The sequence below is a fragment of the Lemur catta genome, chromosome 10, assembly GCF_020740605.2.
Source record: "Lemur catta isolate mLemCat1 chromosome 10, mLemCat1.pri, whole genome shotgun sequence".
Lineage (NCBI taxonomy): Eukaryota > Metazoa > Chordata > Mammalia > Primates > Lemuridae > Lemur > Lemur catta.
Genome location: NC_059137.1, coordinates 85443031 through 85728615, shown reverse-complemented (window position 1 = coordinate 85728615; position 285585 = coordinate 85443031). Strand labels below are relative to the sequence as shown.

General features: G+C 49.5%; 6 protein-coding genes, 2 long non-coding RNA genes and 1 pseudogene across 13 annotated transcripts; 3 read left to right on the top strand and 6 right to left on the bottom strand.

Moving 5' to 3' along the window:
• The first annotated feature begins 14166 nt into the window (after positions 1-14166).
• On the top strand, positions 14167-14917 carry LOC123645919 (GTP-binding protein Di-Ras2-like). The gene is given in 2 exon segments (XM_045562443.1): positions 14167-14347; positions 14350-14917. Coding segments are annotated over 2 exon segments (597 nt in total). The 3' UTR covers positions 14766-14917.
• Positions 14918-46058: 31141 nt separating this feature from the next.
• Positions 46059-69480, bottom strand: LOC123645986 (gem-associated protein 8-like). 2 transcript variants are annotated; one of them, XM_045562562.1, is made up of 4 exons: positions 69345-69480; positions 62767-62811; positions 61697-62153; positions 46059-46635 (listed from the first exon to the last, which is right to left on the bottom strand). In XM_045562562.1, exons 2-4 carry the CDS (start codon positions 62776-62778, stop codon positions 46379-46381), a joined length of 726 nt encoding a protein of 241 aa, XP_045418518.1. In that variant the 5' UTR covers positions 62779-62811; positions 69345-69480; the 3' UTR covers positions 46059-46378. The 2 variants fall into 2 exon arrangements, with proteins under 2 accessions (XP_045418518.1, XP_045418520.1); XM_045562564.1 differs by having other exon boundaries at positions 69207-69377.
• On the bottom strand, positions 48117-50243 carry LOC123645985 (annotated as a pseudogene).
• Positions 69481-100186: 30706 nt separating the features above from the next.
• On the top strand, positions 100187-111820 carry LOC123646706 (ninjurin-1). The gene is made up of 4 exons (XM_045563971.1): positions 100187-100332; positions 107805-108033; positions 109491-109654; positions 111150-111820. The coding sequence occupies exons 1-3, from the start codon at positions 100258-100260 to the stop codon at positions 109643-109645; spliced, it is 459 nt and encodes a 152-aa protein (XP_045419927.1). The 5' UTR covers positions 100187-100257; the 3' UTR covers positions 109646-109654; positions 111150-111820.
• Positions 111821-115214: 3394 nt separating this feature from the next.
• Positions 115215-120648, top strand: LOC123646707. The gene is made up of 5 exons (XR_006737976.1): positions 115215-115289; positions 115853-115996; positions 116239-116396; positions 119031-119093; positions 120484-120648. It is a non-coding gene; the product is annotated as an uncharacterized LOC123646707 (long non-coding RNA).
• Positions 118286-132992, bottom strand: CARD19 (caspase recruitment domain family member 19). 3 transcript variants are annotated; one of them, XM_045563968.1, is made up of 6 exons: positions 132785-132992; positions 123502-123644; positions 121055-121208; positions 119545-119604; positions 119252-119323; positions 118286-118577 (listed from the first exon to the last, which is right to left on the bottom strand). In XM_045563968.1, the coding sequence occupies exons 1-6, from the start codon at positions 132789-132791 to the stop codon at positions 118462-118464; spliced, it is 552 nt and encodes a 183-aa protein (XP_045419924.1). In that variant the 5' UTR covers positions 132792-132992; the 3' UTR covers positions 118286-118461. The 3 variants fall into 3 exon arrangements, with proteins under 3 accessions (XP_045419924.1, XP_045419925.1, XP_045419926.1); XM_045563969.1 differs by lacking the exon at positions 119545-119604 and having other exon boundaries at positions 132785-132925; XM_045563970.1 differs by lacking the exons at positions 118286-118577; positions 119252-119323; positions 119545-119604 and adding an exon at positions 120680-120846 and having other exon boundaries at positions 132785-132926.
• Positions 132993-141538: 8546 nt separating this feature from the next.
• SUSD3 (sushi domain containing 3) lies at positions 141539-161523 on the bottom strand. The gene is made up of 5 exons (XM_045563014.1): positions 161401-161523; positions 149206-149394; positions 147252-147399; positions 146063-146218; positions 141539-142107 (listed from the first exon to the last, which is right to left on the bottom strand). Exons 1-5 carry the CDS (start codon positions 161486-161488, stop codon positions 141891-141893), a joined length of 798 nt encoding a protein of 265 aa, XP_045418970.1. The 5' UTR covers positions 161489-161523; the 3' UTR covers positions 141539-141890.
• A 3671-nt stretch (positions 161524-165194) lies between these two features.
• LOC123645822 lies at positions 165195-174239 on the bottom strand. 2 transcript variants are annotated; one of them, XR_006737716.1, is made up of 3 exons: positions 174118-174239; positions 165575-167349; positions 165195-165456 (listed from the first exon to the last, which is right to left on the bottom strand). It is a non-coding gene; the product is annotated as an uncharacterized LOC123645822 (long non-coding RNA). The 2 variants fall into 2 exon arrangements; XR_006737717.1 differs by lacking the exon at positions 174118-174239 and adding an exon at positions 172420-172451.
• Positions 174240-177666: 3427 nt separating this feature from the next.
• Positions 177667-229852, bottom strand: FGD3 (FYVE, RhoGEF and PH domain containing 3). Of its 2 annotated transcripts, none has more exons than XM_045562324.1 (18): positions 229618-229852; positions 216819-216964; positions 215513-216014; positions 207218-207307; positions 206358-206494; positions 205553-205709; positions 201373-201511; positions 200577-200635; positions 198970-199116; positions 197446-197538; positions 195937-196016; positions 195030-195060; positions 194530-194637; positions 192871-192933; positions 185555-185677; positions 182653-182793; positions 180965-181105; positions 177667-180274 (listed from the first exon to the last, which is right to left on the bottom strand). In XM_045562324.1, the coding sequence occupies exons 3-18, from the start codon at positions 215963-215965 to the stop codon at positions 180023-180025; spliced, it is 2214 nt and encodes a 737-aa protein (XP_045418280.1). In that variant the 5' UTR covers positions 215966-216014; positions 216819-216964; positions 229618-229852; the 3' UTR covers positions 177667-180022. The 2 variants fall into 2 exon arrangements, with proteins under 2 accessions (XP_045418280.1, XP_045418279.1); XM_045562323.1 differs by lacking the exon at positions 229618-229852 and adding an exon at positions 228676-228750.
• Between the last annotated feature and the right edge of the window lie 55733 nt (positions 229853-285585).

Genomic DNA, 285585 nt, shown 5'->3' with positions numbered 1-285585 from the left:
CTGTACAATTATAATGGAGCTGAAAACTTCCTGTTGCCTAGTGATATAGCCACATATGTGTGTGTGGTGATGCTGGTGTAAACAAGCCTGCACCACCAGCGGTATGAAAGTATAGCACATGCAATTATGTACAGGACATAATACTTGACAGTGATAATAAACAACCATGTTACTGGTTTATGTATTTACTATACTATACATTTTATCATTATAGTAGAGTGTACTCCTTCTACTTACTAAAAAACAGTTAACTGTAAAACAGCCTCAGGCAGGGAGGTCTTCCAGAAGAAGATACTGTTATCATAGCAGATGACGGCTCCATGAATGTCATTGCCCCTGAAGACCTTCCAGTGGGACAAGATGTAGGGGAGGAAGACAGTGATATTGATGATCCTGAACCTGTGTAGGCCTCGGCTACTGTGTGTGTTGGTGTCTTAGATTTTAACAAAAAACTTTAAAAAGTACAAAAAAATAGGAGAAAGCTTGTAGTATAAAGATATAAAGAAAGAAAATTTTTTGTACAGCTGTGCAATGTATATTAGGATAAGTGTTATTAACAAAAGAGTCAAAAAGTTAAAAAAAACTTTCAATAGTTCATAAAGTAAAAAAGTCACAATAAGCTAAGGTTAATTTAACATTGAAGAAAGAAAAATATTTTTTATAAATTTAGTGTTCCTAAGACTACAGTGATTATAAAGTCTGCAGTAGGGTACAGTAATGTCCTAGGCCTTCACATTCACTCCCCACTCACCCAGAGCCACTGCCAGTCCTGCAGGCTCCGTTCATGGTAAGTGCCCTCTACAGGTGTACCATTCTTTATCTTTATACCATATTTTTACCGTACTTTTTCTATATTTAGATACGCTTAAGGTGCACAAATACTTACCATTGTGTTAGAATTGTCTACAGCATTCAGTACAGAAACATGCTGCACAGGTGTGTGGCCCGGGAGCAATAGGCCCCACCATGTAGCCCAGGTGTGCAGCAGCTATTCCATCTGGGCTTGTGTAAGTACATTCTGTGATGTTCTCACAACGACAAAATTGCCTTGGGCTGCATTTCTCATAACGTATCCCCATTGTTAAGCGGCACATGACTATGTGTAAAGAAAATTCGATGTGTTTTTCTTTTGACACAAATGGTCATACCATATATATTATTACTCATTTTGCTTTTTTTGGTATGATACAGAAGTTTCCTCAGACAGTTCATATAGACTAAGTCTTGGCAATGACCATGTAATATTTCACTATAACCTTGGATGTGTTAATAGTATAATTTAAGCATTACTCTACATGTACACATTTAGGTTAATTTTCAATTTTCATTTGGGTTAATTTGCAAACAGCGCTGAAACTCACATCTCTTTACATATATTTTTGCAAACTCTTACAAATATCTTAGTATTCATTCTTAGAATTGGCGTTACTGGACAAGAAGTATGAACATTTCAGCTTTTGAAAGACAGTGTCAAATTGTGTTCAAAAAATGCCTTACAAATTAATACTCCCACCATGGTCATGGATTTCCAGGCCTCTTATTCTAATCCGAAACATTTAGACCACTTATTGAAGGCCAATTAGTATACAGAACACTTAAATACAACTTTCAGATTAGAAGGACAAGACGTAATTATTTAGCGCTCTCTCCAGCATGGCTCACGAATCTGGTTTTGTTTTTTTTTTTTTCTCTTTGTTGCTCCTGGCTCGACTTCACGCCCCTCCGCCTTGTCTTCAGTCTGCCCAAATGCAGGGCTCGATCTGCAAACTGATCGGCTTCATTTTCAGTTATTTGACCTGGATTTGAGGAGTAGTCCTCGCGAACAGCAGATCCTGGCGTGCGTGGGAATTTGACAGCCAGACTGTTCCCATGGTGTTCCTTGGACTTCCGGAAGCTTTTTATTACCAAAACGTTAACATCTCCAGCATAACAGTGGATTTGTCCCCGCACAGCAGTTTCAACGGAGGCTGGGTCATTTCGGATGCAATCGAGTACGGGCAGGACCTGACGGCGTGGGCGGATTGCGTGAACTCGGCAGTTCCGATTTTCAGTCCAGCGGCCTCTTCAGGCAGCGGAACGCAGCCCGGTACCGGGTGGCCCCGCCGGTGCTGCCGTCTCTGCGTTTTTCCTTTGCGGCAGCTCTTGCTGCGCGGCCCGTACCGTGAGCTGGAATCGCGCTGCGGGTTTTTACGGCCAAACCACTCTTGACTTCCCACTTAGCTTCCTGTTCAAAAAGAAATGCCGGCCCGCGCGGTGGCTCGCGCCTGTAATCCCAGCACTCTGGGAGGCCGAGGCGGGTGGATCGTTTGAGCTCAGCTGTTCAAGACCAGCCTGAGCAAGAGCAAGACTCCATCTCTACTAAAAATAGAAAGAAATTAGCTGGCCAACTAAAATATATATAGAAAAAATTAGCCGGGCATGGTGGCGCATGCCTGTAGTCCCAGCTACTCGGGAGGCTGAGGCAGTAGGATTGCTTAAGCCCAGGAGTCTGAGGTTGCTGTGAGCTAGGCTGACGCCACGGCGCTCACTCTAGCCAGGGCAACAAAGCGACACTCTGTCTCAAAAAAAAAAAAAAAAAATGCCGACAACGAAACGCTTCCCCCACGTGTTTCCAGTGGGAATCTCAACAGCCGCCCTTTGGCTCATCGGTGCCGGCATATTCCTTTTTGAGACGTATTTGATGAAACGGCGCCATAGAGTGAATCCCAGCGCTGTCGCCAGCTCTTCAGAAGAGCAGGGCTGAACTGAGGGCTTTTACTTTTCGGAAAAGTTGCCAATAGTTTTCGTAAAGAAATTTCGTATATACACATAACATCGTTGTAATGATCTACTCAGATAAAATAAAATATCCTTACTGGATTCTTCAGGGTGTGTCTGAAGCTTATATTCTCCTCTTCTGCTAAATTCTGTTCATCTATTCATTTCGTTGAAGCTTTTCACTTTTTGAAGCAAACATCTGCTGCACATACACTTCCAAAAAATCAAAGGCAGGGAAAAGTACTGGTGTAAGGCAAGCAGGCACCAGTGAACACAACCAACTCCAAGCTGAGTGAGAGTTTATCAATAAGCTCATATACACACATAGAAAAATAACCACGCTTAGAGCTTAGCGATCTTGAAGTCATTATAATTGGTTAGGTAAGAGGAGGGTTTCTCAATCTGGGGCCCACTGCCATTTGGGGCTGGGTTCTTTTCAGGGTGGGGAGGCTGTGCTGTAAACTGTAGGATGTTGGGCAGCATCTGTGGCTTCTGCCCTATACATGCCAGTAGCACTTCCCTTTCCCTCCAGTTGTGACAACCAAAATGTCCAGACATTTTCAAATGTCCTCTGAGGGGCAAAATTGCTCCCATTGAGAACGACCATGCTAGTAGATGTAACTAATGATGACGCCACTGCACTCCAACCTGGGTGACAGAGTGACACCTTGCTTAAAAAAAAATGAGGACAAAATAAAGGCAATTTCAGACAAAGTCTTAGGAAAAAAGACACTATGGGAAAAAAAGTAATTGGACCCAGAATAGAGTTTGACCCAGAAGCAATAATGAACAAAGAAACTGATAAACATGTGAGTAAATCTAAACCAGCACTGATTATAATTTTTAAATGTCTGTATTTATTCATATGTAATTGTAAAGGGCCTAAAATAGCTAAAATGATCTCAAAAAAGAAGAGTAAAATTGGAGGACTCATACTTCCCAATTTTGAAACCTCCCACAGTAAACAAAACTGGGTGGTCTGGCATATGCATAAACATATAGACCAATGAGATAGAATGGAGAGTCTGGAAATAAACCCTTGTGTTCACAATTGATTGATTTTTGACAAGGGGGCTTAGACCATTCAATGGGGAAAGAATTCTCTTCAACAAATGGTGGTGTACAGCTGTTTACCTCACATTATATACAAGAATTAACTCAAAATGGATCAATGACCTAAATATAAGAACTAAAGCCATACAACTCTTAGAAAAAACAGGGGTATGTCTTCATAACCTTGAGTTTGGTAATAAAGTCTTAAATATTTAATAGAAATTAATTGAATAAGAATAAATTCTTAAATATTTAGGACACCAAAAGCATGACAACAAAATAATTCATGATTGATTTAAGGAATCTTTTTAGCCCCTCACCAATTTTGCAAACTTTAATTTGGCCAACACTAGAAATCCACTTAACTACGTAAACATCCGTGGCACTCTGTTCCCGTCTGCTGGCAGTGAATGCAGCACCCTGGGCCAAACACAGTAGCACATCGAGTCCTCACAGCTGGCGTTGAACGCTTTCTTTTTTCATACAGGCAGATGCCTGTGCTCCAGCTGACTTCATCCTCTGGTATTTATTGTTTTACAGGGGTTACCATACTGTGTTGGTCTTGGTCACTGGTCCTTTCACCAAGACAATGGTGTTGTTTATTATTCTCATGATTTTCCTTTTAACTTCCCTCATCCACACGGAAAGAAAAGTAATAAAGCAGAAAATGCCCAAAATGTAGTCAGGCTCTGGGCAATCTTAAAAGGGTCACTAAGCACATTTTATTTGTCTCTAGGATTCCTGGCCACCACACTTTCCCCAAATGAAATTGTTTCAGCACATATCAGTAAATCTTATTTATATGCTTAAGATGTGGGCTTATTTGTCTCTCAGAAGTGAAACTCTTAAAAGTAATTTATTCTACCCCTTCCACTGCAAGAAGTACCCTATTTCTCTCCAGTTATTTCATTCTTGCAGATATTGGGCATCGTAGTGAACACCTGAAACCCTCCCGGATGTGTCTACTGCTTCCACACCTGCCTTAACTCTGCCAGGTTGCTGGGGGGATGTCTCCGTAACACCATGAAACAGATTCCTGAAAAAGGGGGCTGCTTTTCTGGAGAAAGACAAGCCATAGATGTTTAACTCTTTTTTATGATCAAACATTTCCCAGAAACAAATTTTTCGGCTTTTAGATTTAGCACATAAAATAAAACTTTATTTAAATTGAGATCCTAAAAATACATAAAAGTACACTTTGATATCTAAAGAATTTATACTTTGCTGATAGTTTTTCTTAATGCTCAATTCACCTTATGTTATTAATAGTTTTAATGGGCTCTCACATACCAAATTTAAATATGGAGTTTGTTTAAAGTTAATAATGTTTCAATGTTATAATGAGGAGAAGGCATCCTGGAAAACCAAGGCAATAATTGAGCAGAGACAAACTTCGGGAATTGCATGAACCTTTGAGCTCAGGTTGGAGATGGGACATTTTGGGTAGGAGAGTGCACTGAATTCTCGTGCTTGCCCAAATGTTCATGCTTGCAGAGTTGAATTCATCCAGTCTAGAATTCTTCTCTAGTTTCAATTATTTGTTTTTTGAAGCAGGATTAATTGAGGATACGATACAGATAAAAACTGTGGGGTTTTTTACCTGACGTGCTGCTTCTATCTCATTCACATGAATCTAAGTTTCTTCCAAAGGATACTTGAATGGGAAACTTTTGTGACTCAGGAAATCAAAATCTATTTTCCCTGGTATGTAGGCCCTTTAGGCCACATGCTGAGTTTCAGTACTGGAGGTCTCATTGTGAATTCTTTATTGACACACATTTTTATATTCCGTGATACTTTGGGATGGATAGTTTATTCCCTTTTCTTGAGCCTCCCTTCATCTGTCTGTTCCTGTATAACCTTTTTAGAAGTATAAGGAAGTCTAGGGACGGTTTAGTCCAACTAAGTTCAAGAAAAGGAAAATAAAAGGGGCATATTTAAAGGCATCCAGGCAGCCTTCCTATTCAGGGCTGGGTTGCTGGTGAGCAGACCTGTGTGTCATCAGGGGAGCCCACCCCAGCTCCAGCTCTCCCAGCCAACTGGCTGATTCTTTCACAAAACAAATGGAAAACCAGAGACCAGAAGACCTTTGGGGAAAACAACAAAGGAAACAGAAGGACCAAAATGAACAGAGCCCGAGATAGATAAGTGTGAACAGCTACAGCCGATTTCAGCGGCATTCTCACTGAGATTCAGCGTTGTATCACATTTCATAAGATAAGAAGTGTTTATATGAAAAAGAGAGGATCAGAGTTCAAGAAGGGTTATTGAAAATACAAGGGAGAAGAGTCTAGAGAAATCAAGAATAGGTACAACCAATCCAGCATCTAATAGAAACTCCAGAAAGAGAGAAAAGATAATAGAGGTTAGGATGATGTTATTTTAAGAAAATAAAATTTCCCCAAGCTTCAGAAAAATCAGGTTTTCATCCCTTCTTTGCTTCCTCCTCTTTCCCCTACTCCCTGCTTCTAGAAAGCAATTCTAGATATATTCTGGTGAAATGCCATAACTCTAAGGTTAAAGAGAAAACTGTTACCCTTCCAAAGAAAAAGAAAAAGAAAAACCCAGATTTCTTACAAAGGAAAGAGACTCATACTGGCTTTGGATTTTACCTTAACAACCCTGGATTCTAAAGTTGAAAATGAAATAATCTTTTCTGAAGAAGAAAGAATTTGAACTCACTTTGGTGGCATTCAGAATTCTGTTAATCACGTCAGATGGTATGAATGCAGAAATTTTAATACCATCTAAAATAATTTATTAGTACTGTTTATATCAAAACATAAAATGGATTCAAGGAAGCAGACAAACTGAAATTCAAAAACTGGCCAGTAAGAGTTAATTAAGGAAAAAATTGAGAAAAAAATAAGATCTAAATGTTGCTGATAGAAAATTATTTTTCAATTAGCAAAGTTTGATGAAAGATAACTTTTCCTTCCCAGTGTGTCCAGACCTACTATCTATTTCTGCAGTGAAAAATTGTTACAAAATCCTGTTAGTGCTTTTTATTGATGGGGTTCAGAAACAACCTATAGACAAATAACAGACACTTAAATTTTAGAACAAATTGTAAATATTATATGTGAAAAATTTAAATGCTGGCATATACTTTAGAATATTATATAAAAAACAAAAAATCAAGTAATGGAGGAAGGAATGTAATAGTGTTAATTTCATAGATATGATCGAAAGTCAATAAGACATGAAGATATATTATGTAAGCAATGAGCACGATTTAAAATTATAATAGTGAACACCAAAAAATGATGGCTGAGTTCTCACTCTTTTTAACAGTGGTTATTTCTGAAAAGAGAGACTAGGGCTTCTGAGTGAGGGAAGGGGCTTGGGTATGGATGAAAGAGCATTTTATAATCTTAGATTTTTTAAAACCAAGTACGTGCATTATGTCATTTTTTTGTTTGTTTTAAAGTTTAGTTTTATAAAGGGGCTGTTAAAACTTAATCAGAGTCAGGCTTTCTCCTGTTCTCTTTGCAAGCTGAATGGTTTGGGCTGGTCTGGGCAGCTCGAATCTGAGCTTCCTGAACTGCCACCTGCCCTCCCGTCTCTCTCCCTACTCTCCTTGAAGACAGCCCTGCCGTGCATTCTGGACTCCAGGTCTGCTCCATCAGTTATCCGTCACCAAATCTATGCAGAGAATCTTTCCCACTCTTCTAACCCTGTACCAGTCGTCCTTTTCTCCCAGTGTCTTTTTAAGTAAAAATTTTATTGAAATATAATTTACCCAATTAAAGTGTTCAGTGGCTTTTTTTTTAGTATATGGACAGGATTGTGCAACCATTAGCATAGTTTTAGAACATTTTCTTCACCCCAAAGGAAATCCTGTGTACATTATCATTACTTCCCATGTCCCCACGATGCCTTACCCTCTTCCCTAGGCAACCGCAAATATGCCTTCTTTCTCTATAGATTGGCAGTTCTGTGTGTTTCATATAATGGATTCAAATGATAAGTATGATCTTTTGTTACTGGCTTCTTCCACTTAGCATGTTTTCACGGTTCATCCATGCTATAGTGTGTATCAGTACTTCATTTCTCTTTATGGCTGAATAATGTTTCCTTGTGTGGACATAATGCATTTTACTTATCCATTCATTAGCTGATGGACATTTGTGCTGTTTCCATTTTTTTGGCTATTATGAATATTGCTGTAAACATTTGTGTACAAGTTTTTTTTTTGTGGCTATGTGTTTTCATTTCTCGTGGGTATATACCTAGGGGAGGAAGTGCTATGTCATGTGGTAATTCTATCATTAGCCTTTGGAGGAAGTGATAGAACATTTTCTAAAGCAGCAGTACCATTTTACATTTTTACCAGCAACTCCACATCCTGCCAGCATTTGTTATTGTCTGATTTTTGTTGCTGTCGTTATTGTTGTTTTTTATTATAGCTGTCTAAGTTGGGTATAAAGTGATATTTTGTTATAATTTTGATTTGCATTTTCCGAATGACTGGTGATATTGAGTATCTTTTCATGTGCTTATTGGCCATGTGTCTATCACCTTTGGAGAAATATTTAAGTCTTTTGCACATTTTTAATTGGGCCGTTTTGTTGTTGAATGTAGAAGTTCTTTATATATTCTGGAATTAATCTATTACCAGATATATGATTTATAAAAATTGTCTCCTATTTTGTAGGTTGTTTCTTTCTTGATGGTGTTCTTTGGTTTCGATGAAGTCTAATTTACCTAGTTTTAATCTTGCTGTTCATACTTTTGGTGTCACACCTAAGAAACCATTGTCTAATCCAAGATCATAAAAGTTTTTGCCTAAGTTTTCTTCTAAGAGTTTTATGGTTTTAGCTCTTATATATAGGTCTTTGAGATAATTTTGTATGCGGTGTGAGGGGGGATTTAAATTTGTGTATGGTAAGTCTAGGCGTGGTGGCTTATGCCTGTAATCCTAGCACTCTGGGAGGCCGAGGCGGCAGGATTGCTTGAGGTCAGGAGTTCGAGACCAGCCTGAGCAAGAGTGAGACCCTGTCTCTACTAAAAAATAGAAAGAAATTAGTCGGACAACTAAAAATATATGGAAAAAATTAGCCGGGCATGGTGGTGCATGCCTGTAGTACCAGCTAATGAGGAGGCTGAAGCAGGAGGATTGCTTGAGCCTAGGAGTTTGAGGTTGCTGTGAGTTAGGCTGATGCCATGGCGCTCTAGCCCAGGCAATAGAGTGAGACTCTGTCTCAAAAAAATAAAAATAAATAAATAAATTTGTGTATGGTGTGAGGGAGGGGTCCAACTTTATTCTTTTGCATGTGGATATCTGGTTTCGGCATCATTCATTGAAAAGACTATTCTCTCTCATTTTTGAATTGAATTTTCATTGTACCCTTGTCAAAAATCAATAGACTATAAATGTGAGGGGTTATTTCTGCACTCTGCCTGCTATTCATCTATATGTCTATCTTGTGTCAGTACCATACTGTCTTGATTATTGTAGCCTTGTAATGAGTTTGAAATCAGGAAGTATGAGCCCTCCAGCTTTGTTCCTTTCTTAATATTTTTCAACATTGTTTTGGCTACTCTGGGTTTCTTGAATTTTTATGTAAATTTTGGGATAAACTTATCAGTTTCTGCAAAGTAATCAGTGAGATATTTTTAGGCATTGCATTGAATCTCTTGATACTTCAGGGAATATTACCATCTTAACAATATTAAACCTTCTGATATATGAACATGGATATTTTCCCATTATTTAGGTCTTCTTCAATTTCTTTGAGCAATGGTTTGTAATTTTCAGAGTATTAGTTTTGCACCTTTATGTTAAATTTATTCTTCAGTATTTTCTTTTTGATGCTATTGTAAATTGAATTGTTTTTAAATTTTCAGATTTCCATTGCAAGTGTATAGAAATACAGTCAGATTTTTATATGACTGTTGTATTCTGAAACCTCACTGAATTAGTTAATTAGTTTTAATAGCTTTATAGTGGATTCCTTAGGATTTTCTCTGTACAAGCTTATATCATCTGCAAATAGAGTTTTATTTCTTACTTTTCAGTGTAGATGGATTTTATTTCATTTTCTTGCTTAATTCCTCTTGATGTGTTGAATGGAAGCTGCAATAGTGGAGACCCTTGTCTTTTACCTGATCTTCGGGAGAAAGCATTCAGTCTTTCACCATTAAATATTATGCAGACTGCATGTTTTTTACTGTATGATTTGTATCTGCTTGTGGAAGTTTTCTTTTATTTTTTTTTCTTAAATCATAAATGGTCATTGAATTTTTGTCATTTTTTTTCTTTTTCTAAATACTGAGATTGTGATGTTTTGTCCCTTATTTTATTGATATGGTGTATTACATTCATTGTTTTTTGGAAGTTAAACCAACTTTGTATTTCTGGGATAAATCTCATTTGGTTATGACATATAATCCTTTTTAAATATTGATTCAGTTTTCTACTATTTTGTTGTGGATTTTTCTATGTTCGTAAGAGATCTTGGTCTGTAGTTCTCCTGCGATGTCTTTGCCTGGTTTTGGTGTCAAGGCAATGCTGGACTCATAGAAAGAGTGAGAAATAGTCTCTCTCAAATTTTGGGAAGAGTTTATGAAGAATTGATATTAATTTTCCTTTAAATGTTTGCTAGAATTTACCAGTGAAGCTGTCTGGGCCTGAGATTTTCTTTGTGGGTAGTTTTTTTTTTCTTAAATTACTAATTCAATATTTTTACCTGTTATAGTTCTATTCAATTTCTTCTTGAATCAGCTTTGGTAAATTGTGTTTACTTTATCTAAATTATCTAAATTGTTGGCATACAGTGGTCATAGAAATCTCTCATAATCCTTTTATTTTGGTAAGGTCAGTAGTGATGTCTCCTCTTCCATTCCTGATTTTAGTAAATTGAATCTTTTCACTTTTTTGCATGGTCAGTCTAACTGAAGATATATATTTTTTTCTTTATTTTATTAATTTATACTGTAATTTAAATTTTTCTTTGGGTTTAGTTTGCTCTTTTCTATCCATTGTCTTAAGGTGGATGATCAGGTTACCAATTTGAGATCTTTGTTCTTTTTTAAACAAAGGCAGCTCAAATGAAGGAAGTTTAAGTAACATGCCAAGTTCTCTTAATAGTATGCATCAGATTTGGCATTTGGTCTTCTCCTTTCATTCAACATACTCTCTCCCTGGGGGATTTTTGTTTGTTATGGTGCTATTTGTGTATGGATGATACCCAGATATTTATCACTAGACTAGATCTCCCTGCTGAGCTTCCAAACTAAAACCCCATCAGCCACCAGATGTCTTCCCCATTTGTCCTATAAACTTGACCCAATCACAGCTCCTTTCTCCCTACTGTCCTCCACCTTTTCTCTAAATCTGCTTCTTCCACAGTTTGTCTTGATTAATGGTGGGTGCCACCACTCATCTGCTCTCCTAGATGCACTCCCAGATGCAAGTCTGTGCCAGCTTTCTACCATGGCACAGGTGACATTAGCTCTGTTTCCCACATTTGTTCTTTCTCCTGAGATCCTTTATTCTGACTGACTTGACTTTCATCACATCACCATCTGGCAAGTCCCAGCCCTCTGTGAAATGTTTCTTGAGGACTCCAGGCAGTTAAATGCCCCACTACATTCTTCTGCCTTTGTTTATAACTCGATCACAGCATCTGTCGGTGGGGTGTACTGTTTCCTTTCCTGTGCTTGTCTGCCTTCTAAAGCTGTAAGCATCTATTGGGTAAGCACCAAGTTTGCTAGAAGTTATTTTATAAATGCTTGCGAAATAAATGAATGGTTCTTAGATGGTTTGAATTTTTGTTAGAGAGTTTAGGATCAGTATGGAGTTATTGCCCCAAATCTATCTAATAAATGCACATTAAACTTTATACCCCTTCAACTGCCTGACTCTTGTTCATCTTTCAGGATCCTGCTCCCATGTCACTTCCTTGGGGAAATTGTCCTCAACATCCCAGGTTTTGTTAGGTTTCTCCAGACCTACCTTTTGCCTGGCTTTTGCTAGAAATTCAACAGACACTTTTGCGGACCAATAAATAATAGCAGCCATGAAAACTTTGTTTTTGTGTCTAACATTTGTTTTCTATATTTTGGTTGCCGATTTAATAATGGAGACACCTTAACATAGCTGACCACATAATGAGTAAATGTGTATAAAAAGTGTGTGCCATGGACTAAGGGCTCTTTTGGAGATACTGGGATACAGAGATTATTAAGACATGTTCCCTTCCAGCTAGATGCTTACACTCCAGTCTATAGCTGAGTAACCATGATACAAGGCAACGCTGAGTGAGGACATTGCCTTCCAAACAAAAGGGGAACTTCATTCTGAGGATGCAGAAAAACTTGAGATCAGATTCCATAGGCCATTTTCCATGGTTTGAATGTGTCCCCCAAAAGTTCATGTGTTGGAAACTTTATCCCCAAATTCATATGTTAATGATATTGGAGGTGGGGATTTTGGGAAGTAATTCGGATTAGATGAGGTTGTGAGGGTGGGCCCCCATTATGGCATTAGTGGCTTTATAAGAAGAAGCGAGACCCTCGCTAACACTCTAGCTCTGTCTTGCTACCCGCTACCTTTTGCCACAGCAAAAGGCCCTCCTCACCGGATGCCAGCACCTTGATGTTGGGCTTCTTAGTCTCCAGAACTGTAAGAAATAAATTTCTTTTCTTTATAAATTACTCAGTCTGTGGGATTCTGTTAGAGCAACAGAAAATGAACTAAGACACCATGATTTTTTAAAAAATACAGAACTATTTATCACAATGTTGTATTCTTGAATTGATCATAATTATCTCATGAGCATTTAATAGACTTAATCAAACTCTACAGCAGGCTCTCCTGCAGTCTTTTGTTGTTAATGAACTTCCTGACATCTTTTTATATTCTCTTTTAGTATTGATGCTTCTTCAGTTTCTTAGAGGGCTTGAGATTCCAAAGTGTATGCAAGAACAACTGAGTATTTAATTGAGCAGATTTGTAGGCAGATGCACATGGTGAAGTCAGAAGATGGGATGTCACAGTCCTGGGCTTTGATCTGCTGTCCTGTCTGCCAGTAAACATGTTCATTGTGCAAACACATTTTCTTCCATTGTTAATTATGTTTAATAATTTTTACTGGCCTCTGAGAATGATTTTGTTCAGCAATGCTTTTTATTGTTCCATAGTTACTCTAAGTGTAGAAAAGTGCAAGGTCAACACAGTGTCTGCTTTCAGAAAAGGATGGATTCCATGCTGCATATTACTATGTGATTTGTCTAATTAAAAAAATTTGGATATTGCCTAATTCTCTACCTTTTTGTGTGTCATATGTCCTTCCTTATCAAAGAAGCAACAGGATGAAAAATATTTGGTAGTTTATAAATGAAGAAAGCACATTTACAAATCCCTTGGATTAGGAATGATGTTTGTAATGAAGAGAAACCCCATTTTACTCAATTTTAATGATTGTTTATAAATAGTTTATACTAATATCCTGGTAACCCCCAACTCCTTTGATTCTTAAAAATTAAGTACATAAAATTGTTTTAATTTTGATGAATGAAATGACTATCTAAGCTTCTTAGTTAACTGTCAGTGCTTTCTGCTTCACAGAGGAAATCTATACCACAGCCTGAGTGACGTCCAAGCCACTGTGACCAGTGCTTGGCAGGCAGCCTGTGGGGTAGGTGTTGGCATCCAGTCTGTGTTGGTTGTCTCCTGGCCTCCTCTCTTACATCGGGGACATTACATTCCTTATGCCTTTTGTGTTTCCTTTTCATCATTGCACAACAGAGCTAATGACACCAACTTATGCAAGGTGGTGAGGATTTCATGAGTTAATATAAACACTAAATAAATATTAAGAGTATCCTCCTCCTTCATCTTCTCCTCCCAGTATTTGTTTAAAAAAATCACACATTTTTATGACCAGTATATTGAGTATTCAGCAGTTCAGACAAAACAGTAAGGATATGCTGTGACCGTGCGCGCGCGCACGTGTTGGGAGGTGGCTTATTTCTCATCTCCTGGTTGCCTTTCCTTGATTCTGACTTTCAGGCAGACGTTGCACCTTTTCCCTGGGGACAGGGCTCTGTGTGAGCAAAGATGCTCAGGACCGTGGTCCAGTAAGGAGAAAAGACTGGTTCCAGTGAGCCCCTGCCTAGATTGGCTGCCCTTTTGAAAACTGCAGATCAAATAAATTTATTGGATTTAGAATCATAGAAATTCAAAACTGAAATTTAATCGTTCTTGTGTTGGGAAAGTGAAACCAAACTTTGTTACCTCATTTTGGCAAAGCTATAAAAAGAGTAAAGCAAAGGTTTTTATTAATTCTCTCAAACATCTGCTTCCTTCGCTAGGTGTGTCCTCGGTGACAGCTGCGGCCCGCGAACAACATGCCTGAACAGAGCAACGATTACCGGGTGGCCGTGTTTGGGGCAGGTGGTGTTGGCAAGAGCTCCCTGGTCCTGAAGTTTGTGAAAGGCACGTTCCGGGAAAGCTACATCCCCACGGTGGAAGACACCTACCGGCAGGTGATCAGCTGCGACAAGAGCATATGCACACTGCAGATCACCGACAGACGGGCAGCCACCAGTTCCCGGCCATGCAGCGGCTGAGCATCTCCAAGGGGCACGCCTTCATCCTGGTGTACTCCATCACCAGCCGCCAGTCCCTGGAGGAGCTCAAGCCCATCTACGAGCAGATCTGCGAGATCAAAGGGGACGTGGAGAGCATCCCCATCATGCTGGTGGGGAACAAGTGTGACGAGAGCCCCAGCCGCGAGGTGCAGAGCGGCGAGGCGGAGGCCTTGGCCCGCGCGTGGAAGTGCGCCTTCATGGAGACCTCGGCCAAGCTCAACCACAACGTCAAGGAGCTTTTCCAGGAGCTGCTCACCCTGGAGAAGCGCAGGACCGTGAGCCTGCAGGTCGACGGGAAGAAGAGCAAGCAGCAGAAGAGGAAAGAGAAGCTCAAGGGCAAGTGCGTGGTCATGTGAGCGCCCTTCCCTGGGGGGGGGGGGGCGGCTGCGGGTCCAGGCCCCCCAACCCCCGCCGTCAGGGCAGCACGTTCGGTGCCCGCGTGTGAAACGTCGCGTCTGGCAGAGACGCCCTATCGTCCTTCGCAGGGCGCTCCCCATTCCCAGCAGTCAGCCCCTCCCCGGAGTCCCGGAACCCGCCCGGCGGTTAAAAAGAGACCAGCGCGCTCAGCACCCCGGGACCGAGGTGCCAGCGGTTCCTGGAGGCGGCGGTCGCCCCGGCGGCGGGAGGACCGGCACCCGCGGAGGCAGCATGTGCAGAGGGCTCGGTGCCGCCTGCATGCGTGTGAGCTGTGCGCGCCGGCGACCCCGAACCGGGCTTTCTCGCTGCTCAGGAGCCAGTAGCATCTCTGGGGTGCGGGGGCGGGATGTGGTGAGAAGAGCCCGGGTCCAGAGTGGCCCCCGCCTCCCCTGGGGGGTTTATCCCCATGAGAAAATCGCACGGCCCCCCACAGGGGTGCTCATTCCCGACTCCCGCCTGGCCTGTCAGGAACCTTGCTACCCCGAGGGGATGCAGTCACCTCACGTAGACCTAGTTAGAAGTATTGTTTTAACCTGTTAGAGTATTTATTTTCACGTGCAGCGGTAAGTTCACTAATAGCGTGCTGCTCTGTCAGTTCTTCAACTTTGAGTGAAGGATATTGTGACATTATTAAAACATCGCAATAACGTTCCTGTGTGTTATACTTGAAGAGTTTTAGATAACTGAAATTTCCTTCTTTTGACCTGTGAGGAGTATAACTTCTTCCAGTCCACGAATTTTAAATATAAGCAAATAAAGTATCTGTTTTTAGACATCTTTTCCTCCAAGATGGTTTTCTTCTCTTAAATAACTTGATCTGTACCCAGCTGGGTAACAGCCAACAAAGGCCATCCGACAAGCAGAAGCACATCCATTTTTCTAATGGTTACAAACATGTATATGCCACACTTCGCACCTTAATGAAATACTTTGAAACAGAAGTTATTAATTGTGTTTTTCATGATCTATCTATATCAGAAATATATTCCTAGAAAATGCGTTTAAGTAATAGTCAGTTCTCTTGCATGTTCCATTATACATGTCTTCTAAGAGCTGTTGAATGCAGTATTCACTCCAGAAACAATTATCTACTTCTCCTAATGCTTTGGTGTGAATCTTTCATCCTTCAAACCAAATGGCAGCCGCTGCTGGTTCCCGTGCGTCGGCGTGGGATGGGGAGTTGGCTGGAGACGGCTGCTCTGTCCTGGCAGAGTCTCCTGCTCTGCCAGGGTGGAGTCTGGTGGGGCTCTTCTTCCCGAAAGTTCCCACTGACAGCGCCTGTTAGTTCTCCTGTTTGTTTCAGCCTGCAGAAGGCATGTTGGCCCCAACGGAGGCGCCGTCCTCTCAGCAGCCCCTCCTGTCGCCTGCCTGGCCAGCAGAGGGAGCTGCGGTACCATGTGAGCTGGCCCAGGGGGCCTCCTGGCTGTTGGGCAGCAGTGCCAGCCCTGGCAGTGCTCTCAAGTTGGGGGTGTTTGTGTGCAGGGCGGGCTGCGGCAGCACTGTGGCCACCTCCATCCCCCAAAGCACACTTTTTCCCCAACAGGTCCTGGTTTTCTTTAGCCCTTTCTGGTTCTGTTCCCTTGTCCTGGCCCTGTCCTCTGTTCTCCCAGTAGTGTGTGGGAGGTGCCTTTGAGAACCGTGGCTCCGTGGTTTCTCCACTCCTTGGTGTCCTAGAGCAAAATTGCTCTGACTTGGTGGGGAACACTCATGCTGAGCTGAGAAAAGAGGGGAGCGGCTGGGAGCCAGTGGGGCGGGGGGCACACAGCGTCTGGGCCAGCCCTGAGGCCCCTTCCAATCCCTCAAGAGGCACGTTCGTTCCACAGCTGCCACAGTGAGAGCTCCAGTTGGCACATTTTCTGGAAGATTTGTTTTCCAACTTGTCCCTACATTTTTCCCATTTTTATTCTCAAGATTATCAATTTGCAATTTGAATATGGGTTAAATAGAAGAAGAAACAGAACTTCACCCCAAAATGGGATGTATAGATTTTGAGCAGGTTCTTTGTTAACAGTGAAATGCAATCTTTGCCACTGACTGTAGTATTATTAATAATATGGCTTTTTATGTGAGATCTCCCTGGAAACCATTCCATTCCTACTGATCATAGGTCAGAATTTCTTTTTACCCTTTTAAGTCAGTTTCTATGTGTGTAAGTGTTTAGTGCTTCATCAGTACGAGAAGCTTGTCATTGAAAATCTGACCGTGTTCGGGACGCGTTCTGTTCCTTCATATTTTGCCTGTTGAGTTTATAGGGTAGGAAGGCTGTTGAGGCCTTGGTTGTGAGTCTTCTTTCTGAGATTACTTTCTACGAGCTGAACTGAAGATACTGTTGGGTATTTCAAAATCGTCTTTTAGGAGCTCCCCAATTGACTCAGGGCTTGAAGAGTTAGTATCATGGAATCAGGTGTTTTTTAGCATCTGTGAGTTCCCATTCCTGAGCATGTGTCTGTGGTTCTTGAAAGCATGTCCTTTGTTGCTTATGGGCACAGCAGTTTTTGACCCAGCCACAGTAAGTTACAAAACTCAAAATATCGCTTTGAAGATGGCGCTCTGGGAGTGCGTACAGGGCTCTGCGACTTCCCTCTGTCCCCACAGGCCCCGCCCTCCCTCCACCAACAAGCCATGGGCACACATACCATGCGGCAAGACCGACTCAAGAGCAATATCAAATTGTCCGTCATACCTAAAAGTGTATGTATGATATATAATTTACCTTCCTGCACTTTTGAAGTATAAAGTAGTAAATTGTACATATCTGTAAGCTAGTGTATTTGTTTCACTGTTTGTAATATTTAAGAAATGCTCAGTCCTTGTAGAACAAAAACCTATTAAATATTTTATGAAATTGCTCTGTAATAATTTTTTTTCTTCAAAAATTTGTAATGTGTTGCTCCTACATAAGCTCTCTGGAAATATCCATAGCTCATGGAACACATGTAAAACCTTGAAGACACATCCTGGGATTCAGGACCCCACAAAGACAGTATGTAGACAGAGTATTTGCAGAGCATGACTTTTTCACGTGTGGGATATCAATGTATATATTTATATTTAAGATGTATTTATTGTTACAACTCCATTCTCTATTATATTTCATTTACTGTGCGGTTATAAAAATCGCCCTTGCATACAAGTTTCTAGTTGGCAGTGATGTTCTGGAAAGAATGGCACGTATCACAATAAAGCTACAGTTATGACACTCCGTCTGTTTCTTATTTTTCAGGGAGGGGTTAGCTGGTCTGGGGTGGCCTCGACCCAGCGCTCCCTCAGTGGCTGCCACGTGCCATGGCCAGCATGGGAGGATGTGCCAGTCTGGAGGGCAACAGCAGCTCGCCGTGGGGTGTCCTGCAAAACTTCCCGGCTGGTCCCTGTCACTGAGTGGAAACGGAACAGCTGATGTCGCTAGGGTGAGGCCAAAGGGAAGGGGGAGAGGGAGGCGGGGCTCTATCAGCTCAGAACAGCGGGGAGACCCTTCTCTGCATTTAATCCTGCCCTCCAGCCCCAGACTGTGAAACGACTTGGCAGAGAAAGCCCCAGGCGTTGTTCCTGAGCACAGTTCCGGCATGGTCCTTATTCCTCCTTCTCCACACTCACTAAAGCTGAATTTTGGCAACACGGGAAAAACTGATCAGAAACTAAAAACAAAATCCTCACTCTGCCACTGAATAAGCGAAGTGGCTCTGGGAAGTTTCTCACCCTCCGGGACTTCTGTGAAATGGGTTCATTAAACATGTGTGCGGTGGCCTGAGGGGTCACTCAGCAATGGGCCTCAAAGCACAGAACTGGCTTGTCACATAACGGGCTTTCTCTGGAACAAACAAAAACCTGCTGACTATGTAGGTTCTATCCGGAAGGCCCAGGCCCGTGGCAATGTGAAAATCAATCTATGCAAATATAAAAACCACAGAAACTCGGTTTCTTCCAGCCTCTTTACTAACAGCTTTCTGGGTCCTGCTCTCTGGGCCCCTCCCCCGTGGGGTCATTATTGCTACCTTATTCCAGGTTCCCACTTACGGAGATGTGACAGCAGGCCCTGTTAGGCTTATCAGATTTTAATGTCCAAATGAAGCACTCCAGGGTCTTGTGGTTCAGGAGTGTCTAGGGCAGCAGGGCCGAGCAGGGCCTGGGAGTCTGCATTTCTAGTGGGCTCTTAGGTGACATCTGTGCTACTGGTCTGCGGGCCACACTTGGAGGGGCAAGGCTGTTATCTGCTGGGTCTCTGATTTTGTTGCATGTTGGAGTCACCTGGAAGAGTTTTGGAAATTGCTGATACACAGACCCCACCTCACAGAGTGTGATTTAGTAGCTGTGGAACGTGGCTTTGACTTCAGGGTATTTAAATGTCCCAGGTAATTGTAATGTGGAATCGAGTTGAATAACCTTGCTGTTAGCCAAGTTTAACTGGGAATGCCTGCCAACTCCCTAAATCTCCTGGGGTGGGGGTGGCGATGGCTTTTTAAACTGAGCTCCCCTTTAGTGAATGTTTTCCAGGCAGCAAATGGGCGGTATGGCTGTGAGGATCTTAGTCTTGTCTGTGTAGAGCACCTTCCAAGGTTGGCATTGAGAGAAAATCAGAATTCAGGTACAGAGCGTCTGCCCACCTGCACCTCCTGGGGCAGTCCCATCGGGGCTGAGTGTGAGGTGACATCCCTGGTCTTGGGTCTGGGCCCAGCAGCTGTCCTTGCCTCCCAGTCCCAGCATGGCACAAGCTCCATTCTTGACAGCGTCTCCAGCTCCTTTAAAGGTGTCTGTGCACACCTAGGATGGTGGCCCCGTCAGTCCTGCCTTGGCCCTGCCGCCCTGCTGCCGCCCTGCATCCCCGCAACGCGTGGACAGTGGCGCTGCTGCGGCCGTGTGCACAGGACTCCTTGGCCTGGCACTGCCCTGCCAAGGTTGCCGCTTCATGTTTGGATGTGAACTCTCATGCCTTCCTCTTTTCACATTCTGGATTGTTCTCATTTACTTTTCTCTCTCCATTTACCTTTTCCTAGCTAAAAGAGATCTTTGCCCATCCTGATCTATCACAGGTGATTGATGGGCCCAAAGAAGCAGGCATCTGCCTCAGACCATTTAATATACCTTCTGTTGTTGTAATGACAAGAGTTGTTACTGGTTTGCTGGGATAACTCCTCACAGTCTCTGCCTCAGGCAGCACTGAACGGGTTAGCTTAAGTGCAGGGCAACAAAGAAAACTTCCATGTTTCGGCCCAACTTTCATGAGGAGAGAGGTGAAAGGGTCAGAAAAAAAAAATAAGTGGAGTTAGAGCTCTTCATGAATGTAAGATGGAAGTTATGCAGTTTTTTTATTAGGGGCAACAAAGGGATATAACGTAGATGTGAAATGTCTTTGCTCGTGACAAAAGTCAAGACTATATTTTTTGCAGTCAGTTTAATAACAAGTATATATTAGCTTTCAGGACACCTCTTCAAGGGCTCACTTTTGCTCAGCACGCATGTCCGCGTGCGCACACACACACACACACACACACACACACACGCTCAACCACAGAGCCACCTAATAAAGAAGTCCCCAAAGTTAGATACCACAAAATATCCCCCATACCCCCATTCCAACCTCAGGGTGAGTATCAGGAACACAGAGGGGGCTAGGGAACGGGCTTTGTGTAAGATATCATTGTCGCTATAAAACTGGCAGCGCACAATTAGAAAGTTACCACACACGGCTTTGGTCATGCTGTTTCCTCTGCTTGGAAATCCCTTTTTTCTATCTCCCTGTCCTACCCCTACTTCTTAAGATCTTTCCTATGTTAAGGCTGCCCTCAAATCATCCCCCTCTGTGAAGGCTTCCTCAGTCATTTAAGTCAAAAGTATTATATCCTTCTTCAGAATTCCTCTTGATTCTTGTTTTCCTGACCTTTATGGCTCTTACAACATGTTTCACTATGTAGAGGTTATTTTTGCACACATCCTGGTTTGGTTCATACTGATTAAACTGAATTCGTTATTGAACCCTCTCAACAATCTGAGCCACGCTCAGGACAGTCCACAGCAGCAGGCATGTTCCAGAGGGCGGGTGCTCTCTTGGTACCCTTTCAGCATGGGGACACGGCTGGGACGGGAGCAGAGGTCCTGCTGACCTGTGATAGATAGCCCACGGGAGAAATAAACCTTTGTTGTTTTATTTTTGGGTTGTTTGTTACTGGGGCATAATCAGCCTAACTTGACTAATATGTTACATTTGTTTTATATTCTCAAAGATTAGCATTTCCTTCTTGTCAGCCTTTTCCTTTTAAAATAAAATAGCAAGTGAATAAATAAAATTTATACATACAAATAAATACAGTGCTGTGAAGGTGGAAGTTCTTAAGAACATGCCAGAAACTTGTAAAGTGTTTTTTTAATCCTATTTACCAGATTATAAAAGAGAATATTGCCAAATTTAGGCCACCTAGCGTTAGCCATCGGTGAATTAGACTACAGAAATTATGCAACAAAGTCAGTCAATTGGACGAAAAGCATCCAGGCATCCTGGAGTGCTTGTCTTTGCCTCACGAGGGTGTGTAGTCCAAGATGCTGGACCACTGGCTAGTCTGGAAGCCATTACACAGTTTCCAAGGAAAAGGTAGTGAAGCATTTTTTCTATAAATTTTACTAATGTGAAATATAAAACTAATTGACTTTTACAGAAATTCCATTGAGTTCCTAATAGTTGTATTCTTAGCAGTGGTTTCCAGAGCCTATAGGACTTTTGCCACATCCACTAGGCAGGCAGTCTACTGACATTGTGCATTCCATCTTGAGTAATGTGTTTTCATGTTTGTTCCATGTACTTTCTTATGTTCGTTAATTGCATTTTCTTCCTTTATATTTCTAACTCATGGTTTAATGAAGCATAAAGGTAGAGATAAAACAGTAGCAAAATACTAAACTCATGTCATAAGTTACTGTGAATCTTTCTGTGTCTATAGTCAATCTGTCAATCTATGAGTACGATAATTTTCTAAGTCAGGAATGCCCCTCCCTGCAAAAAAAAAAAAATGTGTGTAGGAGACATGACAGAAATATGAAGATTTAATATTATGGGTCTGGATCACTTATGACAATGTGTTGTCCTTTACGAAAGTTGATCCATTCATCAAATTTCCACCATCACTAGTACATCAATCAAGCTCTTATTTTTTAACAGAACAAATGCAAAGTGATGCTTGCAAGTGTGAAAATAATGGGTTTTTAAAGAAAGAGAAATAACCAAAAACTATATATTTTTTTTGGAACAGAAAGAGACACAAGTGACATTCTTACAGAGGCCTATAAAGCCAGATTCAAAAGCTTATTACAAATGTTCTCAGAGAGAAATAACAACTGGCTTTTGGTTAGAATTTCCTTATTGATTATTGGATGTTATGTAATTTTGTTTTTATTTTTTTCATTTTTTATTTCAGGAAATTGTGTGGGTACAAACATTTTAGTTACATGTTATGACTTTGCCACATCCCAACCATGATTTGAGACATGCCCTTCCCCCCACAACGCTCGCCACGTTCGTTAGTTGTGAGTTTTTAATGGCACACAGCGTGGACGAGCATTGACCCCACATTAAGGTGTTGGCTGATTCTGTTTCATACCTGGGTCAGCTCACAATATAATGGTGAAACGTGAGAGTCCACAGAGAGTCTATGTTATATGAGAAGATGTTCTGTTATTGCTATTTGTTTAATGATTATTTTCAAACAGATGACTCGTTTGGGCTGTAAAAATTGCAGTGGGGTCAGGTCCAGTGGGGACTGGTGTGAAAAGAGAGGAGCTGCACTGAAATGCCGAACCACGCACTGCTTTCTCTCCACAGCAGTCAGCGGCTAACAGTATGCCTCCTGCTCTTGACTGATGGCTCCAAACAGAGTGAAAGTTGTGACTATAATAAAGTCATGGCCACCAGCATCCTGTCGGTCTGCTACCTCCAGGGAAACGGGGGAGGAGCTGGGGATTCAGCATCTGCCTTTCAGCACCAAGCATGGGGACCCTCTAAGGGAAAGGCCCTTACCAAGCTTTTGACATTAAAGATGAGCGAAGCTGCCTTCTTTTTGATATTGATAATGTCAGTAGCATCATCAAGTGACATATTTTGGGGACACATTGAGCACCTTGAGAGACTTGAACCACTTGAACCCATCACTTTGGGCCAAGATACTATAATGTATATATATTTTTTCACATTAAGAATAGTGCATTATCTGTGATTAAGTTTAGCTGAATACAACAGAAAAATCTCAAAGAATAATTATGTACAGAAAATAGATTTTTGAGAGAGAGTCAATTAGTCAATAAGTCAGTGAGTCAATCTCTCTCTCTCCACTCATGGAGACAGACTTGTTTCATTTTATCATAAAAAGCTATTCATGTGAAAAAAAAAGAAAAAGAAAAAGAAAATAGATTTTCATTCTTTGTCCCATGAAAGGAGTCCATGGCTTCATGAACTCATGAGCTATCCAGATGAATTAGATGATTCAGCTCCCCCATCCTAAATAATTCTAGGGTATGGGTGTGGGCCACCTCCTAATGGCCCACGGTGGCTGCTGCAGCTCCAGCCATGAAGTCCTCTGCAGGCTGGCAGCTAGTGGGGGACACAAAGAAAAACATGCTACTTCTGTAAGCCCTTGAAGCACGGAGCAGACCTTGTTCACCTGGCCACAGCTAGTGGTCAGGGAGACTCAGAAAAGGCTCAGTCTTTTATCTGGAAGGCAACGTGCTCATCCAGGAATTGGGAGTTTGTTATTAAGAAGGGAAAATGGGTATTGAGAGGCACCGGCTGTTTTAAAATGTAGATTTTTTAATTATTCAGTTATGGTGAAACCAACAGATCAGGAGATGAGGACCTTTGAGAAGTAGGTTGCTCACGGTCCCTACGAGAAGGGCATGCAATGCCACGCAGGGCCACACGGCCGCACCAGGGTCTATCAGGAGGCAGAGGGAAAGGGGGCAAACCGAGACGAGAACCTTATTGTGGTTTCCACAGGAAAGGCAAGGCAGGTAAGCAGGGTTAGGACTGGCCAGCTTGAATACTTTCAGCGTGCTCTGGGATGTGAAGATAATCTCTAGTTGTCTGGTACCTGGCCTTGGGGTGATCAGGGCAGTAGAGCAGCGGCCTGGAGTGTGACAACCTGGCGGTAGGTGGAGAGGTGCTGGCTCTGGAGGGGCTGTCTGGCAGGTGAAGGATGTGCTTCCCAGGGAGTCGCTGACTGTCTCTAGGAATTGGCAGAGGGGCCGTCCCTCCAGGGTCAGCAGGGCCCAACGTCAAAGCATCAGAAATACAGACAATAAGAGGACATGGTTAACACGCTGGCAATCTCTGTCGTGCATGGGACATCAAGATTTCATGAGAAGGTAAAATGGCTTAATCTTCAATATTTCCCCAATATTTTATGATTTTCTATATTTGTTAGAGAAATAAAGCAATGTCACAGTATGAATAATTTAAAAACATATCCAAATGCTGAAAGAAGAACACGGAGAAACACTTTCTAAAGCCAAATGAAATAAGTGACTAGATTAAGAATCTATTTGCTGTGATGTCTCTGTTGAAATTTTAGCCTCTGGCATTCTGGTATCTCCTGCTCCTCGGCCAACATCTGCTAAAAAGCACGGGAAATAGGGTCCACTGAGAAGTCTCTTCCTCCTTCTGGGTGCATTTGCAATCTTAGTGCCCAGCACCGTCTGCCAGAATAATCGATCACTGACTGTCACTCGCAGTGAGCCACTATTCCTTTGAGCTAGGGTTTTCTCATTTGGCAGATATAGATGACCAGTGAAAACAGTAACTATGCAATGAAGTCTGATGACCTTGTGAGAAGATTAGGGGACATGGTGGTTCCCAGGGGACACTGCTTCCTCCAAGCATCACAAGCATAGATTTCCCTGTGGAATCTGTTCAGTTGCACCATAATCGAGGGGTGTGTTTTTCTCTTGACTACATGGGGTATCCAGATCCCTGATCCTCCATTAAGGGGGTTGTAAGTGTTCGGAATGGCTGGGTGGCAAATGTGGATGATGGTGGCACACCCACACCCACGCCCAAGGATGCTCATCCTCATTGCCCTTCTCAGTCGTCCCCTGGCCCCTTGAAGTCACTTGTGTCCTGGGGGACAGGCCCTACTGGGTCACAACTCTGCACAGTGACATAAAATGGGCCACAGCGCAAATATTTCTACCTCAGCAAATGCTACAAATCAGGGTTTCCCTTTTTTTTCCCCCCTGGAGAGCCGGCTGTGAAGCGTTTACCAGCATACAGTCACCTGAGATGGGTGTGGAGTGTCTTTTCTTTCCCCCTCTGAGGCTCTGTCCTTCTCTGAGTCCTTCCTCTCCTGGTCCACTGTTACCCATCTTCATCCTCCTCTGACCAGAACCTTCCATGCTGGTCTCCCAGCTTGTCAGTTATCAGTTTGTTGTTAAATTCATCATTAGGAATTACACTTGAAGAACTTTTAAAAATTATAACTTGGAGTGCTGGCAGCAGGGTGGTGAAAATTTGTGCAGCGTTTTGGAAACATTTTCTGAAGCATTAAAAAAATAAAATGTTTTATAACCCAATCAGCACAACATTCTACGTTAGGCATATCTGAAACTAATCTAAAATATAAAAGAAATAATCTTATGCCCAGAGATGTCCTTTGTAGCCTTAATTAGTAGGAGATGAGAAAAAGCCTTAAAGTCTGATACAGCACAGAGCAGCATGTGTGCTATTTGGGTGGTGAGAAGTGACTGTAGGAACAGTCACCTCAAGGCATTGCCATTGACTTAATTATCAAGGAAAATTTAAATCAGGTTCACTAAGTCAAGAAAGTGTATTTTATATACTTTGGAACAATGTGTTTTAATGGAAAAGTTTTTCTAGTTAGTGTTCAATTAAACCAGGAAATTAAAGTAGCTGGAACACTCTATTAATTGAAGACTCCTCTTAATTGAGATTTTTACATTCACATTTCTTTTCTTTTCTTTTCTTTTTTTTCTTTTCTTTCTTTTTTTTTTTTTTTTTTGCCATTTCCTATTCAGACCTGGGCACATCCACATTTAAAGCAAAAAGTTTTGTAGTGTCTTTAAAGTAGGGATGTTTGTTTCTGCTGTAGATGGTGTAGCTTTTCTAGGAGATAGAAAACAGCAGTGTCAAAGCTGGGAAGAGCTGTGACTGGGGGGGGGGATCAACACCCCAGTTTCCTCAACTGTAACTGGGATTACGGATCAGGTGAGACCACGGCAGGTAAAAGACATGGCGGTGCTGTCAGCAGTGCACCTTCACATACGCCCAGGCAGGAGGCATGACATAGATCCAACGCCTTATCTGATTTCTAACCTGAGCTCTACTTCTTTATGTCTTTATTTGCTATTCCGATTGTAAGCCCATGCTTCTACTGATCAGTGAGAACTAAATTAAAACATGTGGTTTGGAATTACTTTGCTATAACTTTTCTTCTTTAGGTTACACTTTTACCGCTTCTGTTCACATACTCTTTTAAAATCCTCTGCTGCTTTCATTCACACACAATCCAAACTGTGCTAAATATGGGTAACTCAAAATAACCTTTTTGTCCTTCCCTTTAGAGCTCCCTTTCCCTCCGAGTCCTTGCAGAAGAGGCTGCGGTGGGCGGCCGCCCCTCCCCTGATGCAGACCCCGGCGAGGTCAACAGGGCTCTCGCCCGCGCTCCCGGCCGGCGGGGTGCCGGGCGCCACCCTGCCTTGGGCCGGGTCTCCACAGCGGGTCCTGCCCTCTCCCTGCGCGGCAGGAGGGTGTGATGGGCAGGGGACTCCCCTGCAGGCCTCTGACAGAAACCCCTGATGGCAACGGCCCGAACGAGGTTTCCTCCTGGGTGAGAAGGAAGTCAGCCGCAAGCGTCCCCGGGGCCTCAGGAGTCCTCTAGGCCTTTTCACGTCAGTGACTTGAGAACGGCTGCGGTGGCCCCCGTGGCTGTGCCGGGTGCCGGGCAGAGAGCGGGAGGCAAGGCAAGGCGGGAAGCGAGCACGGCGGCCACGCCGGCGCCCTCTGAGGAGCCTTCTGGAAGTCCTGCCTAGCGTCTGCCCTTCACCCTTCGCGGCCCGGCACCGTGTCGCGGCCGGCCGCCTGCCAGGACGCGAGAGCCCCGGGCGCCGGGCGCGCTGCCGAGCCGGGGACGCCGGTGCTCTGGTCGGAAAGGAGAAGCGGCGCTGCCGCCTCGGCCCTGCCTCACATCCTCGCCGACACGGCCGCGCGTTTTAATCCCCAGTCAGACGTTCCCAAGCAGCGGGGTCTACCGGAGGAGACGGCATCATAGCAAACGTCCTCACTGCCTGGCCCGGCCCCGTCTCCGTCCCGGTCACACTGTCTCCACCAACCCTCCCAGAGGCCCCTGCCCCACCCGGAGGGGGCTCACCTCTCAACTTCGCCCCCTACGCTCTTCCCCCCGTGGCTCCCCAAAGTCTCAGTTCCTGCCCCCAGGACAGTGCGTCTCCACCTCGAGTAGATCCCTTGAGCGGACACCGTGCAAAGGACAGAGACTGTGAACCCCTGGTCTACACTGTGTGCGCTTTAATGCTACTTAATACGTGCAAACGCAGAGCTTCCTTGAACTTCTTAAACTTATGTTTTCTATGAAAGTCTAAAACAAGAGCAAACTTCCACAGCAATTTCAAATAAAACTATTCAATCAATTCGTATCAAATTAGCATAACTAATGGGGGACAGATTTCCCCGTCGTCGTGGCTGCTCTCAGGTGAGCCCAGCACGGGCAGCGGTGGCGGCTCAAATCCCGTCCCGTTGCTCTCTGCGAGTCGTCGCAAGACTTGTCATTTCGCGCTGGGGCTCCCTTCCGCCTTCGCCACCGACAGATACAGTTAGTTCTCCCTGGTGCCAAGGGCAGCGTAGACACAGGGGACGCCCCAAGGCAGGCGCCGCGCCGGGGACGCTCCGCTTGTCGCCGACTGTGCTTGATCCCTCCATCCCTCCCTCCCCCACATTGTGCCCCTGGGCACCGCGCAAAACGAGAAACTCTGGAAGCGCACGGAACCCTGACGGAAACAGCGGGTTTCGCCTGTCGTTTCGATTAGAATCTCAGGGAAGCCGCATCATCTGCCGAGAACCGGGAGGAAGAGGGGAAGGGGCGAGGGGTCTTTTCAGCGCCGCACGCGTCTCGCGTAGCTCTCAGAGAACAAAGCCGCCCAGTCAGGCGTCCGGTGCCCGGGCCCGCGTGTCAGCCTGTCGCCGCGGCGGGCGGGGACCGGAAGCCGAGCCGGGCTGAGGAGGCCGTGGGAGGCGGCCGTGAGCTCGCCGGTCTCTGGTGGAAACACAGTTTCATTATTTTGCTCCATGATTTAATGCCACAATCTCTTCACTCGGATTCCTTGAGAAGCTAGTGGCCACACAGCACCTGGCGTTCTATGTGGGGTGAGGGTCTCTGGTAAGAAGCCATGGGGGACGGCAGGGGAGGCCGTAGACGACGTGTCAGAATCACCGGTACCTGTGAGGGGACCGGAGTCAGAATCACTTGTCCCTGTGAGGGGACCGAACGGAACAGTCCCCACCTTGGTTCTGAGAGGACATTCCCTCTCACCCCCATCGGCCCAGCCTTCTAGTGGGGCAAGGTCTCCACTAAAAGGCAGTGAAAATGCACTGGGAAACTGGAACGGACTCTGTTGGTACATCCTATCCTCGTGCAACACACGGCTTTAACTGAGAACAGGCACTCACAAAGGAGGATGCCGGCCCTACACTGGCAGCGGGCGACGACACGGTGCACTGTCGGGGAGGACGGCGGCCGTGGAGCCAAGCTGCCGCCGTCTTGGTCTGCCTGGAGCGGTGCGAGCCGTGCGTGTTCGGTGTCAGGCAGCATCGTGTGGCTGTGCATCGGGTAAGAGCCGTGTTCGGTGTCAGGCAGCAGCACGTGGCTGCGCATCAGGTAAGAGCTGTGTTCGGTGTCATGCAGCAGCATGTGGCTGTGCATCGGGTAAGAGCTGTGTTCGGTGTCAGGCAGCATCGTGTGGCTGCGCATCGGGTAAGGTCACGGGGTGAAAGTCTCATCAGAGGAGCGACATTTTGGAAGCAGGAGTATTCCTATGAGGCAGACAGAAGAAAGATATTTTAATTCCCTGTTAATAAAGGCAGCAGCTAAGGTGGGAAAAGTGAGGTATGTGGTTTTACTGAGATTCTAGGGTGCAACCAATGCTGGAGCTGCATCCAAGGGTGGAGTGAATTCTAGATATGGGAACCCGTTGCCATGGCGATTGGTAAAAGGAAGGTGGGACTATGTTTAAGAAGAGGCATCCTAGATCATCTGAAGGAAAAGAGACACACTTGTCTCCATGTTGTCCAGCTCTATAGGGAAATGTAATCGGATGGCATTTGAAATTATGTACATAATATCAGCTTTATTATTCAGGATCAAGAGGAAAACATGAATGCAGTCAGCAGCCATGGAAACCCTGGCAAAATCTGACTATGCTTGTATTTTTGCCTCTTCCACCTTTCGTAATAAAAAGAAATAAAAATGGGAACTGGAGACTCTTCAGAGATAAAGTACAGAGAAATGGAAACTTGATTAATAAAAGAGCGTCATGCCAGTGATGCATTATGTTTGCAGGTAGTCTTTCTCTGCAGGCTGTGGAGGCACAACCAACTGCAGGCATAGTGCCCACACTTCCTCATATGTGCAAGTTCCACCTGCCTGGAAATAATGAGTAAATAGGTGCACCAAAACACCAAAATCATCTGCCCAGTCTGAAAGATAACAGGATGCACTGATGTCACCATGAATATCTGACCTGGAAATCCCCTCTTCATTATAGTACCTATGGACTGTAGTTCTGTATGTGACAGGCATCGAATAGCTTTTGAGAAATACTTGACTGCAAAGGTGAAAAGCAAGCTTGAGCCATCATAGCTAGGAAGTTTCAACGGCAAGTGAAAAACTCCTTTAAGTTTTACAGAAAATGAATTTTTCTTTTTACTTCACTCAGGATGAATATCTATGCTTTCTATTTCTAAGAAGTTAGTAGGAAATAGGAACAGGAACGTTTAGGCGACACAGGAACCTCAACAAAATAGAGAGGAGTTGTTTGCGAACTTTGCATCTTCACTTCACCAAATTCTGTGGGTCTAGGTGAGGATTGGGCTGCTCCGGGCTTCTGGTACATTCTGCACTCAGCACAGTGAGGGGGCACTGAAGGCTAGAGCAGGTGACATGTGTGTTAGGAAGGAAAGATACCAACCGGGCTTCTGTGACCAGAGGACCCAGAGCAGGGTATGGCCCTGAGGCAAAACCAGGGTCTACAGATTAAGAAATTAAGAATGTCCATAGTTCCTGGAAAACAGACCTACGAACACAATTCCCCCTGAGCACTGATGAGGCCCAGCTTACGAAGATAGATATCATCACGACTTGTTTCCAGACACTTTTTAAAAATAGGAGCAAAACGGTAGTTCTCTTTCATTTGCCAAGAGGAAACCCACCAGCACTGTTCATGGGCCTGGGACCCACGGAGGTGGGGGCCCTCCAGAGACCTGAGGCCACCTGGGGGAGGGAAGCCGCCAGGCTCACACAGTACGAAAAGATCTTATGTACATTAAGTTCCATCTCCACGGAAATAACAGGTAAGTGGATGCACAGTCAGGACCTGATGGGCCGCTCAGCCTCATTTCTGAGAGCACATTCTCAACAACCCCTCTGTGAAGGTGGAGAAAACTCTTTCCTCTCTTTGTATTTGTTCCTTTCCCCGACAACGCTAGAGACCTCGTTAAAAGGGAGGGAATGACCTTCCCAGGAAGGACTATGGACGCAGATGAAAGCCCCATGCTTCAGGCAGGGGTGCCAACTAGCATGGTAATCAAAGACATGTCTTTGTTCACATCCCTTTGAGTGCACATGGCTATACAGAAATCTCTTTGTGATGATCGGTATTAGCAATATACAAGGAGCTTTTTTTTTTTCAATAAAAGAATATGAGACAGACCTGATCTAAGACACAGCAGTTGCACTCTTGGGCATTTATCACAGAGAATTGGAAACATTTTCATGCAAGCACTTGTACACAAATATCCAAAACAGCTCTGTTGTAATAGCCCCAAAATGAAAAATGACCCCAATGTCCTTTGGTGGGTGAGCGGTTAGACAAACTGCTACACATCCATCCCATAGGACACTGCTCAGCAATAAAAAGAAATGGGTGACTGACACACACAGCAGCCTGAGTGGGCCTCCAGGACATATGCTGAGTGGCAAAGGCCAACTCAAAAGGATCATGAAAGATGCTTCCTTTTACATAGTGCTCACAGCATAGCTGTGGACGTGGAGAACCATCAGCGGTTTCCAGATGTCAGGGTGGGGTGTGGCTATCAAGTTGAGTGTCTTGATTGTGGTGATGTTAACAGTTATGTGACTCTACACACGTGGTGAAAGCACTGCCTGGAGCCACAGACACGCTCGTGAGCATGGTGCACACACACCTGGTGAAATCTGAATAGACCCTCAGGATTGTGCCAATGTCAGTCTCCTGGCTTTGGTATTGTACTATAGTTGTGAACGGGGAGAGGCTGGGTGAAGGGTGTTCAGGATGTCTCAGTACATTTCTTTGCAACTTCTCGTGAACTATAATCATTTTAAAATAAAAAAAGTTAAAAGCTATTTGTAGCTAAATAATCCAATTGCTGCTGCTCATTTGGTGCTATTTTTCCATTAAGATGTCCAAGAAGCTTCAAATTTGTGTCCTTTTAAAATGTAAGAGGGATAATATTTTAGAACACATTGAATGCAGATATCATCTGTAAATAAAACTTTAAAATTACAATAGGGAATTTAATAGATATCCAAATGTCAACCAATCACAATTAGTGACACTACTGGTGATCCATTAACCCTTATTCAACAGACTCAGGTTCAAAATGGGGTGAAAATATTTCCTGATATTGCCCAGTGTATGTCAAAGTAAGAACATCTATGATTCAAATAATTATAAATAGTTTGGGATGTGATGTGATGTGTTTTAAACCTTCCGAAATATTTCTAACCTAATTCTCTCAGAATAGCAGTCAAGACACTGGTGAACTTGACAACACAATTCGGTCCTAAACTGCAGACTGCATTGAGGGAGAGAGGCTGTTTCATAGTGTAGGGATTTTCCAAAGATATTGGTGCCATCTCATCCCACACCAGAGGAGAGTGTACCACTCTGAAACTCTCTGGGTGGGAATCTGGCTAAAGACAGAGAAAATGAATTCAATAACTGTTTAAGAATGTTAGAAGCAAAATTTCCTAAGAACCACGATGTATCCCAGAAACTGAAGAGAAGCAAGAATAGAAGTATTACTGCTATAAAAATACAACATTATATATTTAACCCTGGTGCTGAAGGAGACTAAAATAGTTTATGTTTATGATCATGGTATCTCCCCTGCTATTTAGGTATAATAGTTTACATTTGACTTCAGAAAATGGCAAGTTCATTTTTCACCTTCTTGTGTATTTGACATCTTTGGAAATTGACATATTTTATTAATTAAAATGATATTCCTTCACTATGTATTACAATAAATTTTACCGATATGCACTGTCTCAGAAGTTAAAATTTGTTCTATATTTTACACTGGGTCCTAAATGGTCTACTGTATTTTAGCAAAAGAAAATGAAATCAGTACGTTAAAGAGATATCCGCACTCCATGGTTATTGTAGCATTATTCACAAGAGCCAAGATATGGATACAAACTAAGTGTCCACCAATGGATGAATGGATAAAGAAAATGTGTTATCAAGATGGAATACTATTTAGCCATAAAAAATTCAGGGGGTGTGATTTGTGACAACATGGATAAACCTGGAGAGTTTTTTTTATGGTGAATGAAATAAGCCAGGCACAGAAGCACAAATACTGCATGATGTCACAGGCAGAGTATCAAAAGGTGGAACTCATAGAAACAGCAGAATGATGGTTACCAGAGCCTGGGGGAGGAAGGGATAAGGAATGGGGAGATGTTGTTCAAAGGGCACAAAGTTTCCATTAGACAAGAAAAATAACTTTTAGAGATCTACTACACAGCATGGTGACTACAGTTAATAATGTATATTCCAAAATTGCTAAAAGACTAGATTTTTATGTGTTCTCACTACAAAAAAAAACCATGTGAACTCATGGATATATTAATTAACTTGATTTGATCATTCTACATTGTAAATGTATATCAAAACATTATATTGTACCCCATAACTATATATGATTATTATTTCTCAAGTTTTTAAAAAAATAATAAAAGGACATGCAGAAGAACAGTCAATTTTTTTTTTTTTTAAATAACATGGTCAATAAGTCTCAGCTGGGCTCTGTGGCTCATGCCTGTGATCCCAGCACTTTGGGAGGCTGAGGCAGGAAGATTCCTTGAGCCCAGGAGTTGGAGGCGGCAGTGAGCTATAATCGTGCCACTGTACTGGTGGCTGGGTGACAGAGGGAGAACCTGTTTCTAAAAAAAAACAAAAAAACCCCTCTCTATATCCCCCCCAAAGTATACATTTAACAAGGACTATAAAAGATAAAAGTAGGATTATTTAATCAACTTTTTTTTTCACATCCCAATTTATAAGGACTGCTGAAAACAGATTTTAGCTTTACAAAGGCTGCTTGATGTCTGCACTCAAAAAGCTCATCTGGGGACAACCCTATCTGTGTCTACAGGAAAACATGTATGTGGTTGTCCTAGGGACATGAAATTTGCAGCCTATTAACAAGTGCAAATTTGCACCACTATGATATTTTAGTATTTTCCTATAATGAATAACTGTTTGGAGTGTAAGAAAAAAAAAAAGGAAATAATATCAATAATTTCCAGCATTTGTTTTTGGGCATTATTATTGAACATTTGAGAACAGGCAAGTTACCAGGCAACATCAAAATTATTATTACGGTTGTCAGTACATTTAGAAGCAGGCAGCAACGAATAAATGAGGGCAGAAATAGATCTCTAAGGTGTGTCTTCCTTTTCAGAGGTGGTGGAGAGATGTGCTGGGGTCGGGGATCTCGGTGTGCGAGTGCCAGTGCTGGAAGCCGTGTAGGGGTGGTGAGGCGAATAAACTCAACACCCAAGGGGGTGGGAAAAGGTGTGAAGGGCGCCCGCAGCTCATTAAAAGCGGGCGGCACCCGGTCCTTGCTAGGAAAACCGCCTTGGCTTGGCGGGTTGTTTTCCCGTCCGTTAAAGGAAGCCAGGGGAACGGCTCGCATTCCAGAAGCCTCTCGCGGACAACAGGGAAGGGCCGGGCCCGGCCGACACCCACTCTCGGGCCCTCTGAGGGACCCGATGTGCTCCCGGAGCCGAGGCCGTGGCAGCAAGCTCTGGCCCAGCACGCGGGCAGGTCCCCGCTCCAGGGAGCCCGCGGCCCGCGCTCACCCGCACGAACACCACGACGGCCCGGCGCTCCCGGAACAGCGCGCCGAACGGCACCCGCTTCCCGGAGGCGTCCTGCACCGGCAGCTCCGCCACGGCGGCCGCCAGGGGCTGCCCGCGCTCGGGGCCGCTCGGGGCCGGGACCGCGCGGCCGCTGACCTGCCGCGTGACCGGGTCGGGGGCGGCAGCGACCAGGGTGCGCGACGCCTAAGGGCCGCGTCCGGAAGGCCGAGGGCGCGGGGCGGGGCGGGGGCGGGGCCTCGCGGGAGGCGGGGCTGGCGCGTGTCCGTCTCCCTCGGGCTGCGCCGGCCTCAGTGGGGCTGGAGCGAGGCCCGCGCGCGGGTTCCCGGTCTCGGCTCTCAGGGCTGCGGGGAGAGGGAAGTCTGTCCAGGCCAGAAAGGCGTTGTCGAAGAAAGCAGCCCCCGCCCTCCACAGCCGCCTGGACCTAGTCAAGAGACGCAGTTACCAAGCGAATGAAAAGGATTTTTCTACCTGGAACAACCACATCTGTGATCCAGTAAATTGGTTTTCCTTCTATTCTGTTTTTAACCTACCCCATCCTCAGTCTTGGTACTGAAGTTAATTGTATTTCAGGGATCATTAACATACATTGTAACATACGGATCTTATGTGTAGAGTTCAATTGAAAATTTCCAACACTTTATCATGAAACGTTTTAAACGTGTAAAATGTTGAAAGAATTTTGCGGTGGACATTCCTGTAACCGCCACTTAGATCCGCTGTTAACGTTTCTCTCTAGTTTGTTGTTATCCGTCCCTCTGTCCACAGTCAGATGCAGTTCGCCTGATTATTCACCCCTGTCCTCCACACCCCGATCAAAATATGGAGCATTTTCAACACTCAAGAAAATTCTCTCGGTTCTACTACTTTTAAACAGTGGGAACAATAAATCTATTTTATCAATAGAAATGAAATTCATGAGTCCGTGTCTTAACTTTGTCAACGGAAAAGAAACCAAACTCTGTAAAATAATTTTAAAGAGATTTATTCTGAACCAAATTTGAGGATCATGACCGGGAGCCACGCCCAAGAGGCCTTGAGCAAGTGGACTCGCTGTGGCTCGGTTACAGTTTTGATTTATACGTATTAGGGAGACAGGAGTTACAGGTAAAGTCATAAATCAATACGTGGGAATCATACATTGGTTTGGCCCAAAAAGGTGGGCCATCTCTAAGCGGGGGTGGAGGGGTTTACAGGTTATAGGTGGGTTTAAAGATTCTTTGGCTTGTAATTGGTTAATGACAAGAATCTTTGTCTAAAGGCTTGGAATGTTTTAACATAGTTGTTGTTTATCAGAGATAAGCCACCAGACATAGATTTGTTGTGTAAATTGAGGGCCTGTAGGTTTGTATGGCATACCCTTAAGCTTGTTAATGGGTTACAAAGGATGTCCCTAAGAAGGGAGGGGGGCATGATGAGGCATGTCTGACCTCCCTCCTCGTGGCAGGCACTTTAGTTTTAGGGTATCCCCTTGGCCAAGAGGGCGTCCATTCAGTCAGTGGTGGTGGGGGTGGGGGTGGGGGTGAGCCTTAAAATTTTATTTTAGTTCACAACTTTCAAAACATTTCTAGCTAAGACTGTTTACAAGGCCCTTCAAGTGAGCTCATCCAGCAGCGGGGTGTGTGTGTGTTTTTGTGTGTGGAAGGTGGGCTGGAAGCCATGAGGACGATGGAGTTAGATGGCTTAGCATCTGTTGTGCAAATCCCATACTTCCTATTCCAACTAGATTTCCTCTCTAGGGCAGGCAGCAGGAATAGGAATATTTGGGAATTTTCTCAGCTTTTGAGAGACCCAGCTGACCCTAGATTTGGAATTTGGTCTTTCACCCTGGTATCTCATGGGTGGTGACCGTGTGCCCAAGATTTTCCAGGGCAGGACCAGATAGCATTGATAGGTTCCTTGTCTTCATAAATTCATGCACACTGGTATCTTGATTTGGTATTCAAAAACTACAACACTTTATCTACAGCATTTGTCTAGATGAGGCAGAGTGCCCCCAAATCCTGGTACAGTTGAACATCAGCCTCTGTCTCGCTTTCCCCTACTTAATAAATCAAGGGCCAAAGGGGTTGTGTCATCTGGGGGGACAGACAACACAGGCAGAGAAAAACTGTGATTATGCTTTTTGATGCAGTTTTTGTGCTCCCTTTGTGTTCTGCTACCCCTCACCTAGGCTCCCTGTTTCTCACAAAGGCAGTCCCATCTATGGGTACTTACTCAGTTGGTGTTTCTGTGAGGAAACTAGGGCTGGGGACCTCCTCCCCCACCATATTACTGCCAGCACTCTCTCCTTCCCTTTGAAAGGAAATGTCTTCTATGCATGGAATTCTAGGCTTTGAAGGAGAATTTCAGAACTTTATATAGTTCAGCCTACTCTATTCTTGTTTGCATAGTCTTGAAGAGAACTCTTCTTATCTTTGCTTCTCTCTGTGTAAGGTGTTTTCCTTCAAGACTTTCTGTTTGTCTTTAGTCTCCTGCAGTATGACTAAGATACCCTAAGTGTGTTGTTTTTATTTATCCTGCTTTGTGTTCACACTATGGGGACCGTATCCCTCAGTGAGGGGAGGGAGTACAGGAAAAATGAACAGTTAACAAAGAGTATATGGAGAGATAATGTGGAAGGCCTGGAGGACAGGTCGGAGGACTGACAAACAGTACAACCCTAACTTGATCCAAAATGCACTTTTCACCACACGTGTTTCCTATCGTTGTGCTATACAACTCTCGGTGTATGAGTGTGTATTACATGTATATGATGTCAATAATGCAAAATGGCTTTAAAGCAAGCTGTACTGATGAAATCCACTGAGATCCCTATGTTTTCAGTAACTTGGTAATATTTTACTCTCCATCTGTTAAAAGGAGTCTCAAATATCCTCTTAGCTTTTGTACTTGGTTCTACTGCTTTTTTTTAGTAACCACCCTATTGCACTGAAACCATCCTTGGCAAAAGACAGGATTGAAAATGGGGTAAATAAGTAATTTAGCTTTGTTTCAAATGAATGGCTGTGAAAATCTTAAGCGCTAAATCTTTTCCAACTATAACCGTTAAGACATTTTGGTCCCAAAGTCACTTACTTAACTTCCTGCAAATTGCCAACATAGTCTTTGGTATTTTAAATGGATTAGTAGCCAAGTCTAGTAGATTAAGTTGAGAGAGATCTAGAAATCAATTGTTTATATGTTTTAAATAGTATCTAACTCAGCAATGTATTTCTAAATTAGAACCTGTATGTGTATACTTATGCAACTTTCAGTGCGTGAGGTTATGTATAATACAGTTATTGATAATCCATTTTCAATTATCTAATTTCCTTACAACTTAAGAAGGATCTATTTAACATTTAAATGTGTCTGAAAACTATATCCCATATTTTCTTAATATTTCAGTTTCAACACATAATTTTTCAATGACTACATTTAAAAGTTATTTATTCTGAGACTTGGCATTGCTAAATAAGATGGTTTCATTTTATATTAGTAATGAATTGGCAAATAAAAATGCTTAATTAACATTGGTTAATTGAATCATTATGGAAATAAACACTTGCATGGACCTGAAAAAGAATTACATGACAAAACCAGGAAAATAAATAAATAAAAGTTATTTAATACCATCAAAAAGTGAACAACTTTTTTTAAAAAACAGTTCTCCTTAGCAGAGCTACTTCTTTTGTTGTACAGAACAAGACATACAAATACTTCTGCCCTGTCACTGCACAGTTCACAGAATAATAAATTATCCTGGGGAGTACTCTCCATGTCACTGGGAGCAGTAACAACAACAGTGGCGATATGTGACCTCTCACTGCGACTCTGGGCACCCATGTGTGGAGCACGAGACAAGCAGTTGCTAAAACACCTTTGCAGCTTCTTGAAGTCCTCCTGCTGTCTGCTCCCCTGACCCGGCGTGGCTGCTGCTCCCTCTGCTGCTGAGCCAACGGCTCTGAGCGATGAACTGCTCTCTATGAATTTGAAGGGTTTCACGTAATGGAAGTTTATTCATATCCACTGTCAGTAATTTTGAAAATAACATTTGCTCTGTGACGCTTCAGTTCTTACAAATTTAATGTACGCAAACAGTAAATCTTCATTATCACCTGAGATGTTTCTGCACATATAATGAAAACTTACTGAACTGCAATGCATGATAAAGTTGCATTTGAAATCTTTCCCCACCTCCAAATTCTTCTCTAACATGTGAATTACTTGGTGAAAAAGAAAAAAATACTTCTCTTGAATTTCTTTCCAGATTTTTATTAAAAGTCACTCATACAGCAAATAAGATCATTTTCTCTAGTATTGTGTAGTTTGCCATATTTTACATTAATTTTTACATGGTTTTCATCTAAGAAGCAGTGATAAATTTCCCTTCTGATCCAAAAATCCCATCAATATTCCAGTTACATTATTACTCTTTTCCAGTCATTTCCTTATGTCTTGGAGGTACAATATGTACTTGACATCTCTCTGTATTGGTATATTCTTTTGGAAAATATTTGCCTAATTTATGTTTCTACTCTGTTTTGGCAGAATAAATATTGGGATAAAATCAATATTAAATATGTAACTGAACATTGTTTGGCACTTTAGCCTTATGGTTAACATTTTTAAATAAGTGCTAAATCTGCATGTGTGTGTGTAAAATCACTGTAAACAGGACAGCTTTAAATACAGACTGATAGACCGTGCTTTACTGATGACTCCAATACCAGGAATGAACTTCTTGATGGCAGCACACTTTTCCAAAATAACGAACAACTCTCAGTAAAGTGCCAGACAAAGCAGTGTGTACTTTCTCCTTAATTTCTGTGGTACATCCATTTGTGGACAGTCAACGCGTATCCCGGTTCCATAAAAGCATCATATTTAGCAGTAAACGCAGGGTAGGCTCTTCATTCTCACTGAAACATCCAAAAGGAATCTGGGACACAGCATGGTTTGCTAGGGTATAGAAAGGTGTATTCCAGATTTTGGAGGATTCTAGATGTTGTAGGATGACTAGACCCCCAGTCCTTGCTCTCTAAGTGCCCAGTAAATTTCCAAGCTTCCCCTCAGAGGCGGCATGGCCTCCAGTGGGAACCACTGGTATCACACAGTGCTCTCTGAGCAGCACTGGAACGATAGTGTCTCAATTGAAAAAAAGGAAACAGGCTCAGACTGAAAACATAATGCCCTGTCGCAGTTACCCAGCAAATACGTGGGAGCGCTGGGGTGCAAATTCAGGTCTGTGTGTGTCAGGGCCCAGCCCCTTCCACTAGGCCGTGCTGGCGCCAATCTCGCTTGACTGAATGAACACATGAATCAGTAAGTAATAACTGAATGAAGGACTCACATTTGAACTCACGAGTCTTCTGCAGCCCCAACCTCCCCTTGCAGGGAAGGAAACTGAGGCCTACGCAGGCTATTTTACTTTGTACTATGGACCCTAACCCTAACCCTAACCCTCCATCTTCGGTTCTCCAGAGCCCCTGACGGCTGTCTCCGCCATGGCCGAGCCTTCCTCTGAGCTGTCCTCTGAGGCCCGCCCGGGCGCCACGGGGCCTGAAGAGGCTGAATCGAGGACGCCTCAGAAGCAGAAACAAGCAGCCAGGGCGTCGCGGCCGCCGCGGCAACCGGGGCCGGGCGGTGTCGCCACCTACTTCCCCAGGGTCCTGAAGCAGGTCCCCGGCGGCCTCGCCTGTCCCAGGAGGCCGTGAACGTGATGGACTCGTTCGTTCACGACCTGTTGGAGCGCATCGCCGAGGAGGCCGCCCGGCTACACCAGCGCTCGACCGTCACCTCCAGGGCGATCCGGACGGCCGTGCGCCTGATGCCGCGCGGACCTCGGCAAGCGCGCCGTGACCGCGGGCGACGAGGCCGTGCTCGGACACACTCGCAGCCAGTGAGCCGCCTCGGCTCCGCCTGAGCACCGAAACCCAAAGGCTCTTTTGAGCCACTTCAGTCGTCCCGACGGAGCTGTAGCACGGCCCGGGGCCCGGGGGGGGGGGGGAGCTCCGCGGTGCGCGGCAGTTGGCGCCAGGCCGCGTGTCCGGTGCCGTCCTGCCCACGTGTGATTGAATTCTCCAGCGGTATCACGTGTGACAGAGCAGCTGATAGATAAAGTGCACACACAGACAGCGATGTCACGTATATCCTAAGCAAACTTCAACATATCCCATCTTGGAGATTCACTTAACCATGGAGGTGAGCATACACACAGCACGGAAATAGCTAAACCAAAGTTAAAAAAATAATTCGCGTTTCACGCTCCCTAGAATCTGACGTTAGTGTCCTCATTCGCTAAGATTTTTCTGATTCTTTTCTTCTCGAGCCTGAAATCTTTCCTCTTTTAATACTGACTCCCACACTGGAGAATAAAAAAAAAAAATTTCCCTGGGACCACGGTGTTTTATCACAAAAATAGAATAAAAACTTTGAAAACAAAACGAACCTTTCTAATATAATGAAAAATTTAATGAAGAACAAAATTTATTAACTTCTGTTACATTTAATCCACGTTGTTAGAATTAATTTGTCAATATTAATTGTAACAATAAGAACACCCAGTAAGATTTTCATGAACCAATTGCAGGGTTTTGCCCAGGTTTTGCTTCATGTGCCCCCAAGGCGCAAAACTAGCGTGAGTTAAATACAACTCACAGGAAAGCTAGTAAGTTAAAACAAAAACCTACTTAACATGCAATTATCCATGCATTGTTGAACTCTCCAATGAGAAGCGCCCAAGTCCCAGTTTCCGGAGGCTCAGCCAATGCGACACTTACAGCCTCTGAACAAGGGCAATTTGCCCAAAGGGTGGGGATGTTGCTGGGGCTAAAGCAGTTAAGAGGCTTTGCGTGAAATTTAACCTTGACAAAAACAGGTTGTTAAGAAACAGGGTGAATTCTTTTTGCCTGTGGCTGTTGGCTTGCTTGTTTTCTTTTTTTATCACTGCGATTTAAAATATGAATCAAGAGCTGGGAGCAGGACATGCCTCTTGCTCCTTGCATCAAATCAAAACAGGAAGAAGGTCAGCAATTCAGAGAAGGAGACTGACTCGTGTTTGCTCACGTGATTTGAATGTTAATATTTATGTTAATGTTAATATTTTCTACTTTTCATTGAGTTTCCTTGGGCGGTCTCTAATGCTTTATGTTGGTTTCTTCTTATATACATGTATTGTTTAATTTCAAAATAGTTTTAGAGTTTCTTTTTTAAATAATTGATTTCTAGCTTTTTACCTCTATGGAAAAGAATATACTCCATAAATGCATTCTTGAAATTTGTTATGATTCGCTTTAAAGCCCAATATTTGGTAAATGTTGCTAAGTAATTCACAACCACATTTAAAATAAATTGAACTCACCCTTTTATAAGGATGTAGAAACCTGTAAATGATATCATTATCAACCAAAAATGAGACAATCAATGGACAATCTCCAAAAGTCAGCCTTTTCTTGAGCCAATAGAAACATTAAAAGAACTTCCAAGGGGAGACCAGAGCACAGATTGTTTCGCCTTTGCCAGAGCAGCAGGTGCTGAAGAGAAAGAATGGGGGCAGTGCAGGAGGCTAGAGAGAGCTTCCCTGAGTAAGGCAGGTGGGAACGGCGCCCATTGCTGATCAAGGAGGGAGAATAAAGTTCTGGTTGGTTTAAAAAAATGTTTTGTTCCATGCCTAAAACTCTAATGGGTCATTGTACCTCCAGAGCCCTCTGTGGTTCATTATAACCAGGATTTGGGACAAACGAGCCCCCTCATAAGGATTATTGCTATTATTGCTTTGTCATTATTAGAAAAATCTTGTAAAAGATTTTGAAGAAAAAGCGCTTTGCTGTACAAGGAGAACAAGAGAATCTATCACAAAGTTAGGAGAAAGTAAATACCCCAGGGGAGGGAAGATGCCTCCAGATTGCTTTACAGATTTGGAACAAAATCTAGGAAGCCAAAGGCACTTTTATAAGCTGTGAGGCTTTTTAAAGAAAGAACTATAGACTGGGTCAAAAAAATGCATTTCACTAAATCACTTAATTTATATCATGCTCATTGTTAGCCCTTCAAAATGCTAGGGTTTGCCGATATGACAACATACCAATGTTTTTTCCAACGTTAGTCTTGTACACCACTCTCATGCATATTATGTTATGTGAGAACTCATTTTAACTAAATATCGAATCAGTTGGGACCTGTTTATTGCAGAGCGCATTTGTAAAATCTGAAAGTAAATTAGTGCCCTCGGGAAATGGCTTTAAAAGTGCACCATAACTGGGTGGTGCAATGAACTGTGGGAGGGCCCGGCTGGCTGGCAATGAAGAAAGGAATATGGAGTTTGATGTTGAAGAAGATGAGGGGAAACGAGTATGACGATGATACACTTGGTGAGTGAAGGAGAATAGGTACTACGTGGCCTCTCATCATCTCATGTTGTGCTATACTGACAAAACCAACTAAGGGAAATGGCTTTACTGTTGTAATAACAAATTATAGGAATCAAAGTGGGGAAACTTGTCTTAACATGAGAAACATACTCCATTCAATTTTTTCAAGCTGATCCATATTAAGGAATTCATATGAATACATACTCTAGGACATAAGCACAAAACAGAAATGCCTAAATCAAAAATTTTGAGAAACAATACCTATATTAAGGTACACAGAAACTCCAATTACTATTCTAAGGCATTCCAATTTAGCCGATTCTGGCTTCTTCCAGGCTATGACCTTTAATTTTATGAAACATGAAACTTCATGACCTGTGACTATGCATTGCTGGGATGATGGGAGCATCCAATGAGAGGGCCCCAAGCTCCAATCTCAACTGGCTCAGCCAATGAAGGACCCGCAGCCCCTGAGCCCAGCCATTGCCTCACAGAGGATGGAGGTGACCATGGATGAGCCAATAAGAGCCTTCTTGGTTATCCTGCCCTGCTGATTGAATAAGAAATTGGTGTGTTTCTTTGTGTGTCATTAGATTCTTTTTGGACTTTTTGGGGTGTATTTGTTTATGTTTTGAGACAGGGTATGTAATTGTCACCTGGGCTAGAGTGCAATGGCCCACTCTTAGCTCACTGCAGCCTCAAACTCCTAGGCTCCAGCGATCCTCTTGGCTCAGCCTCCTGAGTAGCCAGTAGTACAAGCACCAACCACAATGTCGGGCTAATTTTTGTTTTTATTTTGAATAGAAAGGGGGTATCGCTATGTTGCCTAGTGTTGTATCTTGTATTTTTATTGTATAAATTTAAGGTTTGCAACATAAGGTTTTTAATATACATATACATAGCAGAATAATTACTACCAGAATAATTACTACCAGTGAGCAATGTAACATATCCACCACCTTCCATACTTCTGTGTGTATTTGTGCATAGCATATGTGTGTCATAAGGGCACCCAAAACCTATTGTTATAAAATTTTAATGTACAATACAGTATTTTTACATTCTATGTCTAAACTGATTTATCCAACTTAATTGCATATTTGTCCTTCTTAACGTACATCTCCCCATTTTCTCCCCCTCCCCACGTCTGGTAACCACCATTCTACTCTGTGTATTTGACTTTTTTAAAAAAGTTCACATATCAGTGAGATCACGCATATTTTCCTTTCTGTGAATGGCTTATTTCAGTTAGCACAATGTCTTCTAGGTTAATCCATGTTGTCATAAATGGGAGTATCTCCTTTTCTAAAGCTGAATATTATAGTGTGTGTTTATATATCTTTATCTACAGGTATATATAGATACGAACATCATAATGTCTTCATCAATTCAACTGTCTGTGGACACTGAGGTTGGTACTGTTAATAATGTAACAAGGAACATGGGAGCGCACATACCACTTCAGTGTACTAATTTCATTTCCTTTCAGTACACACCCAGCAGTGGGATTGCTGGATCATACGATAGTTCTATTTTTAATTTTTGAGTCACCTCCATTCTCTTCTCCATAATGTCTGTACTAACTTACATTCCCATCAACAGTGAACAACGGTTCCCTTTTCTCCAAGCCCCGCCAACAGTTGTTATCACTGACTTTTAAATAATAGCCATCCTGAAGGGTGTGAGGTGATATCTCATTGTGTGTTTGATGTGCAATGCTCTAATCATTAGTGATGTTGAACACTGCCTCAGTCCATTTGTACTGCTATAACAAAATACGATATACGGGGTATTTTATAAACCATAGAAATTAATTTCTAAAAGCTCTAGAAGTTGGAAAGTCCAAGATCAAGCTGCTGACAGGTTCTGTGTCTGGTGAGGGCTCCTCGTGCCTTCCAAGATGGTGCCTCGTTGCTACACTCTCAAGAGTGGATGAATGCTGTGTCACATGGGGAAAGGCACAGAAGGGCAAAAAGGGATGAACGCTGTGTAAGGCAACATTTTAAAGACTTTGATGCCATTCACAAGAGAGGCACCTACATGACCTAATCACCTCCTAATGTCCTCACATATTCATAGGGTGAAAGTTGCCAAAATCAAAATGGAGTCACTTGTGTTGAAACAACCCCTGACAAATAGAGGCAGGAAGACTATGAAAATAACTGTTCACAGGCAAAAATGCCTGGTAACAAAAACTAACAGAAAAAACTGCAAAACCCACAAACTCTCACAAAGGCCATGGTACATACACACACAAATACTTCTGTGAGAACTTCTGCCCAGCAACTGCCTGGCCAACCTTAGAATGATGTCACCTTTGTTGTTGATCAAAAGTAACACACCCCAGGTCACAAAGCCAGCAGGGGTGAGCCCAGCATGGTGATTTCTTTGGGGGAAGGTCTGAGTCCTTTGTAAAGAGAAACATTTCACTCTCAAATAGCTAAGCACCTGCTGCAATTACAGGCTTTAGTTTGTACTTGTGTCTGAGTCACATTTATTTTTTATTATAGTTAGGTGTATGAGTTTAAAATAAAAAGTAGAAACACTAAAGATTTGAAATTTCAGTTCAAAAGTTCAGTTAACTTTCCCGTGTCACTTCAGGGGAAAGTTAATTCTCATTTTTGTCTACAATACCTACGCACAAATTGCAACTCCAGTAATAAAATGAGAGCTTGGAAAAATAAGCACCCGGGGCTGATGAAAGCAATACGTTTGTCTCAGGGCAGGGGCTGAATGTGAAGCTAAGTGTTCTCAGGGAGAAACATGTCAATAGAAATCTTTTCACCAACTGTGATGGATGTGCTCATCTTCTCAGGTCAGCACGGGCCCACCCTGGCAAGGCACTGCAATAACTTATTTAAAAGGCAGCTGGCTTTTATAAATGACCTGCTCCATCAACTTTTAGATTTTCATTTGCAGAAATGTATTCCCTTATCAAAACAATATTTGCTGTATTTAGTAAGGGCTCACCTATACATTTTCTATAACAGAGGAGACTGCTGAGGTGACCAGGTTTGGGAGTTACTGTTCTTTGCTCTCAATTCTGTAAGACATTCAAGCTCTGTAGAGACAATGAGATACATAATAAGAATGCCAGGTAGGCGTTTTTCATTCCATGAAACTAGTGGTTGGCAAACTAACATCTGTAGACCAAATCTAGCCTGAGGCCTGTATTTTTTATAATTAAAGTTTTATTGGAACATAGCCACATCCATTTGTTTACTTATGGTCTATGGCTGCTCTCACACTACAAGGGCAGACTGGAGTAGTCACCACACAGGCCATGTGGCCTGCAAAGCCAAAAATACTCACTCTCTGGCCCTTTAAAGCACAGGCAGCCCAGTCTCTGCATTAGAGACTATTTTTCTTAACCACACACTTGGATCATTTTCAGTTGAGGGCTAAAGGAATTAGAGTCAGAGAAGACATCTGGCTTATTTACGGCATTGGGTGGGTTCAGGCAGGTTAAAGATAGAAGAAAATATAAAAAGACAAAACACTAGGCAGCATCTCTAGGCAAGAACTTTAATGAATCGAACAGTTACTGACCACATCAAAAAAACAGTATAATAGATACAAAATTATCAGATTATGTCAGGAGAAAATTTCTCATGTTGGCAACAATACACGTCCTACTGACTTCCAGGTGGCTGACATATGATATCGACCCTGTGACGGGCCCACTGAGACTTTGGTGAACACGTCTTTATCTCAGTATAAAGTTCCCTTTCCCTGACAACCGTACAAGAGGACAGAGTGTACCCAAAAGGAAGAGGGTGAGACTGAGGACCCTGTGCCGACAGCACTTGCAGGGGTCCCTGTGCCCAGGGGTCAGAACTTTAGGGGAATGACTGGCCAGTACTTGGGCTGCTTTCTGTCACAGTGCTTGTCAAAGCTCAGCTGCACCGCAGCCTCCATGGCCTGGATCTTGGCAGCGCTGTCCCCGTACAAGCGCTTCATCTCGGCCTGGCGCCGCTCGCCTGGCCTCTCCATCGGGGGCTCCACCGACCGCCGGGTGTTGTAGTACAGGTCATGGTCCGCGTTCACGTAGTCGTCCAGGCGCTCCGCGTCCAGCTGCTGCTGCCGCCCTGAGGATGAACATGAACATGGATGGAAACACACAGGGGCCCGCCTGTGCACACAGGAGGGGAGTGTGGTGAGGACGTGCCGTCTGCAGCCCCCTGGGGTCCCTCACCGTTCCCTCTCCCACTGTGGAATCAGGGAATCTCCCACTGTGCAGCTGAGATGCTCACTAGATTGTGATGAGTGACAGGCAGATTATTATCTACTTAGTTATGAAGCTCACTGTTCACTTTCCAAGGGGTTAACATACACTGACAGAAATGGCAAAAAGCTACAAGGAAACTTGGCACTCCAAACTTCCAAACCTCTGCCTGGGGCCCTGAAAATGCAGGAGAAAAATGAAACCATTCGGGGTTCTCTTTTTACATCTATGTGGCCCGCCCACAACCTGCCTGGCTAGGAACAGGTGATGAGCTTGCTTGGTTTCAAACACTGGATAAGGCCAGCATGGAAATGAAGAGCTTCCCGGAAGGTCCAGTGTTACAAGCAGCAATACTCACCACCACAAATGGCGGGGTGAGGAAAATAAAAATCACCCCTCTGGAAGAGGTATTGATTTTAGGTAACCTGGAAGAGAACAAGTGCTAGTAGCCACAATGCAAGGACGCTGATCCTTCCACAGCTTCAAAACACAGATCATACCAGGCAATAGAAGGTCAAATGATTCAACATTTGGCGAAGGTAAAAGGGTGAAGAAAGAGCAGTTTTGCAAATGAAATTAAGACACCCCCCCCCCCGACTTCTAATCTTGTTGTATTAGCAAATCTGCAATAGTGGTTTGGCTTTTTCATTATGGGATTTGACTTTCCACTTCACAGGTAAGCCTGGGTTAAACTGCAAGTGATGTAGTTATATACTTTGAATCTCACTAATTTTTTTTAAGTGGAACCATAAACAAAGAACTGAAGATTTATTGCTCTGAAAACAAATCTGTAGCACAGTAGTATGAATCTTGGGTATTAAGCATAATCAGCTGAATCCAGTTAAGAAGTTGGAAATCTGGTAACAAATTTGTATGTGTGCATGTGTTTGAGAAAAGTCTATAAGCCAGTTGATCCAAGAGCAACTGAGATATCTAACTCGTTTAGTTGAGCCCAAACATTATGTTAAATCTCCATTTTTTAGAAGGTAATTAAAAATTACAATTCCAACAGCCCACAAACCAAATAAAAAAATTATAGAAAGAAATTAAAACCGTGTTCAAAGAGCCTTTTTTTCCAGCTCAATTTCAGCACCCCAAGGAAAATAAAAGCATCCGTGACTATCACAGATGAAAATAAAATCAATGTCATTGGAATCAGTTATTTTTCCCTGAGGTATAAAATCCATATAGAAATTTGATACTATGCTGTAACAAATTGTACTTCTCATAGTTCTGTTTTAATTTTCTTTAAACCCTGTTTAATATAGTTTTTTTTATTGTTGTAAAAATGTTTTCATGATTCTGAATCTGGTTCCAGTTCTTTATTTTTAAATCAATATTTAATATGCTGGCTACCAGTTCTAATCAGGAAAAAAAATCTTGGAAATCTCTTCACTATGACAGCACATTCAGTAGAAATTACTGATGTGCAAGCAAACCATAAAGATGCAGCTCTCCGGAAGGCACATTTTGTTGATTGTTTCATTGTCTAAATATTCTTTACCATGATTGTTGATGAAAGACTCTTTCAATCTTGTAAACATCAGTGTGCACAGTCTCACTACTATGTAGTTTCATGTCCGTGGACAGGAAGGTGGTTCACAGCTAGTGAAAAGCTAGAGGAGTCTAAGTTTTAACGGCTGATAAGCCTTACATCCTGCAGAGGAGGAAAACCCTTTTCTTTTTTTTGCTACTTAAGAATGTGGCAGAAATGTATGCCGAGGTAGCCCAGTCAATCCTTATTTTTTCTTTTTTTGTAAATTTGGTCTTAGAATATTTCTGGAAGGGTGACATTTCAAAGAAGCCACTGCTGGAACTGGCTTCCATTGCAGTCTCTAACACTGGGCATCCAGCTATCCTCTTCTGTGCTTTATCCAGGCACTGATTACTGTTCACATGCTGCAGGGTTAATTTCACTGGGTCATACTCCCAAAGCTGGTTGCTTTTTAGCTGGTGGCATTTGAGCATTGTGACTGGGCCATTAAGTTTGGAAACATCCAAGCAAAGGTCATCTGTTCTAATTTCTTTGTTGGCAGTATAAGAGAAAACCTGATTTCCTCCCATACCATGACAATCAAAAATTCCAACTTTTTCATTCTCTTTTCTAGCCATTTTATTTAGACATTGATTTGTCTCCATATTTTGTATCTCTCCCAATGAGAACTAGTGACGTGGAATTTACAAATCAGGATAAATACTCTCTAGGTAACAAGAGAAAGGTTTACATTGTAGTTTCTTAGACCAAGTCTTGATGCTATATCTCCATAATCTACTTTTGTAACACCTGGAGAAATTATATAGAAGAAATCCTTGAATTAATCCATCCACACTTCTGCAAGTTGTCTATTATTTTTATTGATAATCTGCCCTGTGCCTCCTGGAAACGTGTAAGGTGTAGCTTTCTGAAACACATGTCCGATGTGTGAGCATGTAACAACTTCCAAAGTTCCTCCACACTGCCAAATCCTAAAAGAAATTTCTAGGTTTTCTCCTCCCCAAATATCCATTCCAGCATTATATGTTCCAATTTCCTGAAAGTAATCTCTGCCTATAGAAAAAAGGCCTCCTGCCATTGTAGGTGTTCTGACAGAAAGAGTGTGATCACCTTTCCTTCTGTCTCTTTGGGGAACAGGATGCCAGTGAAAATTGAGCTTCCAGCTGAATCCACCATAGGTCATATCAGACCCTGCCATGTACTCAGAAGGATCATCACTGATCACATCAATGATAGGACATACCACTGTTCTCCTGTCATGGTTGGTCCTGGCTAAGAGAGGCTCCAGCCACCCTACTGTGCACTTCCAATGAGCGTCCAGGAAGGTGATCACTTGGCCCTTAGACACAGCAGCTCCTTTTAATACAGCTCTGATCATCCCAGAACGCTGTTCCATTCGAATTACATTAACCGGTACTTTGTTTTTTCACATAACTCTCTAGAGGAGTTTTCCAAAAGTTTCTTTTACTGGCATCATCTACCAGAACAATTTCTTCTATCATGTGTCTTGGGGAGCGATTAATGACACTATGGATAGTTCGTAGAAGTGTGCTCCAAGCCTCATTGTGGAAAACAATGACCACACTTGTTGTAGGAAGATTATCTGGATACACCTTTGTTTTACACCCTTCTAACCTAACACCTGGCAAAGACCTGTTGAGGGCAATCATCTCACTCGCCATTAAATTGAACCGATTGATTTTAAACATCTCTTTCATCTTTTCTTGATCCTCTTTAGGAGCGATGACTGTTTCCCCATTTCTCCAGGACCTTCATGAGGTTTTGTACTGGCTCTAGAACATCCCCAGCAGGAGTCCTCTCTCCTTTTTTTTATCACATGGGTTGCAGTCACTGAAGTAGAGCAGCAGGAACATATCCAAGAGTACCCAAATCAAGCAGGTGGCTCGGACCACCTTGTAATACGCAAATTTTCTCATAGCATTTTAAGTCAAATGGAAAATTTAAAAATATATACTTATAAATATACGAAGATCATGAAAATTATTCCAATCCAGTTTCATCAGAAATCACGTTCATACTCTTGTTCCGCCCGCCGCGGAGGCCACTGCGGGCGGCTCCCCGGGGGGCGGGCGCGATTGGGGCGGCCCCGCACGCTGCCGCCGCTGCCGCCAGCTCGGGGCTGCCTCCGAGCGGGCGCGGTCCCGGCTGCGCGCTGCGTGCCGGGCGAATCTTAACTGATTTAAATGGATTCTTACAAAGCAAGAAATATTTATTCAATTTATTCTCCCCTCTACATTTTTTTACTATAGCAAGTCCCAATATCGTAATTTTTATTCTTATGAAAACAGCAACATAAAAATATCAACAAAGCAATGCTGCACAAGGTAAAATGTAGCCAATTTCTGTAGATTTTATAAGCAACTCTGTCAAGAAGAGAGAAATTGGTAGAAGAAAGCACTTCTGTAGCTACTGTGGCTACCAAGAGAAATGCTACCAGATGAGGAGCAAAGATGGCTGCAGGGGAATGCAACAATGCTAGGAATCATTCTTTCCTGGATGGGCCTCTCTCCACTAGTACCTGGAAGGGAACACGATAGTGAGCTAATCAAGTATGAATGGAAAGATATTTATAAGGCTACGCACAATCACTCTCATAAATCTTGTTCTTTATATATAAGTGTCTTAGAATATCTACAGTATATTTTTACCTAAGGAAGTAATATAGATGACTAGCAAACAATAAATGCTGCCTAACTGCTACCTCATCCGCAGAAGAGATGAGACTGCCTGCCTGTGAAATGCAGAAAGAACTAACTCCAAACACTGGCCTGACATGCAAATGAATGCGAGGTCAACGAGCATTTGTTTCTACGTTTTGCTCTTTCTGCCACGTTTGAAACACCAGCATATAAGCTGCTCAGGTCTCAGGGGTGTTTAAATTCTCTGCCCGCTAAGCTGAGCTCTGTTGGAGTGGTGTGGGAGGAGATGAACTGGGTCCAGACTAGCCAGAGGAAATGGCCATTTCTAGACATATCCCTGACTCCCATGCTACCTTCAAGGGAGAGAAAAAACATCAAACGATGGATTAGAGAAAAGTACCCGACTATTGCCACGACTGCTTCTTATTGCCACAAGACGCCTGTGTGCTCCTGGCACCGAGGCTGGGGTGGAAGCCCCTCTGGGAACGAGCTTCTCCCTGGGAGTGTCTCTCTTCTCAGGCCTCTGTCCTGGGATGATTCAACTCGACTTGGAAGGAAAGCTTAGCTTGGTGCTTTCAGGAGGCAGAGGAAAGGTGACCCAGGACACTGGGGTTGGGGTGGGCAGTACAAACTGGTAAGATAAGTTCAGTCACCAAGAGTTGGCACAGGAATTTCACACTGGCCTCTGCCCAAAATCGCAAGCACAGCACTTTCTAAGAAGCCTGACCAGGAGGGGGGCTGATGTCCCAGCAGGTGTCCTGACGGGGCTCTCTAGGACAGCTGGAATTTGACTGAAGGATCCCTTCAAGGACTACTCTTTGAAGGCCTGGCTTTCCCAAATTAGCAGGACAGATGCCTCTTCCACCCACGAGCAGCCTTGGGCACATCACCAATCCTTCAGTCCCTTCTGCATTGCGTCTGCCCGGGGGAGACCATGGCTGCTGGGTAGCCCAAAGCCTCTGCGTTCACGGGGCAGAGAGCGTAGCCAGACATGCCTGGGCCACTGTCCTGTGACTTTCAAATTCATCCCAAGACTATCATCAGTTTCACCAACAGATCTAGTGACACAAGAGACGTTCAACTTCCTGTCTAAATCTGAGTCTCTGAGTTTCGAAGTTTTAACAGACACTGGGATCTTGGCTATCTTAATAAGTGTTGTTCTCTGCCATTAAGATATGTGAATTTAACCTTTGTATTTTTGCATCTTTTTCTTTTAGCTACAATTTAAAATGTTTAGAATCATTCTTCTTTTTGCTACTCTTCTGACAAAAACTACCTTACAGATATTAAATAGATATAACGACGATATGTTGAGAGACGTTTTCCCTTACTGCCATCTGTGAATGAAACACCATGTCAACGCAAAGCAGCCTCAGGAGACAATGAGGCTGTGCAGTTTTCCAAGTCTGCATGCAGCGCGTGCTCATGGGTCACTGCCACAGAATTTTAGTTCTCAATAAAGTCTGTCCAGTGTAAGACTGAAAGAATAAAAGACATAGCCCTCTGCCCGCATTCTCCATTTGTATTTCATTTCCATTCAGGCTTCCTCATGAAAATTTAAGGCCCAACCCTTGTCCCCTCCCTGCTTCTTGAGATTTGGAGGTTTCATGGTTTCCTGCATAGAGGACAGTCGCCCTAAAACACTGACCTGAAGGGCGAGACGCCTGTCATCTCTACTGACAGACCTGTGTTGCCTGTGAGCTGCCCTGCGGGGGTCATTTATGGGGAGAGGGCACCGTCACCTTTACTTACTTCTGTACCCCAGCCCCAGGAGGAAGATGCAGGGCCCGACACAAAGCAGGTGTTCAGGAAATGATTGTTGAATAAATGTTCGGACAAAGGCCATACATTATGGGAGGAAAGGAAGAAACAACTCTTTTCCTTCCAGATGCTGTTAAAGAAAAATGATGATAACCCAGGGATAGAGAAACAGATACTCAAATCTCAAAAGGAGCTGGGTTCCTCGTGGGTTCCTCAGGGCCTCCCAGGCAGAGGGGCTGGGGGGAAGAGGAGGACCAATGAGTTGGGGTCGAACTCCGTTCCCTTATATTCGAGTTGCTTTGCCTCCACTTATACAATTAAAATTAAAAAAAAGTGTTCTAAGGCCACACTACAAATTTACAAACCAGTCAGCTTAAGACCAAATGCCCTCAGACTGGCTGTGCACTGATGGTTGCAGCTGGTATCTGAAAGCACTTTGGCGCGTACTGACTTAGCAGACCAGGGGAGCCTTTGAATGGGATATCTGAGTTCGAAGGCGTCCATTTACTCGGCTTCCTATTTTTTGCTTCCTTTCTGCCTCCCAGTGAAAGAAAGGATTCTCAATCACCGGCAGTTTTTCTTCCTGTCAAAGCAAGGTGAGGGCTCAGCCAACCAGACAGAGAATCATCTGACCGAAGGGAGCAGAGAAGCATGAACATCACACTTCAGACACAACTGAACAGTTGCCTTGTCATGGACAGTTTGGTCATTTTTATTAAAAAAGCTGTAGGACTCAATGTTACCAAGCATTTCGTTCTTAAAGGGTATTTGGCTAAGGCAATTTGTTTTAATACACATCTAATTCTCTTTTAAGATTCATCCCAGCTTTAAGACAGGGTTGCAGTAGATTGAACAGTATCCCCTCAAAATTTGTGTTCACTTTGTGATGTTATTTGGAAATAGTGTCTTTGCAGATGTAATCAAAGAAAGAATCAAGAAGAGATCATAGTAGATTAGGGTGGGCCCTAAATCCAATGAGAGTCATCACAGAAAAGGACACAGACACGGGGAAAGCCAGGTAAATACAGAGGCAGAGATTGGAGTGATGCTGCCACAAGCCAAGAGCACCAGGAGACACCAGCAGATGGAAGAGGCAAGGCCCTAGAGCCTTTGGAGGGAATGTGGCCCTGCTGACACCTTGATTTTGAACTCCTAGCCTTTGGAACTGTGAGAGAATAAATGTCTGTAGTTTTAATCGACCAAGTTTGTGGTCATTTGTTACGGCAATGCTAGGAAACTAAGATAAGGGTTAATATGTATATAAAGTTAAAACAAGAAAAATTGTATATATTATTAAGGAAAAACTTTACTGGATTCCATCTGGGTTTTGGATACATAATCTTGGTATTTTTCACTTCAATCTACAGATCTACATGATGTTACCAATGTAAGGAGTTCCTTATAGTGCATAAAAGAAAAAAAATCATGGGAAGTTACTGGGACTTTACAGAATCTTAAATAGAAGGAAAAAAATCTATTCAATATTACTCCACAGATAATAAGCCCAAAGGCAGAACATTTTGAAGGACAAAGCACCAAGACAGTGGGTGCTCATTTTTCTAGGACTAGCATGTCTTTCTGATTACATTCTCTGCTATACTGCCAAAAGTAATGATTGTAGCGTAACCGAGGGAAAGTACAGACTTGATTTGTCTCACGAACACCTCATTTCTGGCCTGTCAGCAACCACCTAGAACATAGGTGCTTGCCAGCAGAACCAGAGCCATTTCTGATTGGTCTTCTCTCCTCATCCTGTGTCCCTTGCTCCAAGACAAATGCAATCCCAAAGTTAGTGGACAATCACCATTTTCACTTTTACGACAAAAGGGGATTTACATCCCTCCCTTACATTTTTCTATGGCCATTATTTAATGCATATCATCTCACCGGCTGGTTCTGTGCACTTCTGAACATCTGCACTAGACGAAACAAACACACATGGCAAGACTGTGCTCAATCAATGCGATTTCGTACTTCAACCTCATTCACTAAACCAAAACAGGTCACTAAATACTGGGCCGTAAGCCCTGCCGTATCACCTAGGCTTTCCATAGAGAGTATACTGAGGGAGAACCACTGGGTTTCTAGCAGACTGACTGAAGGCTCACTATGAACACTGGAGTCTAAACCTTCCTCCTAGGGTGGGCATGACATGATGGAGCCAGATGTCTCTCATCAAAGGTCTACAGATGACATTTGGGCCCCTTGGTAAGAACAGCACTTGGAGTGTCTAGGTGGGGAGTGAGTGGGCTTTCCCCTTTCTTTCTCATTCTGAATCAACCTATCCTCAATGCCCAGCACACACTCCACTTCTCCACAGCTGCCCTGTGCTCCTCCTCCGACTGCCTAGGTCACTGGTTCTACCCCTTACGTGCTAGGTGATCACGGAGCACACCATGCATGTATGGATGTTCCTCTTCTATGTATCGCTCTAAATTTGATTTTTGTCTCCTCTTCCCAGTGAGGTTTAAGCTTCTTGGGAATATGTCCCTGTTTTGACCCAATATCTAACCCCAAAACACAGATGAAAAATATCTGATTGGCTGAACCCGAGACAAGAGTGGCAGTGTTTGTGTCACAGGACCTTAGTCTCTATCAGATATGATAACTTGCACTCGTTTTTCCTCTAAGTATTCGGAATATAACTTGGCAATCTTCATTAATGGCCATTTATGACTTTAAAATGATAATTTTAACCTAATAATAAACATTTCTCCTAAGAAATAATTGAAAACACAGCTGACCTTTAAAACTTTATAACTGTCTACTTTTTCATAAGTAATGTTACCACGGAAGTTGTAAGTAACGGAAATATCTTATTAGGAAATGATGACATATAATATAACTAAAAGCATGTTTGCTCCCACTACACAAAAGGAGTTCCTATCCTACTTAAATTTTTGTTTTTATCTTTGGAATATGTTAAATTAGACACTACATGGAATATGAGTAGCCATGATAAACAAGAACATGCTGTCCAATCTGAAGGAGTTTATCCCAAGAAAATATTAAATAAGACTCAGATGATGATGAATTGTATAACCTGCATGTTCCTGTGGAAGTGAATAATACTGAAAAGTTAAATCTTTCAAATTTAGCTATATTTCCCCTTGCTAATAATATTTAATAAAATCCTGTGTTTTCCAAATGGTTCATGTTCAAAGTTAAATATGCCTTTATTCTAGTGGTTTTAAGAGCAAAATAAAAAAATTTAACCAAATATTCCCACTACCAGGTCCCTTATCTCTTTATTAAAGCTTTTCCTGACTGTGTATATAACTAACCCTCAACAAAAACTCCTAGTGAAGGTGATGGATTGGCAAGCACTGTGGGCATTCAGATTATTTACATATGAACTCCATCATTCCTTGCTGCTTGAAGGAACACATGTTCACACTGTACCCACCAAAAGTGCTGGTGAAAAAAATATTGCCAGTGACCTGCTGCCCACTATTTTCTATTGGTACAGGATCAGGCGATGGCAGCATCTTCTAATAAAGATCTTAATAGATGAGAGTCTGACTCTAATCTAAGCCCAGCCTGTTCTCGCCCTCACCAGACAATTCTCATGTCTCGCGGGGACCTGCTAAGGCATTCAGGGAAGGCAAGCATCTCAGAGACTCTAGGACAAGTAGTTTTGAACCATGCTGTAACTACACATTTTAAAAGCACAAAGAATCAGAAGCTTGTTGTGTTTAGTGCTATTACTAGGAATATGGAAGTGGGTTCATTTTCCCAGTCCATGTATTTTACTACATTTATCATGCAAGAATGTCCTTGAAACAGAACTAAAAACTGTGTTAATGATTTGAAGGTCACCAACTTTAATTCCTCCATGTTTTTAATGTTCTAAATCAGTTTAAAAGTTTGAAAAGTGCTGCCTAGAACAGAAATATGTGACCTTTTTGAAATCACAGAACATCTTTATTAAAAAATACAGAATCTCAAGCAAGCACTAATCAAGGCAAACCGTACGAGAGTAAAAACAATTGATGGTTAATAATCCATGCTGAAGGATGGGTTACTAGCAACTAACCATAATAACAAATATTTACTGGGCACTGACTTGGTACCAAGTACCATTCCATAACCTTTCTCCCATTATCTCATTAATATCCATAATTACCATCCATTAATTAGAACCCCCATTTCACAGGTGGGGAGACTGTGGCACAGAATAGTGAAGGTAGGAGGCCCACGAGAGGATGAGAACGTCCAGCTAGTGAGTGGTGGAGCGAGGCTGGAACCCTGTGATTTGAGCAGTTCCACCACAGCTGCCTCTCTATACTGTCGCTAACAACAATGTCAACATTCGGGAGTGAGGTTCAAAATGGAGGTTGCAAGCGTTTCTGTAAAATTCCCTTTTGTGACGGTTTGCTACCTAAATCGTGGTGAAACAAATATTTAACACATCTTCTTCACAGAGATGACAAGACCTGTGTGGTTTACTTTATGTCCCAGTCACGGACTGCTTCTGGGAACAAAGAAAATGCCCTCCGGGTGATTGCTGAAGTTTCCTAGGGCTGCCACAACACAGCACCATACACTGGGTGGCTTAGAACAACAGAAATTTATTGTCTCACATGTGGTTCTGGAGGTCGAATGTCCCACAGAATCAGCACAAAGTATAGCACTTTAGGGGATAAGATTTGCCAACCTCTGATTTAAGGCTGATAATTAATACTGAAAGACTTCATTTATTCATTCAAAGCCAGGCATGACTTAGCAGGTAATTTCCATGACCTTGTTTACCTACCTAGAATTCCATCTGACAATGGCAAGAAGAAGGAACAGGGATGGTTGTTAGCCGTATCTGTAATGGAGCTGCTTACATTTTTTTCTTTGTTGGCAAGGACACATTTCATTATTTCATTTTCATTTCACTCATATCCCTTTTTTTTTTCAGTAACTCAGGATTATTTTAAATCAGCAGATAATTCAAAATGGTCTCTTAGATGACTGGGGTTTGCTGCCACTCTTAATTACAACTTCCATCATAAAAGTATCAATCTCTAGTGGGAAAAACATGTCACTCTACCTTCTAGTAAGGACGAAAGGAATAAACTCTATCTCCATCAAAGTTTCTTTTTCGAAAGCTGTAACAAACAGCATTCCAACCAAAAGTGGACATGCTCCAAAGCCTACTCTCCTCCATTCATTGTATGAGGTCTGTCCGGGAAGTATTCAGCCATGTAATATGAAAAATAAGAAACACTTATTGAAGAAGATCCAAGATACAAGAAATATTGTACATAGGACAATGATACCTCAGTCCCTTTCAAAGTAGGCACCTGGGGACCCCACACAGTTCTCCTAGTGTCTCTTCCACTGTTCAAAACAGTCTGCAAAATCCTGTGTTGGAATCTCCATCAGCTGCCTCATCCTATTTTCCTGAATCTTATCGATGGTCTGAAATCTCTTCCCTTTCAAAGGTGATTTTAGTTTTGGGAAAAGCCAGAAGTCACAGGCCACCAAATCTGGGCTGTAGCAGAGTCATCTGGCTGATTTGATGTTTTGCCAAAAAACTCTGCACAAGACATGATGCGTGGGCGGGCGTGTTGTCATGATGAAGCTGCCAATCACCAGTTGCCCACAGCTGTGGCCGTTTTTGTCACATTGCCTCTCTCAACCTATAAAGAACACTGAGGTAGTACTCCTTATTGTTTGGCCTGGAAGAGCATACTCGTGATGGACAACACCTTCCTAATAAAAAAACACCGTTAACATGGTCTTGATCTTGATGTCACTTTGCTGTGCCTTCTTCGGGCATGGAGAACCAGGCCACTTCTGTTGGGATGACTGGGCCTTCATTTCTGGATCATAGCTGTAGACCCATGATTCAACTCCAGTTATGAGGAAACTTCTTGAGGCAATCTGGTTCATTGGCAGCGGTTTGAAGCAAGTCGTTAGCAAATGCAGCACGATGTTCCTTCTGCTCTGGTAGCAAAAGCCCGAAAGGCATTTTGCCACAACACATTTCATGCCAAGATCCTGCATCAAAATCTCGGACACAGCAGTTTTTGGAATCCCCAGATCAGCTTCTAGTTCTCGCACTGTCAGTCACTGGTCTTTGTTGATTGCAGCCCGTACACGTTCAGCGTTCTCAGGTATTCCACTTGTTGCAGGCCTTCCAGAATGTGGATCACTTTCAACAGATTCTCGGCCATCTTTGAAGCGTTTGTACCACACTTTTATTTATGCTGCACTCATTGCATCGTCCCCAAAAGCCTTCTGAATTATCCGAATAGTTTCTGCAGAGGAATGTTCAAGCTTAACGCAAAATTTGATGCAGATTCGTTGCTCTACTCACTCAGTCATTTTGAATGCTATGGCCACACAGTATACATGCTCACTGAACGGCGTCCAGCACCCACTGACTAGTGCAGAGAAGCCATCATTGTTCACACACGTGCATACCAGTCCACTCTCCTTGGCTGCCAGGTTACACTGATGTTGTGCACACCGTTCTCATTATATTAACAGTGGCTGGATACTTTCTGGACAGACCTCGTATACTTTTAAATTAGACTAATAGTTATTGCCTTTGTATATTGTGAAAACCAGTAAAAGTTATTTCTGGAGACCAAGGAAAGGTATTCTATGTGTACTAGAAAGTACTGTTTTAAAAAATATTTGTTTGGATATACCTTCTAATATACATCAAAGAAGTCAACAGTTTAACCAAAAGAAGGGTAGTCAAAAAACCTGAACGAATAGTTTAGTGAAGAATCATAGGCAAAAAGCCCATTGCTCAGTTCCTGGCATCCAGTGGAGATCAATAAATGATAGCCCATCGTTAGGACAGTACAGACAACTTAAGATGGAAAGGCAACTCCCATTCTCAGGCTTCTATGTTTCCTTGTTATTAGAAAATTCTAGGTGAAATGTCATAGAATTAGAGTTCACTAAAAAAAATATTGAGACTGAATACTGACTACAAGAGAGAGAGAAAAGCATTTGTATATCTGTGAGAAGTACTTAAAATAGAAATGGTCTGGTGAATTTTAATAGTAAGGAGAGCACAAAAAGCAGTTTTTTGTAGCAAGGTAGTAAGAAATTTATAAAAGAAAATTCCTGCTTTCTGAATGAAGATGTAAGACGTTTATCATGATTCTCTAACCCCAGGGACAGAGCCCTGATGCAGAATCAAACAGGGAAGTTGTATGTGCTGGGCATTTCACTGCTGGGTTTAGGTTCACACTGATCTCTACTCTGAAGGAAGCTATTTAAGATACGGGAGCTCTGTAGCACCAGGAACATCTCCAAGCCACATCCTAGATAAATGGCAAGAGTATTTTAGGAACCTAGCAGTCTCAGGGACAAGTCCTGGTATAGAGGGAGAAGCACAGAAGTGCAGTCAGGCAGAATTGGTTTCAATCCTGACAGCAAATTACTAGTTGTGGACCATGGACCCAGTCAATTAACCTTCTTAAAGTTCACTTTCCTTACTTGTAAAACAGGTTTAATACCTTGAGGTTGTGTAGATTATGGAACATATACACACACACATGCTCCATGTGATAGAATGTCTAACATTCAATAAATAGTAGAAATACTATTAGGATAAGCTTTGTTCTGGAACTAAAAAACAACGCCCTATACTAAAACAACTCTGGAAAGTAATTGCTATGGTTTGTTTCACATTGAAATTTGATCCCCAATGTTGAAGGTGGGGCCTGGTGAGAGGTGTATGGACGAAGCAGGGGCAGATCCCTCACTGATGGTTTGGTGCCATTCTCATGGCAATGAGGGAATTCTCCCTTTATTAGTTTCCCTGAAAGCTGCTTGTGAAGGACCCTGGCACCTCCCTCCTCTCTCTCTCTTGCTCCCTCTCTAGCCACGTGATCTCTGCACATGCAGGTTCCCCTTAGCCTTCTGCCATGAGTGGAAGGAGCCTGAAGCCCTCACCAGAAGCAGATGCTGGTGCCAGGCTTCTTGTACGGCCTGTAGAACCATGAGCCAAATAACCTCTTTTCTTTATAAATTACCCAACCTCAGGTATTTCTTTATAGCAACATGAATGCACTAATATGTCGGCAGCTAGATTATTATTAATACATTAGAGACAGAAATGATTTCAGGAGTTTTGCAGGGCTTTGTCCTGAAGGAATATGTGAACGTGTTAGTTCACATATCAAAAGCCGCCTCACCTCAGGAGGGCGTCTCAATGGTCAGTAGCAGCTGCTTTGCAAGGTGAGGCTGCAATCTCAAACCTATGGTTTTCGCCTGCTTTGAATGGCAAAGCAGGTTTGCATGGAGCCACGGGATGGGGAGCTGATCAAAGAGAGTGCCCACCTGAGACAAACAGGTGTGGCTAAAAGCAATTAGCCCAAGGGACAGCTCTCGCTTGACTTCCGACTACTTGTTTCAATACACAATAACTAGATAAAATATGGAACCACTATGTCTCTGTTTAACTTTTCTGCTAAAGTGATAGTTTTATCTTAGAACTTAGAAGTTTTTCCTAGAAAGATTTTGTAACCGTTTGTTCACATAGAGTTAATTAAGGGACGTATAGAAGCCTTTTGGGAGACTTTGAACCTAAAACGAAATACCTGTTATTATGTAAATCTGTTACCCCTGGCAACTGATCACTGTACCTATAAATACTGATGTAAAACTTCAATCTTCACCTCAAAATTCACGGGGATATTTTGGCGCCCCCCCAGGCACCCTCTTTTCTCTATATTCATAAATCTATTCTTTATAAACTGTATTTTTGCCTCTGTGTATTGTTTTATTTCTATTTTCTATTATTTTTTCATCCTTTGTGAAGACCCTGCCTGAGGGACCCGATTCTTTGCTGGGGGCGTAGCTCACTCCTTGCTACATTACTATAATTGAGGTGCAACATCACCATAGTTTTTCCAGGCTTAAGACCGGACCTCGAATATTACCTGGATCCAAATGAAGAGTTATAAAATAACTTCGTAAAATAGGGAAGGAAAAAAACGCAAAAGTCAGGGCAAAGAAAGAGGAAGCATGAATAGACAGAGGTTCGAACTTACGTCGCTCTTCTCTGTGCCTCTCAGTCTCTGCAAAGTACTGGCGGAGCTCCTCGGTGATTTCCATATTGCTCAGGTCGCATTCTACCTCCCCATCTGACTCGGTCTCTATCTCCTCGTCTTCGGACGAAGCTTGGTCTTCTCTTGAGGATGTCTGGATCATACTGCTGTCTTGTGGCTGCTCCCCAGACCTTCTGAAATGTGAAGAACTGCAGTGGGAGTCCTGCCAGGCCATGTGATGGTCACAGAAGGACTGAGGATATCCAGCCTCATTATTGTAAGAGGTTTGGGGGAGAACTGCAGGAGGGAGATACCATGGAACACTGAAATAGGATCCCAGGGCCTTCCTGTAGGCGTTCTGGTGGCTTCGCATCCAAGCCATTGCTTGATAATAATGTTGCCAGTATCTCGCGTACACTGGGTGGGAATACCAAGACTCAATAGCTTTCGATGTTGATGCCTACAAAATGAAAAGAGGATGAGGGTAGACACCAAACAGTTCATCCCAGGAGAAATCTTCAAATGTTTGGTCAACTAGCCAACAGAAAATTACTGAGTATCTGTGGAACACCTACTCTATATGAGGATGCTACTGGGCCAAAAAAAGGTGTATGACACATCTGTGTCCACACTGGGCACTAAGTCTATGCATACTTGCTCTCCACAGGACAATTAGTTTAAGGCAATGGAGGATTACAATGTGGGGACAGAGGCTAATGGTCACTCTTAGAGAAGATACAGGGAGAGATAAGGACCTGAAGCTCATTATCTTGTCCCTCTCCACCCACTGTAATTAAACTAGTTCCAAGTGAGAAATAGCCTGTTAAAACCATGCAGACTGATGAGCATGACAGACTTTGGTTCCTCCCTTCTGCCCGCTAAACTAACCTGCTGGCCTGGACCACCTCTCAATGCTTGGGACAAGAGATGTCTAGGAACACACTCAATGGTGCTTTTAGTTTTAGTTTTCTGACTTATTTCTTCAGTCTTCTCCCTCATGGAATGAGAACACCAAGACTTTAAAGACTAAAGTTTATCTTTTTTCCTTAGGAGTTAAAAAAACAACAACTTACCTTTGCTGCCATCTCTGATTGTGGAAGTCCAAATAGGCAGTGACACTAGGAAAGAACCACCACAGTATGAACATCTGATCAGTACAGCTATGTGGCATTTGTGGCTATTTTGTGGTTTGTGAAGCAGCTCCTGGGAGGTTGCCTCTTCCCAGTACCATGCCTGATCTTCATGCAACATATCTACAAGACCTGGCACCTGGGTCATGACCTTGCAGTGCAAAAAGAAGGGATCCCCTTACGTATGATTAAGTGAGTCAAAGGTCCCTGCATGGTTTTGCATTCAATTACTTGTTTCCCTATTGAAAGTGCAGTCTATGAAAAGGACCATATATTTGGTATGTATACACAAAATAATATACAGAACATGAACTAAAAATGTATAACTATTACTTTATTTACTAATCCTTAACTCATGCCAATGCCTATTCAAATTAAACCTAGATTTTCCTGAGAGTTGAGTAGAATACATCTTTCCAACTGACCAGAAACCTCTGTTGGGTCTTGCCTTAAGTTTGGGACTTGGAGAAACCTCTTTAAATAAGACATCTCTTCATCCTCAGTTGTACCCTGGCCTTTAAGTCCCCCTAATGGGCCTTGTTTTGGTTTTGATTGCAATACACATCCCTCAGCCAGTGTGTGACACCACATTCTCCATACCTAACCATCCTGCCTCTTTGCAGGAGAAACTGTTCCATGAAGACTTTTCACAAAGATACCACATAGATTGCCTTTGCCAAACAGCATTGCTCTACTGAGATTTACTCAAATGAAATTATGGTAGAGATCAGTACATACTTGAGTGCTAAACTGTAAGGTGCAGCCTTTAAGTGGCTAGTTCCCTAGAACCAGGTTTCATATTTCTATCACTGAAATATGAATAGCTTTCTGAAAGCCTGCAGCACTTAATGACATTAAAGTGAACTCCATGTGTGTCATAATCAAATTTGTTTTATAGATTAATGAGCAGCAAAAAAATTAAATTAGAAAAGTCTAGAAAACATCTGTGTCTTCTGGAAATTAAGAATTTTGAGTCCAGACTGTTCTCTATGCCTCATAAGGCATACTTAGAACCAGGTCAATGTAAATATCAATTATCCCTAGTTGGGAAGTCTGATAGCCTCAAATATGTAATAAAAACCATTGTGATTGAACACTAGTGTAGACTAAATCCTGTTTTCACTTATAATTCGGAAAATCCAGCCTAGCATTAAAGGTTGCAGCAATATTCTGAAAATCCACGAAGTGGCTAAGAGATGCTCCGTTTTGCAGAGCTAGAAGTTTAGGCATGCATGATAAAGCAGACTGCCATTTAAGAGGTTCAAGGATAATCCATGATGTCCTCCAGGCTGCTCAAATGTCAATGGCTGCCATTAAAAAGAGGGAGGAGTGTTAATTTGAGAAGAGGTTGCTTATGACTTTGATCCAACAAATAATTTGGTAGAAGAGCTGCCATGTTACATTTTCTGAGATCACCCAGGCACACCCTGGACACTTTTGCAAGAAAGAAGCCAGGAGAACCAGCTGAGATGACTGAAAAAAGCCAGTTCCAGCTTTTGAACCAGAGTCAGTTCAGATTCAGCCCAGTGTGCCCACTATCTATAAAATACACTAACTAATCAGCTAAGGTGCTAGACCCTTTTTGAGACTCAGGACATGAAGAAAAGATAAATTTATGTTACTGATGGCATGCAGGGAACTTTGTAAGCAATTTTGTTTTGTTTCAGTTATGCTTTCCTCATAGTTTTGGCCACTGGGATACTTATAATCAAATTTGTTGCCATCCTCCAGCAAGTTTAGAGTCCTGGGTCTGTATGTAGAAAACGCTTATTTCACCCTTGGCTTTCTTATTTTTTCTCCCCAAATTCCAAAACCTGTTTGTAATATCCTTTTACATTTTAAGTATTTTTCAAATTCCTAAAATCCTATAGATATTCAAATTAATCAATCTAAACAACTTATTTGAATAATTATAAATTAATCTCTCAAAAATCAAATAAGATAAGGTATAGAAAAACATGTCTAAAGGAATAGGAACTTGCATAGAGCTTTATAATTATTTTTAGTCTGGCATTTTCAGTATTACTCTTGTTGTTTTATGCCAGCAATATTTTTCAGTGAAGGGTCAGATAGGAAATATTTTAGGCTTGTGGGTCATATATAGTCTTTGTCACAAAGTCTTCATATTTTTTTTTCTTAAAAATAAAAAAAAACCCAAAACACACCAAACAACCCTTTTAAAATGTAAAAACAATTCTTAGCTCCCTGTAAGTACAAAAAACAAGCTGTGGGCTGATTTTCCCCCCACCCCTGTTTTGTGTTAACACATTTTTGGGGTGTATAGACTCTGCCCTCAATACATTGAGCACCCTAATTATTCCTCACTTCCCACTTGGAAATTAGTGGAGGAACTTCTCATTTCCCACGTTTCATAAATTATTATGCCTGGAGTAAAACTGGTGGAAGCAAGAATACTGTGGTTATAACCAACAGTAATCTTAGTGACCGGTTCCTAATATTTGGGGAAAAAAATAGTCTCCATGACTGAATAAGGAAATTGGACAATTTCTCAAAGATCTACATAGACATTTAAAGACTTAATTAAAGCCACAAACAAACAAACACCAACAAAACTTCTGCAAAACAGTATCAATCAACAGGGCTTAGAAGGCACATGCAGTGCCAAGATTTCTGAAAGCAGGACAGAGTTCTGAGTATCCACTCCCTGGAAGGAATGCGTATTTTCCCCTGCTAAGCAATCAATTAATATCAGCTGCTGAGGGAAGAAGACAGCCTCCTCTAAAAATGGGTTCTGTTAACTTTTTAAAGCTGGTCACTTTCTCTACACAGAGAGCTTAAGGATCTGCCTGGGTTTCTGAAAAGCCAACATTAAAATAAATCTGGATATTCTAGCAACACTTTCAGATACTACCACCTCCCAAAGAAAAGAAAGCTTATGGCTGCAGCAGATTTAAATGCCCTTTCAATGGTCTTTAATTTTATCTTTAATTTCCCACTTCCCATGGGAGTGTGTCCTGCTCTTTTAAGGCACAAGCCATCGTGCACTGAAGAGCAACTCCTAATGGGCTGGTGGAGCAAAAGAAAAGACATTGGCAATGTCAGGGAAGGCCAGGATCCGCAGCTCTACAAACCCAGCAGCCCTCCCCAGTGAGCACAATGGCATAACGGTCACCACCGAGCTGAGCCCAGGCGAGTACAGAGCCCATTCATTGTCCTCAACCGCCAAAGAAAGAAAACAGGGCTGAGGTCATTACTGATGGGGCCTAGAGGCAAGACAGAGACTCGAGTCTTGAACAATATATATTTTCCCATATAGCTTCCCTTAAAAAATTGTATTTACTCTTCAGTGCAAGGTATAAAAATATACCTTGAAAGATATATTTTTAATGTATACATATAAAGAACAGATAAAAACTTTGTAGTTTGCAATGCATAAAATGTGACTATTCCCACCAAGTTACCAAAAAATCCCACAAATAAGTAATGTGGCTTTGAGTGGTAGTAACATCATACATACTCTCTTTATTGCATATTTGTACTCTTATAAATATAGGATCTAGGACATACCATAGCAACCAGGTAAATAAAAACATATTCCCCTAAAAACTATAATGCAGGCTCTGTAATTAGATTTTTCTATCTTCCTTTCCCACTAGAGTTTTAAAAATTAAATACATGAAAACTCATCTGCTTTGATTTTTGCATAGAAATACATGAAAAGTCAATCATAAATAAGTTACTCTGGCCAAAGCCCTGAAAGTCGAATCTTTCCTATAAGGCTCCCACTGATTTGGTTCTCTGAGCCAACCAGCTAATTTGGGGGATCTGATTAGGCCTTCAGTACATACTGTTTCAAATGAATGAAGGTGTGGTGAGAAATCTGAGTTACAAAAATTGAGTCATACGTGGTTCTAAGGAATCTTTCTCTGTACATGCAGTAATAACCCTATCAGAGAAGATGTATTCCAACAATACACCAGTAAGAACTTTCTTAGCTAAGATAAATAATAAAATGATTTTTTTTCCCCCAGCACATTGCTTCCTGCCCCTCTTCCTAGCTGGTTGCTGAGGCTGGCAAGCTCATCTAGCTTGATGTCCTCATGGGCTCCCTCCTGTGGCTTTGCATGGTCCCTGCTTAGTGACTGGGACATCAAAGGTGGCTCAAGTCCAAATGGCCTTCTTCCGCTCTCTGGAGTCCAAGCTCCATCCTTCGACCAGACACAGGCCTGCTGCAAGTTGCATAAGCCACTGTGGTCAGAAAGCCTGCACCTCCACATCTATAACAGCCACAGTTAAGACAGATGGATGAGGGAGCCAAAAATTGAGTTTAATTTCTTTTTCATTCCCTCAACTCCAAACCCCAATTTACCCTCTTCTACTGTCACAAAGAAGGTATAGTATGCAGGAGGAGTAAGACTGAAAGGATGCAGTTAACAAATCTTTTTGTTTTTTTCATACAAATGACATTCTACCCACAGAAGGACGTTGTTTAATTTGTCAGCAAGGGTGATGGATTTGTGAATGGATTAATTTGCAAGTTCTCTGAATCGCCACGTGACTAGCATCAAAATCAAAAGTGAAATATGAGGCCAGAAGAAAGCTACCCTCTGACTCATGAACACAACAGGCAATGGGATAACTGAGAATGACATAATGATAATACAGTTCAAAGGAAGAAACAGATAAGTTCACTTCACTTCAAGCATATCCTTCATACAGCAAAACCTAGTGTGACCATAAAGGAATTAAAGGTTGAATAGGCAGGTTTTGGAAACTAAGAGCACATCAGCAAAACCCATGACTAGTTTAAAGTGGTTAGGACCACTAGTACATTTCAAGAGTCTTATTTCAAATTTACTTTTTCTATAAACATATTCATGGTAATTCCATGTTAATTTCTCTCTTTTCTGAATTTATACAGCACTAACTATGCCTCAGTCATTTGGACACAATCAATTACCTGTAGGTATGAATTCTACAACCTGTTCCTTTTAAATTTCCTATTTTTATTTCAGCATAAAATAGCTAATATTTCATGCTCTTGGATGCTGTTGAAATTGTTGAGCTTGTCTGTTGTTTCCTGGGAACACTCTCTCCTCCTACCTCTACTCCCCCAAATCACTGAGAAGCTGGTAACTCAGCTAACTGTAAAGTGTCAAATCTTCTCAGGAAGGAAAAGTTTAAATACATTGTTTTTAAGGATATTTTTAATTCATCTGACCTTTGATCAACTACAGTTACATTCTTTTTTCACTTGTCCACCTGTTCTATGGCTGACTACTGTTGTAGAGAAGTAGTTCCAAGAGTTCTGTAGCTAGTTTCCAAACTCTCTAACTTACACTTTAGCCTTAATTGTTCAATTTTTTCCCCTTCACTCTGTTGCCTAGGTTGGGATACAGTGGCTTGACTGTAGCTCACTGCAGCACTGAACTCAATCGCTCAAGTGATTCTCCTGCCTCAGCCTCCTGAGTAGCTGGGTCTACAGGCATGGGCCACTATGCCAGGCTAATTTTTTTGTAGAGAGGGAGATCTTGCTATGTTGGTTAGGCTGGTCTTCAACTCCTGGGCTCAAGCGATCTTTCTGCCTCAGCCTCCCAAAGTGTTAGGATTACAGGTGTGAGCCATGGCACCTGGCCTATAAATGGTATTTTTAAAGGGTATCTCTCATCCCACAATTCATGGGAGCCATGAAAGTAAATAATCCCAGAAATGTCGTTTGTGTTATTAATCTTTGGACTTTTAAAGTAATGTTGTTCCGACTTAAGGTGAAAAACAGCTGAATACAATGCCTAGCCTGTGAAACAAGTTTAAAAATCATTCCTGAAAAAGAGAAAGTTGTTCAGAACCATCTGATCTGTACTAAGGGAATCTCAGGACTTCACAGCTAAAAAAGGCACTTCGTTGGCCACTGGTACAACTCTAGCTCATAACTGATCAAGAAAAGTGGGTGAAGACATTATCCATCTCAGCAGGTAAGACCCATAAGCGACTGCAGGTGCCAGAGTTTCCACCAAAAAAAAGTATGACCTCCTACAGAGGTTAAAGTGCAAGGAAAAAGAGAGAAACCCCCAATTTTTGAGTAGACGGGCCAATATCCTAGACAACCCTCTAAGGATGAGGTTATCCTCGGCGATCTTTTATTCAGAGACTGTGCTGGATGGGCACAATCCAAAGTCACCGACAGATCTTTACACGGTGGTTCTCGGTACATCAGAATCACCTGGGGGTCTTTCAAAAATACCGATACTTGGGCCCCACTTCTAAGACTCAGATTTAATTAGTCTAGAATGGGGGCTCCACCATCAGAAGTCTTGAGTAGTCCAGTGGTTAGGAAGCACAGCAGACTTGAGAGCCTCTGGAACTAGTCCCCTCCCATAATTAACCTGCAATGACTTAGGAATCTCAGGGGCCGCGGGCCTCACCTTTTGCCGAGGGATGACGACAATTACGATGACAACGTGACAGCCAAGACCTGGGCTCTCCCCGCAACAAGGTAAGCCAAGCCCAGGGTGGGCTCCTCCCTCGCTCCCCAAAGGAAACCCAGCCGCCCCCGAAGTCACCTCGTGGGCGCGCAGCTTGCAGATCCCGGGCGGTGGGCGAGCAGCTGCCTAGTTTCCGTGGGACGGATAAAGGCGGAGTGGGACGGGGGCTTTGGCCGGGGCGACGGGAAGCGCGCTTCCGGAGCGAGTCCCACGTGACCGCGGCGCGCCGGAAGTCCCGCCCACGCCGTTGACAGCACGTACGCGGTGCGAGAGGACGGGTGCGGGGGGGTGGATCTGCTCCTCCGAGTGGAGCCGGGACACAGAGAGTGGGGGCGGAGAGCTGCGCGCTGCGCCCGGTCCGGGCACTGGGACCGGGACGGGGACGTCTGCAGTGCCGGAAAGCGTGTGTCTGTTGAGAGGGATTATTTTAGACAAGGTTCTTCCTCCGTTGTTCAGAAAATGGATGGAGGAAATGAGATGTTTATGGATGGAAGGGAGCCATGGTAGGAGGGTGGTGTTTTCTGGGAAAAGTCAGGTCTGCATTGGGACCTGGTGGAATCTCTGTCTCAGGGAAGAAAGCAGCATCAAGAAAGGAAGGGAAGAGAAGAGAAGGCATATATATGTGTATATATTAGTATACTGTGGTATTCGATAGGCTATTACCTCGGCTGCTGTCACAGAGAACCAGAAGAGGAATGGCTCAAACCTTGAGAAGTGTATTTCTGTCTCGCAGCAGTCAGGGTGTAAGGAATCCAAAGAAGTATGGCAGCCCCATGGGACTAGGGACTTAAATTCCACCTGTCTTGTAGCTCCATCCTCTCTGGTTTCTTGCCTTGGCCCACATGGTCCCAGATGGCATACCACTGCACCTTTCTTCCAGCCAGTGGGGAAGGGGGAAAGGGGAAACCAGGGGCATGCCCCTGCCCTCCGAGGTAGGGTTTTGCCACGCTGACACTATTCTCAATTGGGGTTGGATAATTCTGTGTTCTGGGGCTGTTCTGTGCATTGTAGGAGGTTTAGCAGCAGCTCTGGTCTCTACCCAGAGGATGTCAGTAGGATCCCCTAGTTGTGACAACCACAAATGTACCCAGACACCTGGGGGGCAAAGTCACCCCAAATTGAGAACCACTGCTTTAAGGTACTACCCAGAAGTGGCCCACAACACTTCTGCTCACATCCCACTAATGGCCTGAATTTCACTATTCGGTCATCCTAAGGGTAAAGTAGTCTTGGAATTGTCTATTTTTCAGGTAGCCAGGTGCCCAGCTAAAAGTTGGCTAAAGGAGAAGCCAAGAAGCTAGCCAGTTCTCCCATACCCTCGTTGCGACAAGGAATGGAAATTTTGTAGCTGCTTGAGGAGGTGGTCCCATTCTTTTCATCTTCCAAGCTGAATTTTAGTCATTATTCATTTTAACTCATTTGCATAAAAATACTGGTGGTGGGGAACACTAAGCACCTAAAAAATGACAATCCTATTTGAAAAGAATGGGCACTGCTACTCCAGAGGGCTGACCAGGCAGAGAAACCATTCTGAAATGGAGGCTAGAGGACGTTGGATTTTCATTTGTGTTTTAGTGCCATCTGGTGGAAATTTATAAATGCTATCATTTTTCACCCTCGTCTGGTATTTTCTTTCATTTGTCCCAGGCATAAACTTCAAATTTTAAATAACCCTTAAATGGATTATAGCAAAACGTTCAAAGATCCTGTCAGATGAGGAACTCTCTAAAGCATGGTCTCTTACTTTCAGCACTACTGACATTTGGGGCTGGATAATTCATTGTAGGGGCTGCTCTGTGCATTGGAGGATTATTTAGAAGCACCCCTGGCCTCTGCCTATGGGTTGCTTCCCTCCCCCACCATTTGTGACAACCAAAAATGTTTCCAGACATTGCCAAATGTCCCTGAGGAGGATGATATCATATCTGGTTGAGAACCACTCCTTTAAACAAGTTGTTTAGGATTCCACGGTCTATTAAGGCCATGCACCATAGTAGTCTCTTACCAGCGCATCCTGTGTGTTTGGGAAGGGTGGGGAGACAGTATGGGGAGAAAATGAGGCTCCAGATTTAGCAGGACCTGTTTGTCTTGTTTACACTTTGGAGAACTCTGCTCCTGTTTATCCCAATAGTAGGAGATGAGATTGAGGGAGGGATGCCCAAAGATCATGGTGAGAGGATGTGGACTTTCTTTAAATTCCCTACAGTAAGGAAGTCTACAGGGGCCATTACCTAGCACAGGAATTAGCAAAGAATAATCTCTGATTTGGTACTGGGGCCCCAAATTTCCCCTCAGGGGTCTACAGATGTCAGGTGTAGATAACCCTGCCAGGTGTGGGAAGCCGTAACTAATCTCATGGGGCTTTTTGGATCCTTCCTCCTGCCCTGGGACCCATCTGCCTCCTGAATGTTGTGGAGAAACTGCTTGGGAGCCAGTCCACTTGCCTGGGTCAAGTAAGTGGTGCTGACCTTTTACCCTGAAGCTAGTAAAGGAAAGAGCAATTTCCCAGGAGCCCCTCTCAGGTCCTTTCCTACAGTTTCCCTTTGATTTTGCCACCTACTCAAGCCCCTGCCCCACCAGCCAGACCCTCCCCTTCAGTGGATGACCTCACCTCCTACTGACAAAACTAAGATGACCAGGCACAGATGTCATCACTTTGAAATGTTTTGCTGTCTGAACTCTGCACTCACCACACCTCTTGGTTTGGAGAAAGAGGCATTTTTGCTTCTGCCTAGACTGATCCAATCATGTTCTTGACCCAGTGCCACATCCTCACAGGCACCTGGCTCCCCAATTAGGCACCCCTTGTGTCATCGCCTTTCTCTTTCCTGACCCTTCCCCATCAGCATCAAACTTGCTTGGGTTCTCTGATCTTTACAATTATTTGGGCTAATTTTTCATCCCCCTCTGTTTACTGTTCTTTCTACCTCTTTTTTTGGTCATGCTTCTGTAAAAAGTGGGATACTTTTATTTCCTTGCCTACTTTCCACTCACCCCACTGCTGTCTTCCTCCAGCACGTCCATTCTAGTACACTGATGTCACCGCCACCTTTTTCCATCCACTATTAACTATAACTTGGCCTCTCTGCAGTATTTAATACTGTTAGCCATCACCTCTTTCTTTGCAATTACATTTCCTCTCCCAGACTGCAAAAGTAACATGTGCTTAATGCAAAAAACCAAACACAAAAGGAAAACAAACACAAGAAAAACACAAATTTTGGAAAACCTAGGTATTTAAGCACAAAGGAAACCAGCAAGTATTATTTGCTACACCATTACTTTAAAATAACCACTCTTTCTATTTAGTGCAAGTCCTTCCAGTTTTATTCTAGAAATATTAATGCATTTATACACGTACATGCTACTTTGTCTCTCCCATACACATGTATAAAACCAAATGGTTTCTTGTAGATACTATTGTGTAACTGTTTCCCAGAAAGCCCGACTCTATGATGGAGTTTAGGGTACAGGATGTGTAGTAAAGAATGACCTTGGGATCAACACCTATGAAAGGGAAAGGAAGAAACGGGATTGGGTAGAACAGGGTTTCCCAACCGTTGCATATTGACATTTTAGACTGGGTAATATTTTGTTGTGGGGGCTGTCCTGTGTATTGTGGGATGTTTAGCCACATCCCTGGCCTCTGCCCTCTAGATGCCAGTAGCATTCACACACCTCCCTCCCCTCTAGTTGTGAGCACCAAAATTGTCTCCAGATATTGCCAAATATCCCTGGTGTGGGGTTGGGGAGGCAGTAAATTGTCTCCAGTTGAAAACCCCTGTGGTACAGAGAAGGGCTGAGCTGGGATGGGGGCCTAACAAGAGCCTTTGTGGACCCCATGGGGCTCTCAGGAGCTAGAATGGCCCTTCTGAGTTGTAGGAAGTCGGGCAGAGATGGTGAGGCCTTTATTCTCTGGCATGGAACAATTATTGGATGTGGGCCCCTTGAAAGGGATGGGCTGTTGGATGAAGTGGCTCTGTAACCTGGGCAAAAAGTCCCTCATTGAAGGGGGAACTGGGGCATCCCGGTGTTCATGACATGAGCCACTCTACAATTGTTCATTTACTTTTCACCATCTTCCATTCGATGATAAAGTTCCTGAGAATTGGGACCACACCTTATTTGGCTGTGTTTCATCAAAATCCAGTATACTACATGGGAATAAATACTGGTTAAGTTAAATAATGAACTGAGACAATACTTATTGTTATTTGGATATTTGCAAACTTAAATGCTATAATGCAAGGCTTCATTATGCATTTTATTAGGATATAGGAAACTCCCAAGAGATTAATCCATATTTATGTTATATTTAATTATGAGTTCTTTTTTGAGAACAGGAGTTACTCAGCTGATAACACTCAATAGTGCTGAGCTGATTGATCTTTAACAATGTTTTGAACCTTTTGTAGATGAGATTCTTTATCAGTAATTTTCAGTAATTTTAAAGGTTTTAGAAGGTTGATGTGGGATAGAATGAACTAATTTCTGAAATATACACAGAAGGCAAGTATTGTAAATTTTTACTTTAGATATGATCATAAAGCACTATATTGTCTTTATATATAGCCTCACAAAATAGTACTCATCTTCATCCAGCAGGGGGCACGCTGTACATAGTTATTGATAGGGAACTTTTTAGTTAAAAGAAAGTGCATTAATCTCTTAGTGTAGTGATACATCACTCACATTAAATGAGTCTAACTATATATCTAAAGTTCAATGCATTGTTTGTAGACGATATTTCATGACTGCATTTCCAACTCTGTTCTTTCACATTGTTTAAGTTATTATGTCTTCAACATGATCAGAATTAGGTTAAAATTAATCTCTAAATAATACTGTTAATCTCAACTGCTAAAATTGTTTGAGGCCAAGAATGTGTAAGGCTTTTTGAGAGCGTAAATTCACATATGGTATGTTTTGATTAGTATTATACCTTGATTAGTATTATGACCTTATTTTTACCACAGCCTTCTAAAGCAGTTCATTGTTCAAATGTATTTCTTACTTTACTTTAGATATATTTCTAATTTCATTTTGGGGAATTGATCCTTTGATAGTAATCTAAAACTATAAAAGGACAGGATAGCTGTATATGTGAAGATGTTTATTATAGTATTATTTATGGATAGTTAGTAAAATTGGAGGCAATTTTGGAACATAGACTATTAGGCAGCCATGAAAATGAAAATTATGAATATTATATAGGTGCATGGAAAGTAAATGATGAATGCTAAGTCAAATCAAAGCAGAATAAATTGTATGTTGTGTTAGTAGCTATGTAGAAATTGGGAGCATGTGTGGTTGGGGAAAATGGCAGGAAAGATGAAATGGTGATAACCTGTGACATGTCATGGAGTTTGTGTGTGTGTCTGTCTCCCCTTCCTGTCACATTGTTGCTGTTACAGTGATCTTTGTAGAAGATGACACTTCTATAGAGATTTTTGTGCTTTGTTTGCAATACAATAATGCCTGACTTATCCAGTATGTTAGAGGAAAAGTGGCATATTTAAATGACTTATGAATCTTTTTTTCCTATTAACTGATGTTTACTACTCTAAACACAAAACAAAATTATTTTGCCTAGAAATCATCTAAAATGTATTGCGTGCTTTCCTGCCTTCTCCAACAGTTTCCTGAACACATTTTATTCTTTTCTTTATATCTCAAGCTTGCCATGATGAATGTTGATTTCTCTCCCACTCTAGAATAGGATGGTGTTCTTATGTGCAATTCAAATATAGGATTATTTGCCTCTGCATGGCATGATCAAATCTCCTCCAAATTTTGACTCCTTGGTTCTTATTTTTACAGGTTTTCTTTTTTTCTTGTTTGGCATTTTCCTCTCTTTCAGTCTATCCGGTGTCATTTTCATGGCTACCAGTAGTCTAGCCTTTGGCAACTTTTTTTTCATAACCTCCCAACAAATTTGCTGCTTCTGACATGCCTTGTTAGAAAAATCACACAACTGAGTTGACTGTGCAGAGAGCTGCAAAGCTGTCCTATCGTCATGGACAGTGGAGACACGGTGATACCTGTTTTGGTTGCTCAGAGGTATTTGGCTTACTTCTCAGCTCTTGACTGTTTCCTGGATATGTTGAGGTCTCAGTGAAATGGCTTGTGCACAAGGGACATGTTGCTGCAGGGAAAATAGAATAGGAGCTCTCAGAAACCAAGCATAGTAGTAGTAAATTCAGTCAACACCAACAAATCAATGGAAACTGAAAGCAGAGTCAAGCAATCAATAGTTATAAAAACCCCATACTTGTATCTGCTTCACTCTCTGTCCGTAGCATTTCATTCTCCCCATTCACGGACTTCATCCTGGGACAAATTTCCCTCCAGTTGAGAAAGGAACAATGGGATGAGGAAAAGCAAAAAATTGTACAAAAGTAATTAGAGAATCATGGTTTATGCTATTGAAAGCTCTTTTCCTTTAGCTAATCAATAAATTGCCCAATATTTCAAACATATAAGGAATATTTTGAACACATAAGGCAGGTTGCTAGATGCTGTGGAGACCCACAAGAAGTACTTATTTATACTCCCTACCCTCATTTTTTTTCCTTTTGCAAAAGAATTAACTGTAGGAGTAGAGTGGGTTATTTGTGCAATTAAAATTTAATTAATTTCATTAAATTATACATAACTCTCTGTGAATATATGTTACATAAATTCAGGTGCTTCTGCTACCCAGGGTCAGTGCTATTTTCTTCTAGTTCTGGTGTTTAAAGTAAGACTCCAGTTCAACCTTAGCCATGTCAATGAAAAAGAAGCCAAATTCTGTAAAACCATTTTCAAGAGACTTATTCTGAGCCAAATTTGAGGACCATGACCTGGAGCCATGCTCAAGAAGCCTGGAGCAAGTGGACTCGCTGTGCTTGGGCTATCGTTTGGTTTTATACATTTCAGGGAGACAGAGGTTACAGGTAAAGTCATAAATCAATACGTGGGAGGCATACATTGGTTTGGTCCAAAAAGGCGGACCATCTCGAAGCGGGGGCAGTGCTTACAGGTTATAGGTGGGTTTAAAGATTCTTTGACTTGTAATTGGTTAAAGACCGGAAGCTTTGTCTAAAGGCTTGGAATGTTTTAAGATCAAGAGCTCTATTCATCAGGGACAAGCCACTGGACATAGATTTGTTGTGTAAATTGAGGACCTGCAGGTTTGTCTTGCATACCATTAGGCCTGTTAATGGGTTACAAAGGATGTCCCCAAGAAGAGAGGAGGACATGATGAGGCACGTCTGACCTCACTCCTCGTGGCAGGCAATTTAGTTTTAGGATATCCCTTGGCCAAGAGGGGGTCCATTCAGTCAGCCGGTGGGGGACACCTTAAGATTTTATTTTAGTTCACAGCCACTGTGGCTGTGGAGGCACATCCATTGAAGAGAGTCCTACTATAATTTGTTGAGCTTCACCCCACTCTTGAAGGTATTTATGTACTTCTAGGGCCTGGGAAAATTATTAAATTTCTAAGTATTCTCTTCCAAAAAGAAAAAAACTTCAACAAAATTAGCAGTAACCACAAAACAAGTAAACCCATTTCCTAATCTTCAGAGTTGTGGTTGAAAGACAACTTGTAATGGGACATGATTTTTGGTTTCTATTGATTAATTCTCAAGAAGCTTACAGATTCGATGGATCAATGTGTGAAAAGTAACCTACACTTTGTAGGGGAGAAAATGTTTCTTTCCTCACCCATCACAAGGTTCGTGGCTATAGGGGAGAAAATATAATTTCTTTTTTTTTTCCTTCATAGCTTTTTAGTTGAGACGTTCTTCTGAAAACAAAATTGAGATTAACAAGAAAAACCAGCAGAAGTTTATTGAGTATGCTGTACCCGTCACACTGGGAGAGGGCTCAGTTCAGAAGTATTTCTCTCTCAAGGCAGTGGCTTAGGGGTTTTATTTAAATAGTATTTTAACAAAGAGTCATAAATCCTATAGTGACAAGACAAAGAAGAAAGCATCTTCAGGCTTCCAAAAGGTGGGAAAATGTGGGAAGGTAAATTAATGGGAAGAGCTGATAGATCCTCTAGAGGGGCTGTCTCTGAGCTGATGAGCAAGCCTTGTAAAGGGGCCTGTCCCTAGACAGGAAGACCTTTGTCTTTGTAAATTGCTGTCCTGCCGTCAGGCAAGCAGGGGGCAGGGGGTAGTGTCTCCCTGCATTTTAACCTTCTTCAGCTCAACAATCCCCAGTGTGTTAGAGAGGAATGTTTTGGTTTCCTTCATGGCTGACACACCTATAACAAAAGACATTAACAAGAGAAAAGCGTAACAAATTTACTTAATATGTTTTATGTAACACAGGAGCCTTCAAAAATGAAGACCAAAGACTGAGGGAAAACTGTATTTTTGTGGACAGTCATGCAGAAGTATGATTGGAAGATAAAAGATTATGAGCTAATGGTAATAAACCAGAGGGAACTTAGCAAGACCTGCTTTTTAGATTCTTCTTGGCCTCTCTGTGTGACATTTCTTCCCTCTGGGTATAGGGCAGGATACCTGTCATATGAGAGTCTCCAGGAGAGAAAAGAAGGAGAGGGTCAGCGAATGACCTTCCTAGGTTCTATGGCCTGCTTCAGGGGAGAAGGGGGAGAGAAAGGTTGGAGAAGGTCAGAGAGACCTTCCTGCTTCTGTTGTTTTCTCAGTTGCCAAGCTGCTATACTTTGGGGTATCATGTTCTGAGCCTTATAACTTAGATCACTGTATGAGAAGTGATCATCTTACAGGAATCAATGCTAATTGCTGGATTAGAAATGATCATTAATACTGGAGAAAGGTTGTGGATGTCCATACTGATTTATTGCCTACCATGTACAGGTGTAGACTGTCTAGGGAATGACAGTGAATATATTTGGAGTGAATTGCAGTGTTCTGTCTAGGTTAGGCTAGATCAGCTGATCATTGTTGTAGAAAGTTACTTTAGTAAATGTTCACTGATACACTCAGCACTGGGTCCCTGGCATTACAAGAGAGTTTATTGTGTTATACAAGCTCAATGAACAATTGTGAAAAGAGCAAAAAATGGTCTCTGAGGAAAGTACTGCAAGGAAAATACGGAATACTATCAGTGGTTATTTCTGTTTGGATGAATTTTTTTTCTTTGTGCTTGTCTGGCATTTTCAAATGGCCAGCCACAGCTGCACCATGTGACTTCAGTAATGACGAACAAATAAATGTTAAAGGTTTTTTCAAAATAAAGATAACAAAGGTAACACATTGTATTGGGCATCTGCTGTAAAACTTTTCCAAGAGAGAGGCTGTGAGAAATCTTTTAATTATTTCTGTCATTATTGTAAAATTTCTGATAGACATTATAGTCACGTGGCTCAAAGACAGAACATGTAAAAAGATGTCAGAGAGAAAATCTCCCTCACACCCTCTGCCTGGTTCCCCAGCCCACATCGAGCATCTCTGGTTTCTGGAGTTTACACACAAGCAAGGGGGCAGGTGCTTAATTCTCTCCCTTTGTCTATGCAAGAGGAGCCTGCAGACCCCAGTGCTTGGGACTCACTCCCCTCCTGACTGCGCCGGGAAGTCGCCCATGTCGTCGGCACCAGGCATCCTCCTCCCTTTTGGCAACCGTGTAGTAAGTATGCGGCGGTCCCAGGACTGTGGTCCCTGCAACCAGCCCGCTCCGCTGCTGCAAACAGGGCCGCAGTGAGCGCGTGTCGTGACTTGCTGTGTCATGCCCATCTGTAGGATGAATTCCCAGAGTGGAGTTATTGGGTTGAAAAGTTTATGCGTTTGAAATTTTGGTAGCTTTTGCCAAATTGCCCTAGAGAGAGATTGTGCCAATTCACACTCCCGTGTCCGTCCCCGACAGCCTCAGCTCCAGCGGGTTAATTGACTTTGGGGTCAGGAGAAGAGCAGTAATTTCCACGTCTCTTTTTAGGAGGGAGTTCTCAGCCTCTTCCCACAGGTCAGGGGCCGTTCCTATGTCTCCTTTCTGGCGGGTCCCCACCCAGCCAGCATGAATGCTGGTGTGGGGACGCCGGAGTGACTGCGCTGTGCCCATGGCCGGGCTCAAACCCGGGCTTGGTCAGCTTCACAGCTGTAAAGTGGGAGGCTCCAGGGTGTGAATTGCTTGTTGGGCCATGACAAGCTGGGCCCGTTTCCCCTCCCCGGCTGCCCGTCACCGGGGTTTCTGGGAGAGGCTGGATGAAGGGGCAGGGCCCAGCGCCCGGCCGGGGACCCTAGACCCATCTCCTCCCTGCTCCCCACACCCAGACAGCACCAGCCCGTCCACCCAACACCTCTCAGTACCTCATTGCTGGTTCTGGCCTCCTCGGTCAGATATCAGCTCAAAAGTCACCTCTACGGAGAGGAGAGATCCCTGCAGGGCTCCCCTGCGACCTTTGCCTGTGCTCCAAGCCCTCGAAATCACCCTTTGGTCCACCTGTTGCTGTCTCCCCTGCTCACATGGGACCTAAGTGCAGGGACCATGACTTCCGGACCCCAAGCCCCTGCCTAGTCCTCAGCAGGGCCAGAGAGCTTGGAGATGAGTCATGCTGGGACCACACTGAGCGGGGTCTTAGCTGACCTCTGCAGGTGGCCCCTGAGCCTAAGAACGGGTAGGGCTGTGGCTTTCGGGAGCATGACCGGTGGGGCCTGATGGCTTGGATTCAAGTCCCACCTGGGCCACCCCAGGCCACACCTGCCTGAGGAAGAGATGCACTAGGCTGAGGGCGTTGCCACGAGCTCACCTCTTGGGCCTCAGTTTTCCATCTGTAAATGGTGTCATGGCACTGCTGGCCCAAAGAGGTCACTGAGGGGACAGAGTGGACATCTGCAGAGCTTGGAGCTAGTGACCCAGGCTGGGTCATAGGAGGATCCACTGCTGTAGCTCTATGCAGCGAAGACCCCGGACCTCCAAGTCCGCCCTTCCTGTACCCTGGACATCGAGGGATGCTGAGACCTGGTTGGCATCTCCCCCAACTTGGGGTTCCCTGTTAGCCCTGTGCCATGGGGGAGGGCTGCTGGAATGACCCGGCACCTAGTACCTGCCTGGGTCCCCACCAGTCACAGCCCCACCCTTCCAGTTACCAGGCACCTCCCAAGAGACCCATCTCCGGGCAGGGATCGGCAGCCGCTCAAGGGTTCTGCAGCAGGGCCACTTGTAAAACACTGTTTATTTGTTATTCAGTTGAATATGTTAATTTATCCCAAGATACTATTTGTAACTTTGGAGCTGCTTTAAAAATGTACACATGGTGTACGTGACACAAAATGTCAGCATGGTCAGGTCCCACCTCCAAAAGATGCAGGAGCCCCTCCCAAGTCCCTGCACGTGTCTGCCCAGGGAGCCTTACTGCAGATGTGAGCACTCTCCCCGTGTCAATGTCTGTGCCACATCAGCGTCCCTGCCCTGGGACAGTGACTAGCCCTGCCCCAGCCTCAGAGGCACATCTCTGGACACACTCCTGTGCACCAGATCTTCTGTCACGTTCCAGCCCAGAGAAAGAATCATGGGGTGAAGTGAATGAAAACGTGAATTAGACAGAATTCTGAAAATATCTGGAAACTGGGCAGAAATGCTCAACAATGCTCCGGGGCTTGCCAACAGGCCAGTGTTGCACGGAAATGACCAACCCTCTGTCATCAAATTCTCAAGCTGACCAGCACTTTTTTTATTGAGATATAATTCACATACCATAAAATTCATCCTCTTAAAGTGTGTAATTCAGTGGATCTCAGCACATTCACAAGGTTCGCAGCATCACCCCTATCTAAGTCCAGAACCTTTTCGTCACCCCAAAAGAAGACTCTGTACTCATCAGCAGTCACCCCCATCCCCGCCCCAGCCCCTGGCAGCCACTAATTATTTTCCGTCTCTATGGACTTGACAATTCTGCACATCTCATATAAACCATATCATACAGTGTGGGGTCTTTTGTTACAGCTTTTTTCATCCAACACGTTTTCAAGGTTCATCCAGGTTTAGGCCTGTGTCAGTACTTCCTTGCTTTTGTAGCTGAATAATATTCCGCCAAATGGATCAACCACGTGTTGTGCATCCATTCACCAGTTGATGGGTATTTGAGTTGCTTCCACTTTTTGGCAGTTATGGACAATGCTGCTATAAATGTTCGTGGGCCATGTTTTTTAGGTACCCACGTCAAATTACTAGGTCAAAAGGTAGTTCTCTGTTTACCCTTTTGAGAGACCACCAAACTGTTTTCCAAAGCAGCTGCACCATTTTACACTCTACACAGTGTTCTGATTTCCCCACATCCTCGCAAACACTTGCCATTTGCCTCTTTGTTTCAATTCTAGCCATCCTAGTGGGGTCAGTGGTCGTGTCCATTTGTATACCTTCTGTGGAGAAACGTCCATTTCGACTCTTTGCCCAGCTGTGAACTGAGTCGTTTGTCTTTTTGTTGGTGAGTTTTAACTGTTCTTTATATATCCTGGGTATCAGTTACTTATCTAATTTGTAACTATCTCCTCCCATTGTGGGTTTTCTTTCCAAACTTTTTAACTTGTATGGAGTCCAATTTACCTGCTTTGTCCTGTGGCTGCTTGTGCCCAGCGGTCTTTTGACCAAGGTCCCAGACCCTCCCTGCCCAGGCGGCGGCCCCGCCCCGCGCCCACCCGCCGACGCCAGGCCGGCTCCGGAGCCCGGCGCGCTGCGCCCCCTGCTGGCGGCCGCGGGCTCGGCCGACCCCGCCGTCCCGGTCCTCGGAGGGCGCCTGCCACTCTCCTTTCCTGCCTACCGGTCCAGACTGTGCACAAACCGAGTCTGCCTGGCTTAATTAGGGGTTCTGGGACATCTGTATTCAAGGCTACCGTCATTGTCCTGGGAAGGAAAGGAAAACATTTCTCCCTCCTAGTTCCAACACTGCTGAGCACAGGCCCTTCCTCATTCATCCTGACCCTGACTCCAGCGGAAGGTAAGGATTCTCACCCTCAATCTACAGAGGAGGAAACCACGGCCCATGGAATCAAAGTAAGTGCTGAAGGTTCAGAGTTACTAAATGGGGCCACGGGGACTGACAGACTCAATTCACTTATTCATTCATCAAACATTTGTGAGGATGTAGCCCATATAGACCCTCAGCTAAGCCCCAGCACATGGCAGGAAAGAGAAACAGAGAGTCTGTCCTGGTGAGCTCACGGCCTTATGGGACAGACTTAACATATAGGAGCCATAAGGGAGCCCAGTCAGGACCCCCACGAGCCGGGCCCTGGAGTCTGGGGTCAGGGCTCTGTGGGGACTTGTGGGAGAAATGATGTCACCCCCCTTGAGCTGCCAGCCCATGCTGAACTCCCACTGAAGAACAGGGGTGAGAGGAAGTTGGAAGCATTATGGTCTGGCTCCTGCTGGGAGGGGGACCCACTGCCCCCAGAGCCCCCTGGGTCTCCAGGGGCCTGTGTGGCAGTCCTGTCACCAGACAGAAGAGTTAGGGAAAGAGGCAAAGTGCAGGATGGTGAGACGGGCCCCCACCCTCGTCCCGGTGTGTGTTTGCTTCGTACATCTGCAAGAAGAGATTCTGGAAGGAAACAGAAGACATAAACACATAAATAACAGTGGTTACCTGGGTGGGGTGGGAGGACAGAGCAGGGAGGGACAGGCATGGCTGGGAGGACTTTTTAAAATACGAATAGCCACTTGAATATCACTGTTCCAACATTAAATTAAAAATAAAAGGAATGATGAAAATGTTCTAAAATGGATCGTGGTGAGAGATGCACGGCTCTGTGAACACACTAAAAAGCGTTGAACTGTACAATTTACAAGGGCGAATTGTGTGGTGTGTGAATTATATCTCAATAAAGCTGTTGAACAACAAAGGAGAAAACTCTTTATGGTACTGAGTCAATGAAACAGCTAGAACGGGGCAGAACAGTGTGAGTGGTGGTTTTCTCTGGAGCAGATGGGGGCCAGGGAGACCTCCAGATGGACGTCCCGGCCTGACAGACGCAGACCAGGGGTTCTGAGACTTCAGCGGGCATTGGAACCCCTGGCAGCCTTGCTGAAAGACAGACTCCTGGCCTGCCTTGCAGACCTTTGGAATCAGCGGGTCTGAGGCAGGGGCCCAAGAACCTGCATTTCTAACATGTTCCTGAGGATGCTGCTGCTGCCAGTCCAGTCCTGGGACCCTCTTTGAGAACTACTGGCCTAGATGGCCTCTGGTAGCACTGGGTACCTTGGGGACAGGAATGGGAGGGAGAAGTTTCACCATACACCATTTTGAATTTCATACTGTGTAATTAGGCTATAACAAAAGTGTATATAAATAAGATTTAAACTTCAAAAAATTATTAGAACTTATTGAAATTGTGTCTGTGTAGCAGAGATGGCTAAGTGGCCTCTGCTCTTCATTCTCTTTTTCTCTCTCAGGCATGGAAACCTTGAACTTTAGTTGAGAATGTGGCTGCCTGGAACAGAAACTACATCTCCCAGCTTCCCTTGTAGGTAGGTGTGGCCACATGGTGAAGTTCTGGCCATGAAATGTGAGTGGAAGTGTCCAGAAAGTTCTCAGAAGTATCTTGGACCTGTGGTCCCCAACTCCTGGGCTGTGGACGGGTACCAGTGTGTGGCCTGTTAGGAACCAGCCTGCACAGCAGGAGGTGAGCAGCAGGTGAGCCAGCAAAGCCTCGTCTGCATTTACAGCCGCTCCCCATCACGCGCATCACTGCATAAGCTCCGCCTCCTGTGAGACCAGCCGCGGCGTTAGATTCTCATAGGAGCGTGAACCCCACTGTAAACTGCACATGTGAGGGATCTAGGTTGTGCGCTCCTTGTGAGAATCTAATGCCTGATGATCTGAGGTGGAGCTGAGGCAGTGACGCTAGCACTGGGGAGCGGCTACAAATATAGATTATCATTTGCAGAGAGGTCTGACTGCACAATAAATGCAATGGGCTTGAATCATCCTGAAACCACCCCCCATCCCCCAATCTGTGTAAAAATTGTCTTCCATGAAACTGGTCCCTGGTGCCAGAAGGTTGGGGACCACTGTCTTAGAGTGTGGGAGAGTGCCCTTCTTTCTCCCTTACTCCTTCCTGCTGGCTGGGATGCAACCTTGATGACTGGAACTCAAGCATCTATCTTAGGCCATGAGGTAGAGGCTACACATTGGGAATGGCAAAGCAGGAAGATACAAGGAACCAGGATTCCTGAGAATGTGGAGCTGCCACCCAAGACCTGGCCTGAATGCCTCAGGTCATCATGTATGTGATAAAGAAACGTCTGTTTTGCTTAAACAACTGGTACTTTGGATTTTGTGTCACTCGTAGTCACACAGCCCTGAGTGACAAAGCATATAAAGTCTCTGGCACAGGGCCTGGCTCATCGCAGGTGCTGCAGCTGAGCATCTGACCCGGTCACTCTATGCTGCAAACCCCAGGACTCCTGTGAGCCTGGCAGAGGGTGACACCAAGAAGAGCACAAAAGCCCACCCAGCCCCAGTCCAGCCCCAGCTATTGGTCACTGGTTTTCAGCCATTGGTTTTCCAACACTAAATGTCCCATTGGCAGAGGGTTTTGCTGTAACAAGATGACATGTGTCCAGCCACATGCTTTTCTGACCGTATACCCTGCCAATTGAATTAGATTTTCCTCTGGGTGACGTTAGTGTGAGTCTTCGTTTCCTGACCATCTGCTGTTTGGGTGGCAGGAAAGCCCTCTGGGTGCCAAGGAACGGCGGCACAGAATGGAAAAGGCTCCGCAGACGCCCATGAGCAGAGCCCCCCACACTGGGCTGCACCCTCCTGGGCAGGCACACGGGCGGGTGCTCAGGGGCTTCATCTAGAGTCCTTCTCACGAGGAGCGCTTGTAAATATAGGTTTCTGGTCAGCTATGAGTGAAGGGGCATGTGCATGAGACAGAAAGAGGGTGTGGAGGGAGGGAGGGGGCCCCCACCGCAGCCAGCACAGTACAGGCAGGGGCTCAGGCCACGACGTGCTTGTTTGCTCATTTGTCTTCTAAATCAAAAGGACCACGTGCAGGCTTTGGCAGGTTCCATTCCCAGCCTTCCCTCTTCACCTCCCTGAGCCTCACTTCCCTGTGCAGCACCAGGAAGTGATTTCCGCGATGCTACCTGCTGGCGTTCACTGAAATGTCATGTCTTATATGTGTACCCCATGTTCATAGCAGCATGATTCACAGTAGCCGGTAGATGGAAGCAACACAAGTGTCCAGCACAAAATGTTTATCCAAACACAAAACAGCATGTTATTCAGCCTTATTAGGAAGGAAATTCTAACACACGATACCCCATGGAGGAACCTTGAGCACACTATGCTAAGTCACATAAGCCAGTCACCAAAGGACACATACTGTATGATTCCACTTATATGTGATACCTAGAGTAGTCACAGTCACAGAAACAGAAAGTTGAATGGTGGCTGCAGGGGACGGGGAGGAACGGGGAGTCAGTATTTAGTGGAGACAGAGTTTCAGTTTGAGAAGATGAGAAAGCTCTAGAGATCTGTTTCACAACAGTGTGAATGTACTTAAACTACTGAACTATCTAAAGATGAGTAAGATAAGAAAAAGTCATGACTCACTGATCATAGACCTAATGCTTCTAGAAGACGACCAGAAGAGTGTCCTGTGACTGTGTCCAGGCAGGGGTCGGAATCACACAGTGAATTAAGCACTGAGAAGGTGTAAGAAGACTCCACAGGTGCTCGAGGGCCGAGGGAGCGCACCAGGAAGGCCCGCTCGGAAGGGCTCAGGCCTCGATAGGGCAGCTGTGCTTGCAGCCCACTAGACGGCAGGGACATCTGCTGGTTCGCGCAGCCGCGGGTGGTGCAGCGTAGGCGCTAGGTGACTGGTGGTCCCGGTGGCCGGGCACATAGGGAGCACACAGACGCAGGATGCTATAGGAAGCCTGGAGCACGTGGAATTCCAGTCAAGCGGGCATGGAAAGGTAGTCACGAGCCAGGGTTGCAAGGGAACACGCATTTTGGGTGCACGGCCGTGGACCAGATGTCCTCACTCCACATGACTGACCCACCATGCAGCAGCGGGAATCAGAGAGCCCCTTCCTCATGGGGCACCTTCTGCCCCCCAGTGCCCTCCACTGAGAAAGGCTGACAGCGCACTCTCTGGGAAGGACGAATGCAATCCCAGAGCATGTATGGAAGGGTGATTTGGAGCTCAGAGGGAATGAACTGGCACAGTGACCTTAGGGGATAAAAGAGGTCCCTTGGACAGGGCACCAAATGAAATGACTATAAAATTTGGTGAATTTGAGTTCATAAAATTTAAAACTTCTGCTTCTCAAAAGACACCATTAAGAAAATAATAGGACACAGAACCGGAAAAAATACTTACAACAACTATGGCTGAAAAGGACAAGTATACATATATAAAAAGAACTCCCAAAAAATTCAGTGCTAAAAAGACGAGTAACCTGAATTTTAAAATGAGCCAAAGACTTGAACAGACACTTCACAAAAGAATTTATATGAACAGCTAAAGAACACAAAATTGTGCCTAATACCTTTAGTCATCAGGGAAATGCTAATTAAAACCTCAGTGAAATACCACTTCAAACCCGTTACAATGGCTACCTTTAAAAAGATGGAAAATACCAAGTGTTCAGGAGGACACGGAGTGACTGGAACTCTCGTACGTTGCTGGTATAAATTGGTACAGCCACTTTGGAAATGGTCTGGCAGTTTCCTATCAAACTAAATATACGCTTACTGTATAATCCAGAAATTCCTCTCTATTTCCCCAGGAGAAATGAAAACATGTGCTTACACAAGAACTTACATGTACGTGCTTTAAAGAATAGATTTACTCATAACAGCCCAAACCAGGAACAACCCGAATGGCCATCGCCATGGGAATGAATAAACTCACTGGGGTGCACCCGGCAGCAGAAATACCACCTGGCAGTGGAAAGGACTTCGGAACTGCTGATCCCGGTAACAATATGGAATAATCTCAAAAACATTTTGTAAATGGAAGAAACCAGACACATAATAAATGATTCCATTTCATTGTGATTGTAGAGCAGGCAAAATAAATCTATGAAGGAAAATAATAGAATACTAGTAGCCTCTGTAGTGGGGGAAAAGGTTGGCTGGAAAGGGCTGTGGGGGACTTTCTGGGGACACAATGCTGCAAGTCTGATATTGGTGAGGGTCCCTATATGCAACTGTCAAAACGCGTCCATCCACACCTCCCAGACTGGTGCCTTCTGTGTGAGTTATAATTCAATGTTAACATCTACAGCGTGCCTCACTCACTTCCATCCCCCCACCTTGCACTGGATGCCACTCCCCAGTGGGCGCCATTCTTTCTGGGAGACTTTGAAGGTTTTGTCTAGAGAGGAGAAGCAGCCGCATCAGATGCACGAGGAAGTGGATCAAGCTAAGGAATGGTATTTCTCACAGCTGACTGAGCAGAAAGCCAGGGGAGTGGTCTTTCTGCATTAGTGCCCCCCAGCAGCCACTCCTGCCTTCTTTCTTGCTAAGAAAACTCCAGCTGTGTTGAGATGGTGGATGAGAATATCATTTGAAGGCTCTAGCAAAGACCCCAAAGTAACAGGGCTTAAACAACAGAGAAGTCATTTCTTGCTCACATAAAAAACTAAGCTAGAATGGTGGCTGGCCTCCAGGAAGTCATCACAGCAAGGTTCCTTCCACCTTGTTGCTCTGCCTCCTTAACACACAGCTTCCATCTTGTGATCCAAGTTGGCGGCCTCCATTCCTGCCATTGTTTCTACTGGCCAGCCAATAGGAACACGAAAAAGGGAGTGAAGGTACACCCTTTCTTTTTAAGAGCTTGACCCAAAAGTTATACACATCATTTCTGCTCACATCTTATTGGACAGAACTTAGTCACATGGGCATGCCTACCTGTAAAGGAGAGAGGGAATGTAGTCTCTATTTGGGGCAACCATAGGCACACATAACATTTGGGGATTTAGCTACTAAAACAAAGAAGGAAAGAATGGATACTGACAGTCTCTGCCTCACGGGACAGTGTATTCAGCCCAGGTGACAGGTCAAGACTGGACCAATTTGGTTGCATATTTCCCAGCCTTTCTTGCAGCCAGGGGTGGCCCTGAGACCTAGAGATCAGCCTGCTGGGAAAATTCAGGACTTTTGCTTTCAGGAGAAAAGGGGGCAAGATGGCTCTTGGGCTCCTCCCTGTTTCTCCCTGGCCTGCACACAGACGTGATATCTGGAACTCGAGTAGCCATGTCGTGACCATGAGGCAGCAACCCTGAAAAGAATGCCAACAGCACCCCAGAGATATGGCCCACACAGCATCAAGATTCTGAGCAGGGCAGCAGCTGCCCAGGTCTGATCTAGTGATGGGAAGGGGAAAACTCCATTACATAAAGCCCCATCCAGTCCTAATGGGTGGACACGTTTAGCCTGTAAACCGAGTCTTGCAACGGCCCACAATGATGAGTTCTCTGGCCACCATCTCTAAAGCTAAGGCTCGATGCTAGAGGGAAGGACACATATTTGGTGGCACAAGTTGTGATGCTGCCTTAAAAAAATTCTCTCTTGGCCGGGCGCGGTGGCTCACGCCTGTAACCCTAGCACTCTAGGAGGCCGAGGCGGGCGGATCGTTTGAGCTCAGGAGTTCGAGACCCCATCTCTACTAAACATAGAAAGAAGTTATACGGACAGCTAAAAGTATATATAGAAAAAAAAATTAGCCGGGCATGGTGGCACATGCCTGTAGTCCCAGCTACTTGGGAGGCTGAGGCAGTAGGATTGCCTGAGCCCAGGAGTTTGAGGTTGCTGTGAGCTAGGCTGACGCCATGGCACTCTAGCCCGGGCAACAGAGTGAGACTCTGTCTCAAAAAAAAAAAAAATTCTCTCTTGCTGTCTTAATGGTTTTTCCTCATGCCCTGACCTGGAGGTGAAGCGTCAGCATGTCACCCCTTCCATATTTTCATGACCAGAGGCTGCATGTGGCTCCTGGAACAACCTTAGGAAGAATCAGGGGCCTCCCTCATCCCCAGCTATGCTCGTGCGTGGGCCCAGTGTGGAAAGAGGGAAGAAAAATGATCACTGAGTCCACTCTAATTGGCATATATTTTTAAAACAAATTTATGGAAACCATAAAAAAAAGGCAGAGAAAGAAATGCTGCTATTTTCTAATATGTCTAGAATTTTTAACAGAAAAGGGCTTCTGAAATCCCCAGTCCTAAGGTCTTTTGGACACCCAGGGCCAAGGGTGGATGCTGTGGGCCTACCCTCGTGCCAGTAGTTACTCCCTGTCCTTCACCACACCCTGGGGACAGCAGTGGGCCCGAGGGCATGAGGGCAGCTGTCAGAACCCCCCGGAACCTCAGCCCAAGGCCTCTGTGAGGCTGGGACCTTCCCCTCGGGCGTTTCCCACCTCCACCTCCCGGTGCAGGGGTGGGCGACGTTTGCACTTGCCGGCCTGTGGTGACGGCGTGCCCTGTTCGAAAGCAGGAACTGCCGCTCCAGTCGGGGAGCTGGATACTCATGTCTAATGGCCACAGGTGGAGAGGAAAGGGGCAGATGCTGGTCAAGGAACCTGTTGCAGGACCACCAGCAGGAAGCCCTCGTGCCAGAGGGGCCCAAGCCAATCACGGGAGAGGAGGGCGAACCGGCCCTGGGCGGCTGTGCTTGCTGGAGGGCGCTCATGGCCACCGTAGCCCAGCGAAATCAGCAAGGAGGTGGGCGGCAGCCTGGCCCGGGCAACCAGAGCGGGCGTGCGTGTCTGGGGGAGCCACGGGAGACTCTCATCCTGCCCCCTCGCCCCTTTTCCGCCCTCCCTCCCTGTCTCTACCCCACTTTCAGTGTCGCCACACTCTCTCTTGTTTTTGTCCTTCTCTGTGAAGCTTTCTAAGAACTCTATTCCTTTCCATCTTTTCCTTTTTCTCAGCATCCCCGGTAGCGCACGCAGGCAGTGGGGTGAGGCAGCAATGACGGGCCCTCCCTGGGCCGTGATGGGTTAGGAGCGTGGGTTCTGTGTGGAAAAGACCCCTCGGCCTCAGGCTCCCGGCTGTGAAATGAAAATAGAAAATCGATAAACAGACTCGGGTGAGCCTTCACCCACTGCCCTGCGGCCAGGGCAGCTCTTCTCCCGTTGATCACTTTGGCAGCGATGCCAACCGCGATGGTGGTGACAAGATGCGGCACCTGCAGCAGGCCGGACCTCGCCGTGGTCTGTCTGTCTTGATCCTCAGAACCCTCCCTGGTTTCCCACAGGCCCTGAACAAAGGCCAAGCGCCTTGAGGAACGTGTCAGGAACCACCGCAGCCTGGCTGGGCTCGCTCCCGTTCCTTGTCACCCTCCTTTCCTTACACTCGGCTCTGGCCACCCCAAGTGCTAAGGCCCCTGGCTTCCATGGCCTTCACCAGCTGGAAGCCTCCTTTCCTCATCCCTCAACCACCTCGTCAGCTCCTCCCTGGGAGGGACCAGCTGGAGCCCCAGGCCCTGGGCATAGCTACTGACCACCCCAGGCTCACCCTCTGCCTCTCTGCTGTTTGAACTCTGATGGTAGCCCTGTCACAGTCCCCAGGGCCTGAGCCCCATCCTGTCCCTTGTCCCCATGAGGCTGGCCTGTGTGAAGCTAAGGGACCACCCAGACAGGTGCCACTACCTCACAACCATGACAACGGTCACTGTTTGAGATGACTAAGGTGGGGCTGCTGGGCTCTCAAGTCCTCCCACTCCATTTACCAGCTGTACGACCCTCCTGGGCCTCAGCTTTCTTGTCTATAAAGTGGGATAACAGTAGCACCTAACTGCTTAGGTTTGTTGTGAGGGTCACATGCAGGCTGGTCATCCCCACTCCAGGAGGACCATTCACTTCGGCCGCGGGTTGGTGTTGCTTAGCACCCAGGGGCCTGGCAGAGGCAGCTCCATAACCAGCTCTCTGTCCCTGACATTCAGAGTAGTGAGACCACAGGCCCTAGGCCTTGCAGCCAGAGGGCGGAGGCCAGCCTTTAAGCAGGTCCCTAGGGCTCCCAGCTACCATGCTGCAGACTAACTTTTGATCCCAGGAGCCTCCCCAGCCCTCATTCCCCTTGCCCTCCAACGGGGGTGCAAGGCCCTTCCCTCAGGGGTGTGAATGTGGACAGTGGGCCCAGCGGGTGGTGGGCTGGGAGCGGAGGCCACCACTGAGACACCAATAGCATCACGCGGTGCCCTGGGCATCACAGGGGCACAGTGGGCAACATGGCGGCCATCAGCAGCAGGGGCTGGTGGGGTGAGCAAACCCCCCAAAGCCTTAGGCCAGGTGAGCACTTGGGTGCCAGGAGCCCAGGCCCACCCTGCCTGTCCCTCCAGGGCTACATGGGGCCACCCAGGCTCTCAGCAAATCACAGCAGGGTCCAGGGTTTGCGCCTGGGTGGAAGGGCCGGTGTGGGCAAGCATGTAGCAGCCAGGGTCCCACAGAAAATAGGGGTGTCTTTGTCTCTCTGTCTTCCTCCCTCCCATCACCCCACCCCCTTCCCCCTTTTCCTCTCTCGCCCCTCCCCCTGTCCCTGACAGTGCCAGCAGGACAGTTATCAGGCAGTCCCCCGCCAGGGCAGCCTGAGCAACCCGCTAGTGAATACCGACAGGTTGCGCAGCTTGGAGAAGGAGTCGGAAAACTGACACCCTCCAGAGCAGGCGAGCCCAGCCCTGCTGGCGCCCTGTGAAAGGCTGTCTCTGTCCTTCCTGCGTTCAGAGCGAGACACGCCGGGCCCGCCTGATAAATGCCCCTGTGTGCCGTGAGGGTTCTCATCTGCTCGTGAGATGCCCTCTGCCACACCCAGCCGCACGCTGCCCCAGCTGCTGCCCGGCACCAGGCCTGCGGGGGCCTGGCCCCCTGCCACCGAGAGGCCATCAGAGCCCGAGGCAGGAAACGTGGCATTTCGGGAAGCTGCCCCGGGGGCTGTGGCTTCCGCACAGCACGGGCCACATCCACAGGCTGGACAGGCGGCCACTCCACGGAGAGGCCGTAGGTCACAGGGGCCTGGGCCTTGGCCGGACCTGTCTCAACCGTGGGGCTGGGAACTGGGTGGTCGGACAGCTCTACCTCTTGGGGTCCACCGGCAGCCTGAGCTGCTCCACCCCACGGCTGGCTGTGAGGGCACACGTGACTCCCACCAGCACTGATGGGGACCGGGGACGGTCCCAGGGACCCTGTCCTGGGCAGGCCACTTCACACCCCAGACCTCCACGTCCCCTTCCCGAGACTAGAATATCTCCACTTCCAAATCCTGCCCGTCAGCTTGGTTAAAAGGAAGGAAGGAAAGCAGGGGTTACCCGACAACGCGGGACCCAAGGGGAGCCGGGACGGAGAGGCAGTGTGGACGCCGACGTTTTCAGACCGTGAGGCGCAGACCGGCCTTGAGGGCGGATAGGCAGTGGCCGGGCCGGAAGGCGGAAGGCAAAGGGCCTGGTTACAGTTAAACCCGTCTGCTCCCTGTCCTGGTCGTCCCCAGTTGCGCTCTTAGCGAGTAATGTCCCCTGGGACCGCTGCTTTCAAGGTCTTTGTCCCCCAGACCAAGACAAAGGAGACACTCGCTTACCTGCTGGACTCAATGTGCCCACCAACCTCCAGACTTGACCTCGTGAGGACGTCACCAGCCTGGTCACGGTGACCCCCACCGGCATAAAAAAGCCCCTTGCGGCTTGGGACAGGATCCCTCTGTAGACCTCTTCACAGATCTATGCAAGTGAAAGAACTGAAAATGGTGCTTCTGCTGTGGATTTGTTTCTTTTTTTTTTTTTTTTTTTTGAGACAGAGTGTCACTTTGTTGCCCGGGCTAGAGTGAGTGCCGTGGCATCAGCCTAGCTCACAGCAACCTCAAACTCCTGGGCTTAAGCGATCCTACTGCCTCAGCCTCCCTAGTAGCTGGGACTACAGGCATGAGCCACCATGCCCGGCTAATTTTTTTTGTATATATATTTTTTAGTTGGCCAGATAATTTCTTTCTATTTTTAGTAGAGACGGGGTCTCACTCTTGCTCAGGCTGGTCTCGAACTCCTGACCTCGAGTGATCCACCCGCCTCGGCCTCCCAGAGCTAGGATTACAGGCGTGAGCCACCGCGCCCGGCCTTGGATTTGTTTCTAACATGCCGCCACGACTCTTGACTTTTCCACAGCAGAGGGACACCTGCCTCAGGCTGAGGGACAGTGGGACAGAGCGTTTGTGCGAGGCGCTGGGCACGGGGCCTGCCTGTGGCAGCTGCTCAGTAGTGGGCCCTCCCCAGCCCACACTCTGGCCGATCCACACCTGGCCCGAATGCTCACCTCAGCTGCCAAGGATGGCCGTGCCCAGCGGCTCAGAGTGGGGTCCCCGGACCAGCAGCCCCAGCGCCCCAGGACTGGGGACCAGCGAGCTGTGCCCACCAGGAGTTCTGATGTGTGTCCCAGCGTGAAAACTGCTGGCCTGTCCAGAGCCAGGACAGCAGAAACCCTTCCCACCGTGGCCGATGGTGTGTGTGGGGCTCATGGTTAAAGGCACAGGGTGACCGCTGTCCCCTCCCTACCACAGCACAGGGACAGAGAGGGGAAGGAGGACTCCATGGCCTGGATCTGAAGCCCCTGTTGCCTGTGGATGTTTGCAGAGGGGTCAGCCTCGGGTCTGAGGTGGGCTGCGATTCTCTAGGGACGACAGGAAAAGGCTTTGCCACGGCCATGAGGTAGCTTCTGACACCCATCTGTGGTAGGTAGAGGGTGCACAGGGTGGACTCAGGTGACCTGGGCCCCAATCTCAGCTCCCAGAGCCTCAGTTTCCCCACCTGTAGAAAAGGCACAACCCCATAGTGAGATCGTGCACACCAAGACTGGCCCCTGGCATCCTTAGCAATGACTGCTATTTCCATAGTGGCCTCTCGGTGGTGCTGTCTCCACTTCCTCATACTCTGGGAAAACAGCCCTAACTAGCTCTGGATGCTCTGGCCAGGGGGGAAAGTACCCCCGAGGCTGTCGGGTACTAAGGGAGACAGCTCTCTTCTGCCTCCTGAGTCCTTGGGGGTGGGAGAGGGGTCTCCAGGGGAGGGGGCTGATGGTGGGCAGGAGAGGCCTGGGGACCCCGGGGGACCTAGTGGGGGAGGCATGTATGTGCAGAGAGGACGCCCCTGGGACATCTGGGGGCTTCTCAGGGGGTCACCCCAGACTTGGAGCAGAAGAGGGCTCTGGCCCTGGGCACCAGGGAAAGGGCAGACAGGGCCTGCTGGCTGGGTGTGTCGGGTGTGCTGCTGCACCCGACACCAGCACATGTTGGTCCCCCAACACAGTGACTGTGCTCTGATCCCTGGGCCAGGCACTAAGCTCCGAGGCCCAGTTCACTGTGGAAGAGATGTCGCCTCATTGCAGCCCCAGGGTGGGGCCCCAGCCCAGCCCAAACACTGGACAGGCCAAGGGCAGCAGATTCAGCAGATGAGGCCAAGCTCAGCCTGGACTTTTGGGAGAGGAAGGGGGAGGTACCTAGACTAGACCTAAATTGCCTGTGGATGTCCCCTGGCCAAACCACAGACCACTTGACCTGCCAGATGCCCATCTCGCTCCCACACTCTCCGGCCCAGTGGCTTCATGGCCGGAGTCAGCGGTTGCTGTCAGGACCAAGAATAAGAGGCCCAGGCAGCCCCTGTCATTAGTGGTTTGCTGGGCAAGGGCTGGGCTGAGCAGGCTGAGCCTAGGGACGCCAGGGCGCCAGGCCTGGAGGCCGGACAAAGGGGACGTGGTCAGGCCGTGCCCTGGGCAGCCACCTGGGTGGGGGGCTTAGGGTCCGCAGCACCTGCGGGTTTTGAGGTTTCATTCCTTCTGGATTGACTGCCACCGAGATGCCAGCCCATTGTTGTTTGGGGGAGGGCAGACAACACCCAGGCAAACACAAACAACGGGGTTTCAGGCACTGCCCTAGGTGCACTCAGGTGGCAGGAAGGAGCCGGCCATGTGCAGAACTGGAGCAGGAGATTCAGGTGAAGGAAATGGAGTGGACAAAGACCCCAGGTAGAAAGGAGTCAATGGAACGAAAGACGGACAGGGCTGGAGTGAAGGGCGCACGGAAGGGGGGAACGGGGGTGGGACTCTCAGTTACACAGGGTCCAGGAGTGAGGATGCTCACGGGAAGCCTTCAGAGGGATTTAAGCCAGCCACTAATTCACTTTTTCAAAATAGGTTTGAGATCAGCTGTATCAGAAAAACAAAACAAAACAAAATTACAACAGCCTGCAGACAAGATAGATTTTTTTTTCTTACATTGAAGGAGTTTGGAGGTGGGCAGCCCAGGGAGGAGCTCTGCTCCCAGCCTTAGGGATGCAGTCTTCCTCTGCTGTTCGAGGCTCCCGTGCCCAAGGTCTCCTTATGGTGCAACATGGCTGTGAGAGCTCCAACCATTACATCCATCTTCCAGCCAGCAGGTAAGAGGAAGTAATGAAGAATGGCACACCCCTTTTGTTTAAGGTCCTTTCCCTGATGCTGCACACACCCCTTTCACTGCCAGAATGTGGCCACCAGGGTACTCCTAGCCGCAGGGAAGACTGGGAAATGCAGCTCTGGTTCTGGGAAGCCATTGGCAGAGCTGGGAGTCAGCAGTCTGTGACTGAGGGAGAAAGGGAGAGCCACTTTCCCTGACACTTGGCTCTGGCGGCTGGGGACAAGGGCTTTGTTGGACATAGATGCCCATAATGCAAAGTGGCATCTGCCCCAGCCTGGCCCTCAGGAGCCCCAGTGGGAGAGATGGATGCACAAAGGGCGGGGACAGACCAGGGGGTCAGGGTTCACCACGGGAAGCTGGGGCTGGCTTTCTGCTCCTGCTGTCTCTGCCGCAGTGAGCCTGGCTCCCTCCGCACCAGCCAGCCGGCTCTCGCCCGCTCTGTGGCGGCCGCATAATACTCCAGGACGAGGATGGCTGTAATTCACTTAGCCACTCCCCCGTGGTGGACATACACTGGTGGTCAGTGGCCTTCTAAAGCCAGCTCTGTCGCACTGTGCAGCCTGGGTATGCCACTCCCCTGGGGGACAGCGTGAGACGATCCCGTGCCTGCACAGTGCTCACCTGACATCACCTGCCCGTTATCATCCTTGACCCCCTGTGCCTTCCACTCCCACTCGGCTCTCAGAGCCTCTGCTGTCCTGTCTTCACCACGGGGATGGTGGCATGGCACCTCCTCACAGGCCTGGCTCTCCTTCTTTCATCCTTCTAGAAACAGGGTGGCAACAGCGCCCGCCTGGTCTCCCCCATCTCCTGGCTCTGTGACTGACTGCACGGAGCTGCGGCCCCTAGAGATACCTCACAGGAACGCAGCCCCCTGGCCCATCCTGAGGCCAGGTGATGGGCTCCCGCAGGTGGGCGGGTGTGGATGGGCCACACCCGATGGTGGCAGTCCCACTGGCTTCCAGTGAGTTCCCACTGCCCCAGGCTGACTGCCAGCGCCCCCCTCCTCACGCTCGTCCTGGTGCCAGCATGTGCGGGCAGGCTGGCTGGGTGGGCAGAGGCAGGGGGCCGTGGCGTGCAGAACCACCTGCCTTTTGCAGCTGGGTCACCTTGGCCATGCCACACGCCTTCTCAACCTTGTTTTCTCCCTCTGGGAAGTGGGAATGGCATGCCTGCCTCCAAGCCCCTCAGAGATGGAGGAGGCCAGGCACCAGCTGCTTTTGAAGGCTTCCTGTTCAGGAAAATATGGTCTGCTGGACCCGCTGACATTTAGCACCTTGGTGCTTTCAGCCCATGTTCTCCCAGATCTGAGTGACATGTCTGTGCTCCCCACGGTAGTGCGGGTGCTCAGACCACGCTCAGTGCCAGCTCCTGGGACAGCCTGGCCTAGGCCTCCAGTTTGCAGCCTTGCGGCCTGCTCCAGGTGACAGGGCCCTTGCCAGTCCTCTGCCCCACTAGACCCCATTCTTGGTCAGTGAGATGGAGCCACCCGCTGGAGGTGGCACTGTGAGGAGCGGGCTGGGATGAGACCGCCGTGGTCCTTACACGCCATCTTGCAGCATCCCAAGATGTGTCCCAAGCTACACAGCTCATCAGAAGGGGCAAATTTGAACTTGACACAACACTGGCGCCACAAGAATCAACTAGAGTCCTGTGATGGGGGAGAGGGACTCACTGAACCTCCCCGGGTGCCGGGGAAGCAGCCTGAGACGCCAGCTGACCCGCCTGGCGCCCGCGTGCAGACAGACAGTGTGTGTGTGCATGCTGGTGCACACTCGCGGTGTCTCTCTGCTGGAGCACAGCCCACAGGGCTCGGTTGTCACCCCTGCCAGCCCATGCCTCCCTGCCACCCGCCTTCTCTGTGTGTCTCCTGAGCACATTTCCCTCAGCTCAGCGTCAGCGTCTCTGAACTGGCCTTGGATGGCTCATGCGATCAGCGTCTCCAGGAGAACTTGAAAGCAGTGGATGGTGGGGGACATGGCGGGCATTGTCCCTTTAAGACTTGTCCTGGGTCAGATCCAGCAGAGAACAGTCTGGTAAACAACCCTGAGCACAGCAGGGAAAACACAGCAGACCCGGGAATTCCCTCACTGCAGCAAGGGCAGCAGGAGGATGTGGCCCTGCTCTGCCGAAGCCTTGACACCGGACTGACGTCCTCCCAGCAGCCCCAGGAAGAGCACAACTCCACCCCCGTTTACGGCTGAGGATGCTGAGGCTGGGAGAGGAGAGTCCCAATGTTACGCCACAACCTTCCTGGCTTCCTCTTGGAAAGTGGGAGTAACGAGCCTCACGGCACAGACCTGCCATGTGGCCCAAAGAGAGAACATGCTGGGGATGGGGCCTGTCCCACGCGCCAAACCTTCTCACCCTCTCGTCCTCGGTGCCTGCCTCCTCCCCTCCCTTGGCCTCCCAGGGTCCCTGGGCCTCCCCTGCAGCTCTCAGGGCCCCTTCTGGTTGCAAAGTGCTTTCTCTGTGGTATCTCCTCCCGCCCCCCTCCAGGAGTGGGCCCTTGTAGGCCAGCGCTGCCTGGGGCTGGGAGTTTGTCCCCTACAGTGAGGGGCGGGGGCTGTTTGTGTGGATGATGCCAATGGTTAACTCTGGATTTCTGGGTGCTTATGAATAACAGGTGAGCTGACAGTGGCCTGGGTTATGGAGAACAGTAACCACCACCGTAACAGGCAGGGCTGAGGCAGTGACAACCTGAGCCTCAGTTTCTCAGCTGTGAACTGGGCCAACAGCTCCTCCCTCACCAGACGATCTCATTGGGAAGAGCCGCTCACACCTCCTGTCCTGGTGGCAGTCCGGCCCAACGGAGGCCTGGTGTTCTGAGCTGGGGACTGTGAGACTCGGGGCCTGTGATCAGGAGGAGCTTCCCTGGCCTCCCAGGCTGTTCCCTACATGCCCTTGACCCCCAGGTCCCCCAGATGGGCAAAGCACCAAAGAATCAGAGTGCAGGGAAACAGAGGGTGAGCAACCAACCCCCATCACTCAGGAGGCTCTGGGCCCCCTGCTGTCCCCAGTGTGGCCCTGGACACTGGTGTGACTGGAAAGTCCCTTTTTCTGAAAAATCCCTCAGGGTGACTTGCACTTTCTATGCCTTGGGTTTCACTTGAAAAACTCATCCGCTCGCCCAGCAGGGGCGAGGCACAGGACGGGAGATGAGAGCGTGGGGCCCTCAGGGGTGAGGCAGGCAAGGAGTTCACATGCCCACTGGGTGGCTGCTCGTACAGCCTGCTGGCTGGGCAGACCCCACCAGAGGCAATGTCCAGTGAGGCAGGGGACAGGGCAGACAGCCTCAGGAGTTCTGACCACGCATCCTGGGCTGACCTCTCCTGGCTGGGCCTCTCCCCAGCTGTGCCTCAGTTTCCCCCCTGTTAGGTGAGGAGGAAATGGGCACTTCCCGGGGCATTTCCCTGGGAAGACAAGAAGTGACACACCCAGCCTCTATGCCTCTGGTCATAGACTCCCACTGCCTTGTTCCAGGCCCTGCCACCTGGAACAGGGCCTGGCATACAGTAGGCGCTCCATGATTGCAGAATAAAGGAATAGGCTAGGCTGGGGCTCAGGCTGCCCTGAGGAGCTACATGGTGAACTTGGACACCACTGCCTAACCTCTCTGCTTTTGTTTCTTTATGGGGAGGGAAAAAAAGATCATGTTGACGTGGCCTTGACCAAACTCCAGCCTCAGGCTAACAGCACACAAAAGCAGATGCACAGAGAGGGTAAGCCACCTGCCTGAGCCACACAGTCACTGAGTAGCAGTTCTGGGATGTAGGGTCCCAGCAGGCTGGCCTCCCCAGGAAGGTTGGGAGGATCACAGGGGTCTGCGGATCTGCTCACTACTTCAGCGGCCTTAGTAGAGGCATCCGCAGATGCTGGGATAATGCGGAAGTCTGGCGCGCCACCCAGTAGAGGTGGGCAGGGAAAAAGCAGTGGGGTCTGGAGTGAGGTCAGGGTCAGAAGGGAAGAACACAGTGGCCCAGCCTTCACCACAAGCTCCTGCAGCAGGATGATGCCCCCCGGGGAGTTAATGTCCTCCGCATCCCACCTGGCTTCCTACGCCTGGGACAGGCCCACCAGGCCGTCCTGGGGAAGTGCGGCTGACTGAGCCACGGGCTGGAAGAGCCAACGCGCTCTGCGGGGCCCCAAGGCCTGGCTTGAACACCCGGTGCCGCCTCAGGACAAGGCGGTCAGGCCTCGGAGGCTGCTCCAGCAGGCGGGAGTGGCCGCCACCGAGGAGGGCCCAACCCTGGCTGACGCCCTGTGCCTCCCTCCTGCCCCTCCGCGAGGCTGGGCCGGGGCCCTCACAGCCCCGCGACCCGGAGGCGGGACAGCCCGAGCTGGGACAGCGGAGAACGTGGCCCGCAGGCAGGCAGGGGAGCCTGGCCCTCCCGGCGGGCGCTCGGCTGCTGTGTGCGCGGGGGCGCCGTGCTGGAGACACCTGCGGTCCCCGGGGCGAGCCCCTCCTCCCGCGAGGAGCCCTGCAAGGGCGTCTCAGGCCGGAGGGGGCACCGTCCCGACCCCGCGCGCCCCTCAGGGCCGGCGTCCGCCCCGGGTGGAGGCGGAGTCTGCGGCGGGGCGGGCCGGGCGGGCGGCAGAGGCCCGGGCGCGCTCAGGCCCGGAACGAGGCGGCCTGGGCGGGCGCACCATGGACTCGGGACCCGAGGAGTACCAGCTCAACGGCGACCCGCGCCCGGGCTCGCCCGGTTCCCCGGGCGCCTTGGTAAGACGCCCCCCACAGCCGTGTGACCTTGGCCGGCACCGCCCTCTCTGGGCCCCGCGCCGGCGGCTCCCCGGGCACCTGTGGGCACGGGGCCCTGCGCGCCGCGTCCGCACTGCGGGGTGGCGGGGGACGCCCCGCCCCGGGCCTCGTCCCTGCCGCCCCGTCGGGGGCCAGAGCGGGGAGGGGGGTTTCGGGTCCTCCAGCCACCGGGCAGGTGAGCGGGGCGCGGCGGCGTGGGGCGGGCAGCCCTGCTCTCGTCCCCTGCCCGGCCAAGCAGTGCTCACTCTTGGCGTCGGCTGCTTCTCAGGCCGAGGTCGGCCGGCCTCCCCCCACCTCCCGCACCACCCTCTAACTTCAGCCTGGCCATGCCACCTCCGCACGTTGGCCCCAGGGTGTGTGGAGAGGAGTCGCAGCCTCCGGGCTCCAGGCCAGCAGCGGGCAGACAGTTACGTCACTCCACGGTGCCTACGCAATCTGATGCCCGCCTTGGCGGGGGGACTTGGGACCTGCTGTGGCCCCTACGCCACTCACCTGCCTGGAGAAACAGACATCACACACAGCCTTCCCGCGTCCCCACACAGGCTCTGGGGGCCTGTACAGAGCTTGCCCTGCTGGGCCTGGAGGGCTGTGGGGGGGAGGCAGGCTCTGGCAGTGGTCGCCGACCCCCTGCAATGACCCTCGTCCTGCCCCCCAACCCCAACTTACAGCCCCTGCTACTGCAGCAGGGCCTGAGCTGGCCAGGGTCCTGTGCCCCACACTTCTTCACCCAGCACTTAGTGCCTTGTGTTTGCTGCAGGGTCCTGGCACGGCCCTTTGATGACTTGTTGACTTTGGACAGTCTTTCATTTTCAGACCACCCCCCACCCCCCCGGGGATGGGGGCAGAGAACAGCAGCCTGCTGGGTTTTCCAGGCTTCTGGACTGTGTAACCAGATGGGGGCAAAGACACACTGCCCAGGTGCTGATAAACAGTCCTAGCTGTGGGGACAGGCCCTGTTCAGGGAGGAGGGGCTCCAGGATCTGCGGGGGGGGGGCAGTCCTAGAGTTTGGAAGCTGCTTTGAAAGGGAGGGGTTCTGCTTGTCCCCTACCCTTGACCTTGTCCTCTGTTCCTGTGTCCTTTGCCCTGCACTCAATGCAGTCTCTGTTCACCTCTTCAGGCAGCAAGATGGGCTGTGCTTCCTGGGGGGCTCTGGGCACATCCCAGGCCCAGGGGAGTTTGGGTTGGGCTTGTTCAGGGATCCCTGTCTTGAATCTGGGGGTCAGAGACTGGGAAGACACAGCTCTACTCCTCTGAGCCGTGATCAGAGAGCAGACCAGCCCAGACAGGGTGAGAGAAGCTAAGACAAAAGTGTGGAATTCCCAAGGGGCTGGCGGCCGCCGTGGTGGGTGGACCTAGGGCTCAGGGAGGCTTCCTGTGGAGGTGGAGACGTTGGCACTAGGCCCTGGAGGATGGGAAGGGGTGCGGTTCTGGCCCTCTGAGAGTGCAAATGGGCATCCAGGCAGAGGGAACAGCAGGCGCAAAGGCCCAGAGGCTGGACCACCAAGCACGTGCAGGGCTGGGTAGGGGGTGGGGGGTGGGGGGCCAGGCTGGATGGGCCGGGGATCTGTGGCAGGGCTCTGAGCTGCTGTGAGGATGAGTGCATTTCTCCCGGGGCGTCTCTGGTCACAGGCAGGAGGCTTCCTCCAGGGGTGGCCGGCCTTGAGGGCCACTCTGCTCACCTAGGCTGGGGGCCCCAGGCCCGCCCAGCACCCCGTTCCCCTCCCCACCCTCAGGACCCTGCTTTGCTGTTTCCTGGGTGCGTGATGTCAGCACTCTGTGTCTCAGCTTCTCATCTGTGACGTGGGGGTGATAGCAGTACCTCCCCCGGAGATTCATGGCGAGGGCTAAATGGCTGATGTACGTGATGTGCTGGGAGCCGAGCCTGACACTCAGCACCGACTTCCTAATTTCCACCTGCCGCGGGGACCCTTTCCCAGTGGTCACACTCCGCAGCGGTTCGGAAAGGGAAGCACTGCGCCCAGGGTGGGGCCCCAAGGAGGGCCTGTTTCCTCTTCTGTAAAATGGGGCACAGTTGCTCACCCATAGGGTGGCCGAGGCTCAGGGAGGGGTTGCACGTGTAAGTCCTGGGCAGAGGTGCCCAGCTGGGCTGTGTTGGGGCAGCTCCGCCCATGCCCACTCACGTGCCTGGCACCCCTGTGGCCCTTCACATGAGGCCCCTGTCAGAGCCCAGGGATTGAGTCAGTGCTCTGTTGGCTGGCGGCAGAAGGAATAGCAAATGACAATTTTAGTGTGAAAATGGCCCGCAACTGTGTCATGCCCTGGGGTATCTTGAGGCAGTGAGGTGACGGGGTTTCAGGGAGGTGGCCAGGATGGGGCTGGAACACGGCCCTCTGGTGCCAACCTTGCCCTCCTGCCCTTCACAGCCCCAAAGGGTGCAGGTTCCTGGGTCCTCACCTGGGCCGAGAGGCCTAGTCCTTGGCGGCATGCACCGTGCCCTGTACAGACGGCCGGGCATGGCCTCAGCTGCTCGGCGGAAGTTTCTTCTTTTTCTCATTTCTGCTTTCCTGGCAGTTCCCGAGGCTGATAGGGTCTGGGACAAGTTCTAAAAGCTGACCCTGACGTGGCCTCAGCGACACTCCTGGCCAGTGCTGAGTCTGAGGGAAGTGGGTCCGCCTGGCCTAGCCCTAGCCCGGCTGCCATGGGGACCTCGCCTCCCGATACTTCCTGCTGTCTTGCTGGGGTTTCCTGCCAGACGGGGAGCTGGGAAGACCCTCTCGGAGAGCTGCTTCCTGGGCTGGCCGGGCGGGGGACATTGTAGGCATGGGCCTCTGATGGCTGGGCTCCAAAGCCAGCCCAGGCCAGTCGGTGTGGCATCTGGGGGGTGGGCCCAGCAGTTCATGTCCCCACGCTGGTGGGTCAGATGGAGGATGCTGACACCCCAGGCAGGTCCCAGCACATGGTGGGAGGGAAGGGGGGCCTCATTTCTCAGGTGCCCCCGCCGTCTGCTGGTGCCTGCAGCCCAAGGGGAAGGCCCCCTGAGCAGGCAGGCTGCAGGTGCCCAGGGCTAGACTCGGACCCCCAGGGCAGACAACTCGGCCCTGATGGCCATCCTGGGTCCTGCACAGCTCAGGACGACCTGTGCCCCCGCTGTCCTGTCTTTTCCTTCTTCCTGTTATTTTGTGTGTGCGCAGCTTATTGTGAGTTGCTGGAGTTTGTTGGGGAGGTGGAGTCTTGCAAAGTGGTGAGAGCCGGGTGTCAAGGAGGAGGAGCATCCCAGTCCTGCCACCCGGTGTGGTGTGCTCCGACCAGCCAGGGAGCCTCTGAGCCTGCCCCATTCAGCCCCCTCCACACCCCTGCCTGCCCATTTTACAGATGAGGAAACTGAGGCAGGGTGGTCATCCTGCTGGTCAGTAGCACGGCAGGATCGGGCGAGGTAGAGGAGGTGCCGCGACCGCTCTGAGCCCCACTCCTCGCGGGCCCTTGGAAGGGGACTGATGTGCTTCACTGTATCTGTGGGGCCCAGCTGCTGGCCACAGCCCCCCCTTCCCATCCGAGCCCTGGGGGGCCAGAGCACCCGGTTACCCTGTGGCCAGAGCCAGGCCCGCGGGGGCAGCAGGCCTGGTTCAAATTCTGTGTCTGTGCCAGCCCCCTCCTGCCCGCGCTGGGGACACTCAGTGGAGCGGCCCTGGGACCCCGTGGCCTGGCACCCACCTGTGCAGCCTGTTAAGGTGAGGCTGCCTGTGCACAGAAGGGAGCGCGCAGAGCCGCCCCTCACCACACCCCGTCCTGTCTGGCTTCCCTCCGGCCCTCGGTGCTGCAGAGGTGTTGACACGTCCCCGGGGACACATTAACCGGGTGTTCCCTGTGCCGCCCAGGCCACGGGCACAGGTCTTGGCAGAGGGTACCCAAGTGTAGCTCCTGGCAGCCGGTCAGGCCCACGGGGCTCCCCAACCTGTGGGGATGGGCCCCTGGCCACCCTCAGGCCCGTCCCCAGTCCCCAGACAGTGGAAACTGCCCACGGCGGGATATGGTCCCGCCCTCTCTGGGACTGGGCTGTGCGCTCGTCAGCTCCAAGGCTCCCAGGCCCAGAGCAGCGAGGTTAGGGACAGGGAAGCAGATCAGCCCTGCAGCCCCTCCCCACCTGCGCGAAGCCCCCTATCAGCCCACACAGCCTCAGTGGTCTCACTGCCTGGGGTGGGTGTCAACTGTGTTGCCTCCTGGGGCCCCCTAAGTTTGGGGCACAGAGTCCTGGGTTCAAACTCTGACCTAGGGACGGCGCAGTGGCTCACGCCTGTAATCCTAGCACTCTGGGAGGCCGAGGCGGGTGGATCGCTCCAGGTCAGGAGTTCGAGACCAGCCTGAGCAAGAGCGAGACCCCGTCTCTACTAAAAATAGAAAGAAATTATATGGGAAACTAAAAATCTATATAGAAAAAATTAGCCGGGCATGGTGGCGCATGCCTGTAGTCCCAGCTACTCGGGAGGCTGAGGCAGTAGGATCGCTTAAGCCCAGGAGTTTGCTGTGAGCTAGCCTGATGCCACGACACTCATTCAAGCCTGGGCAACAAAGCGAGACTCTGTCTCAAAAAAATAAATAAATAAATAAAATTCTGATCTGCCCCTCCCGCAGGGTGGGCCTGGACAAACCCACTCTGAGCCTCAGTCTCCTGGTCTGTAAACTGGGAGAGGCGCATGGCAAGACTTTGGCCCCAGATGTACAGCTGGGGAGACTGAGGCTGGCAGAGAGGGCGCATGTTGTCAAGGCCACAGGGCTGGGCTTGACCCTGGTGCGGAGGTCTTCCCAGCCCCTGGGCCTCCTTATCATCCCACAAGTTGAACAGGAAGCAGTTGGCTGGGTGGGCTGGAAGCGCCCTTCGCCAGAAGGGGCACATGGGTGGGGCCTGTGCCGGCCACCTGGGGCTCTGAGGCCATCCTGGGGTGTCTGCTGCACAGCCCCATGGCACACGTGGGAGACTGAGGCTCAGAGCAGGGCCAGCTGTCCTGAGGTCACACCCCTCCTCCCCAGAGGTCAGCACAGTGAGCCTGGGTATGTGAGTGTGTTTATGTATGTGTGCATGTATTTTGTACATGTGTGTGCATGTGTACATGTGTGTGTTGTGTTGTGTGCAGATGTATATATCTTATACGTGTGATGTGGATGTGTGTGTACACATCTGTGTGTGCATGTGTATTGTGTACACGTGTGTGTTTATATAGTATACGTGTTGTATTATGTTCATGTGTGTATCACATATGTATATTGTGTACATGTGTTTGCATGTGTTTATTTTGTATATTTGCATTTATGTGTGTGCACATGTGTATGTGTGTGCATTTATGTGTGTGTGCATGTACATGAGTGTGTATATGTATGTGTGTTTATGTGTGCGGGATGTATGTTTATGTGCACACATGCCTATGTACACACTCATGTCTCTGTACATGCCCTCCCAGAAGGTGGAAACTCCTCACGGGGTCTGTACTTGCCGTTTTCTCTGAACTACAGGTGCTGGGATGGGACCCAGGTAGGCATTAGGGTGGCCTCAAGGGAAGGCATTTTGGTCCTTGAGGGGTATGCAACTGAGGAGCACACGCCCTGTGGGCAGCCTCCAGGACGCGCTGCACCCAGCAGCACGCACGTGAAGGGGCGTGGCCAGCTGGGCAGCTTGGCAGGAGCAGAGCTGGGGACGCACCTCGGTGCCAGGCACGGGCCCTTTAAGCATGGGCCCTTTGTGCCCAGCCTCTGGGTGGCCTGAGAGGGAGCAGCCATGCCTTGGGTGTGCTGGGGCCTGAGGAAGCCCAGGAGCGCGGCGCCAGGCCCAGTGCGGGAGAGGCTAAAGCAGAGACCCCAGAGGGGTCAGGGTAGGTGTGGAATGACCAGAGAGCACCACCAAGGCCCTGGGGCCCGGGCTGGCTGCGGCCCGGGGTGGAGGTGGCTTCCCCTGTGCACGATGGTGTCTAGGATTTGACCCAAGTGAACTTGCTAACTTAGAGAGCGGCTGACGCTGAATCCAGGTTGTTGGAAGGTTCGGGCCCAGGTGCGGGCAGCAGAGCCCACCTGTGTCCCCCACTGCCCACCCTCCCTCCCTCGTGGGCGCATAATTTGAGATGAAATTTAACTTAAAAATACACACCATAAAAGCAAGGCTCCCTTCCTCCGTTAGGTCTGTATCAGCTGCCTCGTGTGTTTTTCACTGTGGGTATTTTTCGGCTGCAGAAAGTTGAGGCCCGGGTACCCAGGTCCGCCCCTCCTTGCCTGGCCCCGCAGCACCCTGCTCTCCCATCCTGCATATTTCATGAGCCTGGAAACTGGATCTTCCAGAGCAGGTCCCTAGAGGCCGGCCACCAGCAGTGGGTTCTCACAGCTGCCTCCAGCAAGGTGACCTGTCCTAGGAGGCTGTGGTCCAGGGCCTGGTGGCTTGGGGCACCTGTGGGCAAAGGGCCAGGGCTGAGGAAGTGGCGGGTTTGTTCTGGGTAGCTGGGGAGGGGCCCAACAAGGGCGGCTTGATGGGGATGGACTCTGGCTTGAAAGAAAGTGCAAGCTGGGTGCTTGGAGTCGCCTTGGAATGACACAGGCCAGCCCAGAGAGGTGACCTCCCCAAGGCAGGAGAGAGGGCTGTGTCCTGCCACGGGAAGTCCTGGGAGGCTTCCTGGAGGCAGTGGCCTCTGGGTGGGGCCTTAGAGCCTGAGACAACAGGGAAGGGCACTGGGGGCTGTGAGGAACTGAAGGGGCCCTCTCCCGGACCAGCCCCCTACCCCAGAGCAGAGAGAAGTCATCGGTTGATGCGTGAGGCCAGGAAAAGAGACCAAAACTTGTAACCCTGTGTTACTACTCTGAAAATTAAGGAGGAAGCTAAGCTCAACTGTACATGATATGCTGAGACATTTATTGAACGCCTGCTGCATGCAGAGGGGTGGTGGGCTCTGAGTGCCCCACCTCAGCCGGTGCCTTGCTGCTTACAGTGGCCTGGTGAGGTGGGCAGACCTTTCTCACTGCCCATGCTGAGGCTCGGGGGACGGAGTGGCCTGCGGGGTCCCAAGGCTAGGGGGTTGGGAGGCGGCAGAGGGGGTCTCGGCCCTTGTTTCACGCCTGGGCCAGCGTGCATGGATCCGCGTGCCTACATGTCACTTCCCTGCCTGGCACCGACCGAGCCCAGATCCCGAGGGGAGGGGAGGCCTGGGGCACAGGCGGGCCTGGGCGGGCAGGGCGGAGCCGCCTCACCCACAGCAGGAGGGCAGGGATTGTGTGGCGGGCATTTCCAGTCAAAAACCAGAGTTTGTGCTGAGGCTGCTGTTCTATGTTTCCTTTCTCTCCAGGCCTGTATTCCTAGGGAAGGTTTTGTAGAGGCCAAGCGCATTCTCAAGGGCTGTCATTAGAGTAACACGCACTTACCAAGGCGGGGGCAAGAGAAGCCCTCGCGTGAAGGGCGACCCCCACCCCACTGCCCCGCTGACCGTCCCCCTCCCTGCAGCCGTCCCGCTGGGGCCGGAGGCAGCAGCCCATCAACCTGAACCATTATGCCAGCAAGAAGAGCGCGGCCGAGAGCATGCTGGACATCGCCCTGCTGATGGCCAACGCGTCCCAGCTGAAGGCTGTCGTGGAGCAGGGCCCCAGCTTCGCCTTCTACGTGCCCCTGGTGGTCCTCATCTCCATCTCCCTGGCGCTGCAGGTTGGCGTGGGCGTGCTGCTCATCTTCCTCGGTAGGCGCCGGGGGGGGGGGGGGCCCTGGCGTCTGCTCGTCCGCCCTGGCCTGGGTGCTCCCCACCCTGCACACTCGGCTCGCAAGGCGCTGCTGGGTCCCCTGCCCTCACAGGCGTGCAGTCCAGGAGCGGCCCTCTCCCCACCCTGCGCTCGAGAAGAGCCACAGTGGGCTGGGGCGTCAGGACCTGTGCCTGTGGGGGTGGCAGCGACTGCTTTTCTGGGCCTTCAACGATCCATGCCGCCAGATGGCCCAGCCGTGCCAGTCCTCACGGCCTAGGAGGGGCTGGCCTTCTACCCTCAGCGTCCCCAGCACTGGCTTATGGCTGTCTCTAGTGACGATTGTCTAGTGATGAAAGGAGCAGCCAAGTTACACAGAGGTGTGCCAAGGAGACCCTAGGCTCGGGAGGTGTGGGAGGGGACCCTGGGTCCAGGAGGTACAGAAGGGGACCCTGGCCCTAGGAGGTATGACCACAAGGTGTGGGAGGGCCCCCGGGCCCCCAGGAGGTGTGGGAGGGGACCCTGGGCCCAGTAGGTACAGAAGGGGACCCTGGCCCTAGGAGGTATGACCACAAGGTGTAGGAGGGACCCTGGGCCCCGAGGAAGTGTTGGAGGGGACTCTTCACCCCAATCCTCCTCTCTCTGGGCAGAGTGACCAGTAGTCGGCCCTGCTGTTTTTCCATGAAAAGCCGGAGTGCCAGCTGTAGCCTCCAACATTCCAGTCTTCCCCCCAAACTAAGGATCTAAATATTGTGACCTCTACCTCAGACCAGTTGCCTCCAGTGGACGGGCAGACAGACAGAGGGTCCAGCCTGGTGGGAAGGTGGGGCTGGGCTCCCTGGGTGTTCCCTGGGGTCTCCAGGGGAAGCTGCCCCTCAGCTGCCAGGGCCCCCAGCGGGCCCCTGCTGCCTGTCCACGTGGGGGTCCTCGTCAGGAGCAGTGAGGGTCTGGGTTGTTCCTGCTGTACCTCCTCCTGGCTATGTGACCTTGGGCTAGTGACTGAACCTCCTGGGGACTCAGTTTTCCCACCTGTAAAATGGGCATAGAAATAGAGCCGTGGTAGTTGCATGGATCAATTGGGAAGATTAAGGCACACGAGGGGCCCAGCACATTTGCCTTAGAAACCAAACCTGGCCTTGTGTTGACATCCAGAAGCGGTGTCTTTAGCTCCGTGACCTCAGGTGCTTGGCCTGCCTTCGCTTCAGCTGCTCATGAAGAAAGCGCGGGGACTACAGAAGGTGGGGTCGCAGATGGCGGGGCTGCCCCAGCCCGGGGCCCTGTTGTCAGCAGGTGTATTTTCCTCTGGGAGACAGAAGTCATCGTAAACATGGCTGAGGGCCCTGTAACGTCCACTCAGCACAGCTGGACGCACACCCCTCGGGGCGGGTCTCCTTCCACGGTCCCCAGGCTGGGCGCTTGTCAGGCTGCTCTCGGCACTGTCCCCTCCTCTCACCCACAGTCAAGTACGACCTTAACAACCCGGAGAAGCACGCCAAGCTGGATTTCCTCAACAACCTGGCCACGGGCCTGGTCTTCATCATCGTGGTGGTCAACATCTTCATCACGGCCTTTGGGGTCCAGAAGCCCATCGTGGACACGGCGCCCCAGCAGTAGGGCACCCAGGTGAGCTGGGAGAGGGGGCGCGAGGTCCACCGCTGTTCACTGCTGCGGCCCCAGGGCTGCCTGCTGTCGAGGCTCTCAGGGCGGGGGAGTCCCCAGCCGGCAGCGGCACCCTCGTGCACACCCACACGGTCCACACGTGGCCACTGCCTTGAGGCCAGCCCTGCTCCTGCACTGACCGCCCGGTCACAGTGTTTGGACAAATGGGTTTTAGAGCCACCATTCAAACATCCGAGAACTGACTTGAAAATAAGATTTCCGGTTTCTCTTAATAAATCAGGATTCGGGATGCTGTCACTTGGAGCCCCCGTGACACCTCAAGTCTGCCTTTTACTGGGCCTTGCAGGGCCCGCATCACCCGCCTGCTCTGGGACAGACCCTGGTTGTGGGACCCAGGGGGAGGCCACCCCCCTTCTCAAATACAGGATGAGGCCCCCCAGTGGAGGAAGCACTTCCCATACCACACTCAGCCACTCCCTAGGTCCTTGCTCAGAGAGGGTGAGCATCTGCCTGAAGACACACAGCCCGGGAGCAGGACCCACAGGGAGACCTGGGGTGGCCTCGGGCCAGGGTTGTGCACACCACAGTCCACACGGCCTCGGGCCTAGAGGTCACTCCTCAGGTTTGTCCCAGAGGTGAGCTGCCACGGAAGGGGTGGGCATTCCTGACAGATGGCCGTCTCTCCGCCAGCGATGCCCCACGGCAGAGTGGGCAGCAGCAGTCTGTGCTCGGGGCAGAGCGCCTGGGTGTCAGGAGGACACAAGAGAAAATTTTCCAAAGGGGCCATAGTGAATGATGAGGTGGGACGTTGGAGCCAGGCCTTGGGCCAGGCGGCTAAGTGGGGAGTCTCTGGTGAGCACCCAGCCATCCCTCCCGTGGTCTCCCCGGATCCCATGGCCATTCCCAGTTTGGGACATGCTGGTCCTGGTGCCCTGGCTGGGGAACTTGAAGCCGCCCCCTCGTCGGGACCAGCATCCAGGAAGCCCCCCTGCCTGGTTTGTTAAGTTGTCACCCTACAGAACCCCTGGACGCCAGCCTGCTCTCTTGCTCGGAGCGTGATGGCCAGGCCATTTATTAGTCACCTGCCGTGGGCCCTGACCGCAGTCCTCGAGCCTCCGCAAGCATTAGTCCCCTGCCTGCTGCGGAGAGGGTGCTAGGGCCCGTGGGCCACACGGAGACCCAGCGAGGCCCTCGGGCTGCCCTTACAGGGTCCAAGTCCAAGGCTGCTGCATATCCTGTTGCTGGAGGAGCCAGAGGAGTCAGGGGTGGCTGCCTGGCCCCGCAACCCTGGGCCAGGCCTTTAAATCCTGATCCTGGCAGCGCCCCAGGAATGCTGTCTTCATGCCATTTCCAGAGGAGAAACAGGCGTGGAGAGCTTTGATGTCTCTTCCATGTCAGAATCAGTCCCTTCTTCCTGAGTCCAAGTGTCAAGATGGCCCAGTGCTCACAGGCTGGCCACCAGGACAGGCTCAGAGCCTCTTCTCGCTCTCTTTTCCAGGACGCTAGATTGTGCCTTCCCTGCAGCCCGGCCGCCCAGACCCTAGGAGCCACCCAGGAGTTCTCCCTGCGAGTGGCACTCCCTGAAACCGCCAGAGCCCAGGCCGCCCCCTGCTCTGACCACAGCTGGCCGCCACGTGGGAGGCCACTCCGTCTCTCGCATGCTCTCACCAGAAGGTGGCTCCCTCCTGGCACGTGGGGCTGGCCGCGGGGCCCGGAAGGTCAGAACTGGACAGCCGCAGAGACCTGTGCCCAGAGAACGGTCTTGACCTGCCCAAGGGTACACAGCAGGTCCACAGACGGGCTGGACCAGGGCCCAGGGCCGGCCTCTGTCTCAGGACATCCCAGAAGGACCAGGAGAGACTCCTCCCTCTGCTGGCGTGCCAGCGTCCCCGCCTCCCATGGGCCTGCCCTGATCGCCCTGGTGGCCCTGCCTCTGCCTGCTTCCCAACTCAGGGACACTGGACAGCCAGCACTGCCCTTTGGCCCTAGTGGTGGCTGCTGGCTCTGGCCTCAGTGCCAGGGCTGGGCGGCCATCAAGAGGGAGCCAGGCAGCAGGCCCTGCACACGCCTTCCACCAGCAGTGGCTGGGCAGAGCCCCAGCTCCCTCCATGAGGGTCTGAGCACCCCCTTTTCTAATCAAGAATGACCAATAAAGCTCATGCTCCTCCTTGTCGGGCTCCCTGCACCATCCTGTCCCCTCCCAGGCCGGACCCTGCTGCAGCCTCCCCTCCCCCGAAGACCCCTCCCTGCAGGGGCGTCAGGAGCACACGGTTCCAGCCAAGGAGACCTTCTCCTGCATCTTGGGCTTGGGGAGCTTTCTGGCTCCTGACATCTCTCAGGGTGAGGTTTGGAGGTAGAGGCTGGGGTCTGAGGCCACAGGTGTCTGCAGCCCCTGGCAGGGGCCATGTGTGCAGCAGTATTTTGTCCGCCCCGCATCAGTTTCCAGCACTCTCACCGTTTCCTGACACTTGGCATTGTCCTGTTGAGGTCCTGGGCCCCAATCTCACCTCTGTCCCGAGTCTGTTTCCTGCTTCCCCTGCAGTGGTGTCTGGTGATGCCCGTGGTCAATGGGGACATTCTCCGTGGGACCAGGTCCTGGACTCTTAGGGCCGGCCCGCCAGTGGAAACCCGGCTCCCAGGCTGCCAGTGTCTGAGCCCTCCCTCTCTTCTCCCTGGTCCTTGGTCCCCAGACCCCTGCTGCCCGCCCTGTTCTCCCCACTGCACCTCCCGACCCCAGCCTCTCATCTCCCTGGACCCCGGGCACTTGGTGGCCTGAGGTTGAGGCGGGTTCAGCCTGCCCCGTCTTCCTTCCTGCATTGCCTCTCTGCATCCCCGGCCCCTTCAGGTGAGATACCTGGTGTCTCCCGCTGGTGTCTGCTCTTGCCTCCTCCTCCAAGCAGCCTTCCAGAGCTCCCAGAGCCCCCAAAGCCCCACTTACCCCTCACTTTGCTTCTCGGCCCCGCTGCCAGCTGAGCCCCCTGAGCCTGGGGTGGTTCTGGCTCCCGGTTCCTTAGCACGAGGACCCCCCGCAGCCTCATGTGGGGCCGACAGGTCAGCTCTGCAACCTCCTTCTGAAGGTGGTGGAGAGCAGCGTGGGGGACATGCTCCACTCCTGGGCTTCGTTGAAAGTGCTCCAGGGGAAGCCAGTAGGGAAAGAGTGGGGACCGTGTGGATAACCACAGCAGCACTGTTCTCTCCACTTTGTGTTTTCCCGGAAAGGGAGTTCTAAAAAGTAGTTGGTATGTGGAATGAGTTCCAAGATGTTGTAAGTGAAAAAGGAAGCTGGGAAGACATACGTGTGGGTGCAAAACGTGCTTCCAAAGGAGGTGATGTGGCATTGGCCGCAGGGCTGTGAGGGGCGGCCAGCTGGGGCCGGCTCAGATGCGTACTGCCCGGCGCTGGGTCCCCGGTCTGGCCTCGTGTGGCCCGTGGCCTTCGGTGTGGACTGGCCAGTGTGGTCTCACAGCCCAGCAGCCGGGTGTTGGCCAACGCTGGCTTAGTTCCTCCTTTGGCCGGGACAGGAAGTTTACCCAGGCTGGGCCAGAGGGGTGAACCCAGATGGCTACGGCGAGTCCTGGGCCATCAACCAGGCTGGACTCCAGGGTCCTTGGGGACAGGGCATGGCTGTCCCCCAAGTCTGAAGTCTGGTTGCCGGGTTGATCTTTGACAAAACACCTCAGTACCCGGGGGGACCCCAGTTCCAAGTTGAGTGTGTGTCCTGACCTCCCTCAGCCCCCGTCCCCAGGTGGCCTCCCCCTACTCCAGCCCCCATGCCGGCCGCCCCACACGTCCCCACCCACCGTTTCCCAGGCTCCACCTTGCCAGCTGCTGCACCGGCTCTGACCCTCACTCCGTGTGTTCCACATCTCAGCCCTCGGCACGAGCTGTTGCTCATGGACAGCTGGTTCCCAGGCACTCCAAGGGCACGCCCCCCTCTGATGCTGCCCCTCCCTGGTCACTGTCCTGGCCCCCACTGGTGCCTTGGGCTAGCGTCACCATCCACATTGCCAGAGACATTGATGTGGCCAGGTGGGGTACCCCCTGGAGCCAATGTCCGAGCCTGGCCCAAGTCCAGGGCTGGCACCCTGAGAACAAGGGTCCTGCCCACTGGGTCTCCTGAGGGCCCAGGGGCTCTGCTGGAGCCGGGGGCAGGGCTGGGCACCCCCTATTCATGTCTGTGCTTCTCCTTATGGATCCCTGGTCTGGCCTGGCTCCCCCACTGGAGAGCCCACTGCCTACAGTGGGCTGTGTCCACAGCACGGTCCAGCATGCAGTAGGTGCTCAGTGAATGTCCGGGGCAGAACCCACTCCCTCATCCACGTGTGCTGGGCCCTATGCACCCATGACAGCGGCCAAGGGGCGGACAGAAAACTGAGGCCCAGGAGCTGGTCGAGGCTGAGCTAGCTTCTGGGAGGATATGACAGCCCCTTCTGGGTCCCGGGAACGTGACCCGTCCATTCTGGCACGCCCTGCCCTGGGGACCCAGCTCTGCTCTCACAGGGGATGGCACCATGAGGGGACCTAGAGAGTGAACAAGGGGCAAACAAGATGTTCCCACCGAGCTGGGAGGGCCATGGAGGGACACACAGGGAGCTCAGGAGAGGTGGGCAGGGAGGTCAGCAGGTGACAATGGGATGACGGGAGGTGCAGTGCAGAAGTCTGGGAAGAATGTTCCAGGCAGAGGACAGCCTGTGCACAAGCCCTGAGACTGGTGTGAGCTGGGCCTGGGGTTGGTGGAGGTGGGGGCATGACAGCTGGGGGGCAGTCACGAAGAGCTGGGAGTGACCAAGGCGGGCTGAGACGGGAGGGCCGTTTTCGCAGCCTTCGTACGGTAAGAGGTGGACAGGTGGTCAGGCACGCAGGGTGGATGCGTGCATGGATGGGGGATGAGATGGAGATGACGTGGGTAGATTGTCAGACGACAGGTAGGAGACAGGTAGACAGATGTAGGTCTCCATGGTCATTCCTAGGCAAGGAAGTGGTGCTGTCCCCGCTGGAAGCCCAATCTCGGCACCTCCCTCCCTTGCAGGAACCACTTGCTGGGGCCTCCTCAGCCCTGAGGTGGCCTGTGTGTGTCCTTAGACACCGTGTTTATTGGGATGTGTCTTCTAAGTCCTGTTGGAGCTGCAGGTCGCTCCCTCGGGAGGCTCTGCTTTGCCTGCCGTTACCCTTTGAGGACCTGGCCATTCATTCCACCTGAGCAGAGGAGGGACGAGGGTGGGCCAGGGGGCCAGGGGGCCAGGGAGGGGGCGACTGCCACCACCCAGGCCAAGGTGCTGGGCTGGGACTGCGGGTGGGCCGGGCTGGGAGGAGGGCCTGATTCTGGGCGTCTGGAGATGGTGGCCGTTTGCGGCTGGACCCAAGATCATTGCCCCTTCCCACGCGTGCTGCACCCAGCCCTCCTCTCCCTCCCACCCGTGTTGAATCGGGTGTCATTCCTATTTCCCTACCGCGTTACTGTTAAAAATCAGAGAGCCAAAGGCTTTCGTATTTTCCTTCTCTTTCTCTCAAATACTTGCTGTAGGAAAGCACTGACCCCAGATGCTGTCGAGCTGGTGTGGCTGCAGGAAGCGTCCCCACCAGCCGAGCACGTCCTCAGCACGTCCTCCTCCTTCCAGCCAGCGCGTGTTCAAGCCGGGTGAGCCCCTCCCCTCGGCACCATCACTCCTCTGCAAGATGGCACTGGGACCCTGCCCCAGACCAGATTAAGATTCAGGGTCCCACTGCGCTTCCCCAGACAGCCCCAGCTGTGGGAGGGTTGCTGTCCTTCATCGCTCTGCTCCCTGAAACGGGTCTCTGCTCACACCGACCTTCCCGGTGAGGAGACCAAGGCTCTGAGCGGTGGCGTCACCCCCCGCAGGCCATGGTGACAGCAACGTGTGCCCAGCACGCCATCTCCTCAGCACCCCTCAGGAGCTGGACAGTAGGGATCAGGAGAGTCCTGACTCCTGCAGACCCACCCTGTCTGTGTAAGGGAGAGTGTCCGGGCCCTGCCTGGCCCTGCAGCTGGTCAGGCCTAGGCTCTGTACAAAGGTGGGGCAGCGGTGGCCCCAGCGTCCTTGGAGCGGCTTGGGGACATTGGCAGGACCTCTGTGAGCCATCTGCAAAGGAGGGGTGCTGACCCAGCGGGAACTGGAAACAGCAACACAACATTAAAGTGGTGTCAGCATCCCCCTCAAAAACCTGACCCTGCGTTTGCAGAGTCAACACGATCATCTCTCCTAGACTGGAACCCCAAATTGTGCAAGACCCAGCTGTCTTTCCGGGCAGCTCCTAGCTCATGAGCCCACGTGCCCCTGTGTCCTCGTTGGCCTGTGACCCACCCGCTCCTGGGTTCAATAACAGGTCCCGTCCCACTCCACAACCCCCCGCCACCCACCGTGCACAGCCCTCCCTCCCCGCTGCTTCCCCTCCCCCACCGCTTGCTCCTGGCACCTTCTCTTTCCCTCACTCGTTCTCCCTCACTCGTTCTCCCTCACTCGTTCTCCCTCACACCCCTCTCATGCCCCCCCCCCCCCCCCCCCCCCGTCTCTCCCGCATCCCCTCCCAGCCCCGACCTTTGGTGATGGGCGTTCTCGCCACCGCAGCGCCCCCTGCCGGCCCCTGCACAGTCCTGGACGCGGGAACAGCATCCCAGAGCTGAGGCGGCCTGGAGGAAACCGCTCTCCTTACTGGGGTGCCAGGAGGGTTCCTGGAGCAGATGGCATTTTACCCAGGGCCTGAGGGATGAGCTGACGGCGGCCTGGTAAGGAGGCCTGGGGCAGAGGGAGCAGCATGTTCTCTCTATGAGCACCGAGAGCCCCGGTGCAGAGCGCGGAGCACAGCCAGCCCGTGGCTGCGGGGTGCGGATGGGGACCCAGGAGGCCAGTGAGGGCCGCAAGTGCCCAAGCGCTCCAGCGGGGTAGTGTGGCCCCTGGTGCCTTTCACTCCCCTGTGGACTTAGTTTACTCTTGGTCACGGGCACTGGTTGACCAGGTGGTTGGCAGCTGTGGGCTGATGGGGAGGCCGGGGCCCAGACGGCCCGTCGTCCTCCCCTGCGCCCGACATCAGCCTAGAAGGGGAGGCCTGCGGAGCACTGCCCAGGCCGGCGGCAGCAGAAGGGTCGGGCTGAGCCGGTGGTCGGGGCGCCACAGCCTGGTCAGGTCAGCGTAGACCTGCAGGCCGGGGCTGGGAGAGGGTCTGAGGACAGCCTGGGCCGGGACTAGACTGTGGGCCTCAGGGCAGGGCAAGGGTGGGTCACAGATGGAAAGTCAGCCGTCCTGGGAGGCCAGCTGGCCCAAGTCCAGGGGACAGGCGTGTCCTGCAGGCCCCTCACTCGGGGGATGGCACCCTGCCCGTGGTACCTGGGGAATCAGGGCCTCACAAGTGGTTTCAGGCAGCCCAGGTGCGTCCTCCATGGTCTCAGGTGGAGCCAGCCCAGGACCCGCCCAGGCCACAGGCCTGTGGGCCTGCCTGTCTCTGGATGTTTCCCCTCTTTCAGTCATGCCTGTCTGTGCCCTTCATCCAGGCATCTGGCTTCTGTACCGGGTGTCTCTATCAGCTTCACCAGGTGTCACCTTTACCCAGTTGTCCCTGTCACCTTCACTAAGTGTGTCACCTTTACCCAGGCATTCAGTGCACCTTCCAGCAAAGCAGTAAATTCATACAACTATTAGTATTTCTAAGGCGAGGGCGCTGTAACAGGGCCTTGCTATGCCAACCCCGCCCCAGGAGTCCCAGAGCAAGGTTCCCACTGCACAGATGGGCCAACTGAGGCTTAGGGACGTAGAAGCACATCTCTGGTCCTGCAGCTCAGAGGAAGAGGAGTGAGGCGATAACGAGGGCTGTCCATAAGCCACCTCTCCTCGGGGGCCGTGGGGCATCCTGGCAGGTGGGATGGCTCTGAGGCCGTGGCTTCCCCTAGATTGTCTGACGGGCAGCGCCAGTGCTGTAAGGAGGAGCTCCTTACTCCGGGCCCCAGTGTGTCCCCGCGTTAACCAGCTCTGTGCCCAAGGCTGAGCGGAGCCCATCTGGGCCTGGCCCAGCCACCCAGGCCAGCGCAGCTTCCCACAGGCAGGGCGGGCCCAGCACTGTCCGGGGCAGAGAGTGCCTCCGCACAGCCCGTGGAAAACAGGAACTCATGAGTCTGTGGTTGACCAATGTTTTTGTTTCGCCAAAAAAAGTCTGTGAGGGAGGAGCTGATGGGGGGAGGCAATGGGGCCCTGGCCAGGCCCTGCAGCCTGTCCTCATGCGTGTGTCTGTGCACACACGTGCACGCGTGTCTATGCCCACGTGCACGCTGGGAGGGGCACGTAAACTGGGAGAGGAGGGGACAGTGTGGGGGAAACTGAGGTGGGTGGGGACAGTGTGGGGGAAACTGAGGTGGGAGGGGACAGTGTGGGGGAAACTGAGGTGGGAGGGGACAGTGTGGGGGAAACTGAGGTGGGTGGGGATAGTGTGGGGGAAGCTGAGGTGGGAGGGGACAGTGTGTAGGGGTCAGCAGGGCAGGTGAGCCAGATGGAGGGTGTCCTGCCTCAGGCTGCACCAACAGCTGGACTCAGGATGCCAGGAGCACGCCTGGCCCAGCCCCTGCTGGAGCAGCCATAGTCAGAATCATCTCAAAAACCCTCCTGAGATAAAGGAGCAAGCCAGGCGGAGAGGACTTGAACATTTAATATCACTGAGCACCTTGTAAGGTGAAGGTATGCTTCTTAGACAAATTATAAATAATGAAAAATAAGCATTTAGAAAAGGAAGTTCTGGCCCCCTCAGTGGGCCGGCTGGGGGACTCTTTGGTTGAGCAGCAGGAAAGGCCTGGGGTCTGGGGTCTGTCAGAGTCCCCTAAGGTCATCTGCCAAGAAGGCCAGCAGGTAGCGGCTGACGTGTCTGTCAATAATGACGGGTGAGAAGCCGAGGACGCGCCGGGCCCCTGGCAGCCCCTTGGGGTCTGGAAGACACAGCAGGGGGAGAAAACTGGAGACGCAGTCCCGGGGTCAACTCTGTCCTTCCAGCCTCCGGCCCCCTGGGGAGCTGGGCAGGTTGGGTACTGCACCTCTGTCCCTCCCGCTCATGGGCTTGGTGTTTGGGTTGAAAAGATAAGAATCAGGGCAGACTGCAGCCTCCAACTCCCACCCCAGTGACTAAGGGCCTTCTGGGCCTATGTCCCCATACGGAGCAGGCCTTCCCAGTGGCAAATTCAGGCATCATGGACAACATGGGGCAGAGTGGGCCAGGCTGGGTGAGGCCCCCTGCTCATCAGGCCTGTGACACTGGGTGGAAAGACCTGAGGCTCTGGGGGAGGTCACCTGCTCAAGGGCCTCTGCATGTCTCAAGGTCACAGGTATGACAGACCCCCAGCTGCCCACTTTCTCTCCAAGGGTTGTCATTCTCTGACTCTCAGGGGCAGCAGGGATCACTGGAGGCCAGGGGCTCCACACACCCCATTTCTCATGAGCTCTGCAAGGTAGGTACTGATACCGACCCACTGCACAAGTGAGGAAACTGAGGCTTGGAGAGACCAAGGGGCCTCTAATGTGGGCTGGGTTGGGGCCCTCTCTTGGTGGCCCTAGTCTGGTGGCAGGGGGTGTGCGGGCCTGGGCTGGAGGGTCCACGTGCACCCACCTGGAGGGTAGCAGTAGAGGAGGAGGGCCAATCCCACGGCCAGGCTGAGGCCAGCCAGGAAGCTTATGGGTCCTGTGGAGAAACGAGCATAAGCAGGGTGGGGGCCACACAAGGAGGTGGGGATGCCAAGCTGGGATGCTGCCTGAAGAGCCCCCCAGCAAGGACCTTAGAGGGTCTGTCACCAACAGAAGGCCAGGAATGGAGCCCAGTTTGGGATGGAGAAGCCCCGAGGCAGAGATGGAGCCCTGGGTTGGGGGAGAAAGAAAGAGGGGAGGGACAGCGGGGGGCGTTACCCCTGTCACTCAGCTCGCCGCTCTCGCTGCCCGAGTCTAGCTCTGTGCAATCTGAGTTCTCTGGAAACAAAATCACGGAGCACGGTTAGTCGTGGGTCCAGCCAGAGAACAAGGTGGTCACCCCCGAGGGAAACCCAAGCCACTGCTGCCTCCCAGGGCCAGGTTGGACCAGGCTGTGGCACCACAAGGCCAGCTCTCCTCAGGGAACCCTGCATAGTTTTGAGTCTTCTCCTTTGGTCCAGTTCCTGTGACTTTGAGAGCCATGGGTATGGGCAGGGCCACCATTCCCTTGTGGCCACAAGACACCAAATGCAGCACGAACATCCCCTTCTGAGAAGCCAGCTGGTGTCAGGGTGGTGGCTGCCTTGCCAGGTGCAGCTGGGCAGGAGGCTTTCTCCTCAGACCTCCCGTGGCCTCTCCAGCCTGCTGACCTGCAGGACGGGCCTGGGGGCACCTGGGAGCCACAGAAGATGTTCTGCCTCCAGCAGGGGTGTGGCTCAACCCTTTGGAAGATCCCTATAGAGCACCCATGGCTGGGGTGAGAGGCCAGTCCCACCTGCTATCCTCCAGGGGGACAGTCCTGCCCTGGAGCCCTCCCTGTCCAGCATCTAAACTGCCTCCTGCGAGACCTGGGGAGGTCTCCTCAGGGTCAGAGACCCCAACCAGGGTCCCGGCTGAGTGGCCTGGAGTGGGCCACCCAGTCTCTCTGGCCTCCGTCCTGTTGTCTGAGGACCGAGGGGCAGCCGCCCTCCTCCTGGGGTGAGCACAGAGGCCTCAGATGGGAGCTGCCATCCCAGCCTCACTGTACCCTCCCCGGTCCCAGCAGCTCAGAGGACCCCAGACCCTTGGGATCCACACACCTCCTGGGGCCTGAGGGCTCACTGCTGGGGGGGCGGGGGGCTCTAAACTGAAATGCACGTGCCTTGCACACTCATCCAGGCCTGGTGATGCCCGGCAGCGACACCCACACGTGTGCAGGTCGGCTGGACTGAACGGTGAACACAGCCTCAGCGTCTGCCATAGCCAGTAAGGGCGGGGACCTGCAGCCTTCTGATTTTAAGATTGTACTTTTTTTAAGCACCAAAGGAGGCAAGAAAAGCTTCATCTTTCTCTGCTCCACACCTTTTAATAAAAGGATTTGTTCTGTAAAGTTTGGATTCAGTCAAACAGCCGCACTCAAGGATCCTGAAGGCCACGTGTGGCCCCGAGGCTGTAGGTAACCCTTTCCAGGATCCCTACGGAATGAGATTGGAAAGGAAAGGGCAGGAGGAGACGCATAGGATGCGGCCTTCTGTGTAAAAACTGGCAAGAGACAGAGAGACAGAGAGAGAGATGTCTGCACTGCTTGGGAGGCCAGAGGGCGGTCTCAGGGCAGGGGCTGAGGAGGGAGGCCATGCTAGGCCTGGGCCTCAGGAGACTCGCGGGGCACAGAGGACGTCCGCGCCGTGGCCAGCGGGCCAGGGTCCCCTTCCGGGCCGTGCCGAGCAGGGGGCGGGGACGAGGGACTTACGCAGCGCGCAGCGGCTGGGCAGGCGGCCGTGCAGCGGCTGGGCGTGGATGTACAGGGCTCGGTAGAACTCCTGGCAGTCGCGCTCGCCGCTCCGCTGCAGGTGGCTCAGGAGGTCACAGAGCCGCACGCGCAGGGATGCCTTGGGGTTTCGGAACTGCGGGTGCAAGGGAGTATGAGGGAAAATCAGGCCAGAGAGGGGTGGCTGTGGGTCAGGGGCTCCAAGTTCAGGTCCCCCAGCCTCAGCTTCCTCACTGGGTGGTCGGACGCCCACCGGCGACGGCACCGGCGACGGCACGGCCCCACGCCCACACCCGCGCGGCGCCGGCTCTGCCACCATCCTCGCACGCCGCGTGGGGGCGCAGGAAGCCGGGGCTGGGAGCTGCGCGACCTCAGCACGGTGCTCCACCCCTCCGAGACTTGGTGTCTTCATTTGCGAAGGGGCTAAGAAACCCACACGGTGGCTGTGATAGAGAATTGACGAGGTGATGGTGTGGGAACTTCTATTGTTTTGCAGTCTACCGGAATGTGATTCAAGCATTTTAGAAATCAGTTGAGAAAAGAATTGGCTCTTTTGATGTGTCTGACAGAGAAACGTGTGGTTCTCAAAGTCAGTGGACAGGGTACTTGGCACAGACCCCCGCCGGGACCAGGAAGCTATGGCTTGGTGCTGCCACCTGGTGGCAAGGTGCCATTCCACACAGCTGCAGGGAACGGGGTGGGACCAGGACCGCAGAACTGCAAAGCCAGATGGCAGCAGGGCCAGGGTGCCTGGGAGGAAAGGAAGTGTGCATGGAGCACTTCCCCTTTTCCTGGTATAAGTATCTGAAACTCTTCAAAATTAAAAAAATGTGCACGTGTTAGACTTCTACTTACAATGATAAGAGACGAATTTGAGTTCATGCCTTTTTAAATTATTGGACCACTTTTGTAATGTGAGAAGCATCTGAGCCAGTAGCCGGGCCCGTGTTTACTCATGTTCTGTTGTGGACCAACCTCACCCATTCCAGCAGATGTCCTCATCCTCAGGACAGCACTACAAATGGCATCAAGACACCTTCCCACCCACCCCCACCACGTGAGGAGACAGTGGCTCCCAGAGGAGACAGGACTCACTCAGGTCACCCCGTAGGCAGGCAGGGAGGCAGGGCCTGACCCTCAAAGGACTAGTGGGTCTCTGGCACCTACCATCTGCCCCTTGGGGCCTGATGACAGCTGCTAGGGAGTAGGTGGCTTGGGCTGGAGCCAGAGCCACAAGTGTGGGTGAGTGGGCAGAGTGTGTCCAACTCTCTCATCCAGCATCCCAGAAACCTGGGGCCCCTCAGGGTCACCCGGTGCTGGGGGGTGTGGACCAGATTAGACCTCCCAGGCCAGAGCCCAGGAATTGCATCTTAAACCCCATCTCCAGCAGAGCCAGCATGGCACTGCCGGTCTGCAGCTCTGAGAGGCCAGGGCCATGTGACGCAGTGACAGCAACTGCCCCGGGCACCTTCCTGAGTAACAGGATGGGCTCAGGATGTGGCCTGACACTCCTGAGATGGGTGACCCTGGGCATGTGACTGCCTCTCAGGCCTCAGTGGCCTCCTCTGTAAAATGGGGCGATGACCGTGGCTCCTCACAGACCTGCAGTAGGAAACCAGGGACCGTCCAGGGAGGAAGACACTCGGCAGCTGTTTACCCGGTTCAGGTCACCTAGTCCTCATCACAACCTGAGAACCCAAGGCTCTAGCTGCCCGTTCCACAGATGGGGAAGCTGAGTCTCTGAGTGGGACCAGACCCCTCAGCCCTGCTGAGACAGGGTTAGCACCTGCCCACCTGGAGTCTCCGCTGCCTACCTGTGACAGGCTGGGCCTCCCAGCCTCTCACACAAAGTGGGAATTAGAGAAAAAGGAAGCACGTGTTTGCCCACTTTGAACCTTTTGAGGATGCAGAGTGCAGAGCTCTGTGGCTCCAGAGTGAGGCCAGGCCTGACCTTTGCTCCTCTCCGTCCCCTCCCTCCCCAGGCCTCCCTCTCCCTCCCTAGCCCTGCCTCTTCCTCCCCTTCCTCCTCAACCCTCTCTCTCTCCTCTCCCTCCTCAGCCCCTCCCCCAGCCCTCCCTCTGCCCCCTACATCTTGTGCCATTGTGTACTTTTGTGTGTTGTCACGTGTCATTTTCTGTAACCCTCCCAGCAACTCTGGAAGGGGCAACAGGCTCAGTGACATATGAAAAGACCAAGGTACACAGAGTTGATGTTCTGGGCCCATTTGCGGTCACCCCAAAGAGACGGTTTGGAGCTCTGGCAGCCCTAGTGGCCAGGTGCAGGTATGTCACCTTTGAGCTGTGCTGACAGGCCTGATGGGAGTGTCATCTTGTGAGAGGATGACCCAGGGGTAGTTGCCAACTTCTCCCAGCCCAAAAGGAAGGGGAACCGAGAAGTGTGTCACGCACCCCCCCTCACCTCCTCAGCACCTTTTCCGCCTCCTTGTTGGTGAGGATCTGTGGGTAGTAGCGGTTCAGCTGGAGGATGATCCTGTCCACCTGCTGCTCGCTCAGGCGCCCTTGGCCCGTCAGGAAAGGCGTGTCCTGCACCAGGCGATCACAGTAGGTCTGATCTGAAACAGAAGCAGATGGCACAGGGGCGTGAGCCAGTACAGTCTGAGGGGACCAGGTACAGCGGCCTCATGCTGACGCTGCTCATGGGAGGCCCCTATGTCCACCAGGAGGGTCCACCTGGAGGACTGTGGACATCCTAGCCCATGTAGGGGGCACTGCACACAGCTGAGAGCTGCCCCCACGCGGGGCCTCAACAGAAGATGGAAGTGGGTGGGTGTGGCAGGAACCCACCCGGACGTGCTGAAAAGTAGCCAGGAAGGGCCACATCTCTGACCCCTTTTCTTTGTCCAAGAGTTTATCACAGAAAATAAACTCAGAGGGTCTAAAGAATCCACTTTCCACGGGCCGCCTGCAGGGCCATCTGGAAATAGGGACGGTACAGGCAGCTTAGTGAAGGCCTAGGGGACATGGGCTCTGCAGCTCCTCACAGCAGCACAAATGCAGGGACACAGAGCTCAGGATGGCCCTGTGGGACACAGTCTGTCTGCAATGCCTTAAGAAGCTTCCACCAACAGTAAACCAGCAAGCCCTCCCAGGGAGCTGGAAATGCTTGTTCTTTTGTCTTTTTTTTCAGAATCACCATCATTCATTGTTGTATCATCTTTCCCATTAAGAATGCTCCTTGACCATCAAGCTATTAGAGCATTCTAAAGGAGCTGGTTCCAAAAATCTGCAACAAAATGCAGAAAGCAAATTTAATTAGTGTTCAAAGCTAAGAACACTTACAAATAATGATATGAAAATATTAAAATACTATTTTAAGTGATAACTAGTTCTTTATGTTCGGCGTAATCACTTGTTTGATACTGACAGTTGTTTCAGATGAGGAAAATATTCCATCCAGTGTCATCAGTTTTGTGAATAACAAAACTAGAAATATTTTAATTGTCTATCTAGAAGTTCTTAGACTTCTTGTCTAAGAATTCTTGTCTTGTACTAGGGTCTAGCACATTATATATATTTTACTATTCTGTGGGTGAGTACATAGTATGTGAGGAAAAATAAGTGCTCAGCTAGGAGCAAAAGCATCACTGCTCTTTCTAGGGCTTTCTCTGGCGTGGAAACACACATTCACCTAGGGCATTTAAGTTGACAAGAAATACTTTACCCTAAGCAGCACGTGCACTTAGTATACACGTAGTGTTAACAAAGTATTGTGCTTAGAGTGATAAAAGAAATCACACAACAAGAACCTTTTCCTATGTCCTCTCATTCAGCAATTTTTAAGGCATCTGTATCAAATGATTTTGAACTTAAGGATTTATGCATCTCATAATATGAATGTATTTTTGATATATATGACCACGTGCTATAAAATGTGAGAAAATCACCTATGATTTTACCACTGTGCACAGTTATATATCCACTTCATCTTTTCTCAAATGTATCATTTCTCTAAAATTTCAATATTGTAACTTGCCTTTTTTTAAGTTAAACACTGCTATAAAGTCTGCTTAATTGTCAATAAGCTCTATTTTGTATAATGATATAATTCATGTATCCATTCCCTCTTACTGGGTATTTAGGCTGTTTCCAACTGGTTGCTATTACTGCAACATATTTATGTATATTGGGCTTTTTCCTTGGTTCTTTTTGTTTTTGTTTTTGATTTTCTTTCTATAAATTCCCAGCAGTGGGTTTATTGGGTCAAAGGGTATATGCATTTTCATGGCCTGATACATATTTCTAAATTTTTTTTGTGAAAAAAAAAAAAAAAAGAATGTTCCTTGGAATGACAGACCTTTAAAGCTGAGGGGTGGAGTAGTGGTGGGAAGGCACAGGGACACAGGATCCCCATAGAAACTGAACGAGGGAACTGAACAAGTACATCACCTTACATACCTGAGGCAGCTTGACCTATTTCCCATGTACATAGGAGCTGGGTGGTGGTGGGGGTGGGAGTGATGGAGCTTTATAGGAATAGTTCCTATACATGCTTGAAGTTAAGTTGTTATCAATTCAGATTAGTTTGTTATAACTTTAAGATGTTAAATATAATCCCCATGGTAAACATAAAGAAAATATTTATAGAATATACACAAAAGAAAATAAGAAGTAAATCTAAATGTGTTACTACAAAAAATCAACTATATACAAAAGAAAGCAGCAATGGAGGAAGTAAGGGTCAAAAAAGCTACAAGACATACAGAAAGAAATAGCGAAATGACAGTAATAATTCATTCTTTATCAGCAGTTACTTTATTTATTTATTTTTTGAGACAGAGTCTCACTCTGTTGCCTGGGCTAGAGATCTCAAACTCCTGGGCTCAAGCAATCCTTCTGCCTCAGCCTCCCGAGTAGCTGGGACTACAGGCATGTGCCACCATGCCTGGCTAATTTTTTCTATATATTTTTAGTTGTCCAGTTAATTTCTTTCTATTTTTTAGTAGAGACGGGGGTCTCACTCTTGCTCAGGCTGGTCTCGAACTCCTGACCTTGAGCGATCCTCCCGCCTTAGCCTCCCAGACTGCTAGGATTACAGGCATGAGCCACCGCATCGGCCTAGCAATTACTTTAAATGTAAATATGTTAAACTCTCTAATCAAAAGGCACAGACTGGCAGAATAGATTTAAAAAATATGATCCAACTATATGGTGTCTATAAAAGACTCACTTTAGATCTAAAAACACAAATTGGTTGAAAGTGGAAAAATCAGGCCGGGCGCGGTGACTCACGCCTGTAATCCTAGCACTCTGGGAGGCCGAGGCAGGTGGATCGCTCAAGGTCAGGAGTTCGAGACCAGCCTGAGCAAGAGTGAGATCCTGTCTCTACTAAAAATAGAAAGAAATTATCTAGCCAACTAAAAATATATATAGAAAAAATTAGCTGGGCATGGTGGCGCATGCCTATAGTCCCAGCTACTCGGGAGGCTGAGGCAGTAGGATCGCTTAAGCCCAGGAGTTTGAGGTTGCTATGAGTGAGGCTGATGCCACGGCACTCACTCTAGCCCAGGCAACAGAGCGAGACTCTGTCTCAAAAAAAAAACAAAAAAAGGAAGTGGAAAAATGTAAAAAGATTATCCCATGCAAAAACAGTAACCAAAAGAAAGCTGACGTGGCTATACTACTCAGACAAAATAGACCTTAAGTCAAAACTTGTTATAAAAGATTAAAAAGTACATTACATGTTAATATAATAAAAGGATCAATTCACCAACAATATATAAAAATTATAAACATTTATGCACCAAACATCAGAGCCCCGAAATATGTGAAGCAAAAACTGGCAGACTTGAAGGGAGAAATAGACATCTCTACAATAACAGTCGGAGACTTTAATACACTTTCAAAAATAGACAGAACAACCAGACAGAAGATCAATAAGGAAAGAGAGGACTTAACACCACAAACCAATTATACCTAGTAGACATGTACAGAATACTCCCTCTAACAACAGAGAATCCACATTTTTCTCAAATGCATATGCAACATTCTCCAGGATAGACAATAGAACAAGTTTGGCCACAAGTTTTTGGCCACAAAATAAGTTTTAACATATTTAAAAAGATGGAAATCATACAAAACTCTTTTCTGGTCACATGGAATGAAGCTAGAATTCAATAACAGAAAGAAAACTAAAAATGTCTCAAATATGTGGAAACCAAAGAACCAATAGGTCAAAAAAGAAATCACAAGAAGAATTAGGAAATATCTTGAGACAAATGAAAAGAAAATACCCATATGCAATACACAAAAACCTAAGGGATTCAGCAGAAGCAATGCTGAGAGGGAAACTTATAGCTACAAATCCATACATTTAAAAAAATGTTAAATCAATAACCTAACATTATACCTTAAGGAATGAGAAAAAGAAAAAATAAAGACCAGAGCAAATGAAGAGCAAACTAAACTCAAACCTCACAAAAGGAAGAAAATAAGAAAGATTACAGTGAAGATAAATGAAATAGAGAATAACAAAACAATAGAGAAAATCAAGAAAACCAAAAGTTGATTCTTTGATAAGAGCAACAAAATTGACAAACCTTTAGCTAGACTGACAAAGAAAAAAAGAAGGAAAACTTAAATTATTAATACTAATATCCAGAGTGAAAATGAGGACATGGCTATCAACTTTACAGTAATAAAAAGGATTATAAGAGAATACTATGACATTTGTACATAAACAAACTGGATAAACTAGATGAAATGGAAAATTCCTAAAAACACAATCTCCCAAAACTGAATCATGAAGAAATAGAAAATCTGAATAGGCTAATAACTAGTAAGAAGATTCAATGAACAATAAAAAATGTCCCAAGAAAGAAAAGCCCAGGACCAGATGGCTTTGCTGGCAAATTCTACCAAACATTTAATAAATAACTAATACCAATCCTTCTTAAACTCTCCCAAAAAATTGAAGAGGAGGAAACACTTCATAACTAATTCCATGAGATCAGCTTTACTCTGATACCAAAGCCAGATAAAGACAGATAAAGACACTACAAGAAAAGAAAACTACAAACCAATATTACCAATATGTAATCCTAGCACACTGGGAGGCCAAGGCAGGAGGATTGCTTGAGCTCAGAAGTTGGAGACCAGGCTGAGCAAGAACGAGACTCTGTCTCTACAAAAAATAGAAAACTTAGCCAGGCATAGTGGTGCACACCTGTAGTCCTAGCTACTCGGGAGGCTGAGGCAGGAAGATGGCTTGAGCCCAGGAGTTTGAGGTTGCAGTGAGCTATGATGGTGCCACTGAACTGTGCCTGGGGCAACCGAGTGAGACTCTATTTCAAAAAAAAAAGAAAAGAAAAAAGAAAAAAAGATCAGTGGCTATCAGGAGTTAGGAAAAGGAAGAGATGAATATGGGGCATGGGGCATAGGGGATGTTTAGAGCAGTGAAACTAGTATAATGGTGGATTCAGGACATTAAACATTTGTCCAAACTCACAGAATGTACAACACAAGGAGTGAACCCTACCTAATGTAAACTAGGGACTTCAGTTAATAATAACATATCAATATTGGTTCCTCAGTTATAACAAAAGTACCACACTAACACAGTATGTTAATAATAGGGGTGGGGTGAGGGGGTATATGCTATCTGCTCAATTTTCTATAAACTAAAACTGCTCCAAAAATAAAGTCTATTAATTAAAAAGAAATTCTATTTGGAAATTCCATTGTTCTTTCAATTTTAAAGAAAAAATGGGGGTCACAGAAAGCAGATCAACCCCAGGTGGGGGTGGGATTACCTGAGAAGGGGCACAAAGAAACTTTCCGGAGTGATAGAAATGTTCTGTCTTGATTTTGCCTGGGCTGGTAGTTGCAGGCTGTAGATTTTTATCAAAACTTACCACACTGTTCACTAAAAACAAATGCACTTGCTTGTGAGTAAATCATACCTCAATAAAGTTAACTTTAAAAAAAATAGTGTCATCAGGTAGAAAAAAGCAGGGCCCCCTCTCTGGTTTTGTTCTTAGGGCACAGACTCAATAGACTGTTTTTCTTCCTTATGTCTCTTTCCCAGTTGCTATCTCCCCCTGGCTGGTTTTTCTTCCCCCAGGAATGCAGACTTCTAACTTCTGAATTCTCCCACTCCTGTAGGTGGCTATGCTCTGTGGGGCCCCCTGCGCAGACTCTGCAGTCCAAGGCCCGGGTGAGACCAGACCGTCTCAGCACACCCACCCCACACCAAGAGCTTGGGGACCACAGTGATGGGCAGATCTGTCCACGTCCTCCAGGGACTCACTGTAGGGGTAGGGGCTGGCATTCACCAAGTAACCCCACAAACATGTCCTTACCCTACAGATACCTGTCCTCCAGAAACTAACAGTGGGTCCTGGTTCATAGCTGCTGCCCCCTTCCATCAGCCACCCTGACATCTGCCTGAAGCCATTCACCATGGGCGGCACTGGGAGGCTGCTGGGGGTTGGAAGGCTGACTGAGTGGCCCCCCCACGCTCCCACACCAAGTCCCCCAACAGCCTATGTGGACTTGTCAGCAGCCCCCCTCACGGTGAGGAAGCTGAGCACAGAGATGCCAAGTGACCTGCCAATGCCACACAGATAGGCCCATCTGGGCAGTCTGGCTCTGGCACCTGCAGCCTCCCTCATTAAAGAGCTAAGATGAATTCTAGCCAAAGGTCATGGAGCAATCCCTGTACCTGGCATTCTGTGGGCTCTGCGCCTGCCTACAACCTTCATCCTTCCAATTGCTTTGTAATACAAGCATGACCATCATCCCTATTTTCAGATATGGAAACTGAGGCACAGTGAGGACACAAGGAACCTGCCCAAGACTACAGACAGTTACAAAGTGACAGATCCAAGGTCAGGATCCAGGCGCAGCAGTGTTGAGGGCCACCTCTTGACATCCAGACTTTCTGCCCTTCCAGTTAACATATTAAGAACCTGGGGTCAGCTACGTAAGTCTGCTTCCTGCCAGGACAAGAGCAGGTCTGAGGCTGTCCTCACCAGCGCTGCCTCCCCAGTGTATGCTGTGCTATATGCACAGGGCAAGGCACACAGTAGGTGCTCACTAAAGAGTTCTGCAATGAACAGCTACAGGTCCAAGCCCCAAGGGCAAGGACTGTAGGTGGACAGCAGCCAGCATCCTGTAGCAGCCTCCTACCACCCTACAAGCCACTAGCCAGGCGGGGCCTCTGCTGCAGCAGAGCCATGAGTCACCGCAAGCCCTGAGTCACCATGAGCTATGAGTCACCTGGTACGGGCAGCACAGTCCAGGCACTGAAGCCAAGCTGTGTGGCCTGGGGGCTCTGCGCTTCCTGTGGTTGCTTGTGAGTTAGGCACACAAACCATATACAGCCGGCACTTGGAAGCACAAAAAGGCACAAGAAAGGAAACTGCCTGGTGCCAGGTCCTGATAAACAAGTCCCCAAGCTGTTTCTACAGGATAAAAGAAGATGGATCACTGGCACAAACCCACCAAGCCTTCAGCAACTCCCTACATCCCCTCCCTTCTTGCCCAGCTGGCACCAGGACCATAGACCCCCAATCCTATCACCCCAACTTGAGCCTCCCTCTTCTCAGCCCAGATGGAAGCCCTCAGCCTGGCATCCCAGGCCTTGTGGGAGCTGGCCCCACCCACTTTCACCCTGCCCTCCAGGTCCCTGAGCTTTCCCGCCTGGCAGCCCCCAACAGCATCATACTGCCTGGGACCCCCAGCCCGGGTTGAGAATACCTGTTTCTGTGGTTTCCACGTGGTTAATTCATGCTCAGCTTGCTGTCCTACCCCCAAGAGGCCTTCCTGAGTTCCTCTGGCCCCCAACCAACTGGGGTCCAGACACTTGGGCATCGACCTCCCCTCCCGAATTGCTTTCAGAAGCCCCCTTGTCCCAGTGCCTGGCTTAGCCAAGATCATTCACTCCCTGGCACACCACAAGGCAGGTAATTTGTCAAGCACTGCCCTGTGCCAACACCTCCTCAGTGTTCTGTAGGTGTCGGCTCACGCGAGTGCTTGCAGCAAGGCTGGCACGAGGCAGGCCTCCAATCTGTGCACAGGGGCAGTGAGCCCAGGACTACGGGTCTGTAATCTTGCAGGGCTGTCCAGCTGACCCTCCCAGAGCTGCACTCTCTGGGCTTTGGTTCCCCATGCTGAAAATGAAGGGCTGTGAGGGGTGTCTCGAGGCCCAGTGAGTACAGACAGCAGGGAGAAAGGTGCGATGTTCCCACTCACTCTAAAAGGTGAGGCCCCATAGTCAGAGGCTTCAGGACCCCTGCCTGGCTGTGGTCTCTCAACTCCAGGGTCCCTTTGTGCAGGAAGCCTCCTGCTCCTGCAATGGATGGTGGGGACAGGGGTGAACTGCCTCAGGCTCCACCAACACCCACTCCCTGGGACAGGCTCCGTGGAGACCAACAGAGCTCTACACTGTGTCCCACATGGCCTCTGATGAACTTGCTAAATGAGCTGGAGAATTGGGGCCTGGGCAGGGCACAGACATGGGTGCTGGGGCTTTTGTCCTGGCTCTGCCACACACGAGCCCAGTAGGCTGGGGTATCTGCCCAATCTGAGACTTTGTTTCCTCACTTGCACAAGGACATGACATTTCACGTGTCCCCATCTGACCATTCTGGACAGGAAGCACCCAACACAGGGCCAGTGCACAGTAGGTGATCAGAAACAGCAGCCACAATAAGAAGGCTCTGTAGGGATGACAAAGGGGACCAGGTAGCAGCTGGGGTCTTTTCTGCCCTGGTGTCTTGGAAGTCACCAGATTCCAGCCCATGAGATCCCATTTGTGTGCAGGACCCAGGCCAAGACTTCAGTGAGCACTGGGGAGAGATGACTGGGGACTTTGGGGCTATACTGACCCTCTGGGTCACCCCTGGCCCTGGATGACTTCTGCTCCATGAGAAGAGTGAGACCCTCAGGAATGAGTACAGGTTCTAGGAGCCTCTGCATTCCTTGATCAGGCTGCCATGGGTTTGGTCACCGGCCCATCACCTTCATGAGGCTTCCTCAACCTTTAGGGGAAGGTTGGCAGAGCTAGGTCACTCTGCTTTCTGGGATCAGGAGTGGGGTGGGCAAGTACCCAGACCAGAGCAGCCCCAACGGGCTTGGGGAGTCCAGTCACTGTCCACGATTTCCCTAGGCTTGTCCCCTAGGCCTCTCCGGGGACAAGGGGTGTGGCTGGGGTCAGTAGGTGCCTGAGGGAGCAGGGGAGGCGCCACCGGTACCACACACTGCCCAGGAATGCATCACCTGTCCCACGTTCTCATCAGGGTGGTTGGGAGGATGGAGCGTTGCATCTCGGTGTCAGAATCACAGTAGTCTAACTGTGAATACTCACTGGTGTCATTTCTACCACTTCCTACTCTCTCAGACCCAATTTCCAGCCCCGGGACACCTCCCAACACACAGATTTCCAGTGGCTGAGCCCAGATCCTGGCCATGCAACTTCGCTCCAGGAGCTGCCCTGTAGCATCCGCCCTCCTGGGGCCCCGCACCTGGTCCCCGCCCACCGTGCCCCGCAATGCCCGCCCCAGAGACGCCCACCACCTATTGTGGCTGCACCCGCATCACCACCGACAGCTGACAGGCCAAGGTCACTCAGCACCCCCCAGCCAAGGAGCGGCCCGTTGGTGACACTCGAGGCAGCCGGACCCCTGCCCGTCCCGGGCTGGGCAGACGGGACGCGCACCCGCACCCTGGCTGCCCAGCCTGGCCCCGCGCCCACCTGTCATGGCGGCGGACACGGTTCCGTCTCGCCGTCCCCAGCTGTCCGCCCAGCCGCGCGTCTGCCCCTAGGTCAGCCGCCCGACCCACCAGCTCCGGTGATCGCCGCCCGCGGGCCGTGCTTGGACCGCCCCTTCCCGCTAAGCCCCTCCCCCTGAGTCCGCTGTGTCGCCGCCGGGGCTCTAAACCCCGCCCCTCACCGAGCCCCGTTCCCTCTAGCGCCGGATACGTCGCCGCCAGAAGCCGTGAGCCCCGCCCCTTCCCGCTAGTCCCCGCCCCGGCTGCGTCCGCTAAGGCGCCGCCAGGACTCCAAGCTCCGCCCCTCGCTCGAGACCCGCCCCCTCACCGTCCTGGGCTCGGTCGCCGTGCAGAGCCCTGAGCCCCGCCCCTTCCTGCTCTACCCAGCCCCTGCGGGCGATACGGCGCCTCCCGGCGCCCTGAGCCCCGCCCCTCTCTGGGCCCCGGCCCGGCTGGCGTAGACTGCGCCGCCGCAAGGGCTTTAAGCCCCGCCCCTCGCTCGAGTCCTGTCCCTCCTCCAAGTCCTGCCCCCAGCACGGCCTCTCCCGCCGCCCACGCGCCCCCCCCCGCCGCGCCCCTCGGGTCCCGGCCCCGCCCTCCGGGCCGCACAGCGCCTGTAGCTGGGCTGGGATCCGAGCGCCCGCTGCCAGCCGTGTCCGCCTCCCCGTCCCAGGCCACCGCGTCCCACCCCGGCCATAAGGAAACTTGAGACTCTGACAGGGGACGTGACTTACCCAAGGGCATGCGGAAGGTCAGGCCGTGGGGAATACAGGGCCAGGCCTGGGGCAAAAGGCCGGTGGGCGTCCAGTAACCCACGGGATCAGCCAAAGGCTGCAGTGCCCAGACAGTGGCGCGGCGCCAATCCAGGGAACAAGTCGGACTCAACTGTGTGTCCTGGGTGGGGCAACCCCCTTCTCAGGGGCCCCCAGCCCCCCACCTCCCCATCTGCAAAAGCGAACATTAGCCTGGCAGTGTGACCCTAATTAGGGAGGTCATTTAACCTCCCTGAGCCTCAGTTTCCCGGACTTTAAAATGGGTGGCCTTGGGCAAACTCTCCATCTTCCCTCCTGCTTTCCCTCAGTCACAGGCCTGACCTTTTCAGCTCTGGCGGCCACCACAAGAAGCCCCCAGTCCCACATTATGTGAATGGCCTGGAACCATCCAGGAAATGGAGACTTGTGGGGGGAGGGGAAGCAGAGCGCTCTCACGGCCAGCAATGGCGGGAGGTTTTTCTTTTTACGTGTTTCCTTGCCTGCTGTGTCTGCAGTTCTCCTCTTACCCTTGTTCTAATTTGAGGTGTTAAGCCTGATCCGGAATGGGGACCCAAGCTCAGTGCGCACTTCTCCAACAGCACAGTGGTCCCTGCAGTCATGCGCCCTCCCTCTCTGTGCCTCAGTTGTCCCTTGTACTATGAGCCCTCATCATGGATGGGACATCTAGAGAATGGGTGTGGTTGTTGCCTGGAAACCCCAAAATCCTTGGGCCCAGTTGGGGTGGCAACTACATAGAAGCACCCCTGCTCCCCAGGAGAGCATGTGGGCAGCTGCCCTCAGCCACGGCTGCCCCAGACCAAGGGACAGCATGGACAGGACCAGCCCCAGGGCCAGAGGGTGGTGTGTACTGGCTTGTGGGACCCTCCTGGCCTTTCATCTGTGTGTGTGCATCTGGGCAAGTCCAGACTGGCTCCAAGGTGGGAGCCCCCGCACAGACCCCACAGGGGGCCTCCCCAGAGGGCCTTTTGCCCCAAGTGGGACACGGCCTGACCCCAGTTATTCTACATCCATCACACTGTTACAACATCTAGCACTTACATCCCTGGATTCATTCCACCCCCCAGGAGAGATGTGAGAGCCATAATGTCAGGGACTGGGTGGAAGACAGACACAGTGGGGACATTGGGGGCTCCAGACTCTGCCCACCTTCAGGGAGCCCTGACCCCAGTCTCTTCTAGGGAGGCCAGCATTCCACCTTCACATCCACTCCTGCACCCCTAGGACCACACTCGGCCATAAGATAGATGGGGAAACTGAGGGTCAACATTCGTGGAGTTCCTCACCCAAGTTCTAGCAGTATTCAATCTAACACCCAACCCCTGTGAGCACACCCAGGTCCCTTGGAATGTGCCCTCCAGGCTTGTAGGGATGAAAGGCCGAGGCACAGGGGAGGATAGCCACTGGTGCAGTGAGGGGTTTCTGAGCCCAGATGCCCACTCCAGGGGCTGCAAGCAGGCGGCTCAAAGGGTCAAAGGGCAGGTCCTGGGCGCTCCTCCCACCCAGGCATAGCGCCCTCATCCTCCCTCCTGCAGCTGCAGCTGTCTGGACCCCAAATGGAAAGTAAGGTCCTGCGGGCCCAGCGGGTGGGTGTACAAACTGTGAGGGTGTGAACTGAGGTTGCCTCCCACCCCTGGAGAGTGACCGGAAGCCCTGTCCTTGGATATTGTCAAAGAAAAACCAGAGCTGGACAGTAGTGACAGTGGTTATTAATAAAAAAACAGATGTTATTCAGGACTCTTGAAATAGAGGAAAAGAGACCTCAGCCCGGTAGAACTGGGCCCAACTCTGAATACAGCAAGGACAGTGGGGATTTATAGCCAAGGAGCAGGGTGGGGCTCAGCGATAGAAAGTGTCTGAGAGGAAGCATCAGGGATTCGGGGTTCTGGCTGAAGACAGGCCAGGGTGAGCAGATGCCACTTGGGGGTAGTGGGGGCTGAGGAACCCCATCAGATGCCGAGGGTGATCAGATAGTGAGGGTAGGGGGTTCTTGCTAAACTGGATTTTACAAGGAAGTGCACAGATGGGCCTAGGAGGAGGGTCAGGAGCCTGGTTAAAGTTTGGTCAAGCAGAGAATTTTTATGTCACAGATGTCCTGGCCCTGATACCCCCGACATTCCTCCCAACTGCCTCCACCTTGGTCTTTCACTTCTTTTGAATTTTGTTACCATGACATGCTTTATCTGATGAGAAACACAACTTAAAAATTACATAGGGAAAGCTCATTCCCATGCATTGGGCTGGGTGAGGCACTTCTGGTGATTTTCACAGGGCCGGCCCCTTCCTTACTCAGGCCTCTGTGCACCTGCCCCTTCCCCACCTGTTGGCTCTGCCTTCCGAGTGTAGCCCTGCTCCCATCTCTGTGACCGCCACCTCATCCTCTCTCTCCTGAAAGGTGGCAGCTGCCTCCTCATTGGTTCCCTGCCCCACCGGTGGCCACAGGGGCCGTAACCCTCAGTCAGCCCCTCCTCCCCCTGGCTCACAGCCTTCCTCTTCCCCCAGCAGCCACCTCTGCCATTTCCAAACCTTCATGTATGCTGTGCTCTCTGCCCAGAACACTCTTCCCAGCTCCCTGCCTGACATCCTCACTCCCCTAGGGCTCTCCGCACTCCCAGCCTCTGTTCTTCAGAGCACTGTCCCTGCCAGATGACAGTTTCCCTACTGACCATTGTCTCTGCTGCAGCCTCCACTCCACAAAAGCTGGCATGCAGTAGACACTTAATTAATGCACGTGAATAATTCTGTTGATAACTCGGGTGAGGGACAAGAGGTCAAAGACAGACACTATAAGACAGAATGATAGGGCCAGGGTGGCCTCCTGAGAGGCTGAGACTGAAGACCAGGTGTTCCCAGGCCAAGGGGGGCAGGACGTGGCCTCCGTGGGCTGTGGGAGGCCGGCAGGGCTGGAGTCGACTGTGACTGTGCAAAGGGGTGATGGTGGATGATGAGGGGCCTGAACACTGAGGAGGAGCAAGGACATTCTCCTCCCAAATTCTCACATGACCAAGGGCTACTGTTTACCCATTCATTCACTCATTAATTCATTCAACAAATGTCTCTAAACATGTTCCCAACCTAGAGCTAGATCACAGGGAAAGCAGAGGAAGCCATGCTCCCCTGGAGCCTCCCTGCTACTGGAAGACACAAACACACATCTGCGTGTTGGTGCCAGTAAGTGTTATGAAGGAGAGTCAGGCAAGGTAAGAGGCAAAGGATGGCTGGTGAGGCCACCAGCCCCCAGCAGTCCTCACATCCTGGGTCATGCCCTTATGTAGTCTCCTCCCGTGATGAATCAGGCTGGTCTGTGTGACCAATAAAGTGCGCAGAGGTGATGGTGTGTGACTTCTGAAGCTGGGTCACAGAAGGCATGTGGCTTCAGCCTTGTGCCTTTGGACAGCCTATTCTGGAATGAACCAGCGGCCATGTTATAAGGATGCACAAGCAGCCCTGCAGAGAACCCTGTGTGGGGAGGAACTGAGGCCCCCAGCCAACAGCCGACACCAGCTTATTGTGAGCGATTGACCTTGGAAGTGGATCCTAAGCTCCAGTCAAGTCTTCAGATAAGACTGCAGCCCTGGCTGACACTTGACTGCAGTGTCAAGTTCAGGTGACCCTGAACCAGAACCACCCTGCAGAGCTGGAATTCCTGACCCACCAAAACCATGAGAGATAATAAATTATGATTGTTGTTTTTCAGCTACCACATTTTGGGGTAATCAGTTACATGGCAATGTGCAATGAATGTGCTAGACATCTGAACAGAGGCCTGGCTGAAGTGAGGGTGCTACAGGATAGCAGAGGAAACAGCTCATGCAGGAACCCCAAGGCAGGAATGACCTTTCTGTGCTTGAGGGACAGCCAGTGTGGCTAGAGTGGAGTAAGGGGACCAATAGTAGGGAGTGAGGTCAGAAGGTGACACAGGGTCATGCAGACCAGGCAACTGGGAGCCCATAGTTTGAGGGTCATGAGCTGGGGGAAAGGCATGATGATCTGTTCTGATTATAACTTTTTAACAACCCTTTGTGTACACAAAAGAACTGAAAGCAAGATCTCAAAGAGATATTTGTGCATCCACGTTCATAGCAGCATTATTCTGAGTAGCCAACGGTCCATCCACAGATAAATGGATAAACAAAATGTGGTCTGTCCATACAACAGAATATCATTCAGCCTTAAAAAGGGAGGAAATTCTGACACGTTACAACGTGGGTGAACCCTGAAGACATTAAGTGAAATAAACCAGACACAAAAGGACAAATACTGTATGATCTCATTATATGAGGTACCTAAAGTAGTCAAATTCATAGACAGAATGGTGGCTGCCGGGCACTGTGAGTGGGGAATGGGGAGTTAGTGTTGAATGGGGACAGTTTCAGTTTGGGAAGATGAAAACGCCCTGGAGATGGATGGTGATGATGGTGCCACAACAGTGTGAATGTACTTAATGCCACTGAGCTATACACTTAAAATGATTAAAATGGTAAATTTTATGTTATACATATTTTACCAAAAACAAAAAGACAAACCTTCTGGTAGCTATGTGGAACTAGGCTCTGGGAGGGCCTGATTGGAGATGGGGAGACCATGAGGAGGCTTGACCCAGAGTGGTGGCTGCAGGGCGGGGAGAAGGGGTGGATCCTGGGTGAACTTTGAGGATGAGCCAAAGGCCTTGGCTGTGGCATCTGAGAGTAAGTGAAGAGCCATGGGGTTGGGACCTGGGGGAGGGGAGGAAGGAAGACTGACAGCTCCCACCTCCTGTCCCTTAGGATGCTGACTCTTGAAACCCAGCCGCCATGCTGGAAGGAAGCTCAGGCCACACGGTGTTTCAATGTAGAGCGTCAGCTAAGATCCCAGACAACAGCTAGCGTCAACTGCCAGTCACATGAGTGAAGGTGCCCCTGGGAGATTCAGCCTCAGCATCTGTCTAACTGCATGTGAGAAGCACAAGCAAGAACCGCCTAGCTGAGCCCAGCCAACACACAGAACCAGGAGAGATAATCACAGTAGCTGCTGTTGTTTGAAGCCACTAAGTTTTGGGGTGATTCACTGTAGAGCAATAGAAAAATGAAACACAAGGTAACCAAATTGTTGAGGAATCAACTCATGAGACACAATTTTCTCCCCAGCCACTGTTCCCCAACTGGGGGATATTCTACTGAATGATGTCTCCTTTTGACATTTAGCTCTATTCTATAACTTTTCAGCCACTTCTGGTTATTAGAATGGCAACATTCCAGTATTTAAGGCTGACTCGTGTTCTTTTGATAACTTAGTTTTCACATCAACTGAAAACCATGGGTCTCACCAACACCGAATTTGAAAGACAACTGAAGCATTCCTCAGAGGACTTGAGGCAACGACAAGGACATAGTAGCCTGGGTACTGCTCACAGCTACCTGGTTCCCCTCTCCTTCTGCACAACCAGAAGAGTGACCCTCCTAGTGACTTTGTGGCTAGATAGGGTCACATGCTTAGTCTGGTCAATGCCTTCTTAACGGAAGTGATGTGCATTCCCTCCAGGCCAGAGCATTTTGTTGCTGGTGCAAGCCCCTCGCATCCTCTTCCCCTGCCATGGGGCTGTGCACGCTGCGCTAGAATCAGGGCTGCTCCACCAGTGCGAGGTCCTGGTGACTCCACCAGGCTGAGGCCCTGCAGATCCCGGCTGGACACAGTGTGAAATAAACTTGGTGGTTTGAGCCCCTGGGGATTATTTCAGCAGCATAACCTCACTAATCCTGATGGACACAGTGACAGAAGTTTCTGTTTTTTCAGCAGAGAAGGTAAGTGTAGGCCTGTGCCATGTGGCCAGCAGGGGCCAGGTGTCCTAGGCAGAGAGAACAGCATGTGCTAAGGCCTTGGATGGGCGTGACCTGGGTGTCTGGGAAAATCATAGCAGCAGACGGTCCTTGCTCTGTTCCCAGTGCTAGTGGGAACTGGGCCTCTCAGGTTTTGGGGAGATTTGGGGCCAGCTCTCCCTCCCTCTTGCCCCGTGGGGCAGAGCCCCGCAGCTCTGACAATGCTGTGGGAGAACGTGACTCTCCACTCAACGGCATCTCACGTGGAGTGAGACCCTCCAGCCAGGGCGCAGACTTTGGTGAGGGGTGTCCAGTGTCCTGCACTGGGCAATGGTTCTGCCCTGCCAGGCCCCATGTCATTTCCCTCCCCTTTAGCCCCTCTGTCCACTGTGGCCCCTCCTTGGGCATCTGGAGACCCATTTCTGTATCTGGGAGCTTCAGCCTTTCACCCCAATTCTTCCGTCCTCTGCTCAAGTAGCCCAGGCTCAGCTGCCTGGGAACAAAACTCCTGTCTCCCCCAAACCTTCACAGGCAGGCCTCTTGGTCGCCCTTAGCTCTGCTGCCTGGCCAGCCCCGCGTGGCAGGGGGTCTATAGGCTCTGCCTGCCTGGCTCCCACCTCACCCCAGTGAGGGTTAGTGTGGTGGGGAAGGCTTGGTGGGGGCTAGAACTTAGAACAGGAGAACCCAGAGCCTTTTGCCTTCTGCGCTGTCCTTGGCCAGAGCTGAGGGCCCGAAAGGAGCTGAGTCGTTTCTGAACCCCATGACGCAAATCAGCATCCTCCTGTATCCAGATCGGAGGCAGCAGGGTGGGCCATGGCACGTGCACTGCTGCCTGGCCCTGGCCTGGCCTGCAGGACCCTCAAGGCACATTGCTGGGGGCACTGCTTTCCACTCCCATCTTAGCTGGGGAGAGTTTGCCCCGGCCTGTCAGGAACCCCAACAGATGAAAGCTGCATGTCCTGGTGAGGGCTGGGCCTGTCTCCTCCCTGCCTCAGTGTCCCCTGCACACCCACTGAGGCCCTGATATACCCCAGAGCTCGACATGAAAACCACCAAGCATACCCTCTGGCCTCACTGTCCCACTCCAGGAATCTATCCAAAGGAAACAGCACCCTGGCACCATGGTGTCTACAAATGTGACAGCCAAAAATGTGGAAACCACCCAGTGTCCCTCACCTGGGATTTGTCACATAAATTGTGGCACATTTGTCAGAAAAATTTTTTTTAGAGATGGGGTCTTGCTTTGTTGCCCAGGCTGGTCTCAAACTCCTGGCCTCAATATTCTAAGTAGCTAGGATTACAGGAGCACACCGTTGCATCCCGCTCTCCGAGCTCATCTTAAACGGAAGCAAACAAGAGGCATGGCAGCAGGTGCAAATGTCTAAAGCCACACCTGCACCGGCGTGTGTATGCACACACAGGTCTGCTGTACAAACCACTCCCTCTGGGAGTGAGGCTGGGAGGGTAAAAGCTGGGGTTACCTTTTATAAAACTGCTTTTACAAATAATTGGGTTACAAGTGATTGTGATGGTTTTAAAGCATATCTGCTAATTCTTCAGTACTTCTCCCACCTACCAGTGGAGTCCAACTCTCCTCCCCTTGATTACAGGGCAGCCTTGACTCCTAATGAATAGACATGGCCTGACTTCAGAGGACAGGACCCAAAAGGCAAAATGGCTTCTGCCTGGAACCCACACTGTGATTCTTACCTTGGAAACCGGCAGCCATGTTGGAGGAAGCCCAGGCCACATGAGGCAGCCTCATGGGGATGTTCTGGCCAAGACCCCATGAGGTCTCTGCTGCAGCAGCAACCCCAGACCTGTGAGTGACCCAGCCTTCGATATGACCACAGTGCTAGCCACCAGCTGGCCACCACCACCATGGGCAACTCTGAGTGAGAACCGCCAGCTGAGCTCCAGCAAGCTCAGCACTGAGAAGTGATGATAATGGACAATTAGAGTTTAATGCTACTATGTTTGAGGTTTTGTTATACAGGTCGAAAATCTGAACAGTGACTTTTCACCTTTGTATTTTTCAGTATTAGAAGTAATTCTTTTGTTTTATTTCACGCCCCTCCCTTGCATCTTTCCAGACAATGGATGCAGAACCCTCAGCGGGTCCTGCTTCGAAGCAGCACATCCTGTGGAGGAAGATGCTGAGGGAGCCATCTGTAGTTGCTGAAAAGAAGTTTATTGTACTATGCAAAACTAGATTTGCTAAAAACATCTCCAAGTCTCCTGAAAGAAACCCTAGCTGGAAGGAGGCTGCAGCCGGTATCTTAACCTCAGCAGCGGTTTCAAGTAAGCCATAACTATAAAAATCACCACAGCTGGGCTCCCCTGGGACAACACCCCCTGCTGGGTCCTCAGCCTTCGGTGTCAGCTTGGCCCCGAGGGGTCCCTACACCTGGAAGCTGATGTCACTGACCAATCTCGAGCTGGACACGTCGAGTTGTAGTTGACTGACTGGTGGGGTCAGCTTGGCCTTCCCAGGGTGGAAGGTGGGCACTGCCGCACTGCCCAGTCACCCTGGGGTGTATGCTGCAGGCTGTCTCGGCATTCCTGCGGCCAGCCCAGGGGCAGGCAGGGTCTGTCCTGGGTTCACTGTGTGCACCACCACCTGGGCTCGAGGTGAGCTGGAGGGGCCGCTGGGGCTCAGAACTCTGGGCCCCGGAGTCCAGGGGTTCTTGTCCGTGCCGTGGGTCGCACTGCCCAGCTCACTGGTGCTCTCGCCGTGGTCTCTGTGGAGAGAGGGGGGATGAGCTGGGGGAAGAGTGGGGACAGGAGTTAACCCCAACTTCACAACTTCCTAGGCAGCCAGGCCTCAGGCCTTCAGTGAACCTGGGGCAGACCACTGCTGAGGGTTGGGGAGCCCCCATTTCCTCCTGTCAGAAGCTGTCCCATACCCTGAAGCACAGAGAGGCCCCTATACCTCCCTCCTGGGCCCTCTCTCCCAGGCCCCGCCACCACCTAGGCCTTAGGGCCCTTACACATACAACCAGGGGGTGGCCCAGGGGCTGGCTGCTTGCCTTCCTAAGGTGTGGGAAGGGGCTTATCTAGAGGGTGCAGGAGCCCAGCTGCCTGGCCAGGCCTGGGGACATCCCAGGCAGAGAAGGGACACTGGGGAGAAGAAGCGCCAGGGAAGGACACCTTCCCTCCTGCCAGGCCCATCCTCTTTGGTGGCCTGGAGCTGGATCACCCACCTTTTATACTTTCGGTACTCGAAACACAAACCAGGCCATTCTTCAGGCTGATCAGACCCTCGCCTGGCCCCTGTCCTCCAGGCTCTGCCCCATCTCTGGCCTCCACACACACTGGCCTCTGCTCCCTGGAGGCTGCCTGACTACTCCATCCTCCAGCCCTTTGCTCACTGCCACCTCCCCTAAGATGCTGTCCCTCTCTTCCCCCAATGCAGGCTCTCTCAGGCTCTTCCCTGTAGGTAGACATCACCTCCGCCAGGGAGCCTTCCCAGATCACTGCTCCCATCCATGCCTAATTCTCAGAAAAACTCTGGGAAGTAGAATGAGTTAAGAAATGATCTATTGTTTCAATGAATAAGGGAATGAATTGATTAATTAATTAGTGGAGAGGAAAGGTAGCTCAGTGGACTCTGGAGCCAGACTTTGGACTCCAAACCCAGGTTCACTCTTACCAGTTGTTCGTGAATCTACACAAGTTTCTTAACTTATCTGGTTCTTCACCTGTAAAATGGGATAAAAGTAGTACCCACTCCCTGAGGTTCAAAGAGTTAATATTTGGAAGAGTCTGGAACAGTGCTTGGCATATTGCCAGTGCTGAGAAACGTTTATGAAACAAAAGCAAGCTCAAGGGGCAAACCTGGCCTTGCTAAAGGCAATTTACCACCTATCCAGGCAGTCTGGGCCTTGCCTGAGGGGTGGGTGGCCCCAGGATCCACTGATGCAGGGGAACCTGCCTCCCTTGTGCAGTGCAGCCCTGGGCGGGAGCACCTTCTCCAAATCCCTCTCAAGCTGGGCTGTGCTCGGGGTCCCCATGTGTGGGAGAACTTGGTGGAGGGTCTCTGCCCCAAGAACCCCATCCTTCCCTGTCACCACCTGCTTCCTGCCTCTTGAGCTGCACCCCCTAGAGCTGACTATCATAGTGGCCCCCCAGCCAGCCCCCTCAGGGCAACTCCCTCCCCCTAGGCTCACCCACTCCCTAGTGGAGGTGAACACAGTTCCCTACACAGGTCTGGCAGACATGTGGACCCAGACAGCACCCCTGGGAGCCCCTCGGCCTCAGGCTCTGGCCAGTGAGGCTCTGGCCTCAGGCTATGGCCAACAGCTGTAGTCTCAGCCACCGTCATCCTGGACACCAAGTTGCCTTGAGTGGCAGGTTCCTTCCCCCATTCCACAGGCGCTTCCCCAGTTGTGACACAGGGTGATCTGGTCACCGGGCTGTCATGGGGATGGGGCATCATGGGGTGGGGGCAACAGACAAGCTTTGACACCAGCCTTGGAAGTCTGACATATTACAAAAACGCATTAGTCAGAACAGCCCCAGCAAAACTAAAAGAAAAAGGGAAAGAGCCTGATACACTTGCAGCCAACTGACAGGTCAGGCTCCCTCCCAGAACATACACAGAGCTCCCGTCTTGTATGAGAAAGACATTAGCAGGTAATTCAGCAGAGAAAACAGAAAATGACTAATACCAGCAGTGCCACTGGTGAGCCAAGGTTCCGAGAAAACATTCCTCCTCAACATTAATCAAAGAAATGCCAACGAAAACTCCCTGTGTAACTTACACCTGCTAAATAAATAAATAAACAGGAAACAAATTGTTAGCACTCAGGGATGACATGGTTGTTGTCAAACTATGAACTAACTTGTACTGGAGCTCCCAGAGAAAGAGTTTTGTAATAAAATATTTAGACTGTTGTCCTAAAAAAAAAAATCCGTTCCTGGGATAGCCCCTAAGATGTGTCTCAAAAGAGAAAAAAAGTACTAAGCACAAAGGCACCGACCACCCTGACTGCTCAGTAATGGACGTTGGAGACTGGGGATGAATCAATGGCCCTAAAGAATGAGACTGCGGCTTCAGACCACGAGCTGAACTGGAAAGTGCTGCTAAGTGAAAAAGGCTCCACGCACTGTTTCAGCCACCGCCTTGATGACCAACGCCCCCTGAAGGACCACACGCAACGTAGGACCACACAGGTCACGACCGCCAGTGCCTCAATTTCCGTGTCTGCACAAGGACGGCAGTACTCACTGAACTCTCCCACGGGGCCTGTGCACACACCTGGACTCAGGTGACCTCAACAGCACGGGGAGGTGGGCACTACTGTGATCTTCACTTTGTAGGCAAGGAAACTGAGGCATGGAGTGGTTACAGTCACACAGCGAAACCACAGGGCCAGGAGCGAGTGTCTGCTGCCTCGGGAGGCTGTGATGGGATGGCCTCAGGAAGCAGCAGGCAGCACCAGGCTCAGGGATGCCGTCTCGGTGCCTGCCCAGACCCCAGGCTCTAAGCCGTTCCCTGCCCAGAGGAACAGGGTTCCCGCAGCAGTGGCCGACCCCAGAGCCAGGCACAGAAAGCACAAGATGGGCCTGGAGCACCTTGTGCGAGCAGGAAGTGCTCAAATGACAACGGGAATGTATCAGAAGGACCCAGGCCACAGCTTGGCAGGGCTCCTGCTGCCAAAGAACAATTGGAACCCACAAAAAGCAGAAATTGTGTAGGGGCGGGGGGTACGGCCACGGCAAGGCTTGGCAGAGCTGGTAACAAGGAGGACAGGAGGCAGGGACAGGAGATCTGTCACTATTTTACTTTTATGTATGTGTAAAATTTCCCAAAATAAAGGAATATCCACAAATTCATACTGATACTAAACAAAACAAAATGGAAAGAAAGGAAAGAAAGAAACCAAAGACCTCATCCTCATTCCTCATGGAAGAAATAGAGTTAGTAAAGTCACCTTTACTGTAACTCCCCAGGTGACAGTGGACCAGTAGGGTCACCCCTGGACAGTGAGGCCAGGGGTCAGAGGTCACTGGGGCAGCAGAGGCCCCTTGCAGGGCCCTTCCCCACACCCTCATGGTGAAGGGATCTGGGGGACTTGTCTCAGCCAAGAGACCCCAATCCGCATGGCCCTCAGGGGCAGCCTGGCCCACATGGGTGATGGGCACACACAGTACCACCCAGCCCCGTGCAAGAAACGCACAGCCAGGCACAGTTGTGCAGAAACACCAGACAGATCCAAATGGGGGTCTCTGTACGAGACCACTGGCCCAGGGTGCTCAGAAGCCGACGCCAGGCAAGCCAGAGAGCCCGGCCCAGTGTAAGGAGCCCAGAGACCTGGCGGCCGAGTACTGCGCATGATCCTGGACCAAGGGTGGGCACGGCCCACGCTGATAAGAACACTGGGAGGGATTCCCTACTCCACAGGCGTGTGCGTTCAGGATTGGATTTCTGGAGTCAGAAAAAGAATGTCCTTGTATTGGTTGGGGGATGGGCGGGGCAGGGCAAGGGGTAAGAGAGAAAGAGAAGGAGGGAGGGAGCTGCCAGGTCTGCGTGGAGTGAGCATGGGTTCCCGGAGGCTTCCACTTCCCTGTAGAGTTGAATTCCCAAGATGCAAAGTCGGGTAGGGGCAGCTGTGAGCACTAGGATGTCACCGTCAGGACCGAGTGCTACGAGGACCACTAGCAAGGCCGGGAGCCAGTCGGGGCCGCACTCACGTGGTGAAGCTGTGGTTGTAGTGTGCCTGGACCGGCTGGCTCCCGGCCTTGCTGCTGCTGCTGCTGCTGCTGCTGTTGAAGCCCTTGAGGCCGAGGTACGAGGCCTGCACCGTCTCCAAGTCCTCGCCTCTCAGCTGGTGCCACAGTTGGGCCGCCCTGGAGGAGAGAGTGGGGTGAGACACTTTGAGCATGCGCACTCGTCCCTGACAGTGGCAGAAACGTGCCCCACGCAGGCCCAGGCAGGGTGGCCAACCTTTGACAGAGCCGGACGGTGGGTATTTTGGGCACTGTAAGCCGTACGGTTTCTCCCGAAGCTAAACTCTGCCATTGCAGCTCAAAAGCAGCCAGATACCAAGAGATGATGAATGTGCTTGTGTTCCAATAAACCTTAACTCACAAAAATAGGCAGTGGAAAGTTCTGGACGGTGCTGATGGTTGTACAACACTATGAATGTACTTAATGCCAACAAACTCTACACTTAAAAGATGATTAAAATAGTAAATTTTATGTTATATACATTTTACCAGAATAAAAAAATATAAACAAAAAACAGAATAAATCACTGTGGAGGAAAAAAACCTGGCAGTGGCCAGACTTAACCTGTGGGCTATAATTAACCAACCCTCCGTCTGTGGTGACAGTGACGCCCCCTGGAGCACTGGGAGGCAACTGCAGCAGCCCTGCATGCCACTAACACAGCAGGATGCATATCACATGTGTGTGCAGGTATAAGAATAACACAACCAGGCCAGGCGCGGTGGCTCACGCCTGTAATCCTAGCATTCTGGGAGGCCAAGGTGGGAGGATTGCTTGAGCTCAGGAGTTCAAGATCAGCCTGAGCAAGAGCAAGACCCCATCTCTACAAAAAATAGAAAATTAGCTGGGCATGGTGGTGTGCCTCTGTAGTCCCACCTACTTGGGAGGCTGAGGCAGGAGATGGCTTGAGGCCAGGAGTTCAGCCTGGGCAACAGATCAAGACTGTCTCTAAGAAAAAACAACTGCTCCAAGAACCCCCAGTCTGGCCTGTGTTCCCCCACAGCTGTGATGCCAATGTGGGCTGGGGGCAGCACTTGGTATGATGATTCTCTTACTAACCAGAGCCGCCCACAGGGGCTCTCAGACACCCGGACAGACAGTGCCCACTCCCGGCAGGACCCTGAGAACCCTGAGGCCATGAGGCCACTGCACCTGTCAGAGCGCCGCTGTTCGCTCCTCTTCATGCACTTGAGGAGGCAGCAGGTGAGGAAGGCCATAGACATGAGCAGGATGATGGCACAGCTCACGATGGAGGCGATCACAGCCACCTTGAAGCCGAAGGTCTCATGTGGCGGTACAGCTGTGCAGGAGACAACTGCCAGCTCCTGGATACAGTTCACTCAGCCCCACCAGGGGTGGGAGCTAGGGGCCTCAGGGGCCAGGGAGTCTAAGAGTGGGGTGGATGGGGTCCAGGAGTAGATGGGGCCTGGCTGGCCCTCAGTGAGTCCCATTCTACGGAGAAGGCAGTGAGACACTAGTGGCTAAGCAAAGGTCTGTGAAAACTGTATTTGGGGATGGGGCTATTAGGGAAGACTCTCCCCAAGGAGGGGGCATGTTTGCTGGGTTTTGCAGGGTGTATAGTTTACAGAGTGGCCAATTGGAGAAGCTCTGATAGGGAGGTCAGCATGAAGGCCTCCCTGGCTCCCACCCACTGGAGCCCTGACGGAGGAATGGAGGAAGGGTGGGCCACAGACAGCAGATGACAGCAGACACAGCACTGAGCAGGACTTGTCCAGTCACGGTCTGAGTTTTCACAATGCCCCAAGCACGGTGGGCGGGATTTTGCCCCAAGCTGGCAAAATCCTTCATGCCAAGCCTTAATGGGATATTCTGTGTACCAAGAATTCTCGGATCACTTTCTACGAAGGAGCAAATTCAACGAAAATGCCTATCTTTGGGGTGAAAGGGCATTTGCCATGTATCACCCTTGTGACCTCAGCTATGTGCTAAGAACTAAGATTCTAAGGGATGTTCTAGGAAAGAAAGGCCCCAGCATTCTAATTCAAGCAACACCTTGTACTCTCCTGACACAATGTCCCCCAGCCCCTACTTCCCCTGCTTCCTAGCTGGACACTGGCCCAGTGTGAAGATGATGCTTCCAAGTGGTCACATGACCACATTCTGTACAAGGACAGATAAGGGGAAGTGACGAAGGACAACCTCTAAGAACCTTCCCTGAGACACTGGGGTGTGCTCTTTCACCCTAGGGACCTCTCGCCACATAACAACTGCCTGGAACGCAGTTTGCGGCCACCGTGGATCATGACATTCAGGCCATATCCAACAAAGCCCTGCCAGAGAAGGGGCCTGGGTCCCACCATCACGAAGTGCCACACAAGCCTGGCTGCCCATCCTGAGGGTCAAAGCTCCATGTGGTTAACCCTACTATTGTGGGTTTTCTGCCTCTTGGAATCTAATCCTAACAGATACTTTCATTCTCGGAGATTCACCCAGCACATTATCATTTTAAAGGCTCTGAGAAGTCCTGCCTTTGCCAAAGGCATAAACCCAGCATTTGCCAAACTCTTTTGACTCTGAGCCCTTTTTATGCACAAATCACAATAACATAACACACAAGGCTTCACTCTGGCAAATAACATGCTGGGCACTCAACAGGTACTATCTCATCGACCCTTTAACACTCTGTACAACAAATATAACCAGAGAACTAGAAAACCACGCCCTCCCCTAGACTGGCAGTCCCAGGGCTGGGCACATCAAGGCCCTCTGTGTCCACAGTACTTTGAATTCTTGGCACACAGAATATCCTATTAAGGCTTGCCATGTGCATGCATGAAAGAAAGAAAGAACAATGAACATAGTTTCCCACTTAACAGATGCCAAAGTGCCAAAGTAACCTCTAGGCAGTGAGGGAGCTCAGGGGCAGAGCCAGGACCAAGGCCTGCTGGTCGGCCTTGAGTCCACACTGCAGACGTGGCGCTGGGGGCCGACGGCCGCTGTGAAGCAAGGAGGCTGCCTGCTTCCCTAAACAGCAGCCCAGTCTGTGTGGGCACCAACACCACCCATGTGATGGGGTTTAGGGCCGCCCTACCACCAACCCCACAGCCGCTGGGCTGTAGGTAGCCCGGGAGGGAGGGGGCCTTACACTTGCACACGGGGGTCCCTGAAGACCACTCGGCGACGCTCCCTTTCCAGACGCAGGTGAGGAGGCCAGACCCCACCATCTGGTGACCGGAGGGACAGTGGAAAAGCAGCACGGTCCCCAGAGAAGTGCCATCGCCACGAAGGACTTGGAAGGTGCCCTTCGGGGGCAGCGGCAGCTGAGCGCACGTGCCTAGGGAGAGAGGCGGGCGGTGAGGCACGTTGGGCTCCCTGGCACAGCACCAGGGAGCAGGCGGGGGCCCTCAAAGGCTGCGGGATGCTCTGGAGAAGGTCACATGGGGCCATCTAGACACTGGGACAAAGCAGAGGTGGATCCCTTCACGAAGCACAATCCTACATGCTCTAAGGATTACCATGTTAAAAAAGAAAAACAAACAAACAACAACAACAAAAAAACCCTAAGTGTTAGAAGACAGTAAAAGCAAATACCCATTATCTAAGCATAGCTCCAAAGACAGAAATCAAGAAAACAAAAGGGGAAGAGATCAACAGATGTGACTGCAATAAAGAGTAAAAAGCAAAAGCGTCTGCAACTGCCTGATAGTTGAAAAACAAACACAAACTCAGATGAAAACAGTTGCCAAAAGATATTTGGAAAACATAAGACAAAGGTTCAATAGCCTTAATTTATGAAGAGGTCTTATACATCAATAAAAGCTGAACATCATTTTTTAAAGAAAATGGACTAGGAACAAGCAAATCACAGGGATATAAATGACCAACAGACATGAAAAAATGCTTATCCACAGGTAATCAAAGAAATGCTAATTCAAATGAGAGCTCATCTTTCCCTCATCGATGCATCAAAGATTAAAAGAAAAAAAGATGACGTGCAAGTCAGCCAGGGCTGGGAAGTGACTCCTTCCAGTCTGGGGTGTAGATCCAAACCTTTCTGGATGGAGTGTGATTTATGTATAAAGGACCTTATGTTGTATATGCACCTGAGGATTTGGCCAAAGGAAATAAAAATCTGCCAAGATTTCTGTACCAGGATGCCCACGTCAGAGTCTTACAGAATAGTGAAAAATTGGACACTACCTATGTCTCCATGAGTAGGGAATGATTTACTAATCAAAGTATATCCAGACAACAGAATGCCATAAAGTAGTTACGACGTTGTCGTTAAATAAGGAAATAGAGAGATGCTTCAGATGCAGCGTAAATCATGAGAATTTTTATAAAATTATAAAATTTATACAATTACAGCAATGACAACAGCTGGGCCTTCTAAGGGACTTGCCGCAAGCTGGACCCTGTTGTTAGTGCGTTACATGCATTAACTCATCACTTGGCCCAGCAACCTTCCCAGGGGGGACTGTCAATATCCCCACTGACAGGTGAGCAAGTTGGGGCAGGGGTCTAATATCACTTCCTGCGGTCGCACAGCTCGTATGTTGCAGGACAGACTCAGAGCCAGGCAAGAAGGCTCCTGTGCCCATTTGGGTCTGGCTTCTCTTCCTTGGCACAGGGCACCAGATGCTTCGTGTGTATCAGCAGCTGGTTTCTTTTCACAGCAGTGAAGCACTCACTGTGTGGATGGGCCTATTTGTTCCCTGCATTTGAGTTGTCTCTGGTATTCAAGGATGCTCAATGAAATTGCTGAGGACATTCTGAAGCCTGTCTCCTGGTGCCCAAGTGTGAGAGGCTCTTCCTCTTGCTTCTCTGGTATTTCCTGGTTTTTGTGCACTGACACCGTAGCACTAGTGCATCAAAGGCAGGGAGCAGGGAGAGCGGGTGGTGCTGGTGCGTGGTGTGTGCAGAGGCAAAGACTGCCCTGAGGCAGCAGCCACAAAGGAGCACCTGTCTCCTTCCGCACAGGCAGGGACCAAGACTCAGAGATAGGGACAATGGTAGGGACAGAGGCCAGGACACACAGAGCCTGGTGGACCCTGTTATTCCACACAGACCCACTATGACCTTCCCCTGTCCTCTGTGTGCTATGTCTCTAGCCAAGACCGTGCCTTGGGTGCCAGGCACAGATGTCCTGCTGCCCACTGAGCCTGAGGTAACCTGGCCAAGCTCCTGAACTCCCCCAACCTGCCTGTCACATGGCTTCCCCATTCTAACTTTAATTTTAATTAGTGATCCTTCCATCCTTCAGTTGCTTGGGCCCCAAACCTCTCTACCCATGACCAGTTCTCTAGCAAACTATGTGGACTCTAATTTCAAAATTATACCAAAGACATCTGCAATACGCTGAATATCATCCCCCAAATTTATTCATGTCCACCCAGGAGCAGCTGCGTGGGCTGGCTGTGTGCCCAGGCAGGGTCTTCATCTGCAGAGCACAGCAGCCCATTTCTTACCCCACATCTAAATTCACCAGCTCATCTAGAGAGGAGACTGGGGCTCAGAGAGGTCAAGCCACCCCCAGCCGTGCTGACCCTGCCCTTCTTAGGGCCCGGGTATTAATGGGGCATCAGCAGAGCCAGGCTTCAGCCCAGGGCCTGCATTCTGCCATCTGGGAAGTGATGAAAGCTAAGGCTGCCAGAGCTCCCTCACCATGGCAGTCACCATGAGGGATGGCATTTCACTGTACTTGGCCAGGTACACTGACCCCCTCCCCAGCAGCACCCAGTGGCCTCCCTGCCCTTGGCCTCTGCCCCACAGAGAACCTGGGGACCTTAAGAAGCTGAGATGCTGAGAGGGAGAGTGTGGAGCCTGGAGTGGCCCTCAGGAGGGGCTGAGGCAGACCCCTGCATGGTCAGGCCATGCTACTTCTGCCCTGAAGACACTTGCTAGCACAGGGTGGGAGGTAGAGGGGGTGTAGGGGGTAGGAAGGGCTTATGGTTTGTGCACTTTGCTGGGAGGGATGAGGAGGCATTGACTCTGGATCAGCACAAACAACACTGGGTGCCTAATAGGTGCTGTACTGTGTTATTGCCCTATGAGGAGAGTGGGCTATCCCCACCTTACTGATGGGGAAACTGAGGCACAGCAAGGCTCAATGACAGGCCCAAGGTCACTCTGTGGGAAGATGGTAGGGATGGAATTGAGGCCCAGCACACTGTCTGGAGCCCCACCTGATGGCTAAGCCCAGGGGGATAACCTGCCCTGTCCCAGCTCATCCTAGGTGGTGTCAACCCCAGTTCCCATCCCTGGAGGTCTCTGCCTCCAGTATCCTTTCTCCCCACCCCAGAGTTGCAGTTGGGGATGTGACTCCCATTAAAAACTATATTTTCCAGCCTGCCCTGAAGCTCAGAGCAGCCATGTGATTGAGCCTAACCAATGGGATATCAGCGTGCAGTGGGGAGCAGCCATGTGACTAAATGGGGCCAATGGGATGTGAGCACAGGTGCCATGCCACTTGTGTGATGGGGAGCAAAGATGGTAGATGTGTGAAAGGGTGGACCAACCCCTCGGATCCTAACAAGAGACAGAAATAAACTCCAGCTGGAGTTAAACCACCACTTCTTTTTTAATGGATTTGTTAAGTAGACTGACTCAACCCTGATACAAAGCTTCAGTCAACATGTCTCAGCCCAGTGCCCTATTTAGCACTTTGGACCCTGCCTGGCCCACCCAGGTCTCCAAGGCAACAATAACAAAAGGAGAAATGTCAGTGACAATACTTAAGGAAGAAAGAATAACACCCAGACCTTACTCTGTGCTGGGCGCTGTGCTGGGCCTTCAGTAGCTGTGGGGGACTAGCACAGAAAGGAGCACATGGACTCCAGCCTGCGGGGCTCCTCCTCCACCTCCCCCACACACAGATGGGGACCCGGGCAAGGGAGCCTCCGCCAGCCTTGAAGTCAGCACAGCTGTTGTGAGGAGGAAAGGAGGTGAAATGCTGAGGCATCTGGGAGGTGCCTGGTACACACCCAGGCAGGAGCCATGGGGATCCTTGAATGAACTGCCACCCTCATTTTCCAGCTCCAGAAATCAAGGCTCAGGGACACAGTCAGCTGGTGGTTCAGCCAGGGTCAGTCTTGGCCACCTGGCTCTTCATCCCCTGGTCGCCCCATCCTGTCTGCTCCTTCAGTATCTGGGGAAGGCCAGCCTCTTGCCTCGGCAGGACTATTCTGACTGCTCCCTGTCTGCAGATCTTCATTATCAGCACTACTATTAACAATAATGATGCATACTTGCATAGAACATTTTGTTCAAGAAGCACCACACATTCCTCACCTCATGCAACACTCATAACAATTCCAAGAGGACAGCAGGGAAGAAATCATTATTATTACAGATGAGGAAACCAAGGCTCAGAGAGGTGGGCTGACCTGCCCAAATGCCCACTGGTAGAGAGGGGGGAGGTGGCACAGGACTCACTGTTTTTCTTTTCTAATTTACCCATTTTTTGCTGTGATTTTTGTAATTATCTCATTAATATATAAATGCTGTTTATATGGAAAAGATACTAACCCTCTGTTACACGTGCATGGCAAATATCTACCCCCTATTTCTTGTTCTGGTATTACATTGGGAATCTTAAACACTGAATATTCATATGCAAAAGAATGAATTGCAATCCCTACCTCACACCATATACAAATATTAACTTAAAATGAATCAAAGACCTAAATGTAAGAGGTAAAACTATAAAATACTTAGAAGAAAACAGGGGTAAATCTTTGTGATCTTAGGCAATGGTTTCTCAGATATGACCCCAAAGACAATAATAGAAAAAAAACCATGACCTCATCAAAATTAAAAACATTTGTGCTTCAAAGGACACAATAAAGTGAAAAGACAACCTACAGATAGGGAGAAAATACTTGCAAATCCTGTATCTGATAAGAGACATGTATCTAGAATGTATGAAGAATTATTACAACTCAATTATAAAAAGAACACCAAATTTTAAAATGGGCAAAGGATCTGAACAGGCATTTCTCTTAAAAAGATATACTAATAGGGTCCAATAAGCACGTGAAAAGATTCTCAACATCATTAACTTCAGGGAAATGAAAACAAAAACTACAATGAGGTACCATTTCATCTCCACCAAGCTGGCTATTCATCAAAAAGAGAGGTAACAAGTGTTAGGAAGAATGTGGAGAAACTGGAACCTCATATGCTGCTGGTGGGAACACAAATTGGTGCAGTGGCTTTGGAAAATGGTCTGGTGGTTTCTCAGACAGTTAAACACAGAATTACCATATGATCCAGTAACTCCACCTGTGGGTAAACCTCCAAGACAAATGAAAATACATGCCCACACAAAAACATATACAAATGTTAACAGCATTATTCACAATAGCCCCAAAGTTGAAACACACAAATGTCAACTGATAAATGGATAAACAAAATGTGGTTCATCCACACAAGGGAATACTATTCAGTCATAAAAAGGAATGAAGTACTGACACATGCTATGACAGGAATAAAACTTGAAAACATTATGCTAAGTGAAGGAAGTCAGACAAAAAGTCACATATTGTATGATTCCATTTATGTGAAATGTCCAGAATAGGCAAATCTGGAGAGAGATAAAGTAGAGTAATAGTTGTCAGAACCTGCGGGGAGGGGAGAGTTAGGAGGTGGCTGCTAAGGGGTCTGGTGTCTTCTTTTAGGGTGATGAAGCTATTCTAAAATTGACTGGAGTGATAGTGGCACGTTTCTGTGAATGTGCTAAAAGCTACAGAGTTGTACATTTTAAATGGATGAATTTTATGGTATGTAAGTCATAGTTCAACAAAGCTGCTAAAAAAATCAAGGGGAAAATATTTATGTCAGCTAAAGAAATACACATTTAAAACCTAAGATATTCTCTTTTTTGGTCTCATATCTTGGTCAGGATTAAAAAGACCAGCCTACCAAGTTGGTGAGGGTGTGGGGGGAGGGGTGCACAGCTCCTGGGAATGGTGTACAGAATGGGGAGGGCTTTCCTCTAGGCAGAGCCCCCCAGGGGTGCTCAGATGACAACAGCTGGCATGGAGTACCCCTCTGTTCTTGGCACAGCTCCAAACCCTTGGTCTGGGCTATTTCCTGTAACCCTGGGCTGACCCTCACTGGCCTTGGGTCACCCAGCTCCCAGTGGTACAGCTAGGATTCGAACTCTGACTAGAGTCTGGGCCCTGCATGAACTACCATGTTCTGTAGCCACAGACATCAGTGCAGGAATGAGCACATGAATGAATGTGTGAGCAAGTGCATGGAGGACTGGCAGCCTGGCCTCACAGACAAGATCTGCGATCAGTGCCACCCCAGCGACAGGAACCCCTTTGGTTTTCCAGGATCCTGGGATCTGGATATGCACTGTCCTTCTGGCCAGGGAGGTGGACATGGGATTTTGGAGCCATGGCAGATACAGGGCAGCCATGGGCCAGCCACATGGTCCCTTCCCCAGGGCCTCCAGGCAGCCGACACTTCCCAGTCCTCAATTTAGAGCTGCAACTTCTGCATTTTTCAGCTCCCCGGCCCACTGTGGCCCTGGAGAGGAGGCCCCACCAGCCGGAGTTTGGGGAGCAGCCAGGGAGGGGGAAGGGCGGTCGGGGAGGGCGATTCTGCCCAGCACCCACAACAGCGCCTGGCTATCTGTCTGCCCAATGAGAGGGCAAGTGGATGAGCTTGAATTCATTCTTTAGAAATAAAACTAGAACTTCATCACAAAACTAAGATGCCTAGAGGGGCAGACCAAGGGATGGGGACATGTGACAAAGCAGTCAAGGAAAGATGTTAAGGAATTGAGCTGGTGGGTGTACAGTCATAAAATCCTTTCAACTCTGTTGCAGGTTTGAAAGAAATGAAAACGCAAGGGGAAACCTTGAGCATTCGTGCTGCTGACATCTGACTGACCCCCTGGGTACATCCGCTCCCCGCCCAGAGCCCGGGAAGTAGGTGGTGTGGGCGCTCGCTCTTCCACCCGAGCCTGCGTGCGGCAGCAGGAGCATGGGCTCCGTCCAGCAAGACGGACGTGACCGACGAGGCCGCCGAGCATGTGAGGCAGCCGGGCCCAGCTCTGGAGCCAGAGGACCTGGGTTCAAGGGTCAGCCCGGCCTTACCAGTGGGGTGACACGGGTCACTTCTCCACCCTGAGCTTGTGTCCCCACCTACAAATACCACACTGTGCAAAGTGGGACTGAATAAGATGTCTATGGCTCTAGCAAGGAAACCACCACTGCTGACTTCCTCTAAGTGTGTCTTAGAAAGAGCACCCCCACCCATGTTGTGTGGATGGTGGGGAGAAGGCGGGGTACTGAGAAGACCCGTGGCGAGTCGCGGTTCACGGTTCACACTTTGTCAACAGCCACATCCTGTGCCCTCTGCCGCAAGGTTTGGCTACGGCCAGGGCTCTCCGCCCCAGACGGCAACTGCAGGTGGCGTACTACGCTTCACAGCGACCGCGTCAACACCGGGGCGGCAGACGGGGTTGGGGGGCGCAAAACCCCTCCCCAAGATCCCCAGAGCCTCTCCTGCCTTATTAAGCCTCATAAACATGGGGGATGAAGGTCACAAGAAGTCACCACCCACAACCAAAGAAAGGAGACTAGCCAGCGATGTAGTATAATACTGACCTGTAAGAAGCCCAGAGTGTACTGTCAAATTAAAAACATAAATAAAAGTAGAAAACAATTTGGAGTGCAAGCTCAGTAAAACTGATGTTGGCCCCATAACTGTACATGGGCAAGGGAGGGTGTGCAGAGAAGGCTGGTGCCTGGTGGGGGCTGGGGAGAGGCTCTAAATGCAGTCCTGGCATCAACCCTTCACTTCGAACCAGCCAACCAGGGGGTCCCATGCCCTGGGTCTTAACGTTAAGTGTTCTGTTGGAATGGTCTTCCTTTAAAAATAAAATGGAAGAGCCTGAGGGAAGTAACTGCAGTAGGAAGGAAGGGGGAGGGACGAGCCCTCGCTCAAGGCTCGCAGCCCTGGCCTGCCTCCTTGTCCTATCTCAGGGAACCTTCTGCCGCCCTGCGTGGGCGACAGGCCCCTCCTGGTCCAGTCCGTCAGCCGGGGAGGCACGAGGAGGCAGAGTCACCTGCTAGAGGCCACAGGAAGAGAAGCCACTGGCAGGGAATGCCCCTCTTATGCCCTCCCCCAGTAGGGTGGGTAGGCTTCCTGGGGGGCCAACCAGGGGTTCTTGGGGTCTGCTCCTGGCACAACCACTTCCCAGCAGCAGATCCTTGCCTAGCTCAGCCTCAACTTCCCGGACTGCAAAACGGATGACCTGCCCTTCTAGGGTCACAGGAGGAGCGGGACCACCCTTTGGAGACTGTGGAGCAGGGGAAGGATCACCCCTAGGCCAGGGCTTTAACTAAGCCACATCCTGAGCACCCCAGGATGTGAGCACCCCAATCTGCAAGGTCCATGGAACCCAGGGAACCTTCACCCCTCAGGTCTCCATCCCCCCAGTCCAAGCACCCAAGGAACCTTCACCCCCACCCTCCAATGGGGTCTCCTGCACTCCCTCCCCGGGCCTGGAAGGCCAGCAAACACTTCCTCTGGGCTGGGCGCATTTTCCAGATGAGGAAACTGAGGCCCGGAGACCTGCCCAAGGCCCCTGGGTATACAATGGCAGTGCCAAGTGTAGGAGCCTGACTTCTGCCCCTTCAGGGTAACCCTTTCCATAGGACTCTCGGCAAATTAGCAGCCAGGATAGGGTGGACGGGCAGGCAGGCAGTGTCGTGCCAGGAGTTGTGGTTTATGATGCCTCTAACAGTACCCTCAAAATCACCAAGGCATGGTGGAGGGGGCTGGTGGACTCCATCGCCCATGTCCCTAACCACCGCACAACTGAGTCCCACTCACGCAGAGAGAGGCCTTGAATCCCAGCCTGGAGATCCACAGCCATCCCTCATTGACACCCCTCACCCCAGCCTGGAGTCCGGCAGCCACCTCTCACTACCTCCTGACAGCTCCTCCCCATGCTTGGGGCCTGAGAGGCACCTGTCCCAACTCCCCTTAAAACTCTCAGGAGCTCCCAACGGCCCTCAGACACCCCTCCTGGCCTGGCCCCTGCAGAGGATGCCCCCAGCGGTCCCTGAAGACACCCCACATTCCCTAAAGCTGGAGGCAGAGGCCTTTCCTCCCTGGACTCTGGCCCTGCCTGGCCACAGGCCCCCTAGGGACACTGGACACTGCCTGTTCTCCAGCCCTGCTCTGGGGCACTTCTTACTCACCACCCTTTAGACCCCCTTTTTTCACTACATGCAAATAAATTTTAAACAAGAAGGAAAACAGAAAATGTATTTGATACAAACAAAATACAAAATAAAAACACACAGGGCCCAGCCTTGCCCTCCCGTGGCTCAGTGGACGGTGGTGAGGATGCCATGTGGCCCTCAGCCCACCTGCCAGCCCTGTACCCCCACCTTACACCTCTGTGCGGCTCCGCTGCCTCAGTCTCTCACTGAGAGCCGCAGGCCTGATCTGGTTGGGTCGCCATCCTCCCAGCCCCTGCAGCCAGCTGGGAGTCTGCGAACAATCCTTGCTTGTTAATCTTTTATCTGAAACCTTGGACCACAGGCCGGCCCCTTCTGTCCTCCTTCCTGGCACCCACACGGCCACTACACCCTGACCTTGCCTGCTGTGGGACAAGGTAAATAAGTTCCCTTTTATGCTGGCGGAGGCTGTGGGAGAGAGGGCACCGGGAGTGGGAGAGGCAGGCTGCTAGACCCAGCCTCCCCTAGACTTGGTGACCAGGCCTTATCCCCACCTGCCCGTGAATCCGTGACCTTGCTCTGGGTCTCAGTTTCCCCAAACGCAACATGGGAAATTTCAGGAGAGATTTCTCAGAGAGTTCAAAGGGTGACTTGTGCACATACAGCTGCTCTGAGAGCAAGCCCCCGAAGACCCTGGCCCGCAGCCCTGCCCTCGCTGAGCGCATCTCCCCATGGAGGGAGTGCACAGGCTTCAGAGCCGCTGCAGCCCTGGGTCTCCCGGCTGAGCAGCAGGTCAGCCTCACGCCGCGGAAGGCACACTCTCCTCTAGAACAGGTCTGGTTCATTTCTAGGAAAAGTGTGCTCCCCAAATCCCCGGCGGGGAAAACTGAGGGTCCAGGAACCTATGCTTCTTATCCAGCAGCTCTGCCAGCACCCTGGCAGGAGGCCACTGTAAGGCATCAAGGGGCACATGAGCACATGTGTTCTCACTGGGCCTCAGTTTCTCCTCTGTAAAATGGGCACAGCCCAGCTCGGAGGCACAGCTTCAGGGGTGAGACCAAGAAGATGCCCATGCAGTAGGCCTTCACCTAGCCATGTGGCCTCCTGCCGTCCCCCTTTCCAGGCCCTTCCTCCAAGGTCCCTTCTGGGGACTTTGGGGGGGCGAGGTCACCTCCAGCCACTGGAACCCTGCATTCCTGGACAATCTCCCAGATCAGGGAGTGCTGGAGCTGCCCTGGGAGCAGGGCCAGGGGCCAGCCATGCAACAAACTATGAACTCCTGCTGAGCCAGCCTCCCCCACCCCAGCCCCTCACCCAGGGAAATGAGGGAAGACCGACCCTCTGGATGCCGCGTCCGTCTGGACTACTCCACTATTCATGTCTACTCCAGGAAGACCAGTGGTGATGGCCCCATTTTACGGATTGTGGGGAAAACACACACCCCAGTGCTGTGTTTTAGACAGTGCCAACGGTCTCCAAAGGCTCCCAGCCCGATCCCTTCGCTTCACGGTGCAAGAGCCTGAGGGTCCAGGGCCAGGGGGGTGATGGAGTACAGATGATGGCATCACCCCTGCAGCAGAACAAGGACCCTCCCTGGCTCCACCTGGCCTATCCACAGCCTGGGGGAAGGTATACAGTGCTCACGACTTAACACACAAGGAAACTGAGGCAGAGAGCTGGAGAGACTCACCCTAGGTCAAAGGGGGGATTCTAACCCCAAAGTCCAACCAGGAGCCCAGTGCCTGGGAAATGTTGGGGTCTGAAAGGGGATTGAGCTGCAGCTAGTCAGAGGCAGGGGCAGAGGCACAAATAGGAGCACAGGGTGCTGGATGCAGGGACCACCCCTCACCCCCACCCCTCAGAGATTCCTAGCAAACAGCCTTTTGTATGCAGATATGCCAGAGCCTCCTACCGCACTACCTTGGGCACTACCTTGGGCCAGCCCGGCTACCTCTCCTACAAGGGGCCCTGGACACGCACTCCCCTAGGCTGTTGTGCCAGTAGGAGAGGGTCCCAGGCAGTACCAGGCCCTGGGCAGGCCCCCCTCAAACACAGAAGAAAAGTGCTCCTCACCCCAGCATTGAATAAGGGACCCTGAGCATTAGGCTTCCTGGGGGAGTCAAAATAAACCAAGCCAACCAGGGCCAGGGACAAGTCTCAGCTCCCACATTGCTGAGTTGCACACCTCTGCTGGGTGACAACTTCCTGTGCCCCAGTTTCCCCATCTGTGAGAGGGAGCCAGGCTGGCCAGTTCCCTCCACTCCAGGCCTCAGCTTCCTCCTGTGCAAAGAGCCTAAACCCAGCGCTGCCTGAAACACCCGGGCCCCTCAGGCCTAACCTTACTAGGCAGGGGCCACAGAGTGAGCTTCTGGGACATCTGAAATACAGAGTTTCGGTTTGGTTCTGTTTCTAAAAGGGTTAGACGTTGGAAGCATTCATGGAGCAAAGCCGGCATTTAAACCCCAGTGCCTGCACTGAAGGTGAAAGTTCTTTAGGCACGTTCTTTAAATCAAACGATTAAAAGTAAAATAAAACCCAGCCTTCCTTCCTTTCGGAGACCTCTGAGCCTTGGAAAGCTGAGGCCGGTCCCAGGTCTGGCTGCCAGGCGACCTGGGGCAGCCACTGCCCTCTTGCAGGCTCAGTTTCTCCATCTGCAAAGTGGGGCTACAGTGGTTACCAGGGAACCCTGAAGGAGACACCTCTCTCTGGAGCAGAGAGAGCGCCCAGCTCTCCCCTTCCGCTCCCGAGGCTGCGTGCCCCGCCAGGTGAGGCCAGTTCCGACTTCCCCAGGCGCGGAAGAGGGGCGCGACTGGGGCCTGGGGCCCGGTGCCCGCCGCGCGGAGAGGCGTGGCCGCCGCACGGTCCTTAGTCTCCCCAGACTGCGGCGGGGCGACCACCCGGGAAGGGGCGCGCCGTCCCTGGGCTGACGGCTGCAAGTCACCGCCTGGTTTCCGACTGCTCGCCGCCGAGCTTCGGCTCCATCCGGACGCCCGCTGGGCCGGCGGAGAGTTGAAGAGGTTCGCCCTAGGGGTCCCCGGCTGTGACCCCCAGCCCCTGCTCCCCAGCGCCTCGGCTTCCCTGTCTGTGAAATGGGCGCAGAACCCCGTACGCGGCCCCGTGGCCCCAGCCCTCACCTGTGCGGTTGCCCGGGGCAGACGTGGTGCCCCCGGCCCGCCCCCGGGGCCTCGCCTTGCCGCGCAGGGTCGCTGCCGCCCCGCGCATCCTGCGCGCTCCGCGGCGCCTGGCTGAGCCTACCCCGGACCGCTAGCGGGGCCGGCGGGAGGGGGCGGGGCCGGCGGGGCCACGCCCTCCACGGGGCGGGGCGGGCACCGACCAGGCCCCGCCCGCCCCTTGGGCCGAGCTCTGGGGGCGGCTCCTGGGGATACCAAACCCCGAGGGGGCGAAGTCGGCCAAGCGAGAAGTGACACTCCTCCAGGGCCTTGCAGGCGCGGTTACCTCTGTCCCACACCTTTTCCCTCCGGATCCTTACCTGGCTCCTCCCGCCCAGTTCTCACCTTCACTCCTAGTGTGGTTTTCCGAGTGCTTCCATGTATTTCTTTTCTGAGTAGCGTTTTGCGTTCTAGAGTACACAATTCAGCAGGTACCAAAGGGCGAAGGGCAAAAACCCTCCGCCCCCGCCCCCCGACACACCCCATCGCCCCCACCGTGTCCCACGTGGACCCAGCCCTCTGTCCCATGTCTCACTGTGAGCCGGGCCTGCTGAGGCTCCCTCAGGTGAGTACCCGTACAGTAGGTTCTTCCTGAGGGGCCCCTGGCTGGTGGGAGCAAGACTCAACCCCCTGGGCTCTGGCTCCAGGGCCCACACACACCTGGGGACCCGCCTTCCCCTGGCTTGCCCCCCCCCCACACCCTGCTCCACGTGCAGCAGCCCCTGGGTGGGCCCCAGTGGGCCTAGAGCTGTAGCCTAGCCCCTTTCTCTTCCTCTGATCCCACTCAGCCCAGGCGTAGCCCCCTGCCCAGGCAACCACCAAGGGGGGATGTGGTCTTGGGCCACCGACACCCAGGAGCTGGGGCTGCTCTAGAAAAGCCTTCTAAGCAGATGAGATTTGAGCTGAGATCTACCTCTACAGAGCTGGGGGAAGCATTCCTAGCACAGAGAACAGCAGATGCAAAGGCCCTGAGGTGGGAATGTGTTCGGTAGTTTCAGGGACAGCCAGAAGGCTGGTATAGCTGGCTGAGGCAAGCCTCAGGGAGCCTGGGAAGCTGGCCCAGGCAGGCAGGGCTCTGGAGGGCCTGGAAGGTGACAGTGAAGAGCAGGGATGTTCTGGGGGACCATGGAGCAGGATTCTGGCAGGACAGCCCCTTCCCACCTCTGCTTTCTGAGCCCCTAGAAGCTCGAGTTCCATATATGTAAGGGCGTCCCCTTTCCCTGTCAGGGTTGGTTTTACCCAATGATATCTTGCTCCCACTTTGACTTGTGGCCCACATACGGTGGCTTTCTTCAATTACCTTGATTCTGAATCAGCATGTGTGTCCTCTGCCATGTCAGGAAGGGCAGAACCATCCAAGGGCCCACTGTGACCCCAGCCCCCTCCAGACCACCTTCTGGGACCCTAGAATTACCTGCCAAATGGCCCCACGCTCACCTCTCCAGCCTGTGTGACCCCCTCTCTGGGTTTGCTCCCCCACCCCCCTGCACTGCAGGCTGGAGGGCAGCTGCCTACAGGCTCATGGACAGGGCTGGGAGGGAAGGCCTGGGGCAGCCCTCCAATTGCTGGGTGGAGCTGGGTGGGGGATGGAAAACACAGGGCTGCCTGTGGCTCCCCACACCACCTTGCTGGGGCTCAAAAATACTAAACAGCTGGCCACTTAGGGTGAGTGTGTTTCCTAGGGCTGCGTCACAAAGTACCGTAGACTGGGTGCCTTAGGACAACAGAAATTTGTCTCACAGTTCAGGAGGCCAAAAGTCTGAGATCAGGGTGGTGGCAGGGCTGTGCTACCTTCAGAGGCTCTTGGGGAGCGTCCTTTCCAGCCTCTTCCGGCTCTGGTAGTCCCTTGGCCCATGGCAGCTTACCTGCGACCTTCACACAACACCCTCCATGTGTGCGTGTCTCTCTGTGTCCAAATCTCTTCTTATAAGAACACCAGTTGCATTAGATTAGGGCACATCCTAATGCCCTCATCTTAACTTCATTAAGACCCTGTAAAGGGTCTGTAAAGACCTAGAAACACCTTGTCTCTGAATAAGGTCACATTCTGACGTGCTGAGTTAGGATTTGGGGAGACAGTTCAGCTCCTGACAGGTGGTATCAAGGAGGCCAGGGCATGTTTTCCTGAGCCTGTAGCTTGGCTTACACATTGTGAATATTCAAGCATGTGGTGCTGGGCCTCCATTTGTACTGTTAGGGGACCTAGGGAGTCACCTGAGGACCTTTTTCATGTTCTACAGAAAACTGTACACCTTTTTGTGCCTCAGAACACTCACTTGCTGCCAAAGCCATCTTCAGAAGCAGCAGGAAGGATCTGGGGTTCATTCTGGAGGTGGACCTATGGCAGGGTTGGGCAACCTTGCACTGAGGCTTAGTGTTCTCATCTAAAGCATGGAGATGGCCCTGCCACCCTCCCAAGGCTAGCGAGAGACTGTGATGCGCTCAGGATGGAGCAGTGGCCTCCAAGCTGGACGACTGGCAAGGCTCCCACCAGCATTTGGCCTTGGCCCACCCACCTGGCTCTCCCAGCTGCCGGGGTTCCCAGTTCCCAGACTCTCCATGTCTAGGTGCAGACTGGGGACAGACCTTGCACTATACCTGCCTGGGTGTCTCCTTACCCTCCAGGTCTCAGCCTCCTCCAGGGAGCCCAGCAGAGCCATTCCGTGCTGCCTGTCCACAATGCCCACTCAGCCTGTGTCACATCTGTGAAATGGAGGGGACATGGCTGCCCTGGAGTAGGCAGGGGAGACTGGGAGGGACAGGTGGGCTGAGTGCACAGGAGGCCGGGAAAAGGAAGCACAATCTTGCACAGACACCTGAAGAGCTGGCTGCGACTGGGAGCACACAGCACACTGTCAGCAAATGTTTGCTGGATGGGTGCACTGGTGGGGAAGGAACCAAGGAGGCAGGGGGAGGTCTGTAAGCCTTGGGTCTCAGTGTTTTGCTCGGTAAAATGGGCATCACACACATGTGCTGCTAGAGATTTCCAGGGGAAGGTAAGGGTCTGGCCTGGGGGGGGGGGTCTCCTTTTCCCTCAGGGCTTAGCTGAGGTGCTGCCTCCCCAGGAAGCCTTCCTCAAGCCCCTGGTTCACCTGACTCAGCATCCATAGGCCCTGGTGGCCTGGGAGGGGACTGAAGCACAAATCTAGTGATGATGGCAGAGTTCTTGGCTGGGTATGTTTCCCTAAAATTGGATAATGACTGTGGAAATGTAAAATGCTTTTTGTTTTGCTTTATTCTTGATTTTAGTTATTACTCAATAGAAAAATGAGATTTTCATCCTAAAAACCTCTTACAATGGACCAAGTCCAGAAAGTTCCATTGCAAAATGATAAGCCTCATAGACTTCCTCTCTTTTTAAAAAAAAAAAAAAAATTGTTACCTTTTAAAACTAAAAGCAATAATAAAAAGTAACCTGGGCTTGTAACTCCAATGACTTGGATATTTGGGGAGAAAACAATTTTCCCAAAAATATTTTCTGCCAGGCTGTTTGGAGCCCTCAATGCACACCACTAATCCTACTGGCTGCCCTGAAGCAAGGCAAGAGCCTCCTCCCACCTTGCAGGTGGACAAGGGAGGTGAGCAGGCTGCTGGCCTCTGACCAGAGCCTCCCGCTGCTGGGGCCTGGGCTCTGACCACTGAGCTGTCCTACCTGGCTACAGCCTGCATAAGCAGATGTGTCAGCTCGGGTGACATGACATTGAGCCACCACCCTCAGGTTTAGAAATGATGACTGAGAGACATGCAGCAAGGCATCCTGGAGGGTAAAAGGAATGACAGATTTATGAAACAGATACTACTGAGCACCTACAGCGTGCCAGGCCAGTTCAGGAGCTGGAGACACCGCCAGGCACAAGAAGGACAAAGTCTGGCTGGGGGCTGCTCCCCGGCTCCTTGTCCTCTGCAATGGGGCTTCACCTGGCTGCCGAGAGAAGGTCAGATTGTGGATGGTCTTTTTTCCTACCTCTTGACCTTTTTCTGCATTTTCTGAATTTTCCAGAGTGAGTGTGCATCGATTCTCTAAACAAGAAACAGGAAACAGGAAACAAAGATTTTAAATGCTTCGTAGATGGATGTAAACAATTGCAAATATTCCCACCATTCTGATTTCCACTTGCCAGAAAAGGTGTGGACTGACCTGGTCACCGGCTGTTGGGATTATGCCTCTTATGGTGATGTAAGGAGTTCACGTCTAAGGATAGGATTCCAGGAGGGGGTGGTGCTCTCACTGGCCTGGAGCTGCTCCCAGCTAAGCCGGCGGGTCAGAAGGCGCAGGTGGGCCAAGGGCAACTGGAGGCTTAGTGCTCAAGGGCCAGTTAAGCTGCTTTGGTGCCCAGCACCTGCCCAGTGAGCAGGGCGAGCCCAAGTGCCTTGTGGTGGGAGAAGCTTGAGCCTTGCTCCCTCCCTCCCTCCCCCAGGCTCCCTGCTGGCTCCTGCCCTGCCCCCACAGACCTGGTGGCTGCTCAGCCCTCACTGGCCCACAAGCTCAGCGTGTTTTAGTCCTGCCTCTTCCCCAGTCCTCAGGCTGGCCTTGGGCCGGCCTTGCTTAAGCCCCTACCCTTCTCTGGGCTCTGGTCTCTTTCCCTACCTTCCCTTAAAAAGGGTCTCGACAGCCTGGGGCAGGTGGTAGCCATGCTGGGAGAGGGATTCCTGGGGCCCCCTAGTGAGGTGGCATCTGGGTATGCCCCCCACCCCTCGCCACAGCCTCTCAGTGGTCTATTAGGCTGTCCGAGGCCCATCCAAATGGAGACATCTGAGAGACTCAGTCTCAGGAGACTTCTTGGAGGTCTCCTATTTTAGAGATAGGGAAACTGAGGCCTGTGAGGGGTGAGGGTCTCCCCCTGCAATACAGCCCATCCCAGACCTTCTCCCAACAGCCCGGGATCCAGAGCCTGACTGTCTGGGATTGGCCTGTGGGACCTGGACATGTTACTTGGGCTTTCTGTGCCTCAGTTCCTCCTCCCTACAGAATGGGCATGCTAGGACTCCTGTCCCAGGGCCAAGGGTGGAGCCGTGTGACAGGCGGAGCTTTGCTGCCATCCCTGGAGTAAAGTGGAGCGTGGAGGGCTGCTCTTGGCTCCCCATCTGTGCCGGCCCCTCACTCTGCCTGCACTGGCAGCTCTGGTTTGCTAACAATCGCCCAGCTACCATTGATGAGGGCTTCACTGTCCCCATTTTACTGATGGGGAACTGAGTCTCAGGCCTGTGAGTCACACATTTGCTAGGTGGCCGCCTTAGTTGATTGCAAGGGACAAAAGCTCAACTTAAATTCACTGGACAAAAAAGGAGCCAGAACCCTCCTGCTCACGCCACAGGGCGGGGTGGGCTGGGGTGGGGTGTCTGCAGGGCTCTTTCCTTTTTGCATTTCGCAGCAGCTCAGCATGCTTCCCTCTGTCTGCTTCAGGGCAGCTTCCCTCGGCAGCTTCACCATTCTGAGCAAGGCCCTTGTGGCTCATGGTCCTAGAAGCAGGTGAGTGAGTATCTCTCCCAGGATCCTAACACCTCATCCCAGGATGGATCACCTGGGACCAAGCACCATTGGTCATCCATGGACTAATCACCATGGCCAGGCAGAGGAGCTCGGATGTGGGCCAGGGTTTCAGTATTTCGGTATCTGTCACTACATAGTGACAGATACTTCTTAGAATAGCAACAGTCCTTTCTTTTGCTCATGAACCTGCAATTTAGGCAGGGCAGAGAGTCCATTTCCAAGATGGTTCATCCCAGGGCTGACACGTTGCAGGCCACTGACTTGCCTCCACAGGGCTGCTTGAGCTTCCTTACAGCATGCCAGCTAGCTTTCCAAGAGCAGGCATTCCAGCAGAGAGGAGGTAGAAGCTGCCAGTTTCTCAAGGCGTCAGCCCAGAAACATCACTTCTGTTGTTTTGTATTCATCAAGCATAGAGCTCAGATCTGAGGAGTAGAAACAAAGATCTCACTTTTCAATGGAAGGAGTGTCAACAAATTTGTGGGCCACTACAGGGGCAAATGTCTGTGCTTTGGATGTAAGCACTAGACCAGGTAACTCCCAACCTCTTCTTCTTCTTCTATTTTTTTTTTTTAAGAGATGGGGGTCTCACTCTGTTGTGCAAACTGGAGTAGACAATCACATCTCACTGCAGTCTTGAATTTCTGGGCTCAGGTGATCCTCCCTCCTTAGTCTCCTGAGTAGCTGGGACTACAGAAGTGTGCCACTGCACCCAGCAAATTTTTAAAAGATTTTTTGTAGAGACGGGGTCTTGCTATGTTGCCCACTCTGGTCTTGAACTCCCAGCCTCAAGTGACCCTCTTGTCTCGACCTCCCAACGTGCTGGGATTACTGGCCCCAGCCTCCTCTTGAGTATCTGCTGAGCATCTGAGCACCAGGAGCCTGCTCCAAATTAGAAAACTAAGATCAGGCTGAGTTCCAAAATGGAAGTGTGATCCTATGACATTTTTCTTTCTTCTTTTCATTGTTTTTTTTTGATAAAACACAGACATACGCATACACAGATACCAACACAGGGAAAGGCTGGAGGGCACTAAGTGCACGGTGTTATTGCTGAGTGAGGATACGGGTAATGTGTGTGTTCGTGGTGTACCCATATTTGCTAAACCATTTAGAAGATGGTTTACACTTCCTTTGTCTGTACCCTGTGCTGTAATGACACTGTCAGAGGGGACAGGCAGGTGCAGCCCATTACCAGAGATAAGACCACCTCTCAGGCGGCAGATGACAAGTGCACATGAAATCCTGGTGATGGTGTGCACAGTTCTTTCTTTCCCTTTGAGAAGTGGTTCAACCCAGGTGGGTTCAAGCTCATGTGGCCATCCAGGGTCTCCCTGCACTCTTTTCTTCCCTGTCCCTTTCTACCCCCATGGTCCTGAGCCCTCCCAGAAACCACCTCACTCGGGAGGTGGTTACGGTGGGTAACGGGAGGCCAAAAGCTAGCCCGCTTGGTGGCTTTGTGCAAATTTGGAGAAGGCCACAGCCCTGAGGGTAGTGCATGGGCTGGATCTCAGCATATGTACATATTCACCAGGGCCTCTGTGCAGTGGACAGCCTGCTCAACTGCACATGGCAGTCCTTGGTGGGGAGCATGTCACTACAGCCTTCAGGGGGCCGAGGGCTCCCAGGTTCTGCAGGTGGAAGCCCCACAAGACCGCCTTCCCCTTGCTGATGGCCATTGCCTCTGGAAGCCAGACTCCATGGAGCGGTTATGCTAACAGCCCTGGCTCAACTCTTCCTCAGAGCCGAAGCTCCTTCCTCGCCTCCCAGTTTTATTCCATCCACTCATTAAATACTCACCAAGGCTGCCTGGTGCCCAGCTCTGTGCTCCCCGCCCTGGCCTTCAGGATCTCTCAAATCTACAGGGCCGAGGAATAAAGTCCTCAGTCCTCAGTGAAGCCATTGAGACCCCCCACCCACCCTTATCTTCAGCTGCTCCACCAGCCCCTCCCCACAGCACTCCAGCCGAGCTGACCTCCCCACCCACGCTGCCCAGCTCTGTGGCTCTGCCAGCGCTTCGATGCTCGGCAGGCACCACCTCCTCCACGTTGGGTTGGGGCAGACCAGGGGCTTGTCACCCCTCCCCAATGCTCCCACCCCGCAGACAAGTCATACCTCAATCATAGGAACCATACCTGGTTCATGTCTGTGACCCTGGAGCCCAGCAAGGGCCAGGCGCAGAGCAGGCACCCCTAGTAGCCCGTGGTGTGTGCGAGTGGGCCAGCACTGCAGGCAGGTACCTGCTGTTCTCTTCTCCCCACTCACCAAATCGAGCTGTAGCTCAGAATGTGGAACTTGGCTTCAGGCCACCTTAAGCTCACACCCTAGTCCTGCTCTGGTTCACTCTGGGCTGGTCCCCTGTGGCAGATGCTGTCTGTGCCTGCCACGTTTCCTCAGGTAGGCCCTCTCGGGGGGCCCCTCGGCCCGATTCCCAGCTGCCGGGGACTCCCTCTGGGATCCCATAGTAATCATGTTTTTTATTTTTTGTGTTCTGATGCTCTGACATCTGGGCCTTGCTGACCCTGGAGGGCCTGCCCATCCCAGGGCTAGCCAATTCCTAGGGACAGTAAGGACTCACCTGTGGTCACATCTTTCAAACACAAACCAACCAACCCAGAGCCACACCCGCCACCTCCTCTGTGGAGCTTTCACCCCAGGGCAGGTGACAACTAGGCAAGCCGTGTGCCCAGAGCCACTGAAATGGTTCAAACTAGCCAATCCTAAGCCTGCTGGCCCTGCCTCTCCCATTCCTTCCCATGGAAACCACAATAAAGGCTCAGGTCCACGTTTTCCCCTCACTCTCTCTGCCTCATGACTGACCCTGGTCCTTCCCTTGTGGCCCCTCATATCAGGGTGTGCCCCGTCCTCTTGGGGATTGTGAGTAGCAAACTATTAATATCTTTTCAACAGCCGTCATCTCCTGATCTGTTGGCCTTACTCTACCTGAGTAATAATAAATCTGAATCACTTAAAAACAGGTCTGAAGCCCCTCTGCTCATGCAGGGCAGGCTAGAAATGGTGGGGAACGGAAGGTCCCAGGAGCAGCGCTCAGCCTGTCTGTCCGGCGCTCATAGGTAAGTGCCCTGGCTGCATGACACCGAGGTGATATTCTACTCTGTGGGAAGCCGGAACTGGCCTGGCGCTCACAGCCCCTGGCGAACATGACCCATCTCACAGAACATCAATATTACACAAGATCACTCCATAATCTTGTCTTGGCACAGAACAATCAAAGTCACTGGGCAAACAATAAAAACGCCAAGGTCCCCCTATCCTGGGTAACATGAGTGGCTGCTGCTTCATTACCAATTGCAGCTTTAGCCTCACTTCGTTCCTCCACTTTCTAATAAAATTGATTAAGATACCCAAGCATAGAATTACTTTCACTTTCTGACACCATCCAATCCATCCTGGCTTCCTTGAATCTCCCTCTCTCAAAATTGCCTAACCCAAGCCCAAATCCTATGCTAACTGCTACCGAACACCAGCGTGCTGGGACACCCTAGGCTTTCCCGTGGTGTGTGCTCTCACTCATTGCAGCAAGTCTACAAACCCCACTTTGTTTAATGACAGGTATGTTCCTGGGCGGTTTCAACCGGAGGGATGGAGTAGTAGCTCCCAGAGCTCCCTGGCAGACTAAGTTCCAGCAGCCTCCAGTCCTAAGTTGCTTAATTACACACCATCTGTATTAGTGTCCCAGGGCAGCTGCAACAAAGTACCACAAACTGGGGCCTCAAAACAACAGCAGAATCCTTGGCACTCCTGGCATGTAGCTGTATCCCTCCAATCACTACCTGCAACATCACATCTCTGCGTGTCTTCTCTTCTTATCAGGATGCCAATTATTGGATTCAGGGCTCACCCTAATCCAGGATGACTTCTTTACTAACTGTATCTGTCAGACTTTATTTCCAAATAAGGTCACACTCTGATGTTCTAGGTTGACATAAATTTGGGGGGACACCAACCCACTACAGCCTGACCCCCAAAGAGTCTCTTTGGTCCAATGTTCAAAATGTATTCCCCCCATCCTCACACCCCCTAAAGTCTTTACTCATTCCAAAGGGAGAATATGGAATAAATGAAGGGGTCACTTGGTCTTAAGCAAGTCTGAAACCCAGCAGGTTTTGTGGTCTTAAAAATAATCCTCTGTGACTCAACGCTCTGTCCTCTGGGCCTTTGGTGGTGGCCCTGCTCTCTGGGGTCACAGCAGCTGCGGAAGTGCCACCTTCTCTAGCCTGTCTCTCCATCCATGTCTTGTTCTCCAAGGCATTCTTCCTTCTTTTCATCCCATCTCTATCTATGCCTTTCGGTCCAGGCTGGCAGTGTTTCTGCTGATGTAACATTCTCAGGAAACTTATGGCTTCCTATGTAATTCACAGGGCCCATGCCATCAGACAGGAGACCCCTTCACAGATCATATCTATTCCTGGATCCTGCTGAGATGGTTGATTGGATCCACAAGTCACATTCCTAATCTCATCAACGAAACATTGCCCAGCAACACCCTTGGTGTTCTCTTTAGACCTGCAGTCCCCAAGCCCCTGGGCTGTGGACCAGGACTGGTCCGTGGCCTGTTAGGAACCAGGCCACACAGCAGGAGGTGAGCGAGCAAAGTGTCATCTGTATTTACAGCCCCTTCCCATGGTTCCCATCACCGCCTGAGCTCCACCTCCTGTCAGATCAGTCACTGTCTCCCACCACCCCCAGATGGGACCGTCCAGTTGCAGGAAAACAAGCTCAGGGCTCCCACTGATTCTGCATTATGGTGAGCTGTATAATTATTTCATTATATATTACAATGTAATTATACTAGAAATAAAATGCACAATTAATGTAATGTGCTTGAATCATCCTGAAACGCCCCCAACCCAATCCGAGGAAAAATTGTCTTCCATGAAACTGGTCCTTGACACCAAAAAGGTTGGGGACCGCTGCTTTAGACCACACTTTCTCAACAGTGAATCATTTGATTTTAGTAATCTGCACAGGCTAAGGACCTGCCAAATCACCAAGTGTAGGTTCCTTTTTCTTAACAGTTCCTTCCTCAATTTATCTCTTTTCTCTTGTTACAACAAGCAGCAAGAACACACCAGGTCATGCCTTCCACACTGCTTGGTAATCTCCTTGGCTAAATATCCAAGTTCATTACTTACAAGTTCTACTTTTTACCCAACAGTAGAACACAGTTCTACAGTTCAGCCAAGTTTTCTGCCTCTCTGTAACAAAGATCACTTTTCCTCCAGTGTCCAGAACATCTTTCTCTTTCCAAGACCTCACCAGAAGCACCTTAAATGTTCATATTTCTACCAACATTCTGCTCCTGATGATATATGTATTCTCTAAGATGATAGACACTCTCTGTACAGTTTTTCTTTTTTCTAAGCTTTCACAGGGAGCACCTTAAATAAATGTCCACTTTTATCCCTTCAAGCCAATGTAGGTTTTTTCTATCAAGCACCTTAAAACTCTTCCAGCTTCTACCCATTACTCACCTCCAAAGCTACTTCCACATTTTCAAGTATTTGTCACTGCAGCATCTCACTTCCTGGTACAAAATCTGTATCAGTTTGTCAGGGCTACTGAAATCAAGGTGTTGACAGGGCCAAGCCCCTCTGAAGGCTCTAGGGGAAGATCCTTCCTTGCCTCTTCCTAGTTTTGAGCAACTCCTGGAATCCTTGACATTTCTTGGCTTGTAGATGCATCACTCCAATATCTGCTTCTGCCATCCCATGGCCTTCTCCCTTCTATGTATACATGTCCTTTCCTCTTGTAAGGAAGTCATTGGATTTAGAGCCCATCCAAATCCAATATGACTGCTATAACTCTCATTCATATTAATGCAGTCTTGGCATACATCTTGTCCTGTCCCTACCTTGTCACATTTGATCTACATGTTTTGATGCAGTCTCCACACAGTTCCCCTTTTTGTGTTCTAGACAGATAAGGCCCCAATACCCTGAACTGCTTGACCACCTTACTTCTGCTTTAAGTCTGGGGAACATGACGATGTAAGCCCCAAGTTCCAGTTCTAATGCTCCCTTTAAATTAACCAATCCAACCTTGTCTTGAAAACTCACCTAGGTAACACCCTAGACCCTTGGAGAGGTGTTGGCCCACAGGCCCCTCTCTCTGTCTTGCTCCTTACCCACTGGTTGTGTGACCATGTCCCGAACCTACCCTCCCCTTCCCATTGGCCTGTAAAACACGCTGCCCTCTGCTTTCTGGGTTCTGTGAATCATAAAGTTAATCTTTCTGCCATTCTGGTGTGGTGTCCCTCACTGTACCCTACCCGACTACACCGAACCTAACTTAAATACCTCACTTAGCAAGTCACAATGGTGACCTGATCTTAATTTAACTAACTGCATCTTATTTCCAAATAAAACCATGATCTGAGGTTCTGTTTAGACATGAATTTGGGGGAGACACTATTCAACACACTACTCCCTGTATTGGCTTTTATCCTATCTCTGCCTCCGTCTCCACTCCCCAGTGTTTCAAGGATCACCTCCCAAATAAACTCCCTGCTTGGAATCCATGGTCTGCTACAGGAAATCCACCTAAGGCCCGGCCTCCCCGCTGAGCAGCAGGGGCCTTCTCCGGAAGCGGAAGCGAGGTGATTACCAGAGTCTCTTCCTCTGAGGTTCTGTGAGGACAGAGGAGAAAGTCCTGTAGGCCTCTGGGCTTAGGGCCTCCCACAGCACAGTAGTCACTCCCTGACTCTGGGAAGTGGAGTGCTTTGTGACTAGACCCCAGTATTATTTTCCTTAGAAGCAGATGGGCTGTTCGAGTGTCGGCAGTTTTCCAATGCCCCGTTGAGGCAGGTGTTGTTTGGGGCAGGAGGCAGATTATTTTCTTAGCTTTGATAAGGCAAAGGGAAAGCCCAGCTCCCTTTCTGGGGATAGAGATTCCTAGGGAGGTGGTGTGTAGCATTTACAGTGGGCAGAGCTGGGGCACTGGAGACTGAGCTGCTTAGGGGTGGGGGCAGGTCTGGCTCTGGCAGGAAAGTCGAAAGGTTTTTGTGTCCCTTTCAGAGATACTGTGAGCCTGGATTCCGGGTGGGGGAAACATGGCCAAAGCAGGGCCTTTTGGAGGGTGTAGGCTAGTCTCTGCAAAATGGTGGCTGTTGGATTGTGGGTGTGACAGCAGTTAGCAGAAAATCTGACTTTAGGAGAAATTTATGCACTCACATAGCCACTTTAGATGAGATCAGCTTTCCTCCCGCCTCTGGGCCTCACTGGGAGACTCTTTCCTTTCTAGAAGACTGCCCAAGCTCAGCAGCCAGGCTCCCACCGCAGCCATCAGCGGGCAGGGAAGCCATCTTGGGTCAGATGACCATCCCCAGCCAATCCCTGTGGCTGAGGGCATGGGGAATGCTGATTGGTTCAGCCCGAGTCACGGGACTCCGAGAGTGGCCCCCACTTCCTGGTTCACCTTGGCTTTCCAGAAATTCCAGGCTGTGCTTACCAATACCCATCCTCCAGCTCTTCTCTTGCTACCCCCAGCCCCCCACCCAGCCTCCGGGCACAACCTCACATTTGCTCCGCCCTGGCTGGTCAGAGAGGGCTGAGTCCAGTCTGGAGCTAGTATGGGGCATCCACAGAGGAGGACCAATGGAGTAAGGACAGAAGAGTGGGTGGGCTGCGTCCTCGGCAACACTCGCGGCCAGGGCACCCTTAGGGCCTGTGCTTCCTGTGAGCACGCTCGGGGTTCTAGGGAAATGGAACCCTGCATAGGAGGTGGCATGTTGCTGTGTCCGACCACACGGTTGTTGTCATCGTCATCGTCGCTAAGATGCAGCCTTCCCTAGGCTTGGGGGAGCCTCTGTGTAGAGCTTCCCTCCAGCAGGGCATGGAGCCCAGAAATCCGCCAGATCAGCAGGGAGGCGGGGCGGGGCCCTGGCACCTTGGCCGTTTTCTAGAACGGAATGTGTAGAATGTGGGGTGGGCGCCTGGCTGCTCCTCCCCTGCCTCCCTCCTCAGCCCACCCAGACCTCCTGCCTTCGACTTCATCCAAGGTCCCTTGGAGTAGAGAGAGAAGCCCGCGCGTAGAGGAGTCTGTGACCTCTATCAAGTCCCTTTGCCCCGTTTCCTCCTCCACATAGGGCGATAGGAATTCCTCCAATCTGAGTGATGGATGAATAGTGTGAGACGTGTTGTGGCCAGGGAACAGCCTGGACTCTTGTCACAGCCCACTTGGTGCCCCTTGGGAACCATGGCTGCTGTTTCCAGGGGAGAAGGAGAAATGCTGAGGGGGAGAGTGAGCAGGTCTGGACACACCTGCCCAGTGCCAAGAGTTGCCTGCCTGGATGTAGTGTGCAGCTTCAGAGCTGACCACTGCTGGCCCTGCCTACTGAGAGCCCCAAAAGGAGGGTTTCTTGGTGGGGGATGGGTGCCTGAACGGTATGGGCAGCGGTAGGGGGGCTCACAATGCAGCCACCTATGGCTTCCAGCTGGGCCCAGGCTCTCCCTGGATGTCCCCTGGATGGATCGGCCAGAGGGAGCTTAACTGTAGAGACAGAGCAAGCAACTCCAGGGGAAGGTGAGCCCACCCTCCTTCCTGGACGCCCAGTGCCAGGAGTGGTTACTCAGAGAGGCTTGGATTCCAGGAGGCAGGCGAGGTCCCTGCAGCAGCTGGTGCTTAAAGCCAAGGCCTGGAGGCCCCCACAGGTTATAGGGAGGGTGGGGTTGGGGCTGCCCCAAGGCGTGGGCTCTGGGGCCTGGGGCCTAGTGTAGGTTTTGGGGCTTTGGGGTCTGTGGCTGCTTAGAGGTCCTGTGCTGTAGCCGATCTTGCTGTCTCATGGGAGGATGGGAGGCAAACACAGCTGGAATCACACCCACCTGGGTCCAAATCCCCCTCTGCCCGTGTCCTGGGGACATGACTGCCTTTCTGGGTCTCAGTGTGTCCATCTCTACAGTGGGACCAAACATCTGAGGAGGAGCTGACTCTTATGTTCCTGAGACCCAGGACCTTTATAATCTCAGGCAACATCCACTTCCCCATCTGTAAATGAGGACTCCAGACCCACAGTATTATACTTAGGGGCCCTGTGGCAAGACAGGTGTCCCTGAGCCTTTCCACAGCTATTGGCAGTTATTCACTGAGCACCTACTATGCCAGGCAGTGTTGTGGAGGGGCTGAGTCCTGCCCTCTGGGAGCTTCTATTCTACATGGGGAAAGAGAGGTTAAACAAGGAGCAAATAGTTAAAAAAAAAAAAAAGTGCAGAGACGGGCAAGGGGTCTCTGTGGAAGTGGCTGAGCAGTAGTGAGTGTGGACGAGGCGGCCACAAAAGATTTGCAGGAAGAGCCCCCGGGCACAGGGGACAGCAAGTGCAAGGCCAGAGGTGGGAAGGAGGCTGGCGGTTCTGAAGGCCCAGTGGCCAGAACCCGGTGATGGGGCTGGAAGTATAGCAGGACCGGGGCGTAGAGGTGGTGTCTGACCCCCTTCCCAGAAATCCAAGTAGTGTTCAGTGCACTTGCTTCCCCAAGCGACAGGGCACTCCGAGGCCGGCCTCCGCTCTGTGCAGCCCAGGCTGGGGCCCCAGGAGGTGTGCTAGCAGTGCCTGGTGCAGGAACAAAGGGATGAATGGATGAGTGAATCCCTGCTGGCACCTAACTCACTGTGTGACCTCCAGCAAGTGCATTTCCCCCTCTGCGCCTCAGTTTCGCTACTGTTAAGATGCCTTCTGAGTCATAATTCTCTTCAGTGGCTGGACAGCTCCGGGTCTGCAGCAGGTCCTCTTGGAGGCTCATTTTTCTTCCCCAGGACTGCGAGCAGCATCCCCCTCTGGGCCTAGTAGGGATGGTGTGCCCTCCTTGCAGGAATCTCTGCCCAAGAGCCCATTCACTCCCCTCTCCCCTGGCTTTCTCCTCTTTTTCTCTGCTCTCCTGTCTGAAAACCTTTCTGCTCATGCCCACTGTGCTCCAACTTCAGCCCCTGAGCTGGTACCAGGAGCCCCCAGCCTGCAGGCTGGGCAGGCAGGAGCCGCCAAGGGTTGGGGGGGACAGAAGAGCCCTAACTCTGGTGGTGATTGGACACCCCAGACCCTGTCCGGTCCCATTTGACATTCTTCAGGCCCCAGAGACCCCAGGTGCCACCTCCCTGCCCAGCCCACAGCGCCCCTTCTTCCCCACCCAGAGGGTGGCCTCCTATGCCTGTGGAGGGGACAGCTGGCCTTGGGGAGGAGGAGGAAGAGGAAGGACAATGAAGCGGCCAGGAGCCAGCACGTATCCAGCAAGTGGCCAGGCTTTGCTGCTCCACAGATGGGCAGTGGAGTGTGCCCAGGCCCCGGGCTCTGGGGCAGGAGGAGGGCCAAGGAGGCGGGGTGGTGAGAGGCATGGGGCCCAACACCCAGGTGTGGACGCCCCACAGCAGCCTGCTCCTCGGCAGCCCCCTTTCTGGGGCGCACAGCAGAAGGGCTCTCTGGGGACAGGCCCTAGGAGCGCCGGCCCCGTAAGATGCGGCACGGGGTCTGCACGTTGGAGGCCCCTCACTCTCCCTATCTGAGCCTCGGCTTCCTCTTCTGGAAAAAATGAGAACAACCCGCGGCTGCTAGTGTAAGAGCAAAGAAGACTGGGTCTGGGCCAACTGGCATCCAGCAGGTCCCTGCAGCGGGTGACAGAGTCTGGAGGCACGCCCTGCCCAAGGCCTGTGGTGACGCGCCTTGTCCCTGCTTCTCAGAGGACTCCCCTCTGGCCACCCACCTAGGGTTGGTTGGAACCACCATGATTTCAGACTCTGCAGCAGTTACTAAAGTTTATCAGGATATTTTACAAGGACATCTGGATTTCTTTTATCTCTAGAAAATGTTGGAAGCGCTGGGCATACAGGCTGACACCTGGGCAGGGACAGTTGTCGAGGCTCCCTACGTCACCAACGCCGTCGGCCTCTGCTCGCCCACTGGCCACTGCACGGTCTGCATCTGTCATGACGCTCAGGGAGGAGGGCCCAGGCTCCATCTCCACCCCCACAGCACCCTGCAGCCAGACGGATCTGTTAAGATTCCCAAGCTTGCCCGACCCCCTCTGGTCACAGTCCCCTCCAGAGTGCTGAGCAAAGGAAGGAAGCCTCCTGAGATCACTGTGGACACCTTGTGTGTGGGGACCCTGGGCCACCCACAGCCAGGCTAGTGGGCGGGAGAGGAGAGGGCTTGGGACCAGGGGACCTGCCGTCAGGACCCACAGCACAGTTCAGTGGCCTCCCACAGACCTTGCCCCTGCTAGAGTCGCCATGCCCGCCGGCCGCTTCCAGTGGCCCACTCGGTTCCAGGGCTGTGGGTCTCATGGGGGTCTCCTCTGGGTCTCATGGGGGTCTCCTCTCTGTGACTCAGTTTCCTTAGCTGCCGTGTGGGAATTTCCTGGGGTTGTGGTGGGATGGCAGAAATGGAACTACTGCAGGAGGCAGAGGGCAAAGTCCTGACCCCTAAAAGGGCCTCATTCGGGCTGCAGTAGGTGCTCAGTAGACGTGTGTGAGGGAGCAGGCTCCAGGCACGCTCTGTGCAGACAGCAAGCAGGAGATGAATGTGCGTCACAGCTGAACTCTGGTCAGGGAGAGGGCAGGGCCAGCAGGCCGGGGTCCCCTCACAGCGTCCTCCACTGACTGGCCCTGCCCCAGCTGCACTAGGGGGTTTACTGTGTTTCCTTGGGCAGTAGCTGGAGCAGGGCCAGGCGCCTCTGGGCAGCCAGAAGGGCCCGATCCCATCCTTCCCTGGTGGCACCATCCAGCGTGGGAGTGCACGGGGGGTGCGCTTCCCTGAGCCTTGGGTTCCCCAGTGTGAAGTGGAACTATTAGACCACCCAGTGCAGCATAGGGACCTTGGGGCAGAGGCCCAGGTATATGGCAGGGGCTCTGTGTGCAGTGGCTGTGGCAGCATCCCAAGGACAGCCCAGCTAGATCTTGCATAAGCTCAGCTGTGCCCCCCTCCCCTGTGACCCCCACCTGTGCCCCCACCTCATCTGTGACTAGTCCGCCATTTCTGGTTCCCACTCCTGCCCTCTTTAGCACCACCCCTGGGAGGTGCTGTGTGGATATTAGAGGGGTGGGGTTCTGAGGGACAGGGACCCCAGTCATTGGTCCCTAAATCTGCCCACTCTCTCCTAGAGGCCCTTAGGGCTCTGGTGCAAAGAGCACCCCCACCTCAAGCCCTTTGTGAGGTCCCCACAGCTGCATCCTGAGTGCCTGGCACCCTGCCCTCCCACCTCTGAGCCTGGCCACTTGCCTGCTACATGGCACAGTGCTCTGGCAGGACCATGGTGCAGAACTGCTCTCTAGGTGAGGCATGTGGCCTGGGAGATTCTGTCACCCTTGTCCCCCAACTGTCTACCAGTTGGCCCACCTTGTGGGGGGACCCTGCTGAGGGGCTAGGGAGAGAGTGCTAAGGCAGTGGCCACCTGCTGGTGGCAGCATTTATTTATGCAGATAAGTACTGCATGCTGCCTGCCAAGGGGCAGCCACAAATCTCACACTGGCCACATGGTGGCTGGGGTGAGTCTCCCGGCAGAGTTTCTGAGTGTGGTTATTCGGGAACCATGAGTCCAGCCAGGACGGGGCAGGCCCATCACTTGCCCCTCCCGTGCGCTGCAGGCAGGACCTCAGGAGAGGGGCAGAGAAGGGACAGGGAGCCTGGAGCATTGAGTCACAATTCAGCTTACACTGTGTGGATGGACGGGCAGAGGCCGGGGCAGACCACACTGTAGACATCTGTCGACCGGGCAGTATGTTGCTGTCCCTGAGAGGTGCCCAGGCCGCCTCCTTCTGCCTTTTGGGGCTGGTGACACCATGCAGCCCACTTGAATAATGTTTACTTTGGCAGTTGGGCTGCGCTCCCCTGCTCTGAGCCATACTGCTGGGGCTGGGGCTGGAGGCCGGGCTCCTGCCTGAGACTTGCTGGGTGGCCGTGGGCAAGTGGCTGCACCTCTCTGGGCCTCAGTTTCCTCTCCTCTGACGAGAGGGGATCCTCCAGGGTCAATTGCCCTGAGCTCTGGGCTGTCAGCCCACTCTCAGCAGTTCCAGGCACCCTTCATGTGACCTCTGACACCACCTCCCAGGAAAGCACAGGCCAAATGTGGCGGTGTGAAGGCAGTGGGAGGCTCAGCTCACAGAGCAGGAGTGCCAGCAGGGGCCTGGGGCTGCAGAGCTCCCGGGCTGTCCCGGGCCATGTCCCCTTGGGTGGCGGCGCTCAGGGCCTCCAGCCACTGCTGCTGCAGCTCTGCAGAGGGGGCGCTCAGGTACCAGGACTGCTGCGCCTGCTGCAGCTTCCACACGTGCCCCGAGTGGGGCCTCTCCTCGGGGCCTGGCACGCTCACGGTGCAGCTGGCGAGAGGGATGGTGCGAGGCAGCCGGCCATCCTGGAGCAAAAAGCCAAGCGTCAGTGGGGGCCCCAGCCCCCAGGCTCACCCCTGTGACTCAGGCCCTCCCAGGCAGCTAGCTCCAGCCCCATGCACGCAAGGCGGTGCTGAGCCCGATGGGCTGGTGGCCATGCCTGCGCTGTCAATAGGAGGCCGGGTGGCCCACCGGCTCTCTGAGGGAGGACACGGGAGGGGACATCCTGCCTATCCCACAGGATGCCTGAACCCCATGGCCTCCCTCGGACCGCCGGGCCTCTAGGGAGGAGAGGCAGGATGAACCCCTGTGACAGGGTAGCAGCTAGGCCTCAAAGGGGCTGCGTGAGGGTCCCTGACTGGGGGAGGGGCAGTATGGGTTCCTGAGCCGGGCCTAACAGGCTCTGCAGCTCCCAGCCCAGCTGGGATGCATGAATGAATGAAAGGGTGAATAAATGAATGCATGCAGGAGGGAGGTGCAGCCCCCCTCACACCCCACTGGCCCTGGGGTCCTGGCTTCAGTAGGTCCTGCCTCCGTGAGTGGGCAGCAGAGGGGAGTAGAGGGCGCTGGGAAAACTGAGGCCCAGATGACACTGCTCAGCGGGTGGGTCCCAGGCAGGTGGCCCAGGCCTGCTGTGGACACCCCAGGCCTGAGGTTCTTGGCTGCAGGAGCAAAGTGGACCCCCCACCACCCAGCCTGGGGGCGGGGACACGTACCTGGCTACCTCCCTGCAGGTGCAGCATGTGGGGGTCTGACACGGGGACAGCGGCCCACACCTCACTCCAGGCTCCACTGCTTTCCAACAGCCGTAGGGGGCCACAGAGCAGGCTGGGCCCAGTGTCTGCAGCAGGTGGCTTCTAGGGACACAGAGGCACAGGTTAAGGGTGGTCTCACTTGCAGTGGTCATGCTTTCTCCTGAGGAGGCTGGGGCAGGGCCAGGGCCACTGCTTGGAAGGAGCTGGCCGTGGAGCCATGGCCGAGGCCTGGCAGAGATGGGGACCAGCCTCACCCAGCTCCAAGGGTCACTTGAACCCAGGCCTGCGGAACACAGGTGAGTGTGGTATCAGGCGAGGTTTGTAGGCTGGACCCCCTGAGGGGAGGGAGTCCACGTACTGGGTCAGGACAGCATCAGTGTAACAGGAAAACCCAACAGCAAGGCCCCAAGGGTGGCTCATGGCCAAGGGACTGAGCGTGAGTTAGTGCACGCACATGCACACACGCACAGCCTCCCTGCTTGTGTTTAGAGCATCATGGAGACAAGTCTCCTGGGCCATCTGGATGTGGCCCAGACACTGCCTGCTGGAGCTGGTGCCCCTCACACTCAGGGCTCCTGCAATGCTGGAGCCCCCTTGCACACTGTTGAGTCATGTGCCCCACAGCCCCGGGGCTCCCAGAACACACCACAGTATTTAAATTGTAGGAATGACAGAGTGCAAGTGGGGAATGCAAGGGTCTTTCTTCACCATCGAGATCATTCTACACACGGTCCTAATATACTTATTACATCTTTGACCTCTTAGACCAAAGACCCAGACAGGCTCCAACCACCCGAGTCAGAACAGCTGGAACCTTGAAAACATACTGCCCCCAGCCCATCTGGCCACCCCGCCCAGCCTCTGGGAGAGAAACCAACATTATAAACAGCTTCATAGGCGACGGCAGCCTGCAGCTGGCTGTATCAAGTGGAGAGAAAGGAAAATGAACTCTTCTGGGAAACCATGTTTTCTCTTTTTCAGCTTTCTTGTGACCCTATAAAATAGGGACTCTTTTCTTGAGGAAGGAAGGCAGGGAAGGCAGCAGCCACCCTCAGGAAGAGGAGGGGAGGAGGAGAGAGCAGGGAAGAGGAGCGGGGAAGAGGGCTGATGCCCTGCCTGCCTCCAGTGCCCTGCTTGTCCTCTGGCAGCTCGCAGTGGGGCAGGCCACCACGTGGGCAGTGTCTCCCCTTGGGTGGGCCTCAAGGCCTGGACTCGGGGCCAGCTCAAGCCTCACCCTCCAACCAAGGTAACCAGGTGTGAGGCTGACACTTGTTCCCATCTAACCCCTGGGTGCAAACGGTTCCCAAGCCGCAGCCCTGGCTGGTCCTGAGAAGCTCGACATGTGCGCGAGCGCGCGCACACGCGCACACACACACACACATGCACACATGCACACGCACGCACACGCACACGCATGCACGCATGCACCCACGCACACATTAAATTGTGGCTGCTCCAGCTGTTCCCAGCGGCTGTCCCCGGTTCCCAGGGCCTGTGGACCCCACTGAGACACCCCCAATCCGTCCTGGGCCCCGGGGAGCTCTGGGAGCAGAGTTAGCTGAAGCTGTGGGGGTGGGGTGTGGACACGTGGCTGGTCCAGGAGGCTCTCCTGTGCCACTCCGAAGAGAGCAGGAACCCAGAGCACCCACCTCTGTGCTCTGCCTGGGCTCGGCTGAAGCCCCAGGGCTGGGGCTCTCAGGGGCCACGGGCTGCGTCAGGAAACACTCTCTGCAGACACGGCTCTGCCTGCAGTTCTCAGCCTTGAACTCGGAGCACTTTCCACAGATGACCTACAAGACAGAGGGCACCTGTGACCCCACCTCCCAGGGACACAGGACTGTCCAGGAAGAGGCCAGGAGAGGCAGGAGGGGCGAGGGCTCCTCCGCCAGTAGCCCTGTTCAACAGCAGAGAGTGCGGCTGGTGCTACTGGATGTCCAGGGCCTGCTCTCCTTGCCCGGACGGTCCAGAGTCCAGGAGTCTGTGTGCACTGGAAGAGTGAGAGACGCCACCAAGCACATGAGAGAACTCCCCATCACTAGTCATCAGGGAAATGCAAATCAAAGTCATCGTAAGAAAACACTTCACACCCCTCAGCATGGCTGTTATCAACAAAACAAAACAAAACAAAACAAGCCCAAAACCCAAAAAACAGAAAATATCTAGTGTTGGCACAGATGTGGAGAAATTGGAATACGTGCACTGCTTGTGGGAATGTAAAATGCAATAACTGCTGTGAAGAACAGTGTGGCAGTTCTTCAAAAAATTAAATATAGAATTACCATTTCATCCGGCAATTCCATTTCTGGGTATATACCCCAAAGCATCAAAAGCAGGATCTGAAATATACATTTGTATATTCATGTCCATAGCAGCATTATTCACAACAGCCAAAATGTGAAGAAGCAAAGTGGGCCACAGTCCACATCCACTGGCAGTCGAATAGAGGAATCTGGTCCATCTGAACAGCACAGTGTTATTGACCAGGGTGGGTGGAGCACGGGGAGGAAGCCAAGGGGTGCTCCAGAGCTCCTCCCACCCTCGGCTCCCCTACTCTGGCTCCTCACAGCTGCATCCTATTGGTTATCCTGTCTCTGCCTCAGTCTCCCTCCCTCTGCTGGATCCTTCTCCTAGCACACAGAGCGTCTCCTCCAGTTTCAGCGCCACCCACACGCCCCCTTCCAGCACCCTCTTCTCCCATTCGCCTCCTGCCTCATGCACCGAGTGCTGTAGGACCCAGAGATCTCTGCTCAAACATGAGAGTCTAGTTTGAATCGCACCCTGTGGTCGCTGGTTGCTGAGGGACCGTGGCATTCAAACATAGAGACGAATTTCACAGGCATTAGGAGATTCGGCAGAGGGAGAAATTATTCTCTTTAAGTAGATGGAAGGCACCCTCTTTTGAAGTCTCAGTTTTATGGGGATTTTGTTCTTGGAATTTCTCTTTCTTTTATGACTTCCTTTGTGAGGAAGAAGGAACACTGTGCAAACCAAGGCAATGAGAACCCAACTAACCCCCAGCAGCTGGCACAGAGAAGCAGTAATGTCATGGAGGGCACTGAGCCACCTCTGCTGGGTGGTGAAGTCCAGCTTGGCCATGAGGACGCTCACTCCAGGGAAGATTAACAGAAGCTGGAGCTTTTGATCCCAAAGAGTCTCAAAGTGAAGTCCATAGCTAGCTGAGCAGGGGCCTGGGCATATATTCTTAGGATGGTTCTTAAATTAAAGCAACAGATTCCATGCAAGTCTGATAGGGAAAGCAGGGTTGAGTTAAATCCCCTAATCCCAGAGAGTGCAAACTGGGCCCCAAACTGAGTGTTCTTTTAAGAGGTACAGATCATATTACCCATCTGCCTGTCCATCCACCTTCCACCATCTACCATCCATCCATTTGCCACCCATTTGTCCCTCTATCCATCCTCCATCCATCCACCCATTCATTCATCTCTCCATCCTTCACCCACCCATCCATCTACCCATCTTTCACCCATCTATCCATCCATTCACTCATCCATCCATCCCTCCATATGCCATTCATCTATTTGCCTATCCATCCATCCATTCTCCACCCATCTATCCATACTTCCTACATCTCCACTTCTATCTATACTTCCATTCACACATCCATCCATCTATCCACCCATTTATCCACCATCTATACATCTACTGATGCATCCATCCACCCACTCATCCATCTACCCACCCATCCATCAACCTGTTCATTTATCCATCTATTTATCCATCCATCCATCCTTCATCCACCCTATCTACTCATTTATCCATCTACCTAGCCATCCATCCATCATCCATCTACCTATCCATCCATTCATCATCCATCCATCCATCCACCTTCCCTGGCCCCCCACTAGTGTGACAAGGTACAAGGAACATCAGGTCAGGCACAGACTGCTGGTGCCCTTTGGAAAAACACCTCCAAGGCAGCTGTGTGCTGAGATCCACTTGCTAACATAGATTCAATTTTAATATCTTAACCTAAAAATACTTGAATCATTAGTTCTTTAACCTGAAAATACTTGAATCATTAGTTATGTTCTCAGGGATATTTTTATGTTCAATTATTGATCGATGACTCAGCAGCCCATTCTCCAGAGACAGGGCTTTGGGGCTGAGTGAGAAGGAATGGAGATGGTGTGCACTTGGGGCACTCACTAGTCAGACACAGTGAGTCACACAGGCCTACCAACCTTCACACCCCTGGAGTGCTGGGGCAAAGGCCAGCAGGAGGAGCTCCCACCATGGCCACACCCTTCCCCTTCCCCTTCCCCATGCACCTCGCACAGCGTGAGGACACTATCCTTCCCTGGGTCTCAAGGTCACCTATACAAGGGGCTCTGTGGTTCCAACTCTAGCACTTTTTCAACCACAAGAAGTGTTTGTCAAACACCAGAGCTGGCCAGAGAAAAGTGATTAGCCTCTACTTCAGACGGGACAATGTCACTCTCAAGGGCATCTGGGTCTGTGAGACGGGACCTGGACACCCCCCTGTAGGGCTGGTGCTATCTGAGCCCCCGCCTCCCTCTCCCTGGGACTCACCGCCCCGCACAGCTTGCAGTGGTGCCTCCTCTTGGTGATGGAGTTAAAGGTCTCACCGCAGCTCTTACAGCTCTGCTTCTCCTTGTCGCGTCTGGTCTTAGAGGATAGTTTTCTGGGCTCGAGCTACAAGGAGGCAGATAACCACCATCAGCTTCTGAGTCATGTGTGCGGCCCGCCCCTTTGGGTGGTGGACGGGCAGCTCTCCGGATTGTACAGCCGACGCCTACTCAGGGCAAAAAGTGCCGGAGGGAATGAAGTACAGAACCAAGAGCGCCACGTCCCCTTCCCAGCCTCACCTGTTAGAGGCTGCCTGGCGGTGCCTCACCTTGAGTAAGATTATAAACGGAGTAAGACCTTTATGTTTGGAACAACTTGGCCAATGCCTTTATCTGGTGCATCTGACCAAATACCGAGGGGAGTCGAAGCTGGAGGAAAACAGCGCTTACTGGGGCGGGCTGCAGTGGGCACAGACACAGCCCGCAGCACTGGGGACAGGGGTGTCCATGCCCTGCCCCGGGCCGGGCCGAGCTCGGGAGCTCCAGCCTGCACCCAGCCATGTACCCGCTCTGCGTGGGCTCCAGGGGGCGCCCATCCTGCCAGGTGCACCGCATGGATGAACATACATGTGCACCTGGCCTGCGCTCACAGAGAGCCCGGAGACATCCAGGAGCACATGTGAGGAAACCAAAGGAGGCTGGAGCCAGGGGCTTTACTCCCCTCTCTGCCTCCTGCGATGCTGCCTGAACTTCCTACGGAGGAGGGTGGTGTGGAGGGCGGGAGCAGGTGCAGCCTGGGGCCCCCCACCGAGCCTCAGTTTCCCTGGCTGATTATGAGCAGTACAAGGTGGGGGACAGACCCCAGGCTCCTGCCCCTCATCAGCTGTGAGACCCTAGACCAGTCACTTGGCCTCTGTGAGCCTCAGTTTCCTCATCTGTAAAACGGGATGAGTGACACTCTTTGGGTACTGAGCCTCATTACAGTGCATGAAGTCCTGACTGTTTTGGCAAGTTGCCAATTACCCTTTCGTGTTCCAGTGGCCTGCAAACCTCCGGAAGCGCCCCATCCTTTGATGAAATAACTTCCTGTGCTTTGAAACCCCCCCACCCCCAGCATTTCCTTTGTGAGGAGGCCACAGCTCCCAGCAGGTGTCCTCCCACGACACCCCTTGCTGCTGACACAGAACTTCAAGAGTTTAAGAAATGCCAAAGATATTTACAAATTTCCCAGGATGTCACAGCTGGAACTGCCACTAGAAATGTTTATCTCAATCTCTCTGGTGCACAGACAGGGAAACTGAGGCCCGGAGGCATTCTGTTTAAAAGAAAAACATCTAAAATTACCTTACCCTTAGTAATTCTGAGTAAAATAAAATGAAGTATGGGATTTGTTTTAAAATATTACAGAAAAAAAAAATATGTGTGTGTGGCAGGCCGGGGACAGAGGAAGCAAGGATGGCACCAAGTCGAACTTTTCTGAGGCTGGGGAGGGAAGAGGGCTCACTGCACTGTTATCCCTACTCAGTCCAAAACTGAGTATCCCTACTTGAAGCCAAAACTTCCATAATAAAAAGTTGAACAAAATAGCTAAAAATATGTGTAACATAAACTCTGCACGTTTAAAGAGAAAGAGATGAGCTGGTTGAGGGTGGGGGAGCCAGGAAGGGGTGGCTCGGACTGGGAGTCAGCATTGGAGGCTGCGATGGGCTGAGCTGTGTCCCCAAAATTCACATGCTGAAGGCCTAACCCCCAGTACCTCAGAATGTGACGGTATTTGGCCTTTAAAAAGGTGATTAAGTTAAAATGAGGTCCTTAGAGTGGGCCCTGATTCAATCTGACTTGTGTCCTTATAGCAAGAGGTGATAAGGACACAGACACACAGATGTGACCATGTGACCGTGTGAGGACACAGGGAGAAGCCACTGTCTACAAGCCAAAGAGAGAAGCCTCAGGAGAAATTAGTCCTCTGACCCCTTGACCTCAGACTTCCAGCCTGCAGAACTGTGAGAAAGTAAATTTCTGTAGTTTAAGCCACCCAGTCTATGGTATTTATGGCAGCCCAAGCAAACTGATGCCTCGGTGCAAATTCTGGCCCTGCACTTGCTAGCTGTGTGGCCTGGTACATGGCCTCCCCTAACTGTCCCCACCTGCAGGTCCCACCACCGTGAGGCCAGCACCCTGGCCTGCCTTGCACAGGAGCCTGAGGGCAGGGCTGGCTCCTCCAGGGATGACGAAGATTGCTCTCCCTCGGCCCCCAGCACCTCCAACTCATGGGCCTCCCCTGAGGACACAGGGGTGGGACAAGCTTGGGGTCCCTCTGTGGTTCATCTCATGCTCTGGACCATAGTCAGGGCTCCAAGCCCACAAGAGGAGGAATGGGCTGACAGCAAAACCGTGTTCCCCTGGGCCTCCCTTCTTCCCTAAGTGCCACCCTCACCCAACCCCCCAGAGCTCTCTGCCCCACTTGGGGCTTCCTCCCTTGTGACTGTCTCTCAGGACTGCTAGGGGGACCCAAACATGCACTGAAAAGGAGAGGAGAGAGGGGCCTGGGGCAGGGGAGGGACAGAAGAGGGAATGAAGCCATCCACCCGATCTGCCATGGCCCAGTAGCCTTCACCCTCCACCCACCTTCAGGGTGTCCCCAAATCCCTGTTCTCTGGGTGAGGACTCCAAGGGTGCCAGATGTGGGAGTGGTCCACAGTAGGGCAGCCTGACATGCGCCTCAGCCCAGAACTGCCTGCTCTAGGGGACCCTGGGCAGGGGACCTCTGCCATGGCACCCAGCAGGCAGCAGTGCACGGCGGCTGAGAACGCAGGAGGCCGTGGGTGCTACAGGGAATCCCTGAGGGGCAGGGGGCAGGGAGGGGGCTGGCGGGGCAGAGGCCAACCCACAGGGGAGGCAAGGCGTGAGTGGGCCACGGTGTGCAGCCAGGAGCTCAGTCCCTGAGGACCGGTCAGTGCACAGTACCGGGGGCAGGCAGGGTGCCTCAGGGCTGGGGCTGGCACCGAGGGTCCCACTGGCTTCCTTCATCGGGTGAGTCTTCCCATGGTCGGCAGCTGAGGAGCTGAGCGGTGCCCTCAGTCCTGGCCTGACCTGCTCCACGGTGCTGAGGACTGGAGCCCACTGGGGCCATCCTCACTGTGCCTATGCCCTTGACCACACCACACCGGTTCCCCAACACTGAGTTCTGGCTGCACTTGTAGATGGCAGGGGACCAGGTGACTGAGGGGCAAGGAGTCCACTGAGCGGCCAGGGACAGGTCTCCTGGCTGACCACACTCCCTTTTTGGATGTTACCAGGCAGGCTGACCAAGGCAAGGGCCGCAGGTTTTCTGTGTGGACGTCAGGACATCGGAAAGGCTGGCCCGAGCCCTTCTGGGAAGATGGAGATGACTGGCTGAGCGACTCTACCCCAAAGTGCCCAAAACACGCCAAAGTCAACCCCAGAACTGGTCTCCACCAAGGGCTGGCAGATTTAGCTGCACATCTGGGGGCTGGGGGACAGCTCGGTGAGACAGAATCAGACCCCAGTCAGTTGCCGCAGTGGAGCCACATCAGTTGTATCAGAGGTGGGAGGCGAGCCCCAGCCCGTGGGGTTCAGGCACTGCCTGGGGTTGTTCCATCAGGGGGCGGCTGGTGAGCTGGGGGCCAGGAGCCCTGAGGGTGGGCATGGGCGGGGCCTCGTCCCAGGAAAGGCAGCGCCAGAGCTGCGGGGGAGGGCAGCAGGCAGGAAGAGCGCTTGGCACAGCCCGAGAAAGGGAGGCCAGGGGTGGGTGCCTCCCTGGCACCTTGGAGGGGTCCATGTGTCACCCATGGTGAGTCTGGGGCCCTGGGAGGTCTCTCAAATGGTGACATTTTGTGCTTCTGTTTACAGCGAAGCGACTTTTGCAAAACAGAGAAGGCTTTGAATTCTGGGAGGCCCCTTGCAAAACTTCCTGGTTTGGGTTTAGCTTCTCTTGGGAAAGAGGGGCTTACAGAGACTGCACAGCTGAAGACATCAGGGCTCAGGAAATAAACTCATCCCTCCAGAATGGATTTATCTCCCTCTCTAAATATGCTAAGAATAAGCATTAAGTTTAGTATAATGTAGCGAAAATCACTCCTTTTGGTGTGAGAATGAACTCACTTTCCAGCACCTTGTACTAAAATGTACACCATGCTCACCCTGTGCAACACAGCAGACACACACTGAGCTGTCCCAGGTCCCCCCAAATCTCCCCTGCGCTCAGTCTCTGCTCACAGGAAGACACCACTAGAAACACACGGCCAGGCCAGGCCACATCCACTGGTGGTGGCCAGGCCCCGTGCTGGAGCTGGGTCCGTTGTTTGGTTGTTTGTTGTGGGGCCCAGCCCTGGCTTGGGACAGAGACAAGAGACTGGAACTGGAATGTGACCCTGAGCATCCAGCTGCCACAGGACATGCAGAACCTGAGGAGGGCTGAGCTCCGGGTCAGGAGAAGGAAAGTGAGTGGGGCAGACTGCATGTCCCCCTGCCAGGTGTGGCCATCGAGGCCCAGTGGGTCTGCGGACCACAGCCTGACCCGGGCAGGCCCCCGGACATGGACGGGAGCCCTGAGCTGCGGGGGTTCCTATCAAAGGGCTCCTGATCGCTTCGATCTCTGCCCAGGGCAAAGGCTCCAAGAGCGGCACTTGCCCAAAGCCTGGCTGCAGGGCCAAATCCCAGCCTGTGTCTCTCCACAGGTTAAGACACTCTAAAACATAGCCTTTCAGGTTCCCTCCAGCTACAACATTCTCTGTTTGGGCACCAAGCCCAGTCATCCCACCTGCAGAAGCCTGTGCTAATGCCCTCGGGCCAGCCCCAGGCTCCTGTAATCAGCCCAGGTCCTGCCCACCCCGAGGCACCTACCCATTTCTGCTTCCCTGCGTCTCCAGGGCACTGAGGGTCCCATCTCCGGGGCCTGTGGGCTTATGTCCAGGGACAGTTGCACCAACAAAGAACGGGTGGCTCTCACCGCACCTTGGTGCCTCTATGGCCAGCGAGTGACCACTGACGCCTCCAGAAGCCGTCTCAGGGCCCAGGGCTGAATGGTGGAGGTCCCTGAGCCTGGTTCAGCTGGGTCTCCCCACGGCAGCCGTCCAGGTGGGAGGCAGCCTCCGTGCCAAGGCCTCATCATGGAGACTTTATGCTGCCGGCCCTGGCCGAGGGGTGCGGGCAGATCGGGGAGTGCGGCATGCATACGTGTGAGGGCTGAAGAGTGCCCCCACTGGGACCATGTAACGTGTGTCCACTTCAGGCAGCTCAGGCTTTTGTGAGTGCAGTTGCACACTCATGAGGACAAGCTGCTTTTCATAATGTCCCCAAAGGCTTCAGGAAAAGGGGCTGATAGAGCTGTGTGAGTCTAGGGTGTGGCCAGCCTCACACATAGGCTTTGGCAATTCAAACAGTTGCTGATGGTGATTCTCTTGGGAAATGTTTTCACCAGGGACGCCAGGGGAGGCCACATGGCTTCAAAGACGTGGGCAGGGCAGGCAGGGGCCAAGGTCCCAGGGCTGGTGGAGCAAGGGGTAGTCAGGGCATGTCAGGGGAGGGTGGCCGGGAAGCAGGGTGAGGCCAGAGAGCCCAGAGCAGACGCAGAAAGCGGCTCGAGAGCTTAGGGAGTGAGGACACCGCTGTGCCACGCTCAGACTTCCTGATTTTCAGTTTTAACGAGATTTCCCCTCTGGGTGGTTGTGTGCTCTGCAGAGGCCAGGCAACCACCAGGCCCTTTCCTCACGCCCATTTCGTGTTTATTCGAAGTCCCCCCTCCCTCCTGCACTCCATGGTGCCCTGAAATGCTACATCCTTGCCTGAAGCCTCCTGGCTTCATCAAGGTTCCCAATGCCTGGCCACCCTAAGGACACGGCTGGCACAACCTGGTACAGTTAGGTCACAAGGAGGGCACGGCGGCCAGCACCCAGCCCGCCTGGACAGGCCCGCCTCAGCGGGCAGCCCAGAGGAGGGGCTCGTGTCTTGCTCCTAGAGATTTAGCTCAGGACAGGGACGCCTGCTCCCTGAGACCAAGGGGACAGCAGGAGGTGGGAAAGGTGCCAGTAGCCCCACCCTCCCTCACTCCAGGACAGCCCTGGCCCCATGGCAGGTCCTCCCCCTTGGTCAAGGCCAGCTCACCTCATTGCCCTGAGCCTGTTTCCTCCTGCATAAAATGGGGTTGGTCACAGCAAAACCCCGGAATGGCTGAGATAACCCAATGGTTATCTTTCTAAACAGGGTAATGTTTACAGAGAACTCTCGGGGATGGGGGTTAAAGTTCAGACTGAGTCACCAGCTGTTCTATGCCTCGGCCAGCAGGACACACGGCTACACCTACCCGAGATGCAGCGCTGGCCCTGGGTCTGTGTGCGTGCGAGAGAGAGACAGAGACAGAAGGAGACAGACAGAGGGATTAGGAGACACAGATTGAGCATGAGCTGGGGGAGGCTTGTAGGAGAAAATGTGGGGGCTGTGTCCCCAAGGTGGCGGTCTGGAGACCGCGGGCAGCCGAGCCAGGCAGGTGTCATATCATTCCTCCTGAGCCTGGCCGGCAGCAAGGAGAGGGGAGGTGCCTGCGAGAATCCCCTTCCCAGCACGGGGGGTGGTTGGCGCGACAGCCACACCAGGGTGGTCTAGGGCTGCGTGTGGCTGTCAGTGCGAGTGAGCCTCAGGCTGAGATCCAGCGACAGCAGCTCCAGGCTCTGCTGCTCGTGACGCAGTGGCACACTCTGCATCCCGTCTCACCTCCCAGGTTAAACGGAGGGAGAAGGGCCTCAGCCAGTTCCCACGGCCGTCCCTGGCAGGCAGATGTGAGGACACAGGCTGCCTGGCCCGCGCTGTACCTCCGCGGGCCACACTGCCTTAGGGGGACCAGAACACGATGAGAGCAGTGAGAAGGCCCAGGCCTCCCTGCCCCTGGCTCAGGGTAGGGACTAAGCTGTCCTCTTTGCTGTACTGAGCCTCGTAAGGACCTGGCACTACACTAGGACATGCTCCACCCGGGCACAAGTCACGCACATTAAGAGCACAAATGTCATGTAGAGCTCAGAGGATTCTCACACGTGTGCACAGCTGTGTGCCCACTCCTGGCCCAGGTAAGGGACATCCCCACACTGACAGGCTCCCGTGTGCCTGCCTTGCAGAGCCCCCAGGCACACACACAGCTTCGCATTCGCACAGCCAGGCCCCCAGGCACACGCCGGGGGGTAAGGATGACCCCTTGCCCCTTGACCCCCAGGTGGCCCTGCTCTAGTACCCCTTCCCCGTTCACCCTAGTCTGACCTTCCTTTTCTACCTTCTGCCCCTGCTGACCGTTGGGTGTGGCTCACTCACCCCTGTCGCAGCCCCGCTGCCTTCAGCCGTCACCACAGGCTCCCCGGAGCTGGTGCTCCCCATCTGGAAGGGACACAGAGGCCGAGTGAGAGGAGATTCCAGGGCCACACAGCCCCATGCAGCAGGGGGACATTTTCTGAAAACCCCAGCAGCTCTGTGCACTGAGGGCAGGTTTAGGAGAAGGAATTCTCGGGGTCCAGCATTTGCTGGGACTGTGCAGGAGCTGCTGCCGTCCTGGCCTGCTCCTGATCTGGGAGGGTCCTCGGGAATGAGCGTCTCCCCGCACGGTGGGTGGCCGGCAGGGGAGGCCTCCCCGTGGCCCACCCTGATGGGGGCTCTAAATCACACCAAGTCACCCAGCCCGGAGGGTCCCTGTGGATTCCCTCCTCATCCTTCAGGGGTCCCTGTGGAGTGTCGCTGCAGCCCCGTCGACTTTCTCATGCAGAGCAAGGCGCTCGGTTCAGCCTCTGGGCAGAAAGGGATGGAGCCGACAGCCATGCTCAGTGTCACCCACTCCCAGGTCACCTCCACTCAAGGCTGGTCACAGGCTAGAAATGGTGCAAAGTTTGCTTACAAATAAGTCTGGGAAGCAGAGAAAAAGCCAGTAGACTTGATGCGAATATGAAGTGGAGAAGTGGTGAGCTGGGTTGCTGCCAGCAGACCCTGGGAAGTGGTGGGGAAGGGGCGCCAGCCTGGGGCTGGGCAAGGCGGAGAGAGCCGGGCACCTTCACTCTGAAGTCGTGCCTGGTGCCCCCATAAAGGCTGGAGCCCGGCACTGCGCCCAGGGCACCGTCTCTCCTGGGTGTCTCTCCAGGTGTGTCTCTGCTGCAGCCCCAGCCCCTGACACCGCACCCAGGACCAGCCACTCCAGGGCCTTCCTTGCAGTAGGCAGAGATCTGCCTCCTCATCCAATCCTCTCTCCCTGACTCCAGGGAAGCCCAGGAGTAGCTGAGGCTGGGCCTTGGGGCTACAGCCCTGCCGTCCCTGCCTGGCTCTTCCATGGGGACCCTGCAGCCCTGACTCTTGTATGAAATCCCAGTCTCCACATGAAGTCCCCCCTGGGCCCTTAGGGCAGCTTCATATGGGGACAGGGAATGAGCTGTCCCCACTGCTCCCTCCAAGGTGCTCTGAGCTGCCACCTCCCAGGGTGCCAGTGTATGGGGGCATTTGGGGAGAAAACACAACTGCAAAAAGGTATCTGCAGTTGCTGAACATGTTGTGCACATGGTATGTAGGAAGGGTGTCATGGCCCTGTGACGCTGGCTCCACCACCTGTGGCCTGGGCACGTCACCAAGCTTCTCTGAGACTCAGTTGCCACAAGGATAAGGTAATGCCCCTCAGTGCACAGGGCTGCAGTGCAGAGGGCCCAGGATGACAACCCTGCTCTCCAGGGAGCACTTCCTCCACACCTGCATCCTGCCTTCCCCACACCTGGGCGCGGACCACTGGCCTCGGGGCCCAGCAGGCTGCAGTGGGCGCTCAGTAAACGGGGAACAAATGAGTGGGCATCACCAACTGCCAGCCACCCTGGTCCCTGGTCCCGGCATGAGGAAAAGCACCAGGGGACGAGCCTCCCACCCAGACACCAGCCCCTTCTGCTTCCCGGCGGGCAGCCACATCCCCTCGAGGTCCCTTCACGGCCCAGGCTGCTGACTCACGGGCATGTCCGCCGGAGGGCTGGGGTCCTCGTCCTGGCTGAAGGTGCTGCCGAAGGCCTTGAAGGTCTCACTGTTCTGCTTGTGCTTCTCGATGGTGGCCTGGATGATCTGAACACAGCAGCAAGGCAGCAGGGCCACCAGGGAGTGTCGGAGCACGCCACCCACGGGAGGGTCCTGGCGTCCTCAGAACAGCTCCCCGGCCGCCAAACCAACAACTCGGGAGCCTCCCAGGAGAGGACACTGAGCCTGCAGCTCCTTCGGGCCCATTTATGTTTATTTATTGTGGGGGGGGGGTTCAAACAAGCTAATGGTTTGAAAGGCTTGTGGCATCTGAAGGTGCTTATGAAGGGACAGCACAGTCACTGCATCCCTCGGGGCAGGACGTGGGGGACCAACAGTGCCGGGGGCCTCGGGGCTGCCCCCGTCTCTGCTCCAACATGAATGACTATACTGCCCAATAACTTGGTCATTTGGTTACTTTAAAACTTTAGGAACTTCACCTGAATCCATTCTTTCTTCTCTTCTTCCGTCCTATAAAACCAGAACAGTATTTTATTAATCCAGTCTTAGATGCTGACTATAAACCCCCAGCTGCCTCTCAGCCCTGCAGCACACACCCAAGCCACTTGCTGTCTTCTAAATGCAGCTCAAGGCAAAGACTGGCCCCGAGGGCTCCAAAACACTGACCAGGTGGGGCCCGGTGGGGCCCGGTGTGCCACATGGAGCCCTCTGCCATGGATGTACATCAACGTCTCCCTGGCCATGACGGGTCATTACAAAGATCCCATCATCCGTGGGATGTGGGATACGGGACCCTCCACATACAGCCAGTCATGGCATCAGGTTGGCATCACCTTCAAGGGTGGTGTGACAACAGCCACCAAAATGGAAAACAGATGTACACCCTTTGACCAGCACGTCTACATCAGGAATCTATCTGGTGACTATAAGGACACGTATGCCCAAAAACCTAAGTACAGGGACACCATTCGGGGGAGCCCAGGCCTCCATCGGTGGGAGCTGGTTGCTGATCACAGTGGAGAATGATGCTGCTTTAGGAAGTGCGCTGATATGGGATGATTCTTGGTAAGAGAAAAAAGGGGAGATGTAGAACCAGCTATACAGTAAACAGCCATCTGTGATTCAAAAAGTAGATACATATGTGTGTGCATAGAACATCCTGGAAGGGTACTTAAGGGATGGTTAGGAATATCTGCCGGCCCAGGGACAGGAGGTGGGCAGAGGCCTAACTTTCACTGACTTCCCCTTGGTATTGTTACATTTTAAACCACGAATAAATAAATAAATAAAAACATATTACAAGGTTCTCCAGTTTAGGGGGAAAAAAAGGCCTCTGCTAAAATTTCAGGTCAAAGCCACACACAGGTGTGGACACCCAAGCCCTACCGAGTCTGCAGTTCCAGCGACCTTTTTCTTCCCGTGAGGATGAATGTATGTGCTGCATTCGGCTTGACGATATCCTGCACCTGAAGGGACAAGGACAAAGAACAAAACATGAACAGAACCAAGCCGGTCATTGCAGCAACTCCAGCCGAGGCCCAGGGTCACAGTGGCTGCAGGCCAGCTGCTACATGGGGGGCTCTGCTGACCAAGCCCCCCGCCAGGCCTCCTCCGCATGTCACCCCAGCCCGCCCGTGGAGACACATCTTTCCCCACCGGGCACCACCTCCCAGCAGCAGCCGCCTCCCCTTGGGAAGAATGAGGATCTCATGAGAAGAGTGAGGAGGGCCTCAGCCACCCGGCAGGCATCTGAGTCCCCTGAACAGGTGTGTCCTGGGTTTGGAAATATAAATAGGACAACGTGTGCCCAGAAACAATGAAATGGTCCTTTATTCCTAGAACTGCAGCCTCAGATTCCATCCCCTTCCATCAGTACGTGACCGCAGAGCACAACAGCAGGTGTGGTGGCTCCTGGTGGTCCTCGAGCCAAGCCCCCATCCCAGCCACCAACTGGCCAGCTGGTGGCCTTAGGGAAGTACAGACCCTGGACCCTGCCCAGAACCTCTGGACATTCCCAGCCCACAGTTCAGAACTTCTGCATTAATGTATTTAATTAATTAAAATACAACTGATTTCTGTAGAGAAACACTAGAAAAATGGTTCCTCCTAACTATCAAAAGGTGTTTCTCACTAGCTGGTCATTGCTTTTGATAGTATTTCTCAATCTGGATTCGGAGGATTTCAAGGTAAGAGGGGATTTTGGTATCTATCATCTAAGCAAAAGTTTACTTTTTGAAATGATTAAATACTTTGATTTAACAAATATTTTTGGGTCACCCATTAATTCAGAGCACTATCCACAGGGGATGGGGGCCCGTTCCAGCCCAGTTCCCACCATGAGACAGAGAATAGGCTCGAGGGACAAGGGGCAGCAAAGACAAAGGCCGTTCTGGACCACCCTACACAGGCGCCTCTGACCTCCTAGCTCCGAGATGGTGCAGGACAGGAGAGAGCTTGGGACCCAGGGACTAGGCAAGGCCAGAGGCACTTCCCTACCCTAGATTTGTCCCTGCAACCTTGAGTTTCATTTCTGGGTCTGTAAATAGGGCCTTGAGTCCCAGACCACAGGTGACAGGGGTCTGCCCAGGTCCTGGCACTGTCCATGGCACCTCCTGTGGCCCCGGAGGCTGTGCACTGTTTCCTAACAACCACCTGTCTCAGCCCCATCCTTCCAGCATGAGGTGGCAGTGATCTGGCAGGTGGGCCAAGCAGAGAGAAGGGGGAACCCTGTCCACCCAGCCCGGGACGGATGTTCAGACAATGCCTTAGTCATGGACAGAGCCTGTGGCTTGGAGAAGTGGGCAGGGGCGACGGGCTGCACAGTGGTGAGCACCAAGGCGTCCAGAGCCCAGGTGTCCTCAGCCCTGCAGGTTTGGGAGGGAGGGGCTCACCCACCTGGAGGCCTGAGATGTCCATCTTCTCCCGGACACTGAACTTCTGGCCCATGAGCCGCAGTTTGGGCACACAGTAAAGGATCATGCTGTTGAACTGCAAGAGGGACGGGCACAGGTGAGGGGCAGGGGCCGCTCAGTGGGCGATCCAGAGGCCCCAGTGAGCTTCTCACATGGGACGTTTTTGTTTTTTTCTTTTTTGGTTGGGGATAGTGTCTCACTCTGTTGCCTGGGCTAGAGTGTAGTAGCTCCATCATAGCTCACGGCAAACTCACACTCTTGGGCTCATCCTGCCTCCGCCTCCCAAGTAGCTGTGACTACAGGCACATGCCACCCCGCCCAGCTAATTTTTTAAAATTACTTTTTGTAGAAACAGGGTCTCACTGTGTTGCTCAGGCTGGTCCCAAACTCCTGGCCTCAAGGGATCCTCCTGCCTCAGGCTCCCAAAGTGCTGGGACTACAGGTGTGAGCCACTGTGCCTGGCTGCACATGAGACCTTTTTAAGTTTCTCTTTAATGTTACAAAGTAAATGTGTGCATTATTTTAACTATGGTTACATCTTTGAGCAAGGAGACTGTAGATACTAGCTTTTTATTTTTGTCCAAATTTCTCTTTTTATTTTAAACCAAGACTTTAAATTTTTGAGTCTTTTTAAATTGTGTAATAAAAACCCAAACCTTTGAATGAGTAATGAACATGGAAGAATCTCTCAAATGCACATGTCAAGCAAAAGAAGCCAGACTCGTCTCATGGCATTTATGTGGCATTCTGGAAAAGGCATAATTATAGAAACAGAGAACAGATCACTGGTCCCTGGGGCACAGGCGGGGGTGGGGGTGGGGGGAGCGCTTAACCACAAAGGGGCAGGACAAGGGAATTTGGCAGGGGGTGACCGAATTGTTCCGTAACTTCATCGTGGTTACAACAACTGCATTTGTCAAAATTCAGAACTGTACAGCAAAAGTGAGTTTTACTCAATGTAAATTTTAAAAACTTTTTTAAAACCTTTCAGAGAAATAATTGTTTATATAAGAAGGCCTAGAGGAAAATTGAAATGGGAAGAAGAATCATGTCTATTCCCACTACGTCGGGGCAGCCAGGGTGGATCTCTCTTTACACTTCCTTCCCGTCTTTCCCCCCACTCCAGGTGGGGTTTGGTTCTGGGAGAGTTGAAATCATGACGCCCTGCTATGGTTCTTTGTGCTGTCCTGGTTGCTACAAGCTGGAGTCTGCTCAGCTCCAGTAGAGGTAGATCAGGGAGAACAGGGACGTTGGCTGTGAGGGATAAAAACAAATGTTTGCAGCAAATGGGGCAGAGCCGTGGCAAAGGCTTGGTGCCTGGATATGGAGGAATGGGGCTCCACGTGGCTGAGGGGACCGGGGGGGTCACAGATGGTGCCAGCAGTCCCAGTAAGAGAGGCCACAGAAGAGCCAAGTCCTTGGGCAACCAGAGCCCTGCCAGCACTGCCCGGGCCATGGGGAGGAGGCAAAGGAGGCTCTGTGGCTGGACTGGCAGGGCTGGGCTCACCAGGAAGAGGTGGCGGTCCTGGGTGGTGCCGTTCTTGGCCGACAGCTTCTGGATGTGGCCCTCCTTGATCAGCTCATTGGCCGGGTTGACAATGTCCTCCTCCCCACCCAGTTGCTCGTACACCTCCAAGAGCTTGTGCATTTTCTCCTGCAAGAGACACAAGGCTCAGGCAGATGCAAGGCATGTGGGGGCTGCTGGGGACTCAGAGGCACTGAGCCCTGTCCTGCCATGTGACCCAGGATCCAGACAGGACAATGAGCCTCCCGACAACAGGTGGGGATGGAAAACACGGGGTGATGTTCCTGTTGGGTATTGAAGGATGAATAGAAGTTTACCATGCAGGGAATAACAACAACAATAATAAATAATAACAACAGCTAACTTCATTGCTGAGCCAGGTGCTGGTCTACACACAATACATGTTTTAACTCGTTTAATTCTGACACCGATCCTACGAGGTGGGTGCCATTAGTATCTCCACCTTACAGACAAGGAAACTGAGGCATGGAGAAATTAGTTGCATGGCCATGAACCAGACTTGGCCAATCTGCACATCACCTTCCCCTGGCCATGGTGACTGGTGGGTGGTCACGTGGCTGTCCAGCAGCCTGAGGTATGAAGGGACAGGGTTGCAGCGTATGGCCCCAGCTCTGAGCTGGAAGCCAATGCAGCAGGAGGCAGAGCCAAGCCCACAGGAACCTCAACCGCACAACATGGTCTGAGTCTGGACCTGCCGTGCCTCAGCAGCCCCCAGCCTTGGACATGAGTGATCTCAGCCTGCGCACCCTCAGCAGGCTGCTTCGCTGGCCCTTCTGCCTCTAGTAAGATGCAGGTAGATGCAAGTGGGCCATACAGCACAGCACAGAGTGGAGGGGCACGAGAGCAGCCAGCAGTGGAGACCTTGGAAGGGCAGACTGGGACAGGGTTGAGGGGCCTTTTGGGAATCAGGGGAGTGGGCAGGTCCCTGGTATGTATACGGGGGAGCTGGGCATGCACCTGCCTTCTACTAGGGGCTGGCTGTACCAGTGCAGTTTGCATGCACCCGGCATGGACCGGGGGCTGCACGTGCACCTGGTGTGCACTAGTGGGGCTGAGTATGCACCTGTCGTGTGCTGGGGATCTGGATGTGCACCTGTCATGTGCTGGGGGGCTGCGTATGCACAGAGCCAGCCATGAAAGGGACGAATACAGCTTCAGTGAATGAATGAATCAATGACAACAGCTCTGAGAGCTGACGCTTACTGAACCAGGTCCTGCCCTGAGCACTTTATGTAGAGTGAGTCTTTTAATTCCCACCACAGCCCAGTGAGACAGGTCCTGTCAGTGCCTTCATTTCACAGAGGAGGAAACCAAGGCACAGAGTGCTAAATAACTCACCCAGGATCACAGGGCTAGCAAGGGGCAGCCCACCCAGATCAAGACGGCCCCCTAGTCCCCTGGGGATGGGTGTGTGTGTGTGTGTGTGTGTGTGTGTGTGTGTGTGTGTGTGTGAAGGTGCTCACTCAGGGAGCCCCCCGGGGCACAGAGGGTGGAGGTGCTCGTGGGTGGGGCCTACCTGCCCTGGCTGTCCCTACACCACACTGCTGGTCCCCTCCCCCTGCACTCACCACTTTCCGAATGGCCGCATTGGAGTGGTTGGCCGCAGTGGAGATGAGCTCCAGGGACCCTGCAGGGGCAAGATTCAGGGTTAGCCTGGGGGCCACGGGGGCTCCACACATTCTCCCGAGAGGCTGACTCTGGAGCTCCAGGGCAGCTGCCTCCAGGGAGAGGTTCTGTCCCTGCTCTCCGCCCTGCCCACAGGTGCCGGGGCTGCTGCAGAGGCCTGGCCCCGGGGGCCAGGGGTGTGACCCGTGGACCTGCAGACAGGCCCTGTTTGCTGGGGCCAACCGCAGGTGGGGCTCCCCCTCTCCTGCACAGACCCCTGCCCTGTGCTGCCCGCCAGCCACGCCGGTCACTGCCCTTGGCCCAGGGGCCTCGCCAGCTCCATGAGGCCCACTCCTGAAGCCTAAGCTCTGGAGAGGGCCCGCATTCAGCAGCATCTCTCCCAGACCAATGTCCGCCCTCACACTGCAAGCAGGCAAGATTTTTCTCCGTCCTCAAGGACACTAAGTCACTTCCTGAGCTGTTTAGGGGGCGCACTTTCTCTGTCCCCTCCTCTCTCTGTTTCTCTCTGTGCATGTCTCCGCGTCTCTGTCTCTCCTTTTCCTCTTTCTGTGTCTCCCTGTTTCTCTCTCTCTCCCTCCCATCTCTCTGTGTCTCTGTCTCTATCTCTCTGGATGTCTCTCTCCCTCCACCCCCTCGGTCTCTCTCTGTCTGCCCCTCCCCCTCTCCCACCTCCAGGGTTCTCCGCAGGTCCCCCTGCCTCCCGCAGGAGCCCTCAGCCTTGCAGCTTCCCCAACTCACGCTCCGCATCCTTCCGGTCGGGGGCGTCCCCCGGGAGCCTCTTCAGATAGTCCTTCAGCAGCAGCTCGTACCGAGGGACCCTCTGCACGGGCTCCAGCATGTGGTGCTGCAGCGTCAGGTTCCCGCACACCTCCTCCTTCTGTGGGGACAGAGGGCAGCGTGTGGACACCAGCCCCGGGAGGCTGCGACATGGCTGGCACAGACCACACTTGACAGCCGGGAGAACCGAGTCTCAGAGAGGCTGGCCGGCGGGGCGAGGACGGACCCCAGGCGGGCTGGCTGTGGACGCGGAGTGTGCTCTTCTGTCACTCCCTCGCTGGGGAGAGTGAGCGCCAGGCCAGGCTGCCTTTTCCCCCACGAGTGTTTCTCCCCACTCACATCCACGTGGGCCTGAAGTGCCTTCCACCCTCTGCCGACAAATCCAGCAAAGCTTTGCCCAACTCTCCTCGCGGTGAATTGGGTCGGTGTCTCTCACGCTAGAAGCTGCCCCGACAGTCCTTCTGCAGGCTCCTCTCGTCATAAACACAGTGTTTGTGAGTGTTCGGGTGGCACGTGGGGTGCTGGGACCCCCTGCCCCTGCCCAGCACTGTCCTCAGCACCCTGCAGCTGCCTCCCAGCCCTTTAGCACCTCCTCACTGCTGCCAGGGGATCCAGACTCTCCATCCAGCACCTGAGCCCTAGACACACGTGCGCTGAATGCTGTCACCAGTCACCTCTGTGCTCCCCACTTGGGTCCTCCTGCCCATGCCATTTGTCCCCTGCTGCCCTGACGATGCCCACTTGGCAGCGCCTCTGGCTGAGAGGGCTGCTGCCTGCCATCATCCACCTGCGTCCCCCACCGACGTGCCAGCAACTCGAGGGCCTCTGCGGCTCTCGCCCGGCTCAGGGCCCAGAACAGAACAGCTTCCAGCTCAGATGAGCTCAAAGATGCCTTGGATACAACAGAGTGAGGAGAACCCTAGTTTGCAGCCTTACTAAAAACAATTGTTCCAACTGTGAGAATCTCAAGGGCTGGTGAGGAAGGGGATATTTACACAATCTCAAAGTGTCTACCTACAGAAACTTCTTAACAGGGGAGAAACCTAACTGCACCTGGAGGGTCCTGGCAGACACACCTTAACCAAGTGGGCACCCCCAGAAGAGGGACAGACAAGGACTGTGGCCCCCAGGCAGGGCTCCGCGACAAGGACGCAGTCTCACTCCAGTGAAAAGGCACAGCCTGAATCCAACTGTGGACAAATGACAGGCTGCAGGCAGGGCCTGTGCCCCTCAGGAAGACAAGGAGAGAGGCCTGTTCTAGATAGGACGAAAATGCAATAATGAACGCAAGGTGTGGCCCTGGGTTGGGTTATGGACCAGAAAAAAAGAAAAAGAAAAGAAAAGAACATTATTGGGACAAGTGAGATTTGAAGTGTGGGCTGTGGAGTAGACAGTACTGGGACATCAGCGTAAAATTCCCTGCGCTGGTCACTGCGCTGTGGTCATAAAAGAGAATACCCTGTGCACATGCAGTGATGAAGGGTCTGCAATTCAGTCCCAAAAGGCTCAAAAATAATAATCATATGTGTGTTTAGTGAGAAAGATAAAGAAGACACAATGTTAACAGGCTGCCATTTTTGCAACTTTTCTGTAAACATCTGAAATTATTTCAAAATGAAAGTTTAAATAATTTAAAATATGCTTTGGATTGAACAAAGGAAACCTCCAAAGGCCACAGGAACCTTGGCTGTCACAAGATTCCATATTTTCCACGCCAGGGCTTCTCAGCCTCGGCACTGCGGACATCTGGGTGGGACAGTTGTCTGTCACAGCGTCCTGTCCTGCACTGCGGCTGCTACAGCATCCAGCCCTGCTGCCACCAGGTGCCAGGAGCACTATCGACGTCCATAGGCCCAGCCCAGTCCTCGAGGGCTGTCACCTGTGGAGAGTGGCCACACCTGGGGTGGACAGTCCTACCCACAGCCTGCCCAGCCCAGCGCCTGAGATCTGCCCAGGACGAGGGGACGCAATGACCAGCAGCTGGCCTGTGACCAGGGACCGTGACTGTCCACAAGTATCCCTGGGCAGATGGCGCCCAGGACAAGGCAGCGCGGGTGCAGCTGCCGCAGACGACTGTGTGTCCTCCCAGTACAGAAAGTGTCTAGCGGCCCAAGGCTGGCCAGACCCAAGAACCTGGTTTGCCAGGTGTGGATTGGGGACGCAGCCTGTGCCAGGTGAGAGCCTGTTTCGCTGCACCTGGGAGGAACTCTTTTGCGCTCAACAGCACATGCATCCCACTACGCCCCATGGCTGTGCGAGGATTTCAGTGCTGCGGCAGCTACAGAGGAAGGACAAACCCCAGAGTATGGCCACTCCTCCTCCTCCACCCTGAAGCCTAGAGGGGCGTCTCAGCTCAACTGGCAACCTGAGAAGAAAACCAAATTCATCCTGATTTTGTCTTTTTCTTCTGTTCTTCCTCAAAATAACCAAATCAGATACTAATTGACCAATGCAAATTTAGACAGATTCCAACTTCCTCAATTGTGGCTTTGATGATAATGATAATGATGACGACAATGAGGAAGGAGGAGGAGGAGCGGTGGGGGAAGTGACAAAAAGAAAAATAGCAAACTTACGCATCAGGACTAGGAAGGACACCAGGGCCCCGTGGAGCTTGGGTCAGGGAGGCACTGGGGCACCACGAATGGTCCCTATTGATAACTTACGGTGCTGGCCCTAAGAGCAGCTGCAAACCTGGCATGGATGGTTAATAAGACCACAGGGGAACACACTTCCTGGAAAAGGAAACTATGTCCTAGAAAGCAGGACTTTGTTCTTGCCCCTCTGCGGGACTGCAGAGCCACAGCACCTGCCGGGCCTAAGCACCTGTCTTGTTTGACTGGTCCCCACCTGCCCCATAGGCCTGGCTGTTGCCCCAGCTGGGGACGATCGGACCCTGGCCCCACAGATGCAGGCAGCACAGGTTACAGGGCTGCTGGGTCAGCAGAAATGGAGCTTGGGGAGGCTGGACGTGACTGTCGGTGGGGACAGCTGGGGTGAGAGCCACTTGGAGGGCCTGAGGTATGTGAGAGGCGTGGGCATGGGGACACAGAAGAGGAGAAGGAACAGCTCCATGTGAGGACAGGGCTCTCCTCTCTAAGACCCGACGCCGATACTGAGATGGGGACATCTGAAGGACTCAAAGGACCTAGGACTCTGCACTAGGAAACTGTCGGTGACCTGGCGGCAGTGGGGTCTGGGGAAAATGCAGAAAGTTTTGAGGGGCCACCCCAAATCCAGGATCACCACGGAGAACGCTCAGGGCCCATGAGTGCTCCAGGGTAAATGGGCAGGGGAGCGTGCGTGTGTGCACAAGTGAGTGAGAGTGTCGGTGTGCGCACACGTGTGCCTGTGCATGCGGGGTCACTGTGACGTTGGGACAAGCAGCTAACTATAAAACTAGATTCTGACCACGTACCACAATCTACCCAAAAACGATGCTGGGGTAGCTTTTTAAATTTTTAAAATGAAGCCATAAAGTTATGAAAAAAACATAATTTATATAATCTTGGGTAGTGAGAAATGCATTTATAAAAAAGGGAATGTAGCTAGTTAAACAAAAATTCTGTATGGCAAATATCACCACAAGGTTAAAAAATAAAAGGTCGAAAGAATCTGCAACATGCAAGACAAAACAGCTGATGCTCTTAACATATAAAAACCTTGTGAATCAATACGCAAAAGACCAGCCTTGCAGGAGACAAGAGCAGCAAGGGCTATGAATAGGCTGTTTGCGGAAAAATAAAAAGAAAAGATCAATATAACATTTTTAAAGTGCCTGCACTAGATATTGAGGAATATTGAGATACTGTGGACTCTTAGACTGCCCTTTGAATCCAGGTTCTATCAAATAATTATTCGTGATGCTGTAGGTTGCACGACTTCTTGAGCCACAATGTTCTCACCCATGAAATGGGAATGATGATTTGTCTCTGGGAGTTATTGCAAGGATCAAAACGTCAATAGAGCATCTGGACACATCCCATAATTTTACTGATTTTTCTCTATGTTCCAAAATTTCAATAATGTCATATATTATTAACACTTTTTGGAGTAAAAAAATTTGTCTTTTTAAAAATAACACACCCAGCTTTGTGCCCCTTGAGGATGTCTGCACCCACAGGCCTGCAGCTCCCCCTACCTGGATGCCGTGGACGATGTCTTTAAACATCGGGGAGCGCTGGGTCCAAGTGCTCACCAGCCCCACCGCCCGGTCGAAGTTCTTGACATACTCGCCATACATCTTCAGGAATGGGGCCAGCTTCTGCAGGATGTCCCCGAGCCGGGGGTTCCTGTCCCTTTGTGGGGGAGTGAAATCATCAGAGAAACAGCCGGGTGGGACAAAGGCTTGAGGTTAGTGGACATGAATTTTCCCAGTGGGGGCAGGGTGACGGCTGCGGGCAAGGCCTGACTCCCAGCTCTGTGTGACGGTGGGCAAATTGGGCACCCTCATGAGCCTTAGTTTCCCCCCTATATCACATGGGTTAGAAAACAGTATGTTACTGAGGGACTAGATGAGAGGGCGCCTATAATACACTTCACCAGTGCAGGATTAGACCCAGTGCCCCAAATACGGGGGTATCAGAAGTAGGACCACTCCAGTGATGGGCCACAGTTCTCAAAGAGGATCAGTGAAATACTATTTTACTCCCTTGCAGTGAGCAAAGTTTAGAAACCATGGCTCTGTGCATTGCTGGCAAAGTATGGGGAAAGTAGCACTTTGCAGTGCTGAGAGTAAAAACTAACTGCTGCTTTGGACGAGAATTTAAAAATAAGTTTCAAGAAGCAGAAAACTATATTGATAGAGTTCCAACCAGGAAGGAGTGGGGTCAGGATTGGACCCAGGACTGCAGGGAAGGGAGGCATGCAGGCCACCATGAGACAGTCCCCCCAGTGCCTGCCGGGCTTTCAGGTGTCACCCCCAGGTGTCCATGGACGGTGCTCACCACTCCTCTGTGATCCGAGTCTGCAGCTCAGGCAGCAGGAACTGCCCGTGGAAACGGTGGATGGAGGAGATGTTAGAGAAGATGCCCGTGGTGACTTCTGGAGGGATCCCTGCTTCCGTCAGCCTGGTGCAGAAAACCTGGGCATGGGGAAGCCCACACAATGGCCACTGAACGTCATCCACCACGGACAGTTATGATCGGGCATCAGCCACAGGTGTGGACACTCAGGAGGGGCCGCCACCACCTTGTGTTTTCTTAATGAACTTCAGAGTCCTCCCTTTCCATCAAACTGGTTTAAACAACTCCTGGTCTTAACGCAAGCTTACTTACGGCTAAGGATTGTGGGTGAGGCAGGGACCATGCCCTGAGGACAGGGCAGGACATCCTTCCTCAGCCACCTCGCATGGGAAATGGAAGGTCCAGATTTCCTTCTCTGGCTTGTGAAACACAAACATATGCAACACACTCTGTCAAAACCCTGGCTCCATTGGTGCTTTATTTTCTGTGCTCATAAGCCCTGTGTTGCCACAGGGCACAGGGACAGGGCTGAGTAGCACCCACTGTCCCAACTATTTATGCAGAAAAGTGTCCAGAACCCATTCGTGTTCTCAGATAATGCAACTGCCAACAAGAAATGTCCCAAAGGTGACTGGACAAACCCTTTGCCCCAGAGCCACAAGCACTGAAAGCAAAAAAATATTTCTAGACTAGCCTAAATTTGTCTGAGTTTTAGTATTTAAGTAATTCATACTCCAATTGTAATGCCCAACCAAAGCTAAGAGATAGAAAGTTTGCCTCTGAAACTGCCCACCGAAACTCTGAAAGTGGACGAAGGCAGGCCCCTGAGCCATGTGCGCTACCTGGTCCAGCAGGTGCAGCCGCTTCACGTAGGTCTCCTCAGTGTGCAGGAGCTCCTGGGCAATGTGGAGCAGCTTCTGGGGGTCAGAGTGCTGTGGAGAGAGGACAGGCAGCTCACCTGGGGAGCCGAGCCTTGGGGAGCAGCACCTAACAAGGGCTGCCACTGTGCACTAGGATGCCCAGGGCCATGAGGCCACTGGGACTGGGATGTGGCACCCACTTCTCACGGATGGTATTTCTGGGAGGTTTCTGGGAAAAGTGCAGCAGTTTCTGCCAACCCCCCCCAAAGCCTCTCCATCCCTGAGGTGACTGACTCTACCCTCCTGGGGCTGTGACTAGAGCCGCTGCACAAGCACATCAAAATATATCACAGAGCAACGTCAGCAAGATGCTGTACTAGAAAGCTACAGAGAAACAGAACAACATAACCAAGTCAAAGGAACAAAATAACAACTGCAAAACCAACCCCAAAGAAACACAGATCTATGAGCCACTTGAGAAAAATCTAAATAGCTATAACAAAGATGCTCAATGACCTAAAAGAGAACACAGACAACAAAAGAATAAAACCAGGAATTGATGCAAGAACAAAATGAGAATATCAACAAAGACATAGAAACTATAAAAAAGGACAAAACAGATATTCTGGAGCTAAAATATACAATAACTGAACTGAGAAATTCACAAGAGGGTTCAATAGCAGACTTGACCAGGCAAAAGAATTAGCAAGCATGAGGAGAGGTAATTTGAAACCATAGAGTCAGAGAAGTAAAAACAGAAAAGAATGAAGAAAAGCAAAGAGAGCCTAAGGGACTTATGAGACACTATCTAGTGTATGTGTGTGTGTGTGTGTGTGTGTGTATGTGTGTGTGTGTATATACACACACACACACACACACACACACACACATATATATGTTATATATTCCAAAGGAGAAAAGAGAGAAAGGGGCAGAGAGTTTATTTAAAGAAATAATGAAGCTAGGCACAGTGGTTCACGTCTGTAATCCTAGCACTTTGGGAGGCCGAGGCAGGAGGATCACGTGGGCTTGAGTTCAAGACCAGCCTGAGCAAGAGTGAGACCCCATCTCTACTAAAAATAAAAAAATTAGCTAGGCATGGTGGTGGGTGCCTGTAGTCCCAGGAGGCTGAGGCAGGAGGATCACTGGAGCCCAAGAGTTTGAGACTAAAGTAAGCTATGATGACATACACTGCACTCTAGCTTGGTGAGTGCAGCAACTCTGTCTCCAAAAGAAAAAGAAAAAGAAAAAGAAAGAAAAGAAAAGAAAAGAAATAATGACTGAAAACTTCCAAAATCTGAAGAAAGCAATGGACATAAAAATTCAAGAAGCTCAAAGAACTCTGACAAGGATAAATCAAAAGAGAATCACACCAATATATACTATAATCAAACTGTCTAACGTCAAAGACAAAGAAAATCTTGAAACCAGTAAGAGAAAAGCAATTTGTCTTGTGAAAGGGGGCTTCCATAAGGTTATCAGAGGATTTCCCAGCAGAAATTTACAGGCCAGAAGGGAGTGGGATGATATATTCAGTGTTAAAAGGAAACAAAAACAAAAACAAAAAACAAAAAAACCCTGGCAACCAAGAATACTGTCTCCAGCAAAACCATCCTTCAAAAATGAAGGAGAAATTAAGACTTTCCCAGATAAATAAAAGCTAAGAGAGTTCATCACCACTAGACCTACTCTAAAAAAATGATAAAAGGAGTCCTTCCAATTGAAACAAAAGGATAGTAAACGGCAACACGAAGCCACATGATAACATAAGTTTCTCCAATACAGGTTAACACACAGACAACATAATCTCTACTATTGTAATTCTGGTGCATGAAATTTAAATTACAAAAACATTTAAAAACTTTAAATCTATGTTAATTGGTATACAGTATATAAAGATGAATTTGTGACATCAATAATAGAGCAGGGAGGGGGAGGTGGAACTGTAAAGGAGTGGGGTTTTTATATGCTATTGAAGTTATCAGAGAATGCTATAACTTAAAGATGTTTTATGTAATTGCAACAGTAAAAGCAAATGAAATATCTATAAAATATACACAAAAGGAAATGAAGGCCAGGCACAGTGGCTCACGCCTGTAATCTCAGCACTTTAGGAGGCTGAGGCAGGAGGATCACTTGAGGCCAAGAGTTTGAGACCAGCCTGAGCAACATAGTGAGATCCTCACCTCTACAAAATATGAAGAAAATTAGCTGGGCATGATGGCATGCATCTGTATTCCCAGCTACTTGGGAGGCCAAGGTGGGAGGAACACTTGAACCCAGAGTTTGAGGTTACAGGGAGTTATTACTGTGTTGTGCCACTGCACTCCAGCCTGGGTGACAGAGCAAGATCCTATCTCAAAATAAATAAATAAATAAATAAAATTTAAAAAAGAAAAAAGAAAATGAAAAGGGAATCAAAGCATATCACTATAAAAAAATCAATGAAATACAAAGGAAGGCAGTAAGAGAGTAACAGAAGGACAGAAAAAGCTGTAAGACATACAAAAAACAATAAACAAAATGGCAATAGTCCTTCCCTATCAGCAATTACTTTCGATGTAAATGGGTTAAACTCCCCAGTCAAAAGACAGATTGGCTGAATGGAGTAAAAACAATAGCATCCAACTCTATGCTATTCACGTGAGACTCACTTTAGATATAAGGATATACGTAGGCTGAAAGTAAAAGAATGGACAAAGATATTCCATGCAAATGGTAATCAAAAAAGAGCAGAAGTGATCATATTTGTATCAGACAAAATAGACTTTAAATCAAAAACTGTTATATGAAGCAAAGAAGAACATTATATAATACAAGGGTCAAGTCACCAAGAAGATACAATGAGCATAAATATTTATGCACCAAACCTCAGAGCTCCTAAATATGTGAAACAAACTTTGACAGATGGAAGGGAGAAAGAGAGAGCAAGAAAATAATAGTAGGAGATTTCAGTAGCCCATTTTTAATAATGGATAGAACCAGACATAAGATCAATAAGGAAATAGGGGACTTGAACAATACTATAGACGACTGGACCTAACAGACAAAGGCAGAACACTCCACCCAATAACCACACAAGACACATTCCTCCCAAGTACACCTAGAACATTCTCTAGGACAGACCTCATGTTAGGCATGAAACAATTCTTAACAAAGTCAAAAAGACAAATCATACAAAGTAACTTTTCTAGTCACAATGGAATGAAACTAGAAATCAATGATAACACAATGTAAACCCACAGACATGTGCAAATTAACCGCACCTGAATAGTCAAAGGGTAAAAGAAGTCACAAGGGAAATTAGAAAATACAGTGAGACTAAATGCAATCACATAATACTTACAGGATGCAGTGAAAGAAGTGCTAGGAGGGAAGTTTATAGCTATAAATATGTACATTAAAAAAGAAAAAGGAGCTTGAACCAACAACCTAAGTCTACACGTCAAGAAACTCGATAAAAAAGAACAAACTAAACCCAAAGCTAGCAGAAGAAAGGAAATAATGAAGATCAGAACAGAGATAAATAAAATAGAGACCAGAAAAACAATAGGAAAAAACCCCTAAGAGTTGGTTTTTTGAAAAGATCAACAAAATTGACAAAACTTTAGCTAGATTAACTAGGGAAAAGAGAGTGAAGACTCAAATAACTAAAATCAGAAATGAAAGAGTGGGCATTACAACTGATGCCGTAGGAATAAAAAGATTATAAGAGAATACTATGAACGATTCAATGCCAACATATTGAATAACCTAGAAGAAATGGAAAAAAATTTCTAGAAACACAACCTATGAAGACTGAATCATGAAGAAATAAAAAACCTGAAAAGATCAATAATGAGTGAGATTGGATTAGTAATCACAAACCTCCCAACAAAGAAAAGTCTGGAACCAGATGGCTTCACTGATGAATTCTACTAAACATTAAAGAAGAATTAACACCAAGCCTCTTGAAATTCTCCCAAAAAAATTGAAGAGGAGGGAACACTTCCAAGCTCCTTCAATGAGGCAAGCATTAATTATCCTGATACCAAAGTCATACAGACACTACAAAAAAAACAAAACAAAACAAAACAAAACCAAAAAGAAAAAAACAAAACTACAAACCAGTATCCCTGATGAATATTAATGCAAAAGTGCTCAACAAATTACTAGAAAATCAAATTCAACAGCATATTAAAAGGATTATACACCAAGTTTATTGCTGGAATGCAACCATGGTTCAACATACAAAAATCAGTTAATAATACATCACATTAACAGAATGAAGGACAAAAACCACATGATCATCTCAATTGATGCAGAAAAAGCAGTTGACAAGATTCAACAGCACCCTTTCATGATAAAAAACACTCAACAAACTAGGAATAGAATAAAACTACCTCAACAAAATAAAAGCCATATATGACAAGCCCACAGGTAACATATTAAAATGGTGAAACACTGAAAGCTTTTCCTTTAAGGTTAGAAATAAGACAAGGAAAAAAACCCTAAGAGTTGGTTTTTTGAAAAGATCAACAAAATCAGCAAAACTTTAGCTAGATTAACTAGGGAAAAGAGAGCGACCACTCAAATAACTAAAATCAGAAATGAAAGAGGGGACATTACAATTGATGCCACAGGAATAATTCACTTCCATTCAGCATAGTTCTGGAAGTCCTAGACAGAGCAATCAGGCAAGAGAAAGAAAAAACAAAGGCATCCAATTTGGAAAGGAAGAAGTAAAATTAACTCTGCTCTCAGATGACATGATTTTATGTGTAGAAAACTCTAAAGATTCCATTAAAAAATTGTTAGGACTAATGAACCAATTCAGCAAAGTCGCAGGATACAAAAGGAACAAACACACAAAAATCAGTTGGGCCTGGGGACACGGAGTTCAGATCCCCACAGTCCCGCACAGGGACTCGGGAACACGTCCGCCCTGTGCCTTGGCAAAGCACAGATGTGAGGGTTGGATGACGATCTGCTGGGGGCCTTGGCCTCCCCCACGGCCTCCTGTGTTAATATTTGTAGCAGACCAGCACGTTCAAGCTAAAGCTCGGAGGAAGGGAAGGAAAGGGAAAGCAGGAGAGGAGCCGTGTCAGGGCGAGCCGGCAGGGGCCTCGCTAACTCCTTGGCCCCTGCGCGTTTGCTGAGCTGCCTCCTCAGCCTCGGTGGGCCCAGGGCTCCTGCTGCGGGGGACAGAGCCTCCGCGGAGAAGGCCAGGGAAGCCTGTCCCGGAGGCGGCGCCGGTCACCAGGCAGAGCCCCGTCCTCCCTCGCCAGGGGTGAGTATCATCCGCCCGCACCAGTAGTTTTCATGCCGGATTCTCACGGACCCCCGATAAATGATCGCTGTTCAAACCTATGTGTGGACAAACGGGTTTGTCCCGGGTCTGCGTTTTTCAGCCTACTGGACAGTCTGGGATCTGGCTGATTGGGAACTGAGTCCCGACTGCGCACTCCTGTGGGGAGAGGCCCGCGCCTCCTTGCGGGGCAGGCGCGCGAGCAGCGAGAGGGGCAGCGCCCAAGGGCGGCGTCCCACGGCTCTTCCCGCGGGCTCCGGAGGACGGCACGGACGGAGGTGCCTGGCAAAGAAGGGGCGAGGCCGTCCAGGGGGCAGGGGGCCTGCCTGGGGCTGGGGACAGGACTAGGCTGGGGCCTTTAGGTGGGGCCGCAGTGCCCAGGAAACTGGAGGCGAGGGAAGGCCTCCGATGGCAGTGTGGGGGTGGGGGCGCCGCCAGGAGGGCTACGGGCACAGAGGGGAGGGCACAATCATTGAGGACTGAGGGGTCCAGCTACAGAGCTGGGAGACGCCATGAGTTCTGGAGAGCAAAGCACGGTCCCCAGAGGGCGCTTTCACAGGCATGGGCCTGGAGGGGAACCAGGGAGAAGGTGAGGGGTTCTGCCTGAAATACCTTGATCTGAGCCACATAATTCAGTCCCTCTGTACCTCAATTTCTCTATTTGTAAAAGAGACCCTGCTTCCAGGCTCCCCCTTGCACAACCTCGCAAGGGCCCACAAACTAGCAGTGTCCTCAACGCTCTCAACACCTCACCCCACCAGGTACCAAGGATAGAAATTCAACGAACTAAGCATTTTTGTCTAATTGAGCCTTAATTATTTTACTTAACTGTGAAAGACACTCCCTTTAATGACATAAAGGCCATGTCAGGGTGGGTGGAGACCCTGCCTAGGAGAGAGCTCCTCTCTGGGAAGGGGCCCAAACTCCCACTCGTCCAGGGGCACCAGCCCAGCCCCCCAGCCCCTATGCGGCCTCAGCCCCAGGACCCTACATCCTCATGTGAGTGGCAGCTTCATGTCTGACCCAGGCAACACCGTGTGCCCCCTGAGAGCCGGATGATTTGGGGCTCAAGAAATGTGCTGCTGAAATATGTCCTTAATCTTTTCTTAATGCCTTTCCTTTATGATTTTTCAGCTTTCTTCTAGCTAGTTTCTCGTGTGCGGAGCCCAGCTCGCCAATCTGACGTGTGTGTACACCTGTGTCACTGCCCCCCCCACTGACCCCTTATTCTACCTTGGGATGGAGGGAGACGAGGCACAGGGTCCCAAGGCTCCTGGCCCAGTGCCTCGCACGGAGGACGGGCCAGTGTGTGCTGGGCAGTGTTCTACCCAGGCGCCCCAAGAAAGAGAGGACTAACGCACTCCTATCAGTGACGGACACATCAGAGTCCTCCTATTACAGACACAAAGACTTGGGCCTTCCCAGCCAAGCCTCTGACTCCGGGCACACCCCAGCACCTGAATCACCAGGCCTAGGGGTCTGCACCGTCCCCAGCACCTGGAGGCTGAGGCAGCCAGCTCAGTCCTGGTTGTAGCGCAACTCAAGAGCCTCGGAGGGTGTGGCCACTATTAACCAGGTCTTTTATTTTCTGGGTTCTAGTGCTCTGATATCCGGGCCTTGCTGACCCTGGAGGGCCTGCCCCTCCCAGGGCTGGCTACTTCCCAGAGACAGTCAGGGACTCACCTGTGGTCACGCCTTTCAAATGCAAACCAACCAACCCAGAGCTCACCGCCCCACCTCCTCTTTGGGGCTTTCACACTCTGGGCCACTGTCCACCTGCCCTCGTCACCCCAGGGCAGGGACCAAACAACTAGGGACAGCCCTTGTGCCCAGAGCCCACTAAAATGGTTCAAACTAGCCAATCCTAAGCCTGCTGGCCCTGCCTCATCCATTTGTTGGATGGAAACCCACGGAAACCACAATAAAGGCTCAGGTCCATGGTTTCCCCTCGCTCTCTCTGCCTCCTGACCGACCCTGGTCCTTCCCGTGTGGCCCCCCATGACATGGTGTGCCCTGTCCTCTTGGGAACCATGAGTAGCAGACTATCTTTTCAACAGCTGTCATCTCCTGAGCTGTTGGCCTTACTATACCTGAGTAATAATATATAAAACCTGCACTAAAACATGGCCCAGCCTTCCCTCCTTCAAACTGGCTCACAGTGGCCCAGGCATGGGGCTGCCCTCACCTGCCCAGCCTACCTCCTGATGCCTACCACCTTGGCCAGTAATGTCATCACCCAGGAGCCGGCAGGTTTGACCCATCAAATGCTCTTGGGACCTGGTCACTTGGCAGCTTACCCATGCTGTGCCCCCAGTGCACACGTGGTTTCTCTAAGCCTGGGGAAATCTACTGCATTTCCATCTCCCCCTGGATCCAAGAGCCCAGTAAAGGCTGAAGAGAATGCAAACAAACTTTCCCTCAAGGCAGACCCACCAGGCCACAGGCACCTGCTATTGGAACGCTCTGCTCTGGCCTCCATGCATGGTGTGGGCCTCCCAGGTCCTGCCCACATCCCAAGGAGCACAGGCTGTGCTACACCCCATGGGTTAACCTGGGCAGGGATACTCTCCGTGCCTCAGTTTCCCCATTTGGAAAAGCCATTTTCTCCATTCATGCTGCCTCCCTCCTAGAACTTCTGCAAGGTTTTCAGTGAGCACCCTGTAAAGGGTGGCTGTGGGCAGCACCACCAGCAAGACTGGCCATCATGCCTTCCTGGGGTAGGGGATGTGCCCATCACACAGACATGGAAACTGAGGCTCAGGATGGAGGTCATTTCCCAAGGTGTCAGGCGGGCCTAGCTGGCGTATGTGAGTCCTTCTCATGGGCTTTTCCCAAAGACCCCATCCCTGGAGCCTCCCCTTGCATGGCACAAGCCTGTGCACCTCATTCCTGAGAACAAGGTGTGGGGTGATGCCCACAGCAAATCTCAACTCCCAGCCCCCAAGGACAGCCCTGCAGCCCATGCCTGGGACAGAGAAGGGGAGGCCTACCTGGGCCAGGCTGGCATCCTTGTCAGCTCTCGGGGGAGAGTTCTCAGGGTTGGGCTCCTCACCCATGTCACTGTTGGCGTCCTCCCGGGGGCTGTCCTGTGGGACCTGGCTGTGCAGGGCTATCTCAGGGTGCAGCCCCAGCACTCCAGGGCCTGAGCCGGCCTCACCACCCTCCTCGCAGGAGAAGTTCTCCCCGGCCACGCTGGAGGACGGGCTGTCGATTCCACTGTCCCGGTTGGGGATCTTAGAGCCACTGCCCAGCTCCCCCACGGAGCCAGTGTCTGGGGAGCCATCCGCTGCTGCAGCTGGGCTACTAGGGTCCCTGCAATGAGCCCTGGGCCCAATGGGGAGCGCTCGGAGTTTCCCCAGGGTGGTGCTGTCAGGCCCAGTGTCTGGTGTCCCTGGAGCAGCAATGGGTTCGGGAAGAGTTGAAGGTGTCTCGTCTGACTCCATCCTCAAAGCCAAGCTCACCAGGCTCTGTCGGAGTTTAGACCAGGGCTCCCTGTGGGGCAGAAACGAGCCTGGCTCAATGCCAGCCAGGCATGGACCAGTCCCCCCCAAGCTGCAGCCCCCCAAATGCAGCCCGCAGGCAGCACCATCAAGGAGAAAATCAGCCCAGAGGAGGCAGCTGGGGGCTGCGTGTGAAATGTGAACACCCTGGTCAGCTTCAGTTGGGTCCTGTCCAGACAGACTTTCGGGAAATGGCAGATGTTTTATTTTAAAATTAAGTTTCTTTTATATGGAAAAAAGTAATCCTGTAGCATGAAGCTATCTACTAATCAAAAAAATTCAAAATACATGCACAAAATAGTGACAATAACCAACAGGAGCACCACAGCCATTTATAGAGCACTTTCATATCCATGGTGCTACTGCATCCTAGGACGCTCCCAGGAGAGAAGGCCAGTGTCCCTATTGCCACCACCTCCTCCTCACATCACACTGCCTGTTGGACAAGTGAGAAGACAGCCTCCAGAGGCCCTAGGCCCTGGCTGTCCCATCATCTCCCCAGGCCGGACAGGAGGCAGGTCTCACCCAAGGACGCCCACTGAGATCTCAGTCCTGGAACTCCTCGTCCCTCCCGAGCACTGGGGCCACCTCACATTTGCCCACATGCCTCTCCTGGAACCCTCAAGGGGAAGGCAAATTCAAGTGCCAATTCTAAGTGCACAGGGGATTCACTGGGCTCCTCTAAAGAGGACCCAAGGTGAGATTGGACCGGAGGGAGGGCGACAGTCCCTGAGATCGTTCTCTTGAACCCAAGATGCAGCTGCAGAGAAGCAGGGGCAGTCACCCATCCCCCTACCTGACGCCGTCCCTCTGATGAGGGTGTTGAGGGTGGCAGGCGGGTGCCTGGCTCCCTTCTGGGAGCTGGGGTTGGCCTGCAGAGGCCCACACAAGGCTGGAGGGATTCCTTGGAAATCTTTCTTGCCCAGCAGGTTTGAAGCAGAGCTAAAAAAAACATTAGAGAAGAATGAAAACCACTTTCCCCAATTGGCCTTTGGAGCAGCCGGAGGCACCAATTCTAAAGGGAGGGGCTGGAGGAGGCCAGCTCTGTGCCACTGCCCAGCCCAGAGGACCCAGGCATCTGCACAGCCATGTCCTTGGTCACCAGGTGACACACACAGCCCTGAGAAGGGCAGGGCCAGCCCCAGTAGCCACACACTGGAATGGGCAGCATTTCAGCTCAGCTTGAAAGTCAGTCTGGGGCCAGGACTGAGCTTGTTCCTGGCCACACAGTACCCTGTGGCCAGGGGGAGGGGCCACCTGAACGCGTAGGCACCGTCCAGTGGGAGGCGAGCATGCAGGCAGCACCACACCCCTCCCCAGCCCACACCCCAGACCCTCACCTGGTCACACGCGCACAGCTCCCTTGCACACTCACACTGACACGCTGCCTCACTCACACTCGGATATTCTGCTAGCAGCTTCCCTACTTGCTCCCTTCCTCACTTGCTAGGCAGAATAAAGAAACAGGCTTCACGCACTCACACGCACAATGAAAAAGCAGTCCCAGAGCCTGCCCCTTGCTGCCCTGGGCAGGCAGATGCGCCTCTGGGCAGAGCAAGGTTCAGGCTCAGGCTCCAGCGGAGGCTGGCAGGCTCCGTGGGGGGAGCCCCCCACCACTAGGTACAAGCTCCTGGGCACTCAGTGGGTGGCAAAACCACTTCTGAGAGGACCTTTCTTTAAGTGACTCCAAAATCACTCAGGTGAGTATTTATCATTGGCTACTGCCACATTCTTAATGAGTTTAATGGAGAGCTATCTTAGGATTTCTAAACAAAAAATACATGTTTTGCTGCATTCTTCTCATAGCATGAGAGATAAACTCAAGTTTCCTGAAGTCAGACATGACACAGCACAAAGAATACACCAGGTGGAATGTGAGCTGTGCTCAGCCTTGCTGTGTTCACAGGCAGCTGCCTGGCAGCCCCACCTTCAGGAAACTGTGCTTCTGGTCAGGATGGAGTAACAGAAACCAGACTGACTCCACCTGAAACAACAGAAAAACAGACAACACACATGACACAGTCTGCAAGACACTACACCAGGCAGCAGAGCACCATGATCCCTGAGAGATGAGACAAATGAGGTGAGCCCTCCTGCTGCCCCAGCTCCCTGCCTGGGGACCAGTTCTGGGCTATGGATCAGGGAAGGGGAGCCCAGTGGACCTCCTGAGTTGAGAAGACAGAACTGGGGGTCCCAGGAAACCAAGGTGGCCAGAGTTCACAGGATGCAGCCCTGGAGACGAGAGAGCTGCACACAGAGAGACAATCCCGAGATCTGCAGGAAGGTCCCTCAAGGACTGTTCAGCACGTGTGTGGGAGGAAACTGCACAATGTTGGAGAAAGAACCACCTGAATGGACCAGAGGGAGCTCACACAGGGCAGGGATATGCCTGGTCCCACCAGCCAGCCTGCAAAGCTCCAAGGTCCACGGGACATTAGGTTAAGGACTCAGCAAGGTCTTGCCTCAGTAGTGATGGATAATTAGCCCTGTAGTGACCATCTCTCTGGTCCCACCTAACAAATATTAACAAATCTTAGGAGGAAGGCCATATTATTTACAAAACTGCATCCCTTAACAAAGCTCAAAAATACTTACGGAAATGTCAAAACATCCTGCACCCAGCAAGGTAAAATTCACAATGTCTGGCATCCAGTCAGAAATCACCAGGCATACAAAGGGACTACACAACTCATAATGAGGAGAAAAAACTCAGTCAATTGACACTGACCCATAACTGATGCAGATGTTGCAGAAAGGGACATTAAAACAGCTATTATGCCTGTATTCTATGATGTTCAAAAGTTAAGTGGAGATGTAGAAAACATAAAAAGACCCACATCACACTTCCAGGGATGGAAACCACAAAGTGTGAGACCAAAGACACACTGAAAAGAATTAATAGCAGATTAGAAATTGTAGAAGAAAAATTAATGAATTTGAAGAGACAGCAAGAGAAACTATCCAAAATGAAATGGTGGGGAGAGGAACAGAGCGTTAGTGAAATGTGGGAAAACTTCAGCAGCATGATATATGTGTAACTGGAATCCCAAAAAGGAGTGGGCAGGAAAAATATTTGAGGAAAAAATGACCAAAGTTTCCAGATTGTTTTCCCCGATTTGATGTAAACTACAAATCCACAAATCTAAGAATTTCAGTGAACACGAAGCACAAGAAATATTTGTAGTTAAAATTTTTATACATGGAAAACTCCAGGCTTAGAGATCTTCACTGGTGAATTCTACCAAATATTTAGGAAGAAGTGGTACTAATTCTACACAAACCTTTCCAGAACATTACTAAAAAGGGACATAACATCAGTGACTCTAGAAATAATTATGCCAAGTAAAAAGAACCAGACAAAGAAGACCCACTGTGTTTTTCCATTTATATGGAACTCTAAGAAATGCAAACTAGTCTGTGGTGACAGGAAGCAGATCAGTGGGTGCCCGGAAGGAGGGGTGTGGGTGGGAGAGGGGTACTGTAAGGGGCAGCCTTGCAAAAATAACAGGAAAATACCGAATTCCACAATTTCCCCAGTAATGGTTAAAGATCAATCCTATCAGTTCTCTCACTAACAGGTACTCTGCAGGAGTTCTGTTTTGCACAACTTCTGGAAAGAGCTGAATGAACAGAAAAGATGTAAGTCTCTCTTTCAAAATTGTTTTTTTTGTTTGTTTGTTTGTTTTTTTTTGAGAATCTGCTTTTACAGAGCTCCTGAGCAAACACCACGAGCTCCAGCCTCAACCGTATCTCCGGGACAGAGTCACATCTCCTGTGATAGATAATCGCTTCTCCAAGGAAGGCAGGAAACCAAGTCTTGGACTTTGACATCCTCATCCTTGCAGTGTTTGTTATCTACCTGCTGCTGCTTTTGTTATCAACTGACAGCATCACTGTGTTTTTTTCTCTTCCTCCCTCTTAAAATCAGCGAGCCACTTGGCCTCACTGCTGGCATCTCTCTCCTCTTTCTTTGGGCGGCCACGCGTCTCTCTGCTCTCTTCCCTCCCTTCCATTCTCTCTTTCTCTTTCTCTCCCTCTCTCTGTCTCTCCCCTAAGAAGGGTAAAATAAACTTTTTTTACTTTTATGTATCTTAATCTCTGGGTGAGAAGTCTTTCCCAACCACACGGCGATAACCTACTAAGCTTCCCCCCCAACAGGCACAAAGGGGCATCAGGAGCTTCTGGGGGATGACGTGTGTGCGCATAACCTTGGCCATTTCCCGGGCACACACGTGTGCCAGAGCTTACAAACCGTGCACTTTCAGTACACGCGGTTAACTGTACATCAGTTTTACCTCATAGGGCTGCTTAGGAAAAATCCCACCCTCATCACTTTTGGTGAGTCACGAACATTCCCCAGCATCACTTTCCTCACTCCAGAAGGGAGGGTGGGTCAGAGGCGGGGGCAATGGGGCGTGTGGGCACCACCTGTCTGGGGTGGCCGCCTGGACGTCCCCGTCCAGAGGAGAGGGCTGTGCAGTGCTCCCCACACTGGAAGGGCTTCTGTGGGATGCTTACCTCCAGCTCTGCACTTGCAAATTTGCTTTTCCAATACCTGTGCCTGTGCTGGTCCCTCCCCCAAGTCACACACTGGAGTCCTAACTCCCAGGATCTCAGAATGGGACCTTACCTGGAGACAGAGTCTTTACAGAGGTAATCAAATTAAAGTGAAGTCTTTAGGGGGTCCTGGGGAGGGGAGCAGGAGGGTGGAAAGGGGGCTACGGGGCTTGGTTGAGGACACTGTAATTGTCACTTCACTCCTTTCTGTTCTGTTGTAAAGACTTTATAAAGAATATGTGTGGCTCTAAAATACAAGAAGTAATGAAAAAATAAAATGATATGGGGCAGAGACCCCTCTTAGGGTCCTGGGGGTTGGGGGACAACTTGGAAATGAAGGAAAATCTTGAGTCCTTCTTGGGTCCCTTCAGAGGAAGTTCTGGGCACCTTGAGAAGCTAAGGGCAACCCGGTGAGAACAGGCCCTCCAGGGACGCCAGGGTCACAAGGTGTGTGGCTCCCTGCGGAAACTGAAAGATCTCGTTTTTTTCAGGAACCCCCACCAGAAGGAAAATGCAGATAAGGGGGACTGAGGAGCTGAACTCTGACAGCCTTTCTTTGTTCTCAGCAACCCCCCGAAGGGCCTGTCAGGACCAACCTGCCCTGTCCTGTCCACTTAACATTCCTGTCCACTAATTTGGGAATCCCTGACTGCACCGTGCCACTCCAGAATGTCAGGCCAATGCATGACCTCCACATATTGGTCTACGATTTTCCCGCATGACACGTATGCTGCCTTTAAACAGCCTGGCTGACAAGCCATCGGCGGGTCCAGGTTCAAGTGTTAACCGCCATACTCCCTGCTTGGCCCTGTGATAAAGCCTCTTTCTCCCACTGCAGCTCTCAGCGTCAGTGTCTGGCTTTACTGCGCCGGGTGAGCAGAGCCCAGTTTGGTTCAGTAACAGAACAGAGCTAGATGGATAGACGGGCAGGTGGAGGACAAGCAGGCACCTGGGCAGAGCCGTCCCTCCTCCGGCCACAGGCTTCACCTGAAGCAGCCCTCCTGGGCCAGCAAGGCCATTACCTGGAGTTCAGGGCACATGTGCACACGCATATACAAACGCACATGACCACATACATACACGTGTGTGCACACACATGCATACACACGTACACACTATGCACACACCTCCCCACACCCCCGTGTGCAGGGTCAGTGCTGAGCACTTTCTCACACTCTCTCACTCGCACCCACCCAAGGTGGGGACATTTCCACCCTCCACACAGGGACACTAAGGCTCAGAGAGGCTGACCTTAGCCATGCTGGAACCCCCTGGGCTTGGGTTGCTCTGATATACCCAGGGCTGCATTCATGTCACGACGAGGGTGCTCAGGGGGCCTCAGTCAGTTCTCTCTACCTGGCCACCCCAGCTCTCCCTTTAGGAAGCCCCAAGCTACCTGAGCTGAGTGAGGTCGGTGCCTCCTGACCCAGGAGAGCTGTGCCCACTGCAGACTCAGCCAGAGCACGAGTCCCGGACACCTGGAGCTGCCACCACCCAACACGAGGGACTCACAAGTGTTGCTCTATAAGGGCTGTCTCCTATAGAGACATGTAAGATTTCAGGAGTTTTGCAGGGCTTTGCCCTGAAGGAATATGTGAATGTGTTAGTTCACGTACCAAAAGCTGCCTCGCCCCCAGAGGGCATCTCACTGTTCAGTCAGCGCTTTCCAAGGCCATACTGGGTCCAGACCTGTCGGCTTGTTGCGCCTGCTTCTGTACAACAAGCGTGGCATGGAGCCACAGTGTGAGAGCTGATCAAAGAGTGCCCGCCCGACAGACAGACAGACACCTGCGGCTAAAAGCAATTAGCCTGAGGGACAGTTCCTGCTTCACTCCTGACTACCTGTCTCAATCCACAAAAACGAGATAAAGAAATACAGAGCCACTGTATTTCTGTTTAACCTTTCTGCTAAGTGATAGTTTTATCTTAGGATTTAGACGTTTGTCTTAGAAAGATTTTGTAAGCATTTGCTCACATAGATAGAGTTAATTTAGGGATCTCTAGAAGCTTTTTGGGAGACTTTTAACCTAAAACCAACTACCTGTTATTATGTAAATCTGTTACCCTGGCAACGGATCACTGTACCAATAAATACTGATGAGAAACTTCACTTGGAGCCTCACAGCTCACAAGAATGCTGGGGGTCTCCTGATTCCAACTATTATAAAATTTATACTTTATAAAACTGTACGTTCGTCTCTGTGTATTCTTTTATTTCTCTATTCTATTATTTTCTATTTTGTATATTTCCTTATCCTTTGCCACGACCCCTGCCAAAGGGACCCGATTTTTTGCTGGGAGCATAGCTAACTCCCCACACACAAGTATGAAGAAATTAAGTATGCCCCAGAATCGAGGGCATCCTGGACCATTTGTTTGGCTCTATCTTAGCAATCAGAGGACAGGGTGGGGCGGATGCTGCCGTCCCTGCCCTGGAGGCCCTCATGGCTCAGTGGCCCCACAAGACAGACAGGGACAGTACCACAGAGGGCCCACGAGTCTGCCCACTGCCCAGCTCCACCTGCCACAAGATGTCTCCCCCCCAGGGGCAGGGTGGGAGTCACCCCACTAAAATCCACCACAGCACCCATCCACCTTGCTGCCTGGCCCTCAGCACTCTGGAGGCCCCATGAGGCTGTCACTGGAATGGCCCAGTGGCCCTGGTGCACAGTAGGGACTCCATAAGTAGGTGTGGAGGGAGCAGCAAACACATTTGTGGTGGTGGTTTAAAAACTGCCCACATGTTCAACACCCCTCTAATCTAGAGGCAAACTCTGACACGTGGACCAGCCTTAGAGACTCGCTGTAGCCAGAGAGAGCAGCGGACATGAGGCTGAGTGGCCTTCAAGGCAAGGTCAGGAGGGAGGACAGCTCTGGGACTCTCACCCTCGGAAGCCAGCTGCCATGCTATGAGGAAGCCCCAGCCACACAGATGCCACATGGGTATGTCCCAGCCCTGTGGGCGAGAGCCTCAGGAGAACCCTTGTAAGAGCCACCCCGCTGAGCCCAGTCAGTCCCAGAGCCATGATGGATGATGATGACAGGGGTGGCTATTGCTTCATGCCACTACATTTGGGTGGTTGGATATGCTGCAATAGAGAATCCAAACAGTGAAGGCGCCACCAGGCGACACAATAAACTGCTTGTGCTGCATGCACCGGCACTTGGAGGGCACAGGCCACCACTGGTCCTCGTATAGATTCTCCTTGGCTTAACTTTGGTGCCTTTAGGTCCCAATCCCACAGAGGACATATCATCAGGGAGCAAGGCCCAAGGTGCCCTGGCCATGCCCAGGTGGAATGACTAGTGGCTGGTTTCACTAAAGCCACTCCATGACACAGAGATGCCCCGAAGGGCAGAGTCATCACCTTGGGGTCTCAGCCTGGCAAATGCTCACGATGCTATGGGCATGGCTGGGGGTCTTCATCCTCTCTGCAGAGAACACAGTGGGGTGCCACATGCTTCTGAACTGGGGTGGGGGTCAGTGGCCCTTGGAGAGGACAGGGCATGGGGACTGAGCCGGGGGAAGAGGAGATACATCAAAACACCTCTCCATTGGCTCAGACCACCTTTGAAAGTTACTGTTTAAAACTGTATAAGCCTTCTTTGGAAAACTTAGAAATGATAGACAAACAAAAAGGAAGTAAAAATGACCCGTGGCTCTCACATCAAGGCTGTGAGCGTGGAGGGTAGGGGCAGGCTAGAGGTGGGGCCGGGGTTCTACCTCTCCTAGATATGCAGCAGCTTCTCTTAGACCAGCTACATTCGCACCAACACCAGTTTCCAGTGTGAGTCCGCTGTTTCTCTCAGGAGAACTGAAAGCAGGGTCTGGAACAGACTCTGCACACCCCTGTTCATAGCGGCATTAGTCACAACAGCCAGAGGGTGGAAGCAACCCAGGCATTCACCCGCAGAGGAAAGGATAGAGAAAATGTGGTCTGTCCATACAATGGAATATTGTCCAGCCTTAAAAAGGAAGGTGAGGCTGGGGGACAGCATGCATGGTGACACAGAACAGGAGTGCCATCCTGGTGGCCCTGGTATTATTACAAATGACTGTGGGGAAATGCGGGAACACTGTCCTGGTGGGTTACATTCCTGAGACTGTGAACACCTCACCAGGCAGGTGGCAAACCCAGCAGGAGGATGGGGGAGAGATGGAGTCCCCCTGCCACCCTGAGGGTCAGTCAAGCTGACAGGAGGCTCCAGACAGCCCCAGCCTCCTAGGAGGCTCTGCTCCAGGCCCACCCCCTGGGGTCTCTTGGGACATGACAGCACCCCCAGACTGAACACGGCATTTTGGGCCCGGTAAGACCATCTCGAAGGCAGCGGAGGTGCGGCCGTGGCTGACCCCGACGCTCTGGACCCAGCATGACACTATTTCTACCCCTTACTGTGTGGACAACCCCGGACAAGCTCAACTTCCCTGAGCCTCAGTTTCCTTTTCTGTACAATGGACATATTAAAAGTCCTGTAAAGATTCCCAAAGCTGGAGGCAGCACACAACAACTACTACACCCTCAGACTGGCCATTTCACATGCTTTCGTCAGTCCGACAGGTTAGTGTCACCTGATGTGCTCCCAGGCCCCGTCACAAGCAGAGGCCACAAGGCCAGTTCAGCTACAGCGAGACAGGGTGAAATCAAGCGACCAGCACAGGAAACTCACAGAGATGCAAGCCCAGGAATGCATTAGGTGCTACACAGGGGGCTGCAACAAGAAGTCCCAGCACATCTTCAGACAGGGCCACGTCACATGCAGGACTGGGGTGTCAGGAAATGACTACCTGTACCATTTTTACTTAGTCTTTTTACTTTTTATTTATACTCAATATTTTGCTTTTACTTTCTATTTTTACTTTCTCTTTTTAAATATTCTTTAGCTATATTTTACATTTCTTTTCTGTTTCTGTTTTTATTTCTTTCACCTAGAAGGAATATAAACACAAACATTACAGCCATGAATGAAAAATTGCTGTCCATTGCTATACATAAAAAGCAACTACAGGCTGGGCACAGTGGCTCACTGTCCCCAGCACTCTGGGAGGCCGAGGTGGGAGGATCCCTTAAGGTCAGGAGTTTGAGACCAGCCTGAGCAACAGTGAGACCCCATCTTTACAAAAAATAGAAAACAGCCGGGCACGGTGGCGTGGCCTATAGTCCCAGCTACTCCAGAGGCTGAGAAAGGAGGATCACTTGAGCCCAGGAGTTTGAAGCTGCAGTGAGCTATGATGATGCTGCTGCACTCTACCCAAGGTGACAAAGTGAGACTCTGTCTCCATTCCCCCCCCAAAAAGTAAAGAAAGCAACTATAAAAATAAAATCTCAATCTTTAAAATAAAATATATTTCTTCCCTGCATAAGTAGCCAGATATGTAAGCAAGCAGACGCTCGGGGAGGGCACACAGGTGTTGGCTGCAAAAGTCTTTGAGCTTTGCTGTATGTGTGAACATTTTCATGATAAAGCATTGGGGGGAAATAGTTTAACCTGCAGCTCCTAGGACCCTTGGGCCCCTGCTTGGGCGAGGAGGGGCCCAGACTCAATTCTTTCCATGAGTACAGGCTGGCCACCCCCATGGGCATCCTGGGTTCATTACATAATTCTCTCTACTTTTGATTATGCTTGACAAGTTTGATAATTTTTAAAAAGTAATGAAACAAGGCAAACATAAACCTCCCGATAGCTTCCAATCTGCACTGCAATCCTCTGCACACTGCCCACTCTGACCTCTCCCTCCACCACCCTCCCTGGCTCCAGCCTTCTCCCAGCAGCCACCTCCGGGCCTTTGCAAGACCCTTCCCTCTGCGGGGCACAGCTCAGGCCCAGCACACTTGCTGCCCCGCTGTGTCCAGCTCCGCCCCCAGACAGGCCCTCCCTGGAGAAGACACGTCCCTCCCATCCTGCTCTCACCACACACAGCCCAGCCGGGCACACAGCAGAACCCGGTAAATATTTTTGGTAAGTAAAGAAATGGATTTTGAATCAGCATTGCAAGGAATTTTTATTTCCCTTCTAATATGTACTTTATGTAAACAAACAAAAATGTGCTTTGGCTGAGTCCAAATCTGAAAACACAAAATCCGAATTGAGATCATGGAAAGTCAAAGCCGCCTCCTGTGGGCCTCACTAGGCCCGGCTGCCCCACAGAATCTTGTGACTGGTCAGGCGGTGACTGTGACAGGGAGGCCCAGACGTCGCGTTCACCTCCCATAGCCACATACGTGACTCGCAAGAGGTATATATGCGGGGACCCAAAACCCCAGGGCAGATGTGGAAGGTCCATCATCAGCCAACACATAGGACCTAACGTGACCAGGTCAGCCAGTTCACAGGACCTAAGTGACCAGTCATCCCCCATTTCTCAGTGAAGCTCAGACAGAGGGAACAGCATCACAGACCGAGGGAAGGGCATCAGTGCAGAGGAGAGTGAGTGGCCAGGCCAGGAGGGCTGCAGCGTGCCCAGGGGGGCAAGACCAGAGAAGGAGGGGTAGGATCAGGATGCATCTCACAGCAGTGGGCAGCCAGAGGTCGTGTTGGCAAGTGGCATCCCATTCACGTGTTTAAAGGGTTGTAGAAGCTGAGGAGGAGGCAGGGAGGCCTGCCGGGGACTCCTGCACCTCCAGGCAAGAGAGTAGGGCAGTGGGCAGGGGGGCAGGGAGGGGACACCCATGGGAAGGGCAGGGAGGCCAAGTGTCCATCTCACCTGCAGAGCTGGGGGTGCCGTGGGCACAGGGATGTGCGACAGACCCACGCATGGCTGCCTCCACTTCCCGCAGAGGCTGCCCCAAGCCCGTCCTTGCAGCCAGCACAGACTGGTCTGTGGCAGGCACGCGGCTCCTGTGTACCCCACCAGACACCAGGCCCCTCTCACCCCCCAGGACCCACAATATCTGCAGAACAGAGGGACCAGCACATGGAGGGACAGGTCGGGGATGAATGAAGCGTCCCTTCATCTCTTGTTTCCTTCCCAGGCTGGCTCAGTCCCCACCAGCTGACGGTCATCCTGTCTAGGGACAGGCAGGCACCGAAGTGACCAGCTCTGCTCTTCCTTCTGCCTTTGTTCATTGTCTTCAGCATAGGCTTGGCCCTGAGCCTCCTGTGGACACCAGAATGTTCCACAGACCCAGTCTCGTTTGGGTTTCACATCTGCCCAACATGCTCTTGACTCCCCTGCCCGTCCCTTTACTGGGGTGCCTCGGTGTCCTCATCTGTAAATGGGGTTCCTGATGGGCCCCCTGGGGCAGGTGGGGAGGATGCAGCGGCAGCTCCCAGCACACACAGCAGCCACTCCCTGGGTCACTGTTCTAGTCCACGGGCCACCCCTGGGGCCCTCAAGGGGGCACAGGGCAGCAGAGCCAGGCATGTCCTCTGGGGCTTGTGGCCCTCCTGACCTCACACGGTGGCCAGGCCTCTCAGGGCCAGGTCACTTCAGCTGTAACCTCAGCAGAGCACGGCTGCAGGCCTCTGTGTGCAGGGTATGCAGCCCGGTGTAGCTCCGAGGGGCCTGCACACGGGAGGTGCTGGTCTTTGTGCAGACACAGACCTCAGCCCCCCAAAGAGTGGAACCAGTGGCCTCCGGACTCCGGCAACAGCCCAGCTGGGGACAAACCACTTCCTCCCCTCCACACCCAGCTGGCCAGCCCCACCCGACTCCGGGCCGTTGAACAAATTGTCGGGCTCAGACTTGGGTTGGGGCCCAGTGGGCAGCTCGCAGGCTAGGGGCCCAGGGAGAGCTAGTGAAGTGCTCTGTGCCTCAGTTTCCCCTCCTGCAAGAATGGCTGAACAACATCTGTCATGGGCACTGGTGAGGACAGATGTTAATAGTGGCAGAGCTGAACTCAGCACACCCAGCCTCAAAACTCGGGGAGCCTGGCGTGACTTAGCTGCCACTTTACAGACAAGGAAATGGAAGCAGAGAATAAGCAGCTACCCAAGGTCACAGCACTGCAGCTGGCTCCAGCAGGGGCTCTGCACCCCACAGTTCCCGTCCCCCTGCCGCCCCAGCTTCCTTTCTCTGACCGGGTCTCAGAAGCCCCAGGCCCACCTTTCTGTCGCCCTCAGGGGCCAGCAACAGCTCACCACCCCACAGCACTCACCGACCCCAGGAACATGCAAACGCCAATGAGCCACAAGGACAGGAGCCCCCACACTGCGCACCCACGGGTTCCCAGGAGCCCGGCACTCTGGGTGTGGTTATGCCTGCGTCCTTGCATATGCCCCTCCCCCCCGGGCCTCATCGCCTCCTCTGCACAGCGGGCACAACCATGGTGGCATCAGGTTGTACTGCCACTGCCACTGTGACCCTGCCCTCAGGCTATGGCCTCTCAAGGTGGCCTTGCAGCTGCCCGGTGCTGTCTGGCCGTGGCACAGTGTCCTGAGGAGGCCCAGGTGGGCTCAGCTGTCCTTCCTAGTGGTGCCACACTACACAGGCCCTGGTCTGTTGATATCTAAACAGCAGATTGCCGAGGAGGCTTCCGGACCCACACTGTGTGGATGGCCTAGCCCCCAGGACATGTCTGGGACCATCCTCCTCAGTTCAGACAGAGGAAGACCCAATGGCCCCCCAGCCTGGGCCCCGTGAGAGGGCCTGGGCCGGGGTTTCACTGCCTGAGGCAGGGGCACCTGCAGCCCATCCAGGCGAGGCACCCCTGCATCCAGTCAGCCTCGGACCCGGGCCCCTGCCAGGCTTCACTGAGGGTGTAGGCAGGCACCGTCCATCTCGTTAGAGCTGAGCCGTCCCCAGACAACAGCCAGCACTGTCCCGGCACTCAGCAGTTTACAAAGGTTCTCACACTTGCCATTTCATGCTCATAATAACTCCAACTTTTTACAAATAATGCCAGAGGAACCCACAGAAAGACGACAGAACAAAACCAAGACACTGTTCAGAGCTACCAGAGCAGCTTCCTGCCTTGAAAACATCCGTCTCCCTCAAATGGCTCCTGCTCTGAACGCCCCCACCACCCCAAAATCACCCTCACAAAACCAGACAGGCTTTTAGGGCTCAGAGAAGACCCTGGAAGCCAAATCCCACTCACCGGTCTTCCAAAGTCAAGCGTGTTTTTCCTCCGGGGCTGAACTCATGCAACAGCAAAACACAACTTCCTTTTTCTAATTTTCACAATATGGGTCACAAAATGACGGTATATTTGCATTTCCGCATCATTACACCGGAGTGAGAGGAGCTGGGCTGGCTGGTGCTGGAGGTGCCTCATTTGCAGGGTGGCAGGGACAACTGTGAACATACCATCCACAGCTCTCGGCCACGCCGGGCTGTTTGGCCCGCAGCTGCAGCAGCCAGTGCTGGTTTAAAGTTTAACAGGTGCTGCTTGCAGGGGCCCTGAGTGCTCTGGGCACAGAGGACCCACCATAGCCACCCTCCTGCTTCTGCCTCAGTGGGCTTTTCCAAGGAGACCTGTGGCTGCAGAGGCCTTCAGGGAGGAGGGGTCCGGCAGGTGATGAGGGAGCTGGCCCCAGACCAGACAGGCCCAGAAAGGGCCCAGAAACACCGTCAGAGGCTTCCTCAGACCTTTCTGGGCGGGAACAGTGAAATGGACACAGCAAGTTGGAAAACGAAGAGGCCCTGCGGCAAACAGATTATTTCGAGGTGCTCCCTGGGAGACTTGGTCCCTAGGGCTGCTCCCCAGACAGACCCACCAGGAGGGCTCCCTTGTTGTTTTGGGGAGGAATCAATAAACAATGACATAGGTCTCTTGAAAGGCTTAGATTGCAAATTCTGCCTCAATTTTAGTAACGGCTTCATAATCTAGCCTTGAATTCTTATTTTAAAAACAAAGCGATTTCTCTGGGCTTCAGTCTCCTTGGTGTCAGACAGGGGTACAGCCCCTCACAGTGCCATGAGGGGGCTCCCTGGGCAATCATCCACAGGCACCTGTGGCAGCACCTCGCACAGAGGACATGATGTCATTTGGGTGTGTGACCAAAAAATTCAAGCTATGTTGCTTGATATTCTGCTGTGCTAAAAAAAAAAAAAATAAGAGAAAAAAAAAAAGAAAATAAAAAAATCAAGCTATGGCTAAAGAAAACATCAAAGGGACCAGTTAAGAGGATGATCTCTACAACCGGTAGTGACTTCCCTTAACCTTGCCACAGAGCACGAAGTGGAGGGTTCCTCTGCAAGTTCCCAGACGCTGTCTACGGGCCTTGCTCCCACACTCAGCTCCTCTAAATATTTACAAATGTTTGTGGGGCATGGGGTGGGGGTGTTGGGCTGGAATATGCTACTCATTTCACCTCCCAGGTATTCTTCCTTTCAACCCAAGAAGATCGGAAGCACTCTACAGTGACACACTGACAGAGCATTTGTTCACACCCCACCCCCCCACCCCCGACAAACACGCAGTGAGAGGGACCACGTGCCTGTCCTGGGATCCCAGCCCCGGACACATGGTGCATCCTCCTCCAGGAAGCTAAAGACCGAGGTGATGTGGAGTTTGTCCCCAGGTTCCATCTGACCCTCCCTGCCCCCACCCATCTAAGGAAGCTGAGCTGCCACGCCCAGCTGTGACAGGGATGGGGTGACCAGTGTTTCAAAGGGCACCTGGGCTTGGACTTGGGCTTACGCCCTGGCTCACAGGCAGTGTGATCTCAGGCACGTCGCTGAGCTTCTTAAAGCCTTACAACTGGGAAAAGGGAGAGCGAGAATTTAAGACCAGGCCTGAGTCTAGGCCAAGCTCTCAAGGAGTGAGGAATGTAGACCTTGCCTCAGGTTGCCCAAAGGCTGACAAGAGAGAGACCTGCAAACAGGTTGCCCAATTAAAGTGCCAGGTACAAGACTGCAGGTGAGGGTGTGTGATGCTTTCATACATGTGTGCACATGTGCATGTGTGCACAGAAGGAAACACAAGAGAGATGTCTTTACAAATGAATGAGGAGAGGATGGACCACCCAGTAAATATGGAGAACGAAAAAAATAATGGGCTCTCTACCTCCACCACACACCATTCCTCCCCAGGGCTACTAGTTTGCCCCTGCGGGGAAAGTGTCCACCTGGTGTCTAGAGGTGACAGTTGGGGTGCACTTTCTCAGTGAAGTCGTGCTACCCATGGCGATCTTGCAGCCTTGAGTGGAAGGTTTAGGGAGGAAGGCCACTTATGTTTACTAAGCACACGGCATGAGGCAAACCCTGGGCTCGTCTGTGATGGGTATGAGGACGTGAGCATATGGGGACATGGGGACACTGGGACACAAGGATACAGGGATACAGGGACACGGGGACATGGGGAAGCAAGGACATAGGGTCATGGGGACATGAGGATATAGGGACATGGGGACATGGAAACGTGGGAATATAGGGATATGAGGACATAGAGGACATAGGGGACACCTTTTCAGGCATCAACCCTCCAAACACCCACACAAATGAGCAAGAACAATCCGAACAGTCCTATTTCTAACAGGGAAATGCTGGAGATGTGCTGAATGTCCAACAACAGAGAACTAGTTATGTCAGTTACCATATTTCAAGACTTACTACAGTAAGTAAAGTAATTTATTTTATTAAATAAAGTGATTATCATAATAAATAAAATGAAATAAATTTTAAAAGTAAGACAGTGTGGTATCAGCACAGGGATAAATGGATCAATGGTACTAATAGATTTTCATTCATTTGTTCAACTTATTTTCAATGAAGGTGCCAAAGCACATCAATGGGGAAAGATAAAGTCCTTTTAACAAATAGTGATGGAACATTTAGATATTCATACTGAAAAATGAACCTCGACTCCTCACTCACGCTAGACACAGAAAATACCTAGAAATGAACCAAAGTCTTAACTGTGAATGCTAAAAGTACAAAGTTTCTAAAAATATATAGGTGAAAATATTCATGAATTTGAGATTGACAAAAATTTCTTAGGATATAAAAGGCACTAGCCACAAAAGAAAACTTGATAAACAACTTCATCAACATGAAAAACTTCTGCTCATCAAACAGTGCCATTAGGAACATCAAAAGGCAAGCACCATATGGACTCCGGGTGATAATGTGTCAGTACAGATTCATCAGTTGTAACAAAGGTGTCCTCTGGTGGGGGGTGTTGATAATGGGGGCATCCCTGAATGTGCAGGGACAAGGGGTATACAGGAAATCTCTGTACCTGCCTCTCGATTTTACTGTGAACATAAAACTGCTCTAAAAAATTCTCTTTAAAACAATTTTTAAAAGGGAAGCCACAGATTGGCAGAAAATATTTGCCATACATATATCTGACAAAGGATTTGTCCAGAATATATAAAGATTCCTATAAATCAACAAGAAAAACAGACAAACAATTCAATTTAAAAAATAAGAAAAAGGCTGGAACAGGTATTTGAGTAAAAAGTTACCTAAATGGACAATAAGCATATGAGAAGGTAGTCAACATCCCATGTCATCAGGGAAACTCAAATTAAAACCACAATGAAGCATTTTTACACCCCCATCAGAATGGCTACAGTTAAAAAGACTGACAATGCCAAATGTGGACAAGGATGTGGAGCAAACAGAGCTCTCAGTGCAAAACTCTTATGTTAGTGGAAGCAGAAAATTGTACAACCAGTTTGGGAAACTGGTATTTTCTCACAAAGTTAAACAAACACCTTCTCTATGACCCAGCAATTCCACTTCTAGGTATCTATTCAAGAGAAAAGAAAACATCTGTCCGCACAAAGACTTGTACACGAATGTTCATAGCAGCTGTATTCACAAGAACTCAAAACTGGAAATAATCCAAACGTCCATCAACTGGAGAATGCATAATAAACAAAGTGTGGTGTAGCTGTAACATGCATGCAACACGACTCAGCGATGAAAAGGAATGAGCCACTGACATAATGTGATATAGATGGAGCTCAAAAGAAACCAGACACAAAAGACCACATCAGATGAAGTTCAAGGACAGGCAGAACTGGTCCATGAAGTCAGAACAGTAGTAACCTGTGGAGCTCTGAAGGGTGATGCCTTAGTTTACCAGGACTGCCATGACAAAGCCCCACAGGCTGAGAGGCTGGAAAAACAGAAATTTACTTCCTCACAGTCCTGGTGGCTGGAAATCTCAGATTAAGGTGTCAGCAGAATTGCTTTCTCCTGAAGCCTTTCTCCTTAGCTTGCAAATAGCCATCTTCTCCATGTCCTCGCATGGTCTTCGCTCTCTGTGTGTCTGTGTCCTAATCACCTCTTCATATCAGACAGCAGTCATATTGGATCAGAGCCCACCCTAAGAGCATCGTTTTAACTTAATTACCTCTTAAAAGGCCCCATCTCTAAATACAGTCACATTCTAAGGTACTGGTGGCTGGGAATTCAACATGAATTTTGTGGGGACACAGTTCAGCCCATAACATCCCCTAAAAAAGGGCACAAGGCAGGATGTCTGCTCTCACCCCTCTTATTCAACATAGTGGTGGGGGTTTCTAAGCCAGTGCGATAAAGCAAGAAAAGGAAGTAAAATGCGTGCAGAACAGAAAGGAAGAAATAAAATTGTTCATGTTTGCAGATGGCATGATTGTCCACAAAGAAAATCCCAAGAAGCTACAAAAATTCCCAGAGCTAATAAGTGAGTTCAGCAAGGTCATGGATATAAAATCAATTCACAAAAATCACTTGAATTTGTACATACTGGCAATGAACAAGCAGACGCTAAAGTTAAAACTCCATCACCATTTACACTCACTCAAAAAAAATTTAGGTATAAATCTAACAAGGGATTCATAACGCCTATATGCTGAAAACTACAAAAGGCTGATGAAAGAAATAAAAGATCCAAAAAAATAGGCATGCTGTGTTCATGGACTGATGATACAACAAAGTAAAGATATCCATCCTCATCAACATGATCTACAGGTTTAATTAATTTTTTGTCAAAATCCCAGCAAGATCTTTCATAGATATAGACAAGTTTATTCTAAAATTTTTATGGAAAAGCGTAGGACCTAAGATAGCTAAAGCAATTTTGGTAAAGAGAAATAAAGTGGGAGGAATCACAGTACCAACACGAAGGCTCGTCCACAGCTACGGAGGTGAACACATGGATTAACGGGACAGAACGGAGAACCCAGAAAGAGACCCCCACAGTCTTGGCCAGTGGATTTTTGACAATGGCACAAACAATTTCAGCAGAGTCTTTTCAACGCATAATGGCACTGAAGCAATAGAACACCCACAGTCAAAAAATGAGCCTGGACCTAAACCTCAAACCTTATACAAAACTTAACTCAAAATGGATCACAGACTTAAATGTAAAATGTAAAGCTATAAAACTTAAGGGAAAAATAGAAAACCTTTGGGATCTAGGGCTGGGCAAAGAGTTCTTAGACTTGACAGCAAAAGCATGACCCATAAAAGGAAAATTTTACCAATAGGAGTTCATCAAAATGTTATGCTTCTGCTCTGTAAAAGACCCTGTGAAAAGGATGAAAAGGCACGCTACAGGCTGGGAGAAAAACTTCTGCAAACCACATATCTGATAAAGGACTAGTTTATAAAATACATAAAGAACTCTCAAAACTCAACAGTAATACCAAACGAACCACCCAATTTAAAGATGGGCAAAAGATACTACGAAACATTTCACCGAAGAGGATATATAGATGGCAAATAAGCACATAAAAAGATGTTCTCATCATCATTAGGAAAATGCCAATCAAGACCACAGTGAGCTATCACTGCACACCTATCATATTAGCGAAAATAAAAAATAGTGACAACATCTAATGCTGGTGAAGATGTTGAAAAACTGGATCATTCATACATTGTTGGTGGGAGTGCAAAATTGTGCAGCCACTCTGGAAAACAGTTTGGCAGCTTCTTACGCGACTAAACGTGCATCTACCCTACATCCTAGCAGTTGCGCTCCCAGGCATTTAGCCCAGAGAAATGAAAACTTAGATTTACACAAAAATCTGTACAAGTATGTTCAGAGCAGCTTTATTTGTAATAGCCAAAACAACCCAGATGTCCTTTAATGAACTGAGTGATTAAACTGTGTTATTCCCACACCGTGGAACATTGTTCAGCAAAAAATGGAATACACTATTGGTACACCAACACTCTGGGTGAATCCCAAGGGAACTATGCTGACTGAGAAAAGACAATTCCAAAAGGTTACATACTGTGTGATTCCATTGATATAATATTCTTAAAATGACAAAATTATAGAAACAGAGAACAGATTAGCCGTTGGCAGGGGCAGGCAGGAAGTGGGTGTGGATGTCAGAGGGCAGCAGGAGGGTCTCTGTGGTGTTGGCTGGTCTGTATCTTGACTGCATCAGTGTTGACTTCTCGGCTGTGATGTGGTCCTGTACCACTGGGCAAGGTGTTACCAAGGGGGCAGCCTGCATAAAGGCCCACAGAGATCTCTGTATTATTTCTTACAACTGCAAGGGATTGTAAAGTTATTTCAAAATAAAAAGTTTCATTTAAAAAAAAAAAGAGCTAATGGAGTCCCTTGACTCGTAGGAGAACAGTGAGTTGATCAGCGGTACACAGTAATGCGGATTCTTTGGCAGAATCACCAAGTTGGCCCTCTTGGGCCCTGGCCCCTGCCGGCCTCCCAGCCTGGTTCCTGGCCTCACCAATAGCACTCGGAGCACTTCTTCCTACCTTCATGTGCCCTGTCCCTCACGCCTGTTCCCTCTGCTCCTTGGCCACCTGGCCAGTCCTCTCTGACTGCCCACACAAGCTCCAGAGTCTGCCTGCTGGCAGACCTTGTGTCACTGTCATTCTCCAGCCAGACCATGAGTTCCCATAAACACTGGTGAACTGTGCTGCAACCTGCAAGCACCTTCTCCATTTCTCTCTTCCAGAAGAGAAAGCTACAGTTCAGAGAGGTGGAGTAACTGTCAAGGCCATGCCACTCAGAGCCTAGTGAGATGCAGCCAAGGTGGCTGGTCACTAGGACACAGCCCGAGGACCAGGACGGGGAAGCCAGGGGCTCGGGGAGGGGGCTTGAGGGTGGTAAAGAGCCTGGAAGTAAGAGTCCCATTCAGCGACACAAAACCGAGGTTCAGAGAGGTCAAATGCCTTCACTCCATCAGTCAACAACCATTTGCTGAGAAGCTCCGAGGTACAGAAGGACACTTGGCAGGCTCTGAAGACCGTTTCCAAAGAAGGAGGCCTGTAGAGACCCTTGAGGCTGCCACTCCTCCTGAACAATGTGCCCCCTGCACCCGCCCTTCTGTGTAATTGTCAGGGTTACAGCCAGTCACTTGGGCTGCACAGGCACGGGGCTCAGAGCCCAGCTTCTTCTCCAATCACCCACCTGACTTTGGGAACCAAAAGCCACAGGTTCCATATCCTTCCTGGCACCCTTCAGACCCCAAGTATAGGACAAAGTGTCTCCATCAAGTAATTCTTATCCTTTTGACAAGACAGAAGAAAGCCATAGAAATACCAGACTAGCCAGGGGTGGACGGGGGTGGCACCAGAGGAGTTATTTCCAGTGGGCTTTGGAAAGGGGGCACCTTTGTCAGTTTTCAGGCCCCAAGACAAGTCCCACTGAACATGAGACCTAACAGCAGGCAGACCCAGGGAAACGGCAGCTCCCAGAGAGAGGCAGAGCGGAACGCTGACTGTGGCCGTCTCTGGGCAGTGAGCTTTCAGGAATTTCTATTTTCTTCTCAATGCTTGTCAGTAACACATACATTTCTACAATGAACATTTATTATATTTGTAATTGGGAGAAAAGCCAACCTGTTTAAAAATAAGAGAATGAAAGCTTGTCGTTGCTCATCCGAGATTCCCAGCCTGGAGCTATTGCCCAATAAAAGCCAGCTGTCTCCACATCTGTTTACGTATGGAAAATTTAATTGCTACTTAGCTGTTCTAAATCTCTCTAAGGAAAAATGTGGTCAAGAAACCAAAAAAGAAGGGACTCAGAGTATAATTTTGCTTTCTGAAAACACAATTTTTGCAAAAAGTTTTCTAGGTTGCTTTAAACTGAAATTGCATCTGGTCCAAAGACAGACAGTGTTTCCTAAACCTTGGCACTGCCTTTACCATAACCTGCCCTCCCTCCTGCTCAGGCAGCTAGGAGCGTGGACGAGCCCAGATCTGGAAGCGTGAGGCCCGTGGACGGGTGACGTTGGGTGAGCCCCTTCACCCCAACACCAGGCTACTGGGGGCTCCCTGGGAGAACGCATGTAAAATGCTAAGGTGTGGCAGTGAGGGGCTGACTGCCTAGTCTCCCTCGCTTTACTTCCATAGTTAAAAAAAGAAACAAAGTTGCTTTAAAAATATTTGACAGTTTAGTCATCTTAGCCAAGAGGAGCCTTTAGCATTGAACTGGAGAGGCAATTCCAGCTTCAAACTGTTAGACGAAGTGACATTTTGAGAGCTTTCCACTCATGAGACGTAATTACAGAGCTGCACAGGCTATGATAACGTTGAGCTTGAAGTGGAAGCAATTGTTTCTTATCTTTAACAAAAAGCTCTGATGTGTCTACACTTAAACAAAAGTGCTGTGCCTGGTGCTTTTTTTGTTTTTTCACCCTGTAAGAAAAAATTATGGATGTGTAAATAGAGAGTGATACACAAAAACTAAGGCAATGAAGGGGTGGCCACGCCCCCACTCAATCAGCCCTGAATAAAGGATAATTCCAGCATTGTTATGGGACAGCTGCACAGCGTCAACCAGAGCTGCTCATAAGCCCAGGGAGATGCGGGGTCCCTTCCTGTGCACTCGCTGTCCAATCTAGACATCTCCCTCTGCCAAGTGGTATTTTCACAGTCCCTTGGATCCACCCTTTACTTTTCAGTCCTTACTCTCAGCTCCTGATTAACCAAGGGCTATTCAGAATTCAACAGCACGTGTTTATTTAGAGGGCTTCCTTTAAGGGCTCAATGCTGAGCTGGGGCGCCTGGGAGGAGACTAGAAAAGATGGGATTGGAGGCACCTGAGGATGCTCACAGCAGCACTCTCTTAAGGGAGGAAGAAAGAAAGAGAAGAAGGAAGGGAGGGAGGGAAGGAGGAATGTCCCTCAGCAGGGGTTTGAGCAACACAGGCACAACTGTTCACACTGTTAAGGGGAGCTTTAGAATTGGAGGGTGGAGGACAAGGGAGGTTTCGGCTTTATTTATAACATTTTGATTTTCAACAATAACGTATGAATATGCCCTTTGCATACTTGAGAATGAACAGAGATGTGCTCTGGTCACCCCCACCACAAACCCCATGCACCATGTACACGAGCTAGCAACCAGGGGATGTTAAGAAGCCCTTGGGGAGTCACACATGGATCTTATAGGTAAATTAGGGCACTTAATTATTCCTTAAGCAGCACAGTTTGTTTTTCAGACAAAATTTTTTAGAACTTAAGAAAAAAAAAGATCAACGAGAAGGTCAGAGGAGCAGATGCCCCGTTTGCCACTGAAGATCTTAGACCCCCAAATGTCATCTGTCCGGGACCTGGGAAAGAAGGGGCACCCTCTCTGCAGCCAGAAAGCTCAGTCTGCTGACCAGGACCCCCAAGCCTACTTCACTCCCGTGGTGGAAGGCCAGCAGTTTTGTTCGCTCAGTTTATAGCCACCGCAGCCACCACAGCTACTGCATGGATCCTTGGGGCACGGATGTTTCAAGGACTAAGAACATGAGAAGCAAAGTCTACAAGGGCTGAAGTTTATTTTAGGGTGTTACAAGTTCAGTGTAAGATGCATTCAACACAAAATTCTATTAAAATACCTTGTCGATTGTGTCCAGCTGGAATATTCTGAGACGGAAAATAATTTACCCAGAGAAGACCGGCTAGGAGTGATTAGAATGACTAGAAATTAGTTACCAGAAAACAAAATGTCTTCCTCATTTATTCATTCAACAAACATATATTCATATTCTCCATTTTCATTTTAAAAGCCCCACAGTTGAATTTCTAAAAGACCAATTGGATTCCTTTGTGAACACGCTAGACTTGGAGTAGAGCATCCTGGCAGCCCTCACCCCTGCGGCTCCCTCCACCTCCAAGGCTTTCTCCTTGCCCCTCGCCTCTCCTCCTTCTCCTCAGGGCCAGATGTGCTGGGGCAGCCAGCCCTGGGGAGAAGCAAACCTCCAGCACTGGAGACGGGGGTGTCAGCTCCGCTCCTCTTCACGGCACAAAAAGGGCCCTTGGCTCCATTTCCGTCTGTCTAGGCAGGGAGGACAGTACTGTCCCTGAGCTGTCCCCACTCATTTAGGGGCTCTTGTTCTGCAGACCCCTCTTGGGTCTCGGGCTAAATTTGCCAACCTTGAATGGCCCTTCCCCACCCCCTTCATCCCCCATCCACTGTCAGGGACTCAGGAGTGTTGGCCCAGGTCCAGAATCCCCACAGGACAGTCCTGGCCCATGCAAGCAGGGACTGCAAGTCCGTGGGGGGCCAGAACCCCCAAGTGTGTACTCAGGCTTTACTGTCCCCACTCCCAAGATCTATCTGAAAAATACAAGCTGCTCTCGCTTTTTGTTACATTTTATCTTTCTTTTCTTTTATAAGGTCATCTTACTGCTCTGCACAGATGCTCTTACTTTTTATTTATCTGCTTATTTTTATCCTTTGTACATTAAGCTGAACCAAATCCTTTCTGGAATAAGATCAGAACAAAAGAAGGAAGGAGGAAAAGAAAAAAGAGGAAGGAAGGAGGGAGAGAGGGAAGAGGGCAGGAAGAAAAGGGAGACAACTGAGAGAAGGAAGGGAATGGATGCACTGGTTGGTTAGTTGGCTAGCTGAGCCCCTGCTGGTGGGCACAGGGCTCCTTGGGCAGCAGGGACAGTGAGAGCTCCTCAGCAGGCTGTGGCAGGAGGAGGGGCCACACCCCTCACTGGCACATGCAGGGCAGTGACAGCAGCACACCAGGGACAGTGGTGCTGGCAAGGGAAGGGCAGCCCCAGCCTCCTCTGTCATTCTGGGCACAATTCTGCACACATGAGCACCTCACCCTTGCAGACTGCCAGCCCACGCGATACACGTCAGGCCGAGAGCCACCTAGTGGCCCCAGAGAACTCGGGAATGCTGAGCCACAGCCACACCCCAAACCCATCCTGTTCCTGAGCGTCCCCACACACGATGCTCCAGGCACCCTCCTTGGGATGTCCTGGAGAACGTGGACACTCCAATGTGACCTGAAGCTTCAGGCCGGAGTCGGCACTGGTTCTCGTGGGCTGAGGAAGGGGCACACGGTGACAATGAGAAATGGATGTGCACGTCTCCCCCACAGCCAGGGAGGGCAGACGCTCCGGTGCAGACGGGCATGCACTTGTCAGACACAGCTGAGGATGACAGGCTCCCATAGAGGCCACACACAGTGCAAATGCACCCTCAGCTCCTTCACCCCACAGCAAGCCACCGGCGGGTGACACATGACCCCATATACAGCTGGGGAAACATGCCAGGATGGGGCCAGATTTCCATCCACACCTATCTCCATTCGAGGCACCAGGCCCTCAGTGTGTGTACCCCATAGTGGCAGGAGGATGTGTCCTGCTCTGACACCCCAGACCACACATTACCCCCTCTCCTGGGCATTTGGAGCAGAGCCAAGACCATGACAGTCATCTAGGAGCCTCATCAAGCACCCAAGGGACAAGTTGTCATGACCCTCATTTTGCAGATGAGGAAACTGAGGCCTCTGTCCCCCACCCAAGCTCTGCCTATAATGGTGTCTCTCTTTGAGTCCTGATGCCTGAGGATGAAGAGGTGCCCTCAGAACACAGCCTGACACTGGAGCAGACAGAGTGAGCTGTTGGCCCTCAGTGAGCCGGCCGGGACCCTGGCCCCTGAGACCCTGTTTCCAAAGCCAGAAGGCCATGTGTCTAAAGCCAGGTGGCCTTCAGCTGACCACCCACTGCCCCAACACAGGGCCCTGGAAAGGAAGAGCCTCAGGTGGCTACCAGAGAGCAGCTGGAATTCGCTGCCACGGAGAAACGTGTAACTTTTCTGCACAATACAACCCCCCTGGGATAACTCACTAGGGCTGGGGTTTGGTGTCATCTTAATAGTTTGAAAATTAAATCCTACCACCCTACACACATACATAGATACAACACACACACTCATTCTCTTCACTTCAAACTGATTTTAGGCAACAATGCCTGTTTTTCCCAGTTATCCTAGAAAATGACAACATTCTACCTATCCTAATTCACAGACACAGAGTGTAAGAAACATGCAGCCAAAGAATCAGTGACAACCTGGAGTCACTAGAGGTACAAACCAGGAATCAGGGCCTGGGTGTACAGCCTCTTTCTATAAAGTTCCTGCCATGTTTATCCCAAGGGCTGGTTGTCTTAATGAACCTCAAACTTCCGCACAGCAACGCACCCCTTTCCACCCTGGTTTTATTTTCTCCCTTACAAGAGGTGACACTTAGGGGAAATGTTGAGCAGTGACAGTAACATTAACAAAAAGAAAGAAAAGGCAATCTGACATGGGGGTCCCCATTGCCATGGCAACCTCGTGGGCAATGGTGTGTTTTTAAGCACACTATTTTCCCTTCCATCCATTTGAAAAGAAATGGAAAGAGCCGGCATTGGTGGGAAAGCCAGAAACAAACCAGGTCTCAGCAGAGCGTGCAACCTAGCACACATTCAATAGGTACCCCCGGATCATTCTGTTCAAGAACCAGGGACCCCAGGACCCACCGCAAGGACAGCCTCGGTGGTCTTCCGCAGCTCAGTATCGACTTTGCCATGCTCAGGAGGGGGCAGGGGCGGATTAAAACCCCTTTTCAAATCACACCAGGCGGCCACCCCTCCTCCCGAAGAAGGGTCCCACCGGCCCCAGCCCTGGAAAATGAGCCGCTGCTCAGCCCAGGACACTCCGAAAAACGACCCCACACGGGATCTCAAAGGCACCTGAACCAAGGGAAAGTCTCCACCTTTTCAAATCCTACTCACCGCCTTCCCTTGAGGACGAAAACCATTTCAAAAACAAACAAAAGCCCGAGGCTCCCCACAGCCCCGCGCGGGCAAACCCCGGAGCGGGGACAGCTTCGGGAGGAGCCCGGGCGGGTCGCAAGGGAGGGCCAGGCTCGGGCCAGCCCAGGACTGAAGCCGCCGGGGTCCTGCCGCCCGGCCGGCCCCGAGGGTCCCGCGACACCCACGGGCGGCCGCCTTGTCTTCTCGTCGCCCCCAGCTGCAGGGACACACTGAGCCCTGACAAAGCCGCACGTGGAGAGCCCGCGAGGCTGGCGAGGGGCGCCGGCCGGGTGCCGCAGACCGTCACCATGGCGACCGGGGCGGGCCGGCGGCGCGGGGCTGGCGGGCGGCTGGGCGGCGACGGTCCCACGGGTCCGCTTTGCGCTCAGCAGGGTCCAGGCGGCCGGCAGGAAATACTGTTTATTTTTCCTGACACCCCTGCCCCGACCCACCACCTCTGACAGGCTTTCTAGAGGGTCCTGAGGTAGCAGGAACTTTTAAGTACTAGGTCACCACGATGGAACCCCTTTCCCGGTGTCTGGACACTACTCCATGCACAGGAGGGGATAGCGGGAAATACGCGTTTGCTTAAAGAGGTCTTGTGTAGAGGCTGTGCGTGCCTGTGTGCGTGTGCCGTGTGTGCGGTGTGTGTTGGATGTGCTGTGTGTGGTAAGTGCTGTGTTTTGTGTTGTGTGTGTATGTATGTGGTATGTGGGCCCCCAATGATGGGGATCCCTCATCCTCTCCACCAGGCATGTGCCCAGTACCTGACATAGATTTCCCTGTTACATTCCTGCCACAAGCCTGCAAGGCTAAACTACTGTACTATTACTGTGGCATGTCCAGCCCCTGGACACAGAAGGTAAACATCCTGCCCAAGGTCATGCCCTCTGTAAGTGAGGTGCCTGAACCATCCATGCCTGAGGGGCACACTGCTTATTAGTAGGAGAGGCAAGTGGGCCCTGCAGAGACCCCGTGCATGCCCGCAGACGCGCAGGAGGATGGAGCGGCAGCTCTAGGGCAAGGCCAGCACTGCCCGGCCTGGTCTCCCTTCTTCCACACACCCACTGTCTCACCAGCCATCTGAAATCATCGGAAAAACATCCAAAGATGCACAAATACCCACCATGGTTCACTCCAAGAGGGAGCAGATAGAACGTAGAGGAGGTCAAAAACTCGGAAGTCTTCACTTCTTACTCTGCATATTTATATATATGCGTGTATTGTGTATGTGTGTGTGTGTGTGTGTATATATATATATATATATATATATACATAAAATACCTTGCTAAGAAAATGCACTTACGTGTTATTTACTCAGTTAAAAAGAAATAAAAATAAAATAGAAAACATTTTAAAGGAAAAGGATGTCCCTAAGTGCAGAAGCTGGGATCTGAGGCTCAGCCTACTCCTTGAGCACAGGGCCTCAGTACCCTCATCTGTGAAGTGGAGACCTTCCAGGGGGCCCCTCCTGCCTTGCCAGAGGATTACATGGGACGCTAGGGTGCACACAGTTCCCATGCAGGGCTCAGCACATGGTCATTGCTCCATTAATGCCAGTTGGTGCCACTACATTACTCCAGAATTTACATGTGCTTTTAAATTTTTGACCAGAATCTACCATACATGTTATTTTAGACAGGTTTCTCACCCTGCAACATATTACAAACTTTCCCCTATTAATAAATATTCTCCTATGGCTACTGGCTTCTTCCCACCCCACCCTTCCCAGCTCCCAGAGGGTTCTCTCCTGGTGTCTCTCTACCCTCCACCCCTACAGCCCCTGACAGGAGGTGGAAATGGGTGGAAACCAACAATCAAGCACTTTCTCTCTTCTCCAATAGGCCCTCCTCTCTCCCCCAGCTCCGAACCACAGGCCCCTCCCAGTCCTAAACGCTCTCATGGTACCATGAACAATGACGCATTTTTACATGTTCACATGTCCATTTTAGAGATGGATGGAGAAATTCCTACAAGTCTGGAGTATAAGAACCTAAGACCCTACAGACCCCTTTTCTTTACACACACAGAGTACAGGTCTGTCAAGCTGGCCCACATTCTAGTTTGTTTTTGGTTCTTGTGTTGGTGAAAGACTGGCGGTGTGGCAGGCAGCCTGTGACCCAATCCTGTGGGGTCAGCCTCACAGGGCTGCTGTCAATGTCACTGCGTGCCCAAATGGTGGGTGACTTTGTATGCAGTGTCAGGAACCAGAGGCCAGGCCCAGGGAGACCCTGGTGCCCAGGAAACACTGTGCTTCTCGTCCCTCCCCGGGACACAGCTCTGGGTTTGTCACTCTAAATGTCCTGATCTGAACTTCAGTATGCCCAGAAAAATCCCCGCAAATAAAAATATAGACTCGTGGTCTAGGAGAAATGCCTGTGTCTCACTAAATGTTCTTTTGCTCCCGAAAAGCTGATGCACAAAATAGTATGTGGCCATTAAAATAATTAGGATTATGTAGCAACATGGGAAAACACTTGGAAGAAAAAAGGCAGAACTGTAGAAGCTGTGTTTCCACTTGGTAAAAACTATTTCTGCATGTGTGGTGGGACTCTGTGCAAATGTTTTTCTTTTTTCTTTTGTTGTTGTGATGAAAAATGTATAATAAACAAAAACCAGGAATAAGGGAATTTTCTTTGTTTCTGGGCAGCCATTATGTTCCAGGCACTTTCCCTAGGCAGCTTCACTTAATCATCCAAATCCAGGCCTTTCACCCAAAATTCACATGCCTCTCAGAAAGGCTGCATCACAACTCCTAAAACACGGATGGCAGCAAGTACTGCGACTCCCAAGCCCTGCCCCACAAGGAAGCCCCCAGCCTCCCCTGGAGGGTGCTGGCCATGTGTCACCACGGAACTCAGCCCCAAAGGGCCTGAGCCCACAGTGGACTTTTTTTGTTCAAAAACCTCAGCAACAAAAAATTATCTTTCCTTGAGGTTTGAGCAGTGCGGATTTCTCCACAGCACCCAGAAAAATGACAGAAACACTTAAACTCCAAGCTTTACCTACTGGGTTTAAAAATATTCAAGTGGCTGCCCACACCAATGACACGGTTCTCCTTTGCTACTGGGGCCCACAGAGGTGGCAGTGTTTTGTCCCCAGAGGACCACACTCTCTCTCCTTTCTTTGCAGTTTTCAGCCACTGGCTTTTGACGTTTTGTGGGAGCAGCATGAATGGGACCTCCTGTGGCCCCGGCAGACTCAACCTTGGGTCTGATTCTGGAGGAGACGGAACAGGTGGTAGAACCTACTCACCTAACTGCTGAGCCAGGAAGAACCGTCAGCACTGGGGTGTGGCTGCGAGGCACTCGCCGTGTCACACCTGCCAGGGCTGGCCAGGCCAGGAACCGCAGCGTCCCTCAGAGGCGCCTGATCAGCCTGCCCGGGCACATAGCAGACTGGGCAGTATCCCGCAGATGAAAACCCACCTCGAAACGGAATTTGTTTTCCTTATCAGTTGGTCAAGAGGAGGGAATGAAGTATATTATGTATGAAATATGAATGAAATAAGAGTTGCTTATTAAATACTTACTTACTGTGTAAATAACGAATACATAGTTTCAAACGCTTTGTACGGGCCAGGCCCTCACCGAGGACCCCGCTGGCTGCGAGGGAGGTGCGTCGTCACACTGGTCCACAGATGCAGAAACAGGCTCCGAGCGCGAGTGGCTCTGCCAAGGCTGCACAGTCCCTCTGCTCTGGAGACCACGGGCCCCCCTCGGGCTCGTCCCCAGCAGCGGTGTGTAGAATGCTTCGCGAACAGCAGTTGCAGGCGAGAGTGAGCAGTGAGTGTCCCCTGACACGACAGCTCTGGATTCTCCTTCCTGGGTTCCTGGTCTCTCTCTGGAGCCTGGCCTGGCACAGCCATATCAGCCCCTGGGGCCACTGGGGTCCCAGAAGGAGAAAGCCCTTCCCCAGGTGGCCTCAAGGAGCACCCCCAACGCCTGGCTGTGGCTGCCGGCTCCTGCCCTCCAGGATCCATCTGGAGTGGACAGCAGTTTTCGTCTTGAGTGGTGGCAGCCCGCGGACCTCAGCGAAGGAGAGTATTAGGGGACCAGGAGCCGCAGGTGCTGAGGCCTGAGGATGGTGTCAGGGCAGAGTGCAGGTGGCTGCCACGGCCAGGTAAGGGGTGCCAGGGAGGGTAAGCCCTGCCGAGGCCACATCCATAAGATGCTTTACTGACACCTGCCTTGCTCCAGAAAGTGCCTCGGTGGGGAGCCGTTGTGGGAGTTTGCAAAATGACCTCTGTGCAGTGCCGAGTGCCCTCCCTGCCAGGGCCCTGCCTGCTCCCTCCGTGCAGCTCCACTTTCCAGCTGTGCCCGAGGCTCCAGGGCTCTGGGATGCGTCACCCCAGATGCCCAATCCTATCATTACAGGCCGTGCAAACCCACGGGAACCTAAACACAGGGAAACACATGGCGTTTCCACCCTTCAAGGGGAGGCTCCCTGCACAGCTGCGGGTGTGCTTCCAGGCCACCCCAGAATCGGCAGGAAGGGCAGCATCAGCACATCAGTGTTCTGGAAATACAGTGCTTAACCCATGCACTTCCAACTCTTTCTTGGAAAGCCGTGTGTTTCAAAATCTCAATTTCAGACACTTCCTCGAAAGAGGGGACCCAGAAGCCCAGTCAAGATCCTGGCATGGCATTCCCTTAGCGTCAGTGTGCAGGCTTCATGAGAAGGAAGACACCAACCCCAAACCATGAGGGCAGCTGAAAAGATTCTCTCCTTGACCAAACTCTACCCAGGCTCCCCTGAACTCTCTTCTCAACCAGGCCCTGATTCGAGGGCTTCTGTGTTTGTCTCTGCATTGTCCAATTTTATCAAGAAAATGCACCCAGGCCACACAGGGCCCAGCCCAAGCCCTGCAAGCAGGAGAGCCCAGACAACCAAAGAAATTAAAATGGGCTCTCATCACCAGAGCAGCCAAACAATGAAACCCCAATAACAGTGAGCACCCCTTGTACCCAGAGCTTGGTCTCTAAACACCACATTTTTGTAACAGGAATCAGGCTTCCTAGGGGAAGTGGCAATTCCAGGGCTGGGGCAAGGAAAATACAAGGTGAGCCTGGAGCATCTTGCAGTACCAGAAAGTGAGGAGAGAGGGAAGGAGGGAGGGAAGGAGGAAGGAAGGGAGGGAGGGAGGGAGGGAAAGTACAGAAGATAGATGGGACTTGTCCAAAGAACACAGGACCCAACCTGAAGGAGCTCCTAATTGTCAAAGCTAAAACATTTTAAACAACAAAATAAAGGATGATAATCAGATTTTAACCCAAGGAATAAAATAAATATCCACAAATCCATGCTGATATTAGTAATTGAAGAAATCAATAAACAAATGCAGAAGAGATAGTATTTCCTCACAGAATTCCGATGAACAAATGGAGAGGAAAACAGAGACAAAGACAAATCCCAGAGGCAAATACCAGGATATAGGCTGCAGGCAAGATCCCACAATGGAGGCAAAAATCAGTGGGTGAAAATTTGGGGAGGAACATTATTTGCATAGGTCTCCCCCAGGATACTTATCAACTACAAAGGGAAAGATAGTAACTTTATCATGGAGAAACTTAACCAGCTTAACCAAGAGGTCAGGGTTGGCATCGCCAGTGATGACATACCAACTCTGACAGGACGCACTGAGGAGGACACGTCATTTCCTGCCAAAAATACATACCTCATTCCAGTGATGAGAAAACACAGGACAAGCCCAAACTGAGGGACATTCTACAAAAATAGCTGATCAGTACTATTCAACCCAAATCATGACAGACAAGAGAAAGCCAAGGCACTGTTGGGAACTGGGGACAACTCAGGAGCAATGACGACTCAGTGCAGAGTGAGATCCTGGAACAGAAAAGGACCATTAGTGGACAACTTGGTGAAATTCGAAAAAAGTCTGTAGTTTGGTTAATAATATCGTACAAATGTAAATTTCCTCATTTCGATCACTGTACTATGGTCATGTGAGAGTTTATATTAGAGGACACTGGGTGAGAAATACAAGGGAATCCTTTGTACTAGTTTTGCAACTTTTCTGTAAGTTCTAACAACAGAACATGTAGTTCATCCTTTAAGGGAAAAGCTATTCTGGTTAAAAGTTAAGGATCACCTTCACACCTATCCCGGAGGCCTGTCCTTGAAGACACCACCTCCACCACACACACACACACACACACACACACACACATGCACACACACACGCACACGCACACGCGCGCACACACACACACATACACACCCACACCCACACACACACACGCACACGCACACGCGCACACACACACACACATACACACCCACACCCACACCCACACACACACAAACTGCGCAAGACTTCCTCACCTTCTGAGCCCCAGGGGACCTGGGCAGGGTCTCATAAGAGTGACCATCTCTCTGAGCATTGTTTGTGCCTACACCTCATCTAAGGAGGCAGCAGGATGGAGTGGCTAGGGGCTGTGTGTTGTTGGGCAAGTTACTTACCCTCTCTGAACCTCCATTTCCTCACATATTTAATGGGAATGACAAGAGTACCAACCTCTTCCGGTTACAGAGAGAATTAAAAAAGACATCATGTGTAAAGGCTTAACTCCTGCAGCCACCACCACTGTGACATCACCTCCCACGGGGCCTGGAGTTCCCTGTGACATTTTGGCAATGCTCCGTGCAGTATTGCACCCCTGGCCACTGCAGGGGGAAAAAGCAGTATCTTTTCCTCACCCACGGCAGGGTTTGTGGCTGAGAGCCCTACAACAAAATACAGATTAGCAAGAGAAAAGCTTAACAAAGTTTTACATGACATGGGAACTTTTAGAAATGAACACCCAAAAGACCCAGGGAAAACTATATTTTTATGCTCAGGTTCGCTGAAGAATGTGCAGTCCTGTAGAACTATGGTTGGACAAATAGGGGGTCTGACCTCCTGGTAATAAACTGGGGGAACTTAGCGTGGCCTGTTTGTTCAGATTCTTCTTGGAGTCCCTGTGAGACATTTCTTCCCTCTGGGTATGGGGCAGGGTCCGTTTGGAACAAGGGTCTTCTGACCCTGTTTCAGGGGAGGTGGGTCAGAGAATTTTTTTTTCCTATGGACAGCTTTTCCACAGAAAGGCAGGGAAAGGTCAGAGAGTGACACTTCTGTTTCAGCCGTTTTCTCAGTTTCCTAGGTGCCGTATTTTAAGGTATCATGTTCTGCGCTGCAAAACGACCATCAGCCCATTTGAGCCACAGAACTGAAATTAAACAGACACAGCACATCTGAGGTGCCCAGGGGCAAATAGGCGGCTCCCTCCTCCTGCCGCTCACCACGTTCAGGTAGGTCAAGGAGTAAACCCCAGATGAAAATGCTCTAATTGCTATTTGTTGGAAACTTCAGAAGCCACACAAACCCACCCCTGTGGAGTCACCCTGGAGCTCACTTACCAAGCCTCCAGCTGCTCCCCAAGGGAGGGTGGGTCTCACATAGCACCTGGCACATAGCCTGTGCTGAAAAATTTGTGGAATGAAGGATCTCAGTACTCTTTAGAGATCTCCAGAACTACCTAACTCATACACCCCCTCTCCACTTTGCACCTACTCCCATATTTTAAATGTTGGACAATAATAGCCAAGGCAGGAATGGCTGGTGAAACAGGGTCACATGTGACCACTGGCAGCCAGCCTACTGGTCTGGCCCATCAACATGCACCAAGGGCCCAACATTGCTGCACGCTGGCCTGGGACCCCCATGCTCCACCACGCTGAGGCTTCTCGCTGGCAATCAGCTGACAGGAGCAAGCTCTGCTCACTGCGCACCCTCTATGACATAAAAACTGCAGGGAAAAACGGTCTGAGGACCCAGGGCACGCATTGTGTTCTAATATGCAAGGGTATTGCAACATTATTAACTATGAAAATCATGGCAAATTCTGTAAAATGTTTTTAGATGTAACATAGAATTGGGGAAAAAATCTGAATGTAAAACCTCAAGGGCAGTTCAACAGCGTATGTTCAAAAACCCAAAGAAAAGGCTTTGGCATTATCAGGGGTTGGGATAATGAACAGCACCCGGCCAACACACACACACACACACACACACACACACACACACAGAGTTTGTCTTCAGAATCTGTGTTGGATCATCTTTTTAACTAAATGTGAGGAAAACTTGTGAAAGACTGTAAACAGCACCCAGCCAACACACACACACACACACACACACACACACACACACACACACACACACACACACAGAGTTTGTCTTCAGAATCTGTGTTGGATCATCTTTTTAACTAAATGTGAGGAAAACTTGTGAAAGACTGTAAAAAACCGCTAAACTTAGAGAAAATTGACAATAACGCAAATGACTCTTCTGCATAGAAATGCAAATGAAGTGTGTCTGTTGGAAGGCAATTGATCGTGGCCATGTGGATAAGACCCAATCCACACCTATTCGTACATGTACTTGAGCATTCCTTACTGTCTATAAATGTGCTGTGGAATGATTTCTGTTGAGAAATTTCAGGGGAGTGGAGGGTGGGGTGTTATCTGGACCAGACGACAGGAATGTCTTTAAGATCTTCATTGCCTACATGTTAAAGAGTTAAATCAAATCTTTGGCATGTGTTTATTTTATATTTTTGTCACAGTCATGATTTTACCTTTTTGAAAAGTGAGAGAAACTGCACTAACACAAGCTTTATTTGAGTACCCAGACTCGATCACTATATGCCGGGTGTGGGAGGACTGCACTGTGCTGTCCCCTCCAGGCTGTGGGGGCCCCGAGGAGTTGCCCAGCTCCTGGCCTGGGATGCACCCAGGCCTTGCCGGATGGACAGGCAGCTGCATGTGAGCGCAGTTGGCTGTGGCAGCAGTCAGCTCCGAGCTCCCCCCTGGCACATGTCCCCGGAGAGCTCCACACAGGGCTGCCCGCTGCTTCCAGGATGATGTCCGGGGCGGCAGTGTGCAGCTGGCAGGCGAGGCTGGCGAGGCTTCCAGAAGGCATTACCAGTCATTCCTCCTCACCTTGGCCAGCCCTTTGCCAGGATCTGCGCCACACAGGGGAGAACGGGGAGCCAGATAGACGAGGTTCCTGCCTCAAAGTGAGGCTCACAGTCTTGTGGGGGAGAGAGAAAATAAATAAATGGAACAGAAAGGCACCAAAAGTTGTGAGCTCCAAGAATGTCAAACAAGCAAAGGTGACGGAGATGGTAGGAGGGAGGCTTTGACCTGCAGAGGATGGCAAGGGTTGAAGGAACAGCAGGTGCCAAGGCCCTGAGGCGGGAGCAAGCACGGTGGGAGATGGGAGCAGGGCAGGAGGCCGAGGCCAGTCCCAGGGTCCTTGTCAGACCAGGACGAGGCCTGGGTTCTATTCTAAGAGCCACGGGAAGCCCCTGTAGGTTTTAAGCAGGGAGGACCCGATGACTACAGGTTTCAAATGCTGTCCGGCTGACAGGTGGGGCTGGACTACAGGGCAGACTTGAGGGACGAGGAGTAGCCAGCAGATGGCAGGAAAGGGCAACATGGGCCACAGGGCTTGAGTGGAGGCTGTAGGGATGGCCTTGGGCGAGAGCTGGGGGACACCACGAGGTTCCCAACTGGAGCACCAGACAAGGGAAGGGACCCAGCCAAGGAGGTTAAAGTTCATCCAGATGGTGGTGGTGGCAGGAAACGGGCTTAGTGGGGACAAAGTTCGTGCCTTGGCCAGTGAACGACCCACACAGAGGCCCCCATCTGTCCTGCCGGATGGGCAGCATGTGTGGGCGGGCCCATGAAGGAGACCTACCCTGTGATGTAGCACCCCCTTGCCCCCCTTACAGTCAAATGAATGAACTAAACCACACGTCAACATGGATGAATTGGTAAACACAACGTTGAGTGAGCAAAGCAAGTTCCAGAACTTTATGTGCAGCATGACAGTACTCCTGTGACCTTAGAAGTGAACACAGAGGCATATCTGCTAAAAAATTAAAGCAGCCTGGACTGCAAAGAAGGCAAATTCATGATGGTGGTTTCCCCTGGGGAGGGAAGGGCGGGGGATTGTGGCTAGAGAGTGGATTGTGGGAACTGCACCTTTTAATGCCTTAGTTCTTAAAAGAAAACCCGAAGTAAGTATGACTCAGTGTTGAGAGAGAGAGAGAATGAAACTTAGCTGTAAATCATCATTTACAGGAACAAATGATCCCCACAAAGGCCTGAAATTTTCCATTATGGAGGAATTTTATGTTCCTCCAGAATTCTTTTCCCCCTGAAGACGTCTACCTGCAATCGGAACTGATCCATTGCTTTTAAAAAATTTCTTTCTGGCTAAAGAAAGGCCCTTCTCTTGAGCTTGGTGGGGACAGAGCCACAGGCATTACTCAGCACCCACACTGGTGCCTGGGCCCACGGTCTTGACAGGCTTTTGGCCAGAGTTGCTGTGGAGGTGACTCCACCCCTTAGAATCTCACCACCTTCCAGGTCATTCCCAAGGGAAGGCTGCCTCCCCGCATCCAGGACATCTTTGCTCATTGCAAATGGTACCGCAGGCGGATTCCCAGAAGGTGTCCCTCTGTGAGCCACCTCCTCACCCCCGTGCAGAGGCAGCCCTGGGCCAGACAGCTGCACCCCACACAGGCCCTGGAGCACATAGACTTCCGGCTCCCCGGCCGTAGTGAGGCTGGCTTCTGACACGGCTAGCATGAGACCTGTGCTCCAAGTTCCACTTAATCTGACAATCTCCAGATTCTGCTCTCTGCCAGGCACTGAGGTCAACAGTAGGGCAGGTTACAGGATTTGCATGGCCCAGGGCAAAATGAAAATGTGGGCTAGGCCTGTTGTTTAAAAAGCAGAAGAGGGCCATAGGAAGCTTTTCCTCTCTTCCGTGGTCTCTCTTGACTTTTCATGGTGTTTTACATTTGCTATTTAACCTCATTTGAACTGAAGAGAAATTAGAATTTTAAATCATTAGCATGATTTTCACTGTTCATCTTTACATCATGCAATACCAGTTTTAAATGCAAACATAAGTGCATTTAAATCATATGTAGAATCACCGAAGTTATACAATTTGTTGTATTTTGTAGCTCCTTCTGGATGGAGAATGCCTCCAGCCAGACAGAAGGGGTAAATGCAAGCTGGATTCAGGAAGGTTGGAAGAAGAGGGCCCCCCAGTTTTTCTGGGCATGGGGTACTCGCAGCGAGTGCAGATCTTCATGGGCACCCGGCTACCCTGTCCCCTGGGCTCCACGGCTGCTGGACACCCTCCTGCCAGCATGGTGAGCTCTGAGGAAGTCGAGCCAGTGTCTCCCATTCCCACAGCTGTTACTCTGACCTGTGGCACACAGGTGACCCCCAAGCCTCAGAGTCTCCCTGTCCCCTGCCACCAGATGCCCCAGGGTGTGCACATCTGCCCTGACCCTCTGGTGCCCACACCCAGCCTCCCTTGGCCCAACAGGACCTGGTCGCTGCACCAGGCAGAGGGGGGCAAGTGTTACAGGTCTGTGGGGGGGAGGCTGGGCAGGGCCTGGGGCTCCAGAGATAAGGGGAGAGAGCCACCAAGAAATCGTCCTAGGGAGGCAGGAACATGGCTGGTGGCAGGACCAATGGGCACCCCTTGCACATGCTCATCACCCCACCACAAGTTCAAAGATAAAAGTATTAAGAATCATAAGACGGTGTCAGTAGAACATTAAGCCAAGCGCAGGGCCCTGCTAAGCCTGAGGCTCTGAAATTGCACATGTCACACACCCAGAAAGCCACCCTAATTATGGAATGGGGAGAGAGAAGGGGCCCCACTCCCCCAATGCCTCAGTCTAACAGAGTAGGTAATAATGCAACCTGACCATTGTAAAACAGTGGGAAGACAGGTGCAGCGGAACTGGGCGTGGGCACTATGTGAGCCCAGCAAGTGTCAGATTTGAATGGGGCATGGAAGGCCTCCTAGAGGGAGGCTTCTGAGTCTTGAAGGATGAGTAGGAATCAGCTAGAGGGAGGCTGGGACAAGCATTCTAGGAGTGGGAACAGAATGTGCAAAGACAGGAAGTTCAGGTGAACACAGTCGTGAGCCATATTGCAGATGGGGATCATTTTGAAGACAAGCTTGACCGGTACTGGCTGCTTCGATGGTTGCTTTAGGGACTCTACAGCCCGTGCAGGTATCAACTAGCAATGTCTGCCACGGGAACAGGAGTAGGAAGTTGTGGTGAGAGCACTTCCTGAACACGATTCTGGCGACAGAGCAGGGGGCCTGGGGAATAGTGGGTGTGAGAATGCAGGTGAGCCAGTTCTGGATCATGATGGACTGTGGGTACCAGCTGTTCCACTGGGTTCCAATGTTGATGTTCTGCCTAGCCCTTCCAAATCCACCTGGTTGGGTCCTGGGCCAATGTTTTCCAGCCTATTGGCTGGGACTGAACTGTGCCCTGTGAACCCAGCTGATGCCTGGAGGCTGGTGTTTATCCTGTACTTCCTAAACACAGAGCCTTGGCCAAAGGGCTCATTTTCCTCCTGCCTTAGTTTCCTCATCTATATCATACCTACCTGACTTGAGCCTAAATGGGGGTCCTCTACCCCCAGCATTGCTTCTAGCCTGCTGGCCCAATGCTCATGCTGGGGCCAGGCAACCTGCCCAAGGCAATGCTCTGCGGGACCCAAGCTCATGTCCTGGTAGATTTCTCAGCCTAGGGTCTCCTGCTCCTCCCCTTTCCCCCAGGCTACCACGAGTTCCCACATGCCTTGGTATTTGGCCCCTGCTAGATGGAGGCCCATGCAAAACCCAGCAGAGGTGCCTAGAGGGCACACACTTCCTCCCAATATCACTTTCAAAGACCAAGAAGATGTCAGGCTAGACAAGGTACCTCCTTCTCCAGCACCCAGTGAATCAACAATACTCAAGGCTTAGTGCTCTCTCCGACAGGTGAGAGCAGATCATAACCCAGATAATGCCATCCAGGTATAATGACCAAACCTAGGTAGCACTCAGGCTATAGCTGCCCTGGACTTTGGGCTTTAGTACAGGAACTTAGGCACCTTCCCCAGAGCCAGATTGGTCGTATTTTTAGACAGGGAAGTGGGGCTCAGAGAAGCAAAGCAGAGTGCCCAGGGTCACACAGCATGGAAGGGGTATACCAAGACAGTTGGCCTCCCCTCTCTGTGCCTCAGCCACTCAGCTATGATGCCTCTTGGAAGCCTTTCTTGCCTTTCTAAGGGAGAAAGCAAACATCCTCTTTTCAAAGTGGGGAAGTCTCATCTCTTACAGAAAGTCGTGCTCTCACGGGGTAAGGGTGATCATAGCTAATGGGTACTGAGCACCAACTCTGAGCACATACTCCATGTTTGCACCATCTCATTTCAACCTTGCAACAATTCTGTGAGACAGGTTCCATTATCAACCAATTTTGCAGATGAAGAAACTAAAGAGTTTAAATAACTGCCCTTGTCTACCTAGCTAGGAAATTCTGCTTGTGATTTGTAGGACCTTACGGCATTAACCACAAGATGAGCTCCTGGGATGGGTCCTTGAGAAGAAGACATTAATCAGCTAGACATTAGAAGCTGCCCCCAGTAGCCCAGCACAGAAGAGCTAATTATACCTGAGTGACAAAGTTACCCTGAGAGATAAGCCTGAGACCCTGGCAGCATTTAATATCTTAATCCTCCCTCCCTGGAGAGTTCCCCAACATTTGAAACTTGTGGCACTCTGAATACAGTAAACAGTATTTTCCAAACACCAAACAGTTACAGAAGCTTAAGAGCCCTGAGTTATGTAGGATTAATACATTAATGTCTCCAGGAGGAAAAAGCACCAAGAAGCTGTTTCTAAATTTTTGTGACTCCCTTCCCTTTTCCCTAAAAGCATCTCAGGGAATAAACACTACATGGAATAAGATCATTTCCAGTGATGAAAGAGAAGAACTTTTACCCAAGAATTCTATAACCAGTAGAAAATATCCTTCAGGAATGATGATAAATAAAGACATTCCCTCATGATGAAAAACTAGGAAAATTTATAGCCAGTGCACTTGCTTTAAAAAAAAATTGCTAAAAAAAAAGATCTTCAGACAAGGGATATGATAACCAAAAGAACCTTGGAACATCAGGATGAGAGGAAGAACAAATACATGGCAAATACATGGATAAATATAAAAAGCTATTCTTATCCTATTGAATTCATTAAAACATGTTTGGTAAATGGGAAAAAAATGGGGTTTTGAGTATATGTAGATGTAATATATAAGACAAGTATAACACAAAGAGTGGTGAATAAAGGGATCGATATGATGGGAAAATTTCTGTATTCTACTTGAAGTGGTAAAATACTGAGTCTAAATAGATTGAAAAGTTAGGTATGCATATTATTATCCCTATAGCAACTGCTTAAAAAACTATAAAAATAAATAAAATCACAGCAGATAAGTTAGAATGTAAAGCTAAAGAATGCTAAAATTACCCAAAAGAAAGCAGGAAAGAAGAAATAGAGGAAATAAAAATAGATATAATAAATAGAAAACAAATAATATAATGGTAGACCTAAATACAAACATATCAATAATTATATTAAATGTGAATGGTATAAACACACCACTTAAAGCACAGAGATTGTCAGAATGGATTTTTTAAACAGTCTAACTATATGCTGTCCTCAAGAAACTCACTTCAAGTATATGTCATAGAAAGCTTAAAAGTAAGATATGGCAAAAGACATACCACATAAAGAGAAACTAGAGGCCAGGCATGGTGGCTCATGCCTGTAATCCTAGCACTCTGGGAGGCCGAGGCGGGTGGATCGCTCAAGGTCAGGAGTTCAAGACCAGCCTGAGCAAGAGTGAGACCCCGTCTCTACTAAAAATAGAAAGAAATTGTCTGGCCAACTAAAACTATATATATAGAAAAAAATAGCCGGGCATGGTGGCGCATGTCTGTAGTCCCAGCTACTCGGGAGGCTGAGGCAGTAGGATTGCTTGAGCCCAGGAGTTTGAGGTTACTGTGAGCTGAGCTGACGCCACAGCACTCACTCTAGCCTGTGCAACAGAGCAAGACTCTGTCTCAAAAAAAAAAAAAAAGAGAAACTGGAGTGGCCATATTAATATAAGATAAAGAAGACTTCAGAGGGACAAAATTAGCAGGATAAAGAGAGATATTAAATAATGGTAAAAGGGTCGATTCATCAATACATAACAATCCTAAATGTATGTACAATTAACAACAGAACTTCAAACTATACAAGCAAGATTTAATAAAACTGAAAGGAGAAATTGACAAATCTAGGATTATAGTTTGAGGATTCAGCATTCCTTACTTAGTAATAGATAGATCTAATAGACAGAAAATCAGCAAGGATATAGAGGAACTGAAAAATATCATCAACAAATTGGCACAAATTGACATTTACTGAACAATCCTCCTGACAACAGTAAAATGCACATTCTTTTAAGTGGGCATGGAACATTCATCAAGGTAAACTTTATTCCAGGTCATAAAACACACCTCAAAAAATTTAAAAGATTTGGAATAACACAAAGTATGTTTTCAGATCATGATGAAATTAAACTAGAAATCAATAACAGAAAAATAAAAGGAAAATCTCCAAACAGTTGAAAACTAAACAATATGCTTCTAAATCATTGTAGGGTGAATGAAGAAATCTCAATGGAAATTAGAAAACACTTTCAAATGAAAGAAAATAAAAATACACCTCAAAATTTACTGACTGTAGGTTAAGTAGTGCTAATGTGAAAATTTATAGCACTGAATGCTTATATCTGGAAAGAAGAAATGTCTGAATCAACAGTCTAAGCTCCTGCCTTGATAAACTAAAGAAAAACAAAATAATTCTAACACAAATAGAAGGAGGGAAATAATAAAGATAGCAGCAGAATTCAATAACCTCAAAAACAGAAAAACATGAGGAAAAAAACCAATAAAACCAATAGCTGGTTCTTTGAACAGATTAATAAAACTGGTAAACCTATATCAAGATTAACAGGGGGAGGGGGAGACACCAATCACCCATATTGGGAATAAAAGAGGAAACATCACTATAGATCCCACAGACCCTAAAAGGAGAGTCAGATAAATATTATCTTGCAGACCAACAGCAATGGAGAACCTGAAAGGACTTGCCTATTGGAATCCTGTCCACACTGCAAAGTCAGGGCAAATGCTTTCTCCCCTCTGAAGCTTGTCTTCCAACCAACAAACAGCAAATCCTTCCCTGAAAGCCCGTAAACGTATATGTCTCTCCTACTTCTCTCCTACTGGCACTGCTGTTAGCAGACCAGTCTTCTGCTCCCAAGTCGGCTGTAAATTGTGTGAAGTGAAGGACTCAACTTCTGCACTCTTGGATCTCTGTCAGAACCTTAAGCCCCTGATCCCTCATTGTTTAAAGCAAGGTTTCTCAGAGTTTGGGCATCAGACGTGACTTTAGGCGAGTAGAAGTAGGTGGCAAGTAAGTAACATCATCAAATCATGTTTCACTTATCCTTCTGATTAAATTAAGGATGAAAACCTCAGATTAGTGAGAGGTTTTAGCACCTAATGCTTGTCAATCACCTCTTTTTGGTTTATCAGTAAGCCTGACACTCAGCCTTTAGAGACAATATAACTAGCAGGAATTAGACCTTTATTTTCCTCATTTATATTTTTTTCTCACTTCCGTTTGCAAAAGTGATACAATTTTTTTTATTTGTTTCATTGGTGGTATACTGTTTCTTTTAAAGTAAAGTAAAAACAGAGAGCCATTTAAAGAAAATCATCAAATTTCATACAAATAGTACTTGGGTATGGCAAAAATCATGAAGGTTGAAGAAAAGGTGGCATAAGAAAATGATTGAAGTTTAGGGAAAATGTAATTAAGGAATACTGTCAATACATCAGTTTTACTATTACAGGTATGTCAGGTCAATTAAAAATAATATCTAATTTTAGTAGGGCGTTTTTTTTCTTTCTTCTCCTATTAAGTTGAAATAAAAATCAAACTTACTCTCAAAGTATTTAGGGTTTTGCCAAAAGACACCAGAGCCATAGCGTAGATAATAAGTGTTTTTGAATGTTCTTCCAAGGAATTGTGGAAAATTCTGGGTAATCTTTATTGATTTTCTGTCTCAATAATTTATGAAACCACTTGGCAAGAAATGGGCTTGGGAAGAGAAATGTTAAGAAGTCTTATAAGTTATTATATAAAACTTCAATTTTGTACAAAATAAATTCTATAACAAAAGTGGTTAATGCCAATCTTTTAAATTAGCTGTTTTATAGCTTTGTAGTATATTTTTGAGTCAGGTAAGATTGCTTTGGCTGTTCGGGGTCGTTTGTGGTCCCACATAAATTTTAGGACTGTTTTTTCTAATTCTGTGAAGAATGTCTTTGGTATTTTGATACGGATTGCATTGAATTTGTAAATTGCTTTGGGTAGTAATCCATGAACATAGAATATCTTTCAATTTTTTTGTGTCCTCTTCAATTTCTTTCATTAATGTTTTATAGTTTTCCTTGTATAGACTTTTAACTTCTTTGATTAAATTGATTCCTAAATATTTTATATTTTTTGTAGCCATTGTAAACAGTATTGCTTTCTTGATTTCTTTTTCAGATTGTTCACTGTTGGTGTATATAGATGTCACTGATTTTTGTATGTTGATCTATATCCTGCAACTACTGAATTCATTTATCAATTCTAACAGTTTTTTGATGGAGTCTTTAGGTTTTTCTAAGTATAAGGTTATGTTGTCTGTGAACAAGGATAATCTGACTTCTTCCTTTCCAATCTGGATACCCTTTCTTTCTTTCTCTTGCCTGATCTGGCCAGGACATCCAGTATTATGTTGAATAAAAGTGGTATAAGTGGGCACCCTTGTCTTGTTCCAGATCCTAGAGGCTTTTAATTCTTCCCTGTTCAGTATCATGCTAGCTGAGTGTTTCTCATGTACGGCTTTTATTATTTCAAAGTATATGTGCTCCATCTACAGCCAGTTTGTTGAGGATTTTTGTCGTAATAAATCTTAAAGAATGCTTTAAATAATTTTATCGAATGCTTTTTCAGCATCTACTGAAATAATCCTACAGCTTTTGCTCTTGATTCTATTAATGTGTTGTATCATATTTATTGTTTATTGATTTATGTATGTTGAATCATCCTTGCATCCCTGGGATGAATCCCACTTGATCATGGTGAATGATCTTTTTAATGTGTTGCTGAATTCAGTTTGCTAGTATTTTGTTCAAATTTTTGCATCTATGTCCATCAGTGATGTTGGCCTGTTTTTGTTGTGTCCTTGTCTGGTTTTGGTGTCAGGGTAATGCTGGCCTCATAGAATGAGTCTGGAAGTATTCCCTGTGCTTCAGTTTTGTTTTTTTTTTTAAGAGTTTAAGTAGAATTAGTATTAGTTCTTTAAATGCTTGGTAGAATTTAGTAGTGAAGTCATCAGATCCTGGGCTTTTCTTTGATAGGAGACTTTTTATTATGGCTTCAATCTCATTATTTGTTATGTGTTTGTTGAGGTTTTCTATTTCTTCATGGTTCAATCTCAGTAGGCTGTATGTGTCCAGGAATTAATCCAACTCTTCTAGGTTTTCCAATTTGCTGGTGTATAGTTATTCATAATAGTCTCTAATGATTCTTTGTTTTCTGTGGCCTTGGTTGTTATGTCTCCTTTTTCATTTTTGATTTTATTTATTTGAGTCTTCTCTCTTTTTTTCTTAGTCTAGCTAAAGGTTTGTCATTTTGTTTATGTTTTTAAAACCAGCTTTTGATTTTGTTGATCTGTATATTTTTTTTAGTCTCAATTTCATTTATTTCAGCTCTGACCTTTATTATTTCTTTCCTTCTACTAATTTTGGGTTCAGTTTGTTGTTGCTTTTCTAGTTCCTTGAAGTGCATCATTAGGTGGTTTATTTGAAGTTTCTCTACTTTTTTGATAGAGGTGTTTATTGCTGTAAAGTTCCCTCTTAGTACTGCTTTTGCTGTGTCTCATAGATATTGGTGTGTTGTATTTCCATTTTCATTTGTTTCAAGAAATTTTTAAATTTCCTTCTTAATTTCTTCATTGACCCATGGTCACTCAGGGGCATGTTGTTTACCACCCATGTGTTTGTTTAGTTTCTGAGGTTCCCCTTGTTATTGATTTCTAGTTTTATTCTATGTAGTTGGAAAAGATACTTTTTAATTAGTTGAGACCTGTTTTGTGGCCTAAGATATGGTCTATTCTGGAGGATGTTCCATGCACTGATGAAAAGAATGTGTATTCTGGAGCAGCTGGGTGAAATGTTCTATAAGTGTCAGTTGGGCCTATTTGGTTTAGTGTGGAGTTTAACTCTGATGTTTTGTTGTCAATTTTCTTTCTTTTTTTTTTTGGAGACAGAGTCCCGAGCTAGAGTGCCATGGCGTCAGCTTAGCTTACAGCAACCTCAAACTCCGGGGCTTAAGCAATCCTTCTGCCTCAGCCTCCTAAATAGCTGGGATGACAGACATGCGCCACCATGCCCAGCTAATTTTTTTCTATATATTTTTAGTTGTCCAGATAATTTCTATCTATTTTTTAGTAGAGATGGGGTCTTGCTCTTGCTCAGGCTGGTCTCGAACTCCTGACCTTGAGCGATCCTCCCTCCTTGGCCTCCCAGAGTGCTAGGATTACAGGTGTGAGCCACCATGCCCAGCCTGTTGTCAATCTTCTGTCTGTATGATCTGTTTGTTACTGAGAGTAAAGTTCTGAAGTTTCCTCCTGTTATTGTATTGCAGTCTATCTCTCTTTTTTTTATTATTAATGTTTGCTTTATATACTTGGGTATACCAGCATTGGGTGCTTAGATATTTATAACTATTATATCCTCTTGCTGAAATGACGCCTTTATCATCATATAGTGACCTTCTTTGTCTCTTTTTCACAGTCTTTGACTTGTAGTCTATTGTATTTGATATAAGTATTGCTACGCCTGCTCTTTTTTGGTTTCCACTTGCGTGGAATATCTTTCTCCATCCTTTCACTTTCAGTGTATGTGTCTTTGTAGGTGAGGTGGATTTCTTGTAGGCACCATATAGTTGGGTCTTGTTTCTTTATCTATTCAGCCAGTCTGTGTCTTTTAATTGGAGAATTGAGTCTATTTACATTCAATGTTATTAATGGTAAGTAAGAACTTACTGCTACTATTTTTTTTTGCAGGCTTTCTGGTTGTTTTGTAAATCCTCTCTTCTCTTCTTCCTTTCTTACTGTCTTCCTTTGTGGTTAAATGAATGTCTCTGGTAGTATGTTTTAATTCATTGCTTTTTATTTTTAGTGTATCTAATGTAGGTTTTTGCATTGTTGTTACCAAGAGGCTTACAAAAAACATCTTATAGATATAGCAAGTTATTTTAAAGAGATGACAATTTATCCCAGATCACATAAAAAAGAATAGAAACAAAGAAAAAAATGTTTTTAAACTCTACACTTTAACTTCAACCCCCCATTTTGATTTCTTGTTGTCTCCATTTTCATATTTTTATATTACTTATATCTTAACAGGTTGGTATAGCTATTATTTTTTCTGACAGATTTGTCTTTTAGACTTTATACTAGAGTTATGAATAGATTGCACACCACAGTTATAGTATTAGAGTATTCTGGGGTTGTCTGTGTACTTAATTTTACCAGTAGGTTTTATACCTTCAGATGTTTTCTTTTTGCACATTAGTGTTATCTTCTTTCAGACTGAAGAACTACTGTTAGTGTTAGCGTTTCTTGTAAGATAGGTCTGGTGGTGGTGAATTCTCTCAGGAAAGAATTTATCTTTCCTACATATTTGAAGGATAGCTTTGCTGAATACAGTATTCACAAATGGTAGGTTTTTTCCCCAGCATTTTGAAAATGTCATCTCACTCTCTTCTGGCCTATATGGTTTCCACTGAGAAGTCTGTTGTCAGACAAATTGGAGTAGCTTTTTATGTTATTTGCTTCTTTTCTCTTGCTGATTTTAGGATCCTCTTGTTGTCCTTGACCTTTGAGAGTTTGATTATTATATGCCTTGAGGTAGTCTTATTTGGGTCCAATCTGCTTGGTGTTCTCCATCCTTCCTGTACCTGGATATTTATATCTTTCTCAAGTTTTGGGAAGGTTTCTGTTATTATTTCTTTGAATAAGCTTTCTATTCCTTGCTCTTGCTCAACTCCCTCTTGAACACCAATAACTCTTAGGGTTGGTTTTTTGAGGTAATTTTCTATATCTTTTTTCCTTTTCATTCTTTTTTTCTTTTTTCTCCTCTGTGGATTTTCAAATAACCTGTCTTTGAGCTCACTGATTCTTTCCTCTGCTTTATTCATTCTGCTGTTGAGAGCCACTAGTGAATTTTTCAGTTAAGCATGTGTTTCTCAGTTCCAAGATGTCAGTTTGTTTTTTTGGTTACTTCAATCTCTGATAAATTTCTCTGATAAATCTCTGAATTGCTTTCCTGTGTTAAACTGGAAATCACTGAGTTTCCTTAAAACTATTATTTTGAATTCTTGGTCAGAGCGCTCACATATTGCCATCTTGTTAGAGTCAGTTACTGGTTCCTTGCTTTTCCCATTTGTGGAGGTCATGGTTCCCTGTTTGCTGATGTTTCTTTTGGATGTACATCCATGTCTTTGCATTGAAGGATTAGTTATTTATCCCAGTCTTCTCTGTCTGGCTTGTTCGGGTTTTTATTGGATATGTTTACTTAGAGATTCTTTGAAATTTTTTAATTTCTTTTTTTTTTCGCCCGCTAGGTGGCTGCCTCCTTTTTGGCACTAGATGGCACCTTAAGGTCCAGGTTTGCCTCAGTTCAAGTAAAGGATCAGAAGGCTGCCTGTCCTGAATGGGGGAGGTCCCAAAGGGGATGTCCCAGCAGTGTGGAAAGGCTGGCTAGGTGTTCCTGCCCAGGGCACCTATGGAATGTACCTCCTACAGCATGGTGCTGCTGAACAGCCACTTTGATTTGACATTGTTTTTGGTCAAGTTACAGAGCACAGTTTCCAGGGCTGAGAAAGCTAGGAATTTGTCTCTCTTCACGCACTCCCAATGCTCCCATGGGTTGAGCCAGGGCCAGGTCTCCTATCAGGGAACCCAAGATAGTGGGGAAGGTGGTTGTCCACCTTGATGTCACTTTTTGCAGTGCAGAAACTGTGAGTTGGGGGTAATTCTTCCAAGCTCTTGGCACAGAGCAGATTAGGGGGAGGGGCATCTTGGATATGGAATTCTGATTCTCTTACTGTCTGCTTGGAATTTTTTCACTTCCCTATGGCCCCAGGGACTATCTCATCCTCATATTTGGGTTCTGGGATATTGCTGATGATAACCTCTGTGCTGTATATTTGTTTTTGGTTTTCTGAGGTGGAGAATGAAGCCAGCTTGCTTCTATGTTGCTATTTTTGAAATGGAAGTCATCTAAATTAGCCAGTTTTAAAAATCAATTCTCTGTAGAATCTCTCTCAGGTCAAAAACCTAACTGAAAAATTTAAAAATGTAAGGTAAATGCATTAGTAAGTCAGACACATGTATAAGAAGCTGCACATGCTGAAAAATCATAAAGTCTTTCCACAATAAATGGAAGAAATTAGAAATTTTATTGAGCCTCCCTGAAAATTACAATTTTCAATCCAATGAAAAATTTAAGTCTTAAAAGGTTAAGTGGAAATCAAACAGACTTGGCCAGTTGTTCATACTAAGTTTCTTGATCACTTCTCCCAAATTAACACAGCTTGATTCATGTTACAGCACTCCTATGAGTTGCACACCAGAATTTGTTGAACAGACACTCATTAAAACCCGAGTTATTTGTAGGTGGAGTTTGCAAAATTAATCTGCTAGTTGATAAACTCATTTGTCAGTAAATTATGAGAACAACTAAAAGGCCAGATGCTAAACCCTATGCCAGGCCTCATGCCTGAACCCATCTTCCATATCATTGGTAGAAGGAACCCCCACTCTTCCTCCCACATAACAAGTACAGCAGAAAGGTGATAAGCTGAGAGAAAAGACAGTATAAAAAAGAAAAATATGACCGAGAAGAGAGTGAAAACAGGAAAGAAAAGTTTGTTTCCTGTAAGGGCTTCCCTAACTCCTCGGCTCAAATCCCTCTGTCTTGAAACCCCTAAATATAGGAGACCGTGAACCTTTAGCTAAACAAGATCCTAACTTCTGACTCTTAGTGGTGGATCATTTGGGGGATAAAAATGAAAACAAACAAACAAAAAAACCTAACTTCATACTTTAAAAAATTACATATTTACTTTTACTTTTTCATACCATTAGTATAATCACACACTTCAAATGTCATTTTTTAATTTTAAAATTAATTAAATTCCATTTCTGGGTGTGTACCCAAAAGAATCAAAGGCAGAGTCTTGAAGAGAGAGGTATTTGCACAGCCTCATTCTTCATAGCGTTGCTCACCACGGCCAAAAGGCAGAAGCAACACAAGTGCCCACCAACGGATGAATGGACAAGCAAAATGTGGTCTGTACATACAATGGAATATTTATTCAACCTTAAAAAGGAAGGGAATTCTGACATATGCTACAACGTGGGTAAACTTTGAAAACATTATGCTACGTGAAATAAGCTAGTCACAAAAGGACAAATACTGTATGATTCCACTTATATGAGGTACCTAAAGTAGTCAAATTCAGAGAGAAAGAAAGCAGAATAGTGATTGTCAGGGGCTTGGAGGCAGGATGAATGGGAACTTGTTTAATGGGGACAGAGTTTCAGTTTTGCAAGATGAAAAGCATTCTGGAGATGGATGGTTGCACAACCATGTGAGTGTACTTAAAGCTATTGTACTGTACAGTTAGTTATTAAAATAGTAAATTTTTTCAAGTTTTTAAAATAACCTTTTTTTAAAAGTTAATATATATATGCAGTATAGGAAACTGAAAAACACAAGAAACAAAGAACAAAGTCATCCCCAATCACAAGCAGTTTACAGTCTGACGTGTCCTTCTAGATCCTGACACATACACAGCATCCAGTTTTATGGGCCCGAGATTGCACAGTATGTATCATGCTTTTTCACACATCATGAATATTTACCAGTCCAAAATCCCAAAGCTATTTGAGCATTTTGATAACCAAGAATACACTATACCAACTCAATCTGTTAGGAAAAAATGTAATCCTGCCTTTCTTTGAGACGAAATTTCACAGAAGACAAAAATGGCAACAGGCCTCTAGATAAAAGTACTGGCAGAGCTCTGATTAAAATACTGCATTCTCACATATAGCAATAACATTCATCGGGTGTTGGGCAGATGGGAGGCGGGAGGAGGGGGTGGGTGTATACACACCTAATGAGTGCAGTGCGCACCATCTGGGGGATGGACACACTTGAAGCTCTGACTCGGGTGGGGCAAAGGCAATATAAGTAGCCTAAACATTTGTACCCCCATAATATGCTGAAATAAAAAAGAAAAAAAAGGAAATAACAAAAAATAGATGATGAAACATGGGCTGAATGTTATTTTTTAGGATATTCACAGCAGATTAATTCATTAAACATTTTGTATACTTATAAAAATAATAAAATACTGCATTCTCTTAATGCTCAATTTAAAATCAAACATAAAGCAACAGAGTACATTAAGTGTAATGTTTCTAAGAGAATTAATGATCAGATCTATACTAAAATGGTGAATTTTATGTTATGATATTTTACTACAATAAATTTTAGAAAAAAGCATATTTCTTTTTCCTAGCCATTTTCTTTTCTTTTTCTTTTCTTTTTTTTTTAGAGACAGGGTCTTGCTCTGTCACCCAAGCTGGGGTGCAGTGGCTTGATCATAGCTCACTGTAACCTTGAACTCCTAGGCTCAAGCAATCCTCCTACCTCAGCCTTGCAAGTAGCTGAGACTACAGGTGCACAACACCACCCCTGGCTAATTCCTTTAAAATGTTTTGTAGAGACGAGGTCTTGCTATGTTGCCCAGGCTGGTTTCAAACTCCTGGCCTCAGCAATCCTCCAACCCCAGCCTCCCAAAGTGCTGGAATTACAAGCATAAGCCACCACACCTGGCCCCTTTTCATTTTTATTTTTTCTCCTAACTTGCTGGTAAGTAAATTTAGCAGTTAGCAGATTACTTTTCTAAACTTTACTTTCAAATTACTCTAGTTTTAATATCTTCCCATATCCTCCATTCACCTAGTTCCTTCCTATCCCTCCATCAGGAAACAGTTATTATTTTCTTTTTCCAGAGACCTTTTTTAGGCCAATATAGACTTTTAGACCTTATTTTTAAATTCAACATAATTATTTTGTTTTCCTCTTTCCTTTTTTCCACAAATAGTAGCATCCTATACACCCTGCTCTGTGCTTTCCTTTTTTTACTTGGCAAATACCTTGGAGAACTTTCCGTATCAGTAAACACAAAGCTTCTTTATTCCTTTTCCTTGCATAGAAATCCATTCTGTGGATAGGTCATAATTTATTTACCTGTCACTTCTTGGTGTACTTTAGGTTTTCCATCTATTTTTTTTAGAAAAATAATCCTGCAATTAATACTCTTGTAATCTGTTACTTCACAGGTTTATTAATCAGCTATTGTTGTGATATTCCTGATTACCATACCATTTTTCACTCACAGGTCTGAGGGTCAACTGTGGTTTAGTGAACATAGTCTATCCTCAGCTGAGTAGCTCTCCTTTGAGCTATAAGACACCTAGGATTGACTCCCAGTTCTATAATAGGTTCAAGTTTATTTCACAAATCTTTCATCCTCCTTAGACCAGGGGCTGCCTGAAGCAGATTATAGCAAATGGCAGGAGTGCAATCAGAGCCAAGTCACTCAAGCATCAAAAATATATTCTTTGCCCAGTTCATTATTGGGTATTATTCTTCATTGATTTACAGGAACTATTTATATATTAAGGATATAGCCCCTTAATTGTAAAGTAAGTTGCACATTTTCCCAGTTGGTCATTTGTCTTTTGACTTCACTTATGAGACCATTACCAATTAGAAGTTTTTCATTTTAATGTAGCCAAACATATCAAGCTTTTCTTTTCAGGGTTTCTGGGCTTTGTGTCATAGTTAGAAAAGTCTAACCCACACCAAGTCATATTCCAATAATTTTTATGGGTTTTCTTTTCCCTTTAAATCTTTGACCCTCTGTATATAATGTGAAGTGTAGACTCATTTATTTTTCTTTCTTTTCTTTTTTTTTTTTTTGCAAAAGAGATATTCAATTTTCCCAGCAACATATATATTTGAAATACCCCCTTAATCAAACTATAAATTCTGTATGTATTGGGGACTTTTTTTAGACCTTCTATTTTGTTCCATTTGACTATGTATTCACATATGAATTCCACATTGTTTTAAGTACTAAGTATTGTGCTATGTTTTAATATGTTACGTCCCAACTTGCTGTTCCTTTTCAAAATTTTCTTGGCTATCTTGCTTTCTCTTTCCCAATACCTCATATAAATTTTATAATCACCTTAACTAGTTAAAAAAAATCCTAATGGCATTTTTATTAAGGTTGATTTCAGTCTAGGAAATAACTCAGAGAGGTTTGGAATTTTTATTATTTTGAATTCTTCCCATCCAAGAACTTAGTAGTTTTTCCATTTGTTTAATTATTTGTTCATTTTTCTGTTTAAGAGGTTTTTTTTTTTTTAGCATAGATCTTTGTGTTTGGAGTCCCCATAAGCACACTGAAGTTCAATTATTCACTAGAACGACTCAGAGGACCCAGAAAAGCTATTATGTGCCTGTTTAATGTTTATTAGAGCAAAAGAATACAGATTAAAATCAACAAAGTAGCACAAAATAAATCTTAATATATTTTAAAAGTTTGAAATCAAAGTATCATTTCTATTCAAAATGGAATGAAACTGAAAATCAATAACATAAGGAAAACTTGAAGTCTCACTACTAGGCAGAAATTTAAACAACCAGTGGGTCAAAGAAGAAATCACAAACGAAGTCAGAAAATGCCTTGAGACAAATGAAACCAAAAGCACAATGTACCAACAAGTATGGGATGCAACAAAAGCAGTACTAGTAAGGAAATATATAGTTGTAAATGTATACATTAACAAAGAAAGAGAGTCTCAGAAAATTAATAAACTAACTGTATACCTTACAGAACTAGAAAAAGAAGAGCAAATTAAACTCATGGCTAACAAAGAAAGAAAATACTCAACACCACAGTGGAGATTAACAAAATAGAGACTAGAAAAGCAATAGAGAAAAATCAATGAAATAAAAAGTTTGTTCTTCAGAAGATCAAGAAAAGTGATGAAACTTTCACTGGATGAACAAAGAGAAAAAGAGAAGATTTAAATAACTAAAATAAGAACTGAAAAGTGGTGAGACTACCACTGATCTAACAGAAATAAAAAGGATTATAAGCAAGTACTATGAACAATTTTACACCAACAAAGTAGACAGCCTAGAGGAAATGGATAGATTCCTAGGAAGACACCAACTACAAAAACTGACTCAAGAAGAAATAGAAAATATGAATAGACCTACAACTAGTAAGGAGATTGAATTGTTCATTTAAAACCTCCCAACAAAGAAAAGCACAGCACCACATGGCTTCACTGGTGAATTCTACCAAACATTTACAGAAGAATTGCAGCGAGAGAGCCTAGGCTAAGTGTCAGTGCCAATCCTTCTCAAATTCTTCAAAAAATAGAAGAAAGAGGAGCAGTTCTTAACTTGTTCTATGAAGCCAGCTTTACCCTGATACTAAAACCAGACAAAAACATTACAAGAGAAGAAAATTATAGGCTGATGAATATAGATGCAAAAATCTTTAAAAAAATACTAACAAACCAAATTTAGCAGCATACTAAAAGGATTATACACCATGACTGAGTGGGATTTATCCCAGGAATGCCAGGGTGGATCAACACATGAAAATCAGTGTAATACCCCATATGAATATGATGAAGGGGGAAACCCACAAGATCACCTCAATAGATGCAGAAAAATCACCTAACAAAATCCACCACTTTCTCATGATAAAAACACTCTATAAACTAGGAATAGAGGGGAACTTCCTCCACCTGATAAAGACCAAAGATAAAAATCCACAGCAAACCTCATACACAATGGTGAAAGATTGAAAGCTTTTCCCCTATGATCAGAAATAAGACAAGGATACCCACTTTTGCCACTTCTATTCAACATAGTACTGGAAGTTCTAACCAGAGCAATTAGGCAAGAAAAAGAAATAAAATGCATCCAAATTGGAAAGGTAGAAGTAAAATTATCTCTGTTGGCAGATAACATGACCTTATGTGCAAAAATCCTAAAGATTCCATGAAGAAACTGTTAAAACTAATAAACAAATTCAACAAAGATGCAAGACATAAAATTAGGAGCCAGTCAGGGCCGCTCCTTTCTTTGGAACGTGCAGTTTGAGTCCCCCAAGCCTGCTGAGTTAACCTCTTCTACACAGGCCACTCCCCAACACTTAGCCTAGGCTCTCTTACTGCAAAGCAATCATATTTGTTTAAGCATTTACATTTAGCATAGAATTGATATAGAGAAGCATTAGCACCAGCATGAATATGCCTACCATTGGTTGACTGAGTGTGAGGTAGGGATAAATTGAAAGAAACTAGTCCGTCCTATAAAGCCATTACATACATTTTCAAATTTCTATACTAATTGGATTACTCAGTTTCCCCTTGCCCTACGGCTATTTGTACCTTATGAAATCTTGTATAGACTATTTAGCACAGAAATTAGCTGATGATTAACCAAATCCAGTTCTTCCTGAGGCCATTCTCCAGTGTTATTACATCCTGAGGAGGCTTTAACTCGATCTCCAGGACATTCGGTCATCAATGTCAGTATTCTCATATGTCTTATTTACACAGGACAGTTGAATCTTACCAGCAATGCCAGTGTCATACCACACTGTAGTATGGTCATGGCACAATCCAGGTTCATCACAGAACAAATCAGTAAAATTAAGGTGATATTTGCTATGCCTTCCCAACAGAATGAGCCCATGTTCATATGCCAGCTATTATTATTGACAGACATCATTACAGTTGGCCATGACTTGGTTATTTCTGGGTTCCACATCAGTTGGGGACAAAGCTGGTCAACCTGCCTCATTTCACAGTCCTGTGCTGACACTGGCTTCCATTGCGTGCCATGTAGCAGGGCCCACATCTCTCTTACAGGGATATGGGTGGCATTCAGACTAGTTCCCTGCCCTGCTAATTAGACTGCAGGACATGTCTTATTCTGATCTCTTCTGGGGGCAAGAGCTACCTGGTGTGTTGTTACAAATTACAAGTGGCTCCAGAGTACTTCCATAGGTTTAGAGGCCATGAGGTTCCCGTAGATATGCCACTTGAGCCTCAGTAGCCAGAATAAAGGCCATTGCTCCATGGCTGCTTTGGCCCCTATCTGTAGTAACACAGTCAAGGGCCCCTGTTTGGTCTGGGGACAAGCCCTTTCTCAGTGCTGGGTCCCAGCTTCGTCTCACATGATTTGTTGACCTGCCTGATCCACTTCTCCAAAGTCTCATCATCTTTCCAGGCTCACTCCCAACCGTTGCCTTCCTCCTGGAGGAGAATTCCCTCCAATCTGCTTATTCTTTTTAATAAATCTTTGCCCCCTCATTGCTGCTCTTCATTTTCAGTTTGTCCCATGAAGCCTAGACTGACACCTGTCTCCCTTAAGGCGCTTTTCTGTCTGGTGCACCAGCATTCAATCTTCCATGCATGTTGCTGCCACAGTGTACTCATAGCCGAGTGCAGTTAGGACACACGTTTTGTTACCCAAAAGTGCTGGGCTCCCCATACTTGCATTATATAAGTGGTGGTCACACCTAGGTGTAATTTAATCTGAAGATGCCATAGGGGTTCCCATAGTTCTCCTTGTTCTCTGCTCCCCAGAGAAATTTGGACCCATTGCATGATGCCCTTGCTTTCATCCCATGAGAATCCCATTGGTTTTTCCCAGTCTGCGTAATGGCTTTCTGTCCACAGGAGAGGTGATGTGTTCATGCACAGCACGCTGTGGCAGGTTGGGCCTGCCATGGCTCTATTTTGTCCATGATAATCAAGACCTCCTAAGCAGTAGGTCATCAGGGTTCAGAGTTACAGTGATCAGCCTGCCAGAATCATATACCACACAGTCTGATGCCCCAGTATGAATAGTTTGTAAAAAGTCCTTCCCAAATTATATCCTTTGTCATAGATATAGCCTGACAAGTAAGAGCCGAAAGATAATAGAGTTCCACTTTGTCTTTATCATATCGCATGACCACAGTGTCTCCCAGAGTGATGTCACTAGGTTTATAGACTGCCGTTTGACCTTGTCAGGTTCCTAAAGCAGGGGCGCTTTTGGCAAACGTGTAAGTTTACCTACCCTTTTGGGGATGTGGTGTACTTGGGCTGAGACAGTATCATTCCCTTGCTCTGAGCTTACCTCAAGGCACCACTGTAACTTGGGTTTTCCTCAATGCATAACCCATTTATTCAGCTAGTATTTCTCCTTCTCTCCATTTGTCATTGATTTAAACCCAAACTTTTCCACCATTAGAAGGGACGTTAGGTTCTGCCATTGTGCAGGTCCAAATTGCCAGCAACAATACCAGTGTGGCAAGTGCCCCCCCCCCAGGCCACTCCTGGTCACGTAAGGTAGGGCTACACAGATACAGAACTGGAGGGCTCTCCTGCCCACGAGGGGGCACAGCTGCATTCACTGTCAACCTCTGTTTTGCCAGACAGAGTGGAGGCCCAGCCAACCCAGCAGGCCCTCAGGATTTCTGACGCAAATATTAAAAAGTATAGCAAAGTTTCTTGCTTAAGGGCCATCCCTGCTTCCAACTCCTGCAGTTGTGAGCCTGGTCTCAGGACCTCTCATCAGGTAGGAAAAAAGAAGGTGAGGTGATATGGGGAAGAACTGTGTGGTCATACCACCCCTTTTCCCGTGACCCCCCAAAGGGTGGAGGAATATATCTAGTGGGAACGCTCTTTGGCCACCGTATGCTGAATGTGAGCACACACTCATGTGTGTAAGCCTTCATCTCCCACCATTTAAGATAACAAATATTTCCATTGCCCATTTTAATTCTCTAACAAACTGCTCTGAGGATGATGTGCAACATGGTATCCATTTGATGTGATATTTCCTTGCTGTATGTGAGCTGTAAAGTGTGTTCCTTCATCTGAAGAAATGAAACTTGGCAGTACAAACTGGCACGGTATCTTCTGTTCAGTACTCTTACAGTATTTTTAGTGTTTGCATCTCAAACTAGGTTTGCAAAGCCCAGTTCAGAGTAAGTGCCTCTTCTTGCCAGAATCCATTTATAGGCCCCCTTGGGCTACCAGCAGGGGTCCCATGTAGTTCAGTAGCCAGTTGCATGTGGGGTCTTTCCCTCCGGGGGAATCTGCCCCACAGCCACCTGCAGTTTCTGTCTTTCTGCGCTCAGACAGGACAGTTCTTGCTGCAGTCTGTGCCGCAGAGGGTGCAAGAGGGATATGTCGAGGAGCAGTCCATCCCTGCATGGCTGCAGCTCCTCTGTGTCCGCTCCTTTGTTGGGCCCAGGTGGCCACCTCGAGTGAGTGCACGAGGGTATTCACCTACTGGATCCAATTGTTGGTTCTAGAAGGGGCTCTTCAGGTCAGCATTGACATTTCCTTCTATAATGTGCCCCATACAGGAATACCTTTAATATCCCACTTTGCCACCGTGCCTCTGCCTGATCACATGGCCAGGCCATTGGCCACCACCCACAAGTCAGCAAGAACTGAAACACAAGGGCTCCTGTCATTGTTCCGTTCTTCCATCACAGCAAGGAACACAGCGCACAGCTCATCTCACTGGGCTGACTTGTTCTTGCCTTTCCAATCAGCGTTCCCATCCAGTGGTCAGAGTGTGGTGGCCTTCGGATCTGGATTTCATCCATCCACCTGGGAGTTACTGTAGTGTAAGCCAAGCAGCTCTTTGCTGGTCAGTCAAAAACTGTTCATAGGGCACCGTCCACGTGGCCATAGATCTTGCAGATCCTCAGGTGATTCCAAAGTCAGCCCTAGGGGAAGAGAGGCTACCTGCAAGTAAGCACAGTGAGCACCTCCTTGCATTCGCCTGGTATCACGCTCCTGTAGGAACCATTTCCATGTTATTACAGAACTCTTCCGGGCTCTGCCTTAGAGTGTGTCTCTGCCATCGTCCAGGACATCATGGGTATTTCAGGCTTCAGGATCATTGTATGTCCTTCAGTCTTAGGAGCAGTTTCAATTAACGCCCAGTCGGTTGTGTCTTAAACAATGTATATCCTACCACTGCATCTGGAAAGTTCCTGGTCCAAAATCCCACTGATCACCACTGGGTGGCACTCACAGGCTTTTGCCATAAACCCCGTCTGCAAAAGTGCTCCATGAGCCATCTATCTTTTTCATGGGCTATTGCAGGGAGAACTTGTTGGTACCAAGATTCTAGCTTCTAAAATGTCAGTAATTAAAGTGAAAATCTCTTTGCCCACCAGATATTTTATACTGTTTCAAATTAACAACCTGTATGGACTCAGGCCCGTGGGTTCCCATTTAGGGTGTTCAATTAATAATGGCTACAGAGCAAACTTACATGCCCTCTGCTGCTCAATAATACTAGATAGGGAAGCGTTCCCCAGTTAGCACATTCAGGGAAAGGATTCTCCTCCACATTTTCACCTTAATCCCATCAATCCGTCAGCCATTGCTTCACTGTATCTTCCCAATCTAACTGCAGCCCCCATCAGAACCTCCACAACAGGTTTGGGGTCCGGTTTGCATTGGGGTCCGGTGACCAGAGTCCCAGAAAAGTTTCTTCTCCAACCCTGGCCATTCTATCCATTCATGTGATGATGTTTGGAGATGAGGCTTTAGGGTTAGATGAGGTCATGAAGGTGGGGCCCTGGTGGTGAGATTAGTACCCTTGTAAGAAGGGAAAGACACCTGAGAGCTGCACATATGTGCTCTCTCCGTGTGAGGGCACAGCAAGAAAGCGGCCACTACAAGCCAGGCAGAGCCCTCCCAGAACCCAACCTTGCTGGCAGCTTGATCTCAAACTTCCAGCCTCCAGAACTGTGAGGTAATAAATTTCTGTTGTTTAGCCCAGGATGTGGTATTTTGCTATGGCACTCCAAATTGAAAAGACACATGTTTACACCTGGGTTATTTGTTTTTTGAGATAGGGTCTCACTCCAAGGTAGAGTGCAGTGGCATCACCATAACTCCTGGGCTCAAGCGATCCTCCTGCCTCAGCCTCCCAAGTAACGGGGACTACAGGCACATGCCACCATGCCAAGCTAATTTTTCTGTTTTTTGTACAGACAAGGGTCTCACTCTTGCTCAGACTAGTCTTGAATTCCTGACCTCAAGGAATCCTTCCTCCTCAGCCTCCCAAATTGCTAAGATTACAGGTGTGAGCCACCTGGCTTGGCCTATATGTAGGTTTTTGTTGACTCTCTAAGACAAAATTCTACTGGTCGGGACTCAGGTGGGGGTGCGATGACTAAGATGACTCTAACTCTTAACAGTGCATTTAAAAAAATCCTACTTCATCACTTGTTAGGAAAACCCTGAACTCCTAAAGTTCTTGCATGTGAACTTTGGGAGATGGCATGACAGGTAGCAGGGAGTAAGGGATGGGGTCCTCTAGGCTCTACTCAAAACATTTTGGCCATTCCGATGGTACTGACAAGACTAGGTAAGCTACCAATTTAAAGATTGTTTTTCTGGTAAGTTCTGTTAACAGTTCTTATTAAACAATATATTCAGCATCTGAATTAAATTTTGTTTGAGCCATTGGTGCATTATCATTGTTATCAATATTCAGCAAGTGGGACACCTGGACAGCTCCTTTCCTATTAGAAGCTTCTTCCATTTTCCAAAATCTAGGCAGAAAAGATAACTCATAAACTCTAAAAACTAAGTGGTATCCTTGTGAGAGAGAGAGAGAGAGAGAGAGAGAGAGAGAGAGAGAGAGAGCGCTACCTACCATCCTAAAATGGTATGACAGCTGCTCGTTTAATTTTTTTCTTTTTAAATGTCTTCAAAACTAGATCATGTTTCAGCCGCACATATTAAAATACACAAAAATTACATTTGTATTAGCTTAAAAGCAAACAAATTTTATGGAGTTTTAAAGTAATAAAACATGAAGTCTTACTTTCTCCCCTCATGACCCACTTCAAAGCCATTTGTCACGTGTCAGCCACTTCTGCAAGGTCAGCCATATATGTATTGCCTGAAACATGTCTAATTGTGGGAATATTGAAAAATAGAAGTCAGTTAAAAGTGTGCATCTCAGGCCAGGTGTGGTGGCTCACACCTAGTAATACTAGCACTCTGGTGGGAGTATCAGTTGAGGTCAGGAGTTCGAGATCAGCCTGAGCAAGAGCAAGATCCTGTCTCTACCAAAAATAGAAAAAATTAGCCAGGCGTGGTGGTACATGCCTGTAGTCCCAGCTACTCAGGAGGCTGAGGCAGGAGGATCACTTGAGCCCAGGAGTTTGAGGTTGCAGTGAGCTGTGATCATGCCACAGAAGGAGACCCTGTCTCAAAAAAAAAGTGTGCATCTCAGAAAGAAAGCACACACTATTACAGAATGCATTTATAATTATCTTATGAGCATTAGATGGTAAAGATGAGATATATAAATCTACAGAAAGATCGTCCAACCTGTGAATACTCACAATTTATTTCCTATACCAATGTACATCAAATCCTAATTAGATATTCCCTTCTGGCTATTTTTAAACATTTAAACAAAAATAATAAAGCTGTCAGATTTTTAAAATATAATTTTAAAACTGTGCTTAGATATTAGATCTCTATAAACACTTTCAAAAATAGAAACAGGAAATGCTTTTTAAAAGTGATATAGAAATTAAAGTTAACATTAAATTAAGCATTTAGAGAATGATTTCTGCTTCCAGGATGAAATAATAGGGACCAGATTTGCCTTCCTGACTGAAACAAACAAAAAAACAAGAACTGATGAAGTTTATGAAACAATTGTTTTCCAAAATTGACCCTCATGGGGTGAAGATCGATGACTCCTGAGAGAGGAGAGACCTACAGTTGCCTGCAGCTCGGGGCCTGGAGACAGCCTCCAGGGTGCAGCTCCAGGAAGAGTCTGGGGGAGCTGGTGGTCTACCTGCGTTGAGAAAAGGGAGCTGGGAGTCTGGGGAGGCCAAGTCGCCAGAGTTCACAGGACAGAGGACCTGAGAGGAGAAAGCTGTGCAAATGGAGAGAAAGCTCTGAGCAATTCCAGAGGTCCTCTTTGAGTCCTCAGCTGAGTCCTGAGCCGTGCATTAGGGCGAGGAAACCACCTGAGGCTGGGGAAGGAACCACCAGAAAGAAGCAGAGAGAACAATCACTAGAGATCCACAGGGCCAGGAATAGTTCCTGCTCCCACCAGTGAAAGGAGAAAACCTTGTAACTCGTGGACATCAGAGAGGGCATCCAGAAGGGTATTTCCTCAGTACCGTGGTGGAATCAGAGCCCTTATAAAGCCCAGGAGCGCTATTACGTTTCCTTAGCCAAAGCAGGATTAATCTCCTCAGAGGAGGGTGGAACAGCTCCTTCTATTGACAAAGAAAACTCATCAGAATTTAGGAATTTAATGTCCCCAGTTTCATCAGGATCTTCCCATATGTCTCCCTCTGTCTTAGTCCATTTGGTGTTGCTATAAAGGGATAACTGAGGCTGGGTAATTTATAAAGAAAAAAGGTTTATTTGACTAACAATTCTGATGGTTGGAAAGTTCAAGATTTGGCATCAGCATCTGGTGAGGGCTCAGGCTGCTTCCACTCATGGCAGAAGGCAAAGGGGAGCCGGTGTGTGCAGAGATCACATGTCTAGAGAGGAGGAAAGAGACGAGGAGGAGGTGCCAGGCACTTTTTAACAACCAGCTCTCACAGGAAGGAATAGAGTGAGAACTCATTTACCCTCCCCCACAGGGCATTAATCTATTCATGAGGAATCCACCCCATGACCTAAAAACGTCTCATTAGGCCCCACTTCCAACATTGGGATCAAATTTCAGCATGAGGTTTGGAAGGGACAAACATCCAAGCCATAGCGCCATCTTAATTTTCAGGATCCTATTCCTTCCTAATCAATGATCGCACTTTACCATCAGATACCCTGTAGGGTTGGGAATTCAGTTTTCTTTGTAACTCAGCCACTTGTAGGATGAGAGTCTCGGTTTGATTTTTATCGATCTCATCTCTGTGGCTACAGGAGACAAAGGGTTTTTTCAGGGCAGACATAGAAGCTTTAGGGTCATTTATATAGAGCATGAGCTGGGAATTGTAATCCCTGAGCTCATTCCTGTCTTTCTGCACTTTTTCCTATGCAGTTAGGAGCAATTAGCCAATCTCATTATATTTGTTAATGTCTTAGTTTGTTTTGTGTTGTTATAATAGAATACCTGAGACCAGGTAATTTATAATGAACAGAAACTTACTGGATCATGGTTCTTGGTGCTGGGAAGTCCAAGATCAAGGGACCAACATATGACAAGGGCCTTCTTGCTGCATTGTCTCATGGCAGAAGGCAGAAGGGCAAGAGAGGGAGAGAGCGAGAGAGTAAAAGGGGGATGAACTCCCTCTTTTATAACAAATCTACTCCCATGATAAAAATATTCATCCATTCACTCTGCTCTCATAATCACCTCTCATTAGACCCCATCTCCCAGCACTGCCAGATTGGGGATCAAGTTTCCAACACATGAACTTTGGAAGATACATTCAAATCATAGTAGTCAGTTTGACTAAAATGTCCTAAGATATCAAATACAAGATCACTCAGAACTTTGCCTCTTACAAGTATTTGATTAGGAGTATCCAAGGGTGATAATTTTTGTATCTCTATTGCCAGATCATGCCATAACTATCAGAGTCCTCATGGTAGGATTGGTGCCCTTATAACAAGAGACACCAGAGAGCTTGCATGCAGGCTCTCTGTCTCTTGCACTTTCTCCCATGTGAGAATATGGCAAGAAGACAACCGTCTGTGAACCGAGAATCCAACTATACTGGCACCCTGTTCTTGGACTTCCAGGCTTCAGAACTATTAGAAATAGACGTTTGTTGTTTAAGTCACCCAATCTATGGTATTCTGTTATAGCTTCTTGAAATAAAGCAATATCATTTTCTTCTTGCTTTCAAGATTTTCATTTTGTATTTGGCTTTCAATAGTTTGGCTATGAAGTGTCTAGGTGTGGATCTCTGTGTTTACACTTGGACATGTAGATTAATGTTTTTTCAATCAAATTTCTGAAGTTTGACCCATTATATCTTCAAATGTTCTTTTTTCCCTTTTTCTTTCTTTCTCCTTTCCTCTGGGACTTCCATTATACCTATGTTGTTACATTTGCTGTTGTCTCATAGGTGCCTGATACTGTTTCATTTTTCTTCAATCTTTTTTTCTCTTTGTTTTCAGATTGAACAATTTTTATTGATCTATCTTTAAGTCTGATGTTTGTTTAATCTGCCACCTGAATTCTGCCTTAATCAGTTTAGTGTTGCTATAACAGAATCTGAGGCAGGGTAATTTACAAAGAAAAGAGGTTTATTTGGCTTATGGTTCTGGTGTCTGGAAAGTCTAAGATTGGACAGCCTATCTGATGAGGGTCTCATGCTGCTTCAACTCATGGCAGAAAATGGAAGGGGAAGCAGGCATGTGCAAAGAGACCAACCACAAGAAGGAACAGTTCACTCTCATGGTAACAAATCCAGTCCTGCAAGAGGAACAACTCACTCCTGGGAGACAACATTAATCTCTTTATGAGGGGCCTGCCCCCTTGACCCAGGCATCTCCTACTGCCCTTCCCCTCAACACTGCCACATTGGGGATCAAATTTCAGCATGAGTTTTGGTGGAGACAAACCACATCCAAACCATAGCAGATAAGTTTAGTAAATGCTTCATTTCTGTTATTGTACTTTTCCATTCCAGAATTAGAATTTCCATTTAATTCTTTTGTATAACTTCTGTCCTTATTGAAGTTCTCCATTTGTTAAGTCATTACTGTAATGCATTCTTTTAGTTATTTAAATATGAGTTCCTATAGTTCTTTGAACTTATTTATATAATAGCTTCTTTGAAGGTTTGTCTGCTAAATCCAATATCTGGGGATAAACACAATATCTATTGAATCCCTTTTTGTCTGAGTATGGGTCTTCGCATGTCCTGTAATGTTTTGTTGAATACTTGACATTTGAGATAATGAATTCTAGCAACTCTGGATTCTCTTGTGAATTACTGTTGTTTGTTGTTTTTGTTTTGTTTGTTTGTTTGTGAACTCTGTCTCTCTAGCAATGTGTGACTGCTTTGTTCTTATTTTTTGTCCTGCTTCCCAGGTTTTTCCCCTATGACTTTGCAGTTTAACATTCAGCGAAAAAGACTAGTCAGACACATAGCCAATTAAGTAATCCACTAAGATATGTACTTTTCACTTTATTATTATCAATTTTTTATTCTGAGATTATCATAGATTCATATCTGGTTGTAAGAAATAAAACAGAGGTCTGGTGTACCCTTCATCTGGTTTCCCCATGTTTTCTTCAAAGAAGATAAACAAATGGCCAGTAAGCACATGAAAAGATGCTTAACGCCAGTAGCCATTAGGGAAATGTGATCATTCACAACCACACAAATCGAAACCACAATGAAATACCACTTCACACTCATTAGGATGGCTAATATTTTGAAAACAGAAAGTAACAAGTGTTGACAAGAATGTGGAGAAATCAGAACGCTTGTGCATTGCTGGCAGAAATGTTAAGATGATGCAGCTGCTGTGGAAAACATGGAGATTCCTCAAAAAGCCAAACATAGGATTACCACATGCCCCGGCAATTTCACTTCTAGGTGTATCTCCAAAAGATTTGAAAGCAGAGACTCAGACACTCGTGCAGCCGTGCTCATAGCAGCATTATTCACATTAGCTAAAAGAGTGGAAACAACCTGTGCACACCAACAGATAAAGAAAATGTGCTATATTCATACAGTGGAGTAGCATTCAACCATAAGATGCAATGCAGTTCTCATATATGCTACAACGTGGTTGAACCTTGAAAACACTAAGCCTGTTCGTGCTGAGCTGACTGCAGCCCCAAGGCGTGGGGCTCTCTGCAGGGCCGCAAGTCTCGACCAAACCTGCAGCCAGTTCAGCTTCTTCCATTCCCCATCATGCTGTTTCCTCTTACTTCCACAGGACTTGATCTCTAGTAAACATCTTTTACCCCAAACTGTCTCAGCAATCATTTCCCACTCCTGGAGAACTCAACCAGTAACAAACCCCAAGTGTCTCTGGTCAACGTCAGCATGGAAATTGGTGATGCAAATATTTTGCTGCAACAGAGTGTTACAGTCTAATGCCAACTGCCTTCTCTTCTCACTTCTCCATGCATGTGTGTGAGTGTGCGTGCACACTCACGCACACTCACACACACTCCATCATGCCCAGCGGCCCTGAATTCCCCCCTCCCCTGGACCACGTTCATCCACGATTCCACATCTTCGAGTCTCTGGGGCCTTCTCTCTGGGGTGCATTTTCTGTGACTGGCAAACACCTGCTTATTCTTCAAGACCCAGCCCACTCACACCCACTCTGCTGTCTTCTGGGTCCTCCAGACTCAGCGCTGCCTGCCTCAGGCTCCCAAGTACCCTACATTCATCCCAGCAGCAGAGTTAGCCATTGAAGTCTGTCCCTTCTGCAACATGAGCCCCTGAGGGCAGAGCTGTGTCCTGCTCGCCCCAGGGAAGGGCTGGGGGTGGGGAGCTGGGATCTGAAGTCACATAAACCTAGGTTCAGATCCTGGGCTTCTCCAGTTATGAGGTACGTGACCTTGGGCAAGTCATTTACCTCATTGTGCCTCAGTTTCCTGATCTATAAAATGAGAACAGTGGTACTTGCCTTGTAACTTGTGTGTGAGGCCTAAGAGAGATAGTGAATGTTCATAAAGTGCTTAGCATAGGGCTTGGAGCAGCTTAAATTCTCAAGAAGTATTTTGGGGTCTTCACCACCATCATCATTACCGTGTCTGAACTCCCAAGGCCTAGCACAGAGGAGGGGTTTATAGAATGAATGACATTTGGGCCGAAGATCCTTCAATGTCATACAGCATGGACATGTGGGGGATGCCACGTGATTTACCTTGCAGGCAGCTGATGAGGAGACAGGTTTGCTCTTCAGCCAGTCAGGGGCAGAGAGGAAACGGGATTCCAGGAGGAGGGGGGAATCATGTGGGCAGGCAGAGCTCTCCAGGGAATGGCAAGGAAGGAGATGCTAAGCTGTCAAAGCGACCACATGAAGGTCAGGTTTGAGCCTGGGCATTTGTATGCACGAGGACCCTGCCAGCCTTCACCTGGGATCCGGGGGAGCCTTTGCTTACCAAAACAGAGCATGTTGCCTGGGAAGACGTCACTTCCCTTTGTCCCCAGGTCCCTAGCTAAGTCCATTTCTTCTAGATGGGGCCACTGTGCTCATTCACTGACATCCCCAAGTCCTTGTTCCTGCCACCCTGTCAAAGCTGCCTCTGTTCTCCTGTGCATTCCCTCCTCCCCGTCGGAGGGGGCACGTATCCAGAGAGTGGTGCATGGTGGGGCCAGTCTGGTCTGCGTCGCCTGAGCCCTGACCCCTGTGGGACCTTGGCTGGACTCCCTGATGTAGCCAGGAGACTCTCTAGGCCTTGTCAAAGTGCCTGTTGTCCTGGAGCTGACATTCTAGGTGGAGACAAACAGTGCAAAGATGTCAGGGAGGGGCCACTCTTAAGAGGGTGGGGCTGTGGAGGTGGCTGGATAATTTGAGTTTGACTCTGGGAGGGTTTTGAGCAGAGGTGGCATGTGACCTGACTTGGGCCTAAGAGACCCCTTGGCTGCCCTGCCGTGAGAGAACAGACCGGGGGAACAGGGAGGCAGGGAGGGTAATGAGGAGGTGACTGCAACAGTCCAGGCAGAGTTGATGGGGCTCTGGCCAGGGAGGGGCTGTGGGGAAGGCTGGAGGCTCTCATGCCAGGTGTGTCCTGAAGCAAGACACACAGCCTTTGCTGACCTATCAAATGGGTGACGGGGTGGGAAGTCAAGAGTGATGCCAAGGATTTGGCCCTGATCCTGTTTCCTCATCTGTAAAACACAATTACAGATGGCACAATTTCCACCTCTCAGGGTTTTGTGAGGGTTCAACAAGATGTCAAGTACCTGGCAATGTTGGGAACCCAGGCAGAGCTCAACAAGCGGTGGCCCATCATCTGCGGCTAGGAAGGATCAACCTGCTTCTCTTATCCTTGCAAGTCCTCTATTCCCAAAGCCTTGGCCTAACCAATTCTTGTGCATTCTCTGGGTCTCCTTCAGGTGTCACCTCCTCAGCAAAGCCTTTCTTAATTCCCCCACCCCCACTTGTCAGACATCATGGCTCCCATACTCCTCCTTCATGCCTCTAACCTTGATCTCCAGAGCTGTCCCTCCTGCCAGAAGGAAGCCCCAATGGTAGTGACATACACTCTGTCCGCAGCACTTAGGAGAGTCCCTATCTGTCACTGAATATGCCTGAGCCTTCCCCGGCCCCCCCTACCTTCTCCATGTCTTCAAGTTCAAAGCTCTGTGGTCAGTCTCTGCACCAGATTCCCATGGCCCTTCCTCCTATGCCACAGGAAGCTGCAGGTGGGGCTGTGGAGGTTCCGAGTCAGGCCAACCTGGGGCAAGTATGCGTGTTGCCCCTCAGATTGTATAACCTTGGGTAAGTCACCAGGCAGCATCAGTCCCTCCCATGCTAAGTACTCACTCAAATAAGGCTTGTTCCTTTTCCCTAGGATCTCTCCCATTGAGAGGGAACAATTTGCCCAGGGCGGCTATGTTTTCTGAGAATGTGACTTTCAGTGCTAAAAGCAGGACAGCCCCAGGCAAACCAGGACGGTTGGTCATCCTACTCCTACTACAGCCGAACTTATTACAAATGAGTTTTTAATTTCACAAACCAAAATATAACACATTCTCCTCATACAAATAAAACATCAAACCACTGAAAGAATTAGGGCTCCCTGGAGAAATGGCCAATCCCAGGTCTGGGACACAGAGAGTACAAGATGATCTTGGAACAACTTGAGCCAGAAATCAAGAAGAGCTCAAAAATTATGACGTTTTGAAAAGAGGAGGAGGAGCTGGCCAAATCTGCTACCACTTAGACATCAAAGCAAGTAAAGAAAGTAATGGATTGCAATGCACTGAGTAAAATAAGAATCCATGTATCCATATTGCTAATGAATGAATGAGAAAGGAATGAATGAGAAGGGATAGCTTCCTTACAGCACAAAGACAACTCACAAATGAAGGACTGATGAAAACAGAAAAGCAACTAGTGTAGTAATAATTAATTCAGGCCATTAGTATCAATTAATGCTAAAACCAGTAGGTCAAAATTTGAGGATTAACAGGATATTTGCATGGTTGCAAAGTGTCTCCACCTACAACACTAATTACAAAGAAAAACCCCAGCATTGATCAGACGGATGCAAATCGCCATCATATGCTGCCCAAAGGGGTGCTTTGAGAACTCAGCAACACCTCAATGGCAGTCCTGCCAGAAATGCATGACCTAATCTACCCATGAGCATTCATCAGTGTGCATATCACTAGCCTGCACTCATCAGAAAGGTCAGACTGAAGGAGACTAAGGAAACCTACAACTGAATGTAACTAGATCCTGGATCCTGTAGCTCTCTCTACAGGGAAGTGTTGGTCCCTAATGCAATTGGAATGTGGACTGTGCATTGGATAACAGTATGAGCACCCTGAGTGTTGTGATTTCTGTCGTTACGGTTTCTTCTAATTTGGTGCTGAGGTCTTTTTCTTCAAAGTGGCCATAAGCCAAGATAGCCACTCTCTAGGAGAGCCCTGACTGGGTGTGGGGGGTAGTTACATTCTGACATGTGTGTCGGATGAGATACAACCAGCAAGTAAAACCAAAACATGTGAAATAAAAGAAATTTATTATTCATAGGTCCCAGAGAAGTTAGGGGTGCCTAAGGGAGGGGAGACCAGCAGGTAGAGAGGGACAGGAGGGAGCAGGGGAAAAACGGAAGGGAAGGAGCTGAGGAACGTGGGAGTATGCCTGTATTAAGGTCTATGAGCGTCATCTCTTTGTAGATTGGCTAGTTTAAAGAAAACCGGAGAGAAAGATGAACTTATTTACATGACTGTGATGTTGACCATT

What these genes read in the sequence shown, in the direction of transcription:
- LOC123645986 (XM_045562562.1), bottom strand. An exon ending in GAGGCACAGAGAAGAGCGAC is followed by an intron (nt 46,636 to 61,696) that starts GTAAGTTCGAAC and finishes GTTCATCCTCAG; the next exon opens with GGCGGCAGCAGCAGCTGGAC.
- LOC123646706 (XM_045563971.1), top strand. Translation starts at nt 100,258, where the DNA reads ATGGACTCGGGACCCGAGGAGTACCAGCTCAACGGCGACCCGCGCCCG. An exon ending in CCGGTTCCCCGGGCGCCTTG is followed by an intron (nt 100,333 to 107,804) that starts GTAAGACGCCCC and finishes CCCTCCCTGCAG; the next exon opens with CCGTCCCGCTGGGGCCGGAG. An exon ending in CGTGCTGCTCATCTTCCTCG is followed by an intron (nt 108,034 to 109,490) that starts GTAGGCGCCGGG and finishes TCTCACCCACAG; the next exon opens with TCAAGTACGACCTTAACAAC.
- CARD19 (XM_045563968.1), bottom strand. An exon ending in CCAACAAGGAGGCGGAAAAG is followed by an intron (nt 121,209 to 123,501) that starts GTGCTGAGGAGG and finishes TTGCACCCGCAG; the next exon opens with TTCCGAAACCCCAAGGCATC. An exon ending in GCCCAGCCGCTGCGCGCTGC is followed by an intron (nt 119,605 to 121,054) that starts GTAAGTCCCTCG and finishes TTTTGTTTCCAG; the next exon opens with AGAACTCAGATTGCACAGAG.
- SUSD3 (XM_045563014.1), bottom strand. Translation starts at nt 161,488, where the DNA reads ATGCGCGGGGCGGCAGCGACCCTGCGCGGCAAGGCGAGGCCCCGGGGG. An exon ending in TGCCCCGGGCAACCGCACAG is followed by an intron (nt 149,395 to 161,400) that starts GTGAGGGCTGGG and finishes CTCTCTCCCTAG; the next exon opens with GCACGTGCGCTCAGCTGCCG. An exon ending in GAACAGCGGCGCTCTGACAG is followed by an intron (nt 146,219 to 147,251) that starts GTGCAGTGGCCT and finishes TCTCTCCTCCAG; the next exon opens with GGCGGCCCAACTGTGGCACC.
- FGD3 (XM_045562323.1), bottom strand. An exon ending in ACTCGGATCACAGAGGAGTG is followed by an intron (nt 205,710 to 206,357) that starts GTGAGCACCGTC and finishes TCCCCCACAAAG; the next exon opens with GGACAGGAACCCCCGGCTCG. An exon ending in AGGACCGCCACCTCTTCCTG is followed by an intron (nt 197,539 to 198,969) that starts GTGAGCCCAGCC and finishes TCCCTCTTGCAG; the next exon opens with TTCAACAGCATGATCCTTTA.